The following is a 276,667-nucleotide window of genomic DNA, read 5'->3' on the forward strand; positions in this document are numbered from 1 at the left end:
GACAACGACCCAAAGCACACAACCAAGTCAACGCAGGAGTGGCTTCGGGACAACTCTCTGAATGCCCTTGAGTGGCCCAGACAGAGCGCAATCCAATTGAACATCTCTGGAGAAACCTGAAAATAGCTGTGCAGCGACACTCCCCATCAAACCTGACAAAGCTTGAGAAGATCTGCAGAGAAGAATGGGAGAAACTTCCCAAATACAGGTGTGTCAAGCTTGTACCCAAGAAGACTCGAGGCTAATTTCAGTTTTTTATGTTTAATAAATTTGGTAAAATTTCTAAAAACCTGTTTTTGCTTTTTCATTGTGGGGTATGGTAGATTGATGAGGGAAAAAATTGTTTTTTATCCATTTTAGAAAAAGGTTGGAACCTAACAAAATGTGGAAAAAGTCAAGGGGACTGAATACTTTCCGAATGCACTGTATGTCATTATTCGAACAGTAAAGTCTTTGTCATCAATACAGTTGCTACTATTTTTATTTCACTTGCTGAAAAAAACTCTTGCAAACTGCCCAGCAAACCAGGAACATTCCCAGGAAGTTAGCTAACATTCGCAATATGTTCTAGTTGGGGTTTTATCTAACATAAGGATGATAACATCCCAAACATTCAAAGAATGTTTTTGACAACAAAATGTGTTTATTTTTTTTAAAAATATTTTAAATATCCTTTGAATGTTCTCCTAACGTTCAATTAAATGTGTGTACAACATCAGTAACAACCACCCCAGAACATTCCCCAAATGCTCTCTTTATGTTTCCAGGTAATGTAATAACACAATGTACTAGTAATGTTTTTAAATCCCATTGCTGCAATAAAATGTGACAGCAATTATGTATGATACTACAAAAAAATATTATAATAATATAAATTATATGAGAACAAAATAGTCCCATAACATCAAAGATCCACCATGGGCCTACAGAGTGGCGCAGTGGTCTAAGGCACTGCATCGCAGTGCTAGCTGTGCCGCTAGAGATTCTGGGTTCGAGTCCAGGCTCTGTCGCAGCCGGCCGCGACCGGGAGACCCCATGGGGCTCGCGCACAATTGGCCCAGTGTCGTCCGGGCCAGGGGAGGGTTTGGCCGGCAGGGATGTCCTTGTCCCATCGCGCACTAGTGACTCCTGTGGTGTGGCGGGCGCAGTGCACGCTGACATGGTCGCCAGGTGTACGGTGTTTCCTCCGACACATTGGTGCGGCTGGCTTCTGGGTTAAGTGCGACAAGAAGCAGTGTGGCTTGGTTGGGTTGTGTTTTGGAGGATGCACGGCTCTCGACCTTCGCCACTCCCGAGTCCGTACGGGAGTTGTAGCGATGAGACAAGACTGTAACTACCAATTGGATACCACGAAATTGGGGAGAAAATAGGGTAAAGAAAACAATAATATACAGATCAACCACCATAATTTACAGTAGGTATGTGGTACTTTTCTGCATTTTCCTCAATTTTTGACGCCAAACCCACCACTAGTGTGCGTGGCCAGAGAACTGTATTTTCATGTCATCTGATCATAGCACCAGTTCCAATCCAAGTGCCAATGCTGTTTAGCAAACTCCAGGCAGTGCTATAGTCAGATGACATGGAAATAGAGCTCTTTGTCTATTTTGCTTCCACTGGTCCTGGGGCCCTTGTTAAGGTCAACGGCATCATGAAATTTACCAAGTATCAGGACTTTTTTGCCAAAAACCTGGTTGCCTCTGCCAGGAGGCTGAAACTTGGCCACAAGTGGATCTTCCAGCAAGACGATAACTCCAAGCATACATCCAGATCCACAAAGAAATGGTTAATTGACCACAAAATCAACATTTTGCAATGGCCATCTCAGTCTCTGGACTTGAACCCCATTGAAACCCAGTGGTTTGAATTGAAGAGGTCAGTCCATAAGCGCAGACGAAGGATATCAAGGATGTGGAGTTTGGAGAAATGGTCTAAGATCCCTCCCGATGTGTTCTCCAATCTCATAAAACATTTTAGAAAAAGGCTGTCTTTATCCTCACAAGGGGAGGCTTCTAGAGTATTGAAAACAGAGCTGCCAATAATATTGACACCTATCTTTTTTGTATTTATTTGTATTACTTGTTAAACAAAATCAATTTCTCTGAGCAATTGTGCTAGTATAAAATTAAATAATTCCCCCCTTTTTTTGCATACAATATAGCTCAGTATTTGAATGATTTATTTTATACAGTCTTTTTTGCTAATCTTTATGAAAGGTGCCAATATGTTTGCAGGTGACTGTATGCTTAGCAGCCTAAACCAATAGTGTACGAGCTCATTTGTGTGCGAATTGAATTTACGGAAGTGGTTCTAAGGAGCTGTCCGGCGCTGAAATGGTTCTGAACCGGTCACTTTTGAGCAGAACACAGCAAAACATTTTTGTTATACTGAAAATCACTATCTTAAAATCTAGCCTTAATTTGATACATATTACATGTCAAGAGACATTTGTTTATTTGTGTACAAAATCAGTTAGAATTGTGCTTTTATGGAAAATACGATATTGAGTGTTCATTTCATGATTTAATAAATGGTCTGTATTGACTGTCATTAGCCTAAGCAATGTAATTATTTTTCAACACAAATAACTATTCATTGAGAATAAAACAATTGAGTAGATTCATTGAGATGCAACCGTGCATATTCACCATTGCCTGTGCGTGTCAGAAAAACTTTACTGTCCTATTGGCATATGCCTACAAGCAACGCTTACAACGTGACTATCCTATTCCCACCCAGTGACACGCATCTCACTTTTAGTCTTAAAATAATTATCATGTGGCTTAAAATGCCGTGCATAAAAGTGTGATAATACACTTAGGCGTTTACAAGCATTTACATTAAGTTCTAAATCCCTTCCAATCATTCCCACTGGGCACACACTGGTTGAATCAACGTTGTTTCCACGTCATTTCAATTACGTTGAACCAAGGTGGAATAGACGTTGAATTGACGTCTGTGCCCAGTGGGTTGTTTGCACTTGGGTGGTATGTCTGTGAGACAGCCTTGTCTCCGGTGTGAAACAAAACACGCAGCACATAACCGAAGTTAAAAAAAGCCGTTTTAACATTTCGTCACCATTTCTATATTTGTGTATTGTTAAGACCAGCTGCAACGGGTCCGTCCCATCACACAATGCCTATTCTGTTCATCTCCCAAGTTCAGGCTTTGAGTTGGAGCGACTAAAAATATCCATTATACAGTAGGCCTATAGCTTAATGCGTTAATTTTGTTCACGCCTGTGGAAGCGCGCACCGGTTCAGAAATAGCTAATCATTTTAGATGCTTTATGTTTCTAGTATGGAATGTCTGTAGTGCCGGCGTGTCCAATGGCATCCGAAGTGACAGTCCGGAGTGCCACTGTTGGCCAGAGGCGCCGCGCACAGCAATACCTCCACTAGGATCCTGTGGTTGATTCTCTGGACATCAGGGAGTGAAGTAGGGAATCCTGGGGACCTCTACCTCTATTGTTTCTTTTCTATCCTATGCCAAATGTAAAATAGACAGCATAAAAGGCGTGCATAATGCAATGGAAACAATGGACGCGTCCGACAAAAATCGAACTTACCCAAAGTCCACCGTCGTGTTAAAAAAGCGCATGCCAGATAGCAAGGATACCACTGGGACGCAAGACGAATCGAAGTACGTTGAATTTAATGATTTACTTGACATAGATACAGACGACACGAACACTGTCACCGGTGAGGGGAGCCAAATGGCGATTGACGAGGGCAACGGTGGCTCGAGAGCAGAAGAGAAAACTTCTGGAGACGGAGACCTGATGAGTAAGGTGACTGATCATATCAACGGCGACAAATTAAAGGAGGATATTAACACAAAGGAGTGTGCCAAGGGCTATCTATCAGGGTTTCTTGGAACTGTCTGCTTCTCTGAGGTTCCTAACATGAATGAAAACATGATGGACTCTCCCGAATCCCCTAGATACGTTGGTAATAGGGAGGTCACCGCGGAGTGGACACCGGGAAAGGACTCATTTGAGGATGTAGAAAATATGCCAATTGACAATGAAGATTTACAATACACTGACATGTTAAGCGGGCAAAGTGAATCGGATGATGATGTGAGCTTGGTGCTGACCGGTGATTGTGAAGATTGCGTGCCTTGCAGTACCGTGGAGGATGAGCCTCATTACATAACCACGCACGAGATCCAGCTCTCCGAGCTTTCAGATCACGATGTCGATAATGATATCGGACAGGGGTGGGATGATAACCAGATCTACTCTTTTGTAGAATATGCTGCTTTTGACGGCGATGGAACGATGGCAGGAAGAGAGAAGAGGGTGAAAAGCAATCAGGGTCAGGCTAATAGCGGACCGGCAGTCAGCACTAAGCTGGAAAGTGATCTCGGGGACAGGGACAAGTGCGCCATCTCAGATGAAAGTCTGTCAAAGAACCAAAATAATGTTATAGGACAGATCCACCTGTCAATCAAAACGACTTCTCGAGCTATAAATGAGCCTAGCAACGTCCAAGAAAATGAAAATATTATTTATCATGCCAAGCACGCCGGAGACATGAGTCGCTATGTTTTTAGAGGAGCTGGTGATGCAAATACGGAGAATGTCTGTGATAGTGCTAAGTGTTTCATAGCCGCCCCCGGACGCTTGCACTTTGGCAAGAAATTAAAAGGGAAAGATGTTAACGACTATTCCAGCGGTGCTTCCAGCGCCGTCAGTGAACTTGACGATGCGGATAAGGAAGTGCGCAACTTGACTGCCAGAGCGTTCAAGAGTTTAGCATACCCATATTTTGATGCCATCAATTTCAGTACCTCCAGCGAGTCCTCCGCCTCCGAGCTGGGGTTGAACAGGTGGTCAACTTTTGTTGACCTTAAATATGGCAACATGAACATGTCTCAGGGACGCGAACCAAATACAGGGTCTAATAAAAGTTCTACGTCATCCTCTGAAATTGTTAAGAATAAAGACAATAAAGGATATAAGGGTTTGGCATTGGCTAGTACTAAACCGCCCCCGAACAAGCTCTTTGCATTGAATGGTGCTCTTTCTGGTCCCTATAACGCATCTTCTGCAGCAAAGAAACTTGAGCTTATGGGAAAATTTGGGACGGGGCACGGTGGAGTTATCACGCTCACAGAAACATTAAATATTCGTTGTAATGTCAAATCAGGGCTGCCTGGGAGCGAAAGGCGCTCAAAATTTGCACAAAACGCAACAGGATCACGTTCCACAGATGAAGTTACCAGCACCTTGCCAAGCGGCCAGAGGAATGAGGCCAGCAAGCAACCCTGTAATGCAGGGGAAACCATGGAAGGCACACACAAGAAAGCAATATTCGCCTCGAGCCTTCTTAAAAATGTAATTTCTAAGAAAATGCAGTTTGAGCAGGAGCGCAAAATGGAGAGGGGGGAGATACGCGAGTCCTATCACGCTCCATCTCACTGCCTTCTCCAACAAGAGCCTGAAATTGCGCACATGGAAAGGGAGAGGGCTACACCGAAAGAGTCCAAGGATTTCCAAAGGCAAAGCCCGAAATACTCAGAGGCGAGTTCTGACTTAACTATTGTTTGTGTCGATGAACTAGGGGACTTAGTGGACACTAGCTCGTGCGATGCCAAGGACGAATGTCGTAGACAAGACATTTTAACTCTTGCACCAGAAACGAATTTAGCGTCGACAAATGAAGTAGGATTCGAGACTAAAAAAGGAGCATTCGAAGCGGCCAACAACACACTGCTACGCAGCCAAAATAGCGCATTCAGATCCTGGAGGGACGGTGAGCTAGAGTTTCAAAAGGAACATATAAACGATAAAACTCCGGAGGGGAAACCGTCTTCGTCCAACGACAACCAGGGGGAAACGGACTTGTACACCGATTCAGGCAACAGTGAGCTAACCAAAATGTTACATTTGTTTGTGCCAAGTATCCAACAACTGTCCAATGAGAGAGAAGTTTCAAAACAGCTGCCGACTATGAATTATTCGACCCGCGCGGCCGCGGATCAAGGAGAGGGAGGAGGTATGAAATTACGCGCAAAAAACACCCAATACGTCGCTGGTCCGAGGAGTGTGGTAACATCCAAATCACCGGAAATTAAAATCAGTTTACGGAGTGTAAAAGAAAACAAAAGCGACCCGTTCAACGTTGCAAAGCTGGTGCCTTCCAATATAGGCTGCAACTCAGTCAACCTGATAAAGGCAGGCGACGAGTCCAGATGTCAAGCGCTCGCCGCAGCGTTGAAGGGTGAGTCCTCCGAAAAAGTACCACACTTCACGGTCAGAGACATACGAGACCACAGGGGCAAGCTGCAAACACCTATACACCAAGTTCGAGACGTGCGTAAATTGGTTAAAAGTTCTTATCACTTTGTGTCGTTGGATAATAACGCCACCGCCGGCGACCTGAACTCAGATCAAAAGCTTTTCAAACAGGGGTCTTATCGAAACCCTGCGTCGCTTTCCCCCATAGTAATAAAGTGTCAGTCTGTGAATACCAATACCAATGGGAATGGGAAGCTATCTGGAAATCTAATTGGGTATTCTAAACCGAGGCTCAACGAGGATTCATTTGAAGTTGACAGGTCATCACCCCAGCAAGAGGGCACCAAAAGCGGCATCCACCAACCGACATGGAGAGAGCCATTAGGCAATACAAAACAACAGAAAGGTGATTCGTCTGAAGGCCCCATTGGACTTGTAATTGAAACCAGAACAGCTTCTAGAAGACAGGATAAAACACCTGACATCGGTGACAAGACCAAACCTGAGTGTAAAATGTCCAACCTGGGTGCCTTCGAGAAATTACAGGCTGCAGTCAAAACCATGGAGCAGTTGTATGTTTTTGATAGAAATGAGTGGAAGAGGAAATCAGAGCCACACTCCATATTATCAGACAGTCATGTGCTCTCTCTCTTATCCAGAGAGGAGCATGGGCCAGAGGAGGAGGGAGTGAATGTGGCCAATACCATGGCCGTGCCAACATTTAACATGGACAAGCTCATCCGGAGGGACTCATACCCTAACTCTGGCAAATCCCTGCCTGCTACGACCGCCTTGCCCGTCTGCGAAACAACACCACCCAAACGAGAGGAGAAAGAGCCCCCGAAGACTTTTCACATTCCCATCAGCCGGGATGTGCCCAAATCCCTGGCTCAGCTAGGTGGAACACCAATGGGTACCAATAATGTGTTTAATGTCAGCTCCATGGCTTCAGGAAACCCCCCCACAAATAACAATAACAAGGCATCATCACAGCCACATGCTGTATCACAATCACCTTACTGCAAAGGCTTCAGCCAAGTGTCTCCTAAACTTCCGGTGTCAGTGAAAATCTCCCAGCAGCTCAGAAAGGCAGAGGAGAGACAGAGGGAGAGACAGAGGGAGAGACAGAGGGAGACGGCCAACAGTATGACGGCAGACATGCCCTTCCAGTTCAGCAGAGCCTCAGCCGAGCACGAAAACTACCTCACCATGCCCGTCAAGTCTCATGCCACCAGCGCCAAGCAAGCCGCTGCGTCCGCTGGCGGTGGATGCGAGAAGACAGCAATGTACAACTTCCCCGCCACTGGCGCCAAGACCCAGATGGCCAGCCCACCCGGTTATTGCGGCGCCAGGAGGCAGGAAGAGACACGACTTTCCCCACAGAAACGCTCCACCATCGTCATGGAGACGAGAGCCCAGGACACGCCAACTGCCACCATCTACCACATGCCCATGGCTCAGAGCATGGCGTCCGCCCAACCACAGATGTACTGCTTTTCCCCAACCATGTCCCCACAAGCCATCCCCCAGATCGACCACTACCAGCGCACCCAGAGAAAGATGCTCTTTGACCCCATCACAGGGAACTACTATCTGGTGGACACCCCCGTCCAGCAGGCCACCCGCCGCCTCTTCGACCCCGAGACGGGCCAGTATGTGGACGTGCCCATGTCCCAGCAGCCCATGTCTCCCATGTCCATGTCCATGTCCATGCCCCAAATGCCACCCATGCCCATGCCTATGCCCATCTCGCCTTTAGCCCTGAGTCCCGGCTCCTATGGCCCCACCTACATGATCTACCCAGGCTTCATGCCCGCCATGCCCAGCACGCCTACCCTGATCCCCACTAGAATGCAGTCGCAGCTCTCCATGCCGTTGGAGCAGGAAGACTCTGGAGACAAAGGCGGTTCCTCCCAGCCAGACTACATGGACATGGAGAGTCCTTACTACATGGCCACAGGGTCTGGGAAGTCTCCCTCGGCTGGAGGCTCCAGTATGGGCCAAGTCCAGCAGCAGGGCAGGCCGGGGGTCCAGGGCTTCTCCAACGGGAAGCAGCCAGTGATCAGCATCACCTCCCAGCAGGGACCACGCATCATCGCCCCGCCCTCTTTCGATGGGACCACCATGAGCTTTGTGGTGGAGCACAGGTAAACGGCAGGACCTGTCACATGATACGTAAGTGAATTTTTTGAGTACTCTATCATATTGTATGGCTGCATTAAGACAGGCAGCTCTTGTTATATTTCTTTCTTCTCACTAATCAGCGTAATTTACATCCTAATTATGACAGTATAATTGACAATCTTAATCACTTGCACACCAATGTATCTTTCCCTACACTATAATGGAGTAAAACATCTATGGATATTGTTCCAGGTGATTTTTGGTGTCAAGTCTTAGGCTATTTTAAGGGAGGATTGATGGGTGACATTTCAGTCCTAAAAACATAATAATGCTGTTTCAAATGTATAAGTCGGGATCATAGAATAGAAGAACATCTTAACTACAAAAATACTCCATCTTCTTAACTACAAAAATACTCCATCTTCTTAACTACAAAAATATGTGTCTAGGCCGAGACGTCTTATACAAACCAGTTCCAGTGTAAACACGTCCTTACAGTGCAAGAGGTACAGTATTTCCCCAGGTGGGAGCCCTTGAACCAGTTAATTAACATATCATTACTGCAGCTAATAACGTGTGTAGACAGGGACAGAAGGTGTTGCAGGTGACCTGAAGCCCCGTGTTTATGAGCCTGTTGGCATTCTTCAACAGTTATTTATTTCAGTAAAGGGAATGAATAGGTGGTAACCCACTCCTGAGTAACGCAACTCTAGCATGCACAACCTTTTGAACTTTAACCTCTTTCCAGACCTGGTATCAAAACAGCTCTGTTTAAAACAAGTGACATTAACCACCTGCTATTTTTAAACATGCTGTTTGGGATGAAAGATACAGTTCTATTTGGCTAAGGCGAGCCCATTCCACCTGCAGACATGCCTCTCTTGCAGTGTTTCTCAACTCCAGTCCTAGGTTGCACGTTTGTATGCTAGCCCTGCTCAAGCATGCCTGATTCAACCGCTGAACTCAACACCAGGCCCTTTATATGTTGAATCAGGTGTGCTTGAACTTGGCTGGAACATGTGCAACCTTGGGAGTGGGATGTTCAAGGGACGGAGTTAAGAAACACTGTTTACCCACATCTCAAAGTATACTAGCTGCTTCCAGTATCAGAATGATGTGTCATATTAAAGCTATCGAGGATGATATCGGGGATAGGAGACCTCGGCTGGCCCAGAGTGGCATTGGTTGGTGTTTGCTGGGGAAGGGGAAGAGGCGTGGCCAGGCCAGCATAGCTAGGGGGCCGGGGGAGGGAGGGAAAGGTCAGTGCGATGCAAGGCACTTGTTGTGCTGATACAGGGGTAGGCCAGCTGCTGCTGGAAATCAAGGCTCTTGGCTGTGGCAACGCAGGGCTGCAATGGCGTCAACCTTTTTATAGGACACAGTCACGCAGAAGGGAAAAAGTGAGAAGTGGACCAGCATCTCTGGCACTCAGCCATTACATAAACAAATCATGGGCACATACAGTACCAGCAGGGACGCAAGCACAGCAGACAATTAGATTGGGACTTCCCCTACCCAACTAAAAAGTTTTATACCAAGTACACTACATGGCCAAAGGTGTGTGGACACCCCTTCATATTAGGGGATTCGGCTATTTCAGCCACACCCATTGCTGACAGGTGTATAAAATCGAGCACACAGCCATGCAATCTCCATAGACAAACATTGGCAGAAGAATGGCCCGTACTGAAAAGCTCAGTGATTTTTAACGTGGCACCGTCATAGGATGCCACCGTTCCAACAAGTCAGTTCATCAAATTTCTGCCCTGCTAGAGCTGGCCCAGTCAACTGTAAGTGCTGTTTGTGAAGTGGAAACTTCTAGGAGCAACAACGGCTCAGCCACGAAGTGGTAGGCCACACAAGCTCACAGAATGGGACTGCCGAATGCTGAAGCAGGTAAAAATCGTCTGTCCTTGGTTGCAACACTCCCTACCGAGTTTCAAACTGCCTCTGGAAGCAACGTCAGCACAAGAACTCTTCGTCGGGAGCTTCATGAAATGGGTTTCCATGGCCGAGCAGCCGCACACAAGCCTAAGATCACAATGCGCAATGACAAGTGTCGGCACACGTGGTGTAAAGCTCGCCGCCATTGGACTCTGGAGAAGTGGAAACGTGTTCTCTGGTGTGATGAATCACTCTTCATCATCTGGCAGTCCGACAGACGAATCTGGGTTTGGCGGATGCCAGGAAAACGCTACCTGTCCCAATGCATAGTGCTAAATGTAAAGTTTTGTGGAGGAGGAATAATGGTCTGGGGCTGTTTTTCATGATTATGGCTAGGCCCCTTAGTTCCAGTGAAGGGACATTTTAACGCTACAGCATACAATGACATTCTAGGTGATTCTGTGCTTCCAACTTTGTGGCAACAGTTTTGGGAAGACCCTTTCCTGTTTTAGCATGAAATGCCCCCGTGCACAAAGTGAGGTCCATACAGAAATTGTCTAGATCGGTGAGGAACAACTTGACTGGCCTGCACAGAGCCATGACCTCAACACCACCAAACACCTTTGCGATGAATTGGAAAGCCGGCTGCGAGCCAGGCCTAATCGCCCAACATCAGTGCCCGACCTCACTAATTCTATTGTAACTGAATGGAAGCAAGTCCCCACAGCAATGTTCCAACATCTAGTGGAAAGCCTTCCCAGCAGAGTGGAGGCTGTTATAGCAGCAAAGGGGGGACCATCGCCATATTAATGCCCATGATTTTGGAATTAGATGTTCGATGAGCATGTGTCCACATACCCCTTGGTTATGGTTATAAAACAAGGACTATTAACGTTAATTGCAGAAAAATGTTATGCTCTAATTCCTGCAGTTCATTATTTTTTGGGGGGGAATACTTTATTTGAAGGATATTTATTTCCATACATGCCACATTAATTTGTAGCAGTAAATAAGCATGATTCTTTAGGTACACTCTTAAAAAAGGGTTCCAAAAGGGTTCTTCGGCTCTCCTGATAGGAGAACTCTTTTTAGTTCCAGGTAAAACCCTTTTGGGTTCCATGTAGAACCCTCTGTGGAAAGGCTTTTACATGGAACCCAAAAGGATTCTACCTGGAACCAAAAAGGGTTCTTCAAAGGGTTATCCTATGGGGACAGCGGAAGAACCCTTTTAGGTTCTAGATAGTACCTTTTTTTCTTCAACTAAAGTGTTAACGTTTTATGTAGGAACCATGACAAGTTTCCAGTTTCCTAATCCCAATCTCCCATTACCTTGTGTTCTGTTTCCCACACAGGAGTTACTTTTGATATGCCCTGATGTGTTCTGTTTCCAACACAGGAGTGACCTTTGACGTGTCCTGATGTGTTCTGTTTCCAACACAGGAGTGACCTTTGACGTGTCCTGATGTGTTCTGTTTCCAACACAGGAGTGACCTTTGACGTGACCTGATGTGTTCTGTTTCCAACACAGGAGTGACTTTTGACGTGTCCTGATGTGTTCTGGGCCCTCCAGTGCCACTAACCCTACCGTCTGGACTCTATGGTTCATGGTCATCAATGCCGGTCGTCATGGTCATCAGGGTTCTTGGTCATCTCAACTGACAGGATTGTTATTGCCTCACCTTTCTGAAGTAGGCTACCACTCTATCCCCCTTTATTTTCTTAACAACTCTGTGTTACATTTGGGAGTTTGGCAGAAATGTTTCATTGTAAAAAAAATAATTTAAAAAATCCACTAGTTAATGTAGTTTTTTACCATGTGCTGTATATTTTATTTACATGTTTGATTTTGTGTCATTTTGACTTCATATTGCAATACTCATGCAATGCAATATAACCTCATGCAATTGTTCTCGCAGGCATTGTCATGATAATCAATTTCATCTTGACATTGAATTAATAATAGTAATCATGTATTTTCACATAAGAAAAGCATGATTGTCAAACCCACCCTCCATTGGTTATTAACAAGATTAGGCTCCAAATCCATTCATGTGGGACCCCCAGCATTACCCCTTTGTTATAGCCCAGCATTAACACACCTGTGCCAACAAATCAAGGGTTGAGGAGTTAAATCAAGTGTGCAAGTGCCGGGCTAAAAATAAGTGCTCACTGAGAGGTTCCTAGGAATGGATTGGGAAATATGTTGTAGACATTTTCTTTGTCGCATTCTCCACACTAGAGGTCTATGTTCTAAAATGCACAACTTCCGGAAGGGTGCAGCTTGTCCCATTTATTTCTTTAGCAAGTACATGAGGCATGACAGCACACTTGAACAGCACACTTGAACAGCACACTTGAACAGCACACTTGAACTAAGTCCTCAGGAGAATGGAAGAGGGCTTATATCTCTCTTTGTATCTTTATTGACCTTGATCTGAATCTGTACTTGGCTTCCTCCCTTCTCTCTGTTAAGGTGCCACCTGCCGTTTGCTTTGTCCCTGTTGATGAGTTCAGTTCAGTGCAGTATAATCTTGTTTTGGTTTAATTGTTTAAAAAAACTATATGTTTTTTTTTTTAGGTCTCTCCAACAATATTAGCACTAAAAACAATTATGGTGGACATTCTATTTTCTTTCTGAACCTTGTCATTATTTTACTATTGAAAATGAATGAGCGCTTGTCTTGAATACACATTATGCAATATGTGGTTTGGTTTGATATACTTCTACTGAAATTGGTATGTTGTTGCCTGTTTATCTTGGGTATTGTTATTACTGCAATGTCATTAAGTGTTGACAATTTTGCCCTGTCACATTTAAGTGCTCTTAATGCAGGTAGCAAGCACTGTGAGTAAGAGGTGGATGTTTAGACATTTCATAAGATTTCATAAAAACACAACTGAAGATTTGCGGTGTGGAAAGTATTCTTGATGTTTTTACAGTAACAGGGATACAGTAATCTCACATTTATGAGTTGAAGTCTGTTTTGGACAAGCTGATGGGGCTTTCGCTGTATTATATTAATGTGTACAGCAAACCACATGCTTTCGGAACTGCTGGCCAGTCCATCCATTTCCCTTCATGAGTATGTTTTGGGATTGATGTTTGATATTTTTAAAGGTCCAAAAATAAACAAAAATAGCTGCTTAGCAAAGAGCAATTTCTCAAATAATTTTGCTAGGACTGTCTGGGAGTGGTCTGAGTGGGGAGGGGAGAATTGAAAACTAGCTGTTATTGGCAGAGAGGTTTGGAACTCTCTTTCTTATTGGTCTATTAACAGATTTACAAAACTCCATCCCACCAAAACAGGCTGACATTTCAGGCGGTCTTTTCAAACATCTCTTACACTAAAAGAGCACGGTCATAATTTTCACAATTTCACAGTATTATTCCAACCTAGTGTGGAAATATAGAAAATCACAGGCAAATCACATTTTTGCCTGCACTGGGCCTTTAAAGTAACTGTCTAGTGGAAATCAAATTTAATGACTATGTTTTGTTGTTGACTTATCCAATACTCGTATTTGTGGCCAAAGTTGCAATTGGAGAAAAAACACTTTAAACTTGTATCTCAAACAGACCGTTTAAAAAAGACTTGCTATTTCCTCAGAGGATGATGTCACCTTCCCGGAGGAGGATGAGCTGGCCAATCTGCGGTCTACTCGCATTAATATTTTTAATGAGCTGTATATGACCACACCATTCTGTTGTTGGGGTACGCCCACACCATTCCAACACAGAAAAACATACTTAATTACAATTTTTTTAAGGAAAACTATTTCACTCATATTGTAATTAATAATTGGTCATATTTCATCAAAATCTGGAAACACTGGACAGTTACTTTAATGCAGGACAATACACTTACACAATTTACTTTCATAATTTTACCTGTTTTCATAAATCACACAGGTCTTCGTGAAAAAATATATTTGCAGCAGTGGATTGTTTCAGGGTTGGCTAGGGATGGAATTTTTGTAATCCACTACATTTGATGAGTATTGCTGCAGAAAAAAGGTTTAACCTTTGAGGCGTCATTGTGAAAGGTGTATACTAAATATTGGACAGAAGGACTAAAGAATGTTGTGAGGGCATGAGCAAGTCTAAAAATAAGGGTTGAAGGGAGGAAGAGAAAGTGAGTGAAAAAAAGTGAGTGTCTTTTAGATATTGAGGTCTCTCCTTACCTCACAATATGGATGGACCTAACGGAAAAGAAAATATAGATTTTTTGTGAAACAGCAAAGGAATTGAATATGCCTCTACTGGCCACAGGAAGTGTAGAAAACTAGCAGTTGAAGAAAACAAACATACTTCTTTATGGTGTAAAATATATTGCTACTGCGAATGAATGTGTTTTTGCAAGCAAATGTACATTGAGACTTGTTTAATAAATTTGAAATACTTTTCCAGAACTTGGTCTCCTTTTCTTATTTATTTGATACCAGTGGTGGAAACGGTACCCAATCTCATAATTGATGTCACGCTGATATAAAGGATTTGGAGACAGGAGCAGGAATACATCATCTGGGTTTTTAATACACCCAAAACAAACATGTATACAAAACACCGGGATGTACCCAAACAAAAGAGCGAGGGTAAACCTCGTAGAATGACACCGGACGAGACCCGTAATACACAACGCACAAAACACGCAGCACAGACTGCGACAACGCGTAGGTACTCACACGACCAACGGACATGGGAACAATAATGGACAGCCGAATGGCGAAACAAAGGGCACATAAATACAATTACTAATCAAGGAAATGGGCACCAGGTGTGCGTAATGACACAGTTTCGGAGGGATCCGTGACACTTGATTAAAAGTTAAGATACCTTAATAGAAAATGACTCAAGTGAAAGTGAAAGTCACCCAAAGTATTTGGTTTTAAATATACTTAAGTATCAAAAGTAAAGTAAAACTCTTTTCAAATTCCTTATATTAAGCAAACCAATTTTCTTGTTTTTGTAATTTACGGATAGCCAGGGCACACTAGAACACTAAGACATAATTTACAAACTACGCATTTGTGTTTAGTGAGTCCGCCATATGAGAGGCAGTAGGGATGACCAGGGATGTTCTCTTCATAAGTGTGTGAATTGGACCATTTGTCAGGGAAAATGAATGGAGGAAAATGTATGGAGGTAAAAGTACATTATTTTCTTTAAGAATGTAGTGAAGTAAAAGTTGTCAAAAATATAAATAGTAAAGTAAAGTACAGATGCCCAACAAAAACAGCTAAAATCGTACTTTGAAGTATTTTTACTTAATTACTTTACATTGTTTGATACTGTATGTTATATAATATTTCTTCGTTGATATGAAGTGAACCGAACACAGGTGTGGTAGTGAGTTCAAGAAAAATGTGAATATTGATTACAATTTTAAATTGAAGAAATGGTATTCTCTTTATCACCCAAACAAACGAAGCTGCTGTTTCCATAGATGCTCCCTTTGAACTTTTAACAGAAGGCGGAAAAGGTGAAGTTTTATACTTAGACCTCAGTAAATGGTATGTGTTCCTGTTATTCAGTATGTGTTTATGCGTTCTGGAAAGCCATTCACGAGAGAGTGAGTCAAGATCCAATAATGGGTGACTGATGAGTTGGACCTTGAACTTTAAGTGAAAGAGCTATGCCATCATCATGTTAATCTGTGTATCTAGGTGTTAATTTAGAAAGATGATACTCGTTCTGGATTCATTTCAAAAGGCCACTAAAGCTAACAAGTTCACACTAGTGGTCCTATATGGCTCAGTTGGTACGAACGTGGCGCTAGCAATGCCAGGGTTGAGGGTTTGATTCTCGCTGGGGTCACACATGCAACCCTAAAATAAGGGTTTGCACTATATGCAGACCACACACTATGCATAGGGCCCCTGATGAAAAACAAGCAAAACAGTCTCAATGTTGAGAAAACACAAAGTGCAATTTTGAAATATTGTAGTGCATCAGCAGTTTCCTTCCTATGTCGGTCACAGACAGACCCAGCCATGAAGCATAGAGATGAACTAACGTAATCGCCAGTCATGTTTTGGGCCCATATGAAAATCTGCTTGTTGCATGGGTTGTGAGGTTGAGGGGGCCCAATAAAACCTCGCTTGGCACCCCCGAACAGATAGAGCCGGACTAAAATGTATGCACTCAAGTCCCAAAACTTCTGCTATATGGCATATATTATTGGGACTGGAAAACCCCCCACAGAGTTTGCACTTATTCAAAGTGCACTTATCAGGAGTCGACTGTATATCATTACTTCACACAAAATTAAAACATGAATGAGCAGTGCTCGAACACAATGAATGAGAAATACTTTTGGACAAATGGAAGGAGAGTATTTTCTGGAAGGTATATTTTTAAAGTATCAACAACATAAGTCAGACCCTTCTCTCATTACCCTGAGAGACATTACAAAACAAACCAGGACTTCCTGTTTCTAAAACTGTGAAAACAACATACTTTGAACAGCAGAACTGTGAGTTTCCGACAATAATCTGCACTGTTGACGTTGTGACTGGTGTTTTGCGGGAACTATTTAATGAAGCTGCCAGTTGAGGACTTGTGAGGTGTCTGTTTCTCAAAGGAGACACTCTAATGTGCTTGTCCTCTTGCTCAGAGCAAGGCCCTATAAATGGAATTATCCATTATTGCTAAACTGTGTTCAGTCAAATTTAGAGTGCCACTCTGTTACCAGAAACTAGTATAAAAAATTAAGTATTCTGCTATTAGAATTACAATAAAAAAATATTGCTCTTCAGTGAAGTACTGCCAATTGTATGTTGGTAACCATTATCCAGGAAACATAGCTCAACACTTTGTGTAAATTGTAACATGTTTCTTGAACACCAGTGATTCTAATGACAAGAATAACTGTGTTACCTGGACATGACAAATCAATGAACTAATTAAACACTGTTATTGGCTAATATGCCTCTCAATTTACAGTCGACCATGGCAAGGAAAAAGTCAATATGCAGTGTAGCTATACCGATGGCTAGCAGCTTTGACAATATTGAGTCAAGCAACAGCTTTACTGATTCAGAACATATGGTGTCACAGTGCTGGAGGGGCAGGTGGGCTTCCTATCTCCTGATACCCTGATGATACACACTGGCATAGATGACAACCAGACGTATTTGTAAAGACATTCTCACCAAGGATGAACTCAGACCGTAAATGCCAAAGGGGTCCTTCTCCCTCTCCCTCTCTCTCACACACACACACACACACACACACACACACACACACACACACACACACACACACACACACACACACACACACACACACACACACACACACACACACACACACACACACACACACACACACACACACACACACACAGTCACATAAAATATTTGAATGTGTTCGATCAGAATGATTGCAGTAGGTTATGTCCATCTACTCATCCCTTAAAATGTTGACAAATACAACTTGACACTTTCCATATAAAAGGCGGTGTGGCGTGACATACTGTCTTTTCTTCACGCTCACATGTATGTGTTTTACATTACGAGATTGCTATCAATCCCCCATGTCAGCAGTGTGAAAAACAACTTCTAGCCTCAGATGAGCACACACTTTGCGTTCTTTGCTTGGGAGCTGAACATGCTCAAGTGGCTGCACAGGGTAGCAGCTCTTGCATTCACAAACCCAAAGCATTGAAATCTCGACTTGCGTGCTTTGGGGGCTGAGCCTCTGGATTCTCATCAGATGAGTTTATTATACAGATCAATGATCAATAAACTGCATCACTCATCATTGCCTGGGCACAAATCTCAACACTGAGATGGGCAAAGAGATTAAGTCACTGGACAGTCATATGGCAACCATTGAGTCTGACCTCGAGCACATCCTGGCCAGGTTTCCCTTGCCGGTACCAAACCCAACCCCTACAGTTCACGGTGCAGTTGAGAATGGTTTTAGCCCGTATGGACAAATCATTTGCTTCTGCCTGCTTCTCTGTCACAGTTCAAACCAAGAGCTGCCTAACAAACGATGCAGGCATCTGATCGCTTCCTATTTTTTTTAATAAAATAAAATAAAAAATATATATTTCACCTTTATTTAACCAGGTAGGCCAGTTGAGACCAAGTTCTCATTTACAACTGTGACCATGCAGCACACATGACAGCACTGCTTCAGCCAATAGGCTTTGTTAGCAAATCAGCAATTCTGTCATAAGGAGCTGCAGGAATGCTTCTCTGCAAAATATGATGCTGAGCCCATGAAAGAACAGTCTACAGTTACAGACCTGCTCATCCAATGCCTTCATGGTTAGCTGATGGTTAGCGCAGTCCATCCTCCCTGACGAAGAGAAGGTTCCACTACTAGGTGTGCCCATATCACCTGACCAGACATTTGGCCCAGCAGCGGCCAACCTCCAAGTGTCTAAGGAGGACAGAGAAGCACAGATGGAACTTCAGCGCCTCATTCCAAAGCCTAGAATGCATCAACCAACAAACCATTACACCCCATACAGGGCCCCAACTGAGATGCCAAGAAGCCAGGTTTAGACTCACGCTGCACCTGCTCAGGAGTGGAGGAACAGACACACTCAGCCCTACTGAAGAGGTGGAGCGCAGCATCGCCAAAGAGGCAGAGGTGCACCATATGCAGGCCGCATCCCCTCTGCACCACAGCACGCACTTCCTCGGTCCTGATGGGACCGACTCTCTAGCACAACACCGTTTTCTCGAGCACTATCTTTCCAGCTAGAAAAGGTCAATGGCCAACAAATGGGTGTTATGCACTCTAACACAAGGCTACACACTACAATTTTGTCAGCGATCCCCACTTTTCAGGGGTGTCTTGAAAACAACAGGTTGTTTCCCTACTCAAAAGCAAACACTCTGCTCAGAAATCTCCTTGCTCCTGGAAAATCATGCAATCGAAGTGGTAGAACCAGCGCAATCAAAACTGCTGGTTTTACTCAATCTACAGTACCAGTAAAAAGTTTGGACACACCTACTCATTCAAAGTTTTTCTTTATTTTGACTATTTTCTACATTGTAGAATAATAGTGAAAAAAATCTAAACTATGAAATAACACACATGGAATCATGTAGTAACCAAAAAAGTGTTAAACAAATGAAATATATTTTAGATTTTAGATTCTTCAGAGTAGCCACCCTTTGCCTTGATGACAGCTTTACACACTCTTGAAATTCTCTCAACCAGCTTCATGAGGTAGTCACCTGGAATGCTTTTCCAACAGTCTTGAAGGAGTTCCCACATATGCTGAGCACTTGTTGACTGCTTTTCCTTCACTCTGTGGTCCAACTCATCCCAAACCATCTCAATTGGGTTGAGGTCGGTTGATTGAAAAGCAGCATTGCCCAAGAGAGGATGGCTTTCACTTCAACAGTGATAAATTCATGACCTTCTTTGAGGAAAAGATCATGATCATTAGAAAGCAAATTACGGACTCCTCTTTAAATCTGCGTATTCCTCCAAAGCTCAGTTGTCCTGAGTCTACACAACTCTGCCAGGACCTAGGATCAAGGGAGACACTCAAGTTTTTTAGTACTATATCTCTTGACACATTGATGAAAATAATCATGGCCTCTAAACCTTCAAGCTGCATACTGGACCCTATTCCAGTATATACCTGGACCCTATTCTTATATACTACTGAAAGAGCTGCTTCCTGTGCTTGGCCCTCCTATGTTGAACATAATAAAAGTCTCTCTATCCACCGGATGTGTACCAAACTCACTAAAAGTGGCAGTAATAAAGCCTCTTTTGAAAAAGCCGAACGTTGATCCAGAAAATATAAAAAACTATCGGCCTATATTTGTCCTCGAGCTCCTAGACCTTAGTGCTGCTTTTGATACCATTGATCACCACATTCTTTTGGAGAGATTGGAAACCCAAATTGGTCTACACGGACAAGTTCTGGCCTGGTTTAGATCTTATCTGTCGGAAAGATATCAGTGTGTCTCTGTGGATGGTTTGTCCTCTGACAAATCAACTGTAAAATGCGGTGTTCCTCAAGTCCCCGTTTTTGGACCACTATTGTTTTCACTATATATTTTACCCCTTAGTGATGTCATTCGGAAACATAATGTTAACTTTCACTGCTATGAGGACGACACACAGCTGTACATTTCGATGAAATATGCTGAAGCCCCAAAATTGCCCTCCCTGGAAGCCTGTGTTTCAGACATAAGGAAGTGGATGGCTGCAAACCTTCTACTTTTAAACTCAGACAAAACAGAGATGCTTGTTCTAGGTCCCAAGAAACAAAGAGATCTTCTGTTGAATCTGACAATTAATCTTGATGGTTGTACAGTCGTCTCAAATAAAACTGTGAAGGACCTCGGCGTAACTCTGGACCATGATCTCTCTTTTGATGAACATATCAAGACTGTTTCAAGCACAGCTTTTTTCCATCTACGTAACATTGCAAAAATCAGAAACTTTCTGTCCAAAAATGATGCAGAAAAATGTATCCATGCTTTTGTCACTTCTAGGTTAGGCTACTGCAATGCTCTACTTTCTGGCTACCCGGATAAAGCACTAAATAAACTTCAGTTTGTGGTAAACACGGCTGCTAGAATCTTGACTAGAACCAAACATTTTTATCATATTACTCCAGTGCTAGCCTCCCTACACTGGCTTCCTGTTAAGGCAAGGGCTGATTTCAAGGTTTTACTGCTAAACTATAAAGCATTACATGGGCTTGCTCCTAACTATCTTTCCGATTTGGTCCTGCCGTACATACCTACACGTACGCTACGGTCACAAGACGCAGGCCTCCTTACTGTCCCTATAATTTCTAAGCAAACAGCTGGAGGCAGGACTTTCTCCTATAGAGCTCCATTTTTATGGAAGGGTCTACCTATCCATGTGAGAGACGCAGACTCGGTCTCAACCTTTAAGTCTTCATTGAAGACTTATCTCTTCAATAAGTTCTATGACTGAGTGTAGTCTGGCCCAGGAGTGTGAAGGTGAACGGAAAGGCACTGGAGCAACGAACCGCCCTTGCTGTCTCTGCCTGGCCGGTTCCCCTCTCTCCACTGGCATTCTCTGCCTCAAACCCTATTACGGGGGCTGAGTCACTGGCTTACTGGTGCTCTTCCATGCTGTCCCTAGGAGGGGTGCGTCACTTGAGTGGGTTGAGTCACTGACGTGATCTTCCTGTCGGGGAGATATTCGTGGGCTATACTCGGCCTTGTCTCAGGATAGTACGTTGGTGGTTGAAGATATCCCTCTAGTGGTGTGGGGACTGTGCTTTGGCAAAGTGGTTGGGGTTATATCCTGCCTGTTTGGCCCTGTCCGGGGGTATCGTCGGACGGGGCCACTGTGCCTCCTGTCTCAGCCTCCAGTATTTATGCTGCAATAGTATATGTGTCGGGGGGCTAGGGTCAGTCTGTTATATCTGGAGTATTTCTCCTGTCTTATCCTGTGTCCTGTGTGAATTTAAGTATGCTCTCTCTAATTCTCTCTCTTTTTCTCTCTCTCTTTTTCTCTCTCTCTCTCTCTCTGTCTCGCTCTCTGTCTGTCTCTCTTTCTCTCGGAGGACCTGAGCCCTAGGACCATGCCTCAGGACTACCTGGCCTGATGACTCCTTGCTGTCCCCAGTCCACCTGGTTGTGCTGCTGCTCCAGTTTCAACTGTTCTGCCTGCGGCTATGGAACCCTGACCTGTTCACTGGACGTGCTACCTTGTCCCAGACCTGCTGTTTTAAACTCTCTAGAGACAGCAGGTGCGGTAGAGATACTCTTAATGATCAGCTATGAAAAGCCAACTGACATTTACTCCTGAGGTGCTGACTTGTTGCACCCTCGACAACTACTGTGATTATTATTATCTGACCCTGCTGGTCATCTATGAACATTTGAACATCTTGGCCATGTATTGTTATAATCTCCACCCAGCACAGCCAGAAGAGGACTGGCCACCCCTCATAGCCTGGTTCCTCTCTAGGTTTCTTCCTAGGTTCCGGCCTTTCTAGGGAGTTTTTCCTAGCCACCGTGCTTCTACACCTGCATTGCTTGCTGTTTGGGGTTTTAGGCTGGGTTTCTGTACAGCACTTTGTGACATCAGCTGATGTAAGAAGGGCTTTATAAATACATCTGATTGATTGATCCGCCTGGATAATCTCCTGCATGCCTGTCATCGCCCATCCCGGGGGTTCAGGTCTCTCCCAGGAACCTCCAGCAAGACGGATTCCATGGAGGTGGGCACGATGCACCTTCCCCCAGAGGAACGTCAACGCAGCTGTCAACAGGGTCTCTGCTCCTACTGCTGGGAGTCGGACAACCCCTGGAACACCTGTCCCAGTAGGAGAACCAGGCGAGGAAGCGACAGGCCCGAGGAGCGCTCCTGTACCTTCCCAGGTAGGAGTGGACGTGCCTTGCTCCTCTCTGTCCACCCAGCCCGTCCTTCTTCCTGTCACCTTCCCGGACTATCCTGGCCCCCCACTGAGTCCTGCCCTAGTGAACAGGCAATTTCCTAGACCGGTCAGTGGCCTTATCATTACGCATTCCTCTACGCCCTTTACAAACCCCTATCCCAGTCCATGCCCTGGTGGACGATTGGTTCCGGCGCCCCGAGGAGGTATGGAACACAGAGCACACCTGTCTCCAGCGTGTCGTCCTCCGGCAGAAGGTGCAGGCTGATCATCACCGCAGTGTAGCCCCTGTCTTTCACCCCGGTGGCAGGGTCTGGCTTTCTACGAAGGACCTGCTGGAAGCTGAGCCCACGGTTTGTGGGGCCATTCAAAGTCCTGCGGAGAGTCAATGAGGTGACGTACAGATTACAGCTGCTGGACCCCACGATGCACCTCCACCTCCCTTGGACGTCGATGGGGCCCCGGCCTACACCGTCCACAGCCTGTTGGACACACGGCGTCGTGGGGGGTCTCTCCAGTACCTTGTCGACTGGGAGGGGTACGGTCCCGAAGAGCGGTGCTGGGTTCCGGAGCGGGACGTCCTGGACCGTTCTCTCAGTCGGGACATCCCCAGGCGTTGTCCCGACCGACCCGCACTGCGTCTCCGGGGTTGTCCCCAAGGTCGGCAGCACCCCGCTGCTGAAGCAAACGCCCTTCACTCATCAACCCCGGACTTGTCTCGTCATCATTACACACACCTGGTTCCAATACCCACTCTATCACTGTATATGGCTCATATCACTCAATTGGCTCATTCATCCCCCTCCTCTCCCCTGTAACTATTCCCCAGGTCGTTGCTGCAAATGAGAACGTGTTCTCAGTCAACTTACCTGGTAAAATAACGGATAAATAAATAAAAAAAAATATATATATACTGTACTCCCTCTGTCATTTGTCTTTGTCGGTCATTGTAAATGTTGCTTGTTTTCCTGAGAGGAATCACTCCTACTATTTCCTGAGTACTTTATTATTTAGCACTTTTGGTTTCGTCCCGCTTTTATATAGTGCTTTAAAAACTCAGTAGTTCTATACCTGCGACTGCCTCCTGCCTACTCCTCTCTACACGTGTGACAGCATTCAAACCAAATCTAACTTTATTTACATAGAATGTTTAAATTATTTATTTTTCTGCTTCATCACATATCCATTCCATTCTGAAACCCATAGCATGAATGATCCAGAGTTGCTTTGCTTTCCTAAGAGCATTGTATCTAGAGTTGAAGCATTGCCTTCACCAGGCATGCATCCAGGCAAAAAGGCCACAAATACTGCACCACCTGTTGTGGTCCTGACTCCTGTAATTTATCTACTGTCCTTTTATTGATGGAGCTTTAACATCAAACGTTTACAGTCCACCTGTCCACACTGGTCAAAGGCAGTCAACAGTGGGCACAAGCCCAGCACACAATGCCACATACTATATAAGCCCTATAAAGAAAATAAATAAACGAGGTATGCAAGCCACTCTGGATATGGAATGCCTGTCATCTAACGACAATGACTGTTTATGAAGCGGAACATTCCAGCTTTCACTAAGGAAGTAAGATTGTAAGATCAAAGAAACAGGTGATACCAAACCTGCCTCTTTTATTACTATTTATAGACAGACATATTCAGAGATAGTATAGTACACTGTAATGACTTGTCTATGAAATAATTGTCTATGAAAGCTATAGATGGCCGTTGAAGTGTGTTCAATTAGACCATTTTATGGTAGGTTAATAGCAGGGACTTTTGTCATCTCATTTTATGCTCGACAGACCTGATCCAGCAGCATTTATATATCGTGGCTGATCCCAGGCGGAGGAAGGTCACAGACAGGGTTGTGGCCAGACTTCGGAAGGATCAAATTGATGTGGAAGAGACCCTTTAATCCCAGTTGGCCAGCAACACATTCCAGACATACTGACAGAGGCCATTTCACTTCTCCTGAGGTCCCTTCCTGCAGTCTCCCTGTTTGGAAAGGATATGACTTTATGGATTTGACTTCTATTGCTAAAATCTATAGTCTACATCAGACTATATAGGCTATACATTTATGTCTTCCAGATTAACAAAGACAGAAGCAAGTATAGCATAACTGTTTAAACAATGCACAATCCAGAAGCAGTACAGAAATTCTTAAATAAAAGCATTTATTTAATTTTTTTTAAAGAATATAGTACCACACACATTGTTTCCTCTGGAAACAAAACTTTCCCTGGTTGCCACTACTCTTGCTCAACTAAAAATGTCATCACAATTTTTTAAGTCACTCCCAAAAACGTATTTTGAGGTAGGGTTGCGTTTTACCCCAAGTTACCCTACAATTGACCCGTGTTGGATTGAGCTCCAATCTTCCCTATGCACTAACAGCAAATTGCAGAGCAGTAACATGCTTAACCATGAAGCTGCTAAAAACTCTGGCCTTAAAATGGTACAGGCCACACATATGTAGGAGTTATAATAATGCTCTTGTGGATGTACAGGCCCGGCAAGGAGACACTCTACAGGAATACAATGCTCACTCTGATTCCTCAAGGGAGGGCCGCAGCACAACAAAGGCTGACAGAGAGTAGGTACCATCGTTGTTTTTATGGTGACTGTAGTAAGTGATATTCTCCAGCTACTCAGGCCGTTGACCACTACTGGTCTCCTTGAATAGGTCAATCCCAGCACACCTGGACATACGGGTGTGAAAACAGACAGGGATGAAAGTTAACATTAATGGTGAACAGAAAATAATAATAACAATAACAGAAAATATGTAAATAATTGACCGGCATCTGGAGTTAAACAGAGGAGAACAGTGAAGAGTTTCATGTTTCAGAAATGTCAGATATCACTTCTCTCTCATTTCAACTGAAACAAGTTCAACTTGTTTTATAAGTTGAAGAAGAACTTTCACTTTAATTTCTATGATCACAATTTTATGATTGTGTAGATTGGCTGTAAAAAGTTGTGTGTGTCAACTGTAGGGGTGCACATGTTGCTGGGGATCGGAAGTGTCTGATGCGAGAGAGGCAGGTTAGATGACCAGAGTCAGAGTAATGCAGAAGGTGTCATATGCTGAGGTAGTGAGGAAAGTAGAGGAGGATGGGTCTAAGGGTGATGGATCCTTAGAGGATCCCTGTGAGAAGTAGATCTGTTCCAGCACAGAGGGACAGGCCAATGAGTGATATATGCATCAGCAAGGTTGGCTTCTTAGCGTTCAGAGCAATGGTTATCAACTTTACTGCAGAAATGGAACTTAAATCACAGAAAATAGATGTTGTGGTGGCAGCTGCAGAGAAGTACTTGGGTGTATGAGATTTGACTTCAAAAGAGTTCCTGGCTGTGTTGAGTGGTGGTGTCCCATCTCCCCAGGCCGTTGGCATGGTGCAGTGGAAGATATTGTTAAAGTAGTGGAACGAGGTAGTGTGTTTTTGATGAGTGTAGGCTTAGTTGGAAGGGTGTTTTTTTTTTATTTCCCCTTTTCCTATTTTGTATCACAAAGTATAATGGCTTTATACTATAGTCCAGTTGGGGGCGGTAATGCAACAAATTGGATGCCAAACTCCGTTAAACCCCACCTAAGAAGAATAAGATGTTTGCTGATGACGACCCACTGTGCGACAACGAAAAAGCTACATGTGGAATGCCCAGACTGACAGGGAATATTTTGCCAATTTGTTAGGTTCTTAGATGGTACTTTTCGATTAAAAACAATAGTTAACTAATGTGTGTGTGAATTATTATATGCATGAGGTTGGTAAGCTTTACTTTCCCGTAGTACGTGCGTATATTTGAACACTAGCTAGCTAGTAGTTACAACCAGGCAGCCTGGTCGAAGACACTCCGCATTCAGTTTACAACAGAATAAAAAAATACACGTCAAATGTCCAGCGACACTGTCAAAGATTTGACACCGTCCCGGGAAAACAATGTTGCCACTGAAAATAAGGATGCACATATTGGTAATAACGGAGGTACAGAGATTCTCTCAAAAAACCAGAGGAAGAAGCTTTTGAGGCACCAGAAATGGGAGGAGGAAAGGAACCTTCGCAAGTAAGTAACGTTAGCTTGTTTACCTGGCAACCCGACGTTGAATTGCATTGAAGTCAATGTCGGGCAGAAATTTGTACAATTAAATCAACTTTTCAAAGATTTCTATCTCCGGAAGCATGCACACAAGATTAAAATACAAATGCATTCACGCCACGCATTTATACCTCAGTGATGCGTACTTGCTGAGCTCCTGCACATGTTTACATGGTTCTGCTTATGCTTCAGTGGATAGAAATCTGAATTCACTAACAGCGCTTTGATAAGGTGATTTATTTATACTTTCCTGTGGATATATTGTCTCACATTCCTACTGTCAAAAGGACCAATAGTTGTAACAACTGGTAGAGTATGTTTTAAATTTCATTTAATTCAACATACTGGCTTGTAGAGGTTGAGAGAGGAAGCTTTATTGATCTTAACACTCATTTGTGCCGATTTGAATTCAACATCGGGTTTCCAGGCAAGTAGCTAGTTAACTAGCTAGGTATACTGTGTTTCACATAAGTGATGTTTTACATTTAAACTGCCCCCTGTATTCACTTAGGCTACTTCTTAGTGATAATGGGCAATAATTAACTCAACAGTATGACATCATCATACTACTTCCTGCTTACAAACAACAACAATGTAATTCAAATCTACCAAGATTGCCACTATTGACTTATGGCAAGTTGTACCTTGAAGAATGCCCACGTGACAAATTGTAATGTTGTTGATATCCGAAAGCAGAAAGCACCATTTTGTGTACGATGATCATGTCGTGTATTGTCTTACCTTTTTAAAGTTCTGTTTGACCAACTGTGTGCTTCACAGGCAGAAGCGGAAGGAGAAGAGGCAGAAGAGGAGCCTCGAGAGGAAGACCCAGGGGGAGGAGGGAGGGGAGTTTGTGGCTGGCCGGAAGCGCTTGAGGAAAGAGGTGAAGCTCAGCAGCCCCCTGAGACTGGTGATAGACTGCAGCTTCGACAACCTCATGATGTTTAAGGTAGCAAGACTGTCAGGGCCCCCTGTGGTCAGTAGGGCACAACGTTGTGGAATGTTCAGATATAAATATATTGTGTCGAACAAACATTCATCTCAGACATGTAGAGTAACGAATCACGGCAGTTCTATTCATGGCATTTCTATCTGACTGCAACGTTCCGTGTACATAGAAGATGGCACAGTATTGAATCCTGTGTTTCATGCTTTATGTATTGTTTCCCCTGTGAAGGATGTTAGGAAGCTCCATAAGCAAATACAGAGATGCTATGCAGTGAACAGACGAGCGGTGCACCCTGTTCAGGTGAGTCTACCTGCCCCACAGGACCCCCTGCATCATCATCGTCATCGGTTGCAGAATCATCCATCAACCACCACTGAACTCAAGTGATTCAAGACTCATTCATCTTAGTGCTGTATTTTCTCTCCATCTCCCAGTTTTATCTAACCAGCCTTGGTGGACAGCTGAAGCAAAACATGGATAAGACCGATGAAGGATGGGTTAACTGGAAGGTGAGTGTACCCTGTCTGTTAGTTTGGATACGCACTGCCAGTGCATGTTGAAATTACTAATGGAAATAGTTAGGGGGGTGTTTTTCAGAGACGCACTGCTTATTTTACACTGTGTTTGAGAAGATAGGAAATGACTTGAGGGGTATGCATACATATGGGGAGTAATGTCTCGTGGGGGTTTCCATATTTAAAGCTCTGGCGAAAGGTAGCAAGACTCTTGTCTGGTGCAACAAGAGTGGTGCAGCGGTCTAAGCTACTGCATCTCAGTGCTAGAGGCGTCACTACAGACCCTGGTTCGATTCCAGGTTGTATCACAACCGGACGTGATTGGGAGTCCCATAGGGTGACACACAATTGGCCCAGCGTCGTTAGGGTTTGACCGTCATTGTAAATAAGAATTTGTTCTTAACTGACTTGCCTAGTTAAATAAAGGTTAAATACAATAAAAAATAGATTTTTTGAGCTGGGTGCAAATGGATACATTCACAAGTCAACACCTCTCCCAAACACTTTCCATCAGATGCCAACCATATTACCCATTAAATATCCCACTACTTAGGGATGCAATCTGAGTGGTTCAAGACGGCTGTAAGTGAAGAAGGAAGAGTAATATGTCATTAGGCCGTGGGTGTTATGTAGGTTAGGAGGTGGCAACTTACATTAACACCTGGTACCTTTTTGTTTGTGTGTGTGTCCGTCCTGGGCAGGATATAACGGTGAAAGCAGAGGCGTACCACGAGGTGGTGGCCAAGGAGCAGCTGGTGTACCTGACCTCTGACTCTCCCAACGTTCTGACGGAGCTGGACGATACCAAGGCCTACGTCATCGGAGGCCTGGTGGATCACAACCACCACAAGGTCAGGACTATAGAATGACCTAGAACATTTAGAAGATTCATTTGTGGTCTTTAATTTTTTTTTTTTAACTCAACATGTTGGGTATGTTAAGCAGCAAGTCAAGACAACCAATTCCAAATCGACCCCCTGCCCCTAGACACTTCACCTAGATCTGAGCCATTTATGTCAGTCGTTGGTGAGCATTGTGTTTGACCTTTTACCTTGTCCTGTAGGGTATCACCTTTGAGCGGGCTCAGGAGCTGGGGATCGACCACGCACAGCTCCCACTGAACAGCTTCGTCAAGATGAACAGCCGCAAGGTGTTGGCGGTCAACCACGGTGAGGAAATATCCTAACGATTTACACCTCAAGATAGGAAACCACCTCCATTTACCGTAGTGTGTAGCATTGACAGACCTATGAAATTTGAATAAAAACATGAGTGGTATGTGATAAGGGTTTTTAATATTCAATTCTTAATGTATAACTGTGTTTGTGTGTGCATGTTCCCTGCCACAGTGTTTGAGATCATGCTGGTGTACTTGGAGAAGAAGGATTGGCAGGAGGCCTTCTTCACCGTCCTGCCTCTAAGGAAAGGGGCCATTCCCCTGGGCCAAGAGGGAACAGCGACGGAAGAGGAGGATTCTGACAGAGACTCAGACACAGCAGAGCCAGTCATACAGAACACCACGAACACACAGGACCAACAGGAGAAAGGACAGGGAGGACAGGACACACTGCAGTTGAAAGAGGCTCCCAAAGAGCAGACTGCACCATAGCCCCAAATGCTACCATGTTCTTCTGGGTCTTAATATGAATTGTTATCTGTTGCAAAATGGTTGATTTAGTGAATTGAGAGTTTGAGTTCTTTTTGATTGCAGAATTATAGTAATTTTTAGTCAGTGTTTTGTTATCAGATTTCTGTTGATTTATGCTTTTTTATGGAAGATATTTGACTTGGAGTGCATATATTAAGTGAACAATTCACACATTTGCAGATCTATGTTATACCTTTTGACCTGTTATTGGTGCTCTGTAGCAAGTCTAATGCTTTTCATTAAATTAAAACATTTTGACTTACACAGACTGATATTACTGGTATAAAATTGGGTCTCTGTAGGAAAAATAACCTACATACATCAATATGCAATTAAAGTTGCCTGGTAATTCATCCAAGCACTTGAACACTGTAAATGTAATGGGTAATTCTGCAGGAGAATCACTGCACTAGTATTATACATTTTAACCTACTGCCCTCTTGTGGCCAAGGAAAGATGATACACCTAAAATAATCTGGTTGAAACTGGAAGTTTCAGACGCCATGGAAACACATGACGCTGGCCTGTGCTGCTTCTGTTTGCTAAATATACATGGCCTGATAAACTACATTAGCAACTAGCTAACATCAAATGAATAGAAAAGCAATGAAAGTGGTAGTTTAATTACAGCTCAGGGCGGTAAGAACGTTTTGTTAATTCAACTAGCTAACGTACCTGCTTCAGAGTAGTTTACTTTGTGAGGAGCGTCGTTTACAGTGTTGTATTTAGAGTTATCTACCTAGAAACTTGCCCATTCAACTAGCACATCCATTTAGCACTTATTTCCCTAAGTAAGTCACAGTAGCCTTTCCAAACTCACACTTGGCCAAATTGAGGGTTAAAGAAGCAATCTCCAACCGCTGAAACACACTTTTCAAAGTGGAGAGATGATCAGACCAAGTAGACGAATGTATCACTACATCGTCAAGATAAGCAGTACAATTTGGCACTTCTGCAAATACAATGTTAACTAGACGCTGAAAAGTAGCAGGTGCATTACACATGCCAAAGGGCATCACAGTGTATTGTATGAAGTTATCAGGCGTAACGAAAGCCGAGATGTCTGAAGCTCAAGAGGTCAGAGGCACCTGCCAATAACCTTCTAGCAAATCTAATTTACTAACGTAAGCAGCAGAGCCAATTCCACCAATGCAGTCATCTAATCGAGGTAGAGGAAAACAATCAGACTTTGTAACTGCATTTACGCGACGATAGTCTGTACATAAGCGAAATGTACCGTCAGGCTTAGGAACAAGAATACATGGGGAACTCCAGGAGCTGTTACTGGGTTTTGCCATGTCATTCTGTAATAAATAAGCTACCTCACTTTTCATTACCTCCCTTGTCTTTGCATTAACCCGGTACGGATGCTGACGTATAGGAGCAGCGTTCCCCACATCTACGTCGTGTTCCAAGATGGACGTGCGACTTGGAACGTCCTGAAACACATTGAGAAAACGGTTTATCAATAGGGTCTTCATCACATAATTGGTGTCACTGAGTTTCATTTCCACAAGATATGGTCCAGAAAAACGTGCCGACAGAGAGAGCAACAAAACTTATACTCCCCTGGTGCAAAAGAACTCCCATGCGTTTTTGAGACGAGGAGAGAGACTTATTGACATAATAACTGGCATCTTACTGACATAATCCAAAACATTTTTAGGGGCGCTCCTGGGTTCTCTTGAGCAACCTGGAAAATAAACTCAATTGTCTCTGTTCCAACACATGCAGGACTTGCATAACAATAATGACATTGGTGATAAACTTGTGGGATCCATCCACAGTGTTTGTTTTTACCGGACTTCATCATTTTGATTTGCAGTAATTGTGCATCCTTGAGTGTACTGTACTGGCACTACTGCCGCTGCCACGAGGCCAGGGCTTTTATGGCACAGATGGTCATCATCATTGGAGAGTTATGGTATAAGCCCCAATTTGGTTGGATCTTCCTTTTCAATTGCTACATTATCAATGGGGAACATACGTCCTAACTGTTTGCAAAGCCGATGTCACGACACCATAACCAGTTATTAAACATAATGATGCATTTCAGGTATCATGCCCTGGTGTGCCTTTGCCAGCCAAGGATGACATCTACCTCAGTGGGTGCTTCATGGGCCAATACCACAAGTTGGAGTGTCTCCCCCGTCTTCCCACTCCTGTTTCAAGAGAAGATGAGATTAGAGAAGGTGGCTCAATGTGACACGTCTCCTCCTGATTATTCTAAACCAAGGGTGGCCAACCAACTCTTCTGGAGAGCTATCAGGTGTGCATGCTTTTGTTCCAGCCCAGCTCTTGCACAGTAGATACTAACTACACAGCTGTTCATCAGCAGGCTTGATTTGCTGTAATTTATCTTCTAAATGTTAAGAAGTGACTTTGGTCCAACAATTGGCTAAGTGTTTAACATGATGGAAACGTGGTAGCCTTATAGACAATAAGCAAGTTGATCATATGCCATATACAAGCAACTTACAGTGAGTGCATACATTTTAGTACACTGTATGACCCCAGCGAGAATTGAAACCATGGCCCTTGCATTGTGAGCGCAAAGTTCCTACCGACTGAGCCACACAGGACCACAATGATTGACCACTGTATGCTTTGCTGCAGTGGAGAAGGCCCTGGTCTGCTTTGAGGATGACACCAGAAGCTTCCTATTCCCAGAACCCAAACGGCCTCCTTCCTTCTCTGGATTGGTCAGAAATATTCTCATGACACGGTCCATTAGCTTCCCTGTAAGTAGGAGCTTTTTACACCACAGAGCTTACACCATCACTATGGAGATGTCGGCTATAGTCCTGCTACAGTGAGATGTACAAGGATGTTTCACTGGACACTAATTGATAGGTCACAGTAGGAAAATACAGAGACAGCGTACAAGTACTGAGAGGATACAATTTATGTTGACGCATTAAGCTGCTCTTCTAACTAGTGGAGCGGGCCACTATCCATTCAAGTCCTCCACTCTTTCATCTTCCCTAGGGTATTGCTCCAAGGTTAGAGTTCTCCACCAGAACAACATCAGCGAGTGCTCTGCGAACGCCAAGGTCAACAACACCCATCTCAGTTCTCCAATGGTAATGTTTTCACTACATCATCAGCACTTCTATCACTCTCCGTAGACTTTGTTGTCCCCTACCCTAGCACGAGGTGTCTCTGGGCCAAGGTAGGAGCTGTATGCCTATGTGCAGAACATCATTTCAACCACTTATTCCCATCGGACCAAGGACCAAGATTGAAACACTGAGTACAGAGGAGGCTGGTGGGATGAGCTGTAGGAGGACAGGGTCATTGTAATGGCTGGAATAAATGGAATGGAGTCAAACATGTGGCTTCCATAATAGTTTGCTCTTTTCTTGTCTTCGTTCATTTGTTCACAGAGGACGGTGGGGCCAAAGGAACACACTAAAAGGTCCCAAAATGGGTATTGAGGAGGAGATTGGGACGGTGCCCGATGGGCACCAGCAATGCCCAGGTTGTGCTCCCTCTCCCCCGTACAAAGCCAGACAGATGGACGGTTGTCATGGAAACATGGGTCGACTGGCACAGCTCAGTTTGGCTTCAAGCTGGGATATAGATGAGGAGTTTTGACCTTGCCATGTTAGTATATTTAACTTCTAGTGGTGTGAGTTGTCATGGTGACAAATGAAAGTATGACTTCTGCTATGTCATACCAGAGAGCCAGCGACAAGTCAGTGGGCTCAAGTGATAGTTATATTGATGCGTGTTCATGTTATTTTATTCGGTTTGTGTGTGCTTGTGGGTGTGTGTGCGCACATGCATTTATGTGTTTGTGTGTGCGTGTGGCAATATACAGCCAGCAGGTGGCAGAGAATAGCTCACTGTTATTTGTAGTGATGAGGAATATTTCCAGATGTGTTTTCATCCACAGCCCTGCTCAGTCATGTAGCAATGACATCCTGTACTGGGCGTAACACCTTTTATTGAGATGATGGCATTGTTGATAAAGGAAATAGGACATTGAACTCAACTAATAAGGTAAGATTAGATAGTACTTTATCAATCCCCTAAAGATGAATTTTGATTGCACAAGCCAATACATACTACAACAACAATAATTAGACAATAACAACAAAGGATATGGAGACAGCAAAAGCAGCACATCATTAGTTCATGTGAAAGACTAGTGTCTACCTTTGGACACCAGTTCCAAATAAAGCAACATTCCGTTTGGCAAATGATAGGGTTATTTCAGGCTTTGGACTCCCAACTCAATCAATTTGGTTCATGCCTGTCATTTTATGTATACCCCTTCAAGTGACGTGTTACCTCACTTTATTGTATTAGACTTTGTGTTTTTGCGGTGTTCTCCTCCTGTCCCTAGAAGAGGGACCCTTGGCTCGGTACTGGCAACTCCCCCACACCTCATCTCTTCCTTGTCATGGCCAGACACACCCTGACCAACGGCTCCTCTCCTTGTCTCCCACGGTCCCCGTCCTCTGACACAGACAATCTCCTGGACTACCCCCCAGGTCCAAGCCAGCAATGTTCCCTGGCTAACAAAGGGGTGTCTCCCACCCCTACACCCACACCTATCCCTTCCATGCTTTGGCGCGCCTACATGGAAAGCTTGAGCCATATAGGTATGTCTAGCCTATTTGACTTAACTTGACGTAAGCCCTTGACTCCTATCAGGAGCGTATGCCATTGACGAAGGTCCTCCATGGCACTTGGTTCGGGGCAAGTTTTTACCAGAAGGGCCCAGTTGAAGCCTGTCCTGATTCTTATTTCTATTTCTATGGACAGGTTACGCCCAAGTTCCCAGGGCACGTGGGAGGAGGTCCATCCCCGCGTCCGAGGACTCCCTATCACCCCAAGAGCAGTGCACAGACTTTCCCATGTGAGTAACACACACACACCACTATCATCTGTAGTGGGTGGATAGGAATCCATAACAGTAATCACAACAGCAATTGACCCCAAATATACCTTGACAAGATTGTAACTTCAATTGACCCAGTTACATTCTCAACAGCTGAAACCTTTAAAAGCTACTTTTTTTCCTGTCAGGTTCATTGAGCTTGCCTGGCGCAATGGAACCAATAGCATAGTTGTAAACCGGCAAACCCCGCCCATCTGGCACGCCGGGCAGGCTAGAACAAACGCTAAACATATAGCCTAGTATTTGAACCCAGGTCTGCAGTCATGCCTGATCCCTACACTTTGTTTGAAAGCCAATGTTTTGACAATGTCATATCTTGCCTCATCCTCTGATCACATCACACAAATTATATTAAAAGTATTAGCAATTAGCCACCGTAGAGTTTGGTATGGACAGGAGGATACACCCGATAGAAATGCAGAATTGATCATGGGGGGACCTTGAACTCCAGCAGAAAGACAGAAATCACCCCTCACCCTTTCCTTTTCTCTCCTCTTTCCCTTTATCTGTCTCTGTCTCTTCTTTCTCTCTGGCTGTTGTGTGATGTCATAGAGCAGATCTGTTTTTGTACAAAGATTGACAATGACAAAGGTGTTAGCAAGATTGACAATGACAAAGGTGTTAGCAAGATTGACAATGACAAAGGTGTTAGCAAGATTGACAATGACATACAGTAGGTGTTGGCAAGATTGACAATGAGAAGTGTTGGCAAGATTGACAATGACATAGGTGTTGGCAAGATTGACAATGAGAAGTGTTGGCAAGATTGACAATGACAAGTGTTGGCAAGATAGCACAAACAGATGGGATTAAGCTAGTGATGTGGTGTGAACTCAGTGCTGATGTGTTGGTGACCACTGCCGATCGACCGGTTGGTGACCAATGCCTTATGATATATGTAATGTATTGTCATAAACATTCAAATTTTAATGATACCATTCTCCTACAGTAGGAACTCACTTGGTGAAGTCCACGGGACTGAAAATGAACAAATTCAACAACCATGTCTCTGTCACTAACAAATACAGTCATGGGTGGAACTCTGCTTCCAATTCTGAAGTCTTTATAAATGCTTACATAAGTGCATGTGGCAAGAAAGACTTGTAAATATTATTGTAATGTCCTTAACCCAACATTGAGTTACCTTGTCAAGAGATGCGGATGTCTTGGTGTAATGGTTAAATAAATGAGGTGTTATTGCATAACACCATTGGTGCAAACTACATACACTTCCTAGTGTTAAAAATACTATATGAGGTGTTATTGCATAACACTGAAAGTGTTCATTCCCTAACACTTACAAAGTGTAACAGCGTCAGCACTAAGCGCAATGTTAATTTAACACTCAAAAGGGTGGACCTGTATAGACACTGGCCCAGTGTTAAATTGAACACTGTCAGTTTTGATTTAACACTGGATAATTTGCTGTATAGGGTAGGCTTTTATGATAATTGAATGATTTGAGTGCCCAAATTATGGCACACGTAGATTGTTGCTGGCCCTGCCATCAACTGATTTCTGCCTACGCAACTGCAGCTAAGGTCACTTTTTGTGAATGTTGAAGCATTTTGTAAAATAAAAAAAAGCACATAAAAAGCTTCATAATTCATAAAGGTCATGTTAACTGACTGATATTATCTCATAGAACAAAACGTATAAGATCTCCGAAGACCTTATTTTCTGCATTCATCCCAAAACCTTACTCTTCCGCATTCATTTTCCCGATTAGGAATGGCTGAACGAACCAGAGGTAACTCATTTCCGTTATTTAGGACTACAAGCTGGCGAGCTCTATAGCCGTCGAGGTGATTATATACACTGACTGGCTGCTTCAGTAACATTGGGATCTAGCTCTATTCCATAACCGTACCTTTGTAGTGGGGTAGTATTATTTGATATATGTATGTTATATTTACATCACATGCGACTCTGAATAAGACTAAGCAATTAGCCCATTAAATGAATTATCTGACTCCATAAGATAAATAGCAATATGTAAGAACACTATAGTTGAGTTACGGTAATAGGCAATCAAGAAATGTCTCAGAAATGGAATTCTAAATAGAAATGTATTTAATTTATTTGTTAAATTAATGGATTCACATACAAGGCATAAAGATTAAGTTACAAAGCATTAACAAGCATTACAAGGCATTATTCCAAGCATATAGATCCTAAGGTTAACTTACAAGACATGAACAAAGAAATGCCTACTAGGCAAGAGGCCTAGAAGCCTAGGATTGATCATACAACCTTCCTCCATGGACGGGATACAGGATAAGAGAGAGAACAAAGGCATTTCATTCCATTTATAACATCGTAAGGTGTAACCTAGTCTATAATCTTTGAGAATTTACAATCAACAAAATAAAAGCTAGATAATCAGGCTCCCGTTCATTTTGCTATAATGTCTGAGCATAAGAACCTGGGTTGGGGAGTAACTGATTACAAAAAAACTTTTACTGTTGTCAGTTACGTTACCAGCAAGAATATTGTAATCAGATTACAGATACTTTTGAAAAAGTACATGATTACTTTTGAATTCAGAAAGGATGTTTGCCAAACAGCCATTATGACACCTTTCTGTTTTCTCAATGACATTCAATTCAGCATTGAAAAAAGGTGCAAGTTTAAGTTTGTTCCACCAGAGCGAGTCTGAACACAAGCCAAAGACCACTTTGATTACACACCAAATGTGTTTGTTGGATGTTTGTCTTCTAATGCCTCTTAAGGAGAACGTAATCTAAAAGTACCTGAAAGTAATCAGATTATGTTACTGAGTTTGGGTAATCCCAAAATTACTAATTACAATTTTGGACAGGTAACTATTAACTTTCAGAGATTACATTTAGAAAGTAACTTTCCCAACCCTGAACACATCAGTAGCCATGTCAAAATGCGTAGAATAGCTTAAAAACTGCTAAATGTACTCTCAGTTCCATGGCAAAATGTATAGAATTGCAGGAAATTGGCTTTAAAACTGCAAACATTTCTTTCAGCTCCATGGCAAAATATGTAGAATTGCAGGAAATTAGCTTTAAAGGTAGACTCAGCGATATGACGTAGATGCTGAAAGTAAACAGCATAGTGGGTCAATTTCTGCAACAACTAATAGCGTTCAAGCACAAGGCTCAACTTCTCCACTGTTTTGGTCCCCTGGTTAATTAACTTTTGGTCCCCTGGCTACCACGCTATGAACAGCGTGAAGCGAACCCGTGCACATGCGCATACTGTGTGTGAGTGACTGTTTGAGAGCGAAGTCTTGCGTCTCGCTCATCTCAATATCTGTGGTGCTGCTCGTGGCAACGTCATTCGCCGTCTACCTTGAAAACTGCTAAATGTTCTGTCTCCTGCCAAGATTATATTTTTTACTTATTCTTTGGTCTGTGTATGTTCGGTCACGAAGCAAGACAGTTTGGGAAACCCTGTGCTAAGGCATTCTCATAGACAGTGCTTGACTTGGACTGAAATAGGTGCCGGTACTCATGTTGGGTACCGGTACTGTTTATATTTGGGTACAGGAGTTCCACAATACTTTTGAGATAATATTCTATAAGAGGAACAGAAGCTCAAGCAGTAGAAAATGTGAGGTGATCTCCTGCCCGAGTCAAGCACTGCTCATAGATAATTAAAAAAAAACGGTGTACAGTAACCATTCTCAGTAGAAAAATGAAAAATATGCACATTCAATAATCAGATGCTGGACAGAAAAAAACAAGTAAATGAAAGAAGTAATGTCCACAACTCTGTAATACTCCATTCTCAACCATTTTTGAAACCCCTCCAAAAGAGAAACACCCAAGTTATATTTGTCTTTATTAGCTTGCAGTTAGATACATCTAGTACATGTTGATTCATATACTGAGGTGATTTGTGAATGGTACACACTATAGCCATTTATTGATTTGTTGTTAATATCATCATAATGTGCTTTTGAAATGTACAGAAGAACCTGATTCACAAGCTTTATTTAAGTCACATCTGATTAACCAAATGTTACAAATTGCCCTCAATTTGCTTTCCAGTACCCAAAATCTTGCCAGCTTCAGAGATTTTATATATTAAAGTTGTCTACTACCTCAAATTAGGCCCTTATGCCACTGTTGTAGAACAAAAACAAGTCACAGAGGGTGGATTGCAATGAGCTGTAACATTGAGTGGCAGTTTCAACAATCCCATGCCTCAAGGGATGAAAAATTGAAATAAATTGATGGAGATTATTATAAAAAAAAAAAATGTAAACACCTTGATTGCAACTGACGTGAAGGCTCAGAAAGGGTCATATCGCTAAAGTAAGGCTACATAAAATAATTAATTTGTTGGACCACACAAAGTGATTACGTACATAATGCCTTTTTATGAGCTGTTTGGAGCTCATCATTCTGAGTTTTTCTAAAATCTCATTTAACTAAGGTTTCATGGTTAAAGTTGGAATTGGACCAACTGCATTCAATTGAATTCCTGGATTCTACTGCCGGGTCTTCTGAAACATTGCTTCAGAGGCGCCACCATTTTTTATTGTTTCTCTGACAAACTATCATGAAGCTTTTATAGTTAGCGTTCGCTATCAGAAAGCCTTTGTCGCTAAGACCATCCTTAAATACTTAAGTCATCCATATAGCCCCCCTTAACGAGGGTTAAGCGTTAACTCTTTAGCAATTCATTATGAAAATATTTCCAAATATTTAACAGTATTCAATTAAGTCGTAACTCCAGAACCTCGTTATTGTGCCATCAACTCTATTGTCTTACTAAAGGCCATTTGTCACTTGAAAAATACATACTGTATAGCAAGTCTATGTTCATTACAAGTTTCACTGTATTTCTTTGCCATATTGCTTCATGCAATGAAAAAATGTGCATGGAATGATACAAAGTGAATGAATGAATATGATGTTTGGCACATATTGTAAATCTACAGTTGGACACAGGAAGCTTAATAACATTAACATTACACACAAAATTGACAAGAATTTTGACAAAAATGAAAAGACATTTGTAAAGAGTAGTTGTCTTCTGAAGGGCAAACAAAGCGGAACACTGTAGTTTATGAATGTCTGTTTGAATCTTTGCAATACACAGTATATTGAACGTCTGGAGTATAGTTGTTTTTCTTCTTCCATGCTCTTTTTTGCAATACATTTACACAGCTCAGCCCGGCGATATATTATTTACGTTTTCTCAAAGACACAAATACAAACAGACAAACGACCACCAGAACACATACCTGGAGGTATTCATTTCAAAAGCTCTGACTCTTCTTGTAGTCCCCATATCCTAGTTCCATTTATGTAAAAACAATAACAAAAGTATCGATTCGTTCAAAAGTGACTGTGTTCATTATGTCAACATAACGATGGAAGCGCTTTTAGTAAAGGAGAGCATGGGTCTGTCTGAAAGGGCACATTATTCCCTACATAGTGCACTACTTTTGACCAGGGCTTATTTAGGGAATAGGGTGGCAATTCAGACACTTTCCAGCTCATTTTAAGGGCTGCTGTGGATTTCCGCTCGTGGTTAAAAAGCAGGATGATCATCAGGGACAGTGCTGGGAAGAGCATTGAGAGAAAACACATGGTGGCTAATGTTGCTAACGTTCGAGCTTGAAAGTGTCTCATGTCATGTTTTTTTCTCCCTTTTACAAGCGCTGGTTTTATGAATAGCTTCGAACCCCCCTCACATTTCTACCAAGTCTGGTCGTATACTGTATGTGCTATAGCCAGGGATGAAAGTAAGACGGTACGGTCCAGTATGGCGTCCCAGCAAAATAAATAGTGGGGTTACGCCGTACTGGTAAAACAACATGAGCCTGTCACAATATTTAAAACAAAATGTCAAGAACCATTACACCATTATTTATCAATAGGCTACCGCATGTCAGAGGCATGAAAAATGAGCAAATGGACTCGAACGGGTGGGATAGCCTACGCTCCAAAAATGCGATGTGGTTCGACAAGAACACTGAAATTTTGCCAAGGCAGAGATGAATGGCCGACACCAAGACGCTAACGAACAGCAGTGGGCGCATAAATTCTGGCCTAATGACAATTGTCAAAATGTCATTACACTTTGTGGTGTTTTGTGTCTCTTTCCATTCACCACTGTTTGGAGGCTGGAAATATATTTTGAGTGGATGATTGTGCACGGGTAGACTAATAGGCTAAAGGAGCCCTTTTGACGTGATTGTTGGACAATCAGATTTAAACATCATGATTGGTTGTGTTTATGCCATGTGTTTAAGGCAAATCTTTTTTTTTCTTTTATTAAAACTTTATACCCCTTTTTCTGGTGATATCCAATTGGTAGTTACAGTCTTGTCCCATCGCTGCAACTCCCGTACAGACTTGGGAGAGGCGAAGGTCGAGAGCCGTGCTTCTTCCGAAACATGACCCTGCCAAGCCGCACTGCTTCTTGACACACTGTTCGCTTAACCCTGAAGCCAGCCGCACCAATGTGTTGGAGGAAACACCGTCCAACTGCCGACCGTGTCAGCGTGCATGCGCCCCGGCCCGCCACAGGAGTCGCTAGAGTGCAATGGGACAAGGACATCCCGGACGGCCTAACCGTCCCCTAGCCTGAACGACGCTGGGCCAATTGTGCGCCGCCTCACGGGTCTCCCGGTCGCAGCCGGCTGGGAAACAGCCCGGGATTGAACCCAGATCTTTAGTGACACCTCAAGCACCACAGTGCCTTAGACCGCTGCGCCACTCGGGAGGCCTTAATTACAAATCTTTACGACTAAGCCCACAGAGATCATTATGAATGAATAGGGATTCTATATGCAATTCTATGATGAAGTGCGTACACACATAGGCGGTCCCGTACTGGGAAGAAATTAAATTGACTTTCACCCCTGGCTATAGCCAACTCTTCTATCCTTGTCAAGCCGTACTACACTGTATACATGGCAATGAACGAACATAGAGAGGAGTTGGCTAAATCACAAACAGACTAGCCTGGTACCAGGTCTGTTTGTGTTGTCTCGCCAACTCCAATAGTCGTTGTCACGCCAATGACCATAGGAGTTGGCAAGACAGCCCAAACAGATCTAGAACCAGGCTAGAAACAGGATGGGACCACCAGGCTAACATCTAGTAGCAATGGCACTTCTTTGCTCCCCACCCTCCTTCCTAAAACTGTGAAGTCTCGGTGAAGGAGATGGCGTCGGTCTTGTCGATGGTGAAGCCGCCGTTGACATAAGACTTTTTCTCACACTCCTCGTCGTCCAGCGTGGTCTCCAGGACGAAGGGGTTGGTCACGTCCACGTCCGAGGTGACGTCCATCCTCTCCAGCTCCCGCCTGGACAGCTTCTGGACGATGCCAGCTCCGTAGGCATCCCCCAGCACGTTGATCATGGTGCGGAAGCGGTCTCTAAAACAGCCGGAGGGGGTATGGTGAGTGACTATTGTCTGTTGATTATGAGTTAGTTAAAGATACTGTAGACTTTGCAATATCAGATCATCATACATTGCTGGGCAACTCCCTGCTTACAGACATCAACAACAACAAAATGTATTCTGCCAAGACTGGCCCTCTTGGGCATTGCTCAAGGGATGGCACAAATCGGGAAGAGAAAGTAGTGTCAGTCTTGACAAATTGAAATTCTGTTGTTTTCTCTTAAGAAGTCGCACCACTGCATATGGTGATGTTATATCGCTGAGTCTACCTTTAACACGTCGCACTGTTGTATTCATCACTAAAATAATCATTTATCTTGACAATATTACGCTCAACAAGGTATTACTCACAGTAGCCAATCCACAGCAACAATTAAAGTGACATCATTTGCAGGTAGTCCAACGGCAGTCAGCACAATCACCATGGTGACAAGTCCAGCGTTAGGCACACCGGCAGCTCCGATGCTGGCTACTGTTGCTGTTATACTGAAATTGGAGTAAGTTAACATCTTTACAATTCCCTTACCCTGACTTATTATTAGTTCAGATGCTTGACACATGATACTAACATAATGACACGACAGATGTTATAAATTGATGTGACAGCAGATTTCACCTGATTACAATTTTGTTTTTTCAGTTTTGTCAAGATCAAATATGTTTTGTTCTTACATCACTGAGTGGCATACTCATTCAGAGCAGCTGAAGTCCAATGCCACCAAAGGCTATAGGTTCTAATCATACTAAGACACGTTAACTTGCTCAAATTATGTACATTGAATATAAAATCTAATTTCGACGTAGGCTGTTGGTGATTTACCTGATGGTGACAATCTGACCCACATCCAGAGAGTAGTCGTTGAGCTGGGCAATGAAGATGGCAGCAACCGCCTCGTAGAGAGCCGTGCCATCCATGTTGATAGTGGCGCCCACAGGCAGCACGAAGCGGGTGATCCTCTTGTCGATCCGGAGGTTCTCTTCGGCACAGCGGAAGGTGACCGGCAGGGTGGCAGAGCTGGAGGTCGTTTTTAAGTTTAATGAAGGATGGATGCACGGATAGATGGATGGGTGGATTGTATAGATAGATGGATTAGATGGATGGATACATAGATAAGTCAGCCATTACATCTATGCTTTGCTATACACAACAGATTGTACAGTCATGGCCAAAAGTTTTGAGAATGACACAAATATACATTTTCCCAAGTTTGCTGCTTCAGTGTCTTTAGATATTTTTGTCAGATGTTACTATGGAATACTGAAGTATAATTACAAGCATTTCATAAGTGTCAAAGGCTTTTATTGACAATTACATGAAGTTGATGCAAAGAGTCACTATTTGCAGTGTTGACCCTTCTTTTTCAAGACCTCTGCAATCCGCCCTGGCATGCTGTCAATTAACTTCTGGGCCACATCCTGACTGATGGCAGCCCATTCTTGCATAATCAATACTTGGAGTTTGTCAGAATTTGTGGGTTTTTGTTTGTCTACCCGCCTCTTGAGGATTGACCACAAGTTCTCAATGGGATTAAGGTCTGGGGAGTTTCCTGGCCATGGACCCAAAATATTGATGTTTTGTTCCCCGATCCACTTAGTTATCACTTTTGCCTTACGGCAAGGTGCTCCATCATGCTGGAAAAGGCATTGTTCGTCACCAAACTGTTCCTGGATGGTTGGGAGAAGTTGCTCTCGGAGAATGTGTTGGTACCATTCTTTATTCATGGCTGGGTTCTTAGGCAAAATTGTGAGTGAGCCCACTCCCTTGGCTGAGAAGCAACCCCACACATGAATGGTCTCAGGATGCTTTACTGTTGGCATGACACAGGACTGATGGTAGCGCTCACCTTGTTTTCTCCGGACAAGCTTTTTTCCGGATGCCCCCAAACAATCGGAAAGGGGATTCATCAGAGAAAATGACTTTACCCCAGTCCTCAGCAGTCCAATCCCTGTACCTTTTGCAGAATATCAGTCTGTCCCTGATGTTTTCCTAGAGAGAAATGGCTTCTTTGCTGTCCTTCTTGACACCAGGCCATCCTCCAAAAGTCTTCGCCTCACTGTGTGTGCAGATGCACTCACACCTGCCTGCTGCCATTCCTGAGCAAGCTCTGTACTGGTGGTGCCCCGATCCCGCATCTGAATCAACTTTAGGAGACGGTCCTGTCGCTTGCTGGACATTCTTGGGCGCCCTGAAGCATTCTTCACAACAATTGAACCGCTCTCCTTGAAGTTCTTGATGATCCGATAAATGGTTGATTTATGTGCAATCTTACTGGCAGCAATATCCTTGCCTGTGAAGCCCTTTTTGTGCAAAGCAATGATGACGGCATGTGTTTCCTTGCAGGTAACCATGATTGACAGAGGAAGAACAATGATTCCAAGCACCACCCTCCTTTTGAAGCTTCCAGTCTGATATTCGAACTCAATCAGCATGACAGAGTGGTCTCCAGCCTTGTCAACACTCACACCTGTGTTAACGAGAGAATCACTGACATGATGTCAGATGGTCCTTTTGTGGTAGGGCTGAAATGCAGTGGAAATTTATTTTTTGGATTCAGTTCATTTGCATGGAAAAGAGGGACTTTGCAATTAATTGCAATTCATCTGATCACTCTTCATAACATTCTGGAGTATATGCAAATTGCCATCATACAAACTGAGGCAGCAGACTTTGTGAAAATGTAATATTTTTGTCATTCTCAAAACTTTTAGCCACAACTGTATGATCCTGAATAGTGACTGAGGCTTACCTGGAAGAGATCATAAGAGCAGTGACAAGTGCCTGGGCCATCCCTAAGGTAAAGGTATACGGGTTCTTCCTCACAATGGCAAAGTAGATCAGCGGCAGACAAATGGTGGAGTGGATAGCTAGGCTAAGGAGAGAAATAAAACATTACATTGCCATGAAAAAAAAATTGTGATGATCAAACAAGTTTTGACTCGTTGTAAGAAATAGCTGACTAACCCTTGGCGTTAACTGGGGACTAAAACTCTCCTCCTCCAGCTTATAATAACACAATGACCAGGGTTGCGTCCCAAATGGCATCCTATTCCCTTTATAGTCTACTACTTTATGACCAGGGCCCATAGGCCTCTGGTCAAAAGTAGTGCACTGTATAGCCATTTGGGACACACATGACTGCGTTCCCCCTCACTAAACTCAGTTTCCTTTTGCTGGTCACCCAGAAGCATCATTCTGTCCGGTAAATTTACGGGTTGGACAGGCGTTCGCCAAAGGCCTCATTACCGCAACTGCAGGTTGAGCAGTTTTAAATGTCCTTGGTTCTTATCTGTGCCGGGACAGAGCTGGGCTTTTACAGTATCTTTGCAGGAAACCTGGACCCTAATGCCAGCTATAAATCTAGCATTGTTGTGGCGAAGTATCAAAAAGAGAAAGAGGGACTAAGATGGCTGGCTCAGACTCACCCACTCAGCACTGTCACCATGTACAGGCCCATCTTTCTGAAGATCTCCCAGTCTTCTACCTCGATGATCTTGGCAGCTATGAGGAAGAGTATCCCCACTGGCATGTAGCTGTAATTGCAACAATACACTCTTAGAAAAAAGTTTCTGAAAGGGTTCTTTGACTGTCCCCATAGGAGAACCCGTTTTAGTTCCAGGTAGAACCATTTTGGGTTCCAGGTAGAACCCTCTGTGTAAAGCGTTCTATACGGAACCCAACACGGTTCTACCTGGAACCAAAAGGGTTCTACCTGGAACCTAAAAGGGTTATTCAAAGGGTTCTCCTATGGGGACAGCCAAAGACCCTTTTAGGTTCTAGATGACCACTTTTTTTCTAAGAATGTAGTGTTAATGCCATTGTTATCATCATCATCATCATCACTGTCATCATCACCACCACAGAAATGGCAGCATTACATCTATAATAGCATAGAAAACAGCTACCGGATGAATTCACCTAAACAGCTGTTGTGTACTGTAAGTGAGAGATGTATGTCGTCTAACAGGCTGTTACATACCACATGATAATCTGGACTAGCCTCATGGTGGCCTCGTTTAAAGCGTCAAAGAATTCCAGCAGAATGCGTCCCCTTTCGCCCATCTTGCCGATGACAAGGCCGAACGCCACACAAAACACGATGAGGCCCAGCACGTTGATCCCATCAGAATATGACCCGACTATCTTATAGTCCTTGGTGATGTTCTGCAGAGGGGAAAAATAAGGAAGAAAGTAGTTTAAGTACAAAATAGATTTTGGTCAAAAGATCCACTTGTGGGGCCTCCCAAGTGGTGCAGCAGTCTAAGGCACTGCATCTCAGTGCTAGAGGCGTCACTACAAATCCAGGTTCGATACAGGGCTTTGTAGCAGCCAGCTGCGACCGGGAGACCCATGAGGCGGCGCACAATTGGCCCAGCATTGCCCGGGTTAGAGGAGGGTTTGGCCGGCCGGGATGTCCGCAGGAGTCACGCTCTATAGCAACTCCAGTGCATGCTGAAACGGTCGCCAGTTGGACGGTGATTCCTCCAACACATTGGTGCCCGGGTTAAGCGAGCAGTGTGTCAAGAAGCAGTGCGGCTTGGTAGGGTCGTGTTTGGGAGGACGCATGGCTCTCGAACTTTGACTCGCCCGAGTTCGTACGGGAGTTACAGCGATGGGACAAGAATGTAACTACCAATTGGATATCACGAAATTGGGGAGAAAAAGGGGTTAAAAATTGTATACATTTTTTTTTTAAGATCCACTTGTGAAGTATTGTGTTACAGTGGGCTGACATCCATGTCTTGAGCTTTTTCCTCAGATCACAACATATTGACCCGTCTACACAGTGGCATCATAATGTAAGTTGATTTGTGGTCATATCCATCACATTAGATGTGGGTGGTCAGGTGTCAATTAACAAAGACTAAGTTGAAGACCCACATTTTCAACCCACAAAGACAAAGATTGTGATTGGACAGATAGTCATCTGATTAACTCTAATCGGGTATAAAAAGTAACCACATCTGATTAACTAATCAGGTATAAAAAGTAAACCACATCTGAATAACTAATCAGGTATAAAAAGTAAACCAAATCTGATTAACTCTAATCAGGTATAGAAAGTAAACCACATCTGATTAAAAGTAAACCAGGCTTAGCAGCTTCGATCCTATCAAATCACAGCTTTTGACACGCAGGTGGATAAACACATGGAAACAGTGACACCTACCTCTGGGGGGAAAATGGTTGCCATGACAGCGGTAGAGAGAGGAGGGAACATTGTAATTGTAGTGTTCCCCTTCACTTTAGGTGGTTCCAGCTCTTTGCGCTTTGTCTTGTACTGGAATGATTGAATAGGTTGAATTGAAATAGTTACATTTGACATGGTTACATTTTAATGTAGGATCATGTTTTCTCCTCAAAGTGCAGTGATTGTATAGCCTGGCCCCAGATCTGTTTGTGCTGTCTTGTCAACTCTTATGGGAATTGGCAAGACAGCGCAAACACACCTGGTACCAGGCTAGTAACTGAAAGCTTTAATGTACAAATCAGACAATGACGTTTACCTGTTGGAAACAAGCCTGCAGTAGGTTTTCAGGAAACATGTTTCTGTGGATGGAATAAGACATGTTGAGATTGCAACAATGTGAGACAAATGTGGAAATGTTATACACACTGCACCTCTGACTGATGGAGAATGGACCTTTTGTAGAAATTCTATAAAACTATTCTTCTATATGATGGTATGAACAGCGTAGCTGTCACCTGACAAGATCCAGTAGAGTGTCGACAGTGGTGACATTTGGTGTGATCCCTGTCCTGTCGATATGTTCGGCCTCCTGAGAGACACCAGGTTTGATGGTCATCACCAATACAATACCTGGAACACATGTTAACCATCAGTCAATATTCAGCTTTCAATGGTGACGTGTAAATAACAACATGTTACATAGTTAGTATGTCACTCACTTAATCTGAAGCATGAGGCACTGAAACCTTCCACATTTTGTTCAGTGCTTCATGCTTCATAACAGATGGCAGCTGAAAGAGAATGGGACCAAGCCAGTCATCCTGTTAACTCACCCAGAATGACTGCGATGATGGTGGTGGAGAAGTAATACACCACAGCCCTCAAACCTATCTTTCCAGAAACTTCCGAATCCAGGGCGGCGACTCCTGTGACCACAAACAAGACAGAAAGACAAGTAACCTGTTGTTCACCCAAAGGAGGCATATCTGTCAACAAGTCCTCTCAATGACAATGGCTATTTCATTTGTCCTTGACTAAGATATCTGGCGCAACAATGACCTGTCGCAGGTGTCTAGACGCAGAACTCAAGAAGATCCGCTTGCCATGGCCTGAGGCAAAGAAAGCAGCCCAAGTTCTTCTAGGAACTAAGAGGATTAATACTTAAGTAAGATATCTTAACCTTCTCTGATGGCCCTCTTCATTAAACATAGTGCTGAGTGACTGAAATGCAATTCATCCCAAGTTACCTGTTATCATGCTGGAGATGATGAGGGGCAGGATGACCAGCTTGAGCATCCGCATCAGGATCTCTCCCGGGAAGCCAAAATACTGCTTATGAAGGTGGGAGAGGGAGGCATATTCCCTGACCACCACCCCAAGACCTATCCCTGAGGGAGAGAAGGAAGGAGGAAGAGAAAGGAGGGAGAGCGAGCGAGAGAAAGAAAGCGATAAATAAGACAGCCAATTCAAGAGGTTGGTTCACACAGGTTAGTTCAATGCGTGACTAGTTCAATACATCACACTGTATTATTGCAGACCGTGTCCCACACTAGCCATACACTGAGTATGATGCATTTTCACAGTGGAAATTTAAAGTGGGAGAACAGAGAGAGGGAGAGATAATGATGACAAAAAGGAACAATATTAATGTTTGACCTGCCTGCCACGTCAAATTAAAACGGAAACATCATTATCATTTCAGAGCTGCCATGTAAGCTACCACAATATTATGCCCATGTGATTTTCTTGTTTTTAGTTTTACGGGCCAAGGTGTTGCATACGTTTCGCCTTGCTCTGGGTTTCATGACGCTGGCTCAAGGTTGTGACATTGAGGAAAACACTTCCTTTAGCCATAAGCTATGTAGCATTGCTATTGCTGACCTGCGCAGCAACAACGGCCTTGGAGAGCATTCGTTTATTGGCCAAGCGGGCTGCCTGTCTTGGCGTTTTTATAAGGCTCATTGCGCATCGCTGTGGGGGTTTTCGCCCATAAATGCCACATACAGTGAGTTTCTCAAACCCCCCCCGCCCCACCACCCTGAGTGTGTTATCAACCATTACAGGCCACCGTAAAATAACCTTGTGCAAGGTGATGACACAGCAAATCGTAACTGAACAAGTTACATCATTCCTAATGAAAAATAAAACCTCTCATAATGAATACACTGTATAGTAGTGGTTTAGTGTTAATGGTGGTGGTGGTAAGGTTAGAAACTGTTGTGGGGGCTACTTGATGGGTCATGTTGACATGCTGAGAACCAAATACGCCCAAATAGACATTGCACAAGCCTAGACGAATACTCCTGAAACAAACAAGTGATTCATAAGTTATGTTATAATTCGCATTTTGCCAAGCAATTTCTATGTAAATATCAGGTAATTTCTGTAAAATAATGTGCTTCCAAAAATTGACGAATCGCACTCTCCATGACGTTTTCTGATCAGTTTTCATGGTTTAATTAAAAAGATGAGTCGGCACATCTCTTGAGATCTGGGTCGGAATTCACAAAGCGTCTTAGAGTATGTGTGCTAGGATCAGTTTTGTCTTTTAGATGCTAATAAATATGATTATATGGAGAGGGGGGACCTGATCCTAGATCAGCACTCCTACTCTGAGAATACAGGCCATGTGGAGATGGAAATCTTGCAGCAGACACTTAGCAGACACTCTTATCCAGAGCGACTTACAGTAAGTAGTGAGTGCATACATTTTCGTACTGCCACAACAGGACAGTTATTGGCAAAGCTAAATTACTTACTTATGAATGAAACATACATGATGACGGCCAACAATACCGCCCATGTAATTACTTAAGTACAGAACTGGCATGAAAGGGGCTGCCTTGCTATTAAAGAGTAGTGGTCAGCAACAGGGGCCACATGGTGGAGTAGTGAACTTTTGTCATCCAATGGCAGAACTACTTTTCTGTTTAAGGCGTTCCATGGCATCCAACCAAATTACAGACTGACAAGAGTGCTCATCTCAGCATGTAATCCAAACGAGGTCCTGACTTCTCTGTTGTCACTCAAGATTCCATGTCACTCAATTAGGGGTGTTAATTAAAGGCGTATGCTGCCATTTCTCTGATGAAATTCACGAAAAATGAAGGCTCAATCAGAACACTCAAACTTAGGCCAGAATTCAAATGGGACACTACTATGGCCACCTAAAAGTCCCCAGCTTCCTTATTTAGATTTTTGAAAGATTTTATTGAACTACACAAAACATATATGATACAAACAACATACAGATGCACACAAACATCCACAACATCACCCCTGCCCAGACCCACCTGCTCCCACCCTCATCTCCAGCGCCCGCATCACTCTGCCATATGGCCTCAAATTGCACCATTTTGTTTCTCTCAGTCGCCCACGCACTTTCAACAGTCAGATAATAAAGCATTTGACCTTTCCATTGTGTTAACGATGGACGATTGGTTGATTTCCAGTTAAGTTTATGTTTTTTCTCCCAAGATGATTGATGAGAAAAGTATCGTCCAACCCATCAGGTATCTCACTGCACCCTCATATACCATGTCCCCGGCTTCCAATTGGCTTTTAACCCCCACTCCTCTCCACTGTAGCTCTTAGAACGTAAGAAAGATCAATAGAAATAGGAATGGATTATCTATTTTGCCATGTGCATTTGGACCAACACAGGTTTATGTTGACATTCTAAAACTCTGCTTAAGCAGAGATGGTGTAATCCTTGTGGAGGACACTTCAAAGTCAGCATTTATCATTTAATTGGTCGAAAGCCTTTAAAACGCATTAGACACAATACTGCCACTGAGCCAAAGTCCATTTAGTTCATAAAATGATAAATGTCCAACCATTAAGAAGCCAAGCAAGCACCAAAAATTGTTCAAGGGTAGGACAATTCGGTGACAGGGGCCATTCAAATCGGTGTGTAATTCTTTCTAAAAACAAGGGGTCGCAGGCAGCTTCAGAGGAGGATTGTGAATAAATCAAAATAAATAATAGCCTTCTCTGCATAATAAAGTAATACGTTCCATAATTAACAATGCATTTTTTGATTAATTGTCCACCACCACCATTAGCCTTTTGCTGTGAGCTCATCTTTGCATTTTAGCACTGTGAATGACAACAAAGGAGCATATTATAGTTTATACCACGGCGAGACTGTGTCGTAGGTTATTTCCACAGGACTCCACAGCCCCTGGTTGATTATCCCTTATGTATTTTATATCTATTAAATAAATGTCATAAGCCAGAAATGCTGTGGTGGGCTGGGCCATATCAGAGCCATATATGGCCCCTGAATCACACTATTTGCGAATCACATTGACAGGACCTTGCATGCAGAACAGCTGTACCGACTGACTGGACTGAAGGAGCCAGTGGAGTGTGCCGCTTCAGTCTAGTCACGTTCGACTGGGGCTGTGAGACAGGCTCTGGGAGGCAGCAAAGCTCAGCACAGGGAACCCTGTCTCTGTCGGAGAGTGGGCAACGAATGGTGTAGCAGAAACTGCGAACGCATAATGATCAGTCACACACGTGCACAATTATGAACAGTCACACACTATAATGATAAGTCACACACAGAAACACACACAGATACACTCATTATGAACAGCCACAGTCACACACTGTTTGCATCCATCTTCGAACATCCTCACAGCATAAGCACACACACAGATGCATGCACAGCCTGGTCTCATACACTAGATGTAACATAGTAAACGTAAATCCAGAACAGCCAAATTAGTATGTTACGTTTGGTTTGCTTACATAAGACAGATGGTTACTTAAGGCAAAAACGAAAGTAGGGTGATTGGTCGTAAAACGCAAACGTCTAGCAACCCAAAGGTTGTGAGTTCGAATCTCATCATGGACAACTTTAGCATTTTAGCTCATTTGCACCTTTTCAACTACTTACTACTTTTTAGCTACTTTGCAGCTACTTAGCATGTTAGCTAACCTTTCCCCTAACCCTTTTATCTAACTCTTGCCCTAACCTTAACCCTTTAACCTAACTCATAAACATATCATACATTTTGAAAAATTTTAACATATTGTACGTTTTGGAAATGTGTAACATATTGTACGTTTAATAAATTCTTAACATATAACACAAATTGTAATTTGGAATATATCATACGAAATTGGTGATGGACATCCACAAATTAATACATACAAAACGCAACATATACTAAATGTAGTGTCTCGGATTTACGTACAGAATCATACGAAATGCTCTGAGACCAGGTTGGTATGCAGCATGCACAAAGCCGACATTATGCACACAACACACACATGCGTGCACATTGCTATTCTAATCAACCAGCCCCCAGCCCTACGCATCCTTATATGACCAAGAGAGGCTGCTGGATGACTCCCAGCCTGGACTGCAGCAGGGGAATACATCAGGAGAGAAAGCAATGACAAATGTGGCAAAACAGGAGAAAATAAATTGCTGAAAAAAAGGACAGAGGGAAGGGGAAATGGGTAGGATGCACCACCACTGACAGAGCAAGGAGAGTGGAGACAGACGGGCAGCCTCGCGGAAGTGTGACATCAAGCAAGGCTTATTCACGTTAAGCAGAGCGCAGACATTATGGGGGCTTCGCTTTCACTTACCTAACAGCACCGACACAATGGTCGCAATAAGCAGCCAGTTCCTCTTCAGCAAGCCTTTGAAGTCCCAGCCCCTGCGTTCTTTCTTCCCCATCATGTCCATTGGTGTGGCTGTTGGTTGTTTCCTTTAGCCCCCGCAATAGAGAGCACAATGGGATTCGGGACTCTCCGGAGACACAAAAGGCTCCACGTATCGGGCGGCCAGCTGACAGATGCAGCAGACAGTAGAGGCGGCTAGTAGCTGTCTGCGCTGCTGCTATAGCTACCAGAGGATGCAGCTAGCCTGCCTGGCTGTCAGTTGTTTCTGATGGAGAGAGACTGGAGAGAACCGCCTCTTGTGTGTGTCTCTGTGTTTGTGTGAGGCAGAAAGTGTGTGTGTGACGGAGAGAATGAGAGGGGGAGATACATCACCAGGTTTTTATCCATAGGGTCACCTCCAACCCCCCACCATTACACGCACACACCCACCCACCTACACACCCCCGAGAGCTGCTCAGTCTGGGGTCTTTCTCCTTCATTACATCTAGGAGATTAAAAATATATTCTCCAGAGACAGTCACTGAATGCAATAGCCTACTTTGCATGGGTAGTATCCTAACAGAGTTAGTATGTTATGGAGAAATGGCACAATATTGTTTGGCTGGCTGCTGACTGCTGTATCATATGCGCACAGACAGTTAACCATTTCTGGGAGGGATTGGAAAGATTTTGCAGTGATGTTACAGATGGCCTATGAAAAAGGCATCCTTGGTTTCACAACTGTAAAACATGTATGGATCATTAAAAGCATAAAGAAACATGTAAAACATGTATGGATAATTATGGGTCTTTTCTGACATGTACTATTGATAAAATAATGTATATGTTGAAAGATAATGATAAAATAATTCCACTCTGAAACCTTATGACTGTATGAAATTGATTAGAATCATAAAATTATAATCTGATGATGTGTATAGTTTTAGTCGGAATTAGGTTAAACAATGTATCTGTATAGTGGAAAAACACAGACTGTCTGAGCAAGGCGTAGTTTAGGATGTGGATGTGGGTGCCTCGGAAAATACCGAAGAACAATTAAAACTGTGTTTGGACCGACCTGGCTAGGCCTTTAAGGAACTTATGATAGCATAGGGAGTACTTCTCAAGGTTTCTCTAATCTCGGGGGAATGGAACTGCCGGCTTGGTAGTGATAAACAGTAGATACAACTCACCTACTGTTCGTATGTATGTATGTGCGTAGGATACCTACCGTTTGTGTGGAAGTATGTGCGCAGCTATAAAATGGATGTCTTTGTATAATGGACTTTAGAACGTTCTCTGAATAAACTGTACTATCTTTTTGCATAAGCTGAGTCTCTGACTAATTATTATTAAACCCATGGTCTTACAGATCTCAGGGATTGGTCAGAGCTATTGATTGTCAGTTATTATCATTGGGATTGAAAATTCTCGCGACAACTATCAAATGATTAACTCAATGTTCATAGGAGTCGTATGATTCATGGGAATGCCTTTCCATTCAGTTTTGTTTGTGTGCATTAAATTGTTCAAATGTCAAATTTGTGGATGAATGTAATTAACTGTTTTGGACTCCAAACTGTCAGCCCTCCAGGACTGGATTGTGTGGAGGCTCCAAATCTTAGCTGAGATTTTATTGTATCGCCTATTTGACCTGGCAACAACAGCCCCGCACAGTGTCCATTCCTTAACTATACTGCCACCTACTGTGCCTTAGACACCTGCACCTAATCTTTACACTAACTAACACACAAAATGCATTGTATAAGAATATATAACACAAGATCCTTTAATAAAAATGCCCATTGATAGAAATAGCATTCTAATTGAACATTGAGAAGATATCTAAACATACATTCTGCTGTCCTTATTTCTTCATAACATTGTTCAGTATGCAGCGCATTTGGAAGGTATTCAGACCCCTTGACTTTTTCCAAATTTTGTTACATTACAGCCTTATTCCTTATCAATCTACACACAATACCCCATAATGACAAAGCGAAAACAGGTTATACATTTTTGCACATTTATTAAAAATAAACCTTATTTAGATAAGTATTCAGACACTTTGCTATGAGACTCAAAATTGAGCTCATGTGCATCCATTGATCAACCTTGACATGTTTCTACAACTTGGAGTCTACCTGTGGTACATTCCATTGATTGGACAAGATTTTAAAAAGGCACACACCTGTCTATATAAGGTCCCACAGTTGACAGTCCATGTCAGAGCAAAAATCAAGCCATGAGGTCGAAGGAATTGTCTGTGGAGCTCCAAGACAGGATTGTGTGGAGGCACCAAAATATGTCCGCAGCATTGAAGGTCCCCAAGAACAAAATGGCCTCCATCATTATTACATGGAAGAAGTTTGGAACCATCAAGACTCTTCCTAGAGCTGTCCGCCCGGCCAAACTGAGCAATCAGGGGAGAAGGGAGGGAGGTCAGGGAGGTGATCAAGAACCCGATGGTCACTGACAGAGCTCCAGAGTTCCTCTGTGGAGATGGGAGAACCTTCCAGAAGGACAACCATCTCTGCAGCACTCCACCAATCAGGCCTTTATGGTAGAGTGGCAAGGCGGAAGCCACTCTTCAGTAAAAGGCACATGACAGCCTGCTTTGAGTTTGCCAAAAGCCACCTACAGACTCTCAGACCATGAGAAACAAGATTCTCTGGTCTGATGAAACCAAGATTGAACTATTTGGCCTGAATGCCAAGTGTCACGTCTAGAGGAAACCTTGCACCATCCCTACGGTGAAGCATGGTGGTGGCAGCATTATGCTGTGGTGACGTTTTTCAGCGGCAGGGACTGGGAGACTAGTCAGGATAGAGGGATAGATGAATGGAGCAAAGTATGGAGAGATCCTTGATGAAAACCTGCTCCAGAGTGCTCAGGAGCTCAGACTGGGGCAAAGGTTCACCTTCCAACAGGACAATGACCCTAAGCACACAGCCAAGACAACACAGGAGTGGCAAGTCTCTGAATGTCCTTGGGTGGCCCAGCCAGAGCCTGGACTTGAACCTTGATCTAACATCACTTGAGAGACCTGAAAATAGCTGTGCAGTGACGCTCCCCCATCCAACCTGACAGAGCATGAGAGGATCTGCAAAGAATAATGGGAAAAACGCCCCAATTACAGGTGTGCCAAGCTTGTAGCGTCATACCCAAGAAGACTCTAGGCTGTAATCGCTGCCAAAGGTGCTTCAACAAAGTACTGAGTAAGGGTCTGAATACTTATGTAAATGTAATATTTCAATTTTTTATTATGAATACATTTGCAAAAAAATCTAAAAAACTATTTTTGCTTTGTCAATATGGGGTATTGTGTGTAGATTGATGAGGGAAAAAAACAATATAATCAATTTTAGAATAAGGCTGTAACGTAACAAAATGTGGAAAAAGTCAAGGGGTCTGAATACTTGTTCGATTCAGAATGTTTATTATCATCGTTAAATAATCAACTGAATAATTGTAAAGAATCGGTACTTGGAGTCATAGAATCGATATATCGTCGAAAATAATATTGCAATACTCAACTTTATCTATTTTTCCCCCATCCCTAGCGGAGTTTATACAGAATTCAGAGAAATACAATATATATATGACAGTTAATAGGTCTGGAAGAGGATAGGCAGTGATGAGCTGTTAAATCTGTACACAAAATATATTTTTTTAAACATGGCATATGCATATATTAATATCCCGCCCATAACAAAGTGTTCCAACAGGGCTACTTAGCCTGTGGCTCAGTTGGTAGAGCATGGGGCTTGCAATGCCAGGGTTGTGGGTTCTATTCCCACGGGGGAAAATGTATGCACTCACTCTGGATAAAAGCGTCTGCTAAAATGCTTAAACCTGGGTGTCAGACAGTGTGGCTGTTGTGGAGTCTATTGCGCTCGCTCCCTGTGGTGCTATGGGAGGATCCGATGCCTTCAGAAGAGTGACTTTCTGAGGAGGCGACTGGGGGTGAACTCAGATATCTTTTTTATCAAGAGATATTGTGGTAGGAGAATCAGAATTAGCTAAGTAACATAGATAATTAAGATGTCTTATCTGCAGAATATGCTTACATGATTGAACTCTTGTTATTAGAATGTTTCCCTTCGGACTCTGGTGTTGGCAGCTGCACTTCCTCATATGGCCTCAGTCACCTGGGGCCCAGAGAGGGGAGAAGTGAGGCTTGTCGATCACATGTCCCTGTTGCTGTACAAAATATCAGAAAGAGAATAGGGCAAAGGAGGTCAGAAGGGAACATTGTTTCCATATGTGAATATGTGTCTATACCAATTGCAAACCATGTGAAGGGATGGCGTGAGTAATGGGGAACCAATCACCAATCACAATGTCTGTGCATCAGTCACCCCCTCCTTGCACCTTGGGGGAGATTATTCTCTCCCCTAGTTCCCTTTTTAGCAAGGTGGAGACTAAGTAATAACAAATGTCCTTTTAAGTTCTTAGTACTGATCAAAACAATATCTTTGTATTTGGGGCCAAGATTTGGCACAGGATGTGTGGGGTTGGTGTCTGGAACCATTGTACGTCATCTCTAATGTTGCACCTATATAGTATATAACCCAGAGGCTCACTCCACTCAGTGGGCTCTCACTCTATTCACTTTGTGGGTGGTGTGACAAGCTCCCTTATCAATATGATTTTAATAAAGTGAATATCCTGATTGGTGATTGACCTCGTCTCTCCTCATTATTGGTAATTGAAAATATCCATTACATTATTACAGTCTGAATATGCAGAATTAGGATCTCTAGTTCTCAGATTATATAACTAGAGCCAACGTTTTATTTTATTATTTTTTATTTTATTTCACCTTTATTTAACCAGGTAGGCTAGTTGAGAACAAGTTCTCATTTACAACTGTGACCTGGTCAAGATAAAGCAAAGCAGTGCAACACAAACAACAGAGTTACACATGGAATAAACAAACATACAGTCAATAACCCAATAGAGAAAGTCTATATACAGAGTGTGCAAATGAGGTAAGATAAGGGAGGTAGGCAATAAATAGGCCATAGTGGCGAAATAATTACAATTTAGCAATTAAACACTGGAGTGATAGATGTGCAAAAGATGAATGTGCAAGTAGAGATAACAGTATGGGGATGAGGTAGTTGGATGGGCTATTTACAGATGGGCTATGTTCAGGTGCAGTGATATGTGAGCTGCTCTGACAGCTGGTGCTTAAAGTTATTGAGGGAGATATGGGTCTCCAGCTTCAGTGATTTTTGCAATTCGTTCCAGTCATTGGCAGCAGAGAACTGCAAGGAAAGGCGGCCAAAGCAGGAATTGGCTTTTGGGGTGACCAGTGAAACATACGTGCTGGAGTGCGTGCTACGGGTGGGTGCTGCTATGGTCACCAGTGAGCTGAGATAAGGCGGGCTTTACCTAGCAAAGACTTATAGATGATCTGGAGCCAGTAGGTTTGGCGACGAATGTGAAGCGAGGGCCAGCCAACGAGAGCATACAGGTCGCAGTAGTGAGTAGTATATGGGGCTTTGGTGACAAAATGGATGGCACTGTGATAGACTGCATCCAATTTGCTGAGTAGAGTGTTGGAGGCTATTTTGTAAATGACATGGCAGAAGCCAACGTTCGGTAGGATAGTCAGTTTTACTAGGGTATGTTTGGCAGCATGAGTGAAGGATGCTTTGTTACGAAATAGGAAGCCAATTCTAGATTTAATTTTGGATTGGAGATGCTTAATGTGAGTCTGGAAGGAGAGTTTGCAGTCTTATCAGACACCTAGTTATTTGTAGTTGTTCACATATTGTAAGTCAGAACCATCCAGAGTAGTGATGCTGGACGGGCGGGCAGGTGCGGGCAGCGATCGGTTGAAGAGCATGCATTTAGTTTTACTTGCATTTAAGAGCAGTTGGAGGCCACGGAAGGAGAGTTGTATGGCATTGAAGCTCGTCTGGAGGTTAGTTAACACAGTGTCCAAAGAAGGGCCAGAAGTATACAAAATGGTGTCGTCTGCGTAGAGGTGAATCAGAGAATCACCAGCAGCAAGAGTGACATCATTGATGTATACAGAGAAAAGAGTCGGTCCGAGAATTTAACCCTGTGGCACCCCCATAGAGACTGCCAGAGGTCCGGACAACAGGCCCTCCGATTTGACACACTGAACTCTGTCTGAGAAGTAGTTGGTGAACCAGGCGAGGCAGTCATTTGAGAAACCAAGGCTGCTGAGTCTGCCGATAAGAATGTGGTGATTGCCTCTGTCAATCTCTTTGCACGCAAATACTGTTTTGAGGACAAACAATGTCACCCCAGGTTTGTATTCAATAAAGCATGCAACAAAAAATATATAAAAAAAATATAATATATTATTTCTTATGTCCAGGTAGTCAATTAATATTTCTATCTGTTTTCTTCCGTTTGGAACCTAATGAATCCATGCCTAATGAACTACATCACCTTGAGGGCTCTGGCTACGGTGGTCACATCATCTCCAATTCCTCCCCCGTCGCCAACTGATCCATCCTCTGCAGTTCCTTCTTAGACAGCATTGGTGTGGGGATAGTACAGAAGCGATCTCCAATGATGTTGATGGTCATGTAGCAACGATCCAGCAAGAAGCAAACATACAGTAGAAAGCAGAACATTTGTAAAATGTCGTTAATGGAAATATTAGCAGAGATATTTTAGGGGAAAACACCATTAACAAAAAGGCTTGTGATAGAGCTTCAAATTCACACCATATTTTCTCGAAGCTTTGGAAAACAGCATTGATATTGGATAACAGAGTGGATGACGACACAAGCCCTTTAAACCAGATTAGCGGGAAAAGCTGGTAAAGAAACAACTGTTAAAGTGCACCATTTGATTCAAGGGCACAATCTCAGTGTAACCCGACTCCTTAAATGTATGGCGAATGCACGCTGCTAATCGTATGCTCCATTTCTCCACAAAACTAAATGCTGGATAATATAGGGACGTATGTACGAAGACTTGTCTTTCTTGCACTAACACAAATATTATAATGGCGCCAGAGGGGATGGCTGCTGTTTTACGGGCTCCTATCCAACTGTGGTATTTTTTATTTATTTTTTGCATTGTTTGTAACTTATTTTGTACATAATGTTGCTGCTACCGTCTCTTATGACCAAAAATAGCTGCTGGACATCAGAACAGCGATTACTCTCCTCGAACTGGACGAAGATTTTTTCTTTAATGAGTACGACGCAACGAAAAGACGGAGAAAAAGGGGGTAGGGTGCCTTGTAAGAATTTTCCGACGAGTAGGTAAATCACCAATATCCTCTGTATTATTGGCCAACGTGCAATCATTGGAAAACGATCAAGACCATCCTACCAATGGGACATTAAAAGCTGTAATATCTTATGTTTCACCGAGACGTGGCTAAACGACGACACATAATATAGAGCAGGCTGGACTCTCCGTGCATCGGCAGGACACAGCAGCTACGTCTATTTGTCAAGAACTACTGGTGCGCGATGTCTAATATAAGTCTCGAGGTATTGCTCGCCTGAGGTAGAATACCTCATGATAAGCTGTAGACCACACTATCTATATTATTCATAGCCGTCTATTTACCACCATAAACTGATGCTGGCACTAAGCCCGCACTCAACGAGCTGTATAAGGCCATAAGCAAACAAGAAAATGCTCATCCAGAAGCGGCGCTCCAAGTGGCCGGGGACATTAATGCAGGCAAACTTAAATCCGATTAACCTCATTTCTACCAGCATGTCACATGTGCAACCAGAGGGAAAAAAACAAAACAACCTTTACTTATAACGATACAGGGCGAGACCCAGATGCAGACACGGGAGGCAGATGGTTAGAGTCTCTGATATTTATTATAAAACAAGGGGCAGGCAAGAGAAAGGTCGTGCACAGGCAAAAGATCATAAACCAGGTCAGAGTCCAGGAGGTACAGAGTGGCAGGCAGGCTCGAGGTCAGGGCAGGCTGAATGGTCAGGCAGGCAGGCTCAGTGTCAGGGAAGGCAAAGGACAGAACCCGGGAGGACTAGAAAAACAGAGACCAGGAAAAAGCAGGAGCACGGAAAAACACACTGGTTGACTTGACAAGACAAACTGGCAACAGACAGACGGAGAACACCGGAATAAATACCCTGGGAATAATGTGGAAAACGGGTGACACTTGGAGGTGGGTGGAGACAATCACAAAGACAGGTGAAACAGATCAGGGCGTGACAGTACCTCCCCCCTCTAGAAGCGCCACCTGGTGTCCTACCTGGGCGCATACCTGGTTGACCAGGGTGCTGGAGGTGAAAGTCGGCGATGCGGGCCAGGTCCAGGATTTCTTTAGCGGGAACCCAGCACTTCTCCTCCGGGCCATAACCCTCCCAGTCAATCACGTACTGGTAACCCCTGCCCCATGGTCGAACCCTCAGGAGGCGTCTCACCTTGTATGCTGGCTGGCCTTCGATGACGCAGGGGGGGGGGGGGGGGTGGAGGTGATCTTGAGAAGAGACAACCGAGCCCTTTTCCAGGTACACCGACAGCGGCGGACGAACATCTGGGCTGAGGGTATGTTGACCTCTACTTCTTGCTCCGGGAAGAGCGGGGACTGACACCCCATGGAGCACTCGAAGAGGGAAGAGTCCAGTGACCGAGCAGGGTAGTGTTCCTAGCATACTCCACCCAGACTGGTTGCTGGCTCCAGGTGGTGGGGTTACTAGAGACGAGACGCCAAAGTGTCGTTTCCATGTCTTGATTGGCTTACTCCGACTGGCCGTTGGATTGGGGATGAAACCCGGACGACAGGCTGGCCGACGACCCGATAAGGGTGCAGAACGCCTTCCAGAATCGGGACGAGAACCCCGATCAGAGACAATGTCGACCGGGAGTACATGGAGTCGGAAGACGTGCTGCACCATGAGCTGGGCCGTTTCCTTGGCTGACGGTAACTTGGGGAGAGGTATGAAATGGGCGGCTTTGGAGAACCTTTCCACCACCGTCAGGATAGTGGTGTTGCCATCTGACGGGGGAAGCCCAGTGACAAAATCCAGGGAAATATGGGACCAAGGGCGATGACGAACAGGGAGTGGCTGAAGGAGGCCAGACGGAGCTTGCCGCGAAGTCTTATTTTGAGCACACACCATGCATGCGGCGACGAAGGCCGAGACATCAGGAGCCATGTTGGGCCACCAGAAGCATTGTCGGAGGAAAGCCAGGGTACGACGGGCACCAGGATGACAGGTAAGCCTAGAGGAGTGAGCCCATTCCAGGACCTGAGGCCGGGCCGAATCAGGAACAAAGGCCCGGATAACCGGGCCCCCCCTCAACGTTGTGCTTTGCGAACCAGGGCCTCAATACCCCAGACAACCAAAGCCACCAGACATTAGGCAGGGAGGATGGTCTCAGATTCAGAGGGTGTGGCAGCAAAACTGTACAGGCGAGAGGGCGTCCGGCGTCACATTTTTGGACCCTGGGTGGTAGAAGATGGTGAAATTGAACCTGGTGAATAACAGGGCCCAACGGGCTTGCTTTGAGTTAGGGCGCTTGTTAGTGCGGAGGTATTCTAAATTCTTATGGTCAGTCCACACCAAAAATGGACGTTCCGCCCCTTCCAGCCAGTGTCTCCACTCCTCCAGAGCCATCTTAACCTTCAGGAGTTCCCGGTTCCCAACGTCATAGTTCCTTTCCGCAGAGTTGAGACGATGGGACATGAAGGCACCGGAATGAAGCTTTTGGTCCTGGACGGATCGCTGGGAAAGGACGGCCCTACTCCCACGTCGGAAGCGTCAACCTCAACCACAAACTGACGGGTCGGGTCCGGATGGATGAGGATGGGAGCAGTAGTGAATTGCTGCTTCGGATCCACAAAAGCCCTGTCCGCTGCTGGGGACCATGTGAACGGTACCTTGGGAGAGGGGAGTGCAGAGAGGGGAGCCGCCAGGGTGCTGTAGCCCCGAATGAAAGGGCGGTAGAAATTTGCAAACCCCAGAAACCGTTGTTGCACCCTGGACATGGGTTCTGGCCAATCCACCACTGCTCTCACATTTTCCAGATCCACTGTCTACTAAAAAAAGGGTCTCTGCTGACCTGGTTCGCATAGTAATCCTCTGATGTCATTAAGAAAATCGATGCCTCCCCATGGGTTTCACCCATAGTGGTTACCAAAATGAAAAATGGGGATATCTGCTTGTGTGAGGATTTGCCAAACAATGCAGTGATCATTGACAGTTATCCACTTCCTCACATGGAAGATCTCTTCGCTGGGCTACAAGGCACTATTGTGTTCTCAACCATTGATTTGGCTAGTGCCTACCATTATGTCCTCCTTCACGATGAGAGCTGGGTTTTGACAGCGTTCATTACGCACAAAGGCCTTTTCAGATTCCGTCGGGTCCCCTTCGGTTTGGCCTCAGTCCCTGCTGGTCTTCAAAAGATTATGTCCTCCCTACTGCAGAACATACTAGGTGGAAAAGCCTACCTGGATGACATAATACATGGAAAAACTAAAGAGAAACATGACCGCAACTTGCAAGCCGTTCTCAGCACCTTGGAGAGCGCCGGTCTGCTGCTAAACAAATTAAACTGCCACTTCAACAAAATGAGCCTCACCCTTCTAGGTCATACCATCACTGCACAAGGACTACAACCTGATGATGGACATGTCAGTGCCATTCTCAAGGCCCCTGCTTCTTCCGATGCTACCACCCTGCGCTCCTTCAGTGGCTTAACTGGGTGGTACTCCAAATTCGTCTACAACTACTGTTAGAGCCGATTTCGACATATTTGTATAAAAGACTGAACATACTGAGCTCCATATACATTTGTGTAAATATATTAAATATTAATGTATATGATGAAATATTAGGTACGTACCTTTATGATTTATATTTACCTGATTGAGATATATTCATTTGTTGTTAGTGTAATTCAGTTTTTGGCCCCCCCTCTTGCCCATTCATTGTACTGTGTTACATGTGTTAGTATAAAGGCAGGAAGTTGGGCCTTCGGGGGAGGGAGTCCTTGCTAGACGCGGGAGCGGTATAGTTTTTTGACCATACAGACATACATACAGACAGGTCATATTATGTATTTTCCATATCAAGTAATCTATGCTTTAAGTTGATTGGAGAATCATTTTTTGTTAGATATAAGAAGAATAAACATTTTTGTTGCACCATATCCCTGGATCTCATTGAATGTTTGGCAGTTTGGAAACCTTGAGTGTGGACTGTATGCGTACGAAACAAACCCGCTTCAGGCTTGGGCAGTGGCTATGGTAAAGAGGAAAGGAAGCCACTACAACTACTCTACAGAGGTCGAGCATATGCACGCCTGCCTAAGGACAGACGACCCTTTCTCGTGGATGGATGCTGTCCAGGAGAGCTTCAAGAAAGTCAATCAGCTGATTGTCAATAGCTCTGCACTGGCTATATTCGACCACAAGACTATGGCTTTGGTATGCTTACGCAAATCCATCCAGGTGGAACAAAATGCACAGTGGCTTTTGCATCCCGTTCCCTCTCCTCAGCCAGGCGCAAATACTCCATAGTAGAAAAGGAAGCGCTTGCCTGTGTGTGGTTGGTTGAGCGGTGGCAAACGTTCCTGTGGGGTACACGTTTTACACTATGAACTGATCATCAGGCCCTTACTACCCTAAACAAGAACTTTTCCCCCCAGACCTGGTACCTTATTTTTCCATTCGGGATGAACTCTCTGTACAAGACTGTTTAGTGTACCGTGGTCGAAACCGCTATACTGGTGGCCTGGAATGGACAAATACATACAAAATACAATATCAATATCTGGAAAATGTATAAGATTCAGAACTTTTGTGAAATAGCAGAGTTACAAATATGTGGCAAATAGAACTGGATGGACATCAGAAATAGAGGAAGGACTAAAAACAAACAAAATAACTACTGTAAAATAGACCGTGTAAAAATGTGTTTAGTACGTATAAGCTGGAAGTAATAGCCTAAGTGTTATTGTTTATTCGTTTACTCCAATTGGGGGAGGGGTGGTAGGGTTTGCGGAGAATAATAATGGAAGGTATATTCTAAAAAGATGTGTATATGTACACTACCGGTCAAAGGTTTTAGAGCATCTACTCAATCAAGAGTTTTTGTTTATTTTTACTATTTTCTACAATGTAGAATAATAGTGAAGACATCAAAACTATGAAATAACACATATTGAATCATGTAACCCAAAAGGTGTTATATTTGAGATTCTTCTGGCAGCTTCATTAAATAGTACCTGCAAAACACCAGTCTCAACGTCAACAGTGAAGAGTCGACTCCGGGATGCTGGCCTTCAAAGCAGAGTTCCTCTGTCCAGTGTGTGTTCTTTAACCCATCTTAATCTTTTCTTTTTATTGGCCAGTCTGAGATATGGCTTTTTCTTTGCAACTCTGCCTAGAAGGCCAGCAACCCAGAGTCGCCTCTTTACTTACTCTTTACTAATCCTAGCGGATTACTACAGTAAATGGCCTGAGATTGCGTTTACCAGTAATGTAACTATCCAGATTGTCATTAAATTCTTAACAGATATGTTCAGTCGCAATGGAAATTGCTACGAAAGTGTAAGCGATAATGGTGCTTAATTCACTTAGAGGAACGAAGTCCATTCCTTCTATGACAGAGACATTAAACACTCCAAAGTGTCTGTACTACCCACGAGCAAATGGCACGGTGGAATGACTGTCTCCAAACGACGATCCGAGAAGGAAACAATTCCGTATGTACTACAGGACGACAACTCATGCCACTAAAGGAGTTTAACCCTATGTGCTGTTGAACAGAATGCTGCACACAAAACTGAACATTCTCCCGCTACACAGTCCCTCCGTGTCCGACGATGCCGTGCGTGCCACAAGAAAAAGTTAAATCCTACACGAACGCCAAAAGGAGGGTGAAACGATCAGTCATCAGAGGGAGATCATGTGTGTGTAAATCTTCCCTTTCATGTCAAAAAGGGTGCACCAAATTATAGTGCAGATCCTTGATAACGGAAAGACGTGTCCTGAGCATGCCACACTATTAAACAGTGCTGCTCACCCACCCCCAAGTTCCCTTGCAATCACAACAGACTATTCAAACAGAGATTCAGTCAGGCGAGAGTCAGAAGAAGCCCGGCTTGGCTAAAGGACTTATATTCAGTAAAATCGTAAAGATTGTGAGTACTGTAATTGACTGCTAAAGTGTCAATGTGATATTCTGATGTTACTGTCGTTATAGTTACTATGTTGTGCTTTTAAAACTGTTATTATTCTGTGCTTTGTATAAGAATAACTCTTCAATTCAAGAATTGTGGAATGCTTGAATTGGGTTATGCTTAGAGTTTTACTTTCACAAGAGGTTATTAATATGTTGTGTTCTGCTGCACTACTCAAGTTTACCACTAGGGACATACAGGTATTTTATTCTACGTATTCTGACACAGTACGGAAGTACAATGAGAACAGGATGTTTAGTTGAAAAGAACTCCTCAATGGCATTGAGGAGTATATCACCTCAGTCGTCTTTTTCATCAATAAGTGCATCGACGACATTGTCCCCACAGTGATTATACGTACAGTGGGGAGAACAAGTATTTGATACACTGCCGATTTTGCAGGTTTTCCTACTTACAAAGCATGTAGAGGTCTGTAATTTTTTATCATAGGTACACTTCAACTGTGGGAGACGGAATCTAAAACAAAAATCCAGAAAAGCACATTGTATGATTTTTAAGTAATTAATTTGCATTTTATTGCATGACATAAGTATTTGATCACCTACCAACCAGTAAGAATTCCGGCTCACAGACCTGTTAGTTTTTCTTTAAGCCCTTCTGTTCTCCACTCATTACCTGTATTAACTGCACCTGTTTGAACTCGTTACCTGTATAAAAGACACCTGTCCACACACTCAATCAAACAGACTCCGACCTCCCCACAATGGCCAAGACCAGAGAGCTGTGTAAGGACATCAGGGTTAAATTGTAGACCTGCACAAGGCTGGGATGGGCTACAGGACAATAGGCAAGCAGCTTGGTAAGAAGGCAACAACTGTTGGCGCAATTATTAGAAAATGGAAGAAGTTCAAGATGACGGTCAATCACCCTCGGTCTGGGGCTCCATGCAAGATCTCACCTCGTGGGGCATCAATGATCATGAGGAAGGTGAGGGATCAGCCCAGAACTACACGGCAGGACCTGGTCAATGACCTGAAGAGAGCTGGGACCACAGTCTCAAAGAAAACCGTTAGTAACACACTACGCCGTCATGGATTAAAATCCTGCAGCGCACGCAAGGTCCCCCTGCTCAAGCCAGCGCATGTCCAGGCCCGTCTGAAGTTTGCCAATGACCTTCTGGATGATCCAGAGGAGGAATGGGAGAAGGTCATGTGGTCTGATGAGACAAAAATAGAGCTTTTTGGTCTAAACTCCACTCGCCGTGTTTGGAGGAAGAAGAAGGATGAGTACAACCCCAAGAACACCATCCCAACCGTGAAGCATGGAGGTGGAAACATCATTCTTTGGGGATGCTTTTCTGCAAAGGGGACAGGACGACTGCACCGTATTGAGGGGAGGATGGGGACATGTATCGCGAGATCTTGGAGAGCGGGTCGAGAGTTTCAAGTTCCTTGGTGTCCACATCACCAACAAACTATCATGGTCCAAACACACCAAGACAGTTGTGAAGAGGGCACGACAACACCTTTTCCCCCTCAGGAGACTGAAAAGATTTGGCATGGGTCCCCAGATCATTAAAAAGTTCTATAGCTGCACCATCGAGAGCATCCTGACTGGTTGCATCACTGCCTGGTATGGCAACTGCTCAGCATCTGACAGGAAGGTGCTACAGAGGGTAGTGCGTACCGCCCAGTACATCACTGGGGCCAAGCTTCCTGACATCCAGAACCTATATACTAGGCAGTGTCAGAGTAAGGCCCCCCCCAAATTGTCAAAGACTCCAGTCACCCAAGTCATAGACTGTTCTCTCTGATACCGCACGGCAAGCGGTACCGGGGCGTCAAATCTAGGACCAAAAGGCACCTTAACAGCTTCTACCCCCAAGCCATAAGACTGCTGAACAACTAAACTAATCAAATGGCCACCGGACTGTTTACATTTGTTTTTACACTGCTACTACTCTCAGTTTATTATCTATACATAATCACTTTACAAATTACCTCAATTAACCTGTACCCCCACATATTGACTCGGTACCCCCTGTATATAGCCTTGGCACAAATCAAAATGTTGCACTGAGTTTCTCATGGATTGATGTTTCAGCATTGTCTCAACCAGTACAAAAAAAAAATTATGCTGCAAATACTGCGTCCAAAACACCGTTTCTCTTGTTAAGTAATTTTGCAGTTTAAATGTTGAAGTTCAAATGCAGTATACTGCAGTTATTCTGCAATTATTGCGTCCAAAATGCCACAGTCGACTGCAGTTACAGCATTTGTAAGGCAAATTCAAAACTGCTATATTTTTTGGTAAAGGAAATGAAGAGTTCTGAGTTCGACTATCCATATACAACATGCACTCGCCGTACCTGCTAGAGTTCAACAGGCGGACGAGCAATATCCACCGTCATTGTACGGATGAAGCCTGAGCTGGAATGTGACGCTAACAAGCTGTTTAGCTTTAGAAAACCCTGAGTAGATCTAGCTTGCACCCTAGGATACCCCTCTGCGGTCAGCCAGTCTACACTGAACCTTCCTAGATGGCAAACATTGGTCTGCGTGTTAATAAACACACCGCTAGATGGCAGTAACACATAGGGTAGTTTACATCAGGGGTGCATTCAACGTTTGCTACGTTGCGTAACGGTTTTTACTGAACGGCACGTTTTCACCAAAACGGTGCGCACCGTTCTTCAACAGGTACGTTTGCTTCCGTCTGGTGGGTGTGGCTTGATCAATATGGGTGTTATCATTTGAAATAACAAAACTCGTGCATTACACCATATTATAATAGGACCCTGGGACACCATAACCACAACATGTTTCAATTGGTCATTCAGTACCGTACCGTTTCTGTTGATTTCAACGTTGCACACCGTTCTGTTGTACTGAACGTCACGCAACCCATCTCCCATGTGTGGGTGGGAAGTTGGAAACTGGTGTCGTCTGTGTGAGCGGTGAATTACATGTATAATGTAGTATTTCTGTGAATGTACATGTTTAAATCTGCAAAACAGTAATTTTATAATTATTAGATTTACTGTATAAATACAGTAGTGAGGGATGGGCCAGGTTGGCTATTTTAGCCGGAACAACATGCTCAAACGACCACTGAGAGTAAGCTTTAATTCAATTTATTTATATAGGGGGAAATGTTGAAAGTACCAATCTACAGCTGTAAAAATACATATGGATACAAAATCTCTGCCCAGTAAAATTACATATGGATACATCTCCGCCCTTCTCACGATAATTGATTTTCAGGCAGTTCCCGGTCATAGATTTTGGTAATCCAAAAAACAGCAGCACATTCTAATTTCTATCAATTTTATTTCTATGGTCCAATCCTCCTAACCCAGATAGTCAAATTAAAAGAGTGCCTTAGTCTTCCAGTGTAGTAGCAACCAGACCAAACTTTGTAGCTACAATTTTGCTTGTTTGCCTATTACAATTATGTTTGTATGACTTAATTGCTATGGATTGTGGATGTCACTTGAAAGGTGGGCATTTTTTAACACTTTAGGGCGTGGCACGAGCCAACGACACAGACTTCGGCCAATAATCGTGGAAAACGAGATTTTATGTACAGGCCAATAACCAATCAACTGCAAGCAATAGGCTGCTATTCCCTGTGCATGGATTCTGTGCGGCAACTGCAAGCAAGCGAGTATAGGAAGTGCGTTTCTAGTAGGGTTGAAGCAAAACTCTGTAGTTGAAGTAGCGAATTTTGGCGTCGATGTGGATGAATATTACCAGCGGATAAATTACACAACCATACCATCGTAGTTGTGAGGTCGGGGTCGTACGATAGGCTAGGCTGCAAGCATCCCCGGCGCCATCTGGGAGGGAGAGGTTGTGTAGTTTGCTAGTATTGCCGGGTACGACACGGCGTGGGTTAGCTAAGGTGGGCCTTGGTATCTGATTGACCAGCCAGCTAGCAATCTAGCGACTTCAAATAATATAAAATCAAGTGTTGACCAACACATATAACTTATATATATTTTTTGCTGTGAATACCCATTTGACAGCCTTCTGGGCGCATCCTAATTCGAAACTGATTGGGACTATCACGCGCACTACAGTAGCCAAATGGGTGAGTAGCAACACTTTCTGAATCATACGTCATCCAGTTGTCAATTATTGTAAAGATTACACAGACAGACGTTGACATAGTAGCCAACACATGTAAGGGTATGTGGGTGCGTATCGTAATTTGCCAAATTAACTAACTAAATATGTCCCATGTTTTCAGCCAACTAGAAGACCGCACTTTGTGTCTTGAGTTCTTGATTCATTCGAGTAGGTGGGGTGGATAGAGGAAACGGGAAGCTGTCTGTTCGCTTGCCCATGCAATGGCATTATGTAACACGAGCATTGCTAGACAGAACCTGCATTCTTGACAGCCATATTGCTAACGTTGTATTTTTTTTCAGCTCGAGCCTCGTATGGAATTTATTGCATTGAATCATCAACTATTTAGTTAAACACAAATTCTAGCTACTACCACATTACCACATGCATACATGTTGACAGCCGTACTACTTGTTTACTATCATCAGTGTATTGCACTGTTAGTCAGCGCAGACATGTTTGCCATCCATATCACACCGTTATGCAATAGTCCTACACTCACACACTGACGAATCGAGCTGTTCATGGCGCCTTTTATAGTAATTGTGTGCCTGACACTTAGTAAGAAAAATGCATTGACTGAGGATGCTCTCTTTTGGGAGTAATGCATCTACTCCCATTTTAACTCGAATAATTTATACCCAGTGACTTGCGTTGGATTGTTGAGTAGGTTGTACTCTTGTCTCATCAGGGTTTTTGATTGTTCCAGAATTCTGGGGTATATTTTGTATCTCCATTGCAATACAATGTGCAAGCACATGGTACTAGCCTCCAGAATTTTCCATGATGTGATTCCGCAGAAAGGAGGTCAGATGAACCGATCCATCCACCGACCCATATCTTTATAGGACAGGGTTGGGCATCTTACCCTGAAGAGCAGTGTGGATGCAGGCTTTTGCTCCAACCAAGCAGTAACACACTTAATTCATTGCATTTATCAATGCTTTGATTGAAGACTGGTGGGTAGAATCATCAATAGGCACAGAAAGCTAGACTTATTAGTTATGGATAATTGACTGGCGCAGTCTTTATGCAAACATTGCCTGTTATGTGTTTCTAATATTTTTCTAACATGTCTTGTGTTACGGTAATGCATCACTCGGGCCTCATTAGCCATAGGGAGGGACCCTGACAGATACCATAATCTGAATGGCAAGAAAAATCTATTATATAATGGAGGCCAGGCTGGAAAAAACAACTCGTTTGACTGGTTTTAAAATTGTCACACGGTTTAATCCAAATCCTCACTGCACACATTTGAGACCATCTGCGGGAGGGGGAATGTCATGGTCTTTGCTCTTTCTCGCTCGCTCGCTCGCTCTCTCTCTCTCTCTGTGAGTGTGTGGCTGTCACCTCAGCTCCTCTTCCCCTGGGGCAGCCCATTAGCTGAGCTCTGTAACAGCTCTGGATGTCAAAATCTCTAAATAATTATTAGAGTTGGCCTAGCATACCAGGCGTACTGTTTCGACAGAGAATGTCCATTATAAGGACCCATCAAAGTACAGCCTGTGACCGAGGCAGTTCCCATCATGACTTGAACTCCTATCCATACAATATTATTGTATTGACATGCTCCTGTTTACCCAATGTGTGTTGATGCAGTCCTAATGGTCTGATACCCACTGCCACATGTCAGCTATGCCTACGGTTGTAGAGCTCCTCAGGGATGAGCTCTACAACTGCTCATGTCCTGATTATACTGGGGCCCACTGCTGTATGACCAATCTGTCACAGTGTTGTCTAGAGCCACTATTTGAGAAGGAGAATGGAGGGCGATGGAACAGTGGAAGTGATGATGCGGGGCACAGCTGTGTGCATCCTTATGCAGGAGGAGCCAGACGGCTTTGGTTTAAGTCAGTTTGTCTGTCTCTCGACCTTTCAGTCTCTTATTGTGTAATAACGTTACAAAAGTGTTTTTCGGCCTCTTGTTTTGAGACACATTTCTATTAAAATCAAGTCAAATTCTATTGGTTGCGTACACAGATTTGCAGATATTGCAGGTGCAGCAAGATGCTTGTTTTTAGCTCCAACAGTGCAGTAATAATACATAGCAATACAAAACAATACGCATATAATCCAAAAAGTTAAAATGAAGAAATATCAGAATGAGCAATGTCAGTGTCCGGAATATATATAATGGTGCGTATAGACTATATGAATATTAAAGGTGTACAGCAGTAGTTATATAGGATTAGCCATGACTAGAATATAGTGCATTCGAAAAGTATTCAGACACCTTTCCTTTTTCCACATTTTGTTATATTACAGCCTTATTCTAAAATAGATTAAAACAATTTCTCTCAAATCTACACATAATACCCCATAATGACAAAACGAAACCAGGTTTTTAGATTTTTTTTTACAAATAATAAACATACCTTATTTACATCAGTATTCAGACCCTTTGCTATGAGACTCGAAATTGAGCTCAGGTACATCCTGTTTCCATTGATCATCCTTGATGTTTCTGATTAGACATGATTTGGGAAGGAACACACACCTGGTATATAAGGTCCCACAGTTGACAGCGCATGTCAGAGCAAAAACCAAGCCATGAGGTCGAAGGAATTGTCCGTAGAGCTCCGAGACAGGATTGTGTCAAGGCACAGATCTGGGGAAGCATTGAAGATCCCCAAGAACACCGTGGCCTCCATCTTTCTTAAATGGAAGAAATTTGGAACCACCAAGACTCTTCCTAGATCTGGCTGCCCGGACAAACTGAGCAATCGGGGGAGAAGGGCCTTGGTCAGGGAGGTGACCAAGAACCTGATAGTCACTCTGACAGAGCTCCAGAGTTCCTATGTGAAGATGGGAGAACCTTCCAGAAGGACAACCATCTCTGCAGCATTCCACCAATCTGGCCTTTATGGTCGAGTGGCCAGGCGGAAGCCACTCGTCAGTAAAAGGCACATGACAGCCCGCTTGGAGTTTGCCAAAAGGCACCTAAAGGACTCTCAGACCATGAGAAACAAGATTCTCTGGTCTGATGAAACCAAGATTGAACTCTTTAGCCTGAATGCCAAGCGTCACATCTAGAGGAAACCTGGCAACATCGCTGAATACTTAAGTAAATGTGATATAATTGCAAAAAATTATAAACCTGTTTTTGCTTCGTCGTTACGGGGTATTGTGTGTAGATTGATCAGCGAAAAACACCCAAATGTAATCCATTCTCGAATAAGGCTGTAACAAAACTGGAAAAAGTCAAGGGGTCTGAATACTTTCCGAATGTCCTGTACATATAAAGTGGGTGAAACAGTATGTAAACATTCTTAAAGTGACCAGTGTTCAATGGCTCGATGTACAGAGGGCAAAGCATTCTCTAAGGTGCAGGGTAGAGTACCGGGTGATAGCCGGCTAGTAACAGTGACTAAGGTTCGGGGCAGGATACTAGGCAGAGGACGGCGACTGTTTAACAGTCAGATTCAGACATTGACAAAATTATGCATGGTGGATTTAGTGTAGCCTATATGTCTTCTCATATGCCTTTTAAACTGTGTGATATTACTTGTGGGTTGCTCTATACTGTATGGCTGAAGGTAGCAACTGTGGTCAAATCTGCCATCCAGCCCTTGATAAAAACAGTGTAGGCTACCTAAGACCTAGGAGTAAACTGAGGTCAGGACCACTGCCCATTCATCTTTTCACTTTCCCCCTCACAGCAGATAACCTGAGTGATGCGTTGAAGAAGCTGAAGCTAGCCTCAGCTGACAGCAGCACAGACAGTGTGGAGAGCTGCCTGGACTGCCTGCTCAAAGCACTGGCCCACAACAGTAAGTTTGACCCACACTCCTCAGACTGTGACATTGCTGGAGGGTACCCTTCAGGACCTTATGCACAGTACAGGATGGATGCAAGTTTATGGTGCTTTCAAGACCACTGGGAACTCTGATTAAAACAAGGTCAAATCATGACGTCAGTGATCTTCAGGTCGAAAAGTCAGAGCTCTAGACAGATGCCTGAGTTTCCGATTTGGAATTCCGACCTGGATGATCGCTCAAAGCAACCCCCCCCCCCCCCCCCCCAAGTTCCCAGTTGTATTGAACGCACTGAAGTCAGAATTCTGACATTTCCAGTAGATTAACGCCATGCTCAAAACATCATTGACACATTAGCCCCCTAATGGGTTATATTTAGTGGATGCTTCTGGATTCTGTACCAGTTCTGATAGGTAAGGGGCTTATGTGTGACTATCAAAACTATAGAAAATCTCCAAAGAAAATTATGGAGAACATATAGTATCTAACTTTCTAGTCACCAGGCTCACATTTGTTTTCGTGCAAGGCCCATGTCAGCCAGCCTTATTCACATCTGTCCGTCCTCCTTAGTTTGGGTAACATAACCATCTGCCTGTTTTGGCTCGGCCTAGGTCAGTATCTCGTTGTTTGAGCATTTATTGGCCTTATTTGTGTTTTTTTTAAGTTAATTGAGTTGCTGGCTATCTGCATCCTCAGCTGTCTTTTAGCTTTGTGTTTACTGTTGTAGCTTTAATGTTTTACTGCACTTGGCAGCACAACCCATCCACTTCCTGTCTCTTGGCATTGGCAAGAGATGGTTCTGAACGTACAGTAGTCTGTTTGGGTGAGGTGCTGACCAAGAAAAAAAAAAAAATGCTTGCACACTTTGTGATACCACCTTTAGCCTAATAATACAAATCAGTGATGGTAATTTATTTGGTTACAATAATAATTGAATGTCTACGCTAGTTTCCAACTGCTAGTCATTTTATTCATGGAGCCTGGCTTGGGATGATCATAAATAACCCAACAAGTTGAGCGACCTGGATGGAATGGGAAAGGATTATCCGCTTCACCTTGCCCAGCTCATCCATACGTCCTCTCTACTTGCCTCGTTTTCAAAAGCTTTAGAGAAGGACAGAGGGCAGGGTCTTGGATCTTCTCCTTCAATAGAGAAAGGGAAAGGTGAATCCTAGTCAGTTGTACAACTGAATACATCCAACCGATATGTGTCTTCCGCATTTAACCCAAGCCCTCTGAATCAGACAGGTGTGGAGGGCTGCCTTAATCAGCGTCCACATCATTTGCGCCTGGGGAGCAGTTGTTGTTGGGGGTTAACTGCCTTGCTCAAGGGCAGAACGCTAGTTTTTTCCACCTTGCCGGCCCAACGCTCCTAACCGCTAGGCTACCTGCTGACTCAGATGGGGCAAGGGGATAGAATGCAAGGATTCATAGAAAGACAAATTGAGAGAGCCCTTTTTTCCCCAACTGTTCACCTCCTCTCTCCCCTTCTCCTTTCCCCTCCTAGATGCTGACGCCAGTGAGAAGATCCAGGAGACGGGCGTTCTCCCCCTGCTTCCCACCCTGCTGGCCCCACAGTCCTCCTGCACCCCCAAAGTAGCCAACATCATAGCCGAGGTGGCCAAAAATGGTGAGGCACCCTTCGCTTGGTTTCTCCACACCTCATCTCATCCTCCCCAGGAAGCATCATTCTTCTCACTTTTGGTTCCGCCATCTTTTCAGTATCCAATTTTTACACTTTGTTTATTCTCAGGCGATTTAGCCTGCATTTGTATGTATTTCTCATTTAGTTAGCATTATCTTCATTTTCCGTGTTAACCCTTTAAACCCCAATAGAATTACTAGAATGCTGCTGTAGCTTACTGAGAATTTAAGATAAAGCACATTTTTCTCACACATTTCAAACACACAGCAGACATGGCTCAAAAACAAAGAACAAATGACAATCACAAGTTAACTTAGTTTTAAAGAACACAACCTCTTCTTTAATGACTCCACATTCATGTCAGTAGGAATAACACACATTTTGTCTTCCATTGTGTATAGACACTCACTATCAAAAAATATTAGCACTTTACACAACAACAAACCCTGGAGTATTTCAATTGTAGTAAATTTGACTAAATTACTCACTCAAAATGTACCAATTATAATATATTATACTTAGAAATATTATTTACATATAAATAAAAAATGTATCCAAAATGTGACCATAGGACAATATTCAGAAAGTATTTCACAACCCACACAAAGTAGGCTTAGATTTGACAGCGATTCTTATTCTTGTAAAAATGCAAACGACTGTTCAGATACTATTTCAACATGTAGATAACCTCTCTAAATAAGGTTTAGTACAGACCAGGCCTGACACAAAATGTAGAAATAGTAGCCTACTTTGAAAACTCACTAACTGCAACCAGTATTAGAGAGAGAAGATTAAAAAAACTGTTCAGAGACAGTAAAAGATTTGTAGGACAAATTCATATTTCACACTGTCGCGTTAGTGTTTGCATTTAGCTTACAACTTGTCATGGAACTGCTGGAAGCACGGCCTCATGCAAGGTGTTGCCGAATACGTAGAGCACTCAAAGGAGGTTTCTACACATCTCCCACTCTTTGCCCTGCATCTACTCAGGATGCACACCACACACCCTCTCTCGCGCCCTTCAAACTTCACCTGCTTTCAAATTATTATGAGTTAAAACTCAATCTACACTCCCTGGTGTCACACTCTTGGCTCTCCTCTTCCTGGCACTGTAGCCATATCACAAAGTGAATGCACAAGCTGCATTTTGAATGCCTTCTGGGACCAGCGCCTGCGGTTTCTGTGAAGGGGCTTTTGCAGGGTCCCCCACACAATGTACACATTTATGATGGCAATGTTGAGCATCCCCCAAAACACATACAGTACTTCCACCATTTTCTGCCTGTGCATCCAACATTGTAATAGCTCCTCAGTTGGTGAAGATGGTCAACCCCTCACATTTTCTTGTTGTAATACATTACAAGCTCTGGAACAGATACGTTCCTACCACCTTTATAAACAACTCCAAAACCCCTGCCACTGTCACTTTAGCCCCAGGCTGTGTGGTACAAGGGTGAATAGTGGGACTTTGTGCTCTTCTTTGTCCTCCCTCATGTTCCTCTACCTCCTCTTCTACTCTCCTCTTCCTCTCTCCCTCCACTCTCCAGTCATCTCTAACTCCTCTTCCTCCCTGCCTTTTGCTGCTGAGCCTTGACTCTCCACGTCAATTCATTCTCTTTCACTGACCTACAGGAACAAAGTGAGAAGAGCAACAAATAGGATACAATTGTAGTCAGGAACATAATGTCTCACACTCTCTCTTCCTTCCTCTTTTTCTCAACATACACATACTCTCTTCCTAATAAGGGGTTTCCATAATGGGTGATACAGTTACACGCCTCCCGTCCCGTCCCACCCACACACACACACACACTGTCTCTCTCCTCCAATCAACTCTTGCTTTCTTGCCTGACAGACTAACTGCAGAGTTCGCCAGTGTTAGCTGATTAGTTATGAAGCTCGGACAGTTTCCAAATTAATTGCATCGGTAGAAACAGTACAAAACAAGCAACTTGTTAGCTGGCTATGAGAAGAAAAATATCCAACTTATCATATGAGCTCCACTGCGCTGGCATCTACTACCCTAACACGGCAGGAATACGAGGCAATGTATATGACAGGAATACGAGGCAATGTATAGCCTATGAATATCCGCCCCAAGCAAACATGACAAACAATAAACTAAGCCCAACAGATAAACACAGCCTCAAACATCCACAACACAAAACATATATATGCTGTTTCCTTATTTCACTCACCTCGACGTCATCTCTTTTTAAAGTGCAAGCACCTGTGCGAATCCGTATCACCAACCAACATAGATAAAGTCTCTTTCACAGTGAAAAGTCGTGTCTGCTTTGGCGCTGTCATTTTGAGTAATGAATTGAAGAAAAAAATGTTCGTCAAATGACGGCATACCCTGCTTCTGGTTGATGACAACAGCAGGTCGCTAGCAAGATAATATTGCGATATTGACACAGTTATTGTTATAAAAACAAGCCCGTTCGCGGCCGCTATAGTAATTTAAAGAAAGGCAGTCGACGGCCACTTTGGGTTCAAAAGGGTTTATTGAATGGGATGGTGATTTATCTATTTGTGGGCTGATGCTCAAGACTATGGATGAAAATGTTGCGTGTTTTTAATCTTAGATAATCACGTATGGGTGATAGTCTATATATTGTTGCTGTGTAGCCTAGATTGTGGACGTGTCCTTGTTTGTTGTTTGTCCACCCCACTCCCCATTGGAAATTCTGCCTTTTCCCTTTCGAACGGCAACAGATGGCTTCAGACTCCTAACAGCAGGCACCATAGGAGACCTGTTTGTTGGTGTTGCCATCTATCTTGCTTTCCTAGACAGTAGTAATTGTCACACATCGGCACAGTGAGTCATTTATTTACTCCATGCCATACTGTGGCTTGACCAAAGGAACATGCACAGCAGTGAGTGGCTGGTTGTTGAGATTCAGGAACTGTTTGTTAGAGACCATAACATAAAAGGTGAGATTAGGGGATAGATTTATTCATTCTATCAACATAAGACATTAATAACACTCTTATTACCCATAACAGCTAAATAGTGTGCGTGTTAAAGCGTTACGATAGCACGGATGAGATTGGTCATTTAAAATAAGTTGACGGCTTCTTGACTTCTCCAATTGTAAAGAAGTCACATTTGTCTTGGCCACATATTGGACTCGAGTAGTCTTCCGTTTGCCATGTGACAAATTATAATATGCATGGCCCCTCAACCCAGATGCTGCAGTGTCAGAAGATGCTTGTGGGGTAATTATGAGTGGGTTTCAGAGAGGCAGGCACTGAGTTGAACGGAAGTGACCGAGTTGGGGGAGGAAACGGTTGAGATAATTCATGTACTTTTAGCAGCATCTAATGATTGCCCTGCTGATGTGCCAGCCTGAGCATTTACACCAACCCGCTGGCATTTTATCTGTCAGTGGCCCTGGAAATATCTATGCCCAGTTCACTGTTGGAGGCTCACTGTGTCAAACCTACTGGACTAAAATAACCTTCTTTTTTTATTTTTTATTCCTGAGTAAAATGTATTTGGAAGTTTTGACTATGCGCCTGTTTGTCTCTTCACAGTCCACGTTTCATAAGGCGTAGTTTTAAGTTAAGTTTGATTTTACTGCTCGGTTGAGTTACTTGATGTGGAATAGAGTTCCATGTAGTCATGGCTCTATGTAGTACTGTGCATTTCCCAGAGTCAGTTCTGGTCTTGGGGACTGTGAAGAGACCCCTGGTGCCATGTTTTGCGGGGTATGCATGTGTGTCTGAGCTGGGTGCTAGTTGTTTGAACAGACAGCTCTGTGCTTTCAACATGTCAATACCTCTCACAAAGACATGTAGTGATGCATTCAATCTCTCCTCTATTTTGAGCCAGGAGAGATTGACATGTTATTGATGTTACCTCTCCGTGTACATTTAAGGGCCAGTCGTGCTGCTCTGGGCCACCTGTAATGTCCCTCTTTTTGGCACTTGACTATATGACTGGACAGTAGTACAGGTGCGACAAAACTAGGGCCTGTAGGACTTGTTTTGTTGATAGTGATGTCAAGAAAGCAGAGTAGCTCTTTATTACGGACAGACCTCTCCCCATCTTAGCTACCGTTGCATAAATATGTTTTGAGCATGACAGTTTACAATCCAGGGTTACACCAAGCAACTTGCTCAAATTCCACATTATTCATTACCAGATTTAGTTGAGATTTAGTGAATGATTTGTCCCAAATGCAATGTTTTGTGTGTTATAAATATTTAGGACTATCTTATTACTTGTCACCCATTCTTAAACTGACTGTGGCTCTTTGTTAAGTATTTTATTTAACCTTTATTTAACCAGGAAAAGACCATTGAGACCGAGTGTCTTTTTCAAGGGAGACTTGGCCAAGAAGGACGCAACAATCAATACATTACACAATTAAAACATACAACAATACAATTCAACAACATGATCCAGCCTAAAAAAGCATTTACACTCCTCTGTAACAGTCTTCCATCAAAATATTTAATTAATTCAATGGCACTAACATATCTAGATACAGCATGGGTTGTAGACTTTTCCATGCCTCTGGTGCACAAGATGAGAAGGCAGTCCTGCCTAATACTGTAAATGTCCTGGGGACTTTAAGTAGCAACCACCTAGAAGATGGTGTATGGTAACTGCTGGTGGTGACCAGACTGTAGCTAAAGAGGGAGTTTACCCAAAATTGCTTTGTCGATGAACACCTACAAATGTAACTTTCTGCACATATAAAGTGAGGTCCAACCTATCATTTGGTGTAATGGTGGGTGAGTGACTTGGCATTTGTAATAAAGCCCAAGGATGCATGATAAACAAAGTCCAGTCTCTGTAAGACAGAGGAGGCTGCATGCATATACAACAAGTATATCATCAATTAGAGAGAGAGAGAAAATAAGCTTCTTTCTAGCCATAAGTGGGAAGCAAGCCTTATTGCGAAAATAAAACCCCAATTTCAATTTAAGCTTCCTCACAAAATTATCCAAATTAACTTTAAAGGACAACTTGTCATCCAACCATATATCTAGGTATATGTAGGATTACACTTTCTCAATGGATAAGCCACCATATGTGACAATGCTAACCTTCTCTGGTAACCTGAGCTCTGGTAAAGGTCATGTTTTTTTTTTACATTCATGATGAGTTTGAGACCATAAAGGGAGACCTGCAGTGACTGAAAAGCAGTCTGGAGCTCTTCAACAGCATGAACCAGAGAAGGAGCACATGAATATATGACTGTATCATCTGCAACTTTGCTGGTTGCTTCCCATTTCCCAAATCATTAATAAAATTGAGGACAACACAGGAGCTAAAATTTAACCCTGGGGCACACCTCTATTAATCTTAAGAAAGCTAGACTTGTGATTGTCAGCATGTACACAATGTGTTCCGTCAGAACGATAGTTCCTAAACCAATTTACTGCCCCTTCACTGAGACCAATGTTACTGAGTCTAGCTAGCAACAATTCATTGTCAACTGAATCAAATGCCTTTGATAAATCAACAAACAGAGCAGCACAATGTGGCTTTTTATCAAGTGCATGATGTAATTTGCCATAGCTGCAGTTGTGGTGCTGTGCCCCGATCTAAAGCCAGACTGAACCCTGCATGTTCTTTTCAATTAAGAAGTTTCTTTTAACTGTGAGTTCTAAGGATTCAAACTTTGGCCAGGATAGGGAGTTTGGGGAGAGATGCACGTTCACTAAAAGCAGACAAAATGTCAAATAGTTCCGTAACAGTCAGTAGAAACATGTCAAACAATGTAATGAATCAATCTTTAGGATGTTTTTAACATAAATCTTCAATAATGTTTCAACCGGAGAATTCCTTTGTCTTCAGAAATGCGATAGAACAGAACTCGCTCTCGCATGGTCAGCGCATGTTCAGCTCATGATAGACCTTACTCAATCCCCTCTCCTTCAGCCCCACTTTACAGTAGAAGCATCAGACAAGGTTCTAAAGACTGTTGACATCTAGTGGAAGCCGTAGGAAGTGCAAACTGACCCATATCTCACTGTGTATTCGATAGGCGATGAGTTGAAAACCTACAAACCTCAGATTTCCCACTTCCTGGTTGGATTTTTTTCTCAGGTTTTTGCCTGTCATATGAGTTTTGTTATACTCACAGACATCATTCAAACAGTTTTAGAAACTTCAGAGTGTTTCCAATCCAATACTAATAATAATATGCATATATTAGCAACTGGGGCTGAGGAGCAGGCAGTTTACTCTGGGCACCTCTAGGCACCTTTTCATCCAAGCTACTCAATACTGCCCCTGCAGCCATAAGAAGTTTTAAGAACAAATTCTTATTTACAATGATGGCCTACACCGGCCAAACTCGGAATACGCTGGGCCAATTGTGCGCCGCCCTATGGGACTTCCAATCACGGCCGGTTGTGATACAGTCTGGAATCGGTTGTTTGTAGTGACGCCTCTAGCACTGAGATGCATTGTCTTTGACCACTGCACCACTTGGGAGCCCCTATGGAATTGGTCAAGGGACTAAAGTTGAAAATGTGAGCCACATGTTCAGTAATAATATCATCTGCTATCTTTAAGAGAGAGGGATCCAGGTTGTCTGGACCTGCAGACTTTTTAGTGTCTATTGCCTTTAGTGTTTTATAGACCTCAGTATAAGAAATAGGCTCAACGTTAAAATGGTTCACATGAGAGCCTGTATCATAGTTTACTGTAACAGAGCTTATGTTAGAGACATGGGCCCCACCATTATAAAAAAAAACTGAACCAGCAGATATGAAGTGCTTGTTAAAAACCCCTACAATATGGGCTTTATCCTTCACTTCATTAGAATCCATCATTAAATGGTCAGGAAAGCCAGAGGATACATTAGAACCTGACACTGATTTGATTAGCTTCCAGAACCTCTTAGGGTTGTTTAGGTTCTCTGTGACTGCATTTAGATACAGTACCAGTCAAAAGTTTGGACACACCTACTACTCATTCAAGGGTTTTTCTTTATTTGGACTATTTTCTACATTGTAGAATATTAGTGAAGATGTCAAAACTATGAAATAACACATGGAATCATGTAGTACCCCCAAAAAAGTGTAAAACATATTTAACATTTTTCAAAGTTTTGCCTTGATGACAGCTTTGCACACGCTGGCATTCTCGTAACCAGCTTCATGAGGAATGCTTTTCCAGCATGAGGAATGCTTTTCCAGATTTCCCACATATGCTGAGCACTTGTTGGCTGCTTTTCCTTCACTCTGTGGTCCAAACCATCTCAATTGGGTTGCGGTTGGGTGATTGTGGAGGCCAGGTCATCTGATGCAGCACTCCATCACTCTCCTTGGTCAAATAGCCCTTACACAGCCTGGAGGTGTGTTTTGGGTCATTGTCCTGTTGAAAAACAAATGATAGTCCCACTAAGCGCAAACCAGATGGGATGGCATATCGCACCATAATGCTGTGGTAGCCATGCTGGTTAAGTATGCCTTGATTTCTAAATAAAATCACTGACAGTGCCACCAGCACCCCCACACTGTCACAACTCCTCTTCCATGCATCACTGTGGGAACCACACATGCGGAGATCATCCGTTCACCTACTCTGTGTTTCACAAAGACATGCTGGTTGGAACCAAAAACCTCAAATTTGGACTCATCAGACCAAAGGACAGGTTTCCACCGGTCATCAAGGCAAAGGGTGGCTACTTTGAAGAATGTCAAATATATTTTGATTTGTTTAACACCTATTTGGTTACTACATATGTGTTATTTCATAGTTTGTCTTCACTATTATTCTACAATGTCAAGTAGTAAAAATAAGAAAAACCCTGGAATGAGTAGGTGTGTCCAAACTTTTGACTGGTACTGTAGAAATCTGATTTGGACTTCCTGATCAATCCTGTATTTTTGTTTCTTAGCGCTCTTAAGGAGGCCCAGTCAATAGGAGCATTTGTATGTCTAGCTTGAGCCCAAGATACGTTTTTTTCTAATTAATCCTGCCAAGTTATCTGAAAACCAGGGATTGTCCCTGACACTGATTCTAAATGTCTTCCAAGTCTAGGTCCAAAAGGTTTCTACCCCCAAGCCATAAGGCTCCTGAACAGCTAATCAAATGGCTACCCAGACTATTTGTATCGCCCCCCCCCCCCCTCCTTTAGCTGCTGCTATTTTGTTTATTATCTATGCATAGTCACTTTAACTCTACCTAAATGTACATATTACCTCGACTAACCGGTGCCCCCGCACATTGACTCTGTACCGGTACCCCTGTATACAGCCTCGCAATTGTTATTTACTGCTGCGCTTTAATTATTTGTTACATCTATTTTTTACTTTACCAACAATGCAGTTTAGAAAAATACATGTTAAGGGCTTGTAAGTAAGCATTTCACTGTAAGGTGTACACCTGTTGTATTCTGCGCATGTGACAAATAACATTTGATTTGAATTTCAACCCCTCTACTCATTTGGTCAGGTTTAAAAACCCTGTACCATCAATAGAAATTTTAAACAAGATTTCTTGAGCCAAGTTTCTGAAAAAAAAACATTATGTCGTATTGGCACATATTCTAATCATGTCTATTTTTGGAAATAGACTGACATTAACATGGAAGAGGCCAAAACCTGCTGTTTTTAAAATCATAGGGAGTCGGTCGATTGCATGGTATCTAACCGGCCCAGGGTTTGGTCGCACATTACCAGAGATCAACAATAAAAACCTAACAATACATCTGTTGCCCATTGCGTGAGGACTTGGCAGAGCCAGCACCATTGTCAATGAAACGAGCTGAGTCTTTCGACACAGAAAAAAAGTAATTCAAGAGTTTGCGATTTTTGGAAGTGTGTTATCATGTGTAGCCCCACTTGCGTTTGAGAGTGGGACAAATGCAGTTACAGAGAGAGACCAAGTTCCTGGTGGTATTAACATGGTCTCGTTGGAGTGTTTGCAAATTGTAGGGCATAAGGCGACGATAACTCACACACCCATTGATCACTCAGCCTATTTAATCCAGGAAGGCATTGAGTAAAGGGCAAGCACAGTAATAGATACATAATGCTGGTTTCTAGAGGTCTTTCAGCACAGGTGACGACTAGTAGACGTTGTGTACAACGACGTAGATTGTCACACGGTGCATCAGGTTTTCCAATCTGTCAACCGCTTCTCCGCTCCTAGCCTTCAGTGCGCACCTGCGCTCGAGTAGCAGGCCTTGCGCTCGAGTAGCAGGCCTTGCGCTCAGACAGACTCTCCTGACTCTGTTCGCTCTAACTCCAAAAAGGTGTAGGCTACAGTTACGAGCAGCTCGAGGAAGAAAAAGTCTCTCAATCAGACATATTTGTACAAACACATTTTGTAAAATAGAGACAGATCTAAAAATAATAGTTATATACAGCATCCACCTTCACATCAAGTGTTTAGTTCTGTAGACATGATCGGGTCATTAAAACAACTCTTAACTCAGATCTCAAGGATCAGACATACAAACAGAATGACTGATTGGCAGCCATCTTGGATTATGTCGGAGAGACTTCTATTAAAGAACACCCTCTGTGTTCTCTTAGACAGGTAACTCTTGATCCACGGTATGGCAGAGGATGTAAGCCATAACACACTCGTCTTTTTTCAACAGTAGAAAAAAGATTGTTTTTGATAATATCAAAAGCTGTATTGAAGTCGAACAAAACAGCTCCCACAATCTTCTTAGCAATTTCTTACACAAAAGCAATGATTGGCTGAAAGTGCCATACATGTTGAGTCCCCTTCCCTATAAGCATGCTGAAATTCAGTAGTTATTCTGTTTAATGTGAAATAGCATTGTATCTGGTCAAACACAGTTTTGTTCAAAGGTTTACTAAAGCATGGTAGCCAGCTGATTGGTCAGCTGTTTGAAACATTAAAGTGTGCTTTGCTGTTCTTCGGTAGCATAATTAATTTAGCTTCCTTCCAGGCCTGAGGGCACACACTTTCCTGTAGGTTTAGATTGAAACAATGGCAAATAGGAGTGGTTAACTTTCAAAGAGAAGTTACGTTTCAACTGATCAATTGATTCAACAGGTTCAGCAACCTCAAGTAGATTTGGAAAATATCAGGGAGTGGGTTTTCCGGAACAAATTTGTTTTAAACACCAAGAAAACCAAAGTTAAGTTGGTCTGTTCCACCAGGAAAAGGTCAACATAGCATGAGATACAATTTAAGTATGGGAGGAGAACAAATTGAGGAAGTGACAGAAACCAAACTACTAGGAGTGCAGCTAGACACCTGCTTATCATGGTCGTCTCTAATAACTAATTATGTATATATATAAAAAAAATAAAAAAAAATGTAACTGCATGCATGATCAGAAAGATAGCTAAATATTTACCAGGAAAGATTAAGCATTACTTGAAAGTCAGGTGAACTACTGTTCTGGGGAAATGCATCAGCAAGTGAAATTAGGAGGCTGCAGATTGCACAGAACAAAGTAGCAAGGATTGTGGAGGTGGAGATATGATTTATTTTTGTTGTAGTCATGCTCAGTGCTCTTGGTTTGTTATCAATCAACAAGATAATAAAAATAAAAAACTGCTCATTTTATTTCATAATATACACCGTTTGAAACGGCCAAACTCTCTACGCAACAGTATTCAGTTGGTAAGAAACATTCAGTAAATAATAGGAATAGATTGTCCACCATCTGTGTTTTCCAGACAGAAAAGAGAAATAGGCTAAATAACAATTTGATTTAAAGAAATGTAATAATTTATCTGAGTAAAACAGAAACCTTTCAATATATAAATTCAAACAATGCATAGGAAAGTTGTGCTGGACTGTTAAATTAATCTATATTTTTAGACTTTATCTGGTCAATATGTCTTATGTGAAAATGTGATTGATTTTATTTTATTAGGATATCTTTGAGTCCTTAAACATTAAAATACAATCAGGTGAGTGGAACTGGGTGTTTTATTGCTGTTAGCGATATCTCTGAAAATGATCCGTTATGCATGTGCAACATTGTTGCATTTAAACTTTAGATCACTAGTTACTTTGTGTGCTAAAAATGATCAAGATGTTTGCAAGGGGAAGTATTAGTTGTACATTTCGATTGAGAAATGCATAGCCTGTTTTGTAAAAATGTATTCTTATGATTAGAGCTTATGTCAGAGTGAATGGGTTGCTCATTCTTCATCCTCATGCTGTGTGTGACGGTCTTTATCAGCCTGTGTGTTTTACAAAAAGTGCCCAGTCCTATATGACGTGCACTAGTATTACGGTCGCTGTCCTTTCAGCATTACGAGCCCGTCACATCCTTTGTCTCTGTTGCTTTTGATCAAGGTTTTTTTTCCAGATCAAAAGGGGGTTTAGGTGGTGGGCGTGGCTGGATTGTAGAGAGAATATTAGAGGCCCACATCTTGGCGGCGTAAAGACATTTTTGCAATGAGGTCCTTTATCTACTTCTGCAGTGGGGTCAACTTTTGGATAACATTTTTAGGTCTCTGCATGCAGTTTGAAGGAAGTTGCTAACTAGCGTTAGCGCAGTGACAAAGTCTATGGGTATATTGTGCTAACACTAGTTAGCATTGGCTACCTTCATGCCAATTTTCTCCATGGAGCTGAGAATGTTGCTGTTTTATAGCAAATTTCCTGCAATTCTATGCATTTTGCCATGGCTAATGCTGTGTTTGGATCAAACAATCTATACTTTCAGTTCTAGCTTTTTATTTGTGATTTTTCAAGTAAAAAAAAGATGGACCTCTTTTCTATGTACTTTGTATCTAGTTTAAGTTCACATTGAAAGCGATTTTCAATCCTGAAAATGTGTCAAAGGCATACCAAGAAAATCCCTGGATAGTGTGATGGTGTTAGGTTACCATACTGTGTAAGCAGTGTTGGTAGTGTTATGATATAATGAATGGTCAGTCATTGCATCCATAGCTCTATGAATTTGAGAGTGGTTACGTTTCTGAAGCCCATTCCCACCGAAACAAGGGCATGGAAATGCTTGGTTTGAAGCTGTAATCAGAAGTTTAAAGGTTGTATCATTTCAGTCAGTAGTTTTGAAAGTAGTGCTCAAGGCAAAACGAGTCCCTGGAGTTTTTTTTTCTTTTTCTTTTGGCAGTTTGTATGTACAATATTTAAATACTTAGGATCCTGGACTGCGTCTTTAATCGAGACCGCACGGCATCACCTTTCTTTATGGTCCATTCGGAGTGGTAGGAGGGGGAAGTTTCACCTAGACACTGATCATGGGTCATTTTGTGGATTTTGGCCAAAATGGAAACCATTTATATCTGTGTCCAGAATGTAAGGAAGTTGGAGGCAGTTGCACAAGCCAATTCTAATTAGCGTTAGGGTAATGACTGGAAGTCTATTGTATCGGCTAGCATGCAGAAGAGAGCGCAATGACTGGAAAGTCTCTGGGTAATGCTAGTTAGTGTCCCGAACCAGCTCGTAGCCCGTCAAAAAAAAAAGAGACAACGTGAAGATCAAGGAATAACAAATATTTATTAACTAAAGTAAACTATAAACAAGTAACAATGGTGTATTGTAAGTGAGTGGTTGCATACATTGATGTGATAATGAGGGGTGTTGAGGGGCCAAAGCAAACAGCTACAAAATGCCACAATCAAAATCCAACAGTGTCTGTGTGGAGACTCCTCAATGAATGGGGGAAAAGGTGCATTTATCCCCAGGACACACCCGGGCCCAGTTGTCACATTTCGCTGACGACGGCTCCGCCCACCGACATCCTAATGAGGAAAACGAGAGCAAAGAAAATCCGGCAGACAGAGTGAGAGGGTCGTCACACACACACCTTCCCATAAAACCCGGGGATCACCAATGACCCTGGAACACCACACCAACCAAACACAATACTGCCCCAGCCCACCTCGTCCTCCCCAGACCTCAGCAACCTTTGCGCAAAGCAACCTTTAAGAGGAACGATAACGAGAACAGAAGGGAACAGACTGGAGTGACAGAACAGGACAGCAAAATAAACAGTGGCCCGTCACATGACTCTTCTAATGTGGGGTCAGCCCGTGGCTCCTTGATTAGATCAGAGCAGGGCATAGAAACCAGAATAACAGGGTAAGTATTGACAGATTTCTTTGTAACATCGTCATTAGCCGGTGCAGTGACCAGGTCACCACAGCTCACGGAATGCAACGCTCAGAACACCTCTGGGGAAACTGTGCGCTCTCATCGGGAATCCCTACAAGTGACGGTTTAGAGGAACCCACTAGAGATGGACACGACAGGCCATACACGCTCACCAGCCAAGTGACGAAAGGTAAACAATCTGGGTCAGTTGGGACTTTCACATGCCCCTGGGCATGAAACAGTGTGACACGACTGAACAAATGTGGGACAGGCACTGCTAACGCCGTAGGCTTAGGTTTAACGTTAGCGCGAGTACTTAATTTACCCTTAGCCCCGAGAACAGGACATTCGTTTTTCCAATGACCTGAACCATGACAGTAGTTACTCTTGACTAAAGTCAGCTTTACCACGGGAGCCAGGCTCAACATTCGATGAAACTCTGCCCATAAACTAGTGGGCGAACACCAAATCTCGCCAAACGTCCCCACTCACTCCGAATGTGGGGCCCTGCAAAGACAATTTTCTGAGTCAAAACATACTCATCCGCCAAAACCGCAGCTTCAGAGACAGTCTTCACATTTCGTTCATGTACGTGGCTATACGATCAGGGATTGTATCCTTAAATTGCTATAGCATAATCAGATCACACAGCTCATGGAAAGTCATAACCGCAGAAGCGGTACACCAGCAATTAAACTGAAGATAACTCACGCAAACTCAACATGAGTCTGTATCAGCCTTTTTTAAAGTTCTAAATCGTTGGCGGTAAGCATCATGAACCAATTCGTAAATCTGTAACAGCCATTTTAACCTTAGTAGAGCTGACACTGTCGGCTACACTAAGAGCTAAATATGCTTCCTGCGCTTTACCAGTCAACACTAACATTAAAGTGCTATCAGAATCAGGCCAACTCCTAGCGTCAGCAACGAAAAGAACATCTCAGGGTCCTTCTCATTACATTTTGGCAACAGATGTGTCTGGGACTTGACCGAGAGAGGAGCGACCCCTACAGTAGGTAAATCTGGGTCACTTTCCCAGAGCAAACTCCAGAGAGCTTTCCTTCCCTAACCAACTCTAGCCACCCTTGTTGCAGCTTGATTTTTGCACTCTCCAAATTCTGTTTAAATTCCAATTGCTTTTCATATTTAAAACAAGTTAAACTCGAGCATGATCGTGTTAACACCCACTCCCAAATCCACTCATGCTCTAGTTTAGCTTGCTCATGCCCTAGTTGTAACAAAAGCAGTTCTTTCTGTTGTTCAAAAGACGGACTACTAGGGCTAACAGAGCGGCCATTAGCCCTAGCAAGATCGGAGCGGCCATTAACTTCTAGTATACCACACTCCATCAGATTGGCATTCAATATCAACCTAACAGAATTGAAGACTAATTTCAACCTGGTCGTGATCAGCGATCTTCAACAGCTGTTCTTTAGTACATCATTCTAACAGTTCCTCTGATGAACACGTATGAACTAGTGTACATTACACATCAGTCACTACTAAAAATAATCTCACTCTTCCCCTCTGCTGAACACACCAGACCACAACAAGAGAAGCACCAATCACATTGGGCACCACAGGAGAGAGATCAGATATAAGGAACTTCCCCCAAATCCTACAATAACTCCACCCTAGTCTCCGTGCAGATTCGCAGTGGGTAATTATGCACTGTAGCCCGTTGTCATGGAAAATCCCACTGGCTTGGAAAAACACCCCAGCTCACTGGCTGTTTCCCCCCAAGCCACGGATGTTCCCACGAGACCACTGCTCAGTCCACAGACACCACACAAAAATAACCATGCCCAACGTATTCCAAAGTGGAACACGTCGCTAAGCCTAACAGGGGAAAAGACAGGCTATAGCTCCGGGTAGTAAGTGTCACTACCCTGCCCAAATCTCCCACTGAGGTACACAGCAGATTGTACTCACCTCAGACCGATGTCCCAACAGCAAGTAGAGCAAGAGTTTCCAATCTGGGCAGGGACCTGGAAACTAACCAATGTTACTCTATCCAACGCAGTGGTAAGTTTACCAAAAAAACAAAGGCAACCAACACTGGGCCTACTAAGCAGCGCAAAAACAACAAAAAACTGTCACAAGGCACTATACCGCACACCTATAAGACTTTGCAGTGAATACCAACCAAAGTGCATCCCAAATAGCATTAACCCATCATAATGCAACAAAATAATATCCACCAAAATGTCTAGGAACCAACCTTATAATCCCAGATGAGCCCCCACTTGTCACGAACAGGCTCCTAAAAAAGGAGACAACGTGGAGCTCAAGGAATAACAAAATATATTTATTAACTAAAGTAACCTATAAACAAGTAACAATGGTGCAAGTGAGTGGTTGCATACATTGATGTGATAATGAGGGGCCAAAACAGACACAAAATGCCACAGCCAAAATCCAACAGTGTGTCTGCATGGCGCGAGCCTCATTAATGAATGGGAAGGTGTATTTATCGTCAGGACATACCCGAACCCAGGTGTGTCCCATTTCGCTGACGATCCTCCCGGCTTCGCCCACCGACATCCTAATAAGGAAAACGAGCAATGAGAAAGAATTCGGCAGACAGAGTGGGAGGGTCGTCACATTAGCAATTGCACTAGCGCTAGTTAGCAGCTTCCTTCAAACTGCACACAGAGCCATAAAAGTGCTATCCACAAGTTCATCTGACTCTGGGAAAGTAGATAAAGGGCCTCATTGCCAAAATCCTGAAGTATCCCTTTAAGATTAGGATTGTGGGGAAGGGAAGCAGATCCTAGATCTGTACCTAGGGGAAACTTCACTCTCAAACTTAACTGCTATTCCTGCCTGTGCTTCGTCTCCCCTCCAGAGTTCATGCGTAGCCCCTGTGTGGAGGCGAGCCTCATCCCCCCCCTTGTGCAGCTGCTCCACTCCAAGGACCACGAGGTGCTGCTGCAGACAGGCCGTGCCCTAGGCAACATCTGCTACGACAGCCGTAAGTACACCCTGTCATAGGTTTCCCTTACACTTTTCTCACCGGGTGGAAAAGGACCCGGGATCGGTGTCAATGGGTTCCACCATCAACATTTTCACACACCAAAAAAAAAAAAATTATATACATTTTTTTACATGGGGAGGTCACTTTATTAGGAGGGGGGTTATCTTGCCTAGGTGTAATTGTAGAGGAAGTATTGAAGTGCCTTTACTTGACAACTGTCCCCCCCTCTGCTCTCCCTGAGGAGGTGCCTTACATCTTGGGGAATACTGGTGTCAGCAGAATCCGAACCGGCTATTAGCAATATCTGCTCTTTTGTATGGCATTGATATGTTGAAAATCGGTTTAGTCTTAGGTCATCATAATGGGATATTGACTAGCCTGTTTCACAAGTGGGAAATACTCTGGTGATAATTTGGAATACACTGGCCATAAAGGGCCAAAAGTATCTGAAAATACTGGCTCTCTACTGTGAGATGACTATAGTATTCCATGGTTCTACCCGAAAGTCAATGTGAAATCCATAATTTTTCATCTGAGTAGCAAAAGCTTCGCTAAGCAGCTCCAATATAACACTATTCAGGTATTCTGTTCTGTCCATTTTAATAGGCGCCAGGGTGACTGCCCATCCCCTGTCAGTCTGGGGAACTAGTCAGCCCTGAGTTCCTGCTGAGAGCAGCACTTCTTTCCCCAGACAGACTTTGAAGGTGAGGGTGTCCGTCACACAAAGATAAAACTGCTTACAATCACTTCCCCCAATTCCTCTAGAACGGGTGTCAAACATACAGATCCGGCCCGTAAGGGTGTTCTTTCTGGTTTGAGTAAAACATTTTTGGGTTACGGGAAGTGTAGAAATTAGAATGGACCTACATTCATATAGTTTTTTTGACTGTGTCCAGCTCGTTAAATAATCACCAAAATGAAAGCTAGACAGTCAGGGAGCATCAAATTCAAACAACTATGGATAGAGGACAATTTTATTTTTTTTTAAATCTTGACGGCGAGGAAATATAACCAAATTTCAGTTGGACCCTCCAGACCTCGTTGGAGACCAAATGCGGCCGTCGCATCAAAAAAGTAACTAGAATAAAGATTTAGGTTAATTAATCAAGCCTTGTCGTGAATACATTTAAGGGGAAAATGTGTTGCGTTGAGGCCTTAATGGCAGCTATTGTTTCTGTTGCATTGTTTCTCCCATCACTGAAAGGTGAGACGTCTATGGTTTGATAGGATCATAAAGAGTGTAAGAGCATAGTGGCAGAAACGTGTGTTTCAGTCGGAGCTGCAGCTGTTTTCAACTCTTAACGGGGGCACCACTGAAGAAATCATTTTAGAAGGAGTCTGTAGTTGTTCGGTACTGGCCCTTTTTCAAAATGTAATTACCACAAGACAAACTGACCGCTTCAACTGCCAATCGTTGTGCATTCAAACAACTTCCAGACCTAGCAGCAGAAAAACAGTACCAGCATTTTGTCCATCAATGGCAACCAGATTCCATGCAATTTGTTTAGTCCCTCCCTTGCTTTCTCTGCTTCGTTTCTCCTACAACTCTCTCTCTCCCCCTCCCTGCCCATCTCTCTTTCGCTCTCTCACCTCTTTTCTTTTCCTAAATCTTCATCTACCACTTCCTCTGCAAGCTATGCAGCTGCGCGCTCCAGACATTCTTATTTTGTCCGCCATCATTAAGCACACACTGTATAATGTGTCAATATGTTCCTGTGTTAAAACAACTAATGCAGACAATAATATACTGACAAGGCCCATACTGTAACACTTCCTCTGCTAGCTACGTCCCAGACATCCCCATTTCGTCTGCCATCATCAAGCACACACTTTATTATGTGTCGATATGTTCCCGTGTCGGCTAACACAATTCAGATATACTTTTTTTAACCTTTTATGTCTAACATTAGTGTACTGTCACATGATGGTGCTACCATGAGAGCACATGGCCTCCCTATGTTGATGGTCTATCTTGCTACATTATCTCTTGGCACATCAAGCAGTCCTGGTCTACAGTACGTGTGGTGTCTGCAGGCAAAGGTGATGTCCTTAAAGTTTAACCCCTATCCTCAGGAGCACCAACTAATCCCCCCTTTTTTTGTTGTTGACCCAACTAACATTGTTGACAACATTTTTAACCCTTTAGTGAGGTTCATTTGATGTTCTATAAATATGACACGGGCTAATTGTATCCAAAATCATGTAAAAAATAATCATATACTGAACAAAAATCCAAACCCAACATGTAAAGTGTTGGTCCCATGTTTCGTTTTAGAGGATTTGACAGTACGTCCAACCCGGCCTCACAACCGCAGGCCACGTGAAACCACACCAGCCCAAGACCTCCACATCCAGCTTCTTCACCTGCGGGATCGTCTGAGGGGGGATGGAGGGGGGGGGGGGGGCAGTGCTGAGGAGTATTTCTGTCTGTAATAAAACCCTTTTGTGGGGAAAACTCATTCTGATTGGGTAGGCCAGGCTGCCAAGTGGATAGGCCTGGCTGCCAAGTGGGTAGGTATATGCCCTCCCAGGCCTACCCATGGCTGCACCCCTGCCCAGTCATGTAAAATCCATAGATTAGGGCCTAATGAATTTATTTCAATTGACTCAGTTATGTAAAATCCATAGATTAGGGCCTAATGAATTTATTTCAATTGACTGATTTCCTTATATGAACTGTAACTCACTAAAATCTTTGAAATTGTTGCATTTTTAATTTGGTTTAGCATATATTTGCATGGCTGTAGTAGATTGCTATGTTGAGCAGAGCAGTGTCCTAAAAATGTACTGTGGTCTGTAGTAATATGGTGCTAATTAAGGCCACTCAATGAGGCGTCTGCTAAAAACGATTTCATAAAAACAGACTGGAGTCACTGAGTGTGACAACTTCAATTCCCATGGTCCCTAGGCTGTCTGGTCTTCAGTTCCCAAGATGCAGGATTTTTTTATTGCACAAAGCGAACAGACTTATTCTCTATTCAATCCAGCTGGGATTCAGTCACTCAACCACCATACGTTTGCTGTTCACAGTCATGCTCATATGCATAACCTGTCTCCATTACTTCTGTAGTACGGTTGTCTCTTCCACTCATAACCACACTGTATTAGAATTTGACCATGAATCTGGAAGCATCTACCTGTGATGTAAATCAATTAGCATTCAAGGTCATTTGGATTTATTTTTAACTAATTGGCTTCATCAGCACTGTCACTCAATTTGTCTACACTTCAGACTGATAGCCACAAGCGCACCAATACATTTTGAGGTTTGGGGTGGGGTTAACCAAAACAAACTACAAAACGCACAATATGTAATTTCATGTCTCCGAGCTATGTGCAACAGGTATTAGCTTGGGTTATGGTGCGATTTAATTTCTAGTTAGCTGCCTCAAGTAATTTTTTGTTTTGCCTCTCCTTTTTCACGTTATGATTCATTATTATAATTATTATTTACGGCTGTATTTCTATAGCATGTGTTATTTACTTATGTGATTTTGTGTATTTTTTTATTTATTTTTACTGCTTGCTTAACTTTCTCTCCCTTTTTTTAATAGATTTTTTCCCCCAGGTTGGTTGTTGTGATTGTGATTTTTCTTCTTTTTTGATTTCCCCCTGACCTCTTTGTTTTGCAGATGAGGGCAGGAGTGCAGTTGACCTGGCGGGAGGGGCTCAGATAGTAGCTGGACACATAAAGTCACTGTCCCAAAATACTGACCCGGACAATGCGAAGCTCTTGACTGTCTTTTGTGGCATGCTGATGAACTATAGCAATGATAATGGTAATGACCAACTCCCCCTGGGTAAACTACATTAACCAAACTAAACAGAGTAAACGTTTTTAAGAATGAATCTACTTTGGCAGTGTCGGTGACTGTTCTAGACGTTATGTTGACACCTTTTATCCAGTCTTAAAGTGATAGTTCACTTTAATATGAACGTTTGTGTGATTTTATTTTAAAAAATCCGACATTTATGTAGTCTATTGACGAGATGAGTCCACGTTCCACGTCATCTGTTGGGTTGATTCAGCTATATGCCTCAAATCCAAATCAGTTGGTAACATGGGCACAGTCTAATTTCAAACTATTAGACTGTGCCTATATTTTCATTTAACTGGATCTTCTCATTAGATGGCATGGGGGCATGGATTCATATCAACTGCTATTGAGGTCTGAAAATGTCTGCCGAATTTTGATTTTGAAGTGAACTGTCTTTTAAAGGCCCAGTCAAATTATATTTTGCTGTGTTTTTAAATACATTTCCACACTTTGAGGTTGGAATAGTACTGGCAAATAGGGAAAATTATGCTAATGCCCTTTTAGTGTAACAGCTGTTTTGGTGGGTTGGAGTTTTGCCTGCCTGGTGACATTACCAGGCGGTAAATTAGTTAATAGGTCATTATCAATAAAACATTACAATATGGTGCAGAGCGTTCGATTTGGCTCCTGAGGGGCAAGGAGACTCCCAGCTCCACTAAAACCATTGACCACTATGTGCCGTTTTAAATGTTAACTATTTGTTTGTAATCTCATCACCTCTTGAACAGCATAGTCAGAACTACAAATTTCCGATTATTTCATGCTAAACAATTGTGCACATTTTTTGCTCTATCATCAGAGATGTACAGCAAGTAACTGCATGCTTTTTATGATCAGTAAACATCAGTTGATCATGTATTTTCCGATTTTGTGAGCGTAACCTATCCATTTGGCATGTAGCTAGCTAGCTAAGCAAACAATGTGTCATTTAAATTGCCTCATCAGAGATTAGGCTTTTGGAAAGAGCTTGACATCGGCCAGTCCTCGTACTGGAAGTTATTAGTCGGACTACTGTCATCACCACTATAGATGGCAAAGCAAACTATTTGGATATAGCAATCTAGTTTATCCCCTGAAAGTTAGCTCGTTAACTAGCCATATTGACATGATCTGTTATTAGCTAGCTAGCCAGTTTGACGTGGTCCATCAATCAATGTATTCTATCATGTCTGTCAGCAGCAATCGTGATTAAACACTCTTAAAAACAATGTTGAAAAGGGGATCGTGTTAACTAACTTCGCTAGGTAGCTTGCAAAATAAACATCATTAGATGACAGTAAATCGGCAAATGCGCCCCTCTGCTCTTTGACTGACAGACAGCCCACAAAGCATGGGAAATTTACCTAAACCACTCATACTTGTCACGTCTAGTTTTATTTTATATCACTGAAATATCCAATTAATGGTGGCCAATTATTTAGAGTTATTGTGTAGCTACCCTTGGGGCGGCAGGTAGCCTAGTGGTGTTGGGCCAGTAACCGAAAGGTTGCTAGATCGAATCCCTGAGCTGACAAGGTAAAAATCGGTCGTTCTGCCCCTGAACAAGACCGTGAACTGTTTTACATGGAATAATCGGACATGTGTAGTTCTGACTATGTTCTTCAATAGGTGATGATATTAGAACCAAATAGTTAACATTTATTTAACATTGCTTTAAAACGGCACACAGTTGTCAATGGTTTTAGAGGAGCTGAGGATCCTCTTGCCCCCCAGCATGCAAATTGAACCATTCTGCACCTTGTTGTGGAGTCTTATTGATATAGACCAACAAGAAAGAGTTCCAAACCTCTCTGCTAATAACAGCTAGTTTTCCGTTTTCCCCTCCCCACCCAGACCACTCCCAGTCCTAGCAAAATTCTTGCTTGAGAAATTTCTCATTGTTAAGAAGCAATTTTTGTTTTTGACCATTTCATTGAAAACAATCACAGTGAGGTATTTAACGGTCAGTCACCCAGAAATTATTTGATATTGAGATACAAACAGCTGCATTGGACCTTTAAGTCATTGTCACTCTCTCTAGCCTATATGTTAGCCAGTGTTCAAGTTTATGCTACTCAGCCTTTACTCACTATGGTGGCAGGAGGTAGCGGTGCAAGAGCATATGTGTGCCTTGGAGAGTGGTCTGTCCATTGCTTTCTGTTGTGTCCTGCTTGAGCTCTTAGTAATTTTCCTCTTAAAGTACTGACGGCTTGTCTTGTAGTTGGGGGTGTCCCTCCTTAGCTTATGCTGTAGCCATTTCTCTGTCCCCCTTACACGTCACTCTCCGGTTTGTAATTAGATTGTCTATTCTCCCACAACCTTCCTTGCAGAGCCTTTATAGTCTATCCAGGTGCGAGGTCCCGAGTAATCAATAATGTTCACTTCTGCTGTCAACCTTCAAAAACCCTTTTTCTAGTTTAATTAGGCTTCTTCCCAAATGGCACCCTGTTTAGTGCACTTCTTTTCACCAGAGAATATGGTGCCATTTGGGAACAAATCAAATTGTATTAGTCACATGCGCCGAATACAACAGGTGTAGACCTTACAGTTAAAATGTTACTTACGAGCCCCTAACCAATGATGCAGTTTCAAAAAGATACGGATAAGAATAAGAGATAAAAGTAACAAGTAATTAAAGAGCAGCAGTAAAATAACAATAGCGAGACTATATTATATACAGGGGGGTACCGATACAATGTGAGGGGGCACCGGTTAGTTGAGGTAGTATGTACATGTAGGTAGAGTTATTAAAGTGACTATGCATAGATGGATGTATAGATTCACTATTCACATGAACACATTGTTTAGCACCCTTTAACTGTGGTAGCTAAGTAACTAGTCTTGTTATAATGATGTAACATTTTCTTTTGCAAGTTACTGTACATGTACAACCCTAACACCTTTAAAGTTAGTAGAAAATGTAACTGCCATGGAACCCTCAGCCTCTTCTAATTGGACTATAGAAAGTTGAGTTGTTGTCTTGGTTGGACTGTTGGTTCACCAGGAGTGTATTCACTAGGAAGCAAATGGGCAGAAACAGAGAGAGATCTCTCTGAATTTGTCTAATTAGAAACTTGTTTTCATTGCAAACCACTCTCTGTTGCAAAATGTTTTGCTAAGGTTTGCATTAATGAATCTTTCCAAGGTTGGTTAGTGGTTTAGAGAGAGGGATGCTCACGAGTGTTTACACCCCTGAGGTTCCACGACGTACTGCTGCTCTCTGAATCTTGTAAATAATTAATTAATGGCCCAAGTTTTTTCTCCTCCGTCGGCAAGATGCGGAACAGTAATTACTTTTCGATCTATCGCCTCTCCCGTACGATCCCCGACCAGTCCAAGGTCACTCACCAAAATAGACTGAGGAAAAATAAATGCTTACGAAAACATGGCGTTCAGGGGAGGCACATGCGACAGCTCAAAATGTACCCCTCAGGCTCTCAATGTCAAATTTCTCTTTCCCACAATTAAACATGGAGCTAAGTGGATTTTCTCTCCATAACCCAATGATCTGCGATCCAATCATCAGACATTAAACAGTGCTGCGATTACTCAGTAGAAATATATTTATTAGAACGGACATCCCCATTCAAGTCAATGTTCCGTGATGAGTAGAATTATATTTATATGATGATTACACTGTCTTCTGCTTTATAGCGGTGCTACTTCCGGTGGCACCAACGTTTATCCCCAGCCGCCAAGCACCACTATCAGGGTACTAAATGAAACCACTTCACGGGGCTCAGCAAAGCCTCAAGTCAAATCCCATTTAAAATATCTCACACACATATGTTTTCTCTCAATTATGGTTATTTATGGACTAATCTGTTTAGCTTTGAGTAAGGCCATTTTTCGCCGCTCCATGGAAAGGATGCTTGAGAAAACAGGACGGAAACACTTGACTTCATATAGCCTCTAGACCAGGGGTCGGCAAACTATGGCCTTGCCCATGAGTTCATTCAATCCAGCCCATTGGAGGGGGGAATTATTGTTTTGGGTCAAAAAACACCCCAGTCCAAACTTGAACATCGTGAATGTTCTGTTTGACATATGTGAGTTATAATCAAACACACTTGAACATCTTGAATGTTCTGTTTGACTTATGTGAGTTCTAATCAAACACACGTGAACATCTTGAATGTTCTGTTTGACTTATGTGAGTTCTAATCAAACACACGTGAACATCTTAAACTAGATAGAAAGTATGATAATCGTCCTATATATTTTCAAATAACTGACCTGTTTCTGGCCCGCGAATTGATTCTGACAAATCGGTAAAACAAAAATAGTACTGATCGGCTAGTTGATAATAGTGCATACAATTACTACATGCGCTACACGTTCTTGGAACTGTAAAGAGAGGAGAGCGACCACAGTCTTGTCCTCTACCCTGGGCTACGGCATCTAACGCGTCAGAGTAATGGAGTTGATCCACTCTGCGCATCGCGGGCCGGAGCATTTTGCAATTACACCATGCAAATGAGATTCTGCGGCCGCCAGCGGCCCGCTCCCTTCAGCTGGCTGTTTGTAAACTGTCACCACAGCTAATATAACCTTCACTAGTATTTATAGAAGGTCCGCACATCCAATGGTTTTTACAGCGGCTGTGCAAATTGACAATTATTTCTACAAGGCCTTGTTTGACATTCCCTAACAAATAGAAATCGAGATTTTGTAAATGTTATTTTATTTTTTGTAGATTTGGGTCATGATAACTTTGTGACCAAAGTTGGTTTATGTTTCTGGAGTTCGCTCGCCTCCAGTAGGCCTGTGGTTGTGTCGAGGCGTAATGTGGATTATGGTTAATGTTTTGAAAGAATAACAAACCTCGCTTGTATTTCAGCGAGGACCCTCGTTAATTCACCATTAATCATCATTAATCATCTTCAATTCAAGATGATAACTTTTTTATCAATTGGTTACTTCCTTCCTCACTCACTCGCTTTCCCTCCCTTTCTCCTTATACCCTTTTATCTATATATTTTTGTCTTTAAAATGTGCTTATTCATTCATTTTAGTCCCTTTTTACTTCTCTCCCCCCCCTCCCCCCACCCCTTTACCATCCTTCCTCTCTCTTCATCCATCCGTCCTTTGTCATCTGTTTGTTTGTCAGTGTCGGTCATCTTTTAAAATCAACTTAACCCACTCTTTCTCCTATCTCTCCTCTATAGGCGCTAGCTCCTCTAGCTGGTTTTCCAGAGCTCACTATACCCAGGGAAATACATCTGCTCTCTGACATACTGTACATGACATGGACCTTAATGACAATATATAGATAGTCTACATTATGCAAATAGAAAACAACTGTGCAGATTTCTTTGTTTGTTTGCAGCAACTCCTTTCCCTTTTTATAAATTGCCTTTGCCTGTATACCTCCCTTTTGGCTTGTTACACCTTTAAACACACACACACACAGACAGACAGACAGACAGACAGACCCCCCCCCCCCCCCCACCACTGGCCTTATTGTAATTTCAACTCCCAATCTCTAGATGGCAGTGCTCATATCTTCCCTTTGTTATTCCCCCTGTGTCCTCTCCAGACTCCTTGCAGGCCCAGCTGATCAACATGGGAGTGATCCCCACCCTGGTGAAGTTGCTGGGCCTCCACTCTGACAACACAGCCCTCACAGAGATGTGCCTCATTGCCTTCGGAAACCTTGCCGAGCTCGGTGAGTATGCCTACCATAGATGTAGAATTCTAATTCTATGGGTACACACATCAGAACACTGTTGATCTGCTATTCTGGTTGCGGTTCAGCTTTTCTACAATACTGTCTGGGATTTTGAGCATAAACCTACCATCGATTTGTAATCCAAGATACCATACCATATCGGCATAGATAACAAGAGTACCATATATTTTTTATCTTGCCGTATGATTCAAAACTGTCAACCCTAGTAGGAAGTTGAACGGTGACTTGCTTCACATTTTTTGTCATATATAAACCAGGGACAGAACTGATTCTGTCTTCGCAGAACAGTATCTGTCTTCGCTAGCTAGCCTGGTGCTAACTCTGCGATCGTTATGATGATGAATAAACACGGGGAAGATTCCGTTGAATCCCAAACAGACTGGACCAGTCATGTCATCTTGATTGAACTTTTTCTTCCCTCTCTGCAGAGTCCAGTAAGGAACAGTTTGCCTCCACGAACATCGCCGAGGAGCTGGTGCGTCTGTTCCAGAGGCAAGCGGAGCACGAGAAGAAGGAGATGATCTTTGAGGTCCTGGCTCCACTCGCTGAGAACGGTAATTCAATACAACTTTATTTATCCCTACAGAGGTGATTAAGACGGGCAAGTCGGGTTACAATTATCAAATGTCAACCTATAATACAGTAGGCGGAAATTATTTTCCGATCCACATACTGTTGTCAGGGGAATGTGATGTCATACTGTGTAAGTACAGTTGGGTCTGAAATGATTGACACCCTTAAGCAATAATAACTGTATGATTGACACCCTTAAGCAATAATAACTGTATAAAATAAAAAATGTAAATACTGAGCTATACTGTATGCCCAAGAAATCTGGGGAAATTATATTATTTTATACTAATACAATTAGTTTCTCAGAGAAATAGATTTTGTTTAACAATTTATATTTTACCTAACATGCGAAACAAAATCTTTCTCAAAATGATTGACACCCATAAAGATTATTATAAATAAAGTAGTCAGAAGTTTAGTGTTTGGTCCCATATTCCTAACACGCAGTGATTACATCAAGCTTGTGACTCATTTTGGTTTCAGTTCATTTTGGTTCTGTTTCAGATTATTTTGTGACCAATTGAAATGAATAGTAAATGATTTATTGTCTTTTTGCCGTCACTTTTATTGTCAATAAGAATAGAACATGTTTCTAAACACTTCTACATTCATGTGGATGCTACCATGATTGTGGATAATCCTGAATGAATGGTGAATAATGATGACTGAGAAAGTGTTGAGTGTTATTGGTAATCGTGAGAGGTTAGCATGTCTGCGGTGTATGATCTTTGACCCTGTAACTTTCTCCCTCATCATTATTCACGATTCATTCAGGATTATCTGTAATGAATGTATTAATGTAGATATGATTTTCAATACCGTCATTTCAAAATTCCCCAGTGTACGGTATTCCGCCCAAACCTAGTTGGGGTACAGGAATATAGTACTGGATTATTGAGCCAGTGTTTTGATGTTGTAGAATTAGCATTGCAAATGATTGCATCCATATGGCCATTTACATTAGCCATGATTACACGTCAAATAAGCATACAGAAACAGTGGTGTGTGTGGGGCGTGCATGCACATTAGAAATGATCTAGTTCAGATTTTTTAACTCCCCTTTGTCAGAAATGAATAATGAATTAGTTGAAGTCACAGTTTGGCGAGGAAACTACCGTTGTTGAAGTCACACAGCAAATTAAATATAGCCACCACTGCAATATTTGGGTCAGTGCCTAAAACCAAGTAAAAACATATCCTGGCTTCAATGCGTACGCAGAGTGATTTTATTGAATTATATGAGGATCATTTAAAGGGAGAATTACGGTTACCAGTTGAATGTATTTCCAACTGCGTATTTTCCTCTGAATTCTCACTCACGGGACTCGGGACTACATTATGTGGAGTCACCTGTGGCCTTGGTAACTGATCATTGGAGTGAAGCGGCACGCGCATCCTTAGCTGTCAGCTGCACGGCTGAGGCTGCTGTATGAAAATGTGAAAATGTGTCAGCTGTTTTTAGCACAAATTAAGAGCATGCTTGGAATAGTGTGTGTGGGTGGGGGAGAAGGATAGTGTGATACAGTGTGTGTGTGTGTGAGAGAGACTCACTGACTGTTGTTATCATTCTGGGCAGCACAGTGGATTCTCCCATTCTGCCAGTCTCCTAGACAACATCCTACTTAACTCTACTCCAGAGAAAAGTCTCTCTCTCTCTCTCTCTCTCTCTCTCTCTCTCTCTCTCTCTGGCTCTCTCTATCCCTCTCTGGCTCTCTCTATCCCTCTCTCTGTCACATGCACACACACACAACACAATCCTAGACTCAAACATATTTTAATCTCTTTCTCCCTTCATACAAATCAAATCCAATTTTATTTGTCACATGTGCCGAATACAACTGGTGTGGACTTTATCGTGAAATGCTTGCCTACGAGCCGTTCCCAACAATGCAGAGTTTAGAAATACAGGGAATAAAATAAAATACACAAGAATGGAGCTATACAGTACCAGATCAATGTGCATGAGGTACAAGATATTTGAGGTAGATACAGTTGAAGTCGGAAGATTACATACACTTAGGTTGGAGTCATTAAAACTCGTTTTTCAACCACTCCACAAATTTCTTGTTAACAAACTATAGTTCTGGCAAGTCGGTTAGGACATCTACTTTGTGCATGACACAAGTAATTGTTCCAAGAATTGTTTACAGACAGATTATTTCACTTATAATTCAATTTATCACAATTCCAGTGGGTCAGAAGTTTGCATACACTAAGTTGACTGTGCCTTTAAACAGCTTGGAAAATTCCAGAACATGATGTCATGGTTTTAGAAGCTTCTGATAAGGCTAATTGACATCATTTGAGTCAATTGGAGGTGTACCTGTGGATATATTTCAAGGCCTACCTTCAAACTGAATGCCTCTTTGCTTGACATCATGGGAAAATCAAAAGAAATCAGCCTCAGAAACAAAATTGTAGACCTCCAGAAGTCTGGTTCATCCTTGGGAGTAATATCCAAATGACAGAAGGTACCACGTCCATCTGTACAAACAATTGTACGCAAGTATAAACACCATGGGACCACGTAGCCGTCATACCGCTCAGGAAGGAAACGCGTTCTGTCTCCTAGAGATTAACGTATTTTGATGCAAAAAGTGCAAATCAATAGCAAAGGACCTTGTGAATATGCTGGAGGAAACAGGTACAAAAGTATCTATATCCACAGTAAAACGAGTCAAATATCGGCATAACCTGAATGGCCACTCAGCATGGAAGAAGCCACCGCTCCAAAACCGCCATAAAACCGCCAGACTACGGTTTGCAACTGCACATGGGGACGAAGATTGGACTGTTTGGAGAAATGTCCTCTGGTCTGATGAAACAAAAATAGAACTCTTTGGCCATAATGACCATCGTTATGTTTGGAGGAAAAACGGGGACGCTTGCAAGCCAAAGAACACCATCCCAACCGTAAAGCACGGGGATGGCAGCATCATGTTGTGGGGGTGCTTTGCTGCAGGAGGGCCTGATGCACTTCACAAAATAGATGGCATCATAAGGAAGGAAAATTATGTGGATATATTGAAGGAACATCTCAAGACATCAGTCAGGAAGTTAAAGCTCGGTCGCAAATGAGTCTTCAAAATGGACAATGACCCCAAGCATACTTCCAAAGTTGTGGCAAAATGGCTTAAGGACAACAAAGTCAAGGTATTGGAGTGACCATCACAAAGCCCTGACCTCAATCCTATAGAAAATTTGAGGGCAGAACTGAAAAGGCGTGTGCGAGCAAGGCCTAGAAACCTGACTCAGTTACACCAGCTCTGTCAGGAGGAATGGGCCAAAATACATCCAACTTATTGTGGGAAGCTTGTGGAAGGTTATCCAAAAAGTTTGAGCCAAGTTAAACAATTTAAAGGCTACCAAATACCAAATACTAATTGAGTGTATGTAAACTTCTGACCCACTGGGAATGTGGTGAAAGAAATAAAAGCTGAAATAAATCGTTCTCTCTACTATTATTCTGGCATTTCACATTCTTAAAATAAAGTGGTGATCCTAACTGACCTAAGACAGGAAATTTCTACTAGGATTAAATGTCAGGAATTGTGAAAAACTGAGTTTAAATTTATTTGGCTACGGTGTATGTAAACTTCCGACTTCAACTGTACATGAAGGCAGGGTATAGTGACGAGGCATCAGGATAGATAATAACAATAAGGTATTTGAGGTACATATGTACATGAAGGCAGGGTAAAGTGACTAGACATCAGGATAGATAATAAGCTATTTGAGGTACATGTGTACATGAAGGCAGGGTAAAGTGACTAGACATCAGGATAGATAATAAGAGTAAAATAAACAACAGTGTAGAAGCAGCAAATGATGAGTGTAAAAGTGTGTAATATGTGTGTTTGTTATGTCAGTATGTATGTGTATTTATAATGTCTAGTGAGTGTGCGTAGGGTCAGTGCAGATAGATGGCGTACCATTAATTGACTATTTACTGTAACAGTCTGGCTATTTAGCAGTCTGATGACTTGGGCGTAGAATCTGTCTCGGAACCTATTGGCCCGAGAGCCGATGCTCCGGTACCGTTTGCCAGACAGAAGCAGAGTGAACAGTCTATGGCTTGGGTGGCTGGAGTCTTTGTCCATTTTTTTCGGGCCTTCCTTTGACACCGCCTGATTTAAACCCTGTATGAACCCTGTATCCTTCTCTCCTATCTATGACAATAGATATGAGAATTGTGTATGAGGAATAGGCTCAGTTATAAGTGAACCCTTGTTTTGTGGGTGACAACGGAACCAAGTCATTTGTGTGAAATAAGCACTTCATTTCTGTGTCATGTAGGGTGGGGCCAGAGACTGTAGATTGCTCCAAGACTGTTGCTAATTAATTTATATAAATATTGAACAATGTTATGATATAGGCCTTTAATATACATGGGTCAATGTAAATAAGAAGTATTATAAACTACTAATTAAGGGTACATTCTGTACCATTTATTTCAATTTCCTCAAGTGTCTTCTGGCTTTACAAACACATTAGTCCAAGAAAGAAAACTAACACATGGTTGCATTCACCAAGGCCTACCCCCACAAGTGAAGCATTAACATTATTTAGCCGATACACCTGAATACCCAACACATGATCCGGGGTCCGTGTGTGAGAGAGATTCTGTTCTTGATTTTCACGAGAGTGGCACATGTAGCTTGTTGTTGTTGGCCTCTCCCTCCTCCCTGCTCACCATGTCACTTGCTTACACTCACAGTAGCCTACAGACACCGCACAACTCCTGCTAGAGCATCACCTCTCGCTACTTCCCCTCCCTCAGGCCTTATCAGCTCTGGTTAATAAAGTAGCCTAAAGATTGAACCTACCGGATCTATACGGAATGGGTTTAGTTGTCCTCTGGTCCGTTCAGAACGGGTCTTATATATCTTTTACTCTCTCTCTCTTTCTTTCTCTCTCTTTCTTTCTCTCTCTCTTTTCTTTATTTTTCTCTCTCTTTTTCTCTCTCTTTTTCTCTCTTTCTCAAAAGTCCCAGCTCCATTAGAGGATGGGTCAATTTTTTTGGGACCCGTGAAGGCCTCTACCCCACATCTCAACAGGATGAACACAACAACAGAAAAACAAACACACAGTGAAGCGTTTCAAGAAATTCAAGTAACAGCTTGCTATTTTATATGACCTTGACACCCGCAATTTCAGTTTAATTGGCGTATATGGATAGAGCCAAACGGTAATGTTTCTTACAGAAGAATTATGGAGAGCATATGCATAACCATGATAGCAGTATTCAAAGCTGTATTTATTATCCTCAACGTCTCATCTTTCAAAATACATCAAGTCCTCGTAACTTACAGCAATTCCCTCACTCAGACAACAAAACATTTGCAAAAGTTACCCAATTAGCGGGAGGGATGAGGCAACTGTGCGCGTGGTGGTCAAGTTCAGAACGGCTGTCAGTCAAAACCCATGCAGAGCTGTGAAACGAAGACCCAGAGCTCGGGCATCATGTATAGCATGTTACTGTACAGCCACTGCGTTCCAATTTAGGTTATAAATAGGTCATTCAAAACACTTTTCCCCAGATGTTTATTGGGATTCCTTGAGTGAGCCAGGACTTCCAGTTCATATCCATGTTCTTGAGTTGACTGCATTCAACCAGTATTTGAACAAATGAAATGGATGTTGTTGTAATGAAGTTCACCCTGCGTGTCTTGATGAACCAACTGTCGTCTACACCTCCCTCCTGTTTCTCACTTGGGCTTCCTGCCAGGAACGACTGACGTTCCTTACATAGTAATACTGCCTTGTAAGGTTATTCCTTAGATGGCACAGCACAATAGGCCAGTGCATCAATCACCATTTGTATCGAGGTTTGAATCATATATATATATATATATATAATGTACTCACACATCTTCATTATCTAAGACATGTTTATGTTACAGTTGAGATGTGTACTGCCTTAATAACAAGGGTGCTACTACCAGTCTCATGACTCACATACACTTTTGAAAAACAAAACGAAGACAAACATGATGTTTCATAATGATTACCCCCAGTGCAGAGTGGACTATAGACATGCACCTATGTCTGGACCCTTTGCCATTCGAGCAGGGGAAGTGGAATTGGGTCCGAAAAAGTAATAATCACAAAGTAAACATCACAAGTAAGGCATGCATCCTAAAAAAGAAAAGACTGTGCACACTGGGATTTTGTGTCGGAGAATTTCGGATGAAGCCAATGCTTTTTCAATGGGAGTCATCCGTTGCCGGATGAATGGCAACTGTTGAAGATTAGCCAACAAGAAATGCACAAAGCTTCTGAAATAGTTGATTTTAGTTGTACTTTTGCCGGACAAAGAACAGACAATGATGTATGTCATATGAGTGGGGTGTATAAACAAACCTGGCGTGTGTCTGTGGGAGAGATGCTGTGTGTGTCACATGTTGTTGATAAACTGCCGACTTGACATCTTTTCACAGCATGCATGGCCAGGCGGTGCTCGTTCTCACCATAGGATAAACTATGGCATTGTTAATTCTGTGTAACTGAATTTCTGTCTGTCTCTCTCTCTCTCGCTTTTCTGTCTCTCAGATGTGATCAAGCTGCAGTTGGTGGAGGCCGGCCTGGTGGAGTGTCTGTTAGATGTGGTAGTTCACACAGTGGACGGAGTGCGGGAGGAGGATGTGGCGCAGCTCAAAACAGCCTCCGACCTCATGGTGCTGCTGCTGCTGGGAGGTACTACAAACACACATACAGTTGGGAATTTGTATTAGGATTAAATGTCAGGAATTGTGAAAAACTGAGTTTAAATGTATTTGGCTAAGGTGTATGTAAACTTCCGACTTCAACCATACATACATGCATACAGGTGAAGTCGGAAGTTTACATACACCTTAGCCAAATACATTTAAACTCAGTTTTTCACAATTCCTGACATTTAATAGGAGTAAAAATTCCCTGTCTTAGGTCAGTTAGGATCACCACTTTATTTTAAGAATGTGAAATGTCAGAATAATAGTAGAGAATGATTTTATTTAAGCTTTTATTTCTTTGATCACATTCCCAATGGGTCAGAAGTTTACATACACTCAATTAGTATTTGGTAGCATTGCCTTTAAATTGTTTAACTTGGGTCAAACGTTTCGGGTAGCTTTCCACAAGCTTCCCACAATAAGTTGGGTGAATTTGGGCCCATTCCTCCTGACAGAGCTGGTGTAACTGAGTCAGGTTTGTATTCCTCCTTGCTCGCACACACTTTTTCAGTTCTGCCCACAAATGTTCTATGGGATTGAGGTCAGGGCATTGTGATGGCCACTCCAATACATTGACTTTGTTGTCCTTAAGCCATTTTGCCACAACTTTAGAAGTATGCTTGGGGTCATTGTCCATTTGGAAGACCCATTTGCGACCAAGCTTTAACTTCCTGACTGATGTCTTGAGATGTTGCTTCAATATATCCACATAATTTTCCTCCCTGATGATATCGATTTTGTGAAGTGCACCAGTCCCTCTTGCAGCAAAGCACCCCCACAACATGATGCTTTCACCACCGTGCTTCACGGTTGGGATAGTGTTCTTTGGCTTGCAAGCCTCCCCCTTTTTCCTCCAAACATAACGATGGGCATTATGGCCAAACAGTTCAATTTTTGTTTCATCAGACCAGAGGATATTTCTCCAAAAAGTATGATCTTTGTCCCCATGTGCAGTTGCAAACTTTTTTATGGCGGTTTTGGAGCAGTGGCTTCTTCCTTGCTGAGAGGCATTCAGGTTATGTGGATATAGGACTCGTTTTACTGTGGATATAGATACTTTTGTACCTGTTTCCTCCAGCATCTTCACAAGGTCCTTTGCTGTTGTTCTGGGATTGATTTGTACTTTTTGCACCAAAGTACGTTCATCTCTAGGAGACAGAACGCGTCTCCTTCCTGAGCGGTATGACGGCTGCGTGGTCCCATGGTGTTTATACCTACGTACTATTGTTTGCACAGATGAACGTGGTACCTTCAGGCGTTTGGAAATTGCTCCCAAGGGATGAACCAGACTTGTGGAGGTGTACAATTTTGTTTCTGAAGTCTTGGCTGATTTCGTTTTGATTTTTCCATGATGTCAAGCAAAGAGGCACTGAGTTTGAAGGTAGGCCTTGAAATACATCCACAGGTAAACATCCAATTGACTCAAATGATGTCAATTAGCCTATCAGAAGCTTCTAAACCCATGACACAATTTTCTGGTATTTTCCAAGCTGTTAAAAAGCACACTCAACTTAGTGTATGTAAACTTCTGACCCACTGGAATTGTGATACAGTGAAATAATCTATCTGTAAACAATTGTTGGAAGAATTACTTGTGTCATGCATAAAGTAGATGTCCTTACCGACTTGCCAAAACTATAGTTTATTAACAAGAAATTTGTGGAGTGGTTGAAAAATGAGTTTTAATGACTCCAACCTAAGTGTATGTAAACTTCCGTCTTCAACTGTACGTACATACACACACACACACACACACACACACACACACACACACACACACACACAGAGAGAGGCTCATGGATGTGCGAACACTTAAACTAAGGCCAAATTAAAGCTCTGAACCAAATAAAAATGTATTGGTCACATGCGCCGAATACAACAGGTGTAGATTTTACCGTGAAATGCTTACTTACGAACCCATTTCCATCAATGCAGAGTTAAAAAGCAATAAAAATATACACTACTCGTCGTGGGTGATCAGGCCTACCACCGTCGTGTCGTCGGCAAACTTAGTGATGGTGTTGGAGTCGTGCATGGCCATGCAGTTGTGGGTGAACAGGGAGTACAGGAGGGGACTAAGCGCACGTGCCCCCGCGTTGAGGGTCAGCGTGGCAGATGTGTCGTTGCCTACCCTCACAACCTGGGGATGGCCCGTCAGGAAGTCCAGGGTCCTTAGCTTAGTGATGAGCTTGGAGGGCACTATGGTCATGAACGCTGGCTGAGCAGTAGTCAATGAACAGCATTCGCATATAGGTGTTCCTTTTGTCCAAGTGGGAAAGGGAAGTGTGGAGTTCAATAGAGATTGGGTCATCTGTGAATCTCTTGGGGCAGTAAACGAATTGGAGTGGGTCCAGGGTTTCTGGGATGCTTGTGTTGATGTGAGCCATGACTAGCCTTTCAAAGCATTTTATGGATACAGATGTGAGTGCTACGGGGCGGTAGTCATTTAGACGGATTACCTTTGCATTCTTGGGCACAGGGACTATGGTGGTTTGCTTGAAACGTGTAGGTATTACAGACTGGGTCAGGGAGAGGTTGAAAATGTCATACTAGCCAGCTGGTCAGCGCATGCTCGGAGTACATATCCTGGTAATCTGTGTGAATGTTAACCTGTTAAAAGGTATTACTCATATCGGCTATGGAGAGTGATCACAGTCATCCGGAACAGCTGGTGCTCTCACGAATGGTTCAGTGTTGCTTGCCTTGAAGTGAGCATTGATGGCAATTAGCTTACCTGGTAGGCTCGCATCACTGGGCAGCTCTCGGCTGGGTTTCCCTTTGTAATCCGTGATAGTTTGCAAGCCCTGCCACATCTGACGAGTGTCAGAGACGGTTTAGTAGGATTCGATCTTAGTCCTGTAATGGCGCTTTGCCTGTGATGGTTCGTCGGAGGTTGTAGCGGGATTTCTTATAAGAGTCTGGATTTGTGCCCCGCTCCTTGAAAGCAGCAGCTCTAGCCTTTAGCTCAGTGTAGATGTTACCTGTAATCCATGGCTTCTGGTTGGGATATATAGTGCATTCAGAAAGTATTCAGATCCCTTGACCTTTTCCACATGTTGCGTTATAGACTTATTCTAAAATTGATTGCACATTTTTCCCCCCTCATCAATCTACACACAATACCCCATAATGACAAAGCAAAAACATATTTTTTATGAATTTGCAAAAATTTGTAAAAACGTATCACATTTACACAATTATTCAGACCATTTACTCCGTACTCTGTTGAAGCACCTTTGGCAGTGATTACAGCCTTGAGTATTTTTGGGTCTGACGCTACAAGCTTGGCACACCTGTATTTGGGGAGTTTCTCCCATTTTTCTTTGCAGATCCTCTCAAGCTCTGTCAGGTTGGATGAGGAGCATGCTGCACAGCTATTTTCAGGTCTTTCCAGAGATGTTCGGTCGGGTTCAAGTCCAGGCTCTGGCTGGGTCACTCAAGGACATTCAGAGACTTGTCCCGAAGCCACTCCTGCGTTGTCTAGGCTGTGTGCTTAGGGTCGTTGTCCTGTTGGAAGGTGAGCCTTCGCCCCAGTCTGAGGTCCTGAGCGCTCTGGAGCAGGTTTTCATCAAGGATCTCTTTGTACTTTGCTCCGTTCATCTTTCCCTCGATCCAGGCTTGTCTCCCAGGCCCTGCCGCTGACAAACATCCCCACAGCATGATGCTGCCACCACCATGCTTCACCGTAGGGATGGTGCCAGGTTTCCTCTAGATGTGATGCTTGGCATTCAGGCCAAAGAGTTCAATCTTGGTTTCATAAGACCAGAGAATCTTGTTTCTCATGGTTTGAGTCCTTTAGGTGTTTTTTGGCAAACTCCAAGCGGGCTGTCGTGACCCTTTTACTGAGGAGTGGCTTGAGTCTGACAACTCTACCATAAAGGCCTGATTGGTGGAGTGCTGCAGAGATGGATGTCCTTCTGGAAGGTTCTCCCATCTCCACAACGGAGCTCTGTCAGAGTGACCATCGGGTTCTTGGTCACTTCTCAGACCATGGCCCTTCTCCCCCCATTGCTCAGTTTGGTCGGGCAGCCAGCTCTAAGAAGAGTATTGGTGGTTCCAAACTTCTAACATCTTGGGGACCTTCAATGCTGCAGACACATTTTGGTACGCTTCCCAGATCTGTGCCTCGACACAATCCTGTCTCGGAGCTCTACGGACAATTTCTTCGACCTCATGGCTTGGTTTTTGCACTGACATGCGCTGTCAACTGTGGAACCTTATATAGACAGGTATGTGCCTTTCCAAATCATGTCCAATCAATTGAATTTACCACAGGCGGACTCCAAGTTGTAGAAACAATTTTAGTCTCATAAAAAAAGGTCTGAATACTTATGTATATAAGGTATTTCTGTTTAATATTTAATTTGCAAACATTTCAAAAATCCTGTTTTCGCTTTGTCATTATGGGGTATTGTTGAGGAAAAACATTTATTTAATACATTTTAGAATAAGGCTATAACGTAACAAAATGTGGAGAAGGGGTCTGAATACTTTCCTAATCCACTGTATACGTATGGTCACTGTGGGGAGGACGTCGTCGACGCACTTATTAATGAATCCGATGACTGATGTGGTAAACTCTTCAATGCCATTGAATGAATCCCGGTACATTTTCCAGTCTGTGCTAGCAAAACAGTCCTGTTGCTTAGCTTCATCTGACCACTTCTGTATTGAGCGTGTCACTGGTACTTACTGTTTGAATTTTTGCTTGTAAGCAGGAATCAATTTTTAACCTTTATTTAACTAGACAAGTTGGTGAAGAACAAATTCTTCTTTACAATGACGGCTTACCCCGGCCAAACCCCGACGACGCTGAGCCAATTTTTCGCCACCCTATGGGACTCCTAAGCACGGCCGGTTGTGATACAGCCTGGATTCGAACCAGGTTGTCTGTAGTGACGCCTCTAGCACTGAGATGCAGTGCTTTAGACCACTGCGCCACTCAGGATAGAGTTCTGGTCAGATTTGCCAGATGGAGGGTGAGGGAGAGCTTGTATGCGTCTCTGTGTGTGGAGTAAAGATGATCTACAGTTTTTTCCCCCTCTAGTTGCACAGGTGACATGATGTTAGAAATGAACTAAAACGGATTTCAGGTTTCCTGCATTAAAATCACCGGCCACTAGGAGCGCGGCCTCTGGATGAGCATTGTCTTGTTTGCTTATAGCTCCATACAGCTCGTTGAGTGCGCTCTTAGTGCCAGCATCGGTTTGTGGTGGTAAATAGACAGCTACGAAAAATATAGATGGAAACTCTCTTGGTTAATAGTATGGTCTGCATGTTATCATTAGGTATTCTAACTCAGACGGGCAAAACCTTGAGACTTCCTTAATATTAGAGATCGCCCACCAGCTGTTGTTAACAAAGAGACACACACCCAACCCCCTGGTCTTCCCGGATGCAGCCGCTCTGTCCTGCCGACGCAATAAAATGCTACCGTCACATCTCAACTGCAACATAAACATGTCTTCGATAAGGATGATTCAGTGCCTACGATTCAAACCTAGATTAAAAACTCCTAGATCTATGTACTGACCCTTTGTGCTGTGGTTGCTTTGACTGGGTTTCAAGCATGTGCATGGAAACCGTTCCCCTCAGGCCAACTGATAGACGGGAGGGAATAGAGTGTGAGAGGGAATAAGAATAGGGTAGGAAGAAAGAGCAGGTTGGGAAAAGAAAGATATGACGGAGAATGAGATGGTATTGTGATGAGTGAATCTTCAGATGGACTCTCAGCCTTACTTAGAGCAGAGTGGTGGAGAATACCTTGTGAATCCATTTGTGAATATTTTATGACAACCGAATGTGAGGGAGAATGTGGTTGTAGATCTCGGTGCGTTTAGAGGCCTCGATATCATCATCTGGTTTCCATAGCATTCTCCTAGACTACTTATTCTTCCTATCCACTTTCATTTACACTGAAGCTAAGGAGGACATTTCTCCTGTAACCTTTTCTGACCAAAACATACATGCTTATTTGTGTCTCTGTGTGTTCGTGCACACGCGCGTGGTCTTTTTTATGCTTTTCTGTTTAATAAATAACTGCTTTGTCATTTTACTGCTGCAGTAGGTGGGTGTTTGTGTTGACAGCCTCTCCCCACCTCTCCTCAGATGAGTCCATGCAGAAGCTGTTTGAGGGGGGCAAGGGCAGTGTGTTCCAGAGGGTCCTGTCCTGGGTGCCATCCCACAACCACCAGCTGCAGCTGGCTGGGGCACTGGCCATCGCCAACTTCGCTCGCAACGGTGAGGAGGCTATAGAAATACAGTTAATAGAAGGGACAAAGCCCTTTAGACCATTCTATTTCTATGGAGGGAGGGTACACATTGCCTATGGTAACAGATTGAACCAAAAAGGGTTTTATTCAGGATAAAACTCCCCTTGGATGGCTTTAATACTGACCACAATCTGGGTCACGTTACGTGGGGTGTGACTTCACAGAACGTTCCGATACTGTAGAAATGTATAGAACAGAATGTGTAGAACAGACACTTTTCTGTGTAGTAGAATAGCGAATCGGCACAACACTCAGATTGTAGAAATGCTTCTCTGTCATGTAGAACAGTTAATCAGCATGCGGCACATCTCTCCACATTCTCCCAGATGTCTTCTAGATCAGTTTTCCCCCTAATAAAACCTGCTGCCTCAGTGCGCTGAATATAGATCACAGGCCCGGCCATTAGTCATTCCATATCATTACTCATCTAAACCACAGCGTTTCGTCCCGTGTCAGCGAATCCTGCGTCCAGGCTGACTTCAAACATTCACCCTGATAAATAAAAGTCCTTATTATAGCCTCCCTAATGATTTATTCCGTACATGGATGTGAAGAGAATAATCTGCATGTAACCTGTTTTCCTAGTTTCTATCAAACGATGAAGGTAAAATTACGGTCAGAGTGAAATGGCATTGGAACATTCTCCTCCTAACACCTATCCAGTCCTTTATAGATCTGGGGATAGGGGTTCTTCAGAACTTTGATTTGTGGAAACAGATATGTTAGAGCATGGTGGGAGCAAATGCCTGCACAGCCCATAGCTTTTACTGAGCAGTGGGTTAAGTAATGACCTAATAATGTAATGATGATTTCTCCCCCAGATGGGAACTGCATCCACATGGTGGAATCCGGCATCGTTCAGAAGCTGCTGGAGCTGCTGGATCGCCACGTGGACGAGGGCAACGTCACCGTGCAGCACGCCGCGCTCAGCGCCCTGCGCAACCTGGCCATACCTGGTGAGACTCCCAAGGCATTCCAAGCCTGATTGAGTATACTGTCAATGTTGTGTATGACTCATAGGCAATTCTTTAACATTCATTTCCTGTTCCAAGTGCTTCCCCTGCACTCGTTTGTTATCTGTGGGTGGGGGGTAGGTCTTGGCAAATGTAACTGCAAACAAGTACAGGAGCAGCACTTTGACTAGAAGTTGTTCTTTGATTGAGCCTTAATTGGTTAATACTGGTTGAATACAATAGTTACAAAGTGTATTTTCATGGTGTACTGCATTGGCAGCTTAGAGCTGAATTGCAGTGTATAGTCCTAAATAAGTAAAATAATTAATTTGCTACATGTCTTAAGGGAGAATAGTTTGAATGTATGTATTTATTTATGCATTGATTTATTTAATGTGTTTCATCTTTGTTTATTCTTCTTCTCCTGTCCCTTCAGTGGTGAACAAGGCTAAGATGCTGTCGGCAGGTGTGTCAGATACGGTGTTGAAGTTCCTCCCGTCAGAGATGCCTCCTGTCCAGTTCAAACTGCTGGGCACGTTACGCATGCTCATCGACACGCAAGGTAGAACACCTTTTATAGCACATCTACAACATCTATAACGCACTGTAGAACACCTTCCTAATGATGCCATAAACCATCGGACTGTGCCTCGCCCTCCGTCTTCAGTGCCTCACGCTCCTTCTTCAAATTTACCACTATCAGTGAAAGGTGTGAATGTTTCCACCCATAAATATATATAGCAACCTTTTCCAAAATAGAGGCTAGAATTCCTTCCTTATGATGCACTAACCTTGAACCGTTCTGTACCTCACATTTTATCCTTAAATGGACCAGTATGTATTTTTTTTATTCAGCAGAAAGTTGGATAGGAAAGTACTCCCACAAAAGAGCCTCGGAATACGATACGTTTCTGTCAAATGTTGTTGAATCTTGATCAAGAAGGGGTTGGGTTGGGGAGTACCGGGCAAGGCCAAGTGCAAACCAGTTAGATCCAGAGTGACATGGATATCGATGGCATCCATCTTTGATTGAATTGCTATGGAACGGAGTGTGACAGTGAGATGCAGACAGTTGACAGGGTGTTAGAATAGCAGTCTACTCGAGGTGATAGGACTAATGCGTGCCCTTTTTCTGACCATGTCATTATGAGAGTTTTTTCTTCTTCTACTTCTTCCTCCCTGGAGTTCAGGGATTCATTAGAGCAAATACTACAAAGTGCCAATTGTTACCAAGAAGTGACCCATTTTTTTTTTGTTGTGTATTTTCAAGTTACCAAGTATAATAATAGTTAGGAACCAAGTAATTCTAGTTCATATACCAGAAAGCTACCAATGGTATAGAGCTGTGAAATAAAGCGTTACCTGTTATTGTGTCCCCCCCCATCCCCCAGCGGATGCGGCAGACCAGCTGGGGACCAATGGGAAGCTGGTGGAGCGTCTGGTAGAGTGGTGTGAGGCCAAGGACCACGCAGGGGTCATGGGAGAGTCCAATAGGCTGCTTTCAGCCCTCATCCGCCACAGCAAGTCAAAGGTTAGGGCCGGCTGCCATGAAAACACACCATCTGTGGCTGGCTGCCACCACAGATTACATCCTGACCCATATCTGAACTGCATACACACACACACTGAATGTATATGTTATCAGCTATATTTTAATCAAAGGCTGTATCAGCTAGCTTGTCTTTACTAATCTAACTCTCAGCTCAAAATCCAATCCATGCTTTATGTTACATCATTCATCAAGGGAACAGAACAACTGAGGTGGGAGTCATGTTCTAACTCTTCCTGATATACGGTGTTCCTTGTTGACTCACGCCCGGAGACAGCGTTGTCAGTTCTGCTACATTTCCTACCCGGTCCCTCATCTGAGGAGAATGACTCGGGGGCACCTCAGACTCTGGTTGTCTCATTCTTAGACTGTAGATTTATGAGCTCCAGGCTCTAAATGTTTCTGTCCTATTTGCAGATCGCTAGATAGAATAGAACCCTGTGGAAGCACCACAGATGTACAGTTGAAGTCAGAAGTTTACATACACTTAGGTTGGAGTCATTCAAACTTGTTTTTCAACCACTCCACAAATTTCTTGTTAACAAACTATAGTTTTGCCAAGTCGGTTAGGACATCTACTTTGTGCATGACACAAGTAATTTTTCCAACAATTGTTTACAGACAGATTATTTCACTGTATCACAATTCCAGTGGGTTGGACGTTTGCATACACTAAGTTGACTGTGCCTTTAAACAGCTTGGAAAATTCCAGAAAATGATGTTATGGCTTTAGAAGCTTCTGATATGCTAATTGACATAATTGGAATCAATTGGAAGAAATCAGCCAAGACCTCAGAAAAAAAATTGTAGACCTCCACAAGTCTGGTTCATCCTTGGGAGCAATTTCCAAACGCCTGAAGGTACCACGTTCATCAAACAATTGTACGCAAGTATAAACACCATGGGACCACGCAGCTGTCATACCGCTCAGGAAGGAGACACGTTCTGTCTCCTAGAGATGAATATGCTTTGGTGCAAAAAGTGCAAATCAATCCCAGAACAACAGTAAAGGACCTTGTGAAGATGCTGGAGGAAATGGGTACAAAAGTATCTATATCCACAGTAAAACGAGTCCTATATTGACATAACCTGAAAGGCCGCTCAGCAAGGAAGAAGCCACTGCTCCAAAACCGCCATAAAAAAGCCAGACTACGGTTTGCAACTGCACATGGGGACAAAGATCGTACTATTTGGAGAAATGTCCTCCATGAAACAAAAATTATTGTTTGGTCATAATGACCATTGTTATGTTTGGAGGAAAAAGGGGGAGGCTTGTAAGCCGAAGTACACCATCCCAACCTTCAGGCACAGGGGTGGCAGCATCATGTTGTGGGGGTGCTTTGCTGCAGGAGGGACTGGTGCTCTTCACAAAATAGATGGCTTCATGAGGAAAGAAAATTATGTGGATATATTGAAGCAACATCTCAAGACATCAGTCAGGAAGTTAAAGCTTGGTCGCAAATGGGTCTTCAAAATGGACAATGACCCCAAGCATACTTCCAAAGTTGTGGCAAAATGGCTTAAGGACAACAAAGTCAAGGTATTGGAGTGGCCATCCCAAAGCCCTGTAGAAAATTTGTGGGCAGAACTGAAAAAGCGTGTGCGAGCAAGGAGGCCTACAAGCCTGACTCAGTTACACCAGCTCTGTCAGGAGGAATGGCCCAGAATTCACCCAACTTATTGTGGGAAGCTTGTGGAAGGCTACCCGAAATGTTTGACCCAAGTTAAACAATTTAAAGGCAATTCTACCAAATACTAATTGAGTGTATGTAAACTTCTGACCCACTGGGAATGTGATGAAAGAAATAAAAGATGAAAGAAATCATTCTCTCTAGTATTATTCTGACATTTCACATTCTTAAAATAAAGTGGTGATCCTAACTGGCCTAAGTCAGGGAATTTGTACTAGGATTAAATGTCAGGAATTGTGAAAAACTGAGTTAAAATGTATTTGGCTAAGGTATATGTAAACATCTGACTTCAACTGTAGGTCCTACAAGTGCACTGTACAGAAGAGTCCTATATTATTTAGAGTGGAGGTGGACTGGCCTAAGTGGCCTACCCTCTTGGAAAGTTACTGGGTGTGCAGGTTTTTGTTCCTATCGTGCTCTAACACCTGATTTCAGCTCCTGATGAGTAAAGGTAAAGTAAAGGCAGGCGTGTCAGTGCATGACTGGAGCACGCACACCCAGAATCTACATCCAGGATGAGGGTTGGCTTCCCCTGATTTAGAGTTGTGCCCCCATTTTTGAAATGTATTTGTTTGTGTTTTCAGGACGTTGTAAAAACAGTCATCCAGGGGGCAGGAGTGAAGCATTTAGTAGTCATGGCGACGAGTGAACACATGATCATGCAGAACGAGGCGCTGGTGGCTCTGGGCCTCATCGCCGGGTTGGACCTGGGTAAGAGTCAGGGGGTCAGGGTCATGATGTCACAGTGCAGCCAAATTCTAACTACTGTGTTAGCCACATGGTATTGTAAGGGCCGGATTGGTAGCACTTTCTTTAACAGTGCCTGGGTTGTGTTTAGTAGGGCACACTGTACTAAAATGTTTTGAAACAAGAAAGTAACTTTTTCTGGACAAGATCAGGTAGCACTTCCCTGTCTTACTCCGTTTCAAAATCTTTTCTATCCCCATGCTTACTGAACATGACCCGATTTATTGCATCGCTAGAATAAAATGAAAGTAGTTTGAGGATGTACAGGGCGTGTTAGAAGAACCACACAATGCAAAGCAATTTGGGACCTAGTGAAAGTGCTGTATAAATATAATTCACTGTTGAAGCTTATGTTAGTGTGCTCAATACACACCCTTTTCTAAGAGGCAAAGCATTGACTCTGATGGTGCATTGGAATGCATTTAAACAATTGTACAAAATAATTGGTCACACAGTGTGTTTGCCATGGTTTCAGTGGGGGCCGAAAAGGACTTTGTTGGGGCTGGCCTGGTACAGGTGCTCCACAAGCTGCTGTCAGACGAGATGAGTGCGCCGGAGGTCAAATACAACTCCATGGTCATCATCTGTGCGGTCATGGGTTCAGGTAAAAGGCCGGCCATTTTGAATCAGCCACTTAGAAGAACTAAGACGCAGCTTTTGCGCCAATATCCAAACTAGGGCATTACACAGAGTAGTATACTACTATGGACATAGCGGTATTGAATTATGGTTTAGATTTGTGCCTCCTTTAAAGACTCTTCTGCATTGGACCTGTTCTTCTCTCACCCTCCTCCAGAGCCTCTCCATAAAGAAGTGCAGGGGCTGGCCTTCATCGACGTGGTCTCCAAGCTGCGGTCGCACGAGAACAAAACGGTGTCCCACCAGGCGTCGCTCACAGAGCAGAGGCTAACGGCACAGAGCTAAAGGACTCTTAACTCCCACAATCCCCCCCCCCCCCCCCCAACGACCCCCAATGCCTGCCTCATAGCCAATCCCTGGCCCCCATTCCTTTCTACACAACCTTCCTCCCTCTGTGTGTTTCCCATCGTCACGTGCCAAGGTATCCTGTCCCTGTCCCCCTGTTAACAGTCAGCTGTTCCAGTTAACTACCCCCCCCCCCCCCTCCCGCGCATTCATACTCCGTTCCAAGCAGCAGCTCCATCCATATTAAAAAAACAAGGCGCCAGTACAGCCTTTTCGTTTCGCAATAGATAAACATACAAAGAGAGAACACTTTTTATGATGACCATAGCTGTGATACCCGTTCACTTCAATAACTCGCCGATAACGTTAAAAAAATTTAAAACGTACAAAAGAACAAAAAAAAAAACTGTTTGAGTTAGGTGGTTTGAAAACAAATTTAGCAGCCATGCATCCTTGCTGTGTTCTTACTTCCGTGTCCCATGTTAGCTTGAGTACCAGCCCGAATTGAAGTCGACGTGCATGTTTTAGTCCAGTTGATGGTGTATCCGTGTTCATTTTGAACCTGTCACGTACCCAAAACCACAGCCCTGGGCAAATCTTACAGAGAATAGTGTTCAATCATGTTTGTACTTAAACTGGCATTTGAAAGGAGTTTGCTTGATAATCCCACTCAATCCTCTCTCTTCCCTTTCACTTTCATACAAACCCAACTAAACCTGACTTATTGTCCCAAACAACCTTACTGTTATATCAGGGGAATGTTTAGAATGGTGAATCGTTCCAGAATATATAATAAATATATCATGTAGAACAGATATGTCAAGTAGAATAGGGTATGGTGTTGACTCTGTTACATTTTTATCTGCAATGTTGTGAACGTTTCATCCCCAACTGAACATACCCCAGGCTAGAGCTCCACTAGCACATACAAGTGCCCACCTGAGCGTCCTCAGACATGGAGGAAATCATGCGTACGTTAGAAGTTAGAACCTCCAGAAGAACCCAGTCGCTCACTCCCTGGTCTCTGGGTGTGTACAGTGAAGCAGTCAGCCATACCAGGTATATACTGTCTGGATTTGTTGCTTTTATCATGAGTCGGGGACCAATGGGGTAGCGCTGCACATTTCAGAAGATTCCTGTATCATATTAAGTGGTTCCTAAGTTATTTAACACTACCCCCCCCCCCCCCCCCCCCATAAGCCTGTCAGAATGGGACAGTCTGGGGACACCCTCCCCTGTCGACTTGTGGTACTGCTCTATGGTTTCTCCCTGCCAGTTCTTGGTTTGCATGTGTGATGGTTTCTCTCCCACTCGAAGTATCGAGAACATGCACATTCCAGCATGTTGGATACTGCATTAGGCAACGTCTGGTGACATAGGCATTTTTTTTATTATAAATTATTTGTTTATTATCGGCACTTTGTTCTTTGTCAGGTATGAATGGTAATTTATCAGATTTGTAACCTTACAAAGACACAATCCAATCAAGATGTAACCACCAAGTAACTGCATTACGATATTATAAACATAAATATTTGTTGTAAATGTCATTGATGAGTTGTACATTTGGAAGATTGTAACTCGAACAGATAATTAAAGATGATTGCTGGCGATAATGTATTATTTGTTGTTCCTAGAATTTGTACTGCCTGTTGATATATTAAGAAGAGGGGGAAGTCTTTTTCGTATTATTCAAAAGCCGCTCTAATCATGTTTCATTCATTGTGTGTCAAACAGGGTTTTCTGAGCTATGGTGTCACATAGGCTGCATTCCATTTCAAAAGGTTGCCCCCTCCCATCTATCCTAGTTCACTCCTCTTCATGGATCTTGGACAACTAGGTAGGGGTAAGCAGGAGCCCCATCTAGAATGGAATCTATCTTCACATGCCAGGCTTTAAGGCCCTTTGATAATTATGGCATACATTGGTAGTTTTGACAGTGGTGATGAAATGTCCATTGATCAGATAACACCTACAGTTGAAGTCGGAAGTTTACATACACTTAGGTTGGAGTCATTAAAACTTGTTTTTCAACCACTCCACAAACTTCTTGTTAACAAACTATAGTTTTGGCAAGTCGGTTAGGACATCTACTTTGTGCATGACACAATTCATTTTTCCAACAATTGTTTACAGAGATTATTTCACTTATAATTCACTGTATCACAATTCCAGTGGGTCAAAAGTTTAAAGGCACAGTCAACTTAGTGTATGTAAACAGCTTGGAAAATTCCAGAAAATTATGCCATGGCTTTAGAAGCTTCTGATAGGCTAATTGGCATCATTTGAGTCAATTGAAGGTGTACCTGTGGATGTATTTCAAGGCCTACCTTCAAACTGAGTGCCTCTTTGCTTGACATCATGGAAAAATCAAAAGAAATCAGCCAAAAAAATTGTAGACCTCCAGAAGTCTGGTTCATCCTTGGGAGCCATTTCCAAACGCCTGAAGGTACCATGTTCATCTGTACAAACAATTGTACGCAAGTATAAACACCATGGGACCACGCAGCCGTCATACCGCTCAGGAAGGGGACGTGTTCTGTCTCCTAGAGATGAACGTACTTTGGTGCAAAAAATGCAAATCAATCCCAGAACAACAGCAAAGGACCTTGTGAAGATGCTGGAGGAAACAGGTACAAAAGTATCTATATCCACAGTAAAGTGAGTCCTATATCGACATAACTTGAAAGGCCGCTCGGCAAGGAAGAAGCCACCACTCCAAAACCGCCATTAAAAAAAACAGACTACGGTTTGCAACTGCACATGGGGACAAAGATTGTACTTTTTGGAGAAATGTCCTCTGGTCTGATGAAACAAAAATAGAGCTGTTTGGCCATAATGACCATCGTTATGTTTGGAGGAAAAAGGGGGAGGCTTGCAAGCCGAAGAATACCATCCCAACCGTGAAGCACGGGTGGCAGCCTCATGTTGTGGGGGGTGCTTTGCTGCAGGAGGGACTTGTGCACTTCACAAAATAGATGGCATCATGAAGATGGAAAATTGTGGATATATTGAAGCAACATCTCAAAACATCAGTCAGGAAGTTAAAGCTTGGTCGCAAATGGGTCTTCCAAATGGACAATGACCCCCAAGCATACTTCCAAAGTTGTGGCAAAATGGCTTAAGGACAACAAAGTCAAGGTATTGGAGTGGCCATCACAAAGCCCTGACCTCAATCCTATAGAAAATTTGTGGGCAGAACTGAGAAAGTTTGTGCGAGCAAGGAGGCCTACAAACCTGACTCAGTTACACCAGCTCTGTCAGGAGGAATGGGCCAAAATTCATCCAACTTATTGTGGGAAGCTTGTGGAAAGCTACCCGGAAACGTTTGACCCAAGTTAAACAATTTAAAGGCAATGCTACCAAATACTAATTGAGTGTACGTAAACTTCTGACCCACTGGGAATGTGATGAAAGAAATAAAAGATGAAAGAAATCATTCTCTCTAGTATTATTCTGACATTTCACATTCTTAAAATAAAGTGGTGATCCTAACTGGCCTAAGTCAGGGAATTTGTACTAGGATTAAATGTCAGGAATTGTGAAAAACTGAGTTAAAATGTATTTGGCTAAGGTATATGTAAACATCTGACTTCAACTGTAGGTCCTACAAGTGCGACACTATATACAGGGGGTACCGGTACAGAGTCAATGTGCTGCGGCGCCGGTTAGTTGAGGTAATATGTACATGTAGGTAGAGTTATTAAAGTGACTATGCATAGATAATAACAGAGTAGCAGCAGTGTAAAAGAGGGGGGGCAATGCAAATAGTCTGGGTAGCCATTTGATTAGATGTTCAGGAGTCTTATGGCTTGGGGGTAGAAGCTGTTTAGAAGCCTCTTGGTACCGCTTGCCGTGCTCGGTCCTCCTTTTCCTGTAGTCCACAATCTATTAGAAATCGTTCCTTCAGACTTGGGCCATCCAACTGAGGTTCAAAGCACCATTGACAAATAAATGAATGCGAGTCCGGCAGAGAAAGAGGACGCCAAATCACTTAGTCATGTCCCTTCTTTATTAACAATTAACACTATTAACAAAGTCAGCAGGTCAACAAAGAAAATAATTTCTGTCATGGAAATGAAAGAAAAACAGTAACTTGTTCTCAGGGCAGAAAGGAGTGAGATTGGTTAAGATCATAAAAGTCGTGTTAAAGGCCAAACTGGGAATGAAATGAAGAAACCACTGATGGCAACTCTTGTGTTATGCCCTCTGCCACCCAGGACACCACCCACCAGCCTGACTTTTTGCTCTTTTCACTCTAAACAGTCAAAATAAATGTTGAAGGTCAACTTTAGAAAGGTTCAAACCAGGGACCTTGTGTCACACAACCCATGTTTAATGCCCTCCTACCTCCCTAACAGCATTTATTTTATTTAACTCTCACCTGTCACTGGTCACAAGTTTCCCCCCTGGCTGTGATTGGTTAACTTGGTTAAAAGTTCATCCACCTCGGTCATGGCTATAAGCGTTTGTTAAATTAAGTCAGTTAATTTTTGGGGCATTTTATCTAACCCTTATCCTAATTCTCCTAACCTGCAATGTAAGTTCTCCTAACCTGCTACGAAAAGTCAAATCTGATAAAAGATGTATCCAATCTTGTCAAAACCATCAAACCTCCCACTTGGCCTTATGTTTATTTCACTCTCACTGGTCCTTGAAAGCTCCGCCCACTGATAGTTGAGCTAGAAAACTGAAACCACACAGGGATTTGAACCAGGGACCTTCAGCATGGCAACCCAAGTGTTACACAATCCACCACCTACAAATATGACAGCAAGTGAGTTTTCTTTTCACTCTCACTGGCCATTGTAATGTCCCACCACTGGTAGTTTCACTTTCATCCAACCAATCACATTCAGCCCTCAGAACAAAATCGAATAAGGAGTAGCAGGGATTCCTAAAGATTGACACTATTCACTTTGAGGTATTGAAAACAGAAGACCACCATAGTAAGGAATGGACATGAACTGAAAAACAGGGATACAACTTTATTGAATGTTTTGACCATTAAAAACTTGTATGTAGAGTGTGCAGAGATCAGACAAAATACATTGATACTTAAAACACCCAGTGCAGTCAAAAATGTGATTATCCTGTGTTTTAAGTATATTTCCACACTGAGGTTGGAATAATACTGGGAACATGATGATAATGTTCTTTTAGTGTCAGAGCTGTTTGAAAAGACCCCCTGAAATGTCATCCTGTTTTGGTGGATGTAGTTTTACCCTTCCATGTTGACACCACCATGCTGTAAATTAGTTAATAGACCAATTTTTTTTTTTTTACCTTTATTTAACTAGGCAAGTCAGTTAAGAACAAATTCTTATTTTCAATGACGGCCTAGGAACAGTGGGTTAACTGCCTTGTTCAGGGGCAGAACGACAGATTTTTACCTCGTCAGCTCGGGGATTCAATCTTGCAACCTTTCGGTTACAAGTCCAACGCTCTAACCACTAGGCTACCTGCCGCCCAATGAGAAAGAGTTCCAAACTTCTCTGCAAATATCAGCTAATTTTCAGTTTTCCCCCTCCCAACTCAGACCACTCACAAGTCCTAGAGAAATTGCTCTTTGTTAAGAAGAGATTGAAACAATTATTTTTTTATCCCCAATTTCGTGGTATCCAATTGGTAGTTAGTCTTGTCTCATCACTGCAACTCCCATAGGGAGTCGGGAGAAGCGAAGGTCGAGAGCCGTGCGTTCTCCGAAACACAACCCAACCAAGCCTTACTGCTTCTTGACACAATGCCCGCTTAACCCGGAAGCCAGCCACACCAATGTGTCAGAGGAAACACCGTACTACACCTGCGGACCGTGTCAGCGTGCATGTACCCGGCCCGCCACAGGAGTCACTAGAGCGCGATGGGACAAGGATATCCCTGCCGGCCAAACCCTCCCCTAACGCGACGCTGGGCCAATTGTGCACCAATTGTGCGCTGCCCCATGGGTCTCCTGGTCGTGGAAGACCCTTAGACCACAGCGCCACTCGGGAGGCCAAGAAGATATTTTTGTTTATTTTCGACCATTGTTTTCAATTAAAATCACAGTAAAATACTTAATTGTTATCCAAAAATGATTTGATATTGAGATCAAAACGGCTGCATTGGACCTTTAAGTGTGCTTGATTTAGTCTGCCTGTTAAAATGGAACCAAGTGGCTAGTCCCAAAAGTGCAAACATGCTAAATCAAGCACACCTCAAGTATTTGAAAGTATCTGAAATACCTGTATGTATTTCACCAGGTGGAAGAGATGGCATGGAATATAACGAATGCTCATTTGTGCAACAAAAACGCTTGAACCGACAACGCTTCAGCAGTTCAAAGGAAATGTGACTTAAAGGCTGTGACTACTACTGTACATTTGCACTCTAGCACCATTACTCTCTTTCCTAAGCTCAGTGTCACCACAAATACAGCTACTATTTTACTGTTAAAAATACTTGTGTCAATAAGAAAACTTTCGCACATTCTAATGAAACAAAACCAGAATCCATGCTATTGTGACAGTATGTTGACCACATGTCCCGGATTGTGTGACAGTCCCACATTTTCCCCCTTTGTGCCGCATCCTGCAACGAAACAATCATGTCCCGCATTTTATCAACAAATTCAAGCACCACTAATATGCGCTTATGAAAAAATATATATTAGGATGTGGTAGTCTAAGCCTACTGGTGATGTTAAATTCTGGGAGGGGGGCTGCCAAATGTTGTTATTCATGTAGGCTACACTGTCCCGCAATATCATCCTGTAGTCTCGCATTTGGGTATTTTAAATGTGGCCATCCTATGTGGACAGGCATGCAGTGCATTTACAAACAACTTGCCCCCAAGTTTTTTGGGGTCATTATTTTCTGTACATTTCTACACAAAGTGTTTGTCACATGGATGGAATCCCATGGAACAATGGAGATGCAAAAGAGGGTCACTTTCCCAAGATTCCCAGGTTTTCCAGAAAACTGCCAACTGGGATTCCTGGAAAACCTGGGACTTTTTGGAAAGTTACTGGAAATTTGCAACCCTAAACCCATCTTTAAAAAGGATCAGAATGTGCAGGTCACCATGGTGCAGGTGCTCTCAGGAATCTTTCCCAGTGGCAGCAGGCTTTGAGCATATTCTGATGCGCTGAGAATGGCGTAGCCATGCTGAAGAGACCTTGGGAGAAACAGACATCAAGGTCAGTCACAGCTCTTAAAACAAACTAATCCTAGTCCCATGTCAATGTATTACTGGGGTGAACTTTGAGAAATGTCAACGACACAGTTGTATTTGTGACATAAGTGCACTATAAAGCTCAGCTAGGTAACTTGGTAATCCTTACCTGTGCATTCCTGGGTGAAGACAGGTGAACCGTGACATCAGGTAAACAAACTACACCGCAAGGGAGAGAAAAAAAGCTAAAGCATGTTCTTTCTATTACACAAGAGCAAAGCCAGGGAGTGTATTTAAAATGCGTAAAGTTTTTAAATGTTATCAAGTGTTTCAGTCCCACTCTAATCAGTAGTGTTCACAATACTCTGGAACCAAATGTTAAATTCAAGTCCATTTGTAGTTCCATTTGCGTTTTGAGTGTTCGGTAAACATCTAATGCATCCTGAATACACCCCTGGTGGATAGGTTGGGGTGGGCATGGTCAGGGGGGCACAGAGGGATGGTTTGGCACAGTGACAGAGTGGAGGAGGGATCTGAGGGAGGTGGAGGAGTCCTTTCTCAATAGTCTGAAAGCGTTTCCATTCTTCATGACAACAGGATGTGGAGAGAACTGACGGGTGGAGGAAAATGTCCAGTCCTTCTATAGGTAGACATTTTGGCTATTCGTTGGCTTTGGAAAAAGGGCAATGTGTCTTTGGAAATTTACAGAACCCACTACACCCCTGGCAGACAGTGTATACAGGGCAGGCTAGTTAAGCCTGCATTTAAGTCTGTCATTTCAGCTTGTGTTCACCCACGGAAGTTTTAGCTTAAAGAGTCTAACATTATACTCTATTTCAGCAAAGCATTGGATTTATGTTATATATTATATCATATTCCTCAGTCAACTCATTGGTTCGAATTGCAGGAGTCTTGCAGGGTCTGGGCTGTGGTATATCATAGACTACGGTGACTAGTGCTGATTCACGAGGACAACAACAACACCCACTGGCTACAGTTCATACATACACACGCTCGCGAGCATGTTCCTCACGCGTAGTACGCAGACCCTTTCTTTCCAGAGTGAGGCGGGGGTCGGCGCATGGAGAGAGAGGGCGGGGGCACCCTGACGAAGCATGGGGGAGGAAGAATGAAGCGTGAGGTGAGTTGGCATGACGATGGTGTGGCAGAGTAGTAGTGTGTAACAGCTAGTCCCCCAGTCACCCTGCCAGGGACGGGTGGGCATGAGTGAGTGGGGGGTGCTGTGCTCCTGTCTCCTAGCTGAGTGGCCAGCTGGGGTGGCAGGTAACCTAGCGGATAAGAGTGTTGGGCCAGTAACCGAAAGGTTGCTGGTTCGAATCCCCGAGCTGACTAGGTGAAAAATCTGTCGACGCACCCTTGAGCAAGGCACTTAACCCTAATTACTCCTATACGTCACTCTGGATAACGGTGTCTGACAAATGTAAAAATGAGAGGGGCAGAACCTATGTGAAATTACTCTGTCAAACTAGGAGGTGACGTTAGTAACCAGAGCAAAGCCAAAGAAACTACAACTAAAAGTTTTACTGGACAGCATACTCTGGATCGATGTGTATCCAACTACATCAGAAAAATGAAGAATCTGGTAAAATGCTGATTTAGTGGTTACACACATCAATGCTGTAACTTTTTTCTTCATTTTGAGAGTAGGAGTACATTTTCACAATTTTCAACCATTTATTAAACCATTGTTTTATTTTCAGCAGTTTGATACATATGGCCCAAGATCTTCTGACTCTTATTCTATGCCAAATGAGGGAGGCACCTTTTCTAAAATGCTAATCTGGTTTTGAAATGTGATTCCATAGTCAAAGGATTTCCATGACGCCGTCCTGCAACTTTAGTCCACATGGTGGCCCACTTTCAAAATAAAACAATTGTAGAACTTTAAATTCTCTGATTTTCAATGCCGCAAATGCTAAGGAGTATGGAAATCAATAATGAATCCAGATAATAATGAAAGATGTAGGGAAATGCATAAGATGTTATAGAATGAAATTGAGAGATGTATTTTTCTCACCAGCTTGCTCTCACAGCTTCAATGTCACTCACTAAGTTTTGTGCCAAACATATTCCAAATATCTGTAAAAGAAAGAAAATAAATTATGAATGTGATGTCTGTTGTACTTAAATGTTTTCATTAACATTTAACCAGTCCTGACTGAGTCAAGCTGCTCTGCTCTAAATTTCTGCTCTTCTACAATACTTCTCCACAAGATACTAATATGATGGACACAAGCCATATCAGTCATGTGTAGTGTGTCTAAACATCACTATATGCTGCTGAGACAAGTTAATGTTCTGAATCGAAGTAGCTTGCTCTGTTTCTAGGCTGAAAGTAGTCAAAGAAATGTTTCTCTTACCTGTAACAGTGCAACTCCTATGAAGATCCCAGCCACCACTGTCAGGTTGTCCTGTAGCCACTTCTCAAACTGTGGCACACAGCCTTTCACATGGATGTAAGTCTTCTGCTCTGCGTCCTACGATAATGAGACGTTTATTACAGGGAGGCTTCTTTTTGTAACCTTTTTTCTCGGCAATTTCGTGGTATCCAATTGGTAGTTACAGTCTTGTCTCATCGCTGCAACTCCCGTACGGACTCGGGAGTGGCGAAGGTCAAGAGCCGTGCGTCCTCCGAAACACAACTCAACGAAGCCGCACTGCTTCTTGACACAATGCCCACTTAACCCGGAATCTAGCCACACCAACATGTCGGAGGAAACACTGTACACCTGGCGACCGTGTCAGCGTGCACTGCGCCCGGCCCGCCACAGGAGTCGCTACTGCGCGATGGGACAAGGACATCCCTGCCGGCCTAACCCGGACGACGCTGGGCCAGTTGTGCGCTGCCCCATGGGTCTCCCGTACAGGGAGCTTCTTAGCCTCCAAATGGCATGAAAACCAAGCATATGCCTTCATTATACAACCATCGTATTACATAGCCCTTCATTATATTATATAACTTTATATATTCTCAGTAATGTCTCTTACATCATAATAATTAGAGGCTACTATATCAGGGAAACGAGAGGACAAATGTAAGGGAAGGAAATAGGAAGGCGGTAGAGAGGGAAAGTGGAGAGAAATGGAACAGCACTCACCGTTTTGGCTCGTACGTCATAGCCACACTGCGTGTTTATCACATCCTCCTAATGAAGAGAAATACAAGTGTTATCAAAAAGAGAAGTCAACTGCCAATACCCCCCAACCTCCATTGCTAATACTACTGACACCCATGACCATTTCCTGTTCGTGTGTCAATTCATGTTTGAGTTTATGACCAATAATATGAGCATGTTAGCATTAATGCCAGGCTGAGAAATGGTTTTTGCTGTCTCATAGATACTGCCATTTAAAAAAAAAAATGTTTGATTTAACTAGGCAAGTCAGTTGAGAACATTCTGGAACTAACCAGAAGCAAAATCATTGTCAGTGAACTACCCCTTTAACTGTAAAAGTGTGACACATTCATCAGGGAACACAATTTCCACTACATCTTGTAGGATTCATTGTTCAAAAGTGCCCCAATGATGAAAGACGTTACTGTATTAGTCCTGATCTTCCAGATACCATTATGAAAATAATTTAGCCCTTTGATGCTCTTGTCACAGGCAGTCCCATGTAGCTGATGTTTTCTGCATGTGTGGAGGCCATTGTTACAATGTTCTCTCCCTCCCTTTGTCGCCAGGACTTTTGTTCCCTCCCTCTTTGTTTATGTCTTTTCTCTTCTGTCACGTTCTACCTCTCCTATGTCCTTATGTCACAGTATCTATTCTTCAGTCAAACCCTTTTGTTGCTCACTTTTCTTGTCATTCTCTCTGACTCAACATGTCTTACTTTCTTGCTACCTCCCTCTTCTCCAGTTGAGGCACTCTTATGAAAGCAGCTTAGAGCTGTGTTCCAAATAGGAGACTTACTCACTTTCCTCCGTCCTTGACGACTCCCCCTCACATATCTGAGGAGACTGGCTCAGTGTACTAAATACCGCTAAAAGAAGAGCCATAGATGCAGTATATATATATAAGTCTGGCTAAAAGGAGTTTCCACCATATTGTTTTTTTTACCCATCCAGTCTTTTCAGATCTGCAACAGCAAGCCAAGGACGAAGGGGAAAGGAGTTGGTTTTCAGTTTGGAATCCAGGCTTGATTACCGAACTCCATGACCCACGTCTCTGACCAACCCTACCTAGCCCCTGTGAGACTTTCTTACCGCAGGATCCTTGGTGCAGCAGGAGAAGGGGACGCCACATTTCTCCCGACTGGGGTTGGTGTCCGTGCAGTTGAAGTAAATGTTGAGGTTCCAGTCGTCCGCTCCGAATGCGCCGCAACACTCCCACTGACAGGAAGCAACAGAGAAGAGAACATCATCAGCACGTCCACGTTGCTTCCTTTTCATTTCAAATGTGTTTCACTTTAAATACCCAGGAAGTTCCACTACCTCACAACACACGCACACACTTGTGTTGCACGGGTTGACTCGTAACCCACAGTCCACGAGATTATATAATAAAGTCCTGTATATTGCTCTGGATAGGAGCGTCTGATCGGTGACTAAATATGTCCAAAAAATATCTGGACACTGACTAAGTTTATCACCTCTCACCTAGCCTAATATAACATTAACTCCTGCAGAATTTACGTATCTCTTGCAGTAAAATGATACACCAAAATGTACATTGACTCAGGAACAGGAGTGGAGAAATGATGATGGATTTATTTCAGCATCTGAGAATGAATGTGCGGTTATGCATCATCTGTGAAGGTGGTGAGGCTATCTTTATCAGCATCATAAAAGCTGATAGTATTTCAACCACATAAAAGATGCATCCAAACCGAACTGAAATCTTATAGAGTTTAAACAACTTTTAAATTGTGTTAAAACCGGCCAAATTCTAAAGCACAAATATAGGCCTATCTAGGAAGGCCTGTCAAAAAATCTTTCTGCCATCTCTTACTGTACAGCGCATTTTCTATATTTGTGGGTTAGGGTCGGGCCTCAGATTTTCACATATAGTCAGGCAGTTGCAGATGGGTTGTTACCAATTGCGTGCGGATGAACAAAGAGCTGACCCACACACCATACGCACACACACACACACTACTGCAGCATAGCAGTGCTATCATTTATGGTGAAAACAAAGAGTCCAATGTTTAGAGGGAATGACTTTGTAGTGAATTCCTCTCTCATCTCACACCATCAGTGTGGGTGGTGTGTGACTCACAGAGATTGTGGAAGGCTGTAAACAGGGCACATATTTACAGCGTCTCAGAGCAGGATGCTGATCTAGGATCAGTTTTGCCTTTCAGACCCTAATGAATAAGAAGAGGGGGGAGTGAACTGATCCTAGATCAGCACTCCTACTATAAGACGCTTTGTGAATAGAGGCCCAGATGGAAAAACGACAAGCGCCTCTGCCAACCAGTTGGCTACACGAACAAAGGCCTGCCACTGAATAGAGAAACTGAGACGAAGACCAATCCAGAGAGGAGATTCTACACAAGGCCCTTGTGAATTCAATACATATGTTGGCTAAAGCGCATATGAATTCATTTACATTTACATTTTAGTCATTTAGCAGACGCTCTTATCCAGAGCGACTTACAGTAGAGTGCATACATTTTTCATAACATTTTTTATTTTTTTTTATTTATTTTTTTACATACTGAGACAAGGATATCCCTACCGGCCAAACCCTCCCTAACCCGGACGACGCTATGCCAATTGTGCGTCGCCCCACGGATCTCCCGGTTGTGGCCGGCTGCGACAGAGCCTGGGCGCGAACCCAGCCCAGCCTGGGCGCGAACCCAGAGACTCTGGTGGCGCAGCTAGCACTGCGATGCAGTGCCCTAGACCACTGCGCCACCCGGGAGATCTATCATTTCTGATAACAATATAAGGAGCCTGAGTGAGGATTTTAAGACACATTATTGAGTGAAGCAAAACGAATGAATCATTTATATTATATCATATTTAATGTTTAATTACCGAACCACTGTATTACATTGAAAGTAATTCAGCATAACTAATTTTAATATGGTAATAGCTTTAGCACCTCATCATTGTATGATATGATTAGCAGTCCAATAAGTGAAAGTGGTTTAACGAGTGCAGAGGTAAATTGCATTGAACACTTTCATTAGCCATCAACTGCTTTGCTCCCTTCCATCTTTCTCTCCGTCTCATTTTAATGTTAGTCTTTATAAAGGCAATTCCATAAAATACAGTTTAAAAAGAGACAATTATTTTGGGTTCATTTAGGTCCTAGGTCTTTAGGACTACGATTTGTGTACATTTGAGTTATTTAGCAGACGCTCTTATCCAGAGCGACTTACATCGCCGTTAGGCTACCTGCAGTCTAAAGAAGAATCACAATCACCTTTAATCGCAAAGTACATTTGCATGTACCAGGAATGTGAAATGGTGTTGTCACAATAAAACAGAATACACAATAGACAGAATCTACACAATAAACGTAATATACAGACAGATGATACACAATCTACACAATCAACTGAATATACAGACAGACGATACACAGAATATACACAATAAACTGAATATACAGAGAGATGATACACAATAAACTGAATATACAGACAGACAGTACACAATAAATGGAATATACAGACAGACAACACAGAATATACACAATAAACTGAATATATAGATAGCCGATACACAAAATATACACAAACTGAATATACAGACGGACGATACACAAAATATACAGACAGAATGTTACTGAAGACATACATAAGTATATACCCTTTACACACAGAGCAATAAAACATTTCCAAACAAATGTAAAACAGGCCTGAACAAATGTAGGGTCCAACATATGTACAACATTAGTAATCTTCCACAAAACCTAAGTACAGCAATGGTACAGTAGTAACTGCAGTTTCACAGCAATCAAATTAGTTAATTAATTAAATTCAAGGGAGAGGCAAATACCAGTAGACACTGGGGCCCTCAAGAACCTGGATAGTCAGCCCCAGTGAAAATCCTCACATGGCCTCTCCCACAATATCTGCTCTAAGTAGCTCATCTGTGATTCTTCCCCCATGTATCTCCAGTGTATTACAAAAGAGGTGCAGTCCTCTTTTATCCAGTAAGAGCACTGATCCACTGGCTTGTCACATCTCCAACCAGTAACAGTTCACTGTACGCCCTTGGGCTCCATAAAGTACTCTGCTCACCTCCTGTGTCAGCAGTCTGATCCACCTTTAATATCTTGAGGTGGCTTCAGTGTCCCTTGAGGGCATCTGTACTGATGTATGACATGCGCAGATTGAGATAAGTAAACATGTTGAATCTGATCGCCGCTGTTGTGACTCTTAATAGTAAAATAATACTAGTGTCTATCTTTCACCATGAAGCTCTTTATGATGAGACCTTTGTCCAAAAGCTTTTACACCGAGAGATGTTACAAGTACAGTCTACTCTGGCGAATCTGGCCAAAAGAACCTGCAGGAACATAATTGATGGAAATCAGTACTGTCTGCAGGTTTTCACAGCTCAGGACGAGGCTTGCCAAACTTGATGCCGTCTCCTCCACCAGAGTACCCACTACGAATGCTTCACAAAAAGGGTCTTGAGCAGCCATGCCACTTGCTTATCAAATAGATCATTCATGACCACATTGAAATTAGTGAGACTCCAGAAGAGCGGACCAAAGATGTACCACTTCATGTGGGGGACCAGAATTCATCTTTAAAAAATTACAATTGGGAGATTTCCGTGACGAGCACAGTATTTCAAATCCTCCATCCAGCAAGTCAAGCACCTTTTACACACTTATGTAAGGCATGCTGCAGTATGTTTACCTCTTTGCAATTGAGACTAAGGCTCTTAATTTGTTGCCAATTGTCAAAGCAATATTATAACGGCCATGAGAATTCTATGTGGAATCTACCAGCCTTTCTACTTACATGATCTTTAATCACGTCTCCAACAAACATTTTATCATGCTGCTCATGGAGACATTTGAACAGAAATCCAATACGATAGACTAAGCGTTGGCAACCATCTTTTAACCAGTTTAGTAACTATGAATCAGCTGGCAAGGCAAGGTTTAACTCCTCCTTCAGGAAGCACTTTGTTTTTCTGTTAAACAGGCCAGAGAAAAAAGGCAAAACAGTCTCTTTTAAGGAGCTAGAAGAAAAACCTAGCTTCATTTGGTCAGCTGTGCATAGAATCTGAGAGCGATTAGAGGTGAGCTACTACTTCCCAATAGCAATCCTTCTCTTTGGCTCTTGTCATGACTGTCCACGAGAATCCAAAATAGGTCAGATAAGGTTTGCAATGAAACTTCACTCTCACCCATAGAGGGGGAAGGAAAGAACTAGTGGGGATTAACAACTCACGCCCTGTTGTAAATCAAGGGAGAAGATTCAGGCCTGCGCTCTCAGGATTCAAAGGAATGTTCTTTGTCTCAGCTGAAACTCTCAAAAGTGAAACTGAAATGTCTTGAGTCAATACGTATTCAACACATTTGTTATGGCAAGACTAAATAAGTTCAGGAGTAAACATTGCTTAACAAGTCATATTATACGTTGCATGGACTCACTCTGTGTGCAATAATAACAGTGTTTAACATGATTTTTTATGACTTCCTCATCTCTGTACCTCACACATTCAATTATCTGTAAGGTCCTTCAGTCGAGCAGTGAATTTCAAACACAGATTCAACAACAAAGACCAGGGAGGTTCTTCTAATGCCTCGCAAAGAAGGGCACCTATTGGTAGATGGGTAAAAAAAGAGCAGACATTGAATATCCCTTTGAGCATGGTGAAGTTATTAATTACACGTTGGATGGTGTATCAATACACCCAGTCGCTACAAAGATACAGGCGTCGTTTCTAACTCAATTGCCGGAGAGGAAGGAAACCTCTCAGGGATTTCACCATGAGGCCAATGGTAACTTTAAAACAGTTACAGAGTTGAATGGCTGTGATAGAAGAAAACTGAGGATGGATCAACAACATTGTAGTTACTCCACAATACTAACCTAAATGACATAGTGTAAAGAAGGAAGCCTGTACAGAATACAAATATTCCAAAACATATTTTTCATACTTAAAAAAAAAAAAAAAAAAATCTCTTCCACTTTACATTACAGAGTATTTTACATTACAGAGTATTTTGTGTAGATCGTTGACAAAAATATATATATAAAATATATAAAACACTGGAAAAATCACATTTTTGACTGCAAACATATTGTGCTGGGTGGTATGTACTCCACAGCAGATTTCAAATTGACCTGATTCCTGGATTGCGAGGAATATTGAAGATACTATGGGAGATTCTCATGTCGTGGATAAAAAGATCCTTTTCACAAAAATTGTTAAGAGCGCTACACATCCGACGAGAATCGTTGGCCACCCTGCATCCCCTAGTTGCTATAGAAACATGGTATATGTTGCCAAGGCATTTGGAAATGTGAGTGGGGCAACCAGGTTCTATCGCTTTCTCACACGCCAACACACACATGCTCCTACCCCCGCACCTTACAAGACCATCTCTTCACCTTACTCAAACCAGAGCTTCTCCTCTGTAATAACTACATTTTCTCATACACACACACACACACACTGATCTTCAAACACTTACATATTCCTGTGTGAAGTCTATGAGGTTCTGGAGGTCGATGTCGTCCCGGTACGCCCGGATGTTATTGTTGATGAAGAAGTTGAGCTGGTCCTTGATCCAGTCCTTAAAGACAAAGGCCAACACTCCAGCCGTCAGCTCCAGGAAGAAGATGATCCCCAGGAATACAGAGAACTGGAATACAGGAACAGGGGGATAAAGAGAGTCATAAAGAGAGGGGGACGGAGAGGAGGAAAGAGAGGGATAAAAAGAGTGGGAAAGAGAGGGATAACGAGAGGGGGAACACTAACACACCTGACTAATCAACTACGCAGAAGTGTTCTGTAATAGCTGATGTGTGAGACGGTACATGGTGGGCTGGTTTCCCAGCCCCAGAAAAAGGCTACACATCATGGACTAAACATGTGGGACATAGCCGCGGGAAGTACAGGCACTAAGTCTGGGGAAGGTGTGGGAGTTCAAGAGGGAGCCAATCATCTATATAACATATACATAAATGATGTACATACACACACATAGAAATGTGTATGTCTATGGGATCCAACTGGGAGTGAGAGAGTTGTGGACGTACAAACTTGAGCAGTAAGGTGTTTTCCCTCAGCGCTCCGATGCAGCCGGCGAAGCCCAGGATAAACATGACCCCTCCCGTCACCAGGAAGAGCCAGACAGGGTCAAAGCCCCCCAGGTCTGTGATGGACGAGATGTTGGAGAGAACACCCTGGAGAGAAAGAAAGAGACAGCGTGTGAGAGTGAGAGAGAGAGAGAGAGAGAGTGAGAGAGAGAGTGAGAGAGTGAGAGAGAGAGAGAGAGAGAGAGAGAGAGAGAGAGAGAGAGAGAGAGAGAGAGAGAGAGAGAGAGAGAGAGAGAGAGAGAGAGAAACATTTTGGTTAAAAAGGAAGCTATAAAACCATGTGAGGGAATAGAGTGCATAAAAGGCAGGATGAATAGAACATGTAAGGGGTCAAGTGTTAAAATAATTCAGAGAGTTCTAATTTAGAGTTCCTCTATTCCACTACGACCCAACCTTGTGTAAAGAATTCATAAAAAGTCCTTGATCAAAAAGAGGTTCTGTTTTGGCCTGGGATACCTCAGTAACAGGCACCACTATCATTCTAAGGTTAACTCCCTATTATACAGTATGTCAAGCTGTCAGCCTTGGTATTCTTCTACCAGCTCCTCCCTAGTAGATTTTTTGTATTTTTTTCTACTTAACTACGCAAGTCAGTTAAGAACAAATTCTTATTTACAGTGATAGCCTACCAGGGAACAGTGTGTTAACAGCCTTGTTCAGGGGCAGAACAACCGATTTTTACCTTGTCAGCTCGGGATTTGATCCAGCAACCTTTCAGTTACTGGCCTAATGCTCTAACATCTAGGCTGTCTGCCACCCCAGATTCAATCATTCTAATAAAAACAACTATGTTTGTATTCCCCAAAACAACTCATGCACTTCCTCCTTACTGGTTTTGTGCTTCTTTACTGCTTAGACCCAAGACCCAAGATAGACAAACTATAGACAACACAACAAGCACATAAGTAAGACAAAATGGCTCCTACAAGGCCTGTATGTCAGAGCAAGGCAAAAGAGTAGACAGTGCCCTTATGGGTACTTCTGGTGTTGTTTCCGTAATCATATTTTCACAAATTACTCCAAATACTCCCAAGTTTGAGAACTTGAGCTGTCTTATATCAAGATAATTCTTGGGAGCATGCCATGGTGCTGGTCAGCAGGTGGTTTGCTACTCTTCCAGACACAAGGGAGAAAAATGACAAAGGGTGGGAAAAGACTGATTGTATATTGCACTTAAGTGAACATTTCTTTGTTTAATAAGACCTTATTTGATGTTCTTACTGGGTCCTTATGTTACCCAGTCTCCACTCACCTTCTCATTCCATGCCCATAGTCCGATTCCAAGGAAGGCCACACCCAGCAACTGAAAGAGACCACAGAAAGACAATATGTCACATTAATCACGCTACTGCATCATATACTGTCACAAATCTCAGAGACAAAAAGAGGGTGAAACCTCTCCTTCCTGCACTCAAGTTCACCTTTGTCAAAATGTATTATCTTTCAATTTCACCTTTGACGGTTAAAAAAGTTTTCCACATCATGGGTGTCAGCGATGCTCGTCAGTTACATAAACACACAACTCACATTACTTCACTTTCCAGTAATAAATTGCATGTTTGGACATCTTCACTTGCATATTCTAAACAGGAGTCAAGGATTTAAAAAAGCCAGAATGTACAATTCTCCCAAGGAATTCCTCACTCAACTGCAACGTATGCCCAGTCAGAATATTAGCGATTTGATTTCTGGGACAATTTAGTGAAACCCTTATTCTGAAAAGCCAGACAGAACTAACTAACTAATTTAGTGATAACATCTTAAACTGCTATCTCAGTTGAAAGGGAGAGACAAGTCTGAGGTGCCTCCCTCCCTGTCTGACCGTCTGTCCGTATGTTTGTCTATTCTGTTTTTCTGCCTGTCCGTACATCCGTCTGTCTGTCTGAAAGGAAGCTGTGGGGTGGGGCCAGGCATCTGGAATCTGGCTGAATGCAGTGGACCATTTCCAAATGACAACAACAGGAAGTGAACGAGACAGGCCCACGCTGTCCAACCTTCCAGCTCGGATTGAACAGGCAGCGCTGTGCAACTTTGCTGGCCCTATATGTCACGGAATGATATGAACAAACGGTTGCATTTATACGCCAGCTACAGGGGACATTGGGACACTGGCAGAGCGGCCATTGCACCCCATCTGGTTGCAGTCTGGCATCGTTTGCAAACTATTACTCTATCCTGAACAGCACTGATCTCCTGTTAGTGCACCAGGGCCACTTCATGTGGTTGTAATACAGAGCTGTTGGCTAAGGTCTGGTCTGAGATCCGAGGCCTAGGGGCAAGTATAAAGAGGGTGCCACAACCAACAGAGATGTGTGGCTAGATGAGCTGAGCTATAAAGACTTCGATCAGCCATTGTTCGATGATCAACGATACAAGTTCATTGTCACTCTGGAGAAGAATGACATAACATGTAGGGTGATGGCGCAGTTTGGTCAGTGCTCTGCATATTTACTGTATGTGTGAGAGGAAGGGCCAGAAGGAGCCGTCCTGTGTGTTCTGATGGCTGGGACACCCAAACGGCTTGGATCAATAGGCTACACTAACATGAGAGACAAGAGCTAAGCCTCGACAGCTGGGTGATGGACATAGTCAATGCACTCATACACCCACACTCATGCACACCCATACACACACACACGCAAATCACAAATGGAGTGATACACGTGCATGCATACACACAGTAATGTGGTAGCTTGATCTTCTCATAAAAACACAGAAACCCCAGCTGTGGCTAAAACAACACGTCAGAGGGATGGATAGTCCCGGTTAAAGCAACCCTCCTCCATCTCGGTTTCTGCCTACAGTGAGGCCCTAATGGTTGTTTGTCAACCGAGGGGTGGGTGTTGGCAAATGTAACGGCTCTGAGTTGTTTGAATTCTACCTAAAGACAATGAGGGTGGTTTTGTGTAGCCCAGAACTGTTTGTGCTCCTGCCAACTCCATTGCTGTCAGTCAAGCCAAACAGGACCATGAGTGACAGGGAGCTGGCATGATAGCACAAACAAACTGGCTAGGTTTTGGGGGGCGATTATATCAATATCCTGAAAAAAATGCTTGGTGATTCTTAGAACAGCCTAACTACTAAGTTCCTTCCCCTTGACAACAATGCCTAAAGGCATCTGTTGTCATGACAACAGAGAGCACTTCGACTTGTCATTCATCTCAGCAAGGCTCACGGTCACATACCACGTCTTCAGAAAGTACTCATACCCCTTGACATATTCCACATTTTCTTGTGTTACAGCCTGAATTCAAATGGGTTAAATAGATTTTTGTCTCACCCATCTACACACAACACCCCATAATGACAAAGTTAAGTTATGTTTGCAAATGTATTGAAAATAAAATACAGAAATATCTTATTTACATAAGTATTCACACCTGTGAGTCAATACTTTGTAGAAGCATCTTTGGCAAAGATTACAGATGTGAGTCTTTCTGTGTAAGTTTGTAAGAGCTTTCTACGCCTGGATTGTGCAACATTTGCCCACTATTCTTTTCAAAATGAATTGCTAGACAACCATTTTCAGGTCTTGCCATAGCTTTTCAAGTAGATTTAAGTCCGAACTGTAACTCCTGAACATTCACTGTCTTCTTGGTAAGCAATTCAAGTGTAGATTTGGACTTTGGAAAGGTGAATTCATCTCTCAGTGTCTGCTGAAAAGCAGACAACAAGGTTTTCTTTTAGGATTTTGCCTGTGCTTAGCTCCATTCAGTTTATTTTTTATCCAGAAAAAATCCCCAGTCCTAAACGATTACAAGCATACCCATAACATGATGCAGCCACCACTATGCTTGAAAATATGGAGAGTGGTACTCAGTAATGTGTTGTAATGGATTTGCCCCAAACATGTGTATTCAGGACAAAAAGTGAATTGCTTTGCCACATTTTTTGCAGTATAACTTTAGTGCCTTGTTGCAAACAGGATGTATGTTTTGGAATGTTTGCATTCTGTACAGACTTTATTCTTTTCCCTCTGTCAATTAGGTTAGCATTGTGGAATAACTGCAATGTTGTTGATCCATCCACAGTTTTCTTCTAGCACAGGCCATTAAACTCTGGAACTATTTTAAAGTCCCCATTGGTCACTTGGTGAAATCCTTGAGCGGATTCCTTCCTCTCCTGCACTTTTATTGGCTACCAGTTCAGAGACAATGGAGTCAAATGCGAGACTAGAAAGTAAGCTGTATTATCATACAGGGATATTGTCATACAGTGTGTGAACCAGAATTGGGATGAGAATAATAGTGTTAGGCTAAATCTCAGGTTGTTAAATGCTGTATCAGAGGCAATTTATGGCCGACACACACTGTGGGTCATGTAGCCTAGATATGGTTGGTTTACTGTGCGTTTCGAAGCACAATCTGCAGATTTAGGGAAAAGAGAAAATGTGTCTGGTCCTCTGGGCCCCATTTTGAATGTGTCCTCGTCGAGGGAAGAGAGAGCCATGATGAATAAATTCACCCTAAATAAAGTAACCCTTGGGAGTAGGGTTGAGCTGCATACATGTCAGGTTAGGGTTCGTTTTCTGTATATCATTGAAAGATCGATTATTGGTTACTTAGTACACAACCCTATTAGCTATTTGTTTATCAACCGTATGAGAATTGTAACCATCACTATAATAAATGATCCCTTCAGCCATTGAAAGCAAGACGGCTGAAACGTTTGTAGGGAAATGCAAACTGTACCTACACCACTTCTTTAATTCCCTGAGATTACACTGAATATCAAAATGGCTGGCAAGACCTGGTAGCTTTCCAAAAAACAAATAAACAGGGAAATGCTTACTTACGAGCCCTTTCCCCAACAATGCAGTTCACAAGTATGAATATTAACAAATAGATAAAAAGAAAATAGTAATAAAATAACAATAACGAGGCTATATACAAGGAGTACCACCGGTACTGAGTCAGTGTACTGGGGTATGAGGTAGTTGGAGTGATTGACTGAGGTTATATGTACATGTAGGTTTGGTTAGGTGATTGATTAAAGTACATGTAGGTAGGGGGTGAAAACAGAAAGTCTGGGTAGCTGTTTAATTAACTGTTCAGCAGTCATGGCTTTGGGGTAGAAGTTGTTCAGGAGCCTTTTAGTCCCAGACTGCTACCGCTTGCCGTGCGGTAACAGACTGACTCGGGAGGCTGGAGTCTTGGACAAGGAGCTCGGCCCCAGTGACGTGCTGGGCCGTACGCACTACCCTCTGTAGCGCCGTGCGGTTGGATGCCGAGCAGTTTCCGTACCAAGCAGTGATGCAGCCAGTCAAGATGCTCTCAATGGTGCAGCTGTAAAACTTTCTGAGGATAAGAGGGCCCATGACAAATCTTTCAAATCAACACAGTCAGATACTGGAGAAGAACTGACTAAAAATGTAATATCTCCACGGGCCAGAGGATAATCTGAACTCTAAACTCACAACTGTAGTGATAGGGTAAAGAGATGAGGAGGATTATCATTATGTATAAAGCTATAGTCATAATTCACACTCACTCCTCTTTAGCACATTTAATGTGATGTGACAATGACAAATCACAACGCAAACCCTTTGGTTTCCATGGTTCTTGTTTTGTAAAGACTCCAGTTGTGTAATATGTGATCTCGAACTTCACCAGACACTGTGAGGTACTCCAGACGATGGTCCCAGATGGACCCCCAGAGAGAAAACTATTACAAAAATACCACAAACAATGTTTCTTCTGGCTGCCATTCTGTTGCTATAGCTGTGTCCAAAGCCTTTATTTATCCACTGGCCTTTAATTCATTACAGCCCGATGAGAACTTTCTGTAATGTTGATACAATGTTGATACAATGTTGATACAAATGTGCGAAAGCCTGAAAATATTACATTCCAATGTCAGATAAAATGACAATTCTTTGGGTTATTAATGATAGTTTTAAATGTGGTTGATAGTGATTTCAGTGAGTTAGGCCTATTGTTGGCCATGGCATGGATGTGTGGCTTCAATGACAAACAGAAAGCTTGGATTTAATAGAATATGCAGTGACAGAAAGTTTAACGCTGATACTGCACTCATAATCCCATTGAAAATTCTGCAATAAATTATTGACGCAACCTCTCTTTAGTGGCACTAGCTCCATTTATAAATCTGATATCATGAGCAATTCTGTATTACACAACGCAATACCCTCCAAAGACATTTAGGATAGAGTTGTGTAGTTTATCAAAGCCCTCTCACATGGATCTTTGATATATACTGTATATATATTGTCACATCTTGACGACAACGGGCAACCGTAAAGGGGTTCTCACATGCAAACCATCTCTATGGTCCTAGCTTGCTTTATCTCAGAATCAGAGATGTTACTGGCATTAGGCATTACCCATAAATACCTTAACTCTTCACCAGCATTCCCATTCATCTCAACATCTATACCAGCTTTACCACAAATTGGTTATCAAAAGTACATTATAGTACAGAATGCATAACCATGCCAGCGACATGGCTAGAACCATTGCAGGTATAGGTTCTCTATCATGGCAGGTGATATCAGGCTCTTGCAGCCGCATCACTTAAGACCACAATAATGCTCAAACCATTAGCAGACCACTGGCTCTCACGATCATGGACATGGTCCCATGGCACTGAAAGCAGACAATGCCGAATGGGACGGACTTTAGGAGGAAGGTCAGAGGGAGGGGTTGAGGGGAACAAAGGCGATGGAGGGCGTTGAATGGGATTACATTAGCATTGAATTAACCAGGCAACCATTTCTGCCAAACTCCTGCGAGCCAGCATAAGACTTTAGAGAGTCACATGACCTGTACGTAATCCTAATGGGAAAAGCTCTCCCTGGTCAGCTATTCCCAGTCCAAAAACTTTCCAGAGGCAACAGATGAAGAAAAAGCATCATGGGAAGACTTTGCCTTTTTTCAATCTTCAAGGGAAGACATTGAAGAGCCAAATTTGTTTTTCAGAGATAGGCTTATTATATAAAAATGTCCTTGTTATGGTCTTTGTCCCTCTGGACATGACCCTTAAACTCTGGCTCATGCATTTCTCTAACGGGGCAGTTGAAACTAAAGGGGAATAAGAAACACAGACGTGAGTCCAAAACATGTTCTCCCAACAATAGTGATGTTTATTTAATTAATTAACCTATTTTTCCAGCTACTTGGTATCATATAGTGAGCTCTCCCTGTCGGACATGAAGTCACTGAAATAATGATGGGATCTTTAGAAGCTATCCTCCTTTTTCAGTGTTGTCAGTCCTACAATCAATGGTATACTGTAGGTTCGCAGTAGATCTGAGACAATTCACTAATAGGCCTAGTCACAATTAGATTAGGTGTGTAGGCTAAGTGTTAGGTAAACAATAAGCTGTCTTGGAATGGACATTCATTAGGCCTACTTTTCACAGGGAAAAACTGAGTGTGAATTGAGTAGACATAACCCTCTACGCATGGATCGAGGCCAACGTCTTTTAAAAGTATTTTTTTGGACCTGTCCGGACCAATCATCTTTTTTTTAATCTTCTTTGGTGCGATCTGGACTGGCCTTGATTTCAACGTCCATGGACATAGATTTGTCCGGAAAAGTTTGTGCTGTGCTCTACTGTACTGTGCTTTGCTGTCCAAACTTGTGAAACATAAAGTTGAAGTCGGAAGTTTACATACACTTAGGTTGGAGTCATTAAAAACAGTTTTTCAACCACTCCACAAATTTCTTGTTAACAAACTATAGTTTTGGCAAGTCGGTTAGGACATCTGCTTTGTGCATTACACAAGTAATTTTTCCAACAATTGTTTACAGACAGATTATTTCACTTATAATTCACTGTATCACAATTCCAGTTGGTCAGAAGATTACATGCACAGTCAACAAAGTGTCTTTAAACAGCTTGGAAAATCCCAGAAATGTATGTCATGGCTTTAGAAGCATCTGATAGGCTAATTGACATAATTTGAGTCAATTGGAGGTGTACCTGTGGATGTATTTCAAGGCTTACCATCAAACTCACTGCCTCTTTGCTTGACATCATGGGAAAATCAACAGAAATCAGCCAAGACCTCAATCCTATAGAACATTTGTGGGCAGAACTGAAAAAGCGTGTGCAAGCAAGGAGGCCTACAAACCTGACAGTTACACCAGCTCTGTCAAGAGCAATGGGCCAAAATTCACCCAACTTATTGTGGGAAGCTTGTGGAAGGCTACCTGAAAAGTTTGACCCAAGTTAAACAATTTAAAGTCAATGCTACCAAATACTAATTGAGTGTATGTAAACTTTTGACCCACTGGGAATGTGATGAAAGAAATAAAAGCTGAAATAAATCACTCTCTCTACTATTATGCTGACATTTCACATTCTTAAAATAAAGTGGTGAGCCTAACTGACCTAAGACAGGGAATTTTTACTAGTATTAAAGGTCAGCAATTGTGAAAAACTGAGTTTAAATGTATCTGGCTAAGGTGTATGTAAACTTCCGACTTCAACTGTAGCTTTCTATGATTGGTTCAGATTTGGTCTGGTCCGGACTGGACCAAATCTGAACCAATCATTTGGTCGGGTCCGGATCAGACCAAATCTGAACCAATCATAGACATCTATGTTTCACAAGTTTGGACAGCAAAGCACAGGACAGCAAAGCACAATACAGTAGAGTACAGCAGAGTACAGTACAGTAAAGAAAAGTAGAGTGTAGTACAATACAGTAGAGCACAGTAGAGCACAGTAGAGTACAGTATAATGTACTGTACTGTACCCTACTTTACTCTGATGTACGTACTGTTCTCTACTAAATTAAACTGTACAATACTCTACGGAATACAAATCTTCTGTACTGTATCGTACCGTACTGTACTCCACTGTACCGAGCTGTGCCATACTCTATTGTGCTGTTCAAACTAATGAAATATAGACTAGACGTCTATGATTCGTTCAGACTAGTCCAGACTGACCAAATGTGTACTTGTTTGGGGGCGGAGCTCATTAGAACAGTATGCTTTGCGTGTGTTTATTTTTTACATTTACATTTTGGTGATTCAGCAGATGCTGTTAATCAGAGCGACTGACAGTCAATGCATTCAATTAGGGTAGATGAACAACAACAGATCAGTTACTGAGACTGTTATTGTCGTTGAAGTGGACTGTTGGTTTATTTAGTAGGACTGCTTTGAACATTATCACTGACAATTTTAAGCTTTTGTAAAAGCTAACATAAGTGCATGTGACAGATGGCAGCAATGATACATATTCTACATTGCAATCGTTCCTATATTATATGGATTACTTGAGAATGTCTAGTATGTGCAGTTGAAATTTGGCCATAGAATCAATGACAAAGAAAATACGTATTTTAAACGTGCATAAATGACATATTTTCCACTTTCATTCAGAACCCGAAAAACGCTTGTAAAATATTTATTTTCAATCTCCAGAAAAGATGCCACTTCAACGTTTGGATGTTAGACGTTTTTTCAACGTAATTTTGCTTACTGGGAATGGAGTCCGATGATGATAATAAATAGTGCATATTCATGTTTACGCAACCATTCGCATGTGAAGAAAAACTTTTCACAATGATGTGAGTTGGTCCCGACAAACGAGGACAGAAAGCGGATTACCGGGAACCGTGGAGACTGAAAATTAAAAAGTGCTCTGAGTAGCAGTCTATGTGAAGGCTATTGTGCATATCCACAAACCAAAATAAGCAAGTTAAAAATAGCTTGCAATGCATGGCAACACAACCAAAGTGGCTTGCTGCTATACACACATCGAAAGATCACATGTTATCATTTATTATAGTTTTTAACGGACGATCATTTAATACGTCAATATACCAACAGCTTGTGAAGCATCTTGGTCGTAAAATCCTCATGGGAATATTATTCACAATAATTAGGCTATTATAATATCACTTAAGCCATTTCCTCTAGCTGGGCCTACAGTTTAATTTTACAACATCAGATTGCAGATTCAGAATTGCACAATGAAAGACAATACGAGTGGCAAATAGCAAGAAGAAAAACACACTTACCCAAAATATTATGTTAAATCCAAAAATAAAATATTTGATGCAGCAACTGACTTCATGGCCTTTAAAATGTTTTCCTGACATACTTGAATTTCATACAGTAGGCTTCATAGACTGATAAATATGCCGGATCATAGGCTCGCAGGCGGCAGGTTCAGCTCCTCGGCGATCCAATTCTTGGAACTGGCTGTCTGCTCGGTTCATCCAAATAAAATAAACATACTGTAGCCTATCCCTCGACACAGATGTCACCCTGATAATAAAAGTAGAATAATGCACAATCTAACACTGTAAATAGCAAACAAACGTCAACCTATCCACTCTGCGTTTACAACTAACGGGACCTCTCAGTTGTCACCGATCACATCGGATAATCGTTCCCCCACAGTTATGGCTGCGTTTTTAAAGAACTACAGCTACAACCAATCAGATGTTTGACTGTTAAGTAGTGGGTTGTTCTTCCTCTTCCTGCTCTTCCTGCCCAAGTTTAGCTCGAACCCCTAGTTACCCTAGTGGTTAATAGTGTTTGGCGGTTAATAGTGTTTGGCCAATAACCGTAAGGTTGCTGGTTCGAATCCCTAAACCAGCAAGGTGAAGAAAGAAACCATTCTGCCCTTAAGCAAGGCAGTGACTCCTAGGCTGTAATATTTTTTAATCCCTGGTTTACACTTGTCATTTGATAGCTGGAATTTTGTCCATATAAAGCTGTGGTTCACTGGCCCTATGGGAGGAAAGGCTAAATTCCGAATCAACCCCAACCCGCGCCGAGCCCATAACCCTACAAGCACCATTGTAGATCTGAAAGGATCAGATAGGTACAATATGTAAATTAGCCTATAATATAGTATACAGTTGTAAAAAAAAAAATCTGTTTTGCTGCACTTCCAAACGACAAGTCTTATAACAAAAAGCCTGTTTGTGTAATGTATTCAATTGATTCTTTATTCTAATGCTTGTATTGGATGGACTAAAAGCTCTTGAGTTGTAACACATGTAGTAAACAGGAGGACATTTTTCAAGTGTATTTTTTATTCACCCACCACACCAGAACATACAGTCTATCAACCCTCGTTCATAGATTTGTCAAAACATAAAATTACCCTAATCCTTTTCTCCCAGGTCTACTAGCCGGTCTGCTAGCAGGCATCCTACTTCAGATTCAATAAGCAATTTCGCCCTCCAGTGGCTAGGATAGGTAAATACTGTACGTGGGAGCTGGTTTCAATGCTTAGCCTGTCGCTGGCATGTGCAGCTCTCTGCCCTAGCATCTCTAAATTTCTGGATTATGACGTCATCCGTTTCACTCCTATACATCACGGTGAGAGATGACAGCTCCAGTGGAACACAGTTGGAGCTGAAATTGAAGGAAACGAAATATTACAACTACAGTGACGTAGTTGTAGGGTCGCAAAATTCCTGTAACAGAAATCCCGGTTGGAAGACTCCCAGAATCAGGAGAGAATATGCAGGAAATCAGGGATCCTCCATCCTGGATTTTCTGGAAAACCTGGGAATTTTGGTAAAGTTACCAGAATTTTGCAACCCTAATTACAACAATCCTGCAGAATAATATTGTCCTAATGGATATGAAACTATACAAAGTGGATGTCTATTCTGCTCTACAAAGGCAAAACGCAGTAATTACGCCAACAGTGAAACAGAAAAATTGCTTGAAAGTTTTTTTGCTAGCCAGCCAATTATGTTGTAGGTAGATAAGTGGTAATGCACTGATGTATCATGTTATTGTGAAGTAATTTTTATGCAGATCAACCATGACCACTGATTTGACCTTAAATATGGGTCATGCAAAGGCAAAGTGCAATATCTACAATCTAAATGTGTTTATTCAACTCTGTTGTTTTTCTGTTTGAAGGAAACAGCTTGAGAGTTCCAACTACATTCCAACTATACTTAATGGTGTTGTGTAGTTGTGTTTTCATGTATTGAATGTTGTTGTGGTAACCCACAAGCATTTTTTCGCCATGAGGTAAGGACTATTTCATCACACGGAACATTTATATTTTAAAAATATATATATCTACAATCTAAATGTGTTTATCCAATTTAATTGTTGTCTTTCTGTTTGACTTTGTATGGTCATTTATTTCATTTATGGGTCATAGGTCATGGTTGGTATGCATAAAAATGTCTTCCTAATAAGATGATACATCAGTGCGTTATCACTTATCTACCTACAATATATTGTATTTGTCTGGACAGCAAATAACTTTAAAGCCATTTTTTTCAGTTTCACTGTTTACGTGTTTACTGCTCTTTGTCTTTGCATGGCAGAGCGGGTAACTGCAGTCAAAACATGGTTAAACAAAGTAAAAGTGCAGTAACTTCCGTTACTGCTGTTTTCCTTGGTTTTTCCTTAGATTTTGTAGTTACTGCAAATTTCAAACTCCATTTTCTTTGAAACAGAACATAATAGAACCAGGACACTGTCACAAGATAAAACAGATACTACAACGCCTCATTTCAGTCTTAACAACATTTTGACTGAAAGTGTAGTTACTGTGTTTTGCCTTTGTAGGGCAGTATTGTCTACAAATAGCTACACAAAGGCTACTACAGTATCTGTAGTGCATACTGGATATCGAGTTCTCAACACATACCCATAGGCGGAAATCCCAGGGGGGACGGGGGGACACGACCCCCCCATCTTGGGAAAAATATGATTTGTCCCCCCCAATATATCACTGTAAACATAACTATGTAATTTCAATAATATTAATAATACGCAATGAAAGCACTTGTGCTGGTTATAGACACTTAATAGCGCGTTTTTAAGTTTCAAAAGATTGCGACCCCCGCCGCCCTTTGCCTCACAATGGTTTGATCCACTGCCAGTTCTTTAGCTGGCAAGGTAATAGAGGGTTCGTATCTACTGTCCGAAAGGGACATGTACGTAACTGACGTAAGGTTAATCCAGTCAATCCATCAACACATACCTATGTACTGATCTCTCCTCAGGTGACATTTTCCTTGGTCTAAATCCTTCTATGGACACTTCTGAATTCCCAATGTGGCAGGTACCTCTGAAATGGGATAACGCTCTGATTATAAATACATCAAAGGTTATGTATTGTATGATCACTTCACTACCCAGTCAGCGGGCAAAACTGACTGCAATGACATCATAGCTTGGGTAGTTAAGTCATAATTTACAGTGAGCTCCAAAAGTATTGGGACAGTGACACATTTTGTTATTATTTTGGCTCCAGCACTTTGGATTTAAAATGATACAATGACTATGAGGTTAAAGTGCATACTGTCCAATTTAATTTGAGGGTATTTTCATCCATATTGGTTGAACCGTTTAGAAACTACAGCACGTTTTGTACATAGTCCCCCATTTTAGGGGACCAAAAGTATTGGGACAAATTCACTTACGTGTATTAAAGTAGTACAACGTTAAGTATGATATTTGTGCTTCTGTCATTTTCTCACTCATCATTATTCACGATTCATTCTGAATTATCTGTAATCATGGTAGCAGCCACATTAATGTAGAAGAGTTAATAAGCATATTCTGTTGTTTTTTACAGTAAACGGGACTCCAAAATGACACAATACATTATTTACCATTAATTTCTATTGGGCACAAAATAATCTGAAACACAACCAAAACAAACAGCAAATGAATCCAACAAATGTGGAGAGTCACAGGCTAGAGTCACAGGTAGTCACTGTCTACCAGGAATAGGGAACCAAATATTTTACCTTTTATTACTTTAATAAACATATAAGTGAATTTGTCCCTATACTTTTGGAGCTCAATGTATATTTGTGTGACGTTCCCACCTGCAGAAGGTAGCATTGAACCCTGACGGCTGTAGGATCCAGTTTGCCAGATCGCCCTTGTTGAAGTCAACATAGCGGTGATAGAGCCGACACTGTGGGTCAGAGCTAGCATCAAAGCGGCGGCGCTTGTAGCCATTTCGTTTGGCCAGGAAGAGGCTCCTCCTCTCATGGCTCCTCGTGCTGCAGTGCTGGCGCTGTCTCCGCTCAGGCCGGAACCCATTGGTGGCAGCCGTCGTCTGGGGGCGAAGCGGCCTAGCCCGGTACACCACCAGCAGGGGCTCGCTGAGGGAGCCGCCCCCCAGGCAGTAGAGGCTCTGGGTCAGGGCCTCATGAAGCACCAGGCTCCCACTCTCGTCCGTGTAGCGCAGCTGGAAGCCCACCACGTCCAGAGGCATGGAGGAGAACATGAAGGGGGACACGTCGAACACATCATAGCCAGACGGGGGTAGCTGATCCAGGGTCAGGATCCTCTCCTCGAGGGGAGGGCTCACACTTAGGCCACTCGCCCCCCGGGTCAGGCTGTGCAGGGCCACCGTGACACTGAGGGGGTCGGGGTGGAGGGTCTTGCGGAGCAGGACGAGCTCAGCCACGGCCATAGAAGGCTTCAGGTGGGAGACGTTGAACCAGATCCATCCTGCAGGGGCATGCGGTGGGCCTGCTTGGTCCAAGGAACATAAAGAGAGACAATGTTAATCAATCTAGTTGATTGCATCCAAAGTTGGCCCACAGCACAGAACACACAAAACACAGGCATCAATGAATAACATCACATACACAACTTTCCTTGAACAACTATGGTATAATAAAGCTGATATTAGCTAACTGCAAGCTAGAATTGTTTTCAGGACTAACAGGAATTTCACTAGCTAATAAGACATTAAACATATTGTTCAAATTCCATATGAGGACCAATCAATGTCAGGAAAATATCTTATTTACGGTATAACGGTTTCAAGTTAGGCTCCTACCCAGAACACTCCGGAAACTCTGCACCAGTGTTCCATCAGAGCTTCCCAAGTCTCGGGCCTCTTGTGTGTCCAGAAGCTGATAGACCTGTCTCATGTAGGGGTGTGGTTTGGCCACATGGGGTGCAGACAGCTTATTGATGTGCAGCATCTCCAGAATGGCTTTGCCCAGCTCCTTATTCTCCTCGATGGCACCTTCCAGGTCATCTGTGAGCAATAAGCCCCAGGCACAATTCAACAGGAGAAGGAACAACATGGCTTGTAAGCACCTCAAACAGGAAACTCAACAATCAAACCTTGGATTCGGCGGTAGGCTAATCCACCTAAAAGGCCATTTTGAACCTTCGATAAAAAAACAAATCCAACTTCACAAACAGAATTTGGGGATGAGCCGATGTCTTATCGTCCTCTTGTCTGATCAAAGAATGGTGAGAAACGGTCAAGCCTCAATCTCATGCCCCAGAAGGACAGAAAGGACCGAAAGGCGGGTCACTCACTAATTGGGTTGTTAGAACTCCAGGAACCGTCAGAACTCTGTGAAAGCAATTAGGGATCACACAGAGAACCTCTGGAATGTCACACTCCATTTGACAAGCATCATTATAGTGACTGTTTCTGCAATGGGGGCTGAGTACAACATTGTTCCCCCGTTTGGTTTTGGAATTAAAAAGGGCTGCGATTTTCAGTTGCTGCTGATTTGAAAGTATGATCAAATTTTGGATACCGTATCATTTTATTCTAGAGACCGAATTATTTTTTGCAGCACAATGGGTTGCATAAATTGTCAGATATCCTAACCAGAATATAGTTTTAGTCCACCCTAAAAACTGTGGGAACGTTCCACAGAAAAGACAAGGCATTATTGTAAGGGTCAACAAGCACTTTACATGCGATGCCTCAATTGATGTTTTAAATGTTTAGACTTTTCCCTCGCTCCACAAAAGATAACAACCGTGAGAACAAAACCTGTTTGAAGAGATGCATGTTTTTTTTATTATTAAACATTAGAAAATACTTTACAGTTGGACAGGCAGTCGAGGCCCTCGTTGGGGCCTGTAAGGAGTCTAACCAAATCACATTTTTACGAACAGACTACCCAATCAATCAGTGAATGCATTTCCAAAAGTAACACATTACTCTCATTACTTATTTTACCTTACGTTTGTCATTAAATAAAAGTGTCAATAGAGGGAGCTAATTCACTGGACTCAGCCTGACAGAAGCAAATCATCAAGGTTCCCTGAACCTTAATTTGATTCAAAGATGCAGCTGTGCTCCATAGCTGTAGGGATGCTCTAACCTTACAGACAGACAAACATGTTCTATGTAATGATTCCACCCTTACGACTACCATTTAAAAAAAAATCTAAACCCCCCAAATCTGTGGTAGAAACATAATTTTTTTGGGGGGGGTGCCAACTAAAACTTCCTAAAGAAGTTAATAAAAAGCTTTAGTACCAGCTTGCTAACAAATCACTAATCTGTTTTATATTAACTGGCTGATGAAGGATTAATTTGGTGCCTCAGTGCTCTGGAGGTGGGTGTTGCCAGGCGGGGCGGAAAGGCTATCTGTTACTACCCTGTGTGTGTATGTGCATGCATGTGTGAGTGTGTGCGTGTGCACTCATCTATGTGTATATGTCAGCATCAGGAGTTAAAGCTGGTTCCACTTATGTACATCTTACACAAACTGCACGTCTTAATGGGCCTCAGAGAGCAACAAACAGTTTCTCAGGGACTGAGCTAGCTAAATAACTGTTTTGGCGCATACCCCCTTTTAGATTTGTCTTCTATTTTATTCAGTTCTAAACTTCCGGATACACGTAACAGATTTTCTGTTACAGTTTCTAGGAAGAATTTTTGAAAAGTTAGAGCTCATGTTATATGGAATAATACACTCTTAGAAAAAAGGGTTCCAAAAGGGTTCTTCGGCTGTCCACACAGGAGAACCATTTTTGGTTGTAGGTAGAACTATTTTTGGTTCCATGTAGAACCCTTTGTGGAAAGGGTTCTACATGGAACCCAAAATAGTTCTACCTGGAACCAAAAATAACCTTTTAGGTTCTAGATAGCACCTTTTTTATATAAGAGTATATAAGAGTCAGGGTTAGAAAAAGTGCGACTGGGCCTCCAGAGTGGCGCAGCGGTCTAAGGCACTGCATCGCAGTGCTAGAGGTGTTACTACAGACCTGGGTTCATTCCCGGGCTGTGCCACAATTTGCACAGCGTCATCTGGGTTAGGGGAGGGTTCGGCTGGTGGGGCTTTACTTGGCTCATTGCGCTCTAGTGACTTCTTGTGGTGGGCTGGGTGCCTGCTGAATGACCCCGGTTGCCAGATGAACGGTGTTTCCTCCTACACATTGGTGCGGCTGGCAGTTGCTAAGGAGCACGGTTAGGCGGGTCATGTTTCGGAGGACGCATGACTCCACCTTCGCCTCGCCGAGCCCGTTGCAGTGATGAGACAAGATTGAAAATTGGGGTAAAAGAAATAGTGCGATTGAATATAGGATATAAAGTATAATAAATATTTCTATATGGGTTAAATCATGGTGAGGGTCAGAGTGGGGGATATGGTGAACAGTAGATTACACAGTGTTTGGTTAATATCTGACACACAGGTGAAAGGTTATTCCAAACTAGGCTTTGGTGAAGTTGGGAGTCACTGTGACGAAGTGCATTGATGGATGCTTAGCTTGGAGTGAGGGTTGTGGCTAGAAAGTGATTTCAAACTCCCGAGATAGTTGGGACTAGGGAGAGTGTTCAGAATCCTTCAATTTTGATCAAAGTATTTCAGTGTTTCACAAAAATTTAGACGTTAATACTGTAGTTGTACATTTTCGGTGAAAATCATTACAATCACCGCACTTTAGCGCTCACCCTGATACTGGCTTATCCACTGGTCACAGATGTCATTTCAATGTACAGTACCAGTCAAAAGTTTAGACACACCTACTCATTCAAGGGTTTTTCTTTATTTTGACTATTTTCTACATTGTAGAATAATAGTGAAGACATCAAAACTATTAAATAACACATATGGAATCATGTAGTAACAAAAAAATATTAAACAAATCAAAATATATTTTATATTTGACATTCTTCAAATAGCCGCCCTTTGCCTTGTTGACAGCTTTGCACACTCTTGGCATTCTCTCAACCAGCTTCATGAGGTAGTCAACTGGAATGCATTTAATTTAACAGGTGTGCCTTGTTAAAAGTTAATTTGTGGATTTATTTTCCTTCTTAATGCGTTTGAGCCAATCAGTTGTGTTGTGACAAGGTAGGGTTGGTATATAGAAGATAGCCCTATTTGGTAAAAGACCAAATCCATATTTTGGCAAGAACAACTCAACTAAGCAAAATGAATCGACAGTCCATCATTACTTTAAGACATGAAGGTCATTCAATACGGAACATTTCAAGAACTTTGAAAGTTTCTTCCAATACCGTCGCAAAAACCATCAAGCGCTATGATGAAACTGGCTCTCATGAGAACCGCCACAGGCAAGGAAGACCCAGAGTTACCTTTGCTGCAGAGGATAACTTCATTAGAGTTAACTGCACCTCAGATTGCAGCCCAAATAAGTTCAAGTAACAGACACATCTCAACATTAACTGTTCAGAGGAGACTGCGTGAATCAGGCCTTCGTGGTCGAATTGCTGCAAAGAAACCACTACTAAAGGACACCAATAATAAGAAGAGACTTGCTTGGCCCAAGAAACACGAGCAATGGACATTAGACCGGTGGAAATCTGTCCTTTGGTCTGATGAGTCCAAATTTGAGATTTTTGGTTCAAACCGCCTTGTCTTTCTGAGACGCAGAGTAGGTGAACAGATGCTCTCCGCAAGTGTGGTTTCCACCGTAAAGCATGGAGGAGGAGGTGTGATGGTGTGGGGGTGCTTTGCTGGTGATACTGTTAGAATTCAAGGTACACTTAACCAGCATGGGTACCACAGCATTCTGCAGCGATACGCCATCCCATCTGGTTTGCGCTTAGTGGGACTATCAATTGCTTTTCAACAGGACAATGACCCAACACACCTCCAGGCTGTGTAAGGGCTATTTGACCAAGGAGAGTGATTGAGTGCTACATCAGATGACCTGGCCTCCACAATCACCTGACCTCAACCCAATTGAGATGGTTTGGGATGAGTTGGACCGCAGAGTGAAGGAAAAGCAGCCAACAAGTGCTCAGCAAACGTGGGAACTCCTTCAAGACTGTTGGAAAAGCATTCCAGGTGAAGCTGGTTGAGTGAATGCCAAGATTGTGCAAAGCTGTCATCAAGGCATAGGGTAGCTACTTTGAAGAATCTCAAATATAGAATATATTTGATTTGTTAAACACTTCTTTAGTTTCTACATAATTTCATATGTGTTATTTCATAGTTTTGATGTGTTCACTATGATTCTACAATGTAGAAAATAGTAAAAATAAAGAAAAACCCTTGAATGAGTAGGTGTGTCCAAACTTTTGACTGGTACTGTATAGTTTTGATTTACATTTGGTTGAGTTGTCAACTAACGTGAATTCAATGTGAAATCAACCAAAGATGTCACCATGTCATCCCTTACAAAAAAAGATTGCAGTTTTGAAACTGCATTAACTGCAGTCCCCTGTGGTATTTTGAATGCAGCAATTGCAGAATAACTGCAGTTATACTGCACTCTAACTGGAATATTTTTTCATAAAGGTTTGGATTTAGGTTAAAAGTTGGGTGACAAAAATACCAAATTCCCTTATGTTGATTCAACATCATCACATTTGTTGCTGTTGTTGTTTAGTAGGGAGAAAACATTTTGAAACATTTTGAATTGGGAGCTACAACCTGAACTTGTCCATTAAGAATGCACCTTTTTGTTTTTGGTTGAAAATCATTTTTGCTACGGTATGACCTATTGAACTCACCTGGTCTCAAGTCATACATTATTACTGTAGTGAGGAAGAACTGTAGTCGCTTGCTCATCTATCTGTATGGGCAAACAAGACAGTGGTTCAGAAAAAGCTTTCCAAACAGCCCAAGTGTTTTCCCTGCATGGAACACATTCTCAGGCGGCATCTGTGCATAGGTTAGGAGTAGGTTAGCCGACCTGCAAAGCAAGCTTTTAGAAGATTGGAGGTGTTGTTTCGTACTTCCAGATGTTATCATTGTTCTATAATTACGAAAGGCCACGAAAATAAACTTACGGGGGGGTAGTGAAAGAGGGAATGGGAGCAACACAAACACAGATAAACTAGAAAAATATACTCAAGAAGATGTTTTTCCAGCTTGGTTTTTGTGTGGTCATAATCAGATCTGAAATATTAGTCCACCTCAGCCCCACTCCCAGTATATAATTACAAAGATCTTAGTAGATAAACTACAAAATATGCTCAGAAGATGTTTTTCTTGCCTGTCTTTTTTTGTGTGTGTGTGGTGATAATCAGATGTGAAATATTATTCTCTCTCAGCCCACTCCTAGTATATAATGACAAAGGTCTTGGTCCAAGCACACAGCACTAGGAGCACTTAGAGGAACCCTTTGATCTGAGCTCTCAGTGTTTGTCTTTGGTTCTTTCCGCTCTGTTTAGTCTCTTACCTTTTTGGTCAGCCTTCTTCTTCTCAACCCCCCCCCCCCCCCCCCTCCCCGAACGCACGCACACGCACAGGCTTGTTTTCCCTCCCGTATTCCTCTCTCCTTTTTCTCTCTCTCTTCGTGGGGTGTGGATTGACATTTAGGAGTGAGCAAGGTTCTCTGTCAATTAGACAGTTGCTGTGGGAAGCAGAGAGGAGTGCATGAACAGAGGGAGCTCCTGGTGGGAAAGAGAGGGAGAAGGAGCTGTGAACTAATAAGGTAAGGGCATGTCAGTCAGTCTGTCTTGCTGTTGACTTTACTGGTTGGCAGTCAATACAGCTTTATTTGTATTTGTCCCCTTAAGGCAATCAGTATGTGGAGGAGTTTCGAAAAGTTGAAGAGATGTGAGTTTTCTTACTAAAAGACAAAGTTGTGATCTGTAGTGGTCTGGCTTGTCATTTAACGTTTTTATAGTGGGAAACATTTCAGGAAAAGAAAGGGAAGGGCAAGTTGTATAAAACAAACAAGGTTGGTCCACTGGATTTGTTATCAAGCCGGTCTCTGATCGGTTGTGTAAAGGAAGGATGGTATGTATGATGGTACTTCAAGCTACCAGGAGATCAGGAATGAGCCCCCCCCCCACACACACACACTTCTAAAAAACACACTCAAACCTTTCTAAAATAATGTGTTGTTTTCGTGAGAAAGCTGCCTCTTAAAGCAACAACAAATATCACAATAAAGTGGTTGTGCAAACCTAAAGTCAGTACATGAGTCTAGACTAGGGCATTAGTTGTTGGACTCAAGTCTTTCATGCGGTTCTCTTACTGCATGGTCCTCTTCAGACATGTTATTGTGTGCCCTAGTTAAGACAGAGAGACGGCTGTGAGTCTTCAGCAGTAGTACACTGTATGACCTTCACGTTCTTTACAATACAGTGAGCTTGAAATTTGACTGTTAAGTATGTTTTGCGTGTCACTTTTCCAGGAGTTCGTCACCGACCACTTACGCGAGTCATCTTGACTGAGCTCAGTAATTATATTGCAAATGTTCAAAGACACTCAAAAAATATCCTGAAGCATTTTAATGAAACGTGTTGGCAGTTTTGTTTCCGTTCTGTTTTTGAAGTCAAATATATGAAGACACATCATTCCTACATTTCCTCCCTTTGTATCAATCTCATGGACTGGGACTTAGTAAACTCCTCTCTCTTGTCATAAGAAGTCTGGGACACATCACAACTTGGCTGTTGGACGAATATGCTGGCTGGCTGACTGCCAAATACAGGACTCATTTTCTCTCTCTCTCTACTCTCTCTCTTTCTCTCTCTCTCTCTCTCTCTCGCTCTCTCCCTCTGACTCCTCTTTCTTTGGAAATTGCTGGCTGCTCAGGAGCCTGTCATTACGGAGATGAGACGCAGTGCAGTGGCGCTTGGCTGTTGAGCGGAGGCAGCTGATCACCAGGCATTCCCAGCTGTGGAGAAGACCCGCTTGTCAACGGGAAGCGCTACATTCCCATCTCTGCAAGACCCAAATTATACACTCAGTTGAACACTGAGAACTGGCCACGGAAGTGATAGTTTGTGTCAACTTGTCTTTGAAGAGGTACAGTGGTGATGACTTTGATCTTGGCGAGATTGATTCTCCGGAGTTCGGACGCCTGATTCTAAAGATATAGTAAATACAGCTTGGTTTTATACTAAACCAGTAAGGGATCTATTTGATAGTATGATTCCGTTTGACATCACGAGATCCCTCTAGATTGAAATAAACATACTGTAGCTACAGACATTCCACCTAAACGTTTGCCTCACAACCCATATCATGCAGCCCCTCTCCTCAATACGAATCCTGATTTTACAGTCAGGCCTGGTATGCTGTCCTGTATCCTCCCAATCTGACCCCCCACCAATCAGGTCCTGGAACTGTGTTGCGTCAGTGAGCATTCAGGAGGGCACAGGCCACCCACCTAGCATGCTCTGGGATATGTCAGTCGTAGGATCACATGACCAGTCCAAGTATCACATGACACAATTCAACTCACACAATCATGTAAACACAGACACATGCACGCACACAAGCACAAATATGAGTAAAACAGTCTCCTGCCCAATGTACAAATAAAAAAGCATGGGACAATTCTCATAACGACCTTACAGACCTCATTTCACAAATCAATGTCCATTCCCAGGTCTAATGACTTCTAACTGGCCTGGTACAGTTCTGCTTGGGAATAACCCTGTCCCATATCCAGCCTCCTGCAAAACATTACTGGATAAAATCACAGTTTATTTCAGAATGAATACCAGTTTCATTGATGAAAGCAGACACACATGAACCGATGCCAGGTCGTACTTCAGTTTCAGTTGGAAAAAAAGTCAATCTAATTTTGAGACCTTACGTTGGACTGACACAGAGCAGATGCCTGGGCTGTGCTATGACGGGCATAGAGAGCTGTGAGCTTGAGGTGATGACAGAGGGATTGCATCACACTCCTGGGGGACAGCGAAGTTCAACTCTTGGGGGCCAGGTCCAGGGCCATCCTGGATCTGATGCTTTGCAGACACACACCTGTATGTCTTAAACAGACTCATGGACATGTGTTTTCATTCTGGTTGGTATAGGATAACATTTTTATCCAAGCTCCTGGCCTATTTTTCTGTCCCAACAATTCAATTATTTAACTGTCTTCAACCGTAATTGACTGACTTTTATTAGGCCTCCATTATCTCACCGTTGTGCGACTGCTTTTTAGATAACGTCCCACTGTAAAAACACAACAGATTCCAACTGAGCTGCAAGTGAAGCAACCACCATAGCTGTCAAGCTCCTTCCTCAAACTATAATCACAAACAAAGAACAGGGGGAAAAAAGCTGCATGTTTCAGTTGGTTAAGAGGGTCACAGACCCAGTTGGAGTTGTACTGCAGTTAGAAGTTTGACAAATACATTTTTGTGTGACTGACACCAACAAAAAGCCATTCCACTCCATTATTATGTGTTTTTCTTAGCCCACACAGGCTCCTTTCAACACTGGTGCATTGAACATGCTCTAAACCTCCCTGTGAATGCCTCCAACCGAGGTTAACCTTATAATCAGAGTCAGGGTTGGTGAAAACGTGTCGCGTCTTGCTCTCAGTACAATGCCAGTGGTTTACGCTGCTGGTAAGATCATGTTCAATGAGTTTTGAGGGGTAAACAGTGTCAGAAATGTGTGAGAAGCTTACTTCAGATTGGTGTCTCTTCTTTTTTTTGTAAAGCCTCAATCCACTGGGCGCAGACATCAGTTCAACGTCTAGTTGTACATCAAGTACATCAAGGCGGTGACCCGTTCCTGTAGGTTCATGCTCTACAACATTCGCAGAGTACGACCCTGCCTCACGCAGGAAGCGGCGCAGGTCCTAATCCAGGCACTTGTCATCTCCCGTCTGGATTACTGCAACTCGCTGTTGGCTGGGCTCCCTGCCTGTGCCATTAAACCCCTACAACTCATCCAGAACGCCGCAGCCCGTCTGGTGTTCAACTTTCCCAAGTTCTCTCACGTCACCCCGCTCCTCCGCTCTCTCCACTGGCTTCCAGTTGAAGCTCGCATCCGCTACAAGACCATGGTGCTTGCCTACGGAGCTGTGAGGGGAACGGCACCTCCGTACCTTCAGGCTCTGATCAGGCCCTACACCCAAACAAGGGCACTGCGTTCATCCACCTCTGGCCTGCTCGCCTCCCTACCTCTGAGGAAGTACAGTTCCCGCTCAGCCCAGTCAAAACTGTTCGCTGCTCTGGCACCCCAATGGTGGAACAAACTCCCTCACGACGCCAGGTCAGCGGAGTCAATCACCACCTTCCGGAGACACCTGAAACCCCACCTCTTTAAGGAATACCTAGGATAGGATAAAGTAATCCTTCTAACCCCCCCCCCCTTAAAAGAGTTAGATGCACTATTGTAAAGTGGTTGTTCCACTGGATATCATAAGGTGAATGCACCAATTTGTAAGTCGCTCTGGATAAGAGCGTCTGCTAAATGACTTAAATGTAAATGTAAATGTAGTTTTGATTTATGTTTGGTTGAGTTGTGAATTCAACACGAAATCAACCAAAAATGTCACCCCGTCATTGGATTTAGGTTAAAAGTTGGGTGAAAAAAAAGGCGAAATCCCCTTACATTGATGACTTTTTGTAAATCCAATCAGTTTTCCACGTTGAGTCAATGTCATCGCATAGATATTTTTAGTTGAAATGACGTGGAAACAACGTTGATTCAACCAGTTTTTGCCCAGTGGGGGAAAGCACTTGAATACACAATACTATATTTATCCCTTTATTATCCACTGAATCCTTTTGAGTTGGTCTGTTGTTTAGAAAATACCATTGGCATTATTGGTCTGTTTGGTTTGGTGTCACATATATTTGGGTTCACTGGATGGACTTACAGTAGTGAAAGTCAGGTGAATAAGCTCTTCTTTGGCTTTAACCTACAGAAATATCAGTGAGCACTGCTTCACTGACCCAGTGAGCAGAAACAAGCTAGCGAAGTGAGCAAGATTGTCTTAACTGCACATTCCAGCTGGTGATTTGTGTGTTAATATGTAAGTGAGGGGGATGCCAGGTCTCGACATAAAGATGTTGGCTATGTGAATGTTGAGAGAAGACCAAAGTCCAGAGTAAAGAGAGTAGATCAAACTGTCTCAGAGAGATAGCAGCTAATCCACCACTGTCTCGCTCCCATCAGCATGTAAACACACAAGCACTATTCTCGGCACATAACAGGTGATATTTCACACCATTATCAATGCAGTGAAAATAAGTCCTCCCTAATCTCACATAGCTCTGATTCTCAGAGCTTTACCAGGGCTGTGTTCATTAGATCACACAACGGAAAACATTTCATGTTTTTAAACGTTTTGCAATGGAAAATGGAAATTAGCACAGTAGTCCCTCCATGTTTGTCACTTTTCTTCCGTTTAGTGCCGAATGAACAAAACCCAGGCCCAAGGAGTGATGTTTACCCTGCCGGGAGCCTCTCTTTGTGGGGATGCAGAATATAGGGGCTGGGGCAGATGGTTGGAGTGGGCGGTTAGTGATGGGAAAGGTCCCTGGTGTTAAGCTGTGACTTTAATTTGGCCCTTTCCCCCTTTACAAATAGAGCCTAATCCTTTCCCTGTTAGGAATCTCCTTGGACAACCGGGCCATATTCATTAGGCACCAAATAGAAGCAAATGGTCTAAAAAACAGTGAGGGGTTGTCCAATAAGAAGCGCTCATTTCCGTTTTACATTACAAAATGTTTTTCAATGTTTTCTGTTGCATGCCCTAATGAATACCACCCAGTATTGGAGAGGCTCCCCTTACAGGACACAGGAAATGGCCCTTAGGGAACATCTGAGGAATCTGACTTCTTGGTCCGACCGTTTCGAGTTGAGGCCCTTTTTTTACGAAGCAAACTGGGTCTTTTAATTGTTTATAGATTGAGCTCTGACAAAAGCCAATGCACTCAGGGAAAGTGCACGCCTCCAGGAAACTGAGTTTCTCACAGTTTCAAAGGCATTACCCTAACATGTGATATATAGTTCCTTAGCCTTGGTGCCAGCTTGAAAAATTAGTTTGGGTCCCAAATCTGTTTGTGCTATAGTATCTTGCCAACTCCTACTGCACAAACATATCCGGGACCAGACCAAGACAGATCCATCCCCATCAGCACAGTAAATAGCCCTTTGAGTTGGCCCTGGCACTAATTCTTATTAGCTCTGGCACCAAGAAGGCTGCAGATTGGAGGGCAAGCCGTGGCTGTCCTGGGTTGGGCTGGGAGGTGGACCAGTGTGCTGTAGCCCCAGGCAGCAGAACACTTTGCCCATGTGCTAACAGCTAACGCACCAAGGAGCATCTGGAAATAAGCAGGTTGCATCAGGAAATACTGTCATTACCACCAACTGGCACTTGCCTTCAGGCTAAGGCCAAGTTCCAAGGTCTCCAGAAGGGGAGAGCAGGGAAAAGAAAAGAACACAGTCACCAGGGTTAGAATTAAAATGGCGGGTGTTAACTACAAAACACAGCCGCCTTTACATTGTAAATTGAAAGGCTGCAACACTTGCACATGTCAGTCATGCTTTGAATGGCGTATTGCAAAGGTATTGTACTGTGCTTGGAAGTGGTTGGTAATGTAAGAGCAGTCTTAGATCTGAACATTTCAAAGTACAGAGCTAAAACAGTCACTCTGTCCTAGGTCATGTTTAGAAGGGAGAACATTTTTTGAAATATTTTTAATTAGGGAGGTACAACTTGAATTTGTCCATTAAGAATGCACATTTTTGCTTTCGGTTGGAAATCAATTTTGCTACGGTATGACCTACTGAACTCCCCTGGTCTCAAGTCATACATTATTACTGTAGTAAGGAAGGACTGCAGTTGCACCTTCAAGGAAATCATCCAGAGCAGAGGAACCAAATTGATTCATGATGTGGTGACTGTGAGCACCAGGGCAGCATTCTGAATAGCACCCTATTCCCCATATAGTACACAACTTTTGACCCATAGAGCTCTGGTCAAAAGTAGTGCATTATGTAAGGAATATGAGTCGGGTGTTGACGAGTGTAAAGCTTGATACCATTAGCCAAAAATCCAGACATATTAAACAATTTATATTAAAACTATAGGGGAACTTTTTCACCCATATCCTCTCACATTATTATGTTTCTAGGTATCATGCATGTTTTCAGAAACACTTACGTGAATGGCCAATATTTCAACTCTCTCAATTGTCTATGGAGGCCGAGTGATTTTCCATTGTTACAAACACACCCAGATGTTCACCTAGCAGTATTTATTATGCCGTTGGGCATCCCTACTCAGGTAACGGTCTAAATCACTCCTAACCGAATATGGTTAAAATAGACTAATGTTTCATGCTCTGAGATTAAGTTCTATGATGGGAAAGCAACAAAGTTAAAACTAGACCATCAGAAATCTGCTTAAGGGGGCTTCTGATGTCTCCCCACAGGCCTAGGCCTCAGTCCATCTCATACCGTCCCATAATGCTTTGCACATAGTCTTAAAGGCCCCTCATCAGATCAGCCATTTGTATTTGGCAGTGTGTGTGAGTGTGTATGTGTGGTTTAGATCAGTGAGTTAGTGGTTAGAGTGTTCGAGAACCTCAGGTCAGTCATCATCAACATGCCCTGGAGAGACAGCCAAGTCAGTCATGTGCCAGTTGCATGGGTGGCAAAAGGGCTTCTTCCACACGGCTCCTGATAGTCACTGTTGAAAAATCATATGCATAATGTTGGTTGTCAAATTCTTCTGCTATCACCTGTCTTTCAGGGTCACGTTCTATTTTGAGACATAGACCGATAAATCGTCTGGTCTTAGCAAGTGTGTTTATGGCTGCAGAGGATAGACCGCATTTGAAAGCAGAGCTTTTGGAGGTGCGTGGTACTGGATTGCATATACAGTGCATTCGGGAAGTATTCAGACCCCTTGACATTTTCCACATTTTGTTACGTCACAGCCTTATTCTAAAATGTATTAAATCTTTTTTTCCCTCATCAATCTACACACAATACCCCATAATGACAAAGCAAGAACAGGTTTTTGAAATATCATATTTGCATACACCACCGTTCAAAAGTTTGGGGTCACTTAGAAGTGTCCTTGTTTTTGAAAGAAAAGCACATTTGTTGTCCATTAAAATAACATCAAATTGATCAGAATTACAGTGTAGACATTCTTAATGTTGTAAATGACTATTGTAGCTGGAAATTGCAGATTTTTTATGAAATATCTAGATAGGCGTACAGAGGCCCATTATCAGCAACCATCACTCCTGTGTTCCAATGGCACGTTGTGTTAGCTAATCCAAGTTTATCATTTTAAAAGGCTAATTGATCATTAGAAAACCCTTTTGCAATTATATTAGCACAGTTGAAAACTGTTGTCTGATTAAAGAAGCAATAGCACTGGTCTTCTTTAGACTAGTTGAGTATCTGGAGTTTCAGCATTTGTGGGTTCAATTACAGGCTCAAAATGACTAGAAACAAAGCACTTTCTTCTAAAACTCGTCAGTCTATTCTTGTTCTGAGAAATGAAGGCTATTCCTTGCGAGAAATTGACAACAAACGGAAGATCTCGTACAATGCTGTGTACTACTCCCTTCACAGAACAGCGCAAACTGTCTCTAACCAGAATAGAAAGAGGAGTGGGAGGCCCCAGTGCACAACTCAGCAAGAGGACACGTTCATTAGAGTGTCTAGTTTGAGAAACAGACGCCTCATAAGTTCTCAACTGGCAGCTTTATTAAATAGTACCCGCAAAACACCAGTCTCAACGTCAACAGTGAAGAGGCGACTCCGGGATGCTGGCCTTCTAGGTGTGTTCTTTTGCCCATCTTAATCTTTTATTTTTATTGGCCAGTCTGAGATATGGCTTTTTCTTTGCAACTCTGCCTAGAAGGCCAGCATCCCGGAGTCGCCTCTTCACTGTTGACCTTGGGACTGGTATTTTGCGTGTTTTTCAAACCTTTTCTGTTTTTTATTTTTAAGAAATGTGAGAGAAAAAATTTGCTTTGTCATTATGGGGTATTGTGTGTAGATTGATGAGGGGAATACAATTATTATTATTTTTAAATAATGCTTAAAGTAACAAAATGTGGAAAAAGGGAAGGGGTCTGAATACTTTCCGAATGCACTGTATGAAGGGAGGGAAGGAGGGAAGGAGGGAAGGAGTCATCCTACAGGAGGAGGGAGTAAAAATGACTGAAAAGGAATGAGCAAACAAAGGCATGTCTGTGACTGCAGGACCGCTTCCAAACTCAGGAAGAGAGACAGGAGAAATCCGACCCCTGGCTCGTTATGATGATTGGATTTACTGTTCACTTCCCCCAGGGCTTTTCACTACTTCCTCTTTGTTTTCTTAATAAAGATGATTTACTAAGGGGAAATCCGGTTTGCTTTGATATTGAGTTTGATAAGTCATTATTTATATATTTAGACTTTCAACTGTACGCCAGTTGTAGCTTAGCTTAATCCCAGAGCTAAACTCTTCTTAAAGCCACTTTCGTCAGAGCAGACAATGAGAGGCCGCATAAGAGGTCAAAGTGAGTCAGCGCAATCAGTGCAATATGACACCTGTGTTAAATCAACATCACTCACAAGAATGACTCTTGAATTGCAGCACACCGGTATTCAAATTAATAATTTGTGGCTTTGCTCATTTGCGTTTTTGTTTTTAGTAAATTAAATTGGAAATGGCATGCCCGCTTCCACATGCACAAACTTAAGTCCTAAAGACAATGAGTGACTTTTGCCGGATATGTGTGTGCACTTGTGTGTGAGAGAGAGCGAGAATGTGACAGCAACTATCTATCACAGCAGTAGCAGTTCATTATACTGCTAGTCAGGGAAATGAACCTTGTTTAGCCGTGTGTTCAATGATGACAGATGAGACAGGTCTCTCTCAGCCAGACCCTAGTTCAAAGCTTGTGAAGTTCCTAGGCTCAGAGAGGGTATATTTCATGTTATCACCTCATCTTCAGATGGACGTGCTGAGACACTAGCCTGGTTAAACCAGACTGAACACTCACCCTCCTGACACTACCAGGCTACAAGAGCTACCCTAAGAACTAGTCCTTGGCAGGGATTCCTGTGGTCAGCTAAAGTGCCAGTCCACAACAATTGGTTATCCGAAGGGAAGATGGGAAAATATGTCTCTCAATCATAAATGCATTATTAGCACCATTATAATTTATTCCATGCAGGGTTGTTAGTCCATGTTTATGGAGAAATACAGCAGTTCTGAAAGTATCCGGCCCCTCATCCTATGAACCAAAGAAATGCAGTCAGGTTGTGTCCTAAAATTCTCACTGCCAGAGCATGTTGGGTAATTGTGTTGGAGACACTATCCAGATGTTTTGAGGTCAGGGAGAGGTCAAGGCTTATCCAGCTCATTCTTTTAATTCTTCTAATCCATGAGTGTATTACAGAGACACTGTCATCTTATATGATCTTACCAACAAGGCTTTTGTGGCCAAGTTGATTCCACAAAGTGGTACTACTTGTAAGAGGACCTCATCCTTACATTTCATTGTCATTATTTATTTGGCTCTGTTCAAACTCTAAACAGAGAAGAAACGGTAGACATTATCCTGAGTACCACAGGTACAGAAAGCTCTTTCTCAGGAAGTGTGTTGGCTTTCTTGGAGGACTCCCTGACAATATTCCAGCTGGAGAATCTCTGACAATATCCAGCTGGAGAATCTCTGACAATATCCAGCTGGAGAATCTCTGACAATATCCAGCTGGAGAATCTCTGACAATATCCAGCTGGAGAATCTCTGACAATATCCAGCTGGAGAATCTCTGACAATATCCAACTGGAGAATCTCTGACAATATCCAGCTGGAGAATCTCTGACAATATCCAACTGGAGAATCTCTGACAATATCCAGCTGGAGAATCTCTGACAATATCCAGCTGGAGAATCTCTGACAATATCCAGCTGGAGAATCTCTGACAATATCCAGCTGGAGAATCTCTGACAATATCCAGCTGGAGAATCTCTGACAATATCCAGCTGGAGAATCTCTGACAATATCCAGCTGGAGAATCTCTGACACAGGAAACCACTCTAACTCCTCCTAAGCTCGTTGCTAAGCAGAAGGAGACAGGCAAGATGCCAAATACAAGCTTTTGTCAAAGACCTGTGACCAATTAGACATTGTGAGCAACGGTCTCAAATGAAGGACACCATTGTTCCTCACATGAGAAAACAGCTAAGGTATACTGCTGATTAACTCAGAAACAGCAAACCAAACTATCCCTTCCTGGAATGAAATGGATGACATCATTTTGAACTGATGATGGACATGGTGGACACTAGACAACTGTGTCATTTTTCTTACAAAACGGCCTCACAAATAGTATGATATAATGTGTTATATGTAAACATCTTTATACACTATTTGCAATAGTGATCTCCTTGACAAATTGTCTAGTAATCTGATACACTGTGTTTTTAGATGTTCTGAAAGCTTATTTTCCATTACCATTGCACATTAGTTCAGGAGTTACTGACTAACAAAACATTTTTATTTTTCAGCCCGTCCACTACAAGTGAAGCAGTCACTACCATAGAGGAGGATAACCACAAACTCCTAAGAAAATCTGTCACATCCACATCTGCACAGCGGTCAACAGAACAACCTACTCGCAATTTATAACTCAAACTGTCTCCACTTTGCTTTGGTACCCATCCCATGAAGAAGCAGGAGACAGGCTTCCATTGAGTCAGGGACAGTGATGGGTTTACAAAGAGGGGCACTGCGACGGGCACTTCCCTGGCTGCTGCTGCTAGTCGTGGCTGGAGGGTCACACGGCTCCCTGGTGAAGACTAACCTAGGGTTGAGGGTGAAGAGGGGCCAGTCGGCTTACCTGCAGGAGGGGGACCTGCAGTTCCACATCCCCCGGGTGAAGGACGCCTGCAAGGTGGAAGTGGTGCTCAACGAGCCAATTACGCAGAGGGTGGGGACGCTGACACCTCAGGTAATGTAACTGGCTTCTTTGTAGCAGATCAACAGGTGGTAACCATTGCTTTTCCAGTTGTAAGTTGAATAGTCATCTAAGAGTGGATGAGACAAGCACACATTGAAAACCCTGCCCATGGCAGAAACACTCAGCACATGGGACACAGGACCCCAAGTAAGATGTATTTTTACCTACCTGTTTACCACTTAGTGGTGGTGGACCTCTGGAAATGTCCTACCTGTTACAACTGGAACAAAAGTCTGAACAACCTTTCACTATCCAGGAAAAGGGTTAGTGACAGACAACTGCCCCGGGGTAAACCTGGCAGTAAAACGCTAATAACAGTGTGTCACTGGCATGTTTCTCCTCCATAATGAGAATCCCTGACAACGCTTAACACATTGTCCTAATTGCTGATCATAAAAACAGACCATAAAGCTGTTATATTAGGAGGTTTAGGTACAAGGGGGATTGTGATACAGTATGTACCATGGTATGTTTCTTCAGCAGTTCTTCAATTGGCTCTAGGCCAGGGCCGGCTCTAGCCTTTTGGGGGCCCTAAGCGATATTTGGTTGGGGAGCCCCCCTTAATAGTGGACAAAATGTTTTAGTGCCCCCCCCTTCACGACAGAGAGAAACATTTACTTTTTAAAGTAAATTTCCTGCAATTCTACAAATTTTGCCATCGGTCATAGAGAACATGTACCAGTTTTAAAGTAATTTTTCTGCAGATCTACACATTTTACCATGGGGAAGAAAGAAAATAATGACATTTTATAACGCATTTCATGCAATTCTACTCATTCTGCCATGGGGCAGAAATATATTTTGCCGTTTTAAAGCAAGTTTTCTGCAGTTCTACACATTTTGCCAGGGGACAGAGAGAAGTCATGTAATTCTACAAATTTTGCCATTGAGCAGGGAGAAAATTTAGATTTTTTTTATACATTTCATGCAATTCTACTCCTTTTGCCATTGGGCAGAGATACTGTTTTTCGTTTTAAAGCTAATTTCCTGCAATTCTACACATTTTGCCATGACTTATGCCATGTTAATGATATCTGAGTGAGAGTGACTAACAAAATAAATGGGAGCTCCCTGGAAGTCAGGGCACCTGGGCACGGACTGTCAGTGCTGCTGCACAAACACATGTTTTACTTGCACCTTGTGTATTTTACTATTCCAACACTCCAGGGGCCCTAAGCGACCACTTATGTCCTGCTCTAGGCCATAGAGGCTCATTTCCTGGACAAAACAATCCTGGACTAAAAAGCACTTTCAATGGAGATTCTCTATTGAGGATGTGTTTTAGTCCTCGGCTTAATATGTGTCTTGGAAACCGGCCCTTAATGATTTGGGCATGAAAGATGTTTTTTGGTTAGAAAATTCGTAGAAAATGCTAATATTAGCAATTGGTGGCAGTTGCTATACAAACTCAACCATGTGAGTATTAAAGTGGATGTCATTAGTCATTGGAACCCCTTGAAACTGATATGTCTGATCCTCAGAAGAGGAAAAGGAAGGTAGATCTGAGCATTCTATGTCTGACCCTGGACACTAATTGAGCCGTTGTCTGCAGGGAGAGACAGGCAGCCTCCAGGCCTAATGAAGGTCTGTTGACAGACTCAGGGCTTTTCCCGGTGCCCTCCCTAGTAGCCTACATGTCTGAGATGACATGAGATACCCCTACACAGCCGGAAATGTTGCCACCCACTCTCGTGAGTTGTTTGGTTACTGTGTAGCCCTTTTTAAGACCGCTGTTACTTGTTGTTCACGATGAACAACATCAAACGTCAAGTAGTGGCTTTAAATGGTGCTAATTATGTGGTGGTGACTGTAGAGAGTATTTATCCTAAATAAGCAACGATGGTAACGTTACATTACTACCAGATGACAGGAAGAAACCTCTGGTTTATGTGCAGCTTGGGTTGCTCTGTTTTGTTTTTCTTCTGAATGTTACTTGAACAATGGGTAAACAAGACAGTGGTTTGAATGTTTTCTGTTCGCTGTTTGAGAGGAAAAACAACTTTTGGTTTTATTAGCATTTTTGCTCTCTCTCCTATCTAGCTGGTGTTTTTTGAGCACACTTTTTATGCCCCTTGTAAGATTTACTGCAATAAACTAAGCCTCAAACTACATATGTGGGAACCTTATTTGACCAGTTTTGTCGCGGGAGTATAATAATCCTGCAGCAGGAAGATTATTTCTTTTTTAAGTGATAATGTGGAAATTTGTTTTCTTGAAAGGCTACAGTAGCCCACGGCTGTATTTCGGATACATCTGATTTTATTTTCACATCATAATTGTAGGTATTTGACTGCCACTACCTGGCTGATGACGTAAAGTATGTTCAGAATGGCTGCCCGATACTAAAAGAAGATACTGTCAAGCTACGACTCTACAGGTACCTGCATCTATCCAAATTCTATTCAGAGGTTCTATGATTACATGTATTGTAATTACAATGACTTTTTTTTTTACCCATTTTGAATTAACTAACTAAAATGGTACTGAATGAGACTGAAGACATCACTTCCTGCATAACAGAGTACATAGCAACAGGAATTCTTTATTGTACTAAGTATTGTACTCACTTATCTCCTCCCTGTAAAGTTGGCCCCACTTGTAAAATGAAGTTATGACCACTGGTACTGTTTTCAGTGTGACTAGATGGTCTTCTCCCCAGGTTCACAGAGACAGAGACCTTTACGGAGGTCTTCTTCCTGCATGTGGAGATCATGGAACCCGACTGCAACATCATCAAACTAGGGCCCAAGTCCCTGGTGGTGCCAGAGTTCTACGGCCTGTCCGACACGCTGGATGGCAACGTGGTGTCCTTCCACTATGAGAGGATGACCAGTCTTGAGTGTAGCATCCGTGTGAACACCCATGAGACACACCTCCCGGGTCATGGTCAGTTGGTCATTGGGGAGCCAGACCAGCTGGAGGCCAGAGGGGATGAGCCGGAGAGCTTCATTCCTCTCCGGCAGCAGCTAGGTATGGATGTATAATAGTATTACTATTATAAAATATTAGTAGTAATGGTAACAAGATTAGTGATACAGTCAATTGGTAGATTATTGGCAAACTCAGAATGTTGGATGTTTTAAAAGTAGTGTTCAACATGAACTGAAATAATTTGAATGCATGAGAAATCAGTGTAATCCATGAATTCCAACCAAAATCATTTATTTGTCCTTGAACACCTCTCCCTAACCTCACTCTTCTTCTTCTAAATCGTACAGATAACAAGGCCAGGGCCATGTGTAAGACTGAGGACTGCCTGAAGGGCCTGAAGCTGGCAAAGGTTACCAAAGTGCCCTGTGATGAGTTCCTGGTGATGGGCCTGAGGTACCAGCACATAGACCCACCGTCTCCAGACGTAGACTACATCGCCCTCCGACTGGACCTCACCGACACCAGGAGCGGGAGCATATACCAGGTACTTCATGCTATTTCTCATCAGAAAAAAATTCTAGAAGTTACCAAAATGTTGAAGGCTTGAAATCAGTGAAAGTACTGTATCTTTGTTAATGTCGTATGCTGCGAAAGTTCGGGACAATTTAATTTCAACTAAGAAATTCAGGAAGTAAATTATGCACAACCTCACGGTAGAATGCCTTGTTTGTCTGTTTATTTTTTATTTATTTAAGTCAGTTAATTTAGAACAAATTCTTATTTTCAATGACAGCCTAAGAACAGTGGGTTAACTGCCTTGTTCAGGGGCAGAATGACAGATTTTTAACTTATCAGCTCGGGGATTTGATCTTGCAACCTTTCGGTTACTAGTCCAACACTCTAACCACTAGGCTACCCTGCCGCCCAGGGTAGCCTAGTGATTTGACTGTGTGTCTATGTGCTTATGCTTGCGTTTGTATGTGCAGTCGGAGCGGGCCTGGATACCTGTCCACATCCTTGGCGCTGTTCCCAACCAGCCGCCCAAGCCAGCCTTCATGTCCATGTTTATCCTGGAAGTGGACCAATTCATTCTCACGCCCCTCTCCACCGCCACCCTGGACGCAGAGGACGGAGAGACCCCCAAACAGCTGCTGGTGTTCAACATCACCAAGCCCCCCCTAGAGGGCTTCATCACCCACCTGTCAGACCACACGCGACCCATCTTCTCCTTCACCTGGGTGGACCTCAACGACATGCTTATCGGCTACCAGCCACCCAACTCCTCCCACACCCAGCGTAGGAACTATGAGGTGCCCATTACTGTTTCCTTTGTTTGGCCCATCACACTCACAGTGTTTAAATGCAATTTCCGTTGCATTTAAGGAGGTGGTGGAACAGGTCCAAAAGTGTGGCAACATTTTGTTTGGCATAACAACAGAGTTGGCTATACATTCCAAACAGATCTGAGACCAGGCTAGACTGTCATCTTTTTCAGGCCATCAGATGTAGTTTCTCTTCAACAGGTGGAGTTTGAGGTACATGACTTCTTCTTTGAGAAGAGCACCCCGATCATGGTCCACATGTCAGTTAGAACAGCAGACACCAATGCACCCAGGGTGTCATGGAACATGGGTAGGTGTCAATGCACCCAGGGTGTCATGAAACATGGGTAGGTGTCAATGGCAGTAGAGGCTGGTGGGAGGAGCCATAGGAGGACGGGCTCATTGTAATGGCTGGAATGGACTCGTGGAACGGAGTCAAACATGGTTTCCATATGTTTGATACGTTCCATGTATTCCATTCCAGCCATTACAATGAGCCCGTTCTCCTGTAGCTCCCCCCCACCAGCCTCCACCGGTCAATGGGTGTATTCCAGACACACAACTTCTGCACAGATCTTGCACAGATTATAAAATGGTTATGTCACAATGTGATCTTTCTAGGTCTTAGTCTTCTTGAAGGTCAGTCTCGTCCAATCACGTGGGATCAGCTCCAGATTGTGGACAACGACAACTTCAAGGCTGTACGCATCATCACTGTCGACGGCCTCCAGCATGGCAGGCTAACACTGAGAGGTATAGAAGTCATTATTCCTTCAATAGCATCATTTGATTGTTATTTTATTTTAATTACTTCTAGGATGTCGGCGACATCCCCACTATGTGTCCATAATCTGCAGGTGGCAAGGGTTTCATGTTCACCGTCGCCGACATCCTCGCGGGCGCCGTGCGCTACCATCACGACGACAGCGACACCACCAAGGACTTCATCATCTTCCGCATCACCGATGGGCGCCACCAGACCCGGCATAAGTTCCCCATCAACATCCTGCCCAAGGATGACAGCCCACCATTCCTCATCACCAACACAGTGCTGGAGCTGTCTGAGGGCCACACGGCCCTGCTGAGAGGATCCATACTGCAGGCCTCAGACATGGACTCAAGCGACGACTACATCCTGTTCAACATCACCCGGCCACCGCAAGCTGGAGAGCTCATGAAGATCCCTGGTCCTGGACTCACCGGTGAGGAGAGGAGCACTCTGAATAGACCACATTGTTTTACAAGGCACAGCTATTGTGCACACTTTGGTTCCCAGCTGAATGCAATTGCAAGGCATAGCAATGGGGAACTTTTGCAGAGGTTTATTATGCGATGACTCACTTGTTAAGTTTGATAATCATATGCCAGTTTTAGAATACAATACTTCAATATAAGTAAGTAAGTCGCTCTGGATAAGAGCGTCTGCTAAATGACTTAAATGTAAATGTAAATATACAGGTAACTGCCAAAATAATGGGAACACTTGAGTAAATAAGGGATGCAAAAGTATATTGAAAGCAGGTGCTTCCACACAGGTGTTGGTTCTTGAGTCAATTAAGCAGTTAACATCCCATCATGCTTAGGGTCATATATAAAAATGCTGGGCAGGCCATTATTTTGGGGTCAGTGCTATCCTGGCTCCTTGGGACGTCCCTACCCTTACCTAACCTTAACCTTTTAAAATGTCAACTTCAATGGGTTAGGGATGTCCCAAGGACCCCGGATAGCCCAGACCATTACTATGGTTGCCATGGCTATGCCACCATAGGATGACAATGCCCCCATCCAAAGGCAAGAGTGGTCACTGGACGGTTTGATGAGCATGAAAACAATATAAATCCTACGCAATGGCCATCTCAGTCACCAGATCTCAACCCAAAAAGCGGCGCCTGAGGCAGCTTTTTCCACCACCATCAACAAAACACCAAATAATGGAATGTCTCGTGGAAGAATGGTGTCGCATCACTCCAATAGAGTCCCAAACACTTGTAGAATCTCTCCCAAGGTACACTGAAGTTGTTCTGGCTATTGGTGGCCCAACGCCCTATTAAGACCCTTTACGTTGATGTTTCCTTTATTTTGGCAGTTACCTGTATGTTTCAGTTAAATCACACAGCCTCATATATTATCTTAAATCATCTGTAAAAAATGACAATGGTGTTCTTTTCCTTGGTCCTTTCAGGTTATCCTGTCAGCCGTTTCCTGCAGAAGGACCTGTTCCACTCTGTGGTCTACTACCGCCATCTAGGGAATGAGGTGTTTGATGACTCCTTCGAAGTGGTGCTCTCGGACTTCCATGACCCACCAAACCTTTCAGAACCTCAGGTGAGTAGTACCATTACCGGATCGTGTAAAAATGCAGATTCATAAAGTTGGATTGAATTGAATTCAAACTCCTCAAATGTCATTCAAAGCTAATGTGGCGTCCCACCTTTGCAGGTCATAGTGGTGCACATCAACCCTGTGCCTGACCAGCCACCTAAAGAGGTTCCTGGGGTGACTCGGTGCCTGGTGGTCAAAGAGACAGAGGTGGTCCACCTGACCAAGAAGCAGCTTCACTTCATCGATCTGGAGTCCCCTGACAGCGAGCTCACATACACTGTTACCACTCCGCCCTTCTACAGCAGGTCTTATGGGTGAGCATCTCATGTCGAGTTAAGTTTGTTTTTGCCATTTGCAGGGATAGAATGCATACTGTACACTTGGTACCATTGGGGAAGAATGATACCAATGCTAATACTTTAAGGCAAACTCGACTGTTACATTCAATGTGCTATTTTCCTGTTGGCCAGGGGCCATGATGCAGGGAGGCTGTTCCTGGTTGACAGCATTGCCAAGTTCACCAAGGATCCTGAAGCCCCAGTGTTAAGGTTATTCACACAGGTAAGCTCAGATATGTTTACTCCCAAGTTATTGTAGCTGGACGGGGGAAAAGTCAGACTTGGTTTACTAACACCTTTATTGTTCCAGCATGCAGTCAACTACATGAAAGTGGCCTACATGCCTCCCATCCTGGACATTGGGCCTTACCCGCAGCACATCCAGTTGGTGCTCTCCGTCACCAACCAGCAGGGAACCACAGTCGCTGGCATCTGCTTCAACATTACTGTGGTGCCAGTGGACAACCTGGCCCCAGAGGTATAAGGTTGTGTTCAAAGTTATCAAGCTAGATACCACTTCTGTGTACTGGTAGGCTAACCCCCAACCGGTCACAATCATGCTAGCATTGCTAACTCTACCACAAGCTGTCTAGGAGTAGCTGAAGCAGGTTGAAGACTCTACACCAAGGCGGTTGACGCCCTCGAAGGCCAAAGTACTACTGGGTTTTATTTTCTACCTGGTAGTTAATTGGTCAATTTATATCATGAATTGAACAGACAATTTAGCCCTTAAATAGAAGAATGAGAGACAGAATTGTTTCATCCCTTCAGGCCCTTCATTGCACAACCCTGCTGTATACTTTATGTTCCCTCCCCAGGTGCACATGAAACCTCTGACAGTGGACGAGGGTGGGGAGTGCTGGGTGGGTCCGGACCACCTGCTGCTGACAGACCATGACTCTACAGAGGAGAGCCTGAGAGTGGAGCTGAAGAGAGAGCCTTGGCACGGAGCTGTTCAGCTGGATGGCTTCTCCATGAAACCGGGCCAGAACTTCACTGTTCGCGACCTGAAAAGCCTAAAAGTTAGGTTAGATATGATTGATGACACTTCATTACTGCACCCTAACACACTGCAATGCTCATGAGAAGTTTGGACATGTTGGCTGCGTTCCAATGGCCACACTATAGACCGTTTAGAACGTATACCCAATAGAATGCTTGATTCTATGCGTAATGCTAGTATGAATTTTGGAACAGCGCAGTCATTGGCTATCTATATACAGCATGGACATAAACTGATTCGATAACAAGGAGAGTCAAATTGTGTCAACAATCCTATTGTATTGTCAAACTACAATTGTGTTGGTTTGTCCGTGCAGATATCAACACGACAGCTCGGAAACAGTGGGAGATGCCATTGAATTAATCGCTACCGATGGGATTAACGCAATCAACTTTGTTCTGGAAGTTAAGGTACTGTAAAACTTCATGTACATGACCATTTCGATGCGAACAGAGCCAAAAAGATGTTACAGTGAATGTTTGCTGTATGAGAGTCAAAGACCATATCTTTTTCAACAGGTGACACTGATCAATGATGAGGTTCCAGTTCTCATGCCAGGTCTGAAACCTGTTCTGGACTGTGCAGAGGGACAGGAAGTCATCATCACCGCTGAGTACATCTATGCCACAGACGCAGACAGTGACGACAACAGTCTGACCTACATGATTGCCCGCCAGCCATACCATGGCGTGGTGCGCAAAAACGCCATTGTGGTCGATCGCTTCATTCAGGCAGACATTGTCGCAGGGAGTATCACCTACGAACACACAGGTATTATTGTTAAATCTACCTCATCCATGCACCACTATAAGTGTATTGCTTGTTTATGACCATTCCATTTAAAAAATATATATTTTATACATTAACCCTAACATCTTAAAACTGTTTCTGTTGGCCATCATGTGGTTTTCTGCGTGAGTCAAAAAACATGATTATAGACATATTATTTCATCCCCTTCTTTGAAGCCAAAAACAATCATGTTTCGTATGTCTCTCAGGAGCGGAGATTGGACTAGCCCCTCGACACGACACAATCACGTTTGTGATATCCGACGGCCAGACGGAGAATGTTACGTCATGCTGTAAGGACCGAGGGGACACATTGAAAAGAGGCAGGGCACAAGTCCAGGAGAGCCTGCCTCTGTATGACCTGAAGGTCACCGTGTTCCCTGTGGACAGTCAGATGCCTTCTATTGCAACAGGTAATGAATGCAGTGATGTTGCAGCAATGCCTAGGATTCTTTTTATTCAGGTTCAGACATTATTAGTATCCTTGAGTTTTGTGAAACGGTTCAAGAGCAAACGTACACCTACATTAGCAAGTGGAGGAAAAATACTGAAAGCAACACTCTGGGCTCACCAACAGAAAAGTAAAATATTGAGCAATACTGTATAGTGCATTCGATTACTATTTTCTCTCACAATTATACCTAAATGGTCAATCAATATGGATGTTCCTCTCCTCCTTTGTAGGAGATGTGTTTGTGGTGGATGAGGGAGGTGTGGCCCCTATAACTGTAGCCCACCTCAGTGCCTCGGATGTGGACACTCCCCTGGAGGAGCTGGTGATCAGCCTGGTCTCTCCTCCCCAGTATGGCTACATCGAGAATATCCTGCCCAGTCCTGGATTTGAGAAAAGCAACACAGGCATCAGCATCGGTGAGTAGCTTTAACCCCGTCATATTTGTCTTCATTTAACCCCATTCACATCACAGGCTTTGCACTTTTTCTTAGACTGTAATGCTGTAACCTCAAGCCATATGGAATCCCTCATAAGCAGTGAACAATCCTTTGACCTTTGTAAAAACTCAAACTTTGTCCCCTTTTCGTAGTATGTATAACCAGTATGTACATTATTAACTGTAAAGGTTCCCGGTTCCACCTCAGCATCTCTCCTCCGGTCTCTCCTCAGCCTCCTTCTCTTACAGTGACATCATGAACGGACATGTGAACTATGTCCAGTCCAGACACCAGAGGATCGAGCCAACCGCTGACCAGTTCATGCTCTGTGTCTCTGACGGGAAACACACCTCTGCCCACGTCCACTTCTACATCATCATCACCCCCATCAATGACGAGGTCCCGGAGTTTCTCGCCAGAAATATCACGGTGAGTCACCCGTCGTCAAGCTGTCAATTATCCACAGCCGAGGTCACCACCAACCAACTCCGGTCCTGGAGAGTTACTGGATGTGGAGGGTTTTATTCAAGCCCATCACTAACACACCTGGTCCAGGCTGAAGACCATGATTAGTGGAATTAGGTGTGCTAGTGCTGGTCTGAAACAAAACCCTGCACGTCTTGTAGCTTTCCTGGGCCGGATTTGGAGTCGTCTTGTCTACACTATGTAAAGCTATTATAGTTCAAATCCAATAAAGTTTTATTGGTCACATACACATGTTTAGCAGATGTTATTGCGGGTGTAGCGAAATGCTTGTGTTTCTAGCTCCAATGGTGCAGTAATATCTAACAATTTCACAGCAATACACACAAATCTAAAAGAATGGAATAAATAATATATCAATATTTTGATGAGCAATGTCAGTGCGGCAAAGACTAAAATACAGTAGAATAGAATACAGTATATACACATATGAGATGAGTAATGCAAAATATGTAAACATTATTAAAGTCACTAGTGTTCCATTATTAAAGTGGCCAGTGATTTAAAGTCCATGTATATTGGGCAACAGCCACTAAGGTGCTAGTGATGGCATTTTTCATGCTCTTCACTCTCTGATTTCACATTTACAACAACTGAAACCAGCTAACCACCTATTCTATAGTGCAACATTTCTCAAAGCACTCTAGGACCACATCCGGACCGATTTAACCGACATCCCCATTGATGTTCCCGTGTAAAAAGGTGCGAGAGGGCCATATGAAGGAGCTGGACCCTGCTATTATAAACGCAGTGGATCTGGACGTCCCTAAGAACAACCTGCTGTTCAGCGTGGTCCAGGCCCCCCAGCATGGCACCATCATGGGCCGAACGTATGGCAACAACGTGCCCGCCAATGGAAGACCCGTCAACAGGCACAGGGACGCAGAGGTGCTGGTCCAGGACTTCACCATGCAGGAGTTGAGGAATGGTACTGTACCGTGACCAAGTCATTGTGACTCAGAGGCTGTCCTAATGTGGACACCGTAGTACTGTGCTATTATTGAGACTGGTGATCCTGAAGAGCATGAAAAAGCTGTTGAGATTCAAATAGAGCAATTTGGTGGGATTTGTGTACTAGTGAGCTTCAGTCGTGGTGTTATACATACAGGCACATTAAAATAATGAGTTCACCTCCACTGTTCAGGTATGTCTCTGATGTACATGCACGATGACTCTGAGAACATGGTGGACAGCTTCACCATCCATCTGACCGATGGGAAACACCAGCTCCAGAGGCACGTGATGGTCAACGTACTCCCCGTCAATGATGAGGAGCCTCGAGTCATAAGGTAATAGATGGGACTTGCTACATTTACACAGAGAAAACAATTAATTGATGTCCGCACGTTCTGTAGAGTTTACTATGAGTTTACTTCACCAATAATCCATACATGGAACATACTGCAACCAGTTTACAACAGGTCGTATAAACTTCCTCCAGCCTAATATAGACTTCCCTTATATCTGTGCTCCCCCTTCTGGCTTTCCTGAGTACTACACCACAATTTCTCCTTCCTGTGGACATTCGGTACACATTTCACACAAGTTAATAAACAAACCGTTTGGGTGAAGTTTCCCTTAGGTACAGATCTAGAATTAGTTTCCCCTCCCCCAGTCCTAACTTTAATTGTTAGTGGGGGAAATGCAAAACTGACCCACGCAACTTCACCCTACTCCTAAAACAAACATGGTTGTCTGCCCTATAGGAACAATGGAATGGAGGTGGAGGCAGGCGAGGCTAGGCTGATCTCCAGTGCTAATCTCTTTGCTCAGGACAGCGACACTACCTCTCAGGAGATAGTCTACATGTTGGAGAGTGTTCCCACTCAGGGACTGCTACAGGTTAAGGTCAGTACACTCCTGTATCATCTGATATGAACTGGTAGGTGTTATTAACAAATGCCAGGATAGAAAGTATTGTTCCATGCTAGCTTAAAGGGGCATTTCACTTTTTAAAAAGCATTTATATATATATATATATTACTTCATTATTCAACTTTTGAAACATGCAAAATTATGCATGTCAACATATATATTTTTTTAAAGATATTACTTTGTCCACTAATGATTTCACTGTAAGTAAATCATCAACATTCAGTCATTATGTGCCTTCCATTATGTGTTCTCTCCCTAACTGTCCATGGCCCCTTCTCAGGTAGGCTCTGACTGGGTGACCCAGTCTGCGGGGATGAACTGCACCCAGGAGACATTGGACATGAACCTGCTGCGCTACCTCCATACGGGGCCACTGGGACACACACAGGATTTCTTTGTGTTCCACCTGCTGGACGGGAAGAACCGCTCCCCCGCGCAGCACTTCCACATCTCCCTCAAGGACATGGAGAAAGGTTTGTGAACAGATGGACAGACCACCAAACTGGGAAGTGCACTATTATGCAGTTTGCTATAAACAAACACTAGTAGAGAAGTCTCATCATATCAGCTGGTAGCTACTACTACTGTTGTCTTATGTTATTATAATAATGTTAAACACAGCTAAAATAATGAATAAAATAAGCTGGTTTATAAGTCTATGTTGTGTAAACCAATTTGTGCAAACTTTCATTTTTAAGACTTCACTTTCTCTATCAATTCCCAGGAAACATTGGCATTTTTGTGAAGCCGGTGAAGACCAGCCGCGGTGAGCGCGTGGTTCTGACCACAGACGTCTTGCTGGCGACGGACGGTACAGACAAACCCGAGGAGCTGTTCTACATTGTTACAGTCCCCCCCGGCAACGGCCACATGGAGTACATCAAACACCCCGGGGTGGCCATCAGCACCTTCAGCCAGATGGACATCGCTGCCAACCTGGTGGGCTACGTCCACGACAACAGAGCCACCGCGTCGCTGGAGACACTACAGTAATGGCAACCCTTCTAAATGTATAAAATGAAACAGCTGATAATCTTAAACATTTTCCACATAATAGTGGTTGGAACATGCTGCAAACGATGCTGGTTTGTAGATTTTTTTTTTTATATCTCCAAGACTGTAGCCATCATAACAGATAGCAGATGGCCCAAATCTGACCCACATCTATAAGTTTGATACATTGTATGACATGAAGTACCCTCCCCTAAGAACCTGCCATGCTCCTGTTTGTCTTTGCTAGGTTCGTCGTCAGCAACGGCAAGGCCACCCGTAACGGCACCCTGGAGATTTACGTTGAGACCACAGACCGCGTGCTGCCATCACTGACCTGTAACAGCGGCTTGAGAGTCCCTCAGGACTCCTCCATGGCGGTGACCCCTGACGCCCTTGCCTTGTCCGACCCCGACACCCCACCCAGTGACCTGCTCTTCTTCCTGGCCCAGCCTCCGCAGTACGGCACCCTGCTCCGGGGCGGTGTCCCGCTCGCTGCCGGGGGTAACTTCACCCAGTGGGACCTGCAGGAGCTGGAGGTGACCTACAGGCACGGGGGCGGCCCGTCGCAGATCGACCGCTTTGCCTTCACGGCCTCTGACACTACCAACAGGAGTTTCCTGCTGGAGGGGAGGGTACAGACGGAACCTGTTATCTTTACCATTCAGGTAGGACACACTTATCTGCATACACACCTCTGCCCAGATATGTCGATTGAGGGGCCGTTTCACTAGTAGATCAGCACAGCAACTTATTCAATAGTAGTGGAATCAAACTAATTAGTTGTGCAATGTTTTGGGAATGTTTTGATGGACGCCTTTGATGTGCCTAATGAACAAGACCCTATATTCCAGATTGAGCCTTTGGACAGCTCGGCTCCTGAGGTTGTGCAGCTGCAGTCTCTGTGGAAGGCTGAAGTCCTGTCTGACGGTCGCTATGGCATCTACCTCTCGTCCCGGGAGCTGAGAGCGCAGGACGGCAACACCAAGGACGAAGACCTCACCTTCCACATCCACAGACCACCATACTTTGGCTACCTGGAGAATACGATTAAAGGTGAAGCCTTATATGCAGGGGCGTCAGGCCCCATTCCCTCAGTTTTATCCTTTTGTACACTGAAAATACAGAATATATTCTTTATTTTACACACAATTAATCCAAATGCATTTAATTAGGCCATCAGTGCTCCTTCAAAAAAAGACCATACGATAGCCCATAGACCCCAGGTTAATTGTGTTTGCTCTTCAGTAAACAGTCAATCTTACACTGTGCGGTTGCAGGCAGCTTTATCCAGAAGCGTTTCACTCAGAGGGACCTGAGCAAAAGGACTATCGTGTATATCATAGACCCAGCGACAGAAGCCCTGTCGGACAGCCTGGAGTTCAGAGTGTCAGACCCTCTGGGGAACACTGGGCCCTCCCACACGTGAGCTGCTACTCCGCGCAAGACACAAATAGTGTTAATATGCTCTACATACTGTGGTCAGTCAGGGGGAGGAGAGAACCAATGGTTACATACATACTACTGTACATGACAAGGCCAATTTATATGACAGCTTATGAAGATTTGATAAACGGTCCCCAACGACCGTATTGGTCTCTGTTTGTAACATATGTACTGTGTCCTCATAATGAAAGAACGTACCATCACCCTCAATCAACTTGGAGAGGCAACGCAGGATCTTTGGTAAGTGTGTAAAACTGTTTTCACTGTGCTGTGTTCTTCATGGTTCCATGCTGCAGACTGGAACTGAAGTGGTCTCGTGTGGAGCTGGTTGTGTCTGAGTACCAGGCATGTGAGGACCAGGGCACTGTCTCACTGGACGTCCTACGGAAAGGCAACATGGCCGAGTCCTCGTACATCACCATCAAGGTTTCTGATCTATCTGTTTCAAACAGTATGGTTCTTAGAACAATTCCTGTAATCTACAAATTCTGCTAAATTGCATATATTAATTCTTTACCTTTATTTAACCAGGTTAGTCTCGGTGAGGTAAATCGAGTGATTGATGGCACTATAAATCTATAAATCCATTTTAGTGCGATTAATGTAATGTCACTTTCGGATTCCCCTTTTGTCAATATCTTAGGTGAGAGAGGTCACAGCGACTGCTGGAAAGGATTTCACTCTGAGCCCGTCCAGCCTAATCCAGTTTGATCCTGGTACGTGTGGCTTTGGAGTGGGATGTTGATATGAGTTACCATCATAGATTAGGCGAGATAGGTAACTCAAACCTGTGCTCTCTATGAAGGCGTATCCAAAAGGAGCTGGCGTATTGAAATTACCCAAGATCACCTGGAGGAGGCAGAGGAGACATTTGAAGTGACACTGGTGTCCCCTGAGGGAACCGTAGTAGGCAGCACCTCCAAAGCTCTGGTTAAAATCAAGGACTCTGGGAAAGGTGAACACTGGGGAACTAGTGACTAAATCAAATAGAAACCGTTTCTATTGTCTTGTGAGTCAATGCCGTTTCTTTATTTTAATCTAAAAAGGTTGTACATTGTCAAGTTATTGAAACTGGAGGGAACCGAGGAAGCCAAAGACTGATAGAGACAATACACCAACCTTCTATGAAGTATTGACGTGGTTTCAAAATCTCAATGTAAGTCTCTGTGCTTTTCCAGGACAGTGTGGATCCAGTCGGGTCACTATGGGCTCCAGTCTGGGGGGGAAGCAGGTTCAGTCAGGGCCCTACCGCCAACATGGCTCCATTCATTTGGAGACACTACCCCTTGCCAAGGGAGACCAGCAGATGACCTGGACCCGAGGCGATGGTGTGCCCCAGTCTGTGCCCGCTGCTGTGCCCGCCACGCCCAATATGAAACTCAGAGCCATGGCCAATAGAAAGACAGTGAGTTTTTACTCTGTAATCACCAGTGTGACTGTTATTCTGTTGAGGTTTGTCCCAAGTCTTTGTTCCAAGACTTCACTCTAAACTATGCTAAACCTAAGAGTTGTGTAGTACAACTTGATCGTGTATTATCTTCTCACAGATTCCACCATCGTCAGTCCATCGTAATGGAACAGACACTGTGTTCACGGTAAGGCTACGACCTTTTGCACTAATCTAAACACAGCGAATCCAACCTAGGGACAGCCATCACGGTCTTTCTCTCACTGCCTCTCTGTGGTTGCAGTACCACGGGATCATGTCCGTGCGCCTGGAGGATGACAAGTCTCCGTCTAGGAAGGGAAGGAAGGCTAATATTCAGGTGACCAGCAGAGAGCGGCAGCAACATGCAGCAGCAGCACCACCAGTGGCTCCCAACAACCCTAAACCTGTCCCTAAGACGAAGAGTGACAGCTTGCTCCCACGTACAATGCCTGAGCAGCCCAATAAGGTGAGTCATCGTTACATTTGATTCATAACAGTTTCTATATCGTAGCGACTTTAGTACAACACCGGCAATCACATCAAGAGGTTTGGATCTCATGGTGGAACAGCTAAGTTAGGACTGAAATCGCCTCAATATAAACAGACACTGAGGGTTATTCAGACATTGGTGGCAGTGGCTATATAAACAAACCCAAAGCATAGATTACAGTCTCTCTCTCTTGGCCTATAAACTACTTCCAATATGATGAACAAATTAACTAAATGTGTTACTTACTCTAATAATATTGGCCCTCAGGAGGCTTCACCTAGCTCTGGCCCTAAACCCTGTGTCCCAGAGCTGATGGGGCTCCTACACTTTAACCAGAGCTCAGGCGGGCTCCTCCACTGCAACGGGGTCTCCTGGAAGCCCTGGGCTCCCACTGATGAGGTAATCAATCTGGGATGGATGGTGCCTGAAACAGAATAATAATGCACCCTCGTCAATTGGCCAATTGTATTATGAATATCATACTTAGACTATTTCAGGGTCATAGAGTATGGGCTAACCAAGTCATAGCTCAACATTCTGGGCCACTGTCTTGGACTGAGCTTGATGTGTCCGGGAAACCAGCCCTTAATGTTAGCCATTTCATATTTCAGTAATGAACTCTCACCTCACTGGCCAGCCATTTTCCTCCTCCCCGACACAGATGGTCAGTGCTCAGAATTGTCGTAAGGGCTGGACCTATCACAGCGGCTACTGCTACTTCCTGAGCACCGAGCGCAAGTCGTCGTGGAGCACCGCCATCAGGGCATGCAGGGAGAGGTGAGGAGGGGAACAAGAAACACGTGACCTATTTTGCGAGAATGTGCCTTTGTGTTGTAGTAACCTATCATTTCTTATTTTTCCTGTGGTTCCAGTCACCAAGCCAATCTGGTGAGCGTTTCTTCCAAGGCTGACATGGACTGGCTGTGGGACTTCAGTGGAAGGAAGCCATTCTGGATAGGTAAAAAGTATCCTATCCTGAAAAGTGGCTCAACGTGTGTGCGTGCGTCTACCTCGCTCACTGTCCTCTCCATCTCTCAGGTCTAAACGACAGGGAGAGCCGAGGACGCTGGGAATGGGTGGGTGGAGAACCCATCACCTACACCAACTGGAGGAAGAGCCCGGCCAGAGGCAAGAGGAAGGGGACCAGGAGGTGTGTTCTGGTGTGGAGGAGGGCCAAATGGCAGATCAGAGACTGTAAGACGGGCAGGGGACATCTCTACATGTGTTACATCAAGACGTGAGCCGAGGCTGATCCCTACGTTGGATTGATGCTATGAATCAGAACTATTTTCTTTTCACTGCTGTTCCAACAGGAATGGAGCTGACCCTCAAGACAAGTTGTATTCATACAGGTAACATCAACCAATCACCCAAAGGAGATTTACTACGGTACAACAGATAGATGAAGAGGTCAGCTTTAATTAAACGGAAGTACTGCATCAAACACATCAGTTGCAAACATGTCACACATGCACCGCTGAAGTTCACGCTTTTCCCAGCTACTGTAGTTTAAATGGATCGCTCACTCCAATGACATTGGTTTCCTTACCATTCTTAATGTTGAGTAGCTTTAACATGTACAGTACTGTTCACATGTGTAACAGCTATACTTATTACTATTATTATTGTTGAGTGCTGTAACTGCTGCACTGGTCATCTGTGTAATATTTAATATCTGTGTATAACAAATTGTATTGTGAGTAACGCATACCTCTCAACTTGTACATTTCAAGTATTATTTGATTTCACCGTCTCAAGGTTGTATTCAAATGTACAGTCCTTGATGGTAGTAACACTGTCTTGTCTGAAATCAGTCACAACTGGGTTTGTGGACTATAGTATTTCTGTATTAACAAAATGTTATATTTTATGAATAACAACTTAAGATTCAGGTTACTCTCATCACTGAAACTACACTCAATGGACAGTTTATTAGGTATGCCATCCTGTTCACTAAAATGCTTTGCGCTTACAGACAGTGAGTCACGTGGCCGTGGCTTGCTATATAAAGCAGGCAGACAGGCATCGAGGCAGTCAGTCATAGTTAGATTGAACGTTCGAGTGGGGGAAAACTAGTGACCTAAGCAACTTTAAGCGTGGTATGATCGTCAGTTCCAGTGTCTCAGAAAACAGCTCGTTGAAGAGAGGTCGAAGGAGAATGGCAAGAATTGTGCAAGCTAACAGGCGGGCCACAAACTGGCAGATAACGGAAAAACATTGAGGAGTGGAAAAACATTGCCTGTGTCATGCTGATGGCATAGTCAGGATTTTGGCGTCCATGACCCCATCCTGGTGTCAACGGTAAAGGCTGGTGGTGGTGGTGTAATGGTGTCGGGAATGTTTTCCTGGCACACGTTACATCCCTTGACAAAAATTGAGCAACATTTCCAGCCCCCAAAGAATTTGGGCTGTTCTGGATGCAAAGGTACGTCCGACCCAGTACTAGATGGGTGCACTTAATAAACTGGCCACTGAGTGTATATGGTGCCAACTCTACAGTTCACATTATGCCACAGAAACTCCACAAATACAGAAAGGCATCAGCTGCCTTCGAGACAGCTTCGTATGCAGTTGTGGGATCACTCAGTTGCTTTCTCAAATTACATTGTGACATTTGCAACATTTTAGCCAGTTACTGTACAGAATTTATTTTAATTTCACATTCCATTTCAAATGTAATGATTTGTATGCAATTATTTTATAAACGTATATTATTCCAGAAATCTATCAGGTCAATTTTTATTTTACTGCTTTATTAGTTATTTTTTCAAGAATAGGCTAATAATGCAAAATTATTTTGACACAACAATCCTGCATTTGAGTAAAGTAGAAGTTCAACAATTTGACAAACGTAGTCTACTCTGCCCCTGAGCCATATCATGCAGGTTAGCATTTTTCATCATGAATCTTGATCTGGAGGTAACTGCACTGCACTAGCTGGCACAGCCACAAGTCATAACATTTCATTTTAAGCCTAACCACACTGCTAACCCTAATCTTAAATTAAGACCAAAAATGCAATGTTTTTCTTCCATAAATGTTACAATATAGGCAATTTTGACTTTGCAGCTGGCCCATCTAGCGGAAATCGCTCAGTTCTGCCTCCAGGACAAGACTCATCCCAATAAACGCCAACCTGCCCATAACATAACAGTTGATATAAATCATTATGCAATCACTAAGAATACATAATAGGCGAAAGCAATATGGTGGATATGTACCAGGAATTTCCCCTGGCCTCTCCAGTTATGGAAAGGAGAACGGGAAGGGGACAGCACTAAGACTATTAGGAAGCAGCCACTAGCCCTGATATGACCTTGTAGCAGACAAAATACACATTTTTATCCATATCAGAGCGACGAGGTCACAAACAAGTACGAATCTCAAAGTAGGCCTTCATTCCAATTTGATAGACAGTAACAATTTGGTCCGTAAAACCATTAGTGCTTCAAGAAAATATTAAATGTGGCTTCAGGTCAGAAACCTAATGAGGTTTACATATATTCATTTGATAGATTGACTTGATTAACTCGCCCCCTGTTACACTAGTACTAGGGTAGCCAAACTCCAGCCAAACTCACCATTCGGGTTGAACAATTCTGGTAACTTTCCCAAAACAGGAAAGAAAAAAGGTGCAACATTCGCTCACTCATTTCATCAACTTTCCCAAAAAATCCCGGTTGGAGAATTCCTGCATTTTCTGCTCATTCCCTCCTGAATCTACTAACCAGGAAGACCTGGAACAACCGGGAATGAACTGGATCTGGAATTTTGCACCCTACTCACCAACAGTAATAAGCACTTAGCACTACATAATCATAGAAGTCCTACAGCTAAACACCAATTGGTTAAGAGAGAAAAGTACATTTTACAAGACTGGAATTACGCTGCCTCAAATTCTCAGACGGAGAAGCGCACACAATATACTATACCTCTCCAAAAGGGGAGGGCTAATAATGTCAACTTAAACATTTTAAGGGCAATAATTAGAATAGCCATGGCAATCTCTTGTTCAAACAGAACACACAGAATGGAACTCCACCATGGGTGCGTCTGAAATGGCATCCTATTCCCTATGTAGTGCATTACTTTTGGTCAAAAGTAGTGCACTAGATAGTGAATAGGGTGCAATTTCAGAAGGAGCCCATGTCTACTCCACGACAGCAGCAATTATTTTAAACTGACATGAATTTAAAATCAACAAATACAATCCTGGTCGGGACAGATAATGAATGGCAGCTTTGAACCAACAACCAGGGCAGACTAGGCTTATGTGCATGGCTAGCTAATGTTAGCACTTGGTTTGGCAACACAGCGGTAGGGTGAGAGGCCAGAAGTCCTTGGCTACTGTACTATTGTCACTTTATATGAGACCAGGGTTTAAAAAACATTTGTTTTCTTCCAAATACTTTGGCTGGGCTTTATTACTATTTGAACCCAGGTGTCTATCATACCAGTGTTAAATGTGGGGGGTTCTGACTTTCATTTCATCATCCCTACCTGCAATCGATCAAGTATGTAACCAGTACTGCGGTTGATTAATGCACTAAAACCAATGGAGACAACATGATGAAAACCAAATGGTAAACTCAAACCAACAGAGGGCGAGTCAGGGCTTTCTGTCTCTCCGTCTACATGGAGGATGTGTGTGTTCAGCGCGGCTTGATCCCGATGGTGCGCTCCTTCTAGTCTTCAGACATTTTTGCGGATCATGTAGTTGAGGATGCCTCCGTTGTGGAAGTACGTCAGCTCCACGTCTGTGTCGAACCTCATCCTCGCCTGGGATGTTTTGCCCGTGTCGAGCTGTAAGGGAAGGGAAACAGACAGTTGTAGGTTGCTCATAGTAAAAAAAAGTTGCTCTTTTCAAGTGTATTACAGAATCATAATGTATTAGAGAGTTCATAGAAATCACAAAGTGTTCTTTTTTTGGACTAGACATCTACTAGCAACTCAGACATTCGCATAACTCATTAACTCAGAGGGGTTGGGTTAAATGCGGAAGACACATTTCAGTTGAAGGCATTCAGTTGTACAACTGACTAGGTGTCCAATTTTCCCTTTCCACTGAGAATTTCCCAATTCCCACCCTATGTAATCACCGGTCGTACCTTAATGTCAACAATCACCCTGGGTGTGAGTGTCTCTGGGATGACCACGGTGTAACGCTCTCGGCCCGTCAGGCCCAGGGTGACTGCCGTGTCCCCGGCCAGGTACTCCAGACAGATGACCCCCATGCCCACCAGGTTACTGCGGTGGATCCTCTCATAGCTCTCTGCCAGCACAGCCTTGATGCCCTGGGAGAGGGGAACAGAGGAAGGGTGACAGGCAGGTAACAGTGGGTATCCACATAACAAACGGTGGGCTATGTGTACCTACTTTGTATTTTATGATCTTTGATCAATAAAAAAAACATCCATATAGCCCACCAGAATCTTATATTGATACCGAAAAGTATCATACAGGCTAGCCCCTAATTTACATTCAGCTACTACATCATACATGATTAAATTAGTTGGTGTGATGAGAACGCTGTTGTGATCGAAGTCGAGAGACTGACCAGGAGGAAAGGGCCTTTAGCGGCCCAGTCTCTGGAGCTGCCAGAGCCGTACTCCTTCCCAGCTAGGATCATGAGCAGGAAGTCAGCCTGCTGGTAACGCTCTGCAGCATCAAACACATCCAGCTGTACAGGGAAGCAGACCATGGCTAGAGCACACTGAATACATACATTGATACATAGGGACAACCATAGTACATATAACAGCCATATAACAGCCATATAACAAAATACACTGTAATATGCAGTCAAAATACAAGAAGAAACGCTAAACATACTTTTATTGTAAGTTAATACAATAGTCATAAAAATTGTGTTACTCATTTGATAAAGTAATAGCCACCAGATAATGTAATAAGTTATACAATTATCTGGAGCTGTATAACTTTACCCGGTTTTATTACATTATAACAGGAAAGAATATTACATTACTGAAAGTTATTACGTTATCCGTTGTTCCAGGACATTATACCGTTTCATCAGAGGGTAGGTGCAGGGTACGCGGTGCCTGTTTGTTCAGGAACTTGTTGAAGAGACAGATGTTGATGGATGTTGATGTAGGGCTTCATACTCAGTCCAGCCTTGATGGCCTTCTTTGCCAGGAGACCTGAAAAGCAACACAGAACCAATTCAACCTCAATGACTAAACAACTTCCCAGATAGAAGTCAAATCAGCTGGGTCGTGTTCATTCGGGCATGTAATGAAAAACTGCAGGTAGTCCCTCCCCATTTCAGAAAAATGTATTCTGTTTGGTGTCTAATGAACACAACCCACATAGGGCATGAGACAAGGGCTAGTACGTACCAGCCCCCAGCATAACAGAAGGGTTGCTGGTGTTGGTGCAGCTGGTGTTGGTGCAGCTGGTGATGGCAGCGATGACCACTGAGCCATGGGAGAGGCTGTACTCCTTGTCATTGAACTGGAAGGGAACCTCTGCGTGGTGATGCTCCCGGGCCACCTGGAAACCCTTGAAGCCTTGCTGCAAAGACATGTCCACTGAGTTAGAAAAGCTAGTGGGCACACCTCTAGCATGACCCCTCCTACTGACCTGGATGGAAATCTGTGATGCCTCCTTAACCCATAGTAAGTCCAATCCGGTTGACTACTTTAAAATGGTGCATGCAATCACAGTCTGTTGTCCCAAATGCCCCCTCTAGGTTTTCTAAATCTGTTCACACCTCATACACACACAAATGTTAAGGGAAGGACTTGTGATAACAGGATATCCTATCAGCATGTAGATATCAACAAGTGAGTGAAAGGCAGGTGTTGTCGTTACCTTAGCTGTTAGGCAGGCCTCAAATTCTGTCTTCATGTCCGTCACGGCCACCCTGTCGTGGGGTCTCTTGGGACCACTGCAGCACGGGACCACGGGGCTCAGGTCCAGCTCGTGCACCTGCATAGGATGGAGAGGGGGCAGGGGGGAGTAGAGGGAAAGTAGAACAAGAATTAGGATTTTTTGTGTGAAACTTATTAGTGATCACTTGACACATACTGTAGATCCCAGACATAGACCGTGTCCAATCATTTTCAAAACAGAATAACTTGCCAAAGTTGCCATAACTCATGCCTGACAATCTTTTGTCATAAGTCTAGAAATGTACATTTCTAATAGATAAATGCATTTTAAAATGATCCAGTACCTGGGTGAAGTCGGGATCCTGGGAGGAGTTGCTGTAGTCTCTGAACAAGGCGACTGCTTTCAGATACCTAGTGACGTGGTCCAGCTTCTCAGCATCTCTCCCTGAGTAGAGGGAGCAGCAAAAAGAGCAATGATGAAAAAAGAAATGAAGGGAAAAAAGAGACAGGACAAAGTTTTGACTGCCACGAGAAGGTGATATACTGTTGCCAGCCACGTTTTACAATTCAAATAACTCTGAGGTTCTTAGACATTGTTGACAGTAGGTGCTAAAACCTCAAAGGCTACAGTTTAAAAGTAGCATCTGTCCTGCTTTTTCTCTAATATGCAACATTTAAAAGATCCCACCTGTCTGCTCCAGGTACTGAACACTGATGTGGTCCACGGGGAAGAAGGCTGCAGTGGCTCCATACTCTGGGCACATGTTGGCAATGGTGGCTCGGTCGGTGATGGACAGCTGTGCCACACCTGGGCCGAAGAACTCCACAAACTTCCCCGCGATGCCGACCTGGCGCAGGTGCTGTGGGCACAGAGGGAGAGCACTCAGACAAGTGGTGTTTCTATGTGACATACACTTGTGGAATGAAACACTCACCATTGTTTATCTACAACTAAACTATTTAATACAAGTTTATTGATCCCCTTAGGGCAAGTCAGTTTTTCAAGTAACAAATCAACAGCCTCCAAATGGATCGCATTGATAGTACTACTTTGTTTAATAATTTCATGCCTTGAACTATACTGATTAGACAGATTTGTTCAAAAGAGATGTCTAAAAGGATAGATAAACAGTGGCCCCACTGTCATGCAACTGACTAACCGATTACCTTGGTGACGGTGAGGACGATGTCGGTGGAGGTGATGAACTTGTCTGGGGTGCCCTCAAGCCTGTAGCCGATGACCTCAGGGAGCACCATGCTGATTGGCTGGCCCAGCATGACGGCCTCCGCCTCGATCCCGCCCACACAAACATGTCAGGCAAGATTAAGTCCAGGTCTAGGCACATTCCTGTAGCAAGGCTAGATAGCTCATATTTGGCTAAAGTACATTTTTGGGTTTGATGCTTATGGGTTATTTGTAGGTTAAAGGGGATAGCCTTAAGTGCCCCACTTGGAAGTTTAAAAACTGTGCAGTCATTTTGTAATTTGGTTGAACTATCCCTTTAACACTATTAGCAATTATTTGAGTTGGTTCCAAGAACAGTGTACACAATCCAAGCCAGGTCTTACCCCAGCCCAGCACACCCAGGCCGTCAATCATGGTGGTGTGGGAGTCGGTGCCCACCAGGCTGTCAGGGTAGTAGTAGCCGTCCTGGTCAAACACCACCCTGGCCAGGTACTCCAGGTTGACCTGGTGCACAATCCCCGAGCCGGGGGGAATGATGCGCATGTTCCGGAACGCTTTGGAGCCCCACTGTGGAACAGGGGGCAAACAGTGCATTCGTAAAGTATTCAGACCCCTTGACTTTTTTCACATTTTGTTACATTACAGCCTTATTCTAAAATGGATTACAGTGATGAGGGGAAAAAAACAATCTATACAAAATACCCCTAAAAGTTTTTTGGGGGAAATTGTTGTTGAAGCACCTTTGGCAGCGATTACAGCCTCGATGCTTCTTGGGTTGGAGTCCAGTTCATTTGAAATCGTGACAGTTCAAAAAATGATGTGAAATTCAATTCATAAATCTGATGAGATCTTCATTGAATTTCCCAAATGTTGCATAGTACACCAACCATGCACACAAACAATTGCCAAAGGTGTGGTGGTATTTTGAGATCCTACCATATCTGGGGTCTCCAAGCTTTGAGAGGTTGTAGAACTTGTGGTCAGGGTTGTTTGGGTCCAAAGCCTCAACTATGTGTGCAAAAGGGTTACTCATGGCTGTAGTCTTCCTCCCTCTCTCTCACATATACCTGGGGTTACCTGGAGGAAACAACACAAGGTTCAGTGTAAACAACAACATTGCTACTTTGCATTGTATGACATGGAATTCCAGCTTGTTCTCATAGACTAGATGTAACATAGTAAAGTAAATCTGACAGACACACAAATTAGTATTGGTTACACAAGACAGAAGGTTACTTAAGGCAAAAGGGAAAGAGGTGGTGGTTGGTTAGAGTAGATTGGTAGGCGTATAACGCAAATGGTTGCGTGTTAAAATCTAATAAACTGACAACTTTAGCAACTTTGCAACTAAACTCCCTTTTTCCCTTTTTCTCCCTTTTTCAGGACCCTGTCTTTCAACGATAATTCGTAAAAATCAAACTAACTTCACAGATCTTCATTGTAAAGGGTTTAAACACTGTTTCCCAGGCCTTTCTACTGACTCTGAAAAACACCAAAAGAAAGATGCCCAGGGTCCCTGCTCATCTGCGTGAACGTGCCTTAGGCATGCTGCAAGGAGGCATGAGAACTGCAGATGTGGCCAGGGCAATAAATTGCAATGTCTGTACTGTGAGACGCCCAAGACAGCGCTACAGGGAGACAGGACGGACAGCAGATCGTCCTCGCAGTGGCAGACCACGTGTAACAACACCTGCACAGGATCGGTACATCCGAACATTACACCTACGGGACAGGTACAGGATAGAAACAACAACTGCCTGAGTTACACCAGGAACGCACAATCCCTCCATCAGTGCTCAGACTGTCCGCAATAGGCGGAGAGGTTGGACTGAGGGCTTGTAGGCCTGTTGTATGGCAGGTCCTCACCAGACATCACTGGCAACAACGTCGCCTATGGGCACAAACCCACCGTCGCTGGACCAGACAGGACTGGCAAAAAGTGCTCTTTACTGACGAGTCGCGGTTTTGTCTCACCAGGGATGATGGTCTGATTCGCGTTTATCGTCGAAGGAATGAGCGTTACACCGAGGCCTGTACTCTGGAGTGGGATCAATTTTGAGATGAAGGGTCCGTCATGGTCTGAGGCGGTGTGTCACAGCATCATCGGACTGAGCTTGTTGTCATTGCAGGCAATCTCAACGCTGTGGGTTACAGGGAAGACATCGTGCTCCCTCATGTGGTACCCCTCCTGCAGGCTCATCCTGACATGACCCTCCAGCATAACAATGCCACCAGCCATATTGCTTGTTCTGTGTGTTCTTTCCTGCAAGACAGGAATGTCAGTGTTCTGCCATGGCCAGCGAAGAGCCCGAATCTCAATCCCATTGAGAACGTCTGGGACCTGTTGGATCGGAGGGTGAGGGCTAGGGCCATTCCCCCCAGAAATGTCCAGGAACTTGCAGGTGCCTTGGTGGAAGAGTGGGGTAACATCTCATAGCAAGAACTGGCAAATCTGGTGCAGTCCATGAGGAGGAGATGCACTGCAGTACTTAATGCAGCTGGTGGCCACACCAGATACTGACTGTTACTTTTGATTTTGACCCCCCTTTGTTCAGGGACACATTATTCCATTTGTGTTAGTCACATGTCTGTGGAACTTGTTCAGTTTATGTCTCAGTTGTTGAATCTTGTTATGTTCATACACATATTTACACATGTTAAGTTTGCTGAAAATAAACACAGTTGACAGTGAGAGGATGTACATTTTTTTGCTGAGTTTACTTAGCATGTTAGCTAACCCTTACCAGGACCCAGTGGTCGCCAACCGGTCGATCGACCGACCTTCAAGGCATTCCTAGTCGATCACCAAATATTTCTGTAGAAAAGCCAACGAACGATAAAGGCTTGCGCTCCTTTTCAAAATCGTGTTGAGCTGTTACCGGTAGGTGCACATGATTCAAACGTCTTGCGCACCCGGTAGGCAGTGTTCCCATGAGACAAACATGAGGCAAATCTGTGACTAAATCGAGTGCACCTACTGTGCTGCCCAATCGGATAGCTCAAATCACCGTGGCCACCAAGCTTCCATGACCCTGGCCACAGCCAAGTTTAATAGGCTACTAGCCTACGTAAGATGTAATAACTTTTAAAACCATGACCACAGAAAGACTGTCAACGAATACAGTAAAGAGCTGTTGTTTTTATGAGTGAGTTCATGTTTAAGTTTATATTCAGCGCTGTCACTGTTTTTATTCAACAATATTACAAAACGCGCTTCTCCGTACTTCTGCTTGGGCTGCAGATGCAATGAATGAGTAGCCAAGTATCGATAGCCCTGCGTTTTATTATTAGCAGCAGCTCGTCGTGTCGATTTTAATATTAAGGAATATTTAACTTTCTCTGGTCATAGGAACAACATGAATTTGTGCAGGAGACAGATGCTTTGCGACTCGAGTTTCGCCATCAGGTGGAAGACGGTGTCCCCTCTCTCTGGTCAGTCTCACCGGAGGAAAGGAAGGAGAGAGCAGGGACCATGGAAGGCGGTTGGGAAAAATCTTTTGAATGGTCATCCAACTCGGAATTCCAAGTCCGAAACTCGGGCATCTTTCTAGAGCTCCGAATTTTCGAACTGAAGATCACTGACGTCGTGATTTGACCATCAGATGCAGGTACCATCAAGTCCAGTAAAATAAAAAAGCAAATTATTTCAATTCATGCTCCACAGTGCCTCACACGTGCTAAATGCTAAAACAACTTATCTATTTTGTTATCAAAGCTCGAGTTTTGAAATATAATATGGTCTGATTAACAATATTGGCATGCCAATCATATAGCCAATATGTTGTGATAATGTATTAGGCCTACTGCACTAACCTCATTCCTACAAAACTGTTTGTGTGAGGTTAATGTAAAAAAAAAAATATATATATATCTGAGCAGTAGATCTCAGTTTGCTTTTTAACTGCGAAAGTGATCTTGACTCAGAAAAGGTTGGTGACCACTGCCCTAACCTAACTCCTAACTTTAACCCCTAGCCTAGCTAGCGTTAGCCACCTAGCCAACGTTAGCATCAACAAATTGTAATTAATAACATGTTACAAATTTGCTGACAGTACAATATGTTAGGAATTCGCAAAAAGTATGATATTGTATGAATTGCAATTCATAACGTACTGTACAAATTGAAATTTGTAACATATCATACGAAATTACATTTTTAACACATCATACGAAACGGATGATGGACATCTACAAATTAATACATACCTACGAAACGTAACATATTGTTGTGGCTTGAGATCTTCACTGAGTGTGAGCTAATGTTGGCTAATGCTCAATCACCTAAGCAGCTAACTTTAACCTGACTAGTACTATGAATCTAGCTTACTAATAACTCACTGCACAGCTGATGTGGAGAACATGGGTGGAAGCACCACAACAAACCGTTCTGTGATGTTTATTGTACACAAACAACTAATACTTTAAAAGACTGACTAGCTCCAGCACAGAACAATCTGTGTTCTATGCCGGGGCCATATGTCAAGTCAACTGCCCCAAAATGACACTTACAAAGAACATGAATGTGGTGCAAAGTGGTGATTGGTCAACACTATAGCCAATCACCCCACATACAGTGCATTTGGAAAGTATTCAGACCCCTTGACTTTTCCCACATTTTGTTACGTTACAGCCTTATTCTAAAATGGATTCAATATTTTTTTCCCTCACCAATCTACACACAAAACCCCATAATGACAAAGCAAAAACAGTTTTTTTGAATAAAAATAAATAAATAATAATAATACACTGAAATGTCACATTTAAATAAGTATTGAGAACCTTTACTCAGTACTTTGATGAAACACCTTTGGCAGCGTTTACAGCTTCTTGGGTATGACGCTACAAGCTTGGCACACCTGCATTTGGGGAGTTTCTCCCATTCTCTGCGGATCCTCTCAAGCTCTGTCAGATTGGATGCGGAGCGTCGCTGCACAGCTATTTTCAGGTCTTTCAAGAGATGCTCGCTTGGGTTCAAGTCCGGGCTCTGGCTGGGTCACTCAAGGACATTTCAGAGATTTGTCCCGAAGCCACTCCTGCATTGTCTTGTCTGTGTGCTTAGGGTCGTTGTCCTGTTGGAAGTTGAACCTTCGCTCCAGTCTGAGGTCCTGAGCCCTCTGGAGCAGGTTTTCATCAGGGAGCTCTCTGTACTTTGCACCATTCATCTTTCCCCTCAATCCTGACTAGTAACCAAGTCCCTACTGCTGAAAAACATCCCCACAGCATACTGCCACCACCATGCTTCACCGTAGGGATGGAGCAAGGTTTTCTAGACGTGACACTTAGCATTCAGGCTAAAGAGTTCAATCTAGGTTTCATCAGTCCACAGAATATTGTCTGTCTTGGTCTTAGACTCCACTAGGTGCCTTTTTTTTTTTTTACCTGTTTTCGCTTTGTCATTATGGGGTATTGTATGCAGATTGATGTGTAAGAAAAAAGTATTTAATCCATTTTAGAATAAGGCTGTAACGTAACAAAATGTGGAAAAAGTCAAGAGGTCTGAAAACTTTCCGAATACACTGTAGTATGCGGGACATAAAAGGGGTATATCTGTATTCACAACAATACCATACTAAATGGAGTGTCTCAGATGTACATACAGATGGTGTTACAAATTACAATATGGGATATTAGGCCTGTACTCTGCTGCATATAAAAAATTACCCTAATCACTCAAGTGAAAATACCTTAGTGTTGTTAAAACTGAGGGATGAATTAATGCCCCACCAATCCCTACCTAAGGTCCTTTTTATACTCAGGAAAATGCAACCAAACAGACGCGAGCAATGTGGGCATGGGTGGGGTGCTGGCCCAGGTGGGGCCAGGGGGGGAGAGTGTGGTGGCGTACTTCAGCAAAATATTCGACAAACATGAGCGCCGTTACTGTGTCACCCGGCGGGAGCTCCTTGCTGTTGTGGCTTCCATCAAACACAAGTACTACCTGGGTGGCCTGCCCTTTACTCTAAGGACTGACCACTTTGCTCTCCAGTGGCTCATGTCTTTCAGAGAGCCAGAGGGGCAGGTTGCACACTGGTTGGAGGAGCTTCTGCCCGACGACTTCACAGTGGTGCACAGGGCAGGGACACGCCACTCAAAGGCCGACGCCATGTCCCATTGGCCCTGTACTGCAGACGGCTGCCGCCACTGTGAGCAGAGAGAGAGCTGTGTGCAGAGGGGGTCTGTGCCACAGTGTGTCGGGCGATCGGGCCTGTCTGCTGTGAGCTGCAGACTGTCGACGTGGCTGAATTGGGTCAGTAGCAGGGACGGGACACAGACGTACAGTGGGTAGAGGCGCAGCTGAGGCCATCGTGGGAAGAGGTGACAGCGCTCTCACTCGCGACCAAAGGGTTGTGGTCAAAGTTTGAGAGACTGTGGCTGGCTGATGGCGTGCTACAGCGTGCATGGAAGGAGTCAGCTACGGGAGAGGAGAGGTGGCAGGTGGTGGTCCCAAAAGCACTGCGGGAGGCTGTGCTCCAGAGCACTCTTGGGGGGGGTGGGGACTGGACACTTTGGGGTCACAAAAACACTCCGCCGCCTCCATCGGGGCTTTTACTGGGGGCAGCACGAGAGATTTGAAGGACTTTTGCCATAGCTCTGATAACTGCACAGCGAGAAAGGGCCCTCCAGGCCGCTCTCATGCTCAGCTCCAACAGTTCCCAGTGGGGGCTCCCATGGAGAGGGTGGGAGTGGATGTAGTTGGGCCGTTCCCCACCACAGACAGTGGAAACCGCTGGGTGCTCACGGCCATGGACTATTTCACAAAATGGCCCGAGGCCTATGCTCTGCCTGACCAGGAGGCAGAGACCATCATCGACGCCCTGACAGCGGGGATGTTCAGCAGGTTTGGAGCTGCGGAGTCCATCCACAGCGACCAAGGCAGAAACTTTGAGTTCCGTGTGTTCGCCACCATGTGTGAGAGGCTGGGTATGCACAAGACCCGCACTACTCCTCTCCATCCTCAAAGTGATGGCCTGGTGGAGCGCTTCAACAAAATGCTTGGACAGCAGCTGGCCATCGTCTCTGTCAAACACCAGCATGACTGGGACAAGCACATGCCTATGGTCCTCATGGCATGCCGCTCCGCTGTCCAAGACTCCACCTCCTGCACGCCTGCCCTCCTCATGCTGGGGAAAGAGATCCGCACCCCTGCGGAGATGGCGTATGGTCGGCCCCTGGATAGCCTTCCTGTTCCCCCGGGGCCGGAGTATGCCCGGAGACTCCAGGACCGCCTGGAGACAGCCCACACCTTCGCCAGAGAGCAGCTGGTGAATGCAGATGGGAGGCAGAAGAGGAACTATGACGTGCACACCTGGGGAAGGCACTTTGTGGTTGGGAAGCTGGTCTGGGTCTACAGCCTCCTGATAAAGAAAGGCAGATGCCCCAAGTTGGACAGCCACTGGGTGGGACCCTGCAGTGTCCTGGAGAGGGTAGGGGAGGTTGTTTACCGGGTGCAGCTTTCTCCCAGGGGGAGAGTTGGGAATAAACCATGAATCGTAAACTCAATCCTCTGTCTGGACAATTATGATCTTGCCAGGTCATTACAATGCTATATACTCAATTCACATCACAAATGGTACGGTTAGTATGAGTATTCGAACACAGCTAGTCTGTTAGTCCTCCAATCGTCCACATGGCTGGCTGTGTTTAGCTGCTGCTGGAAACTTAGAAGATTTCCCATTATTTACTTTTTCTAAGGACCCAGAAAATGGAGTCAATGGGAGAACCTATTCAAGTACTGTAAGTAAATCTATTTTGAAAATGATCAAAAACGATAGCTAGCTAGCTTGCTACAGAAGCGTAATGTGCATGCTAAATCAAATGAGCTGCTAACGTAATGTTTGATAGTTAGCTAACTTTACATACTGTATAGCTAGCTATGTGAATTAAATATCAACAGCTTGCTAACTTCATTTTAGCTAGATAGCTATGTTGATGTAGTTATCATTGTAACTCCAAATGCATTTGTAGCAAGGTAGGTAGGTAGGTAGCTAGCTAACAGCCATGGAAGAGGGTAAAGGATTAGCTAGCACTTCCAGCTGTGAGAGAAGGGAAAGTAGGCTACTCTGGATAGGGCAGGTACGCTACAAGACCAATAGTATGTGGACACCTGCTTGTCGAACCTCTCATTCCAAAATCATGGGCATTAATATGGAGTTTGTCCCTCCTTTGCTGCTATAACAGCCTTCACTCTTCTGAGAAGGCTTTCCACTAGATGTTGGAACATTGCTGCGGGGACTTGCTTCCATTCAGCCACAAGAGCATTAGTGAGGTCGGGCACTGATGTTGAGCGAATAGGCCTGGCTCAAAGTCGACATTCCAATTCATCCCAAAGGTGTACGATGGGGTTGAGGTCAAGGCTCTGTGCAGGCCAGTCAAGTTCTTCCACACTGTTCTCAACAAACCATTTCTACATATACCTCGCTTTGTGCACGGGGGCATACGGAAACAGGAAAGGTCCTTCCCCAAACTGTTGCCACAAAGTTGGAAGCACAGAATCATCTAAAATGTTGTTGTATGCTGTAGCATTAAGATTTCCCTTCACTGAAACTAAGGGGCCTAGCCCAAACCATGAAAAACAGCCCAGATCCTTCTTCCTCCTCCACCAAACATTACATTTGGCACTATGCATTCGGGCAGGTAGCATTCTCCTGGCATCCGACAAACCCAGATTCGATCATTTGACTGCCAGATGGTGAAGCGTGATTCATAGCAGAGCAGATATTTGACGAACTGACTTGTTGGAAAGGTGGCTGAGCTCTTCAGTAAGGCCATTCTACTACCAATGTTTGTCTATGGAAATTGCATGGCTGTGTGCTAAATTTTATACACCTGTCAGCAACGGGTGTGGCTGAAATAGCCAAATCCACTAATTTGAAGGGGTGAAGGGGTATGCAGTGCATTCAGAAAGTATTCAGAACCCCTTCCCTTTTTCCACATTTTGTTACGTTACAGCCTTATTCTAAAATTGATTAAATTAATTATTTTTCTCCCCATAATGACAAAGCGAAAACACGCTTTTTGACATTTTTACAAATGTAAAGAATAATTAAAAAAAACATAAACTTATTTACAGAAGAAGACTCAAATTGAGCTCCGGTGCATCTTGTTTCCATTGATCAACCTTGAGATGTTGCTACAACTTGATTGGAGTCCAACTGCGCAATCGGGGGAAGAAGGGCCTTGGTCAGGGAGGTGACCAAGAACCCGATGCTCACTCTGACAGAGCTCCAGAATTCCTCTGTGGAGATGGGAGAACCTTCCAGAAGGACAACCATTTCTGCAGCACTCCGCCAAACAGTTCTTTATGGTAGAGTGGCCAGGCGGAAGCCACTCAGTAAAAGGCACATGACAGCCTGCTTGGAGTTTGCCAAAAGGCACCTAAAGGACTCTGACCATGAGAAACAAGATTCCCTAGACTGATGAACCCAAGATTGAACTCTTTGGCCTGAATGCCAAGCATCACATCTGGAAGAAACCTGGCACCATCCCTACGGTGAAGCATGGTGGTGGCAGCATCATGCTGAGGGGATGTTTTTCATGAGGCAGGGACTGGGAGACTAGTCAAGATCGAGGCAAAGATGAACAGAGCAAAGTACAGAGAGATCCTTGCTGAAAATGTTTCCAGATCGCTCCGGTCTTCAGACTGGGGCGAAGGTTCACCTTCCAACAGGACTACGACTCCTCAGCCAAGACAACGCAGGATTGGCTTCGGTACTGTAATCCATCAAGCGCTATGATGAAACTGGCTCTCATGAGGACCGCCACAGGAAAGGAAGATTTACCTTTGCTGCAGAGGATAAGTTCATTAGAGTTACCAGCCTCAACTTGCAGCCCATATAAATGCTTCATAGAGTTCAAGTAACAGACACATCTCAACATCAACTGTTCAGAGGAGACTGCGTGAATCAGGCCTTCATGGTCAAATTGCTGCAAAGAAACCACTAAAGGACACTAATAAGAAGAAGAGAATTGATTGGGCCAAGAAACACGAGCAATAGACATTAGACCGGTGGAAATTTGTCCTTTTTGGTCTGGAGTCCAAATTGGAGATTGTTGGTTCCAACCGCCATGTCTTTGTGAGATACAGAGTAAGTGAACGGATGATCTCTGCCAGTGTGGTTCCAAACGTGAAGCATGGAGGAGGAGGTGTGATGGTGTGGGGGTGCTTAGCTGGTGACACTCTGTGATTCATTTAGAATTCAAGGCACACTTAACCAGCATGGCTACCACAGCATTCTGCAGCGATACACCAAACCATCTGGTTTACGCTTAGTGGGACTATAATTTGATTTTCAACAGGACAATGACCCAACACACCTCCAGGATGTGTAAGGGCTATTTGACCAAGGAGGTGAGTGATGGAGTGCTGTATCAGATGACCTGGCCTCCACAATCCCCCGACCTCAACCCAATTGAGAGGGTTTGGGATGAATTGGACCGCAGAGTGAAGGAAAAGCAGCAAACAAGTGCTCAGCATATGTTGGAACTCCTTCAAGACTGTTGGAAAATCATTCCAAGTAGAGCTGGTTGAGAGAATGCCAAGATTGTGCAAAGCTGTCATCATGGCAAAGGGTGGCTACTTTGAAGAATATAAAATATGTTCAGAATTGTTTAACACTTTCTTTGGTAACTACATGATTCCATATGTGTTATTTCATAGTTTTAATGTCTTCACAATTATTCTACAATGTAGAAAATAGTTTAAAAAATAAGAAAAACCCTTGAATGAGTAGGTGTGTCCAAACTTTAGACTGATAATGTATATTTCCTGAGCATTCCTATATCTTCTAGATATAGGACAGACACTTCAAAACCTTGTTCCTTTATGATTTATTTTCTGACGGTCTTTTTAGCCATTTATGAATGTGTTATTCAATGTGTTTCTATGTGCTATAGTAGTAAAGGCCAAATTCAATATTTGATCAAATATGTGTTATTCCTGAAGGGGTCCTAAAATTCCAAATCAAATAGCTAAATGCTCCATAGTATGACCATCTTAAAACAATTCCATATGTCAGCTTAGAACACCCCAACTATAAAGTCATAAGAGAAATGATCCCATTTTAATTTTGATAGATAAACATGTTGAAAATATATTTGAAATTGTGCTAACTTGCCTTGAACTAGTCATCTATCTATACAATGATTATTTTTCTCATCTTGATAAAGTTCAGTTCGATAGGGAGCAGTGTTATGGAGGGTTTAATTTTGAAGTTCCTTCCTCTTTTTGCTGCCTTCCCTGGTCCTCTGCATCCTATAGGTCTTCTTAGCCTGCGCTCTCTCTTTCTCCAAAACCTCAGTGTCATCCAGGATCTTCAGGCTTGGGATCTGACTGATCACATACTGCCTGTGTGGCCAGAGGAGGAACATGTTGGTGGGCGAGACACAAAAGCATAAAGCACATAATTTCATACTGTAGTAATGACAGAACATATTGATGAGGAACAGTAAGTCTGGTATATAGCAGGGGTCGGTAACAGGCGGCCCGCGTTCCAAAACTGACCCGCAAGTGTTTTTTGTGTGTAGATTGATGCGAAAAAACAACACCAATTTAATCAATTTTCGAACAAGGCTGTAACGTAACAAAATGGAAAAAGTCAATGGGTCTGAATACTTTCCGAATGCAATGCATATCACACAATTTTAACTCTAACTTATTTTGAGTTATAGAATCATGTCATATTCCTATGACCTGTGTAAGGTTAGACAACACATCCTTCTCATCTGAATCTAAAAAGACACCTGATCAAAAAGGTGCAGCTTTAGTGTATCAGCTGTGTTCACTCAAGCTCACCTGTAGTCTATGTACTGGTCTAGACTCCCTCCATTGAAGTAGCTGGGTGCTGATTCGTTGTTCATCATGCTGAGAATCCTAAAGGAAGTAAAAACATCCAGAGGTCAGACAACAACACTTAAATGCCTAGTCACCTTACTCCTTTACATATCTACCTCTATCACTGCAGTACCCCTGCACATTGTAAATATGGTATTGGAACTGACCCTGTATATAGCTTACTTACTTTCTTGTGTTCTTATCTTATTTGTATTTCTTGTTTGTTCTACCTTATGTTGTTTTTAGGATTACATTGATATGTATTATCAAATCAAATCAAATCAAATTTTATTAGTCACATACACATGGTTAGCAGATGTTAATGCGAGTGTAGCGAAATGCTTGTGCTTCTAGTTCCGACAATGCAGTAATAACCAACAGTAATCTAACCTAACAATTCCACACTACTACCTTACACACACACACAAGTGTAAAGGGATAAAGAATATGTACATAAAGATATATGAATGAGTGGTGGTACAGAACGGCATGGCAGATGCAGTAGATGGTATAGAGTACGGTATATACATATGAGATGAGTACTGTAGGGTATGTAAACATAAGTGGCATAGTTTAAAGTGGCTAGTGGTACATGTATTGCATAAAGATGGCAAGATGCAGTAGATGATATAGAGTACAGTATATATACATATGAGATGGGTAATGTAGGGTATGTAAACATTGTATTAAGTGGCATTGCTTAAAGTCGCTAGTGGTACATTTTTACATAATTTCCATCAATTCCCATTTTTAAAGTGGCTGGAGTTGAGTCAGTATGTTGGCAGCGGCCGCTAAATGTTAGTGGTGGCTGTTTAACAGTCTGATGGCCTTGAGATAGAAGCTGTTTTTCAGTCTCTCGGTCCCTGCTTTGATGCACCTGTACTGACCTCGCCTTCTGGATGATAGCGGGGTGAACAGGCAGTGGCTTGGGTGGTTGTTGTCCTTGATGATCTTTATGGCCTTCCTGTGACATCGGGTGGTGTAGGTGTCCTGGAGGGCAGGTAGTTTGCCCCTGGTGATGCGTTCTGCAGACCTCACTACCCTCTGGAGAGCCTTACGGTTGTGGGCGGAGCAGTTGCCGTACCAGGCGGTGATACAGCCCGACAGGATGCTCTCGATTGTGCATCTGTAGAAGTTTGTGAGTGCTTTTGGTGACAAGCCGAATTTCTTCAGCCTCCTGAGGTTGAAGAGGCGCTGCTGCGCCTTCTTCACAACGCTGTCTGTGTGGGTGGACCAGTTCAGTTTGTCCGTGATGTGTACACCGAGGAACTTAAAACTTTCCACCTTCTCCACTACTGACCCGTCGATGTGGATAGGGGGGTGCTCCCTCTGCTGTTTCCTGAAGTCCACAATCATCTCCTTTGTTTTGTTGACGTTGAGTATGAGGTTATTTTCCTGACACCACACTCCGAGGGCCCTCACCTCCTCCCTGTAGGCCGTCTCGTCGTTGTTGGTGATCAAGCCTACCACTGTAGTGTCATCCGCAAACTTGATGATTGAGTTGGAGGCGTGCATGGCCACGCAGTCGTGGGTGAACAGGGAGTACAGGAGAGGGCTCAGAACGCACCCTTGTGGGGCCCCAGTGTTGAGGATCAGCGGGGTGGAGATGTTGTTACCTACCCTCACCACCTGGGGGCGGCCCGTCAGGAAGTCCAGGACCCAGTTGCACAGGGCGGGGTCGAGACCCAGGGTCTCGAGCTTGATGACGAGTTTGGAGGGTACTATGGTGTTAAATGCTGAGCTGTAATCGATGAACAGCATTCTCACATGGGTATTCCTCTTGTCCAGATGGGTTAGGGCAGTGTGCAGTGTGGTTGCGATTGCGTCGTCTGTGGACCTATTGGGTCGGTAAGCAAATTGGAGTGGGTCTAGGGTGTCCGGTAGGGTGGAGGTGATATGGTCCTTGACTAGTCTCTCAAAGCACTTCATGATGACGGAAGTGAGTGCTACGGGGCGGTAGTCGTTTAGCTCAGTTACCTTAGCTTTCTTGGGAACAGGAACAATGGTGGCCCTCTTGAAGCATGTGGGAACAGCAGACTGGGATAAGGATTGATTGAATATGTCCGTAAACACACCAGCCAGCTGGTCTGCGCATGCTCTGAGGACGCGGCTGGGAATGCCGTCTGGGCCTGCAGCCTTGCGAGGGTTAACACGTTTAAATGTTTTACTCACCTCGGCTGCAGTGAAGGAGAGCCCGCAGGTTTTGGTAGGGGGCCGTGTCAGTGGCACTGTATTGTCCTCAAAGCGGGCAAAAAAGTTGTTTAGCCTGTCTGGGAGCAAGACATCCTGGTCCGCGACGGGGCTGGTTTTCTTTTTGTAATCCGTGATTGACTGTAGACCCTGCCACATACCTCTTGTGTCTGAGCTGTTGAATTGCGACTCGATTTTGTCTCTGTACTGGGACTTAGCCTGTTTGATTGCCTTGCGGAGAGAATAGCTACACTGTTTGTATTCGGTCATGCTTCCGGTCACCTTGCCCTGGTTAAAAGCAGTGGTTCGCGCTTTCAGTTTCACGCGAATGCTGCCGTCAATCCACGGTTTCTGGTTTGGGAATGTTTTAATCGTTGCTGTGGGTACGACATCGTCAATGCACTTCCTAATGAACTCGCTCACCGAATCAGCATATTCGTCAATATTGTTGTTGGACGCAATGCGGAACATATTCCAATCCGCGTGATCGAAGCAGTCTTGAAGCGTGGATTCAGATTGGTCGGACCAGCGTTGAACAGACCTGAGCGCGGGAGCTTGTTGTTTTAGTTTCTGTTTGTAGGCTGGAATCAACAAAATGGAGTCGTGGTCAGCTTTTCCGAAAGGGGGGCGGGGGAGGGCCTTATATGCGTCGCGGAAATTAGTATAACAATGATCTAGGGTTTTTCCAGCCCTGGTAGCACAATCGATATGCTGATAGAATTTAGGGAGTTTTGTTTTTAGATTAGCCTTGTTAAAATCCCCAGCTACGATGAATGCAGCCTCAGGGTGTGTGGTTTCCAGTTTACAAAGAGTCAGATAAAGTTCGTTCAGGGCCATCGATGTGTCTGCTTGGGGGGGAATATATACGGCTGTGATTATGATTGAAGAGAATTCCCTTGGTAGATAATGCGGTCGACATTTGATTGTGAGGAGTTCTAGATCAGGTGAACAGAATGACTTGAGTTCCTGTGTGTTGTTATGATGATCACACCACGTCTCGTTAATCATAAGGCATACCCCCCCGCCCCTCTTCTTACCAGAAAGATGTTTGTTTCTGTCGGCGCGATGCATGAAGAAACCAGCTGGCTGCACCGACTCCGTTAGCGTCTCTTGAGTTAGCCATGTTTCCGTGAAGCAGAGCACGTTGCAATCCCTGATGTCTCTCTGGAATGCTACCCGTGCTCGGATTTCATCAACCTTATTGTCAAGAGACTGGACATTGGCGAGTAGTATGCTAGGGAGTGGAGCGCGATGTGCCCGTCTCCGAAGCCTGACCACGAGACCGCCTCGTTTGCCCCTTTTACGGCGTCGCACAGGGTCGCCGGCTGGGATCAGGTCCATTGTATTGGGTGGAAGGCAAAACACTGGATCCGTTTCGGGAAAGTCATATTCCTGGTAGGAACGATGATGAGTTGACGTTAATCGTATATTCAGTAGTTCCTCCCGACTGTATGTAATGAAACCTAAGATTACCTGGGGTACCGATGTAAGAAATAACACATAAAAAAACAAAATACTGCATATTTTCCAAGGAACGCGAAGCGAGGCGGCCATCTCTTTCCGGCGCCGGAAGTAGGAGTCTTCTTTTGAAGAGATTGGAAACCCAAATTGGTCTACACGGACAAGTTCTGGCCTGGTTTAGATCTTATCTGTCGGAAAGATATCAGTTTGTCTCCGTGAATGGTTTGTCCTCTGACAAATCAACTGTACATTTCGGTGTTCCTCAAGGTTCCGTTTTGGGACCACCTATTCTTTTCACTATATATTTTACCTCTTGGGGATGTCATTCGAAAACATAATGTTAACTTTCACTGCTATGCGGATGACACACAGCTGTACATTTCAATGAAACATGGTGAAGCCCCAAAATTGCCCTTGCTAGAAGCCTGTGTTTCAGACATAAGGAAGTGGATGGCTGCAAACTTTCTACTTTTAAACTCGGACTAAACAGAGATGCTTGTTCTAGGTCCCAAGAAACAAAGAGATCTTCTGTTGAATCTGACAATTAATCTTGATGGTTGTCTCAAATAAAACTGTGAAGGACCTCGGCGTTACTCTGGACCCTGATCTCTCTTTTGACGAACATATCAAGACTGTTTCAAGGACAGCTTTTTTCCATCTACGTAACATTGCAAAAATCAGAAACTTTCTGTCCAAAAATGATGCTGAAAAATTAATCTATGCTTTTGTACCTTCTAGGTTGGACTACTGCAATGCTCTACTTTCCGGCTACCCGGATAAAGCACTAAATAAACTTCAGTTAGTGCTAAATACGGCTGCTAGAATCCTGACTAGAACCAAAGAATTTGATCATATTACTCCAGTGCTAGCCTCCCTACACTGGCTTCCTGTTAAGGCAAGGGCTGATTTCAAGGTTTTACTGCTAACCTACAAAGCATTACATGGGCTTGCTGCTACCTATCTTTCCGATTTGGTCCTGCCGTACATACCTACACGTACGCTACGGTCACAAGACGCAGGTCTCCTAATTGTCCCTAGAATTTCTAAGCAAACAGCTGGAGGCAGGGCTTTCTCCTAATAGAGCTCCATTTTTATGGAATGGTCTGCCTACCCATGTGAGAGACGCAGACTCGGTCTCAACTTAAGTCTTTACTGAAGACTCATCTCTTCAGTGGGTCATATGATTGAGTGTAGTCTGGCCCAGGAGTGTGAAGGTGAACGGAAAGGCTCTGGAGCAACGAACCGCCCTTGCTGTCTCTGCCTGGCCGGTTCCCCTCTCTCCACTGGGATTCTCTGCCTCTAACCCTATTACAGGGGCTGAGTCACTGGCTTGCTGGTGCTCTTTCATGCCGTTCCTAGGAGGGGTGTGTCACTTGAGTGGGTTGAGTCACTGACGTGATCTTCCTGTCTGGGTTGGCGCCCCCCTTTGGGTTGTGCCGTGGCGGAGATCTTTGTGGGCTATACTCGGCCTTGTCTCAGGATGGTAAGTTGGTGGTTGAAGATATCACTCTAGTGGTGTGGGGGCTGTGCTTTGGCAAAGTGGGTGGGGTTATATCCTGCCTGTTTGGCCCTGTCCGGGGGTATCATCGGATGGGGCCACAGTGTCTCCTGACCCCTCCTGTCTCAGCCTCCAGTATTTATACTGCAGTAGTTTATGTGTCGGGGGGCTAGGGTCAGTTTGTTATATCTGGAGTACTTCTCCTGTCTTATCCGGTGTCCTGTGTGAATTTAAGTATGCTCTCTCTAATTCTCTCTTTCTTTCTCTCTCTCGGTGGACCTGAGCCCTAGGACCTTGCCTCAGGACTACCTGGCATGATGACTCTTTGCTGTCCACCTGGCCGTGCTGCTGCTCCAGTTTCAACTGTTCTGCCTGCGGCTATGGAACCCTGACCTGTTCACCGGACGTGCTACCTGTCCCAGACCTGCTGTTTTCAACTCTCTAGAGACTGCAGGAGCGGTAGAGATACTCTTAATGATCGGCTATGAAAAGCCAAGACATTTACTCCTGAGGTGCTGACTTGCTGCACCCTCGACAACTACTACTTATTATTATTTGACCATGCTGGTAATTTATGAACATTTGAACATCTTGGCCATGTTCTGTTATAATCTCCACCCGGCACAGCCAGAAGAGGACTGGCCACCCCTCATAGCCTGGTTCCTATCTAGGTTTCTTCCTAGGTTTTGTTTTTTCTAGGGAGTTTTTCCTAGCCACCTTGCTTCTACACCTGCATTGCTTGCTGTTTGGGGTTTTAGGCTGGGTTTCTGTACAGCACTTTGAGATATCAGCTGATGTAAGAAGGGCTATATAAATTGATTTGATTTGTACTTGTGCATGTGACATTGAAACTTGAAAATGGTGTTTGTGTTATGGTCTCATGTTTTTTATGTTGTATTAACATGTCTGTTCAATGCTCCACAATGTTGCACCCTACTGAACGCAGTTTGGAATGAAAACAACAAAGATGTTGGCTTCAACAGAAACTGTCACCCAGGCAAAAACACACACGCACACACTGCCCCAATGGCTTCAGTAAAAGCCAGTCTTACTTGATGTTGGGGAACTTGCTTCGGATCTCCTCAACGAAGATGGGCAGGTTGCCGATCTTGTTCTTGTTGATCCACACGGTGGTGACACTAGGCATGTAGGGGAACTTGACGTGGGACGAGTAGCTGTTGCAGTCCAGGATCAGAGTGCTGAGCTTCTCCAGTTCACCCAGGAGAGCTGGGCTCCGTTGGCAGCTGAATGAAGGAGAAACATTGCCAGGTAGACTGTGTGTTAATAGTATAGTACACATGCATAGCATGTCTCTGAATGGTGTGTGAAAGAGAGATGGAATTCAGATGTGTGTGTAGCACGTGTGTATGTAATATGTGTGTATCTGCCTCTGTCTCTACAGGGCTCAGAGCAGAAGGATACTCCTCCAGCAGGTTGTAGCTGAGGTCCAACACTTCCAGGGTGTCTCGCTGGGCTAGTATGACTTCGTAGGGGATCTCTAGCAATCCCTGGTAGGCAAAGGAGAGACTCCGAAGCCCCAGCACCGGGCCTGGCTGACCGGGTTGGCCAGGTTGGCCTGGTGCAGCAGGAGGCCCCCCTGTCTCCATGGCCAAGAGGCTGAGCTACAGCCTCCAACACCTCACTTCTCGGTGCCAACTAGCCAGATTACCAGGGGATTCAGATACATGGCGCCATAACTCCCAATATCCACCCTCAAATTAAAACGACAAAGGCATCATGATTTAATTATTGAGAGTACTAATTACCAAAACCTCTTCTCCAGGAGTTAAACATAAACAAGCAGCCAAAATGCTAATCGCTCACCCAAACATCTGCTGAATTGTACATATAATTGACTGACAAGATAGTTAAATCAGCTGATGTACCATGGAAACCTGGGTTCAAATACTATTTGAAATCTTTTCCGTTCTTTAAGCGTTTGCTTCAGCCTGCCTGGGTTGCTATGTGGGTGGGGTTTGCAACAGGGAAGCTCAATGAAGCACAGCTAAAGTATTTGAAATTATTTCAAATAGTATTTGGTCCCAGATCTGAATCAGTCACTGATCGGAGGGATTGCATGGAAACCAGCAGCAGCAGTAGACCTTCAGGACCAACATTGAATATGTATAACCATTTTTCACCTTTGAGATGTGTTGGTCTATCTTGAATTTTGGAATGTTGACATGAGTTCATTACAGCACTGTTACACTGGTAGAAAGAATACACTAACAAGCATTTTCTGGCTAGAGGAACATAATACAGTAGTTTACCGTCAGCAAGGTGGTTCGGTTATCATTCAGTTCAGCCTTCTTTATTTGTAGAATACAGTAGATCAACAGCAGTGCCTGTTGTCATGTGCTACTATAAAGTCAATTCACCATTAGATCGGGGTTGAGGGTATTGGAGTCCAGGAGGCTATGAATGAATGACCCACTCTGTTAGAAAACCAGACGAAATGTAATGTAAATGTTTTTCTCCAAGCAGATTAGCCCTCTCATAGTTCTACAAACATCTTTAAATCTTGCTATTTGAAAAAAATTATATGAAAAAGGTAAGGTTGTATGGTCAGCAACACTTTTAAACAATCTGGATCGCTCACGAATGACACCACGGGTGCAGCAAAGCTGTCTCTCAAACTTGTCAGAGATGCATAGGAACATTCATAGAAGCAGGTCAGTTCAAATAGGCAAACATGATTTCACAAACAATACATACAGCACATGAACAGATCTATATACAGGTAATCATTCCATTTGATCCAACTCACCACGATGTGTGGTTTTCAGGCAGCTCTACCGGCTGAGATGCAGTCTGCTCACTGCACATAAAAGGCACTCATTCATGGCTCAGCTCTGGATCACAAGATCCGGATAATCACATTGGCCGTTAACCCCTTCCTGTCCACGGGTTCTCCTAAAGGCCAAGACCCGGCATAACAAGTGGCATAACAATATGTTAAGTTTCAGATAGAAATGTAATGAATAGAGCTGACACGATTCCTTATTCCACGTGTCAGAGAGGCATGTGCATTCTACATAATACATTTCTCTCTGAATGTTCCACAATGTACTGGCCCAGTTATTCCCAAACAAAAATCCTTTATATTTATTCTTCTAGTCAAGGGATACCGTGACGAGATCCTGAGGCCCATTGTCGTGCCTTTCATTCACCGCCATCGCCTCATGTTTCAGCATGATAACGCACAGCCTCATGTTGCAAGGATCTGTACATAATTCCTGGAAGCTGAAAATGTCCCAGTTCCATGGCCTGCATACTCACCAGACATGTTATGTGTACAATAGCGTGTTCTAGTCATGTGTACAACAGTGTGTTCCAGTTCCCGTCAATATCCAGCAACTTCGCACAGCCATTGAAGAGGAGTGGAAAAACATTCCACAGGCCATAATCAACAGCCTGATCAACTCTATGTGAAGGAGATGTGTTGCTCTGCATGTGGCAAATGGTGGTCACACTAGATACTGACTGGTTTTCTGATCCACGCCCCTACCTTTTTTTTAAAGTTCTGTGACTAGCATATCTATATTCCTAGTCATGTGAAATCCATAGATTAGGGCCTAATGATTTTATTTAAATTGACTGGTTTCTTTTTATGAACTGTAACTCAGTAAAATCTTTGAAATTGTTGCATGTTGCGTTTATTTTTGGTTCAGTGTACTTTAGAATACTAATAGATACTGCACATTTCCCCTGAAATAAGCAGTATAACACTAAACAGTAATATTACTGGCTAAAATAGCACAGCAAATGTAACAGTAACATTATCTATATACATGTTATTAAAGGTAGACTCAGCGATATGATGTAGATGCAGAAAGTAAACAGCATAGTGGGTTAATTTCCGCAACCACTAAGAGATTTGAAGGGTGAGGCTCATCTTCTCAGCTGTTTTAGTCCCCTGGTAACCACGCTGTGAACAGCAGGGATCTTGATTTTCTCATAGAACAAAACGTATAAGATCTCCAAAGCCTGTATTAACCTCAGACCTTATTTTCTGTGTTTTTCTCCATTCTTTCTCCATACATTTTCCCCAAAGGAATGGCTGAACGACCCAGACTAATTTCCGGGTTTTAGCACTATTGCTATTCTATTAGCTCTCCTCCTCGGCCGGTGAACCGGCCTCTCGCTCTGAAGCACCTCGCTCCTTGGCTCTTATTTGGTTGCCAACTCAGCCGTCAATCGGTAAGTCTCCGCTCTCTACTGTATATCTACTGGATTTTTGTTGTTGTGGTCTCTGGGTTCCTGCTTGGGCTAGATTAATTGGTGTTGATTTCTGGCTTATTACTTAGTGCATACTAAAATAATTAACTTTATCTGGCTGGCTTGCCGGCTAAGATAACTGCATATACAGCGCCTTCGGGAAGTATTGGGCCCCTTAACTTTTTCCACATTTTGTTACGTTACAGCCGAATTCTAAAATGGATTAAATACAAATAAATCCTCAGCAATCTGTCCACAATACTCCATAGTGAAAACAGGTTTTAATAAATGTTTGCAAATGTATTAATTTTTTAAAATGTAATATGACATTTACATAAGTATTCAGACCCTTTGCTATGACACTCGAAATTGAGCTCAGATGTATCTTGTTTCCACTGATCACCTTTGAGATGTTTTTACAACTTGATTCGAGTCCACCTGTGGTAGATTCAAATGATTGGACATCAATCAATCAATCAATCAATTTTATTTTATATAGCCCTTCGTACATCAGCTAATATCTCGAAGTGCTGTACAGACACCCAGCCTAAAACCCCAAACAGCTAGTAATGCAGGTGTAGAAGCACGGTGGCTAGGAAAAACTCCCTAGAAAGGCCAAAACCTAGGAAGAAACCTAGAGAGGAACCAGGCTATGAGGGGTGGCCAGTCCTCTTCTGGCTGTGCCGGGTGGAGATTATAACAGAACTATGCCAAGATGTTCAAAAATGTTCATAAGTGACAAGCATGGTCAAATAATAATCATGAATAATTTTCAGTTGGCTTTTCATAGCCGATCATCAAGAGTTGAAAAACAACAGGTCTGGGACAGGTAGCGGTTCCATAACCGCAGGCAGAACAGCTGAAACTGGAATAGCAGCAAGGCCAGGCGGACTGGGGACAGCAAGGAGTCACCACGGGCGGCAGTCCCGACGCATGGTCCTAGGGCCCAGGTCCTCCGAGAGAAAGAAAGAGAGAAGGAGAAAATTAGAGAGAGCCAAGATTTTCAAAATTTCCATAAATGACAAGCATGGTCAAATAATAATCAGGAATAAATCTCAGTTGGCTTTTCATAGCCGATCATTAAGAGTTGAAAACAGCAGGTCTGGGACAGGTAGGGGTTCCATAACCGCAGGCAGAACAGTTGAAACTGGAATAGCAGCAGGAATAGCAGCAAGGCCAGGCGGACTGGGGACAGCAAGGAGTCACCACGGCCGGTAGTCCCGACGTATGGTCCTAGGGCTCAGGTCCTCCGAGAGAAAGAAAGAGAGAAGGAGAAAATTAGAGAGAGCCAAGATTTTCAAAATGTTCATAAATGACAAGCATGGTCAAATAATAATCAGGAATAAATCTCAGTTGGCTTTTCATAGCCGATCATTAAGAGTTGAAAACAGCAGGTCTGGGACAGGTAGGGGTTCCGTAACCACAGGCAGAACAGTTGAAACTGGAATAGCAGCAAGGCCAGGCGGACTGGGGACAGCAAGGTGTCATCATGCCCGGTAGTCCTGACGTATGGTCCTAGGGCTCAGGTTCTCAGAGAGAAAGAGAGAACGAGAGAATTAGAGAGAGCATACTTAAAATTCACACAGGACACTGGATAAGACAGGAGAAGTACTCCAGGTAACCAACTGACCCTAGCCCCCCGACACAAACTACTGCAGCATAAATACTGGAGGCTGAGACAGGAGCGGTCAGGAGACACTGTGGCCCCATCCGAAGAAACCCCCGGACAGGGCCAAATAGGAAGGATATAACCCCACCCACTTTGCCAAAGCACAGCCCCCGCACCACTAGAGGGTAATCCTCAACCACCAACTTACAATCCTGAGACAAGGCCGAGTATAGCCCACAAAGGTCTCCACCACAGCACAAACCAAGGGGGGGCGCCAACCCAGACAGGAAGATCACGTCAGTAACTCAACCCACTCAAGTGACGCACCCCTCCTAGGGACGGCATGAAAGAGCACCAGCAAGCCAGTGACTCAGCCCCTGTAACAGGGTTAGAGGCAGAGAATCCCAGTGGAGAGAGGGGATCCGGCCTGGCAGAGACAGCAAGGGCGGTTCGTTGCTCCAGAGCCTTTCCGTTCACCTTCACACTCCTGGGCCAGGCTACACTCAATCATATGACCTACTGAAGAGATAAGTCTTCAGTAAAGACTTAAAGGTTGAGACCGAGTCTGCGTCTCTCACATGGGTAGGCAGACTGTTCCATAAAAATGGAGATCTATAGGAGAAAGCCCTGCCTCCCGCTGTTTGCTTAGAAATTCTAGGGACAATTAGGAGGCCTGCGTCTTGTGACCGTAGCGTACGTATTGGTATGTACGGCAGGACCAACTCGGAAAGATAGGTAGGAGCAAGCCCATGTAACGCTTTATAGGTTAACAGTAAAACCTTGAAATCAGCCCTTGCCTTAACAGGAAGCCAGTGTAGGGAAGCTAGCACTGGAGTAATATGATCAAATTTCTTGGTTCTAGTCAGGATTCTAGCAGCCGTATTTAGCACTAACTGAAGTTTATTTAGTGCTTTATCCGGGTAGCCGGAAAGTAGAGCATTGCAGTAGTCTAACCTAGAAGTAACAAATGCATGGATTAATTTTTCTGCATCATTTTTGGACAGAAAATTTCTGATTTTAGCAATGTTACGTAGATGGAAAAAAGCTGTCCTTGAAACAGTCTTGATATGTTCGTCAAAAGAGAGATCAGGGTCAAGAGTAACGCCGAGGTCCTTCACAGTTTTATTTGAGACGACTTTACAACCATCAAGATGAATTGTCAGATTTAACAGAAGATCTCTTTGTTTCTTGGGACCTAGAACAAGCATCTCTGTTTTGTCCGAGTTTAAAAGTAGAAAGTTTTCAGCCATCCACTTCCTTATGTCTGAAACACAGGCTTCTAGCGAGGGCAATTTTGGGGCTTCACCATGTTTCATTGAAATGTACAGCTGTGTGTCATCCGCATAGCAGTGAAAGTTAACATTATGTTTTCGAATAACATCCCCAAGAGGTAAAATATATAGTGAAAACAATAGTGGTCCTAAAACGGAACCTTGAGGAACACCGAAATGTACAGTTGATTTGTCAGAGGACAGACCATTCACAGAGACAAACTGATATCTTTCCGACAGGTAAGATCTAAACCAGGCCAGAACTTGTCCGTGTAGACCAATTTGGGTTTCCAGTCTCTCCAAAAGAATGTGGTGATCGATGGTGTCAAAGGCAGCACTAAGGTCTAGTAGCACGAGGACAGATGCAGAGCCTCGGTCTGACGCCATTAAAAGGTCATTTACCACCTTCACAAGTGCAGTCTCAGTGCTATGATGGGGTCTAAAACCAGACTGAAGCATTTCGTATACATTATTTGTCTTCAGAAAGGCAGTGAGTTGCTGCGCAACAGCTTTTTCTAAAATCTTTGAGAGGAATGGAAGATTCGATATAGGCCGATAGTTTTTTATATTTTCCGGGTCAAGGTTTGGCTTTTTCAAGAGAGGCTTTATCACTGCCACTTTTAGTGAGTTTGGTACACATCCGGTGGATAGAGAGCTGTTTATTATGTTCAACATAGGAGGGCCAAGCACAGGAAGCAGCTCCTTCAGCAGTTTAGTAGGAATAGGATCCAGTATGCAGCTTGAAGGTTTAGAGGCCATGATTATTTTCATCATTGTGTCAAGAGATATAGTACTAAAACACTTAAGTGTCTCTCCCGATCCCAGGCCCTCGCAGAGCTGTGCAGATCCAGGACAGCTAAGCCCTGGAGGAATACGCAGATTCAAAGAGGAGTCCGTAATTTGCTTTCTAATGGTCATGATCTTTTCCTCAAAGAAGTTCATGAATTTATTACTGCTGAAGTGAAAGCCATCCTCTCTTGGGGAATGCTGCTTTTTAGTTAGTTTCGCAACAGTATCAAAAAGAAATTTTGGATTGTTCTTATTTTCCTCGATTAAGTTGGAAAAGTAGGATGAGCGAGCAGCAGTGAGGGCTCTTCGGTACTGCACGGTACTGTCTTTCCAAGCTAGTCGGAAGACTTCCAGTTTGGTGTGGCGCCATTTCCGTTCCAATTTCCTGGAAGCTTGCTTCAAAGCTCGGGTATTTTCTGTATACCAGGGAGCTAATTTCTTATGACAAATGTTTTTCGTTTTTAGGGGTGCAACTGCATCTAGGGTATTGCGCAAGGTTAAATTGAGTTCCTCAGTTAGGTGGTTAACTGATTTTTGTCCTCTGACGTCCTTGGGTAGGCAGAAGGAGTCTGGAAGGGCATCAAGGAATTTTTGTGTTGTCTGAGAATTTATAGCACGACTTTTGATGCTCCTTGGTTGGGGTCTGAGCAGATTATTTGTTGCGATTGCAAACGTAATAAAATGGTGGTCCGATAGTCCAGGATTATGTGGAAAAACATTAAGATCTACAACATTTATTCCATGGGACAAAACTAGGTCCAGAGTATGACTGTGGCAGTGAGTAGGTCCAGAGACATGTTGGACAAAACCCACTGAGTCGATAATGGCTCCGAAAGACTTTTGGAGTGGGTCTGTGGACTTCTCCATGTGAATATTAAAATCACCAAAAATTAGAATATGATCTGCTATGACTACAAGGTCTGATAGGAATTCAGGAAACTCAGAGAGGAACGCTGTATATGGCCCAGGAGGCCTGTAAACAGTAGCTATAAAAAGTGATTGAGTAGGCTGCATAGATTTCATGACTAGAAGCTCAAAAGACGAAAACGCCATTTTTTTTTTTGTAAATTGAAATTTGCTATCGTAAATGTTAGCAACACCTCCGCCTTTGCGGGATGCACGGGGGATATGGTCACTAGTGTAACCAGGAGGTGAGGCCTCATTTAACACAGTAAATTCATCAGGCTTAAGCCATGTTTCAGTCAGGCCAATCACATCAAGATTATGATCAGTGATTAGTTCATTGACTATGACTGCCTTTGAAGTGAGGGATCTAACATTAAGTAACCCTATTTTGAGATGTGAGGTATCACGATCTCTTTCAATGATGGCAGGAATGGAGGAGGTCTTTATCCTAATAAGATTGCTAAGGCGAACACCGCCATGTTTAGTTTTGCCCAACCTAGGTCGAGGCACAGACACAGTCTCAATGGGTATGGCTGAGCTGACTACACTGACTGTGCTATTGGCAGACTCCACTAAGCTGGCAGGTTGGCTAACAGCCTGCTGCCTGGCCTGCACCCTATTTCATTGTGGGGCTAGAGGAGTTAGAGCCCTGTCTATGTTGGCATGATTTGGAAAGGCACACACCTGTCTATATAAGGTCCCACAGTTGATAGTGCATGTCAGAGCAAAAACCAAGCCATGAGGTCAAAATAATTTAACCGTAGTGCTTCGAGACAGGATAGTGTCTGGGGAAGGGTATTAAAATAGATTCTGCAGCATTGAAGGTCCCCAAGAACACAGTGGCCTCCATCAGTTTGGAACCACCAAGCCTCTTCCTAGAGCTGGCCGCCTGGCCAAACTGAGCAATCGGGGAAGAAGGGCCTTGGTCAGGGAGGTGACCAAGAACCCGATGCTCAATCTGACAGTGCTTCAGAGTTCCTCTGTGGAGATGGGAGAACCGTCCAGAAGGACAACCATCTCTGCAGCCCTCCACCAATCAGGTCTTTATTGTAGAGTGGCCAGGCGGAAGCCACTCCTCAGTAAAAGGCACATGACAGCCCACTTGGAGTTTGCCACAAGGCACCTAAAGATTCTCTGGTCTGAACCAAAATTAAACTATTTGGCCTGAATGCCAAGTGTCTGGAGGAAATCTAGCACCATCCCTATGGTGAAGCATAGTGGTGGCATGGTTGAGAGTAGTCAGGATCGAGGCAAAGATAAACAGAGCAAAGTACAGAGAGATCCTTGATAAAAACCTGCTCCAGAGTGCTCAGGACCTCAGACTGGGGCAAAGCTTCCCCTTCCAACAGGAATATGACCCTAAGCACCTTCATGATTTTGCCCTGTTGGGTGAGGTTTATGACCCCCCCCCCCCATAAATACCCTTCCCCCTTCTCTCTCCACTCTACAGAATGGACTCTTGGAAAGCCCTTTGTTACCACAGAGAAAGTATGGTAACATCAAAAGGTTGGGGAATGGAACAATATTTCCCTTTTCTCAACTAGTTGAAAGTGTCTGTTGGTACTTAAAGAATATAATGTCAGATCAATTGTTGTCTGGGACATTATATCTGATGATAGGACGACATAAATTGGATCTGGGAAAGTCTACACATTCTAGGTATCAGATTCACATGGAATTGTTGTGCCATTGACATGTTTAAATATGAAACTATTTGTGAAAAGATTAAATGTAATTTTAGCCTCACAACAATAAGATAATTGTTTCATAGTATAACTTAGGCCCAGTCAGTGGCCACACCCAAGTGAACAGACATTGGTTGAGAACTATGAAATACGCCCTTCTCTCCCCAGTACAAAAGCCTGTTGACGGAAGTCAACCTTAGTTCCCAATGACGTGAGGACTGGTGTCCGTACGTTTAAAAGGGCTAATTTTAACTACAACCTAACGAAATTTACATGAGACAAGATAACGTGGAGGTGACGATTGCCACATTAGAATTGTGAATTTCGACTAGACCAGCCAGAATACAGTACGAGCTGATTATGGCAGAATGGTATGAACTTTGAACAATTATTCACAAAAGAAGAAGTGATTACATCCTAGTCGTCGCGGTTATCAGCTGCAGTTGAGAACGCAGACTAGGACGAGGACAGACAATCTCCTAAGAAGGGTACTTAAACGTATCCGTTCTACAACACCACGTCCAGAAATATTCTTCAAAGGACAATGGCGATCTCTGCTTGGCAAACCAGTCTTCCATCTTCGACCCATCTATCGAAGCGCAGCTCAGAGTAAATATATATCTTGCATTTTCCTTTTCCGAATGGGCGGTTATTAGAATGCATACGATTCTGTATTTACGGTAGCATAGGTTCTCAAGGTCCGATAGATTACCCAATTCCTTTGTCCCTCAGTCTTCCTGCTCTTTCATTCAAACCCAACCCCCTTTCTTTGTGTAACCAGCCGTCATATTGGGTTAGTCCACTAGGGACTTCATGACATGATTAGTAATCGATGTATGATCTATCCTGTGCATATATATGTAATTCTGTGTGATTATTTAGGTATTAAGTAAATAAATAATTAAGCCAATTTGTGTATTGCTGATTCAACTTGTTAGCCAGAGTTCGTATAGATAACCAAGTACTTTATGACAATCAGAATGAGACTGAATAAGGTGATGATTAATAATTGACTGATATTGATATAAAAGATCTTTACATCTTTAAAAGAGTTTATTCGGAAGACAGCAGCTCTATAAACACTCTTCCGTGGTGCCCCAGGTTATTAATGAGTTAATTGTTACATGGTTTAATTAAATCACGTAATCAATTAAACGTTAGGTAATCAATGTGAAAAATATCCTGTCATCTTATTTAATCATTCAGAGACACAACAGCACACAGCCAAGGCAGTGCAGGAGTGGCTTCGGGACAAGTCTCTGAATGTCCTTGAGTGACCCAGCCAGAGCCCGGACTTGCACCCGATCTATTGTCTCTGGAGAGATCTGAAAATAGCTGTGCAGCAACACTCCCCATCCAACCTGACAGAGCTTGAGAGGATCTGCAGAGAAGAATGGGAGACACTCCCCAAATACAGGTGTGCCAAGCTTGTAACGTCATACCCAAGAAGACTCAAGGCTATAATTGCTGCCAAAGGTGCTTCAACAAAGTACTGAGTAAAGGCTCTGAATACTTATGTAAATGTGATATTTCAGTTTATTATTTTTTTAATTAGCAAAAACGTCTAAAAACCTGTTTTTGCTTTGTCATTATTGGGTATTGTGTGTAGATTGATGAGGGGGGGGAAATTATTTAATACATTTTAGAATAAGGCTGTAACGTAACAAAATGTAGAAAATGTCAAGGGGTCTGAATACTTTCCGAAGGCACTGTAGACTGAATCCAGGTGAAAGCTATGATCCCTTATTGATGTCAGCTGTTGAATCCACTTCAATCAGTGTAGATGAAGAGGATGAGATCGGTTATAGAATTATTTGTTTAGCCTTGAGACGGTTGAGACATGGATTGTGTATGTGTACAATTCATAGGGTGAATGGGCAAGACAAAATATTTGTGCCTTTGAACGCGGTATGGTAGTAGGTTACAGGCGTATCGGTTTGGGTGTGTTAAGAACTGCAACGCTGCTGGGGTTTTCACGCTCTACAGTTTCCGGTGTATATCAAGAATGGTCCACCACCCAAAGGACATCCAGCCAACTTCACAGAACTGTGGGAAGCATTGGCGTCAACATGTGTCAGCATCCCTGTGGAACGCTTTCAACAATTTGTGGAGTCCAGATATTTGGAGGTGCAACTCAATATAAGGAAGGTGCTCCTAATATTCTGTACACTCGGTATATGTTCTAAACAATTTCCCATTGCCAGAGGTACAAGGCAAGGATGTCCTCTCAGCAGCTTGTTCTTTGCTTTATCACTGGAACCCCTGGCTCAGGCAGTCTGTCAGTCCACACATGTTCCTATCACTGCTCACAACTCTGACCACTATATCTCCCTTTATGCGGATGATATTTTATTATATGTTGGAGATGCTCCTCGTTCTCTACCTGTCCTTCTCAATATCTTTAAAAACTTCAGTTCAATCTCAGGTTGCAAAATTAATTGGGCCAAATCCTACTACCGCTTTATAAAGATATGAGAAATAGCTCCCTGTCCCCTGACATCCCAATGGTAAGCCATTTCAAATATCTAGGTATTGACATCCATCCGTCCTTACACCACCACTACCAATTTGAATAGTGTTTATAAACAAGTTGAATCAGACCTACAAAGATGGTCTCAATGCACAAATTTAATTAATATACTTCCTCGGATAAACTTTTACAGCTCTATGATTCCACTTTCACCGCCGCTGGGATATTGGAAGAGACTGCACACTTTGATTTCCAAATTTATATGGAGGGGAAATGTCCACTTTACAAAGACAGAAGTGTTCTGGAGTCCAAAACCTCTCCAATCTTAAATTATATTTCTGGACCTTTATTTTGCGCCCACTATGTGTGTGGTTGAACCCCAATGTTTCAGTGACCTGGCGCCCCCTCTAGGAGAATTTAGCAAAACTGTACAGGCTCCAAGATCTGGTATATTCAAACATCTCTATCAAAAAAGCCAAACTTACCTTTGGCCCTATCATCATGCAAATGCATGCAATATGGTGTTCAATGGGGAACCATTGCAAATATATTATTAATCATCACCATTCACCCCCATGTGCCATTGTTTAATAATTACAGTCTCCTCATGGGTGGCCAACCAATATCTTTTCCAGTTTGGAGTGAGAGGAATTCATACTCTCTCTGACATTGTGGACAGTTGTAGCCTACCTGCATTCTGGAAGGGGTTCACCTAGGGGTCATGATAGGGGCTGTACCAAATGTTTGATGTATTATAATGATTGATTATGCGTATGTTGTATTAATAGAAGGGGAGGGGTTATAAGACCCCTCCCTCCTTACATTTATACAGATTAACAATATATATACATTATGCGGTTTAATATTGTTCCACAGTACTTTTCTAGTCTCTCTGCCTATTATGAAGAAACTGTCTGAGAAATGTGTGACTGTGAAGACAGAACTCTGCAGGGGAGTGTAAGAGATAAGAGACTAGTTAGACATTCCACTATAAATCAACTTGGACATTTACTGTTAAGCTTTTAGATAGGTATATAAACAAGAGTTTTGTGTTGGTTTTGGTCTCATAAGTAGAAGATAATGACGTAGGAAGTGACATCACTAGGGTTTAATAAAATAACTTGGGACCTTTTCTTTGATGCAGAACTTACTCGGAAACATGCGTTATGTTCCTGTTGTCAACTTCTGTCTGCAATTGCATTAATAAAGGTTTTTGAATGATTTAATTAAAGATATTGTCATAACGCTAATTTCACCAATGAGCCAATGATTGACAAGGAACAAGGAAACGTACCCCAACAATTCCATGACTTGAAAAAGCAATAATATCGGCCTGGTTCTTCATTTTTCTTTTATTTGCAGCTTCGTTCTGGTCTGTGAGCTTATGGAGTACACTGGGATTCTAATCATCTCATCCTATCCACAAAATAATTACCTCAAGGGTAAGTAAGGGCATAGTCTCCAAATTATGAATATTTCTACAAACCAACATATTACCAATCTATTAAAAATGAAATGAAGATATACCAGCAGTAGATATTAACTGAAGTACTGTCTGGTCCAATTTTACATTCTCATCAAGAAACCTAATTACCAAATGACCCACTAAAATTTTGCCCATATGAGTTATCCGATTCAAATTTTAAAAAATCCAGATGAACATAAACTCGACCTCTGTCTGTATGCTCTGCCCCCAGGGTACTCCTGGCACATGTATTCATATGGTCTAAGATTGCCCAGAGGTTTTCTCCTTTTGGCAATCTGTGGCTTCATCGTTATCAGGCATTTTGCCTAAACCCATTGCATGTCTGCCCGAAGTGCTGCTGCTTAATTATGACCCTTCACTGAACTTAACATACAGGCAGAGGAGAATTTTTCCTACAGGCCTAACAGCAGCCAAGAGAATGGTTGCCCAACTAACCATCAATCGCTAGCCTGCATGGTGCAAAATCATAGAATATTAACCTTTGGGTCTTTCTATAAACTAGGATACCAGTGAGGATTTTCTATATTGGACAACTTGTTACAGCAGTTAAGTCATCTGGCCTTCATACCATCATGGCCACCTAATCATCCCCAGTTTACAATTGGCTCATTCATCCTCCTCTCCACTGTAACTATTCCCCAGCTCATTGCTTTTAACGAGAACGTGTTCTCAGTCAATTTATCTGGTAAAATAAGGGGGGAAAATAAAACCCTTTATCATGGTTGGTGTCTTGATGGATTTGTCAAATTGTGTGACAAAAAACATTACTTTTCTGTCCTTGCATTTATGGCAGTGTACGTTGTCTTTATATCATATTAAGCATTAATCAGCTACATTAGACATTAAACTTAAACCCTGTAAGAACCCTGGATCTAGCTGTCCTACAGTTGTTTTGTATAGAGAGCTCAGAAATGCAGTGTAACTAAGTAACATTTTGTGTCTCCTTAAGTTACATGGTGAAAACAGTTTTCATTGGCACACAAATCCAAAATAATCTATGCGATTGCTAAATCAAATGCTTCTAACCGTTCTAATCGTTAGATATAACAAAGATCGCATCAAAGGTAATGAGATTATGTTTTCATATGTTTTTGTGCCTAGGATTGGACACGCTAGTCTACTGTGCGATATTGTGTAGGATAGACTAATCGCGCAACACCCAACGTTATTCCTATTAATTATTCTGGATATAATCATAACAAATTACATAGCCTGGTGGGCTTATTCACAATATCATCTGGTAATGAAATAACATGACAAATATTTTTGTTTTGCCATGTTACACCTGCAATTTTAAACAATACAAGAGGCTTGTGTAACAGTACTCTTCTTGCGTTGTGTACAATCGACACGGACTCCAACTTGTAGCACCATTCATTGTCAAGGTATGCGTGAAGGGCTGTAAGGAAGTCAGGCGCAGGAGAGCAGATATTTGGTAGCAAAACGGAGCCTTTTATTTGGCGAACCAAAAGCACACGGCACAAACGAACACGAAATACAACATAACCCATAACGTGCGCATACATAAAACAGATAAACAATACCACATGGGGGAAACAGAGGGTTAAATACACAACACACAATGAGGGAAATGAGAACCAGGTGTGTGGGAAAACGAGACAAAACAAATGGAAAATGAAAAATGGATCGGAGATGGCTAGAACACTGGCGACGTCGACCGCCGAACACCGCCCGAACAAGGAGAGGAACCGACTTCGGCAGAAGTCGTGACAGTCATGGAGATTTATTCTGATAGAAACAGCACGTCATGCAATCCACGGCTCACCATCAAACTCTGCACTCACGCATGCTGATTTGGTGTTTGTGTAACAGCGTAGCTTCCGTCCCTCTCCTCGCCCCTACCTGGGCTCGAACCAGGGACACATCAACATCTGCATACATCAACAACTGACACCGACGAAGCATCGATACCCATCGCGCCACAAAAGCCACGGCTCTTGCAGAGCAAGGGGAACAACTACTTCAGGTCTCAGAGCGAGTGACGTCACACAATTGAAATGTTATTAGCGCGCACCACCGCCAACTAGCTAGCCATTTCACATCGGTTACATTTGTTCACTTTGGGCAATGTACAGTAGTTACCAAAATAATACAAGAAGTACAATACGCAATATAATATGTTTAACAATGTACCTGATAGAAAATTGCACGTCATGCAATGCACGGCTCACCATCAAACTCTGCACTCACGCACTGTACAACATATACAACCCCCCCCCCCTTATTCCTTATTCTTAAATGCATGAAAAAGTCCCTGAAAGTTCTTGAATTTGACTTGTCAATATCTGTATGAGCCCTGCTTAACAGATGTATAGTCTTAGACCTATGTTGTTGTATAGCTGGAGTTATGGACCAATTTGCATATATTCACTTTTATTCCTCTAAAAACACATGTGTAACTGCATGTAAATCATTTTTGTTTCAAACCATTTTCAAATGTTGTTCCCAATGTCACACATTGTCCCCGTTATTTATAGAAATACCCATATATGGACTACAACTCTTAGCAGTATAAAATCATTACTTTATATGTACTTCAGTAAGCAGGTCGAGAGGGTGGGGGAATAAATGTATATTTGTGTAATGTCTGTTGGTTTGTGTTTTTTTTTTGTCTTGTCAACTAAAAAATTCCTTGTGTTTGCAATACTTTCTACAAAACCTCCCATTTTCCTTCTAGTACCTGAGAGAGATGCTGAGATCAGTCTGGTGAAGGTTGAGGACATTACAAACAAGAAGGACCTTGAAGGAAACCCCCGCCTGCTGCAGCGGATCCTGGATGTGCGTAACGTACAGTACGGCAGAAATGGTTCTTTGCTAACGTGAGATCAAATCAAAGCTGCATTTATATCGAACATTTCATACATGAATGCAACGCAATGCGCTTCACAGGGAGAAACCGAAATATAAATAAATGAATAAAAAAAACAGGAACATAAGAGGATAAAAAAAACTAAAGAATAACAATAAAAACGGAATGACTGAAAAAGTACCTTAAGGGAAAAACAAAGCTAAAAAGATGTGTTTTAAGATCTCTGTTAAATATTTACACAGTTTCAGCCCCACTCATGTTCTCTGGCAGGCTATTCCAGAGGCTGGGGGCATAGTAACTAAAGGCTGCCTCTTCATGCTTCTTAGTCCTTAGGCTTTGGGATAGTTAAAAGGCCAGTGCCAGAGGACCTATGTGGGACATAACTCAAAAGCATGTCTTATGTATTGGGGTGCACAATCGTGGATTGATTAAAAAAAACAATAGAAGAAACTTAAAACTAATTCTAAAACTCACAGGCAGCCAGTGCATAGACTTTAAAACCAGAGTAATGTGTGCTCTCCGTCTGGTCTTGGACAGTACCCGTGCTGCAGCATTCTGTATGTTTTGCAGTTGACCAATGGCTTTCTTGGGTATACCAGACAGGAGAGCATTAAAGAGGATCAACAGTAGTCAAGCCTGCTTGTAGTAAAAGCATGGAGGAGTCTCTCTGTATCAGCCTGAGATAGAAACGGCCGCACCTTGGCAATGTTCCTCAGGTGGTAAAAAGCAATTTTGGTCTCATTCCCAATGTGTGATTTGAAATTGAGTTCAGAATCTGAAATGACACCTAGGCTTTTTACCTGGTGATTTATCTTTTCTGCCCGTGAATTAAAATGCAGCCAGATTCTCTCTCTGTGCTTTGGCTCCAATAATAAGTACCTTGTCTTAATTTAGCTGGAGGAAGTTGTGAGCCATCCAAGTATTTAAATCACTAATTAATACAGTCTAATAATATATGTGGAGCTAAAATCATCTGGTGACATGGAAATGTAAAGTTGTGAATATTCTGCATAGCAGTACAAATAAATGCTGTGCTTTCTGACAACTCTGCCAAGGTGTAACATACAGTATATAAACCGGACCCAAAATCGAACCTTGTGGAAAGGCACGTGATATCTATTTTCACTGAGTTATGTTCAACAAGGGTGACAAAACAACTCTTGACCGGTCCTAAACCAATTTAGAACTGGACCAGAGGCCAACACACCTCTCCAGTCTGACCAGAAGGGCATCATGGTCAATAGGGTCAAATGCAGCACTTAATAAAGGACAGAGAGCTGTTTAGCATCTGTGTTGGCTCTAAGACCATTTACCACTTTAACTAAGGCTGTCTCTGTGCTGTGGCGGGCACGAAAACCAGACTGGATTTTTTTTTCAACTTAAACAATTATTTTTCTGTTTGAAAACCAATTTCTCCAGAATTTTGCTGAAGAATGGAAGGTTGGAAATTGGCCGATGTGACAAGAAGAAGCCTGGGTAAGGGGAAAGAGTGGGCAGACGATTTGACCCAAGTAGTGCTTAACATATACTTTTTCCTGTGATATAAAGAAAACAACCTTTATTATACATTTAGGACAGTTTGTCTGCAATCTATGGGTTAGTAAACTTCTCTGTAATACAATTTTCTAAAGCACATATTCTTCTCTCTTTTATATCAAACCACAAACGCAGTGGTGTTAAACATGAGGTGAGATGAGGCTACTGACCACAAGCTGCTCATCTCAGCTCTAGGTTAGGAGCAGACACTCACCATCAGTCCACTGAATCCAATCTTTGTCGTTCAGTACTGGAGCTTTACCCCTAGGCAATAGGCGGAACTACACATTTTAACCAGAATGGATATTGTTTTATTACTCTGTTCCCCTGACAAAAGTAATGAAAAATGATGGTGTTGACTGAGTCATGCGCACTAGCAATACACTCACACACAAATAAAAAACGCAGCCCTGCCACTTGGACACCACTCTGTGAGCCTGCACACACAGCAATGATGATCGCTCTGTGGCTTCTGTATTCACTGGCTCTGATGGGTGAGTTCTCAAGGTGGTACAATTAGCCATTTTCCGCATGATGAGTAACCTTGCTTGAGACCTGTAGACATACGTTAGCTCCCAGAGCTAATGCCTTGCACAGTCGTGAGTTGCACAGTCTACACTTGGTTGATGAGAGGAAGTTAACCTGTCCTGTTTGCCATTATTATGGTACCAGCATAATGTCTAATATGGGACCTCATCTCCTTAGCAGGTGGCGTCTCAAGTATGAGCAATTGTTCCTATCATCGTCTTCTAGATCACCTGGGTCTGTCACAGAAAAGTGAGAGTTTATCAAATGTGCGGCCGGTGTGGAACTGGACAACACCTACGCCGGTTATGGTGGACACTTATCTATATGGTATTTTGGATGTGGTAAGTGTTTTTAGCTCCCTGTAGTTTACAGATTCAGATCGAACTTTCAATACTGTCTGTTGTTTGATATTCCTTGTGGATTGATCACTGACTGATACATTCATGCATCCTTTGTCCTGTATGTTAATAAACATCTAAGGTCCCCTGTTTAGGGGACCTGCATGGTTCTGGTACCAGTTCAGACCGACATTTTTGCTTATAAAACGATCTGTGGACAACGTAGACCGAAAATGGCTTGCATTGAGCGGGAGCCCTGGATCTATATAATTTTTGCCTGTGTGAAGTAGGATGTGAAATCTGAAACCACTTGAAGCTGGGATGTCCCTCCTACCATTTAATTCGCTCTTCCGACTGTCCATCAACTCCTAGCCGAACCTCGTGTCACAGCCACTGACAAAGCACATGCCTGCAATCCTTACATCGTAGCGCAGCAGAAGAGAGTGGTTTCATCACTGTAGCACATTTGGTGATCAATTTATAGTCATTCATTTAAAACAATTCACAGATTTTAAACAAAAAAACACTTTCTGCTTGTCATGGACAATATATTTGAGATGAAAGGCGAGTTCCTAATGAGTTCAGGAAGCCAAGATAGAGCTCTGTGAGACATTCACAGCGATGGGGGCAAACGTTTTGATCAAGAGACCTTTAGAAAATATGCACATTTTCTCTAACACTAAATATACAAATATGTATTTTACAGTTATAAGGAAGGTGAAATCTTATAGTTAGCCCTTTTGTAATTTTATCACACTATATTTAGAAAGCATATGTCATTTTGAGCCTTATTCATACAGTTTTGTTGAATAGGAAATACATCATATAAAATATTTCACATTTTTATCATATTTGTACTGTGTACTTGAGCTTGTGTCCTCAAAAGTGGCTACACCTCAGCAATGTATAACTATTTTTACCAGAAAGGTGAGATTGTAACCTTTCTTCGAGTATGCAGCATTACTAGTTATTGTTTATAGCTCTCTCATGATAAATTATTACTTTTGGGGATTCCATGGATTACATTTTTGATTACATTTAGTTACATTTAACTGGTTGTCCTGTATGTTAAAGTGACTAGTACTAAACTGATTTCAGCACTTTGTAATACAGTGCACTGAATGATATCTGTGTAAGTAAATACACAATATGTACTGCATGCACTACCACACACTCCATCCAGTGTTGTCTCTGTGACATCCTTTCATTTCGGATTGTTTGCAGAATGAGAAGTCCCAAACCTTCACCTCCCATGTGATGATCTCAATGGTAAGTACATTTAATCCAGTTTTTTTTTTAAACAGGTGTTTGAGTTGTGTGGTTGCAATATTAACAGTCTCTTGTCTCTGCTATATCTTGGCATGCATCATTCAAGAATCAAGACTATATTTCAATTGTTTGCAGTGCAACGGACATACAATGCAAAATGTATGTGGAAAGACTGTATGGGTTGGCAATACACAGTATAGAAAACAGGCTGGCCCGCAACTCAGACCCTACAAGCCGTGGACACAAATTTGCACACAAAAAAAGGAGGATTTCAGAAAAAAATGTATAAATAGCAGCTAAAGACAGTATATACTGTAGCTATTGATAGTACACTGCATAATGAAACAATCTCTAGTAAGCTAGTGTTTTGAGGGTGGACTGACTGTATTATTTGGCAGTAATAGACTGGTTTTTACAAACAACAACTTTTTATCCAAGCTGGGAGAAAGCGCGAGGACGGCTCATGTAATGCAGGTTCAGATAGCCTATACAGGACAGCTACCAAATCCATTGGTAGCTGATTGTCAAATTAATGTTCGATACAAAATAATAATAATCTGCAATGTTTGAATTCCCAACTTTAATTACTCAAAAACTAAATCCATTATTGCCATCAGCCAGCGGTCTAAAAATGCAGCATTGTGACACAGTGTATAGCTTCTTGAAATGTTAGGCTTAACCTGAGAAAATTGCGACAACATTTCAACATTTATCCAACATTTATCCATTAGATAAAGCAAAGCCCTGGCACCATAGAAAGCCTATCATCGATTCAATAGGCATGCAGCTGCATAGACATGTTGCAACTTCAGCACCATGGACAGCGATCTACTTTGAGTGTCTGTCTGGATGACACATTCGATTATTTTTATTTTTGGGGGGGGGATTGCACAAGGACTACTTTTAACATAGAGTTGTATGGTTTGTTTAACTTTGCGATCATTGGTTTTTGTTTGGAATAGATTTTAAAGCGAAAAATATGAGCCTCAGCATAATTCCTTTCCATGGAATTGCCCAGTAACTATAGATTATATTGATATAACGTCAATCCATCTCTAAAAGGCTGTGAATGTCTTCATCTCATTTGACCTCTTGCTCTCCTCATATTTGATAGTGAATACTCAACCTGCCTAATCAGACACAAGAACCATTCATCATCGATATGAATGTCATTGGTTCCTCATGACTCAATTACACTCTTGACCAATAACACCATCCATTCACTGCAGTGTTCTATCATGTTTTAATAAAAACACATAGGTTTAGTTTTGACCTTGGTCTGTAATGACTCAAAAATAGATTGTGGTTTTATTCACCCATGAGCCTCTTCACTCCCATGTCTTTTTACAGGGCTGGGAGAATGAACTGATATCGTGGGAACCCAATGACTGGTGTGGGATTGAGAGCGTAGCAGTTCCCAGAGACATGCTGTGGATACCAGATGTAATGATCTTAGAGGAGTGAGTACCATTCATCATAGGGATGTTGAAATGATTGAAATCATTTGCACATGCTTACAATGCCTTCATCATAGGGATGTTGAAATGATTGAAATCATTTGCACATGCTTACAATGCCATGATGTAAAAAGTAATCGAAGTGTAGAGTACTCTAGTGAATGTCAATGTCGATGATGGTGCATGTTTGACAAGAGGTTCAATAACACATCCAAAACATCCTTAACAATGGGCATTAGCATTGGGTGTGAGAACCCCATTTTTCTGTGTGTGTTTAGCACACTGTTTCAGGGACAAGATATACCATAGATTACAGGTACTTTTATGAAAAGGCTGTTTTCACTCCTAGTAATTAGAACGGATGTGTTTCCTACTGGAATCTGCTCTCTTCATAAGCATCTTAAAAACAGTAAATATGTCTCATTGTCATTTCAGTCCATACATATCTGGAGTGTCCTATGACTACATCGAGTCGCTATCAGACGATACTTGTAAAAATGTCAATTGTTAAACCCTTACTGTGTACCTATGTTTGTCCTGTGTAACTGTGGTCCTTTCTTTGTTTGCTGAAATCCATCATTTTTCATTAAACTTTAATCGTAGGCTGAGATTCAATTGATTGCACATGGGCATTTGCACTGCGTCGCCATCTTAGAGCAACAGAAAGGAGAAAGATGGTTGTATTTGATGAGTTATATTAAAAAGTATGGATTTCAGCAAACAAAGAAAGGACCACAGTATCGACTGATAGCAACTCAATGTAGCCGGTGGTACACTCCGCCGACACCCATCGCAACTCAACTCCATAGAGATGTATACTGCATATGGACAGAGTTGGGTTTACTCAGCTAGGGGGAGCGACGCCTTGTTTGCTTTTAATGAAAAACACAATGGGCCTGACCTGCAGTCTGACATCTAATGCCAGGTGAAGTTAAACTAAATCTGTTGCTCCATGATGTAATGTTAGCAAAGAAATCATTATTTAATGACAGTATGTCTCTTTAAAATAAGTCAACTCTAACTGTAGCTGAATACTGATACACTGTTGTCTGCACCCTCAGCATTTCTGATACAGGCAGTATCACATTGAGCCCCTACACAGAGGTGGCCCACTCTGGCATGGCCTATGTGACAGAAAGCCGCCGGTTGACCACCACCTGCAAGATGAATCTATTTAAGTTCCCCTTTGACACCCAGAACTGCAGCATTACCTTTATTTCCTTTATGCTTAAAGGTACACGCACGCACACGCACACGCACGCACGCACACACGCACACACACACACACACGAGGTATAATAGATTTTCTTTCATCTTTTTACTGATAGGTATAAAGTTGGGGCCCTTCTCCAACAGCATTATCATGAGCCAATTTTCCGAGAAGGTCATGGTTACATTGGGGGAATGGGACTTCCTGGGCATTAGGTTGTCCATGGAAAAGCTCATCTACGACAACAACATTGTTTGGGACAAGCTGGTCTACAAGGTATGCAAATCAGAGAGAGCAAGAACTTGAACAGGAATGTGTTCTCTCATGGTATTTGATCATTCTCAAAAAACAATGTTAAGTCCAGTAAGTTACTATTTCCCTCACAGATCAGCATACGAAGAAGACCCCTTTTATATGTGATCAACCTCCTACTACCACTCTTATTTTTCCTCATCCTGGACTTGGCCTCCTTTTTCATTGATGAGGCCAAGGGGGAAAAGCTGGGCTACAAAGTGACCATACTCTTGTCCATCTCTGTCTTACTGCTGATTCTCAATGACATCCTGCCTTCAACAGCAGATGACCTGCCACTCATAGGTAATAATATTAACTACCAATCATACCATGTCAAATCTCAATCCATATCTACCTCTCCAAATCAAATCAAAGTTTATTTGTCACGTGCGTGAATACAACAGATGTAGACCTTACAGGGAAATGCTTACTTACAGGCTCTAACCAACAGCGCAAAAAAGGTATTAGGTGAACAATAGGTAAGTAAAGAAATAAAAACAACAGTAAAAAGACAGTAGCAAGGCTGTATACAGTAGTGAGGCTATAAAAGTAGCGAGGCTACATACAGACACCGGTTAGTCGGGCTGACTGAGGTAGTATGTACATGTAGATATAGTTAAAGTGACTATGCATATATGATAAACAGAGAGTAGCAGTAGCGTAAAAGAGGGGTTGGCGGGTGGTGGGTGGCGGGACACAATGCAGATGACTCGGTTAGCCAATGTGCGGGGGCACTGGTTGGTCTGGCCAATTGAGGTAGTATGTACATGAATGTATAGTTAAAGTGACTATGCATATATGATAAACAGAGTAGCAGCAGCGTAAAAGAGGGGTGGGGGGGGGGGGGGGGGGCACACAATGCAAATAGTCCGGTAGCCATTTGGTTACCTGTTCAGGAGTCTTATGGCTTGGGGGTAAAAACTGTTGAGAAGCCATTTTGTCCTAGACTTAACACTCCGGGACCGCTTGCCATGCGGTAGTAGAGAGAACAGTCTATGACTGGGGTGGCTGGGGTCTTTGACTATTTTTAGGGTCTTCCTCTGACACCGCCTGGTGTAGAGGTCCAGGATGGCAGGAAGCTTATCCCCAGTGATGTACTGGGCCGTATGCACTACCCTCTGTAGTGCCTTGCGGTCAGAGGCCGAGCAATTGCTGTACCAGGCAGTGATGCAACCAGTCAAGATGCTCTTGATGTTGCAGCTGTAGAACCTTTTGAGGATCTGAGGACCCATGCCAAACCTTTTTAGTTTTCTGAGGGGAAATAGGCTTTGTCGTACCCTATTCACGACTGTCTTGGTGTGTTTGGACCGTTCTAGTTTGTTGGTGATGTGGACACCAAGGAACTTGAAGCTCTCAACCTGCTCCACTACAGCCCCATCAATGAAATGGGGGCGTGCTCGGTCCTCCTTTTCCTGTAGTCCACAATCATCTCCTTAGTCTTGGTTACGTTGAGGGATAGGTTGTTATTCTGGCACCATCCGGCCAAGTCTCTGACCTTCTCCCTATAGGCTGTCTCGTCGTTGTTGGTGATCAGGCCTACCACTGTTGTGTCGTCTGCAAACTTAATGATGGTGTTGGAGTCGTGCCTGGCCATGCAGTGAAGTGAAGTGTTTAGTCCCAGGATCCTTAGCTTAGTGATGAGCTTTGAGGGTACTATGGTGTTGAACACTGAGCTGTAGTCAATGAATAGCATTCTCACATAGGTGTTCCTTTTGTCCAGGTGGGACAGGGCAGTGTGGAGTGCAATAGAGATTGCATAATCTGTTTGGGCGGTATGCAAATTGGAGTGGGTCTAGGGTTTCTGGGATAATGGTGTTGATGTGAGCCATTGCCAGCCTATCAAAGCACTTCATAGCTATGGACGTGAGTGCTACGGGTCTGTAATCATTTAATCAGGTTGCCTTCATGTTCTTGGGCACAGGGACTATGGTGGTCTGCGTGAAACATGTTGGTATTACAGACTCAATCAGGGACATGTTGAAAATGTCAGTGAAGACACTTGCCAGTTGGTCAGCACAGCCCGGAGCATACGTCCCTGTAATCCGTCTGGCCCTGCGGCCTTGTGAATGTTGACCTGTTTAAAGGTCTCACTCACGTCGGCTACGGAGAGCGTGATCACACAGTCGTCCGGAACAGCTGATGCTCTCATGCATGCCCCAGTGTTGCTTGCCTCAAAGCGAGCATAGAAGTGATTTAGCTCGTCTGGTAGGCTCATGTCACTGGGCAGCTCGCGGCTGTGCTTCCCTTTGTAGTCTGTAATAGTTTGCAAGCCCTGCCACATAAGACGAGCGTCGGAGCCGGTGTAGTACGATTCAGTCTTAGCCCTGTATTGACGCTTTGCCTGTTTGATGGTTCGTCAGAGGGCATAGCAGTATTTCTTATAAGCTTCCGGGTTAGAGTCCCGCACCTTGAAAGTGGCAGCTCTAGCCTTTAGCTCAGTGCGAATGTTGCCTGTAATCCATGGCTTCTGGTTGGGGTATGTATGTACAGTCACTGTGGGGACGACGTCCTCGATGCACTTATTGATAAAGCCAGTGACTGATGTGGTGTACTCCTCAATGCCATCGGAAGAATCCCGGAACATGTTCCAGTCTGTGATAGCACAACAGTGGACAGTGACAAATAGATGCTAGCTAAGCTAAAACAGTTTTGCAAGGCTAATGTTTTCTAATTAACTTTTTGATTATGGCTAAGCTGTTAGCACTTCATGTTATTTTGTACCGTAAATGGTCAAGTCTGGTCATCTGGGGCCACAGTTGACATTTGGTTGATAAAAAGAACATGTCAAGCAGTTACGTCATTATAGGAACACATCTCTATCAGTTTATGATAACATAAGCCCGCTGTGCACAGTATCATGTAACACTGTTAAACACAAGCCCACATTAAACATGCACTTTTGTTATTAAGGATAGGAAATGTACAATGTGAAGTCTTCATCTCCTCTTCACGTCATTTGCCCTCCATCTCCAGCTCTTTACTGCATCGTAATCTTTGCCCTCACGGGCCTCAGTCTCCTGGAGACCATGCTGGTGAGCTTCCTGATTGATATGGACAGCAGGGTTGATCACGACATCCAGACCTCTTCTAAGACCTGTGGGGTGACTCCGGAAGAGACCGACTGCCAAAGAGGTGAAATCTCTCGTTCTTTTGTCATCCTCATAAGAGTGTTCATTCTTGGGTAAACGCCACGTTGATTCTAGGAGGGGAGGAAGGGGATTGTTCATGATACTCAAGATCTTTCCTTATGCTTCTAATACTTGCTACAAAACCTCCCATTTTCTTCCTAGAGTCTCAGAGAGATGCTGAGATCAGCCTGGTGAAGGTTGAGGACATTCCAAACAAGGAACTAAATGGAGACTGGCTGAGCAACCCCCGCCTACTGCAGCGGATCCTAGAGGTGCGGAACATACGGCAGAAATGGTTTTTTGCTAGCGTGAGATGTGACAAGAAAAAGCCTGGGTACTGGGAGAGAGTGGGCCGACAAATTGACCAGGCTTACTTTTGCCTTTATCTCATCACCACCATTGGTTTTCTGGTATTCACTTATCATCAGTGGCTTCATTAGTTTTGCACTTTATAAGGTGTGTGTAGATCATACAGTACGTATGTCTTGGTGCTCTAGGCCCCTTGTGTTTTTATTTATTTCACCTTTATTTAACCAGGTAGGCAAGTTGAGAACAAGTTCTCATTTACAATTGCGACCTGGCCAAGATAAAGCAAAGCAGTTCGACACATACAACAACACAGAGTTACACATGGAGTAAAACTAACATACAGTCAATAATACAGTAGAAAAATAAGTCTATATACAATGTGAGCAAGTGAGGTGAAGGCAAAATATAGGCTATCTGCCTATATTCTAGAATATATATTTAGCTATACTCACATACCTTGTGTTTGACCTTACATTTTTAAGTTACTTGACCCGTGTGATCTTCTTCTTCTTTCAAATTGGTTGTACATGGTGTCTGTATCTGTAGAGTTGTCCTTCATGATATTACTTTGTGGTTGAGTTTACAGATAGTAAATAAACTGCTAGTTTGCTTTGCTCATGTGTTTACTGTCCTTCATAACAAAATAAATCCCCCAAAACCAAAGTAGTGCTTAACATACACTTTTTCCCATGATATAAAGAAAACAACCTTTATTCTACATTTAGGACATTTTGTCTGCAATCTATGGTAAACCTATCTGTAATACAATTTTTTAAAGCACATTCTTCTGTTTATGAATAAATATTCAGAACACTATAAAAAAATTAAATGTTCCTTTTATCCTTTCGTAAAACACATACACATTTTCTTTAAAGATTTGATAGAATGTGTATCTTTACATGCTTTATAATAGATGCAACATTATTATAATGTGCGTGTGTGTCTCGGTGTGTAAGCATTTGTTTGAGTTCAAACCACAAACTCATCAGTGGTGTTAAAGGGTGTATATGAAACAAGGGGTCACGGAGAAGGAAACCCTTCACTTGGTACCATATTATTGTTTTCCAGTCTATTTATGAACATATTATCGCAAAAAAAAAGTAACAATATTAATTTTAAACAAACGGTTTGTGAAGTACTTTTGAAAGTTCTGGATGTTTGACGTTCTGAAACAATGGAATTTGACGTCAGTAGGGGAACCAGTCAAGCAACTGCAGCATACAAGCTCTGGAGCAATGTTCTATGGAGAGAGCCTTCTATCAGTGGAGATCAAAGGTGAGACAGATGTCATTTTTTATCACTTACCTTAACATGTACACTGAGTGTACAAAACATTAGGAACACCTGCTCTTTCCATGACAGACTGACCAGGTGAAAGCTACGATCCCTTATTGATGTCAATCCCCTTCAATCAGTGTTGATGAAGGGGAGAAGACAGTTTAAAGAAGGATTTTTAAGCCTTGAGACAATTAAGACATGGATTGTGTATGTGTGCCATTCAGAGGGTGAATGGGCAAGATACAAGATTTAAGGGCCTTTAAAACGGGGTATGGTAGTAGGTGCTAGGCACACCGGTTTGAGTGTGTCAAGAACTGCAACGCTGCTGGGTTTTTCATGCTCAACAGTTTACTGTGTGTTCCAAGAATGGTCCACCACTTAAAGGTTATTCAGCCAACTTGACACTACTGTGGGAAGCATTGGAGTCAACATGGGCCAGTATTCCTGTGGAACGCTTTCGACACCTTGTAGAATCCATGACCCGACGAATTGAGGCAGTTCTGGGGGCAAAAGGGGGTGCAACTCAATATTAGGAAGGTGCTCCTAATGTGTACACTCAGTGTATATTTAAGAAATAATGCACAAGGGGGTGTGTTACATGGCCAATATACCACGGCTAAGGGCTGTTCTTAGGCCCGATGCCTTATTGCTATTATAAACTGGCTACTAATGTAATTAGAGCAGTAACAAGAAATGTTTTGTCATACCCATGGTATACGGTCTGATATACCACAGCTGTCAGCCAATCAGCATTCAGGGCCCGAACCACCCAGTGTATATTTAAATCTGTACAGTATATGGAAACACTAACACAATAGAGTGGGATATCCCCTGGAAGAAAACACCTTCCTAAGCATCTGGATCCTGGACTTCCTGACAGGTCGCCCCCAGGTGGTAACGGTAGGCAGCAAAACATCCGCCACGCTGACCTTCAACACGTGGGAGGGGTGTGTGCCTAGTCCCCTCCTATACTCCCTGTTCACCCACGACTGCGTGGCCACGCATGACTCCAATACTATCATTACATTTGCAGACATCACGGCGGTGGTAGGCCTGATCACAGACAACGATGAGACAGCCTACAGGGAGGAGGTCAAAGACCTGGCAGTGTGGTACCAGGCAATGTACCCTCAATTTTTGGGGGGCATTGAGCAAATTCAGTCTGCTGAGCGCAAACTTGAACGTTGTGAAAATTCTGTGCAACTTCAAGGGCACGTTTACTGTTAACACTGAGTGTCACGTTCCTGACCTGTTTTGTGTTAGTTTTGTATGTGTTAGTTGGTCAGGACGTGAGTTTGGGTGGGCAGTCTATGTTTTCTGTTTCTATGTTGGTTTAAAGGGTGACCTAATATGGCTCTCAATTAGAGGCAGGTGTTTTTCATTTCCTCTGATTGAGAGTCATATTAAGGTAGGTGTTTTCACACGGTTTGTTTGTGGGTGGTTGTCTCCTGTGTCTGTGTCTATGTTACACCATACGGGACTGTTTCGTGCGTTCGTCATTTTGTGTAGTCATTTTCCTGTTCGTGTTTTCTTCGTGTTTCATGTAAGTTCGTCGTCCAGGTCTGTCTACATCGTTTTGTTGTTTTGTAATATATCAAGTGTTCTTCGTGTGTTTAGTTCGTCTTGTAAATAAATCATTATGTATTCACAACCCGCTGCGCCTTGGTCGAATCACTACTCCTCCTCTTCGTATGAAGAGGAGGAGGAACACCGTTACACTGAGGCTGTACCCACCTTTAGTTACAGGTTTAATAGTGGCCATGTAGGCTACTGTGGATATTTTATCATAATGTAGGCCTACCATAAAAAACAATGGAGGAAATGCATCTCATAACATTTTAACATTTTCTATCATTCAGCCTACAGTAGCAGCCAATGTGTGGTGTTCAATGTATGCCTATATTTCAATGAGACTCCTAAAGACAAGGAGGTGACTGAAAATGTTGTGTTGTTTGATGCAAGAAACCAATTTACAAACTAAAATGCATTATTATTACTATACCATTATTACAGAGATTCAGACAAATTATGCTACCGTCTGCCTATTGGCTACTAAGCTTATTCAAGCCTGTCTCAAAATACAACACCACCCCTTTAAGACAAAAAAAAGCTTTTTACCTGACTTGCTTTTCAAAGATGCCTAGCAATGTACATGTTTTGTGCTCTTGTAGGAAGCAATCAATCCCCTATGGTTAACTGCAAATGATCTATAACTGGGCTAATAACTCACTAACTAGCAGAGGATATGAACAAAATGTTCACACGTGGCTACATGCAGCTCTCACTTTGATCTCAAAACAAGCGCATCTACTCACGACCGCTCATGCTGTAAACACAGTCCAGTTCAACGTAAATGGCACAGATCCATATATGGCAATGGTCAATTTGCATATAGGCCTAATGCAGCTCTGATTGTTTATGCCACACCGGTCTGTGTAGAGTAGGGGCTGAGTAGTGCGTGTCAATGCAATAGAATCCGACTCCGATGCGTTCTGCCTAAAACAAAATCTCTTGCAAAGTTTTTGTTTCAGTATGTTGCATTGAAGTGGCTAATATTGGGTTGATTCGATCCCAATTGCCAGAGTAAAGGGAAACGTTGATAATGTTAACAAGGAAAACTTTAGAACAGTGGCCACCAACCTTTTCTGAGTCAAGCTCACTTTGTGTCAAAATGCAAGCTGAGACCTACCGCTCAGATTTTTTTTTAACATTACTTAAAAAACGCAAGCCAATGCAACATTAGCCAATTAAAAACAGTACTGTAGCAATGAGGTTTGTGTAGTAAGCTATCGGCCCAATACATTATCACTGCCTATTGTCTTTGCTGGAAATGCCCTGCCAATGCATTGTTGTTCTGGACATTTTTTAAATTATATTAAAACATTTGAGGTAGGCTATATGATCACACCGGTAATAGATACATTGTTGTATTACTTGTGAGGCACAGCTGAGTGAACATTTAAATCATTTTCTTTGTATTTTTCTTTTACTGGGCTAATGGTGCTTGCATCTGATGGTCAGTCTCAGCTGAGGGAAAGAGCAGCAGACTGAGGGTCCGCCTCTCAACATCCCTCCCTCCCTTTCCTCCACTGACACTAACCAAAAAGGAACACTGTCTTCCAGCTGATGGGGAAACTCTTGTTGCACCGCATTATTTCTGCCTCATGCACAAATTCATGTTGTTACTCCTGTGAACAGAGAAAGTGAAATATAAAAAAGACCCAAGGCACTAATAATAACAACACAAGTCTATAGATATACATCCTACTTATTCATTACTTCTGCACTGCTTGTTTGTAGCGCTGAGTGGAAATAGGAGGAACACGCATTTTATGGTTTATAAAAGTGTTGAATACAAAGTGTTGACAGTGCTGAGTAAGAACGTAAACATGAACTCTAAACGACTACCGCCCCGTAGCACTCACTTCCGTCATCATGAAGTGATTTGAGAGACTAGTCAAGGACCATATCACCTCCACCCTACCTGACACCCTAGACCCACTCCAATTTGCTTACCGCCCCAATAGGTCCACAGACGACGCAATAGCAACCACAGTGCACACTGCCCTAACCCATCTGGACAAGAGGAATACCTATGTGAGAATGCTGTTCATCGACTACAGCTCAGCATTTAACACCATAGTACCCTCCAAACTCGTCATCAAATTCAAAACCCTGGGTCTCGACCCCGCCCTGTGCAACTGGGTACTGGACTTCCTGACGGGCCGCCCCCAGGTGGTGAGGGTAGGTAACAACATCTCCACCCCGCTGATTCTCAACACTGGGGCCCCACAAGGGTGCGTTCTGAGCCCTCTCCTGTACTCCCTGTTCACCCACGACTGCGTGGCCATGCACGCCTCCAACTCAATCATCAAGTTTGCAGACGACACTACAGTGGTAGGCTTGATTACCAACAACGACGAGACGGCCTACAGGGAGGAGGTGAGGGCCCTCGGAGTGTGGTGTCAGGAAAATAACCTCACACTCAACGTCAACTAAACAAAGGAGATGATCGTGGACTTCAGGAAACAGCAGAGGGAGCACCCCCCTATCCACATCGACGGGACAGTAGTGGAGAGGGTAGAACGTTTTAAGTTCCTCGGCGTACACATCACGGACAAACTGAAATTGTCCACCCACACAGACAGCGTGGTGAAGAAGGCGCAGCAGTGCCTCTTCAACCTCAGGAGGCTGAAGAAATTCGGCTTGTCACCAAAAGCACTCACAAACTTTTACAGATGCACAATCGAGAGCATCCTGGCTGTATCACCGCCTGGTACGACAACTGCTCCGCCCACAACCGTAAGGCGCTCCAGAGGGTAGTGAGGTCTGCACAACGCATCACCGGGGGCAAACTACCTGCCCTCCAGGACACCTACACCACCCGATGTCACAGGAAGGCCAAAAAGATCATCAAGGACAACAACCACCCGAGCCACTGCCTGTTCACTCCGCTATTATCCAGAAGGCGAGGTCAGTACAGGTGCATCAAAGCAGGGACCGAGAGACTGAAAAACAGCTTCTATCTCAAGGCCATCAGACTGTTAAACAGCCACCACTAACATTGAGTGGCTGCTGCCAACATACTGACTCAACTCCAGCCACTTCAATAATGGAAAAATGTATGTAAAAAATGTATCACTAGCCACTTTAAACAATGCCACTTAATATAATGTTTACATACCCTACATTACTCATCTCATATGTATATACTGTACTCTATACCATCTACTGCATCTTGCCTATGCCGTTCTGTACCATCACTCATTCATATATTTTTATGTACATATTCTTCCTCCCTTTACACTTGTGTGTATAAGGTAGTTGTTGTGAAATTGTTAGGTTAGATTACTCATTGGTTATTACTGCATTGTCGGAACTAGAAGCACAAGCATTTCGCTACACTCGCATTAACATCTGCTAACCATGTGTATGTGACAAATAACATTTGATTTGATTGGATAAAAACAGCAGCTCTTTGCTGTATTCACTGTAAGTCTCTTTCTAGTCATGGTTCTAAACTTTTTGAATCTTACAGTATCAATGTTTCTGTAACTTTCTTTAATGCCTGCTAATTTACTGCAGACACGATAATCTGAGCCATCCAATTGGCCAGCGGTATGACCATAGTGCACTTGATCTACTCTCTGGGACCGCCGGGAAGGCAGAGTTTGTACCTTCAGAAACATTAAATGGTTCAAAATGGCAACAGTTCGCCTATCCGGTGCACATGGCAGCTGAATCGGGTGCACCTACCGTCAACAGCCCGCGACAAATAAAACAAAATAGGAACACAAGGCTTTATTGTTGTTTTTTTACAGAAATGTTTGGCGATCGACTAGGGTACCAGTACCGAGTCAATGTGCAGGGGTACGAGGTAGTTGAGGTAGATATGTACATATAGGTAGGGATAAAGTGGCTAGGTAACAGGATCGATAATAAACAGTAACAGCAGCGTATGTGATGAGTCAAAAGAGTGCAAAAAGGGTCAATGCAGGTTGTTAAAGAGTTAACCAATAGCTACCCAGACTAACTATTTAGCAGTCTTATGGCTTGGGGGGGTAGAAGCTGTTCAGGGTCTGTTGGTTCCAGACTTGGTGCACCTATACCGCTTGCCGTGCAGTAGAAGAGAGAACAGTCTATGACTTGGGTGGTTGGAGTCTGACAATTCTTTGGGCCTTCTTCTGACACCGCTGGGTATAGAGGTCCTGGATGGCATGGAGCTCGGCCCGAGTGATGTACTGGGCCATACGTACTACCCTCTGTAGCACCTATTGGTCGGATGCCAAGTAGTTGCCTTACCAAGTGGTGATGCAGCCAGTCAAGATTGTCTCAATGGTGCAGCTGTATAAAATGTTTAGGATCTGAGGGCCCATGCCGAATCTTTTCAGCCTCCTGAGGGGGAAGAGGCGTTGTAGTGCCCTCTTCACGACTCTATTGGTGTGTGTGGATCATGATAATTGCTTAGTGATGTGGACACCGGAACTTGACCTGCTCCACTACAGCCCCATCGATGTCGGGCTGTAGTGGTGACAACTGCTCTAGAAAGTTGAGTGAAATTCAATCTTGTGCTTTTCTCTGTGGGCTGATATTTCTGTGCTGCGTGGCAGTCTCGGGCTACTGTGGGCACGCAATGATTTTAGAGGGAACATTGGTGCTAGGCATTCCCATGTATACAGCCAAGTTATCGTTACTCATTGTGCAGGGGGAGACCGGTGATGGTTGTAACACGGGATAGTTGTAACACTTGCAAAGCCTCCAATCAGGAGTGAGGTAGAATCATGTGATTCACTGTGCACATGTTAAGTTTAGTCCTGAACCCTCATGTGAAAAAGCGAGTCCCTGTGAAAAACTCTGCAGATTCTATTGACAGATATCTGATTTTGAGGTAAGAAAGTAATTATTTTAACCATATTTGTATTTGTGATGACATCAACTGCTTTGTAGTTCCATTCACCAAACTTATATCAGGTTTATAACCAGTTTGTGGAGAGATATTTCATGCAAGTTAGCAATGCTAAAGTTTTAACATTTAGCTCAAATGGAAGCTAGCTAATGGCAGCAAGGGTCAGGATTAGTTGTAACAACGTGAGAAAATGTTACAACTAACCCTGAGTAAAACTGGATGTTTTTGGTACGTTTTCTTTTACTTCAGCATGTCTAGATCATGGACAAGAAAGACAGACAGGGGAGTATCTCTCCACACTTTGAAAAGAGCATCAAATTATGTAGCAGAGTAGGGGAAGTTAATCAGATCGGTTGCGAAGTTGTATGGCATATGTCATGTGACTCTGCAAAGAGAGAAAGAAGCTACAGGAGAAGGGGTCGAGAGAGCTTCCTCATGTTGGCTACCGCAGTAGAAACAGGGTCTTCATGGATGAGCAGGAGCAGAAGTTGTCAGAGTATCTCTTGAGAGCAGCTGATCTATATTATGGATTGTCACCTCGTGAGAAAAGCATTTGATAGGAATTAGTGAGGAGTAAGTCAGGGCAAAATTAGCAGTTAGCAATGGTGGCAATTAAGGTCAATGGAGGGAGTACTAATGTAAATTATTAATGTAAAGTATTAATTGGGAGAAGTAATTAACATATTTTATTATATTGTTCAAGTCAGAAAATGTGCCTACCAACTCGCTGTACAATATGGTTGCAAGCATCCTCAGTCATGGGATGAGAACTCTATGGCGGGAGCAGACTGGTTCTCGTCTTACCTAAAGCGGCACCCTACTCTCTCCATTAGGAGTGCTGAAGCAACTTGTCTGTCACGGGCCACACGTTTCAACAGAACAAATTAAGCAGAGTTTTTCAGCAAACTAGGAGAGGTGGTAAATAAATACAGCTTTAATGGCAATGACATATGGAATGGTGACGAGACAGGAATAACCACAGTACAAACACCTGATAGAAATGGTCGCGAAACGCGGCACCAAACAGGTTGGATCAATCACCTCAGCAGAAAGGGGTACACTAGTGTCAGTGGCATGTGCTATAAATGCAATAAGAAACTAAATCTCTCCCAGCTTTTGTTTTCCCATGCAAAAGATACCAGAACCACTTTGTACGGGATGGACCAATTGGATGTGTTGGAAGTGGAAATGGATCTGGCTGGATGCAGGAGGATAACTTCCTCATTTTCCTTGAACACTTCCCCAAACATACCAAGGTCAGCCTGGAAAGGAAGATGGTCCTTCTCCTTGACAACCACAGCTCACACCTGTCTATCAGGGCCATTGATTTCTGTAGGTGCTCTGGCATAGTCTTGCTTTCTTTCCCCCTACACTTTTCACAAAAGCTCCAGTCCCTGGACAGGAGTGTACGGGCCATTGAAGATAATTGTGAACTCTGCCAGTGATGCCTGGATGAGGATGAACCCCGGAAAGACCATGACCATATGTGACATTCCAGGCATTGTCAAAAGAGCACAACACCCACCAATATACAGGCTGGACTCAGGTGCAAAGACATTTGGGCATACAACCCTGATATATTTCAGGAATGTGACTTTGCACCCTCACTTGTCACTAATCGTCCTGCTCCAGCTGACACACTGGCCATGCCAGCTGCCTTCCAGGTCACCTCTTTAGCCACCTCTCAGGCCCCTGTGCCTACTGCTATCCAGCCTACCTCTCCAGCTGCCTCTCAGGCCACCTCTCCAGCCACTTCATTAATCATGTAAAAATGAACTCATTAGCAATCTTGGGGCACCACGGAAAAAGTTTAATGAGTTACCATTTCTTTAATGAGTTACCAAGACTTTATCGTTATCATACCAGTCATCCATTCATTATTATTATTACCTCATAGTCTCATTCTGAACGTCGTTGACTTCAAATCTGCACAAACCCTAGTCTAAATGATGATTCAGCGCTACACAAATTGGCTTAATTATTTATTTACTAACAGCACACAGAATTACATAAACACACACACACAGGATAGATTATACATCGATAACTCGCATAATGCAATGAAAAGTCCCGAGGGGACTAACCCGATATGACGGCTTGTTACACAATGAATGGGGTGGGGAAAGAGAGTGGAAGAGACAGAGAGGGGACCCATTGTACATACATGTGGAAAATACACTCATCATCAATATGGATATTTAGCACCCTAACCACCGCTCAATCGGATTTAGAAATTAAACATATTTACGCTTGCATGTCTTTGTCGTCTCTCTGCTGAAATCGCCAGATTTCGACAGAAGTCTCTAGTTGTGTAAGTCTCTGGTTGTCCACCAGAGGTCACAATGTCCTCAGTTGTAGTAGTTGGCTTTCTTTGTTCCTGACTGTTCGTTGGACTGGATACATCAGACGTACCGCACGGTGTTGAGAGGGAAATGTTCTTCTTTGCTCGTCTTCGGTCGAGTTTCCTAGACTATGTTACATGCAGAGATGCAGGCGGTGGATGTCTTAGTCTAGTCTTCTTCTTCTCTGTTAAGTTTCAGAGGGTCTTACCATTTCGTGACATGTAGCTCACGCTGCCGGTCACACTGGTCTGTATTTATTTCAACGTGTAGCCACCGCTCCACGCTTTCTGGTCTAATGTAAATTTCGTTAGCAGTCCTTTTATGCACTCGCCTTGAAGGGTGGTTCCATCACGTTGCCACAATGTCTGTGCTCACGTGGGCGTGGTTACTGACTTGGCAAAAGTCTATATGAAAAACAATTCTCATTTAGAAGGCTAGAATCACATTTCATCTTCTCACAAATAGTTTCATATTTAATCATATAAGTTCCACAACATTTAGATGTAAATCTGATAACTGGGACATATACATTTGTAGAGTTACCGTTATCTTGCTATACCATCTTTAATGACATCACAAAACAACAACTGATTTGAAATTATTATTGTTTGGGTCTCCACCAACCATTTCCTACATTATTTATGTTAGAAATATGTCCAATCTTTGATGTTAAAGTACTGCAAAGTTTCTTTCTGTTGTAACACTCAGACATTCCATTCTCCATACTGCAAAGGCAAGAGAGAGAGAAAGTTTACAACAGGTCGTTAAGTCATACAACCGGACCAATTTGATCCTCACCCAGGAGGGAAAGTCATGACAGCGCTTATGGTCGTTGTCCTGTTGGATGGTGAGCCTTCGCCCTAGTCTGAGGTCCCGCACACTCTAGAGCAGGTTTTCATCAAGGATCTCTCTGTACTTTGCTCCGTTCATCTATCCCTCAATCCTGACTGGTCTCCCAGTCCCTGCCGCAAAAAAAAACACAGCATGATGCCGCCGCCACCACCATGCTTCACCATAGGGATGGTGGCAGGTTTCCTCCAGACGTGACGCTTGGCATTCAAGCCAAAGAGTTCAATCTTGGTTTAATCAGACCAGAGAATATTGTTTCTCATGGTCTGAGTGTCTTTACGTGCTTTTTGGCAAACTCGGAAGCGGGCTCTCATGTGCCTTTCCTGAGGAGTGACTTCCCTCTGGCCACTCTACCATAAAGGCCTGATGGGTGGAGTGTTGCAGAGATGTTTGTCCTTCTGGAAGGTTCTCCCATCTCCACAGAGGAATTCTGGAGCTCTGTCAGAGTGACCATCGGGTTCTTGGTCACCTCCCTGACCAAGGCCCTTCACCCCTGATTGATTAGTTTGGCCGGGCGGCCAGCTCTATGAAGAGCCTTGGTGGTTCCAAACTTCTTCCATTAAAGAATGATGGAGGCCACTGTGTTCTTGGGGACCTTCAACGCTGCAGAAATGTTTTGGTACCCTTCCCCAGATCTGTGCCTTGACACAATCCGGGCTCGAAGCTCAATTCCTTTCTCATGGCTTGGTTTTTGCTCTGACATGCACTGTTAACTGTGGAACCTTATACAGTGGGGAGAACAAGTATTTGATACACTGCCGATTTTGCAGGTTTTCCTACTTACAAAGCATGTAGAGGTCTGTCATTTTTATCATAGGTACACTTCAACTGTGAGAGACGGAATCTAAAACAAAAATCCAGAAAATCACATTGTATGATTTTTAAGTAATTAATTTGCATTTTATTGCATGACATAAGTATTTGATCACCTACCAACCAGTAAGAATTCCGGCTCTCACAGACCTGTTAGTTTTTCTTTAAGAAGCCCTCCTGTTCTCCACTCATTACCTGTATTAACTGCACCTGTTTGAACTCGTTACCTGTATAAAAGACACCTGTCCACACACTCAATCAAACAGACTCCAACCTCTCCACAATGGCCAAGACCAGAGAGCTGTGTAAGGACATCAGGGATAAATTGTAGACCTGTACAAGGCTGGGATGGGCTACAGGACAATAGCCAAGCAGCTTGGTGAGAAGGCAACAACTGTTGGCACAATTATTAGAAAATGGAAGAAGTTCAAGATGACGGTCAATCACCCTCGGTCTGGGGCTCCATGCAAGATCTCACCTCGTGGGGCATCAATGATCATGAGGAATGTGAGGGATCAGCCCAGAACTACACGGCAGGACCTGGTCAATGACCTGAAGAGAGCTGGGACCACAGTCTCAAAGAAAACCATTAGTAACACACTACGCCGTCATGGATTAAAATCCTGCAGCGCACGCAAGGTCCCCCTGCTCAAGCCAGCGCATGTCCAGGCCCGTCTGAAGTTTGCCAATGACCATCTGGATGATCCAGAGGAGGAATGGGAGAAGGTCATGTGGTCTGATGAGACAAAAGTAGAGCTTTTTGGTCTAAACTCCACTTGCCGTGTTTGGAGGAAGAAGAAGGATGAGTACAGCCCCAAGAACACCATCCCAACCGTGAAGCATGGAGGTGGAAACATCATTCTTTGGGGATGCTTTTCTGCAAAGGGGACAGGACGACTGCACCGTATTGAGGGGAGGATGGATGGGGCCATGTATCGCGAGATCTTGACCAACAACCTCCTTCCCTCAGTAAGAGCATTGAAGATGGGTCGTGGCTGGGTCTTCCAGCATGACAACGACCCGAAACACACAGCCAGGGCAACTAAGGAGTGGCTCCGTAAGAAGCATCTCAAGGTCCTGGAGTGGCCTAGCCAGTCTCCAGACCTGAACCCAATAGAAAATCTTTGGAGGGAGCCGAAAGTCCGTATTGCCCAGCGACAGCCCCGAAACCTGAAGGATCTGGAGAAGGTCTGTATGGAGGAGTGGGCCAAAATCCCTGCTGCAGTGTGTGCAAACCTGGTCAAGAACTACAGGAAACGTATGATCTCTGTAATTGCAAACTAAGGTTTCTGTACCAAATATTCAGTTCTGCTTTTCTGATGTATCAAATACTTATGTCATGCAATAAAATGCTAATTAATTACTTAAAAATCATACAATGTGATTTTCTGGATTTTTGTTTTAGATTCCTTCTCTCACAGTTGAAGTGTACCTATGATAAAAATTACAGACCTCTACATGCTTTGTAAGTAGGAAAACCTGCAAAATTGTCAGTGTATCAAATACTTGTTCTCCCCACTGTATGGACAGGTGTGTGCCTTTCCATATCATGTCCAATCAATTGAATTTACCACAGGTGGACTTCAATCAAGGTGTAGAAACATTGGAAGGATGATCAATGGAAACAGGATGCACCTGAGCTCGATTTTGTAAATAAGGTATCTGATTTTATTTGTAATAAATTTGCAAAAATGTATAAAAACCTGTTTTCGCTTTGTCATTATGGAGTACTGTGTGTATGTGGGATTGATGAGGATTTTTTTTATTCAACCCATTTTAGAATAAGGCTGTAACGTAACAAAATGTGTGGGGGAAAAAATCTACTTCTGAATCCTTCCCGAATGCACTGTAAATTACAGAGTGAAAAGAAGGAAGCTTAAAGAGAATATAAATATTCCAAAACATGCATGCTGTATGCAATAAGGCACTAAAGTAATACTGCAAAAAATGTGGCAAAGAAAGTTACTTTTTGTTCTCTATACAAAACATTATGTTCGGGGCAAATCCAACACAATACTTTACTGAGTACCAATCTTCATATTTTCAAGCATGGTGGTGGCTGCATCATGTTATGGGTATCCTTGTCATCGGCAGGACTAGGGCGTTTTTTTAGGATAAAAATACATGGAATAGAGCTAACCATAGGCAAAGTCCTAAAGGAAAACCTGGTTCAGTCTGTTTTCCAACAGACACTGGGAGACAAATCCACCTTTCAGCGGGACAATAACCTAAATCACAAGGCCAATTATAGTTGAAATCGGAAGTTTACATACACTTAGGTTGGAGTCATTAAAACTTGTTTTTCAACCACTCCACAAATTTCTTGTTAACAAACTATAGTTTTGGCAAGTCGGTTTGGACATCTACTTTGTGCATGACAAGTAATTTTTCCAAAAATTGTTTACAGACCGATTAATTCACTTAAATCACAATTCCAGTGGGTCAGAAGATTCAAACAGCTTGGAAATTCCCTAAAATGATGTTATGCCTTTAGAAGCTTCTGATAGGCTAATTGACATCATTTGAGTCAATTTGAGGTGTACCTGTGGATGTATTTCAAGGCCTACCTTCAAACTCAGTGCCTCTTTGCTTGACATCATGGGAACATCAAAAGAAATTAGCCAAGACCTTAGGAAAAGAATGTTGATCTCCAAAAGTCTGGTTCATCCTTGGGAGCAATTTCCAAATGCCTGAAGGTACCACGTTCATCTGTACAAACAATAGTACGCAAGTATAAACACCATGGGAACACGCAGTCGTCATACCGCTCAGGAAGAAGACACGTTCTGTCTCCTAGAGATAAATGTACTTTGGTGTGAAAAGTGCAAATCAATCCCAGAACAACAGCAAAGGACCTTGTGAAGATGCTGGAGGAAACAGGTATAAAAGTATCTATATCCACAGTAAAACGAGTTCTATATCGACATAACCTGAAAGGCTGCTCAGCAAGGAAGAAGCCACTGCTCCAAAACCGGCATAAAAAAGCAAACCATAGTCTGGCAACTGCACATGGGGACAAAGATCCTACTTTTTGGAGAAATGTCCTCTGGTCTGATGAAACAAAAATAGAACTGTTTGGCCATAATGACCATCGTTATGTTTGGAGAAAAAAGGGGAGACTTGCAAGCCGAAGAACACCATCCCAACCGTGAATCACAGGGGTGGCAGTATCATGTTGTGGAGGAGCTTTGATGCAGGAAGGACTGGTGCACTTCACAAAATAGATGGCATCATCAGGGAGGAAAATTATGTGGATATATTGAAGCAACATCTGAAGAAATCAGTCAGGAAGTTAAAGCTTGGTCACAAATGGGTCTTCCAAATGGACAATGACCCCAAGCATACTTCCAAAGTTGTGGCAAAATGGCGTAAGAACATCAAAGTCAAGGTATTGGAGTGGCCATCACAAAGCCCTGACCTCAATCCTATAGAAAATTTGTGGGCAGAACTGAAAAAGTGTGTGCGAGCAAGGAGGCCTACAAACCTGACTCAGTTACACCAGCTCTGTCAGGAGGAATGGCCCAGAATTCACCCAACTTATTGTGGGAAGCTTGTAGAAGGCTACCCGAAACGTTTGACCCAAGTTAAACAATTTAAAGGCAATGCTACCAAATACTAATTGAGTGTATGTAAACGTCTGACCCACTGTGAATGTGATGAAAGATATAAAATAATATTATTCTGGCATTTCACATTCTTTAAATAAAGTGGTGATCCTAACTGACCTAAGACAGAGACTTTTTACTAGGATTAAATGTCAGGAATTGTGAAAAACTGAGTTTAAATGTATTTGGCTAAGGTGTATGTAAACTTCTGACTTCAACTGTATATACACTGGAGTTACTTACCAAGACGATATTGAATGTTCCTGAGTGGCCTAGTTACAGTTTTGACTTAAATCAGCTTGAAAATCTATGGAAAGACTTAAAAATGGCTGTCTAGCAATGATTAACAACCAACCTGAGAGGTTGAAGAATTTTTAAAAGAATAATAGGCAAATCCAGGTTTGCAAAGCTCTTAAGAGACTCACAGCTGTACTTGCTGCCAAAGGTGATTCTAACATGTATTTAGTCAGGGGTTTGAATACATATTGAATTAAAAATATATTAGTGTCTTATTTTCCATTAATACAAAGTAATACATTTTCTTCCACTTTGACTGATTATTTTCTGTCGATTGTTGACAAATAATGACAATTAAATCCATTTTAATCTCACTTTGTAACAGCAAAATGTGGAAAAAGTCAAGGGATGTGAATACTTTCTTGAAATCAATGGCGACCATTATTTGAGCTGAAGAAAGAGAAAATATACTCTGCCTTCGGAATTAAATGTTGCCTATTCACATCTCATATGTTGCCTGGCTGCAATATTTTATCTTGCTACGTTAATAAATACACGCAGTGTTAATTTTGGCATGATTACCCGCCTACAATACCCACTGTAGTGTGCGTAGGTCCTAAGCCCATAGTAAATCAATAGAGATAACTGGCTAGCTACTACTGTTAGCTAGCCAGATAGCCACAAATTGTTAACTAGCTACCCACAAAGAATTGACATCTACCTTGGATCACATTGGTTTTAGGTCATTTTTGCTTGTTATACTATCTGGTTAGCTATATTACTACGATTCACATATAGCTAGCTGATAGTTATGAAGTAAAACGTTTGCTTTGTGTATATCTTGTTTCGTCTCTTGCCATTGTCCTGCCTATAAAAAGCAAGGTTCAGTGAATGGGTAAGTCCATAGTAAGTCAATAGGACTAACTGGCTAGCTAGCAAGCCATGAAGAATTGACATCTACCTTGCATAACATTCGTTTTAGATCATTTTTGCCTGTTTACTAGCTAGATGGATAGTTGGATTACGATTCACACATATCTAGCTGATAATTATGAAGTAAAACTTTTGCTTTGTGTATATCTTGTTTCGTCTCTATTGTTTCCATTGTCCTGGCTGGAAGAAGGTTCAGTGAATGGGGAGATGCAGCGTGAGGTAATACAGTACGGGGAGTGCGATTGCTTCTCAAATCAAATGTTTTATGCCTTCTCCACATTCATCCTCACAAGAAAGTACTCAAGAGAACGTATGCATATTGAGAAACACCCTGTATGTCTCAAGGTTAAAAATGAAAAACAAATGTAGGCCTATTTCTTAGCAAGCTTTTGCATTTACAATTTGATTTCATGTGGCATGAACAAAAACACACATTCTCAGTCAAAAACTTAAGTCAGTACACAGCCTCTCTATTCTCTCATGTGTTTTCAGGTCCTCTGATCGGAAAAATGTCTTTCCGCAATGAGAGCAGTGGTATTTCTTCTCCTCCTCCTGTGGTTTTGTATGTATTCTTTCATGCCCTTTCAGGTTCCCTAACCGGGTAAATCTATTTCCACACTGAGAACATTGGAAAGGCTTTTCTCCCGTGTGTGTCCTCTCATGCTCCTTCAGACTCCCTATCCGGTTAAAACCCTTTCCACACTGGGAACATTGGAAAGGCCTTTCTCCTGTGTGTGTCCTCTCATGCCCCTTCAGGCTCCTTAAACGGGTAAAACTCTTTCCACACTGGGAGCATGGGAAAGGGCTTTCTCCTGTGTGTATTCTCTCATGCTCCTTCAGGCTCCCTAACTGGGTAAAACCCTTTCCACACTGGGAACATGGGAAAGGCTTTTCTCCTGTGTGTGTCCTTTGATGTGATGTCAGATGTAGTAATCGGGTAAAGCGCTTTCCACACTCGGAGCAGTGGTGAGGCTTCTCTCCCGTGTGTATTCTCTTATGGTCCTTTAGGCTCCCTAACCACCTAAAACTCTTTCCACAGTGGATACAGTGGTAAGGTGTATCTCCTGTGTGTATTCTCCTATGCATTTTCAGGCCTCTTAACTGAGTAAAACTCTTTCCACACTGGGAACAGTGGTGTCGTCTCGCTTGTTTGGACGTCTCTGCATCTGGTTCCTCTGAAGGACTCTCCCCGCTGTCAGAGTGAGAGTCTGGTCCCTCTTCTGCCAAAGACAAACAGAGTATTTAGTTAAACAGATACCTGAATGAAACCCACACATGATAAAATTTTCTTCCTATGAGGTTTAATCCAGAACTAGGTCCCTCAATCACCTGAAGTCAGTTTTCATAACATTTCATCAATTAAAAAAACTTGATGGCCATAATAATAATGTAGAACTTCAAATGTAATCTTGCTCTCACGGAAAGTCATGTTTTTAGGTTGCCTAATAAATAGTTTGCAGTGCTATGTTGCAGACTGTATAGTGTATACCAAGACCTGGTATTAGAGTCTGGTTTATTAGGTTAGTTTTTAGGCTGAGCAGAGCACTAAAATAATAGATATTGTGGACAACAGTATTTAGCTAAATCAATATCATTGGATGCATTGGCATAATTTTTGGAACGTTCCAACTGGAATCTGTTCCCAAAACTTCGTAAATAACAAGGTTGCCAACAAACAAAGCATACAAAGTTGTATACCGGCAGACTAAGATACCGGGTAAGGAGAGTGGAATTTAATTAAGTTTTTCACTCACCACCATTATTTCCGAAAAATGTCTGTCCTCGCTCTATGGACAAACAATAATAAGCTACGTGGTGATTTGATGCTTATTCGGCAGCTAGTTAGCTAGGTGAATTGATCATGCTCCTCTGTATGCGTTGTTTGTTGGCATTCTTGAACAGATTTCTGTTGGAACGTTTCACAAATTATACCCACCCGCATTTGATTCATGCATTTTGTTGGTGGCCCACTATTTGATGGTATATACATTTTACAGTGTAGCTTTAACAATACAGTACAGAACAACATATTCAAGTGTAGCCTATAACGTCAATAGAATGCTGCTATAAAACCACACATTAGTTCAACAACTTCAGACAGAATTTGTGCCCCTGTTTTTAATATAGTACTTACCGGTGTTAATCAGATCTCCAGTCTCATCCTCCTCTTTCAATGTGACAGTTATCTCCCCCTCCTCCTTCACTCCAAAAACGGTATCCTGTTCCGTCTCTTTCTCCTCTTCGTTCACAGTAACATCCTCCTCCTCTTTCACGCTGAACTCTCCTTCCTCTTCTTTCACAGTAATTTCTTTATTTTCTTTTTTCACTGGAACATCCTCCTCCTCCTCTTTTACGACAATGTCCAGCCCCAGAGCTTCTTTCTCCGTCCAGCAGACCCCCTCTTCTTTAGCAGATGGAGAGTATTTTAGTAAACTCATGCTCAAAGGTTGGCTAGTTAGCTAGCCTGAGCGACTAGCCTGTTAGGCTGTTTTAGCTACCCAGCTAGCTATAGCAACGTAAATATGAAATTAAAGGGGGTAACTAGCTAACTGTATACTGTACGACGACAGACGTGTTTTTAAAACACAGTGGCTAATATAGAACGAAATGATCTAAAGATATCCAATGCTTCGGCTATGTTGGCTAGCAAGCTACCGTGGTGGCTGACTAGCTGTTGTTGTTGAAGAAGCGTCCGGTTAACTAGATTGTACGTCACACTGGTAGCTTCGGCTGAAAGACGCATATCGCCATCTACCGACAGGAGTTGGTACTGCTGACTCGATTAGGTAACGCAGTTGAGTGAAACGTATTTTTCATTAATTTCATTAAATAATAGATTACCTCAGTATGCGTCATAATAACTATAGAACCTTGCGGTCAGACAGGAAAATGGTTCCAATCGTTTTTCCACCATTCATATGGGATTTTAGAAACACTTACAAATAAGGGCTGTGTTTCATGTAGGCTTACCCTGGCGGAAGTTTTGATTACCGTGTAAATTTTTACAAGGTGTAAAGTACAAGGTGATTTATAAAAATATGCTGCAGTATTTACCACACCAAAATGAAATTAGCTGCTAATGTGGCTATAATAAAGAACTACAAATGCCATAAGGATCTGGCCGAGACCGCTGAATCGAGGCAAAGGTAAAAATCTTGGGATGAACTAACTAAATGTAGTAATTAATAAATTGCCTACATTTCTTTAAATGGACAATTCTGAACTGTCTTGTGCAAGTTTTAAATTAACACAATACCTGTTAGCAAAGGTGTCTGCTAGAGATGACATGCAGGAGCTTGCAGGGATTTGAAGTTTGCATGATGTCTACTTTAATGATAATTAGCGTTTTCGAATCTTAGAGTAAATAGAGCCGAAAATATTGATAAAGGTCACCTTGTCCGAGAGAGATTTAAATGGTTATCAGAGCGTCACGCCAGGGTAAGCCAACACAAAACAGGTTTTCTAAAATCCCCTATTTGACAAATGAATGGTGGAAAAACGATTGGAACAATTTCCCTGTTTGACCGCTAAGGGTATTATGACACCTCCACGGTGGGGATCTATAAAAGGTAGCCAGTCATAGCTAGAAGGGTTGTTGTTGTTGTTGTTGTTGTTGAAGAAGCGTCCCGTCAACTATACCGAACAAAAATATAAATGCAACATGTAAAGTGTTGGTCACATGTTTCAGGAGCCGAAATAAAAGATCACCGAAATGTTCCATACGCATAAAAAGCTTATTTCTCTAAAATGTTGTGCACAAATTTGTTGTGATGTATACTCCGTCTGTCACCAGGCCTCGACAAGTCTCCCCCTGGTGGCTGACCTGCTGTACACCACAGTATGTATACTTCTGACCCACTGGAATTGTGATACAGTGAATTATAAGTGAAATAATCTCTGTAAGCAATTGTTGGAAAAATGACTTGTGTCATGCACAAAGTAGATCTCCTAACCGACTTGCCAAAACTATAGTTTGTTAACAAGATATTTGTGGTATTTGTGATATTTTTTAATGACTCCAACCTAAGTGTATGTAAACTTCTGACTTCAACCGTATATAAACACACATGCCCTTTGCTGACTGGAGTAGGTAAGGAGCACGTTTTTATTTTTTACAAAACATTTCGGGTTGTGGGTTCGATTTCCACGGGGGAGCTACTGTAAATCGCTCTGGAAAAGAGTGTCTGCTAAATGACTAAAATGTCAATCTAATGTAAATGTTTTTTTTATTTTTTTATTTTTCAATATTAAATGGTGAAGTACAAAGAGAAGCATGTGTTGATTGATTAGTAAGAATTTTAAACAAACTTTACATCAACTACTGCATTTAAGGCAATTTCTTATTCATTATTCAGATAAACAGATATATAAATATGCAATGCTAAATAAATATCTAATGCTCCTACATGTAACACCATTCAAAAGTTTGGGCACACCTACTCATTCAAGGGTTTTTCTTTAGTTTGACTATTTTCCACATTGTAGAACAATAGTGAAGACATAAACTATGAAATAACACATTTGGAATCATGTAGTAAAAAAGTATTAAACAAATTTGAGATTCTTTAAAGTAGCCACCCTTTGTCTTGATGACAGCTTTGCACACTCTTGGCATTCTCTCAACCAGCTTCACAAGGTAGTCACCTGGAATGCATTTCAATGAACAGGTGTGCCTTGTTAAAAGTTCATTTGTGGATTTTTTCCCCCTTCTTAATCCGTTTGAGACAATCAGTTGTGACAAGGTAGGGTTGGTATACAGAAGATATCTCTATTTGGTAAAGGACCAAGTCCGTATTATGGAAAGAACAGCTCAAATAAGCAAAGAGAAACAACAGTCCATAATTACTTTCAAACATGAAGGTCATTTAATCCGGAAAATTTCAAGAAGTTTGAAAGTTTCTTCATAAGCAGTCGCAAAAACCATCAAGCGCTATGAGGAAACTGGCTCACATGTGGACCACCACAGGAAAGGAAGACCCAGAGTTACCTCTGCTGCAGAGGATAAGTTCATTAGAGTTACCAGCCTCAGAAAATGCAGCCCAAATAAATGCTACACCGAGTTCAAGTAACAGACAGATCTCAACATCAACTGTTCAGAGGAGACTGCATAAATCAGGCCTTCGTGGTCGAATTGCTGCAAAGAAACCACTACTAAAGGACACCAATAAGAAGAAGAGACATGCGTTGGCCAAAAAACACAAGCAATGGACATTAGACTGGTGGAAATCTGTCCTTTGGTCTGATGAGTCCAAATTTGAGATACAATGTAGAAAATAGTACAAATAAAGAAAAACTCTTGAATGAGTAGGTGTGTCCAATCAAATTAATTTAGCTATATCCAAATCACATTCAAGACATTTCAACGTTGGAATCAAGAAATGCAAAATTCTATTAATCTACAGTGCCCTCAGAAAGTATTCATACCCCTTGACTTATTTCACATTTTGTTGTGTTACAGCCTGAATTCAAAATGGTTGAAATAAAAAAAAATATCACCCATCTACACACACTACCCCATAATGATAAAGTGAAAACATATTTCGATTTTTTTGCAAATGTATTAAATAAAATACAGAATATCTCCTTTACATAAGTATTCACACCTGAGCCAATACTGCGTAGAAGCACCTTTGGCAGTGATTACAGCTGTGTCTTTCTGGGTACGTTTTTAATTAAGAGCGTTCCACACCTGAATTGTGCAACATTTGCCCACTATTCTTTTCACAATTCTTCAAGCTCTGTCAAATTGGTTGTTGATCATTGCTAGACAACCATTTTCAGGTCTTGCCATAGATTTTCAATCAGATTCAACACTGTAACTCAGCCACCCAGAACATCCACTGTATTATTGGTAAGCAACTCCAGGTTTGTCCCTGTGTTTTAGGTTATTGTCTTGCTGAAAGTTGAATTCATCTCTCAGTGTCTGGTGAAAAGCAGACTGAACCAAATTTTCCTGTAGGATTTTGTCTGTGCTTAGCTCCATTCCATTTATTTTTTATCCACAAAACTCCCCAGTCTTTAACAATTAGCATTCCCATAATAACATGATGCAGCCACTACAATGCTTGAAAATATGGAGAATGGTACTCACTAATGTGTTTTATTGGACTTGCCCCAAACATAACACTTTGTATTCAGGACAAAAAGTAAATTGATTTGCAACATTTGTTACAGTGTTATTTTAGTGCCTTGATACAAACAGGATGCATGTTTTGGAATATTTGTCTTCTTCCCTTTCACTCTGTCATTTAGATTAGTATTGTGGAGTAACTACAACGTTGTTGATCCATCCTCAGTTTTCTCCTATCACAGCCATTAAACTCTGTAACTGTTTTAAAGTCACCATTGGCCCAATCCCTGAGCGGATTCCTTTCTCTCTGGCAACTGAGTTAGGAAGGACACATGTTACTTTGTCGTGGCTGGGTGTATTGATACACCATCCAAAGTGTAATTAATAACTTCACCATGCTCAAAAGGATATTCAATGTCTGCTGTCTTTTTTTCTTTTATTATACCCATCTACCAATAGGTGCCCTTCTTTGCAAGGCATTGGGATACCTCCCTGGTCATTGTGGTTGAATCTGTGTTTGAAATTCAGTGCTCGACTCAGGGACCTTACAGATAATTGTATGTGTGGGGTAGAGAGATGAGGAAGTCATTCAAAAATCATGTTAAACATTACTTTACACAGAGCGAGTCCATAGAAAAGCTGAACTTATTTAGTCTTGCCATAACAAAGGGGTTGAATACTTATTGACAAGACATTTCAGCTTTTCATTTGTAAATAATTTAAAAAATTCAAAAAACATAAATCCGCTTTGACATTATGGGGTATTGTGTGTATGCCAGTAACACAAAATCGAAATTTAATCAATCAATTTCTAATTCAGGCTGTAACACAATAAAATGTGGAAAAATTCAAGGGGTGTGAATCATTTCTGAAGGCACTATATTGTTAGGTTCTAATTATTAGAGTAAGAACTCAACGGACACTATGAAAGCTTAAACCAAGTTTATTCATCCCAAAGGGTCAAACAGCTGTGCAGACGACAACATATTCACACAAGCACCGATATGTAACCCTTTCTCCTATGCCGAGTCTCCTCCTACACATCTGAACAGCCAATGCATCTCTGTTGCTAGACAGAAGCATGAACAAAAACACAAATTCCCAGTCAAAAACATAAGTCAGAACACAGCCTCTCTATTCTCTCATGTGATTCCAGGTCCTCTGACTGGGAAAATGTCTTTCCGCAATGAGAGCAGTGGTATGTCTTCTCCTCCTGTGTATGTATTCTTTCATGCTTATTCAGATGCCTTAACCGGTTAAATACCTTTCCACACATGGAGCAGTGGTAGGTCTTATCACCTCCCGTGTGTGTCCTGTCATGCTTATTGAGGGCCCCTAACTGGGTAAAACTCTGACCACACAAGGAGCATTGGTAGGGCTTTTCTCGTGTGTGTGTCTTCTCGTGCTTTTTCAGACTTCCTAACCACCTAAAACTCTTTTCACACTGGGAGCAGTGGTAGGGCTTTTCTCCTGTGTGTATTCTCTCATGCGTTTTCAAGCTCCCTAACTGGGTAAAACTCTTTCCACACTGGGAGCAGTGGTGTCGTCCTGCTGGTTTGGACGTCTTTGGGTCTGGTTCACCTGAAGGACTCTTCTCGCTGTCAGAGGGAGAGTCTAGTCTCTCTCCTGCCAAAGACAGAGTATTTAGTTAAACAGAGACCTGAATGAAACCCCCACATGATAAAAGTATCTTCCTATGAGTTTTCTTCTGGACTAGATCCCTCAATAACCTGAGGCTAGTCTTCACAACATTTCATAATTAAAAATAAACTTGGGGAGATTTTAAAAACAAATGATGAAGTCCTCCAAATCGAATCTTGCTCCAATGGATTGTTATAATATTTCAGTCAATGTTATAGGTTGTATTTGATCGATTGTTAACAACGTTTTGTTGGTGGCCCACTATCTCGAAAGTAATAATAGAAATTACAATATTTTCAAAATTATCGCTTTTCTGTTCAGCCAAGCCTTTCCTTCGAAATGGCTATCCATGTTTTGACCTAAGACTTACAAACTCACAGACTTCTGATAATATGTTCATTCTCCCCCAAAAAACTTGTCCATTTCATGTAACATCCATAACGCTAAATTGGGAATCCATGTAACATCCATAAGGGGGAATCCATCTTTGAATTAGATTGGAAGGGGTGGGGGTAGCATCAAAAAGTGAATTTAATACTTTCTTGGGCACTACTTGGTGATGCAAACGATGATAAACTGTCTAACGATTATGGATATCTCACAAGCTGTCGCTATGGAATGACCTAAGACGGGACGCTACTGTTAAAATTACAGTACTTACTGTTATTAACTGTATACATGATGGCGAGCTTTGAAGGGCTACCCCTAAGGGTGAGATATTTAAGTTGTAATTTCGCACAAAACACTCCATTGTTAACATTTGTTGGTTGCAGACTTTAATGGTATACACATTTTACAGTGTAGCTTTCTTCTGATATTAAAAAACGGCATAATCAAAAATGTCCCTTTAAAACCATGCATTGGTTCAACAACAGTGTGACCTAGCCTCTTTTAGAATCCAAGAGTGGAAGACTTGTATGCTCCTGTCATTAATACTCAGCATTCCCGAACCATCCCATTACATTTCAGAATGTTGAATAAACTTCATTTTTTAAATTAATGTACCTGTTTTCCACTGATTTTTTCCTTATGTCTGATGTAATCTTAGACAAAATATAGACAGGGAAGTGTTAACCCGAGTTTCAGTACGCTGGTGTGTTTTTAGGTTGTGTTTCCGTTTTTTTATATATATATATATATATATATATATACATATATATACACTGGTGCAATTCGCACACAACAAACACTTGCACAATATGTAAACAATGGCGGAGTTTAACCACAGACAACGAGCTAACTTTGTCCCACGCAATCAGCTGGCAAGTTTCACAAGCATTTCCAGCTGATTGTGAAGGAACTTGCTTTGGTCAACAACATTCAAGGTTCAATTCAGCTATTGTTTACATATTGTGCATCACATGCAATGCATCAACGGATTGAAAATACACGTGACAGAACCTACCGACACCGCAAAAAGTCAGGTAAATAATACTTTCCTGTGGATATTTTACCTCCACTTCCCACCGTCAAATGCACCAACAGCACAGACAACGGTAAAGTGTTAACACAGATAGAACAATTAGACATATTTGGTGTTATTGTCATTATATTCAACATTCTGGCTTGTAGATACTTTTTTTAGGTCGACTTCATTCAAACTGAATATACATGGTAACAGTCTGACGTTAAGACAATTTGTGCCCCTCTTGTTAATTAAGATAATAACGTTACTCACCGTTATTAATCTGATCTCCAGTCTCTTCTTCTTTCAATGTTACAGTTATCTCCTCCTTCACTCCAAAAACGGCACCCTCCACTTTTTCTTCCCCCTCTTCTTTCACAGTGACGACGTCCTCCTCTTTCACTCTGAACTCTTCCTTCACTGGAGCTCCTTCACCTTTCATTGCAACAGCCTCACCCTCTACCTCTTTTTTTACTGTGACAGCCTCCTCTTCCTCCTCCTCTTTTACGACAATGTTCAGCCAAAGACCCTCTTTCTCCGTCCAGCACACTGCCTCTTCTTTAGCAGGGCTTAATGAGCTCATGGTCGGATGTTAGCTAGCTAGTTAGCGCATTATTAAAATCGACTAGCCTAGTGCTAGGCTGTTTTAGCTATCCAGCTAGCTAACTACTATTAACGTAAATATGAAATGTAAATGGTAAACTAGCTTGACGACCGAAGTGTGTTCAAAACACAGTGGCTAATATACACCGAAGTCTAAAGAGCCTGAATCTTTCGGCTATGTTGACTAGCAAGCTACGGTGGTGGCTCACTAACTGTTGTTGAAGAACCTCTTCTTCTTCGATGAGGTTTAACGGCTGTTGGTTTCCAATATATGTTGCATTACCGCCACCTACAGGAGTACAACCCTTATACATTGCTTGTACCATCTAACACTACACTCACAAAAAATAATAACAACACCCTACTCCACTATTTCAATATATTTAGTCCTACCTCATGCCAACAACCTGAAATGAAAGGATGGGACACCACCACTTAACACACCCTGTAACTCTTCTGATGTCAAGTCTCGCACACCCAAATACCTCAATGCAGCTTCCACCACAACCTCAATTTTCCGTGACTGCAGTACAGTTGATAACCATTGCTATAAATGCAAGAAATCCAATCTTACTGAAGCATATATCACTTGTTGGTTTATCCCTCTGTACAGATGGTACAGATCAACTACTCACACCACTCCTCTCAGGATCCCTCCCCCTTGACCCATCTTCCTCTACTTTCTTCACTGCCTCAGGACATGACAATTTCTGCACTATTCTAACCCTGGAAACCTCAACCTGCCTCTCTCGCATAGGACATTTCTCTGTTCAAATATATTTTATTGAACACACACAAGAATGGTGTATAGGTATAAAAGACAGGTATACAATTCTTATCTGAACATAAAAGAGCAGACAGAAACAACAAGACCCAGAGTTCTGGGTACAAAATAAATATTACAAAACAAGACATACAGAACAAGGACAGGTAGAAAGAAAGAGGGTAGGTGTCACCCCCCACTTATTCCCCCCCTTTATCCCTCCCCCCTTTATCCCTTCCCCTTATTCCCCTCCCGACTGCTCGGGTGGCGGTGCCAGCACATGCTGCCCAAAGGTGGATTAAAATATTACAATTGAGAGTGCGTTAAAAAGTACAAATTCACAGCGCCGAATGGTCCAAGTAAGAGAGGAAAGGCTGCCAGATTTGATCAAATGTTGATCATTTATTGTTCAGAATATATCTAATTCTTTCTAAGTGTACAGTGTTTGCCAATTCGCTGAGCCATAATTTGGTAGTGGGCGCTTCCCTCTTTTTCCAAAACAACAAGATTAGTTTTTTTGCCGAAATGAGACTGTAAGAGATGAGTTGTTTTTGAGGGTTGGTTAATCCGTTTAGGGAATCAGACACTCCCAGGATTATCAGAAGCGGGTCTGGGTCAATTGAAGTCTCCAGAACTTCAGAGAGGATCCTAAAAATTCCACATAGGACATTTCTGATCCCTAGCCCCATGGGCACCCCGCGAATAAACACATACCACTACTTTCCCCAATGCTACACATTCCTTTGTCTCATACCATTCTGCACACTTCTCACACCTAGGAACCTCCCTCCTACACACTGCTGCCACATGCCCATAAGCTTGACAAAGTAATGAAGTAATGTATTCGGCACAAAAGCTCGTACAGGATAACTTATATATCCTAACATCACTTTGTCGGGAAAAGACACATCAAAACTCAAAAGAACAATGACTCTTCTGTTTCACCATTCACTTTCCTGCCATTTTTAACCAACTCAAGCTCACCGTCACCGTCTTCCTCTGCCTCTTCCTTTTTCCCTCCATTCCTCCTCCGTATTCCAAGTATACATCTCCTTTTGATAATACTGCACTTCTCCAGACACATCTTGTTCTTCCTTTCTCAGGGGACCCCATTTAACCGGCTGTCACAATCTCTGTACAATCAGAACGAACCCCTCGGGATGTAGCACTCAACAGTGCATCCCACTTATAAAACAGCTGCTTCGTCTTGATGTTCTTCTTTATCAGAAGCTACCGCCACGTTTTTCAATTTCAAACAAACGCGCTCCGAGCAAACATCTAACTCGACCCCCCCCGCCATCAAGGGTGTCTTAAAGGGAGTTGGGATGTGCAAAAGAGAAATTATAATACATTGAGACAAACAAAGAGAAGCATGTGTTGATTGATTAAATCAAATCATCAAATCACATTTTATTAGTCACATGCGCCGAATACAACAGGTGTAGACCTTACCGTGAAATATTTACTTACAAGCCCCTAACCAACAATGCAGTTTAAAAAATATGAATAAGAATCAGAAATAAAAGTAACAAGTAGTTAAAGAGCAGCAGTAAAATAACAATAGCAAGACTATATACAGGGGGTACCTGTACAGAGTCAATGTGCAGGGGCACAGGTAAGTCGATGTAATTGAGGTAACATGTACATGTAGGTAGAGTAATTAAAGTGACTATGCATAGATAATAACAGAGTAGCAGCGGTGTAAAAGGGGTAGCAATGCAAATGGTTTGGGTAGCCATTTCATTAGATGTTCAGGAGTCTTATGGCTTGGGTAGAAGCTGTTTAGAAGCCTCTTGGACCTAGACTTGGCGCTCCGGTACTGCTTAACCGTGCAGTAGCAGAGAGAACAGTCTATGACTAGGGTGGCTGGGGTCTTTGACAATTTTTAGGGCCTTCCTCAGACACCGCCTGGTATAGAGGTCCTGGATGGCAGGAAGCTTGGGTTAGGGATGTACTGGGCTGTACTCTCTACCCTCTGTAGTGCCTTGTGGTCGGAGGCCGAGCAGTTGCCTTATCAGGCAGTGATGCAACCAGTCAGGATGCTCTCGATGGTGCAGCTGTAGGACCTTTTGAGGATCTGAGTATGCATGACAAATCTGTTCAGTTTCCTGAGGGGGAATAGGTTTTGTCGTGCGCTCTTCACGACTGTCTTGGTGTGATTGGACCATGTTAGTTTGTTGGTGATGTGGACACCAAGGAACTTGAAGCTCTCAACCTGCTCCACTACAGCCCCATCGAGGAGAATGGGGGTGTGCTCGGTCCTCCATTTCCTGTAATCCACAATCAACTCCTTTGTCTTGATCACGTTCAGGGAGAGGTTGTTATCCTGGCACCACACGGCCAGGTCTCTGACCTCCTCCCTATAGGCTGTCTCGTCAGTGTCTGTGATCAGGCCTACCAATGTTGTGTCATCGGCAAACATAATGATGGTGTTGGAGTCGTGCCTAGCTGTGCAGTCATGAGTGAACAGGGAGTACAGGAGGGGACTGAGCATGCACCCCTGAGGGGCCCCTGTGTTGAGGATCAGCGTGGTGGATGTGTTGTTACCTTCCCTTACCACCTGGGGGCAGCCCATCAGGTTGTCCAGGATCCAGTTGCAGAGGGAGGTGTTTAGTCCCAGGGTCCTTAGCTTATTGATGAGCTTTGAGGGCACTATGGTGTTGAACGCTGAGCTGTAGTCAATTAATAGCATTCTGACATAGGTGTTCCTTTTGTCCAGGTGGGAAAGGGCAGTGCAATAGAGATTGCATCATTTGTGGATCTATTGGTGCGTTATGCAAATTGGAGTGGGTCTAGGGTTTCTGGGATAATGGTGTTGATGTGAGCCATGATCAGCCTTTCAAAGCATTGCTATGTGTCGGTAGTCATTTAGGCAGGTTACCTTATTTTTCATGGGCACAGGGACTTTGGTGGTCTGCTTGAAACATGTTGGTATTACAGACTCGGACGGGGAGAGGTTGAAAATGTCAGTGAAGACACTTGCAAGTTGGTCAGTGCATGCTCGCAGTACACGTCCTGGTAATCCGTCTGGTCCTGTGGCCTTGTGAATGTTGACCTGTTTAAAGGTATTACTCACATCGGCTGCGGAGAGTGTGATCACACAGTCATCCGGAACAGCTGGTGCTCTCATGCATGTTTCAGTATTTTCCTCAAAGCAAGCATAGAAGTAGTGTAGCTCATCTGGTAGGCTTGTGTCACTGGGCAGCTCTCGGCTGTGCTTCCCTTTGTAGTCTGTAATGGTTTGCAAACCCTGCCATATCCGGCGAGTGTCGGAGCCGGTGTAGTACGATTCAATCTTAGTCCTGTATTGACGCTTTGCCTGTTTGATGGTTCGTCAGAGGGCATAGCAGGATTTCCTATAAGCTTCTGGGTTAGAGTCCCGCTCCTTGAAAGTGGCAGCTCTAGCCTTTAGCTCAGTGCGAATGTTGCCTGTAATCCATGGCTTCTGGTCGGGGTATGTATGTACAGTCACTGTAGGGACAACGTCATCGATGCACTTATTGATGAAGCCGATGACTGATGTGGTGTACTCCTCAATGCCATAGGAAGAATCCCGGAGCATCTGCTTAATTTTCCCCCACTGGTTGTATATTTAACATGATAGAAATTTGGTAAATCTGAAAACAGATTTAAGTCCCCGGCCACTAGGAGCACCGCCTCTGGATGAGCGTTTTCCTGTTTGCTTATGGCGGAATACAGCTCATTGAGTGCGTTCTTAGTGCCAGCATCGGTCTGTGGTGGTATGTAGACAGCTACGAAAAATACAGATGAAAACTCTCTAGGTAGATAGAGTATCTCATGATAAGCTGTAGACCGCACTACCTTAGGTGAGCAAAACCTCAAGACATCCTTAGATATCGTGCACCAGCCATTGGACACAGTTTATCATAGCGTTATTATTACAGACGACAGGTTCAGTACACATCACTGCATTCTGTATCAGGAAGTACACTAAAAGAAAAGGTTCCTGGAGTATCCTTTAGGGGTTCTTCAAATTGAAACTTTGGGGGAACCCCTTTTAATGGATCCTCAAATAACCTTTTGAAGAACCTTTTGGGGTACATTTTTTAACTCCCCTGTTATTATTATTATTAAAATGGATAATACTACCCATAACAATAACAACAATAATACAATATTTTAGTTCTCAGTGTTTTATGATTATAGTGGCAAAGCAGAATAAAAAATTCTAAATATGAGGTAAACTCCCAGCAGAGCCCCAAGTCCAATGGGTATATCCTCTGGCGTGTTGATGTTAATATGTTGATGTTCTCCGTATCAACATATTCTCATTGCATTCAGTACATATTCTTACCTCTTTGTTGATTGATATCCATTGAATTGTGTCCATTTTCTGTTTTATAAAGATTTGCACAAATATGAAAAGATAGATGGTATCATCATAAAACAATATTAATGTAGATCATACAAGGGACAAACCATACCTTAAATTGAGGACATTTTTACCTGCTGTCGTTTTAAATTCAAATCCAAATGTTTCAGTTGGGCAGTTAGGGTCCTGCAAGGACCCCCACCAACTAAGGAGGTTCTTAGATGAACCCCACCTCCTATGGGGTTCTTGGAATAACCTTTTTGGGTCCATCTTCAGTGCCAAGCACCCTAAGGTTCTTCAAAGAACTGAGGATCTTAGAAGAACCCTTTTTGAACCCCTAATGTTTAGAGTGTATGATTAAATCAATCAGATACACATTTTTAAATGATTTGGAAAATAACATATACTTGATTTAACCCGCATTAAGTACCAATATCAGTACTTAATACTATATTGGTACTTAATGCTTTCGGCGCCGACAGAGATGGCCGCCTCGCTTCGCGTTTAGGAAACTATGCAGTATTTCGTTTTTTTATGTATTATTTCTTACGCTGTTACCCCAGGAAATCTTAAGTCTTATTACATACAGCCGGGAGAAACTATTGGATATAAGAGCAACGTCAACTTACCAACATTATGACCAGGAATACGACTTTCCCGAAGCAGATCCTCTGTTAGGTCCACCACCCAGGACAATGGATCGGATCCCAGCAGGCGACCAAAAACAACGGCAGACGGAGCGGTCTTCAGGTCAGGCTCCGTAGACGGGCACATCGCCAACCTCTCCCGAGTATACTACTCGCCAATGTCCAGTCTCTTGACAACAAGGTAGACAAAATCCGAGCAAGGGTTGCCTTCCAGAGAGACATCAGAGATTGTAACATTCTCTGTTTCATGGAAACATGGCTCACTCGGGATACGTTATCAGAGTCGGTACAGCCACATGGTTTCTTCATGCATCGCGCCGACAGAAACAAACATCTCTCTGGTAAGAAGAAGGGCGGGGGTGTATGCCTTATGATTAATGAGTCGTGGTGTGATCATAACAACATACAGGAACTCAAGTCCTTTTGTTCACCTGACCTAGAATTCCTTACAATCAAAGGCCGACCGCATTATCTACCAAGAGAATTCTCTTCGATTATAATCACAGTCGTGTATATCCCCCCCAAGCAGACACCTCGACGGCCCTGAAAGAACTTCATTGGACTCTATATAAACTGGAAACCACATATCCTGAGGCTGCATTTATTGTAGCTGGGGATTTTAACAAGGCTAATCTGAAAACAAGGCTCCCTAAATTTTATCAGCATATCGAATGTGCGACCCAGGCTGGCAAAATTCTGAATCATTGTTACTCTAACTTCCGCGATGCATACAAAGCCCTCCCTCGCCCTCCTTTCGGCAAATCTGACCAAGACTCCATTTTGTTTCTCCCAGCCTATAGACAGAAACTAAAACAGGAAACGCCCGTGCTCAGGTCTGTTCAACGCGGGTCCAAGAAACCCGATTCCAAGCTTCAAGATTTCTTCGATCACGTGTACTGGGATATGTTCCGGATAGCGTCGAACAACAACATTGATGTATACGCTGATTCGGTGAGTGAGTTTATTAGCAAGTGCATCGGTGATGTTGTACCCATGGCGACTATTAAAACCTTCCCCAACCAGAAACCGTGGATTGATGGCAGCATTCGCGCAAAACTAAAATCGCAAACCACTGCTTTTAATTAGGGCAAGGCGACCGGAAAAATGACCAAATACAAACAGTGTAGCTATTCCCTCTGCAAGGCAATCAAACAAGCTAAGCGTCAGTATAGAGACAAAGTAGAGTCGCAATTCAACGGCTCAGACACGAGAGGTATGTGGCAGGGTCTACAGTCATTCACGGACTACAAAAAGAAGACCAGCCTCGTCGCAGACCCCGATGTCTTGCTCCCAGACAAACTAAACAACTTCTTTGCTCGCTTAGAGGACAATACAGTGCCAACAACACGGTCCGCTATCAAAACCTGCAGGCTCTTCTTCACTGCAGCCAACGTGAGTAAAACATTTAAACGTGTTAACCCTTGGCAGGCTGCCGGCCCAGACGGCATCCCTAGCCGCGTCCTCAGAGCATGCGCAGACCAGCTGGCGGGTGTGTTTACGGACATATTCAATCAATCCTTATCCCAGTCTGCTGTTCCCACATGCTTCAAGAGGACCACCATTGTTCCTGTTCCCAAGAAAGCTAAGGTAACTGAGCTAAATAACTATCGTCCCGTAGCACTCACTTCTGTCATCATGAAGTGCTTTGAGAGACTGGTCAAGGACCATATCACCTCCACCCTACCTGACACCCTAGACCCACTCCAATTTGCTTACCGCCCCAATAGGTCCACAGATGACGCAATCACACTGCCCTAACCCATCTGCACACGAGGAATACCTATGTAAGCATGCTGTTCATCGACTACAGCTCAACATTTAACACCATAGTACCCTCCAAACTCGTCATTAAGCTCGAGACCCCGCCCTGTGCAACTGGGTCCTGGACTTCCTGACGGACCGCCCCCAGGTGGTGAGGGTAGGAAACAACATCTCCACCCCGCTGATCCTCAACACTTGGGCCCCACAAGGGTGCATTCTCAGCTCTCTCCTGTACTCCCTGTTCACCCATGACTGCGTGGCCATGCACGCCTCCAACTCAATCATCAAGTTTGCATACGACACTACAGTGGTAGGCTTGATTACCAACAACGATGAGACGGCCTACAGGGAGGAGGTGAGGGCCCTCGGAGTGTGGTGTCAGGGAAATAACCTCACACTCATTGTCAACAAAACAAAGGAGATGATCGTGGACTTCAGGAAACAGCAGAGGGGGCAGCCCCCTATCCACATCGACGGGACAGTAGTGGAGAAGGTGGAAAGTTTTAAGTTCCTCGGCGTACACATCACGGACAAACTGAAATGGTCCACCCACACAGACAGCGTGGTGAAGAAGGCGCAGCCGGGATGTTCACCACCTGGTACGGCAACTACTCCGCCCACAACCGTAAGGATCTCCAGAGGGTAGTGAGGTCTGCATAACGCATCACCGGGGGCAAACTACCTGCCCTCCAGGACACCTACACCACCCGATGTCACAGGAAGGCCAAAAAGATCATCAAGGACAACAACCACCCGAGCCACTGCCTGTTCACCCCGTTATCATCCAGAAGGCCAGGTCAGTACAGGTGCATCAAAGCTGGGACCGAGAGACTGAAAAACAGCTTCTATCTCAAGGCCATCAGACTGTTAAACAGCCATCACTAACATTGAGTGGCTGCTGCCAACATACTGACTCAAAACTCTAACCACTTTAATAAATAAAAAATTGGATGTAATAAATGTATCACTAGCCACTTTAAACAATGCCACTTTATATAATGTTTACATACCCTACATTACTCATCTCATATGTATATACTGTACTCTATACCATCTACTGCATCTTGCCTATGCCGTTCGCCCATCCATATATTTTTATGTACATATTCTTATTCATTCCTTTACACTTGTGTGTATAAGGTAGTTGTTGTGAAATTGTTAGATTACTTGTTAGATATTACTGCATGGTCAGAACAAGAAGCACAAGCATTTCGCTACACTCGCATTAACATCTGCTAACCATGTGTATGTGACAAATCAAATTTGATTTGAAACACAGCATGTATGTTTCAGAGTAAGTTCTGCAACTAACCAAATGGCTGATTATATACACTCCCTGGTGGTATGATCACCTACGTCAATATATGTGTGCAGCAATAAGCTGAAGTTACCTTATAAGCTACCTTATAACCTAGTACAGTAGCTTCTCTGCATTGATTAGCATTATCCACTGTCACACAAGATCAAAATGTCAAAACCAGACATTGGTTACTTATTTTTATCTAGTTTCGGTCCGACTCAGACCTAGCCTGTAAGCACCCTCTTGCAACAGCTAGGGCTTAACCGCAAAGACTAATATAGACAGCTTGTGCAAAGTATTGTGGCAGAGTTCAGACACATAGCAACAGTATCTATTATAAGGCCTGCAGCAAAACATATGAATATTAAGGTCCCCTTAATCAATAATGGGAACGGTCTTGGGGACCCTAACCCCTACACTACTGACTTTGAAAAACACCAAAAGAAAGATGCCCAGGGTCCCTGGTCATCTGCGTGAATGTGCCTTGGGCATGCTGTAAGGAGACATGAGGACTGCAGATGTGGCCAGGGCAATAAATTGCAATGTCCGTACTGTGAGACGCTTAAGACAGCGCTACAGGGAGACAGGACGGACAGCTGATCGTCCTAGCAGTGGCAAACCACGTGTAACAACACCTGCACAGGATCGGTACATCCGAACATCACACTTGCGGGACAGGTACAGGTAACTGCCCGAGTTACACCAGGAATGCACAATCCCTCCATCAGTGCTCAGACTGTCCGCAATAGGCTGAGAGAGGCTGGACTAAGGGATTGTAGGCCTGTTGTCAGGCAGGTCCTCACCAGACATCGCCGGCAACAACGTCGCCTATGGGCACAAACCCACCGTCGCTGGACCAGACAGGACTGGAAAAAAGTGCTCTTCACTGATGAGTCGCGGTTTTGTCTCACCAGGGGTGATGGTTGGATTCGCGTTCATCGTCTAAGGAATGAGCGTTACACCGAGGCCTGTACTCTGGAGCGGGATCGATTTGGAGGTAGAGGGTCCGTCATGGTCTTGGGCGGTGTGTCACAGCATCATTGAACTGAGCTTGTTGTCATTGCAGGCAATCTTAACGCTGTGCGTTACAGGGAAGACATCCTCCTCCCTCATGTGGTACACTTCCTGCAGGCTCATCCTGACATGACCCTCCAGCATGACAATGCCACCAGCCATACTGCTCGTTCTGTGCATGATTTCCTGCAAGACAGGGATGTCAATGTTCTGCCATGGCCAGTGAAGAGCCCGGATCTCAATCCCATGGAGCATGTCTGGGACCTGTTGGAGTGGCTAGGGCCATTCCCCCCAGAAATGTCCGTGAACTTGCAGGTGCCTTGGTGGAAGAGGGGGGTAACATCCCACAGCAAGAACTGGCAAATCTGGTGCAGTCCATGAGGAGGAGATGCACTGCAGTACTTAACACAGCTGGTGGCCTGTTGGGGTTCGTTCCTTGTTCCTTGTCAATCATTGGCTCATTGGTGAAATTAGCATTCAGACAATATCTTTAAGTAAATCATTCATTTATTCATGCAATTGCAGACAGAGGTTGACAACAGGAACATGGCACGCATGTTTCCGAGTAAGTTCTGCAAAATAGAAAAGGGTCCGAGTTGTGTTATTATGCCGACAGTCATATATCTTAGTGATGTCACTGCCTACGTCATTACCTTCTACTCATGAGACCAAACCCATGCCTACACAGCTATATAAACAAGAGTTTCAGTGTTATCTAAAAGCTCAGCAGTAAATGTCCACTCCCCAAGTTGATTTATAGTGGAATGTCTGACTAGTCTCTTAGAACTCTGCAGTGGAGTGTAAGAGGTATCTCACAGTCACACATTTCTGAGACCGTTTCTTTATCGGAGGCAGAGACTAGAAAAAAACTGTAGAACAATATTAAACCTTCATAATGAATATATATATTGTTAATCTGTAGTCTAGGACCCTATACATGTAAGGAGGGAGGGGTCTTATAACCCCTCCCCTTCTATTAATACGACATAAGCATAATCAATTATTATAATACATCAAACATTTGGTACAGCTCCTATCATGACCCAAAGGTGAACCCGACAGGCCATACTGACTGTTACGTTTGATTTTGACCCCCCCTTTGTTCAGGGACACATTATTCCATTTCTATTAGTCACGTCTGTGGAACTTGTTCAGTTTATGTCTCAGTTGTTGAATCTTATGTTCATACAAATATTTACCCATGTTAAGTTTGCTGAAAATAAACGAAGTTGACAATGAGAGGACATTTATTTTTTTGCTGAGATTAGCTATAGGACAGAAGTGTGTTTAAAACACAGGGACTAATATACACAGAAAGCATTTAAAGAGCTCCAATGTTTCAGCTATGTTGGCTAGCAAGTTACCAAGGTGGCTGAATGAATCAGAGTGAAAGTTGTTGAAGGCAAGCGTGTTGAATATAAATTTGTATGAAATATAAAATAATTTATTTTTATAAATATAATAGAGACATACAAAGATCAGCATGTGTTGATTGATTATTCAGACTTAATGAGTAAGAATTTAAAAACATACACTACACATCCACCATTTAAAGGCAATTTCTTATTCAGTCAAACAGATTAAAAATAAGCCTGTAAATCTATAATGCTTCTACATGTAACAATATATATATGTCGTAATCTACAGTTTATAATGAACGTCCACTTATGGTGCAGGCCTTCCACATTTTATTGACACAAAAATGTGTTGCATTAATCAAATGATTTTTACAATCAGCATCTGTGTACTCTGACATGGTGGAATGTTACTGATGGGAACATTCATGAGGTAGTGAATGTTTTTCATGTCAACAACTTATCAATGTTATCAGAATGTAACATATTTTTATATTCCTTTAGCTTGATGACCGGTAGACAAATTAACTCAATGAAACAACTAAATTCAAGAGGTTACAAGGTTAGAATCAAGAAATGCACACTCAATTCAACGATTTAATCATTTACATTTCATACACAGTATCCAAATCATACACAGTTGCTGTCAAATATATACACTGCTCAAAAAAATAAAGGGAACACTTAAACAACACAATGTAACTCCAAGTCAATCACACTTCTATGAAATTAAACTGTCCACTTAGGAAGCAACACTGATTGACAATAAATTTCACATGCTGTTGTGCAAATGGAATAGACAAAAGGTGGAAATTATAGGCAATTAGCAAGACACCCCCAAAAAAGGAGTGATTCTGCAGGTGGTGACCACAGACCACTTCTCAGTTCCTATGCTTCCTGGCTGATGTTTTGGTCACTTTTGA

At 43.0% G+C, this 276,667-nt stretch overlaps 11 protein-coding genes and 3 long non-coding RNA genes across 24 annotated transcripts; 5 read left to right on the forward strand and 9 right to left on the reverse strand.

The window, feature by feature from the left end:
- Positions 1–427: 427 nt before the first annotated feature.
- c31h4orf54 (chromosome 31 C4orf54 homolog) lies at positions 428–14,662 on the forward strand. Of its 2 annotated transcripts, none has more exons than XM_071378382.1 (2): positions 428–8,419; positions 11,737–14,662. In XM_071378382.1, the coding sequence occupies exon 1, from the start codon at positions 3,530–3,532 to the stop codon at positions 8,393–8,395; it is 4,866 nt and encodes a 1,621-aa protein (XP_071234483.1). In that variant the 5' UTR covers positions 428–3,529; the 3' UTR covers positions 8,396–8,419; positions 11,737–14,662. The 2 variants fall into 2 exon arrangements, with proteins under 2 accessions (XP_071234483.1, XP_071234482.1); XM_071378381.1 differs by having other exon boundaries at positions 11,781–14,662.
- Positions 14,663–23,743: 9,081 nt separating this feature from the next.
- LOC139561339 (uncharacterized) lies at positions 23,744–26,810 on the reverse strand. Its single transcript, XR_011672110.1, has 3 exons — positions 26,700–26,810; positions 25,158–25,310; positions 23,744–24,603 (listed from the first exon to the last, which is right to left on the reverse strand). It is a non-coding gene; the product is annotated as an uncharacterized lncRNA (long non-coding RNA).
- Positions 26,228–30,083, forward strand: LOC139561338 (tRNA methyltransferase 10 homolog A-like). 2 transcript variants are annotated; one of them, XM_071378362.1, is made up of 7 exons: positions 26,228–26,676; positions 27,490–27,658; positions 27,887–27,958; positions 28,093–28,167; positions 28,875–29,024; positions 29,237–29,342; positions 29,523–30,083. In XM_071378362.1, the coding sequence occupies exons 1-7, from the start codon at positions 26,507–26,509 to the stop codon at positions 29,780–29,782; spliced, it is 1,002 nt and encodes a 333-aa protein (XP_071234463.1). In that variant the 5' UTR covers positions 26,228–26,506; the 3' UTR covers positions 29,783–30,083. The 2 variants fall into 2 exon arrangements, with proteins under 2 accessions (XP_071234463.1, XP_071234464.1); XM_071378363.1 differs by having other exon boundaries at positions 27,490–27,592.
- Positions 30,084–38,527: 8,444 nt separating this feature from the next.
- On the reverse strand, positions 38,528–53,365 carry LOC139561765 (excitatory amino acid transporter 3-like). The gene is made up of 12 exons (XM_071379048.1): positions 52,921–53,365; positions 48,564–48,704; positions 48,150–48,242; positions 47,832–47,946; positions 47,633–47,675; positions 47,296–47,406; positions 46,105–46,289; positions 45,551–45,658; positions 44,875–44,997; positions 42,948–43,142; positions 42,479–42,613; positions 38,528–42,101 (listed from the first exon to the last, which is right to left on the reverse strand). Exons 1-12 carry the CDS (start codon positions 53,018–53,020, stop codon positions 41,861–41,863), a joined length of 1,590 nt encoding a protein of 529 aa, XP_071235149.1. The 5' UTR covers positions 53,021–53,365; the 3' UTR covers positions 38,528–41,860.
- A 16,310-nt stretch (positions 53,366–69,675) lies between these two features.
- Positions 69,676–122,143, forward strand: LOC139561629 (rap1 GTPase-GDP dissociation stimulator 1-like). Of its 3 annotated transcripts, none has more exons than XM_071378851.1 (16): positions 69,676–69,975; positions 70,100–70,164; positions 73,868–73,975; positions 75,468–75,590; positions 91,484–91,609; positions 95,245–95,391; positions 100,949–101,077; positions 101,530–101,655; positions 108,227–108,370; positions 114,496–114,627; positions 115,481–115,615; positions 116,049–116,174; positions 117,004–117,143; positions 119,437–119,563; positions 120,075–120,203; positions 120,396–122,143. In XM_071378851.1, exons 2-16 carry the CDS (start codon positions 70,161–70,163, stop codon positions 120,521–120,523), a joined length of 1,824 nt encoding a protein of 607 aa, XP_071234952.1. In that variant the 5' UTR covers positions 69,676–69,975; positions 70,100–70,160; the 3' UTR covers positions 120,524–122,143. The 3 variants fall into 3 exon arrangements, with proteins under 3 accessions (XP_071234952.1, XP_071234950.1, XP_071234953.1); XM_071378849.1 differs by having other exon boundaries at positions 69,677–69,975; positions 73,865–73,975; XM_071378852.1 differs by lacking the exon at positions 95,245–95,391 and having other exon boundaries at positions 69,678–70,164; positions 73,865–73,975.
- Positions 88,020–91,528, reverse strand: LOC139561631 (uncharacterized). 2 transcript variants are annotated; one of them, XR_011672171.1, is made up of 4 exons: positions 91,450–91,528; positions 91,123–91,180; positions 90,857–90,898; positions 88,020–88,283 (listed from the first exon to the last, which is right to left on the reverse strand). It is a non-coding gene; the product is annotated as an uncharacterized lncRNA (long non-coding RNA). The 2 variants fall into 2 exon arrangements; XR_011672170.1 differs by lacking the exons at positions 91,123–91,180; positions 91,450–91,528 and having other exon boundaries at positions 90,857–91,069.
- A 2,370-nt stretch (positions 122,144–124,513) lies between the features above and the next one.
- On the reverse strand, positions 124,514–148,329 carry tspan5a (tetraspanin 5a). Of its 2 annotated transcripts, XM_071378853.1 has the most exons (10): positions 147,934–148,327; positions 139,188–139,238; positions 137,876–138,022; positions 137,308–137,478; positions 131,901–132,026; positions 130,792–130,839; positions 130,054–130,170; positions 129,711–129,772; positions 127,842–127,891; positions 124,514–127,675 (listed from the first exon to the last, which is right to left on the reverse strand). In XM_071378853.1, exons 1-9 carry the CDS (start codon positions 148,012–148,014, stop codon positions 127,879–127,881), a joined length of 816 nt encoding a protein of 271 aa, XP_071234954.1. In that variant the 5' UTR covers positions 148,015–148,327; the 3' UTR covers positions 124,514–127,675; positions 127,842–127,878. The 2 variants fall into 2 exon arrangements, with proteins under 2 accessions (XP_071234954.1, XP_071234955.1); XM_071378854.1 differs by lacking the exons at positions 124,514–127,675; positions 127,842–127,891 and adding an exon at positions 127,904–128,777 and having other exon boundaries at positions 147,934–148,329.
- Positions 148,330–148,971: 642 nt separating this feature from the next.
- On the reverse strand, positions 148,972–157,679 carry LOC139561708 (bone morphogenetic protein 4). 2 transcript variants are annotated; one of them, XM_071378961.1, is made up of 5 exons: positions 157,611–157,679; positions 152,706–152,909; positions 151,738–152,392; positions 150,885–150,971; positions 148,972–149,284 (listed from the first exon to the last, which is right to left on the reverse strand). In XM_071378961.1, the coding sequence occupies exons 1-5, from the start codon at positions 157,666–157,668 to the stop codon at positions 149,152–149,154; spliced, it is 1,137 nt and encodes a 378-aa protein (XP_071235062.1). In that variant the 5' UTR covers positions 157,669–157,679; the 3' UTR covers positions 148,972–149,151. The 2 variants fall into 2 exon arrangements, with proteins under 2 accessions (XP_071235062.1, XP_071235063.1); XM_071378962.1 differs by lacking the exon at positions 157,611–157,679 and having other exon boundaries at positions 152,706–153,102.
- Positions 157,680–158,370: 691 nt separating this feature from the next.
- Positions 158,371–188,760, forward strand: frem1a (Fras1 related extracellular matrix 1a). Of its 4 annotated transcripts, XM_071378144.1 has the most exons (38): positions 158,392–158,536; positions 159,649–159,861; positions 169,337–169,779; positions 172,071–172,165; positions 172,448–172,758; positions 173,007–173,203; positions 173,646–173,969; positions 174,183–174,291; positions 174,603–174,734; positions 174,839–175,183; positions 176,164–176,306; positions 176,421–176,617; positions 176,774–176,864; positions 176,952–177,119; positions 177,460–177,668; positions 177,961–178,054; positions 178,163–178,415; positions 178,643–178,846; positions 179,118–179,303; positions 179,557–179,753; positions 180,510–180,735; positions 180,952–181,096; positions 181,514–181,655; positions 181,963–182,155; positions 182,407–182,671; positions 182,923–183,340; positions 183,527–183,728; positions 183,953–184,097; positions 184,415–184,544; positions 184,762–184,834; positions 184,924–185,073; positions 185,297–185,523; positions 185,666–185,713; positions 185,810–186,013; positions 186,305–186,436; positions 186,699–186,814; positions 186,910–186,995; positions 187,076–188,760. In XM_071378144.1, exons 3-38 carry the CDS (start codon positions 169,537–169,539, stop codon positions 187,276–187,278), a joined length of 6,603 nt encoding a protein of 2,200 aa, XP_071234245.1. In that variant the 5' UTR covers positions 158,392–158,536; positions 159,649–159,861; positions 169,337–169,536; the 3' UTR covers positions 187,279–188,760. The 4 variants fall into 4 exon arrangements, 3 of the variants coding, with proteins under 3 accessions (XP_071234246.1, XP_071234245.1, XP_071234244.1); XM_071378143.1 differs by lacking the exon at positions 159,649–159,861; XM_071378145.1 differs by lacking the exons at positions 159,649–159,861; positions 186,910–186,995; positions 187,076–188,760 and having other exon boundaries at positions 158,389–158,536; positions 186,649–186,782.
- Positions 188,761–188,769: 9 nt separating this feature from the next.
- Positions 188,770–194,671, reverse strand: LOC139561024 (cytoplasmic aconitate hydratase-like). The gene is made up of 10 exons (XM_071377825.1): positions 194,461–194,671; positions 194,059–194,201; positions 193,580–193,751; positions 193,236–193,336; positions 192,872–192,988; positions 192,397–192,571; positions 192,086–192,198; positions 191,595–191,750; positions 191,146–191,331; positions 188,770–190,840 (listed from the first exon to the last, which is right to left on the reverse strand). Exons 1-10 carry the CDS (start codon positions 194,669–194,671, stop codon positions 190,730–190,732), a joined length of 1,485 nt encoding a protein of 494 aa, XP_071233926.1. The 3' UTR covers positions 188,770–190,729.
- A 10,569-nt stretch (positions 194,672–205,240) lies between these two features.
- LOC139561673 (leucine-rich melanocyte differentiation-associated protein-like) lies at positions 205,241–213,801 on the reverse strand. Its single transcript, XM_071378916.1, has 4 exons — positions 212,479–213,801; positions 212,109–212,300; positions 205,869–205,946; positions 205,241–205,421 (listed from the first exon to the last, which is right to left on the reverse strand). The coding sequence occupies exons 1-4, from the start codon at positions 212,661–212,663 to the stop codon at positions 205,277–205,279; spliced, it is 600 nt and encodes a 199-aa protein (XP_071235017.1). The 5' UTR covers positions 212,664–213,801; the 3' UTR covers positions 205,241–205,276.
- A 16,768-nt stretch (positions 213,802–230,569) lies between these two features.
- LOC139561262 (5-hydroxytryptamine receptor 3A-like) lies at positions 230,570–239,003 on the forward strand. Its single transcript, XM_071378247.1, has 8 exons — positions 230,570–230,725; positions 231,947–231,991; positions 233,342–233,451; positions 234,510–234,682; positions 234,777–234,934; positions 235,045–235,255; positions 237,926–238,084; positions 238,243–239,003. The coding sequence occupies exons 1-8, from the start codon at positions 230,579–230,581 to the stop codon at positions 238,518–238,520; spliced, it is 1,281 nt and encodes a 426-aa protein (XP_071234348.1). The 5' UTR covers positions 230,570–230,578; the 3' UTR covers positions 238,521–239,003.
- A 16,091-nt stretch (positions 239,004–255,094) lies between these two features.
- Positions 255,095–258,605, reverse strand: LOC139561769 (zinc finger protein 501-like). Its single transcript, XM_071379050.1, has 2 exons — positions 256,987–258,605; positions 255,095–256,072 (listed from the first exon to the last, which is right to left on the reverse strand). The coding sequence occupies exons 1-2, from the start codon at positions 257,288–257,290 to the stop codon at positions 255,294–255,296; spliced, it is 1,083 nt and encodes a 360-aa protein (XP_071235151.1). The 5' UTR covers positions 257,291–258,605; the 3' UTR covers positions 255,095–255,293.
- A 3,244-nt stretch (positions 258,606–261,849) lies between these two features.
- On the reverse strand, positions 261,850–265,094 carry LOC139561770 (uncharacterized). The gene is made up of 2 exons (XR_011672209.1): positions 264,242–265,094; positions 261,850–262,548 (listed from the first exon to the last, which is right to left on the reverse strand). It is a non-coding gene; the product is annotated as an uncharacterized lncRNA (long non-coding RNA).
- Between the last annotated feature and the right edge of the window lie 11,573 nt (positions 265,095–276,667).

The sequence above is a fragment of the Salvelinus alpinus genome, chromosome 31 (genome assembly GCF_045679555.1).
Source record: "Salvelinus alpinus chromosome 31, SLU_Salpinus.1, whole genome shotgun sequence".
Taxonomy (NCBI): Eukaryota; Metazoa; Chordata; class Actinopteri; order Salmoniformes; family Salmonidae; genus Salvelinus; species Salvelinus alpinus.

Coding starts and splice junctions, on each gene's coding strand:
- c31h4orf54 (XM_071378382.1), top strand. CDS start 3,530: ATGGAAACAATGGACGCGTCCGACAAAAATCGAACTTACCCAAAGTCC.
- LOC139561338 (XM_071378362.1), top strand. CDS start 26,507: ATGTCCAGCGACACTGTCAAAGATTTGACACCGTCCCGGGAAAACAAT. Junction 27,659..27,886: donor ACAACCTCATGATGTTTAAG/GTAGCAAGACTG, acceptor TCCCCTGTGAAG/GATGTTAGGAAGCTCCATAA. Junction 29,025..29,236: donor TGGATCACAACCACCACAAG/GTCAGGACTATA, acceptor CTTGTCCTGTAG/GGTATCACCTTTGAGCGGGC.
- LOC139561765 (XM_071379048.1), bottom strand. CDS start 53,020: ATGGACATGATGGGGAAGAAAGAACGCAGGGGCTGGGACTTCAAAGGC. Junction 47,676..47,831: donor ACTCTACTGGATCTTGTCAG/GTGACAGCTACG, acceptor TTCCATCCACAG/AAACATGTTTCCTGAAAACC. Junction 42,614..42,947: donor GGTCAGATTGTCACCATCAG/GTAAATCACCAA, acceptor CTCCAATTTCAG/TATAACAGCAACAGTAGCCA.
- LOC139561629 (XM_071378849.1), top strand. Junction 95,392..100,948: donor GAACTATAGCAATGATAATG/GTAATGACCAAC, acceptor TGTCCTCTCCAG/ACTCCTTGCAGGCCCAGCTG. Junction 108,371..114,495: donor GGTGCTGCTGCTGCTGGGAG/GTACTACAAACA, acceptor ACCTCTCCTCAG/ATGAGTCCATGCAGAAGCTG.
- tspan5a (XM_071378854.1), bottom strand. CDS start 148,014: ATGTCAGGAAAACATTTTAAAGGCCATGAAGTCAGTTGCTGCATCAAA. Junction 138,023..139,187: donor TATGGGCATGGAATGAGAAG/GTGAGTGGAGAC, acceptor CTTTCTCTCCAG/GGTGTTCTCTCCAACATCTC. Junction 132,027..137,307: donor TAGACTTCACACAGGAATAT/GTAAGTGTTTGA, acceptor GCTTCCTGTCAG/TGGGAGTGTTGCGGCGCATT.
- LOC139561708 (XM_071378961.1), bottom strand. CDS start 157,668: ATGAGCAAGCGACTACAGTTCTTCCTCACTACAGTAATAATGTATGAC. Junction 152,910..157,610: donor AATGTATGACTTGAGACCAG/GTGAGTTCAATA, acceptor TATTGCTCACAG/ATGACCTGGAAGGTGCCATC. Junction 149,285..150,884: donor GAGGAGAGATCAGTACATAG/GTATGTGTTGAT, acceptor CTTCAATTTCAG/CTCCAACTGTGTTCCACTGG.
- frem1a (XM_071378144.1), top strand. CDS start 169,537: ATGGGTTTACAAAGAGGGGCACTGCGACGGGCACTTCCCTGGCTGCTG. Junction 169,780..172,070: donor TGGGGACGCTGACACCTCAG/GTAATGTAACTG, acceptor TCATAATTGTAG/GTATTTGACTGCCACTACCT. Junction 174,292..174,602: donor CAGGGTGTCATGGAACATGG/GTAGGTGTCAAT, acceptor TGATCTTTCTAG/GTCTTAGTCTTCTTGAAGGT.
- LOC139561024 (XM_071377825.1), bottom strand. CDS start 194,671: ATGCACTGTTTGCCCCCTGTTCCACAGTGGGGCTCCAAAGCGTTCCGG. Junction 192,199..192,396: donor TTCTGTTATGCTGGGGGCTG/GTACGTACTAGC, acceptor GTTGCTTTTCAG/GTCTCCTGGCAAAGAAGGCC. Junction 191,751..192,085: donor AAACAGGCACCGCGTACCCT/GCACCTACCCTC, acceptor GTATGTATTCAG/TGTGCTCTAGCCATGGTCTG.
- LOC139561673 (XM_071378916.1), bottom strand. CDS start 212,663: ATGGAGACAGGGGGGCCTCCTGCTGCACCAGGCCAACCTGGCCAACCC. Junction 212,301..212,478: donor AGCTACAACCTGCTGGAGGA/GTATCCTTCTGC, acceptor TCCTTCATTCAG/CTGCCAACGGAGCCCAGCTC. Junction 205,947..212,108: donor AGCAAGTTCCCCAACATCAA/GTAAGACTGGCT, acceptor TACTTCCTTTAG/GATTCTCAGCATGATGAACA.
- LOC139561262 (XM_071378247.1), top strand. CDS start 230,579: ATGAGCAATTGTTCCTATCATCGTCTTCTAGATCACCTGGGTCTGTCA. Junction 233,452..234,509: donor GATGTAATGATCTTAGAGGA/GTGAGTACCATT, acceptor CTGCACCCTCAG/CATTTCTGATACAGGCAGTA. Junction 238,085..238,242: donor AGAGACCGACTGCCAAAGAG/GTGAAATCTCTC, acceptor TTTTCTTCCTAG/AGTCTCAGAGAGATGCTGAG.
- LOC139561769 (XM_071379050.1), bottom strand. CDS start 257,290: ATGAGTTTACTAAAATACTCTCCATCTGCTAAAGAAGAGGGGGTCTGC. Junction 256,073..256,986: donor TGGAGATCTGATTAACACCG/GTAAGTACTATA, acceptor TGTCTTTGGCAG/AAGAGGGACCAGACTCTCAC.